The 288,358-nt window shown below is 40.6% G+C and overlaps 19 protein-coding genes across 35 annotated transcripts in view; 10 read left to right on the top strand and 9 right to left on the bottom strand.

The window, feature by feature from the left end:
• Nucleotides 1-4,001, bottom strand: part of LOC131136773 (TBC1 domain family member 15) — a 10,915-nt gene extending 6,914 nt beyond the window's left edge. The window contains exons 1-2 of the mRNA XM_058084005.2: nt 3,809-4,001; nt 255-440 (exon numbers count right to left, since the gene is read on the bottom strand). Of these exons, the coding sequence (XP_057939988.2) occupies nt 255-440; nt 3,809-4,001 (379 nt within the window). The remainder of the gene's footprint in view (nt 1-254; nt 441-3,808) is intronic.
• Nucleotides 4,002-5,525: 1,524 nt separating this feature from the next.
• LOC131137215 (uncharacterized) lies at nt 5,526-9,119 on the top strand. The gene is made up of 8 exons (XM_078797975.1): nt 5,526-5,746; nt 5,805-6,209; nt 6,292-6,315; nt 6,390-6,437; nt 6,522-6,639; nt 8,179-8,253; nt 8,342-8,423; nt 8,502-9,119. Exons 2-8 carry the CDS (start codon nt 6,119-6,121, stop codon nt 8,586-8,588), a joined length of 525 nt encoding a protein of 174 aa, XP_078654101.1. The 5' UTR covers nt 5,526-5,746; nt 5,805-6,118; the 3' UTR covers nt 8,589-9,119.
• A 3,942-nt stretch (nt 9,120-13,061) lies between these two features.
• Nucleotides 13,062-21,412, bottom strand: LOC131137260 (sialic acid-binding Ig-like lectin 14). 2 transcript variants are annotated; one of them, XM_058084974.2, is made up of 9 exons: nt 21,317-21,412; nt 20,872-21,240; nt 19,415-19,702; nt 17,896-18,144; nt 17,555-17,812; nt 17,384-17,477; nt 15,391-15,465; nt 15,243-15,315; nt 13,062-13,411 (listed from the first exon to the last, which is right to left on the bottom strand). In XM_058084974.2, exons 1-9 carry the CDS (start codon nt 21,366-21,368, stop codon nt 13,367-13,369), a joined length of 1,503 nt encoding a protein of 500 aa, XP_057940957.2. In that variant the 5' UTR covers nt 21,369-21,412; the 3' UTR covers nt 13,062-13,366. The 2 variants fall into 2 exon arrangements, with proteins under 2 accessions (XP_057940957.2, XP_078653997.1); XM_078797871.1 differs by having other exon boundaries at nt 15,243-15,306.
• A 1,348-nt stretch (nt 21,413-22,760) lies between these two features.
• LOC131137261 (myeloid cell surface antigen CD33-like) lies at nt 22,761-39,484 on the top strand. Its single transcript, XM_078797915.1, has 9 exons — nt 22,761-22,833; nt 29,167-29,223; nt 31,150-31,542; nt 31,681-31,977; nt 35,306-35,405; nt 35,497-35,529; nt 35,683-35,724; nt 38,104-38,139; nt 39,218-39,484. The coding sequence occupies exons 2-9, from the start codon at nt 29,181-29,183 to the stop codon at nt 39,285-39,287; spliced, it is 1,014 nt and encodes a 337-aa protein (XP_078654041.1). The 5' UTR covers nt 22,761-22,833; nt 29,167-29,180; the 3' UTR covers nt 39,288-39,484.
• Nucleotides 39,485-42,243: 2,759 nt separating this feature from the next.
• LOC131137263 (urokinase plasminogen activator surface receptor-like) lies at nt 42,244-44,926 on the bottom strand. The gene is made up of 4 exons (XM_058084985.2): nt 44,842-44,926; nt 44,403-44,549; nt 42,614-42,724; nt 42,244-42,535 (listed from the first exon to the last, which is right to left on the bottom strand). Exons 1-4 carry the CDS (start codon nt 44,885-44,887, stop codon nt 42,336-42,338), a joined length of 504 nt encoding a protein of 167 aa, XP_057940968.2. The 5' UTR covers nt 44,888-44,926; the 3' UTR covers nt 42,244-42,335.
• A 1,425-nt stretch (nt 44,927-46,351) lies between these two features.
• smg9 (SMG9 nonsense mediated mRNA decay factor) lies at nt 46,352-52,476 on the bottom strand. The gene is made up of 13 exons (XM_058084973.2): nt 52,006-52,476; nt 51,852-51,926; nt 51,413-51,647; nt 51,237-51,334; nt 51,050-51,162; nt 49,817-49,928; nt 49,651-49,746; nt 49,481-49,566; nt 47,836-47,942; nt 47,645-47,752; nt 47,434-47,559; nt 47,221-47,368; nt 46,352-46,517 (listed from the first exon to the last, which is right to left on the bottom strand). Exons 1-13 carry the CDS (start codon nt 52,150-52,152, stop codon nt 46,439-46,441), a joined length of 1,530 nt encoding a protein of 509 aa, XP_057940956.2. The 5' UTR covers nt 52,153-52,476; the 3' UTR covers nt 46,352-46,438.
• Nucleotides 52,477-52,741: 265 nt separating this feature from the next.
• On the top strand, nt 52,742-55,769 carry LOC131137348 (uncharacterized). Its single transcript, XM_058085198.2, has 2 exons — nt 52,742-52,850; nt 53,663-55,769. Exon 2 carries the CDS (start codon nt 53,986-53,988, stop codon nt 55,312-55,314), a length of 1,329 nt encoding a protein of 442 aa, XP_057941181.2. The 5' UTR covers nt 52,742-52,850; nt 53,663-53,985; the 3' UTR covers nt 55,315-55,769.
• A 1,698-nt stretch (nt 55,770-57,467) lies between these two features.
• On the bottom strand, nt 57,468-79,398 carry kcnn4 (potassium intermediate/small conductance calcium-activated channel, subfamily N, member 4). 4 transcript variants are annotated; one of them, XM_078798092.1, is made up of 10 exons: nt 79,338-79,398; nt 78,176-78,607; nt 73,196-73,291; nt 70,789-71,225; nt 69,494-69,629; nt 65,021-65,131; nt 60,828-60,949; nt 59,269-59,338; nt 57,804-57,970; nt 57,468-57,726 (listed from the first exon to the last, which is right to left on the bottom strand). In XM_078798092.1, exons 2-10 carry the CDS (start codon nt 78,446-78,448, stop codon nt 57,723-57,725), a joined length of 1,416 nt encoding a protein of 471 aa, XP_078654218.1. In that variant the 5' UTR covers nt 78,449-78,607; nt 79,338-79,398; the 3' UTR covers nt 57,468-57,722. The 4 variants fall into 4 exon arrangements, with proteins under 4 accessions (XP_078654218.1, XP_057941178.2, XP_078654219.1 ...); XM_058085195.2 differs by lacking the exon at nt 79,338-79,398 and adding an exon at nt 79,016-79,075; XM_078798093.1 differs by lacking the exon at nt 79,338-79,398 and adding an exon at nt 78,783-78,952.
• Nucleotides 79,399-80,374: 976 nt separating this feature from the next.
• On the bottom strand, nt 80,375-92,965 carry LOC131137568 (maternal B9.15 protein). Its single transcript, XM_058085685.2, has 5 exons — nt 92,814-92,965; nt 85,979-86,156; nt 84,153-84,290; nt 83,741-84,056; nt 80,375-81,444 (listed from the first exon to the last, which is right to left on the bottom strand). The coding sequence occupies exons 2-5, from the start codon at nt 86,149-86,151 to the stop codon at nt 81,223-81,225; spliced, it is 849 nt and encodes a 282-aa protein (XP_057941668.2). The 5' UTR covers nt 86,152-86,156; nt 92,814-92,965; the 3' UTR covers nt 80,375-81,222.
• A 56,369-nt stretch (nt 92,966-149,334) lies between these two features.
• spaca6 (sperm acrosome associated 6) lies at nt 149,335-182,672 on the top strand. Of its 6 annotated transcripts, XR_009131938.2 has the most exons (11): nt 149,467-149,719; nt 151,406-151,492; nt 152,639-152,710; nt 152,933-152,956; nt 153,047-153,124; nt 153,615-153,718; nt 154,983-155,139; nt 157,034-157,205; nt 157,329-157,416; nt 181,516-181,582; nt 181,841-182,672. XR_009131938.2 is itself a non-coding variant. In XM_078797917.1 (10 exons), exons 1-10 carry the CDS (start codon nt 149,359-149,361, stop codon nt 157,402-157,404), a joined length of 978 nt encoding a protein of 325 aa, XP_078654043.1. In that variant the 5' UTR covers nt 149,346-149,358; the 3' UTR covers nt 157,405-157,541. The 6 variants fall into 6 exon arrangements, 5 of the variants coding, with proteins under 5 accessions (XP_078654045.1, XP_078654043.1, XP_057941666.2 ...); XM_078797917.1 differs by lacking the exons at nt 181,516-181,582; nt 181,841-182,672 and adding an exon at nt 149,346-149,437 and having other exon boundaries at nt 149,591-149,719; nt 157,329-157,541; XM_058085683.2 differs by lacking the exon at nt 157,329-157,416.
• has1 (hyaluronan synthase 1) lies at nt 179,352-189,100 on the bottom strand. Of its 2 annotated transcripts, XM_058085688.2 has the most exons (5): nt 189,061-189,100; nt 185,370-186,069; nt 185,066-185,291; nt 184,858-184,990; nt 179,352-182,628 (listed from the first exon to the last, which is right to left on the bottom strand). In XM_058085688.2, exons 2-5 carry the CDS (start codon nt 186,054-186,056, stop codon nt 181,953-181,955), a joined length of 1,722 nt encoding a protein of 573 aa, XP_057941671.2. In that variant the 5' UTR covers nt 186,057-186,069; nt 189,061-189,100; the 3' UTR covers nt 179,352-181,952. The 2 variants fall into 2 exon arrangements, with proteins under 2 accessions (XP_057941671.2, XP_078654042.1); XM_078797916.1 differs by lacking the exon at nt 189,061-189,100 and having other exon boundaries at nt 185,370-186,286.
• Nucleotides 189,101-192,875: 3,775 nt separating this feature from the next.
• On the top strand, nt 192,876-208,405 carry clxn (calaxin). The gene is made up of 7 exons (XM_078798073.1): nt 192,876-193,030; nt 193,133-193,276; nt 195,628-195,732; nt 197,066-197,214; nt 197,290-197,394; nt 197,466-197,540; nt 208,329-208,405. Exons 1-6 carry the CDS (start codon nt 192,949-192,951, stop codon nt 197,514-197,516), a joined length of 636 nt encoding a protein of 211 aa, XP_078654199.1. The 5' UTR covers nt 192,876-192,948; the 3' UTR covers nt 197,517-197,540; nt 208,329-208,405.
• rbm48 (RNA binding motif protein 48) lies at nt 199,487-202,224 on the bottom strand. Its single transcript, XM_058085676.2, has 5 exons — nt 202,064-202,224; nt 201,762-201,952; nt 201,546-201,691; nt 199,858-200,375; nt 199,487-199,796 (listed from the first exon to the last, which is right to left on the bottom strand). Exons 1-5 carry the CDS (start codon nt 202,181-202,183, stop codon nt 199,734-199,736), a joined length of 1,038 nt encoding a protein of 345 aa, XP_057941659.2. The 5' UTR covers nt 202,184-202,224; the 3' UTR covers nt 199,487-199,733.
• Nucleotides 201,570-228,777, top strand: LOC131137562 (chemerin-like receptor 1). Of its 4 annotated transcripts, XM_058085673.2 has the most exons (3): nt 201,570-201,626; nt 208,329-208,405; nt 225,625-228,777. In XM_058085673.2, the coding sequence occupies exon 3, from the start codon at nt 225,636-225,638 to the stop codon at nt 226,773-226,775; it is 1,140 nt and encodes a 379-aa protein (XP_057941656.1). In that variant the 5' UTR covers nt 201,570-201,626; nt 208,329-208,405; nt 225,625-225,635; the 3' UTR covers nt 226,776-228,777. The 4 variants fall into 4 exon arrangements, with proteins under 4 accessions (XP_057941656.1, XP_078654196.1, XP_078654197.1 ...); XM_078798070.1 differs by lacking the exons at nt 201,570-201,626; nt 208,329-208,405 and adding an exon at nt 213,074-213,124 and having other exon boundaries at nt 225,625-228,776; XM_078798071.1 differs by lacking the exons at nt 201,570-201,626; nt 208,329-208,405 and adding an exon at nt 213,582-213,612.
• On the bottom strand, nt 205,286-210,836 carry LOC131137569 (trypsin-like). The gene is made up of 5 exons (XM_058085686.2): nt 210,723-210,836; nt 208,317-208,476; nt 207,982-208,244; nt 205,620-205,756; nt 205,286-205,537 (listed from the first exon to the last, which is right to left on the bottom strand). Exons 1-5 carry the CDS (start codon nt 210,769-210,771, stop codon nt 205,388-205,390), a joined length of 759 nt encoding a protein of 252 aa, XP_057941669.2. The 5' UTR covers nt 210,772-210,836; the 3' UTR covers nt 205,286-205,387.
• A 7,945-nt stretch (nt 228,778-236,722) lies between the features above and the next one.
• LOC131137565 (chemerin-like receptor 1) lies at nt 236,723-238,057 on the top strand. Its single transcript, XM_058085675.2, has one exon. It carries the CDS (start codon nt 236,788-236,790, stop codon nt 237,973-237,975), a length of 1,188 nt encoding a protein of 395 aa, XP_057941658.2. The 5' UTR covers nt 236,723-236,787; the 3' UTR covers nt 237,976-238,057.
• A 1,159-nt stretch (nt 238,058-239,216) lies between these two features.
• Nucleotides 239,217-249,635, top strand: LOC131136683 (uncharacterized). Its single transcript, XM_058083830.2, has 2 exons — nt 239,217-239,374; nt 245,831-249,635. Exon 2 carries the CDS (start codon nt 245,991-245,993, stop codon nt 247,896-247,898), a length of 1,908 nt encoding a protein of 635 aa, XP_057939813.2. The 5' UTR covers nt 239,217-239,374; nt 245,831-245,990; the 3' UTR covers nt 247,899-249,635.
• A 2,606-nt stretch (nt 249,636-252,241) lies between these two features.
• znf1035 (zinc finger protein 1035) lies at nt 252,242-282,412 on the top strand. 4 transcript variants are annotated; one of them, XM_078798063.1, is made up of 5 exons: nt 252,446-252,808; nt 260,676-260,731; nt 261,701-262,558; nt 263,327-263,384; nt 263,464-273,075. In XM_078798063.1, the coding sequence occupies exon 5, from the start codon at nt 263,499-263,501 to the stop codon at nt 271,443-271,445; it is 7,947 nt and encodes a 2,648-aa protein (XP_078654189.1). In that variant the 5' UTR covers nt 252,446-252,808; nt 260,676-260,731; nt 261,701-262,558; nt 263,327-263,384; nt 263,464-263,498; the 3' UTR covers nt 271,446-273,075. The 4 variants fall into 4 exon arrangements, with proteins under 4 accessions (XP_057939810.2, XP_078654189.1, XP_057939807.2 ...); XM_058083824.2 differs by lacking the exon at nt 261,701-262,558; XM_058083827.2 differs by lacking the exons at nt 261,701-262,558; nt 263,327-263,384; nt 263,464-273,075 and adding an exon at nt 279,214-282,412 and having other exon boundaries at nt 252,242-252,808.
• Nucleotides 282,413-283,403: 991 nt separating this feature from the next.
• Nucleotides 283,404-285,901, top strand: LOC131137076 (uncharacterized). Its single transcript, XM_058084603.2, has 2 exons — nt 283,404-283,602; nt 283,920-285,901. The coding sequence occupies exon 2, from the start codon at nt 283,970-283,972 to the stop codon at nt 285,425-285,427; it is 1,458 nt and encodes a 485-aa protein (XP_057940586.2). The 5' UTR covers nt 283,404-283,602; nt 283,920-283,969; the 3' UTR covers nt 285,428-285,901.
• Nucleotides 285,902-288,358: the final 2,457 nt, after the last annotated feature.

Genomic DNA, 288,358 nt, shown 5'->3' with positions numbered 1-288,358 from the left:
TGATGGCCACAACAGGACCCTGTGTTTTTATCAGGGATTTTTATTCTGGATTATTGTTTCTGTTGTGAGCTGCACAGTGCACAAGTGGTTAGCACACAGGCCTCACAACAGCTGATTCTCATTGTCACATTTAGTCTACAATGAAACGTATTATTATTATTATTATAATACAGTCTTACATATTTTTATTTGAACTAACACAAATCAAGCAATTATCTCTGGATAACAAGACGTCCTCATGTTTAGGTCTTTACCATCCGTGCCATTGAGGTGCATCTTTACAGTCGAAGGGAGGACACTCTGCCATTTTCTCTTCATGACTTGATAACGTACAACCAGCTGCTCCAGCAGCAGAGGTCGCTCCAGAGCAGAAGAGCTGCAGGGGTACATCCCGAACAAGAATCGCCACGCCAGGCCACGTTCAGTTGGAGACACCCCGCCTGGACATGGATTGGAACCAACTGTGAGCTTAGACACATTTTATACCAATTCATTCATTTTCTATGCCGCTTATCGTCTTTAGGGATAAACTGGAGCCTATCCCACTCTGGACTGGTCAGCAGGCAATCACAGGACACATACAGTATACTTATATCAGTATATCAGGCTGTGAGGCACTTGACCACCGTGCAGCCCCCCATTTAAATTTTTAAAAATATATTTATCATATATCATAAACCCTTTATGATACAGTCATTGAAAAAAAGTTTAAAAAAGTGAGTATATCAAAATATTTACATAATAGTAATTATATATTTTTCATTTAAAAAAATGCATTTATTATACATTTTTCTTGCTTAACATTAAAACATGTATATAATTTCAATTACATGATGTACAAAACAGGCACAAAAATCTTTTTTAGTTCATTAAAGGGGAACTGCACTAAAATTTTGCGCATAATTTTTCCATAATCCTAATGTGAAACACACATTTTTGTGCATTCTAGCATAAGAAAATTAGTTAATATGAGCTTGCTAATGATGAACGTTATGGTAAATAGCCAAAGAAAAATGCCAGTGTTCCATTTGCATAACTGACGTGTATATTAACTATTATAAAAACTATTTTTATCTAGCAGACTAACACATCGCCTTGCTAACCGTTTGTCTCAGCGTCACCTCGCTCTCGAATTTCGCAACAAAGACTCAACAAGATGCTCGTTTTTTGTCAGTATTTTGTACCTGAGAACCGGAACGTACTTTTGTGCTGGAAGATACAGCCATCGTAAGTGTTTTCGCTGTATTTATGCTGCTGATGCTGACGAAACCAGCATAAGAATGTGTATCATTCATTCATTTTCTATGCCGCTTATCGTCTTTAGGGATAAACTGGAGACTATCCCATTCTGGACTGGTCTTATACCAGTATACCAGGCTGTGAGGCACTCGACCACCCTGCAGCCCCACATTTAAATTTAAAAAAATACATTTATCATAAGGGCGGCACGGCGGAAAAGTGGTTAGCACACAGACCTCACAGCTAGGAGACCAGGGTTCAATTCCCATCCTCGGCCATCTCTGTGTGGAGTTTGCATGTTCTCCCCGTGCATGCGTGGGTTTTCTCCGGGTACTCCGGTTTCCTCCCACATTCCAAAAACATGCTAGGTTAATTAGCGACTCCAAATTGTCCATAGGTATGAATGTGAGTGTGAATGGTTGTTTGTCTATATGTGCCCTGTGATTGGCTGGCCACCTGTCCAGGGTGTACCCCGCCTCTCGCCCGAAGAAAGCTGGGATAGGCTCCAGCACCCCCCGCGACCCTCGTGAGGAAAAAGCGGTAGAAAATGAATGAATGAATGAACATTTATCATATATCATAAACCCTTTATGATACAGTCATTGAAAAAATGGGAACATTTTAAAAAGTGATACAGTTATACAGTATATCAAAACATTTACATAATAGTAATTATATATTTTTCATTTTAAAAATGCATTTATTATAAATTTCAATTACATGATGTACAAAACAGGCACAAAAACCTTTTTTAGTTCATTAAAGGGGAACTGCACTAAAATTGTGCACATAATTTTTCCATAATCCTAACGAAACTAGCATAAGTATGTGTATCATTCATTCATTTTCTATGCCACTTATCATCTTTAGGGATAAACTGGAGCCTATCCCACTTTGGACTGGTCTTATACCAGTATACCAGGCTGTGAGGCAGACATGCAAACCTGTCTCACTGTGTTATGAATGGAATCAATAAAGTGGCAAATCAAAGCTAATTTATTGACCTTTGCTCTGCTTCCAGGGGATTTGAAACAATATGTTACGCAATAGCTTCTTTAATCTTCAGGCTTGGAATGTGCATGAAGGTCAAAGAGGGCTTAAAGAAACATTCACGCTCCATTTAGGATTGAAATTTTAGGAATAGTCACATCACATTGGCGGCGATCACACACTAATCCTCACATACACTTCACTGAACATCTTTGTTCAAGATCATGTGACTTTTAGTCTAAGTTGTCAGCTCTCGGAATGGTAGTTTTTGTTTTATGGTCACGCTCACGTTGGAATTCTTTGCTTGAGGGCTGCTAACTGTGTACTTCAATGTCAGGCCAGGCGTTGTGGGCAGAGCATCACTTGACTTCCAGTTCAGGAACAACCACATAACCACAGCGCATGTGATTAGAAGTAACTCTTTGTTTTGTTTTCTACAGCTTAATCCTCACGAGGGTTGCAGGGGGTGCTGGAGCCTATCACAGCTGTCTTTGGTACACCCTGGACTGGTCGTCAGCCCAGAACATAAAATATTGGCTGTACGGTGGATGAGTGGTTTATGACGCAAGCCACACAGCTAGGGAACCTGAGTTCAATTCCACCCTCGGCCATCTCTGTGTGGAGTTTGCATGTTCTCCAGATACTCTTTGTCTATGTGTCCTGTGATTGGCTGGCGACCAGTCAAGGGTGTACCCCGCTTCTAGCCCGAAGACAGCTGGGATAGGCTCCAGCAACCCCCACGACCCTCGTGAGGATAAGCAGTAGAAAATGAATAGATGTCATACTGGGTAACACAGGTGTTAAGGTGACTATAGGGGTGTTATGTCATCTAGAGGGCTCTAATCTGAAAACAAGCAGGACAGTTAAGAATCATGATTAATATATGCGGAACATAAAATCTTGGCTGAAGGGTGATTGAGTGGTTAGGGCGCAAGCCACACAGCTAGGAGACCCGAGTTTGATTTCACCCTCGGCCCAGCACATATAGACAAACAACCATTCACACTCACATTCATACCTATGGACAATTTGGAGTTGCCAATTAACCTAGCATGTTTTTGGAATGGCTGCACGGCGGTCTAGTGGTTAACGCACAGACCTCACAGCTAGGAGACCCGAGTTCAACCCCACCCTCGGGCATCTCTGTGTGGAGTTTGCATGTTCTCCCTGTGCATGCGTGGGTTTTCTCCGGGAGATGGCCGAGTGTGGAATTGAACTCGGGTCTCCTAGCTGTGAGGTCTGCACGCTAACCACTTTTCCGCCGTGCAGCCCATCTTTTTTTATGTATCTAATATATTAACACAGTAGATTATCCTGTTCATGTTAAGTAACAGATATGAAACATTTTTGCTAATATGAGGTAAGGGAGCTGGGATAGGCTCCAGCACCCCTGTGACCCTCGTGAGGATAAGTGGTAGAAAATGAATGAATGAATGAGGTAAGGGTTTGGGTAGCAGAACCTTCACTAATAATTGATTGTGCTCAGTACTAGTGATTGTATTGATTGTATGATTGCAATAACTTAAAAAAATCATTATCATCATCATCATCATTATCATCATGACAGGATGATCCATACCGTTTTTAAAAATGTGCATCCTCAGGCGACACTCGTCCACCCTCCCCTCAGCGTCCATGACCCCGGGGAGAGTGAGCCGTGCCACGGCTAGATCGGGAGAGCTGACGCCGGCCAGCCTCCTCCGGGAGCCGACACGCAGCAGCTCGTGCCCGGCCGGGCTGCTCTCCTCCCCGGCTGAAGTTAGTCGCTCCATCCGGGATTGCAGCTGTCACACCCGCACCCTTCCGCTATTAGAGTAGAAGATGTCATCCATCAGGAAGCTCACAAACTTCTCTTCGGGTGGTTGGAAGCATCAGAGAGTGACTTCCGGATCCGAATCCTGTTTCTGCTTTGTGGTCTCACGGGGGCGTCACGAGACTGCACCTTGGGGGTCCCACTTGGTCCTCTTTCTGGTGGAGTCAGGACTCAAAGTGCACTTTGGATTTGTCAATATCTTCCCCCACCTAGTGGTTTACTGAACTAACACCAGACGTTTATCAATACAAGATGAACTCAAAGTTAACCCTTTATAGCAGGGGTCTCAAACTCAATTTACTTGGGGGGCACTGGAGCTCGGGTCTGGGTGAGACTGGGCCGCATCAGATTTTAAAAAATAAGACAAAAAAACGCATTTATTAAAAACAAAAAAATAAAAAAAACTTTGCTTTGGTTCCAATTTACGACAAGAAAAGCTCTGATAAAACATTCCACTGTTCTAAAGAATTAAAAAAAAAACAAAAAACTGAAATCATATTAGGAAAGCAGGAAGTGAACAAATGTAACAGTTACTGGTTGTAAAAGTACCAGATGGAGGGGTAGGATTTAATAAGCTTTGCTTCTTCCTACTCTTTTTGGGCATGTGGAACTGTGAACTGATTATGGGATGCATTCAATTGTAATCTGATGCATGAAATAAAACCATTACCATTACATTACCATTACCATTACCATTACCATTACCATTACCATTACCATTTCCATTACCATTACCAAATAGCTGGAATATCATTTGGTGGAACTGTGAACTGATTATGGGATGCATTCAATTGTAATCTGATGCATGTTCAAATGAAATAAAACCATTACCATTACCATTACCATTACCATTACCATTACCATTACCAAATAGCTGGAATATCATTTGGTGGAACTGTGAACTGATTATGTGATGCATTCAATTGTAATCTGCTGCATGTTCAAATGAAATAAAACCATTACCATTACCATTACCATTACATTACCATTACCATTTTTTTGGACATGTGGAACTGTGAACTGATTATGGGATGCATTCAATTGTAATCTGATGCATGTTCAAATGAAATAAAACCATTACCATTACATTACCATTACCATTACCATTACCATTACCATTACCATTACCATTACCATTACCATTACCAAATAGCTGGAATATCATTTGGTGGTTCTTGTTACTGATTAGATTGTATATTTTTTTGTACCTCATTATGCTTTTTTAGTGTTCAATGTTCAGTGATTGATGAACTGAGATCAATCACATGGATCCAAGTTGTCTCATTCAGGGTCCTTTTTTAAAAAAAAAAATTATGTTACCAAACCATGTTCAATAAAGCGCTACAGAAAAGTCTTTCCCACCCCCCCCAAACATGTAGTTGTTTTGATTGACACATTTTCATCTGTCTTCGAGTGCCCTGAACCTTAAAAAGAAAGTGAACGTTCCAACTTCCTTTATTTCTTAATTCACCGCTGCAAAGCAAGAGGAAACACCCAAGAATTTCAAGTGTAAGGATCCACCAACACTAACCTCTCCCGGCTCCTCTTTACTAAGTTAGCATTTCGTAGTAGTAAGATAGTATTTATGACAAAGTTCAACAAGGTGCATTGTTGTCACTTTCACCACTGGAATGTCTTCGATGGATCATCGACAACCTTGGTTTCAGCTCGTTCTGATTCTGATCCTGGTTTCTAATTCAAAAGGTTAGTAGTGTTTGTTTTGGATTCTGCACATCGCACTGATGTTACACCTTCAATGAAGTTGTGTGTTTTTTTTTGTGATGTCTAGGTGAAACATGGAGTGTGAACGTGACTCGAAGCTTCACAGCAGAAAGAGGCAAAAGTGTAACCATACCATGTACGTTCAGCGTCCCGCCACAGGAATACCATGAAAATATTCAGCTTTTCTGGAAAGTACCAGTGAGGAGTACATTTAATACTTATGACAGGGATGGCAACGCGTTTATTTTTCACCCCAATCGCACATTTGTGCTCAAGGAGTACCAAGGAAAGACCGAGCTCCTCGGACAAAGAAACGGGCAACCAAAGAACTGCACCCTTAGAATTTCACATTTCATGAACAACCAACTACGTATTTACTTGAGAATTATCGGCAAGACCAATAACTACACTTTTGGGAAAAATATTGTCACTATATCTGTGTCTGGTAAGTATTAAGAATTATAAATTTATCATCATGTCTCAGAAGCGCACTTCGACTGTCAATTTGACAACAATTTCTCCCATAGGCAAAGGCGTCCTTGATAAAACAGGTAAGATTAGTCAATGTTTTTCAGAGGATTCCGCAAAATCATCATTATGATCGTTGGAAATGTCATTTTTGTAGTCACTGCCCTGACAACGGCACTCATACCTGACATGGAAGGAACAGAACGTAAGTGTATGCATTTGGTTATTACCGGGAATAATAATAATAATAATAATAATAATAATGTTTATTATTATATTTTCTTGACAGAGCCGATGACCGGGCAGATATCCCAAACATTGTACATTGCCATCTTTGTACCATTGGCTGCACTTTTTATTCTTCTTGCATCTGCAGCCGGGTTTGTGGTTTGGAGAAAACAATCCAGGTGATTATTATTATTATTATTATTATTATTGGTTCCTTCATAACATCTTAACTACCCAGACAGTGAATGAAAACAATGGTTATGGTTGAATTGTATGACTTTTTGATGCGTTCAAGTGTAAGGCTGTATCTATCTATCTATATATCTATCTGTCGCTCCATCTAAACGCAGAGGAATCATATCCAAATCTGGACACAATCAACTCCAAAATGCTGGTTAACGTCCAAGTTGTTCCAATTTCATAACAAATATGTTGTCATCTCCAAATTGTCCATATTGCACTCACAAATTGTGAGTGTGAATGGTTGTTTGTCTATATGTGCCCTGTGATTGGCTGGCGACCAGTCAGAAGACAACTGGGATAGGCTCCAGCACCCCCCCCCCGCGACCATCATGAGGATACGCGGTAGAAAATGAATAAATGAATGAATATGTTGTCTTTTTACAGATTACAGATAACTCAAAAATGAGTTGTTTCACTTGATTATGTTTGAATTGAAAGTTTAGGTTGACTTTTGAAGCGCGGTTGTGGTTGAACTCCAAATTGTATGACTCTTTGAGATGTTAAGTCTAATTCCGGATCCACAGTGAAACCTCCAATCAGGCTGGTTGACTTCCAAGTTGTTTGAATTTCAAAACAAATCTTCCCAGAGAAAATAATGTAAAGTCAAATCATTGGTTCCAGGATCAAACTGTTGCCATCATAACATCTTCATGAACTGTAGCATGAATACAAAATACAAAAATAGGCATTCATTCATTCATTCATTCATTTTCTACCGCTTATCCTCACGAGGGTCGCAGCTGTCTTGGGGCAAGAGGCGGGGTACACCCTGGACTGGTGGCCAGCCAATCACAGGGCACATATAGACAAACAACCATTCACACTCACATTCATACCTATGGACAATTTGGAGTCGCTAATTAACCTAGCATGTTTTTGGAATGTGGGAGGAAACCGGAAAACTTCGATTTACTTTTTAAAGGGGATCTGTTATACTCATTTTCGGCCCTTTGTATTGAGTGGTCGACTCCTATAGAGCAGCTACACAAAATAACCAGCACAGAAAGCTTTCGAGATCTTTCAGAATCTGCACCTATTCTAGCTGTGTTTCCTTGGATTTCCTGATCCAGGAAACCCCAACCAGTTGTTTGCCCTGAATGAAACATTTTTGTTGCTAAAAAAGTGCACAGAGCAAATCAGAGCCGGGTCGGGAGGGCAGCTTTTCAGCGTATCTGGGCATGCCCACATAAAGACGTCCGGATCTCACACCCAAGTGTTTAGAGCCATCCCAAACTTCTTTCAGGGCTCACTTCCACATGCACAAACCTTATTATTTGTAACTTTGGCATTGTTTACAACAACATTTATGGTTCAGAAAGGTGGAAATAGGTCAGCATATCAGATCAGGGGTGTCAAATGTGCGGCACTGGGACCAATTGTGTATTTTTTACTCAAAGTTGCACAACATAAAACCTTAATTAAATGTAACAGACAGACAGAAAATGAAGTAAATCTTGTTGAAAATGTTTTTTCAGGTCACAATCTTTAGTGAGGGAGTGCTCTGGATATTATGCAAATTTCAGCAGAGCCTCATCAAACCAAGCCACAAGGTAAGTAAGTCTCATGGCAAAAAAAAAAAAGACAACCATGATGCATGTGTTGTTTTGTGACTCATAAGCATTCTCGTTCTTTTACCAGAAAAGAAAATTGCCAGAAAAAAGAAACCAAAAAGCTTTCAGACGTGAAGGTCATAGATGAACCTGTTTACATTAACATGCAGGTAGGATTGCTACGGCTTTCGCCCCCTCATTTGATTATTGTTCCTTAACTGCGGCTAAGTTGACCTCTGTCTTTGCAGCACCCTACAGGTCAGCTGAAACCAGAAGTGGATCAGGAACGGGGTCATAAAGAGAGTATATATGCAAATGTAGACCACTATGAATAGCAAAAAAAAGTCAAACTCTATTCATTCCATTTGTTGTTGTCAGCAATTGAGAATGTGCAGCTTCCTAAATACGTAGAGCTAATAGGTTTTTTTTGTGAAATTTGTGATTTTGTTAAAAATAATAATAAATAATAATGGATGTAAGATCGGAACTATAATGTCAGAATGTAATGGATGTGGGAATGATGGGAACTTTGCAGATCATTCCCAATCCTAATGTGAAACATGGACACATTTCCCTTTTCTGTGCATTATAACACAAGAAAACAAGTTAATATGAGCTAGCTAACAATGCATATCATTGACCGATTTCGACTATGAAACCCTCTAAAAAAACAAACAAAAAAAACCCTTAAACTGTATTATGGAAAGCAGGAAGTGAACAAATGTAACACTTACTGATTGTAAAAGTACCAGATGGAGGGGTAGGATTTAATAAGCTTTGCTTCTTCCTACTCCTTTTGGAACTGATTATGTGATGCATTCAATTGTAATCTGATGCATGTTCAAATGAAATAAAACCATTAACATTACCAAAAGAACGTTGCAACGTTTGATAGCCATGCTGTGATCAGACCTTTTTTGGCAGGAAGAACAAATCACACAAAGGAAATACAGCTGGAATAGGTGCAGATTCTGCTTGTTCTAAAAGTTTTCTGTGCAGGTTATTGTGTGTCGCTGCTCTATAGGGGACCATAAGTCAATACAAAGGGTCGAATAATGAACATAATATGTCACCTTTAACACGTACACTAATGATAACATGTACTAGTTGCAGTATCTTGCTGTATTTTGATGATTTAAAATACTACCGAAACTTGTTTCCGGGGCGCATACTTATGCTAGTTCCGTAAACAACAGAAGCATAGATACAGCGACAACACTTACAAAGTCCGCTCTAATTGGGATGGCCGTGTCTTCCAGCACAAGAGTTTGCTGACGGCAAACTAGCATCTTGTTGAGTCTTTGTAGCGAAATTGAGAGCTTGGTATCCACTTTTCCGTCTGTGAATGATGCTGAGACTAGCGGTTAGCGGCGGTTAGCGGCGGTTAGCGGCGGTTAGCGGCGGTTGGCGGCGGTTAGCGGCGGTTAGCGGCGGTTAGCGGCGGTTAGCGGCGGTTAGCGGCGGTTAGCGGCGGTTAGCGGCGGTTAGCGGCGGTTAGCGGCGGTTAGCGGCGGTTAGCGGCGGTTAGCGGCGGTTAGCGCCGGTTAGCGCCGGTTAGCGGCGGTTAGCGGCGGTTAGCGGCGTTAGCTACAATAATAATATTGCTCTACCTTGGTTAATATATAATATATACTGTATTTTCTTGACTATAAGTCACTCCGGAGTATAAGTCGCACAAGGCCAAAAATTTGGTTGAAAAAAAAAAACATACATAAGTCGCACTGGAGTATAAGTCGCATATTTTGCGGGTAATTATTTAAAAAAATACTTCACCAAAACAGACATTACGTCCTCTTGGAAGGCAAGTTCTAACAATAAAAGAATAGAGAACAGGCTGAATAGGTGTAAGATATGCTAACACAATGCTTATTCAGCTACACAAAAAATAAACATGAACAGAAAAGGTGTCCAATGTTTTTGGAATGTGGGAGGAAACCGGAGTACCCGGAGAAAACCCACGCATGCACGGGGAGAACATGCAAACTCTACACATAGATGGCCGCATAGATTGGAAATTACAGCCAATCTGCACTTTTGACTTTTTCTTAGTGACCTAAACCAAGAAAAATGTCACTACTTTTGTTTTTCGGAAGCATTTTACTTGGACTGTAACGCCCCGGTGTTACAGTCTGTAATACTTGTCACAAGTGTAGAGTTATATGAGTTTACAGGAAGAAGACAAAAAAAAAAAAGCATTTGGGGCGTCGCCTTCTTAGCCTTGCACAATATGTCAATAGGTTTGCTAACTCACTTCCTGTGTCATGAGCACACTTCTGCTCTTTTACTTTCTTCGGATGTGACATATTGATATAAGGAACATTTGGGGGTGTAAGATTTTAGTTGTAAAAATGGCCTCTTAGTCTGAAAGTTCATTTCACAAGACAGTACAGCAGTATTAACCCCCCCCACAGTGCACACAACAAGCCTCCTCCCCAACAATTCACCCAGCCCCTTTTACCAGTGAAAGCCCGACCATAATTCCCCAATGAGAGGGTGATGCAATTTATCTAAAAGGTGCCATATTTACACTTTCAACACACTTCCTTTAGATTACAAAAGCTTTTCAATATTACCACACTTAAGTTCCAATTTCTGTATACATTTTAACCATTATATTACATTTAACTACCTTTACCTAGAAACTACCCAGTTAATCCCCCCCCCTTCTCCAGGTGACACTTGGGAGAGTCCAATCAAGGTGATAATATGTCTCTGGCCTGCACTCACATGGGCCCGCCTCCATGCTTGGGCCCCGACCAATCACCTCAAAGAAAGGAGAAACTGATGAGAAATTAGGAACAAAACAAATGACTTCCATATGAAAAACTAACTAAAGTGGCAATTAAACAACTTAAATGGCAAACAAATATAATTAAAGTACTAACCAGAGTGTCTATGTGTAAATAACAGAAGCCAGCTATATACACAAATAGGATACACGTATACATGGACCAAAATATTCCAATTCTATTCGGGATATTTGCTCAAACGGAAAGAATCTAACCTTTGTATACACCTCATTCCGAAAGAAAAGTGCCAATCCGAATGAATATATAATGGGATTCCCAGGGGTGGAATATTCCTTTCCCCAATCCGATTGAGGTACGGAAAGTTGTCAGACTGCGTTCTTTCTTCTTCCGTTGTTTATTGGCGGTTGGCAAGCAGCTTTCGTGTGCATTAGCGCCATCTGTGGAACAGAATCTAAACCCTTCTATACGCCATTCACAAGTCCAGTTTTATTAAAAAAGAAAATACATATCTATATAAAACATGTGCCGAGCTTAATTATAAAATATTAGCAAGATTGAACTTTATCTTTTCCTGTTCCCGGGTGCGTTCTTTCAGCGAATGCTGAGATATGACGTAACACGCAGCTCCAGAAGTTCTTCGATTTAAAAAAATGGAGGCGAGCAATCGGCACTGGACTGCTGCGGAAAGTTTGTTTTTGATTTAAACTAAATTTCAAGACTGGACGAAGGAAAAACTGGCAATACGGAGTTATTCCAACAAGTGAAAGAAAAACTGGAGGAAGTCGGTATCACGTGATGTTGGTGTTTACGCTTTACTGGGCATGCCCCATTGACTATTCTGGTTGATTATAGCGGCGCATGTAGACACGCCATTGGAATATTCCTTTCCATGTATACCATTGCTTTCGGAAAGGTCATTCGGAAAGAGAAAAACTCATGTAAACGTGGCTAGTGAGGGAGTATTGGCAGCTCCCTCACAGGGGGAGATTAAAGTGGATTGAATTTCTTGTTTTTGGGTGTGAAAGTCCTACATGGACCATATTGTAGCTGATTATCATATATTAGATAAGGAAAGAGAGGGGATGCTGCATGTTAAAGAGTGACAGTGAGTTGGAGAATAAATGAGTGAAAATTCATTCATTTTCTACCGCTTTTCCTCACGAGGGTCGCGGGGGGTGCTGGAGCCTATCCCAGCTGTCTTCGGGCGAGAGGCGGGGTACACCCTGGACTGGTCGCCAGCCAATCACAGAAAAGTAGTATAATTTATTGAAAAAAAAAGTAAAACAGTTCAAGAGTTTCATTCAGGGCAAACAACTGGTTGGGGTTTCCTGGATCAGGAAATCCAAGGAAACACAGCTAGAATAGGTGCAGATTCTGAAAGATCTAGAAAGCTTTCTGTGCTGGTTATTTTGTGTAGCTGCTCTATAGGAGTCCACAACTCAATACAAAGGGCTGAAATGAGTATAACAGATCCCCTTTAAAAAGTTTTCCAGTTTCCTCCCACATTCCAAAAACATGCTAGGTTAATTGGCGACTCCAAATTGTCCATAGGTATGAATGTGAGTGTGAATGGTTGTTTGTCTATATGTGCCCGGTGATTGGCTGGCCACCAGTCCAGGGTGTACCCCGCCTCTCGCCTGAAGACAGCTGGGATAGGTTCCAGCACCCGCCGCGACCCTCGTGAGGAAAAGCGGTAGAAAATGAATGAATGAATGAATGAAAAGTAAAAGATTAGCACCGACCAGACAACATGAAAAGCGATGTAATGATTTTACATAGGCGGGATCTAACGTGCGTTACAGGTCAAGGGTAATGCCGTCCGTAACCTATGTCTTATTTATGGCTATGACTGGAAGTTGACATTCTGCAGAATTCCTCTGTTAAAAAAAAAAGTGAAGTGACTCAGAGTGCACTTTGAGTCACTTCTATCATAAAGCGCTTAACCCCGCCCACCCGTTATCCCCCACTGGGCTGCACTCAAGCACGTTAGTGTACTGGTTATGGTGACGTTAAATTGTGTCTTAATTCCCATCTTCTGAGAGTGTCGAAGCTCAAGAGTGCTCACATGAGTGTGTGCCGGTAAGGTTTTAATTAAGAACTGTCAAAATATTGATATATTAGATTCTTAATGATACAGCCTACAAACAAATAAGGAACATAAGTACAGCAGTTACAAATAATAAGAATAATAACATTACATCACATAGTGCTTTTCCGGGTATTCAAAGAGGCTCATATCTCATATAATCATACCGTCATTATTTTTCTGTGCTGAAGTAGCGTGCAAATATTTGTACAAATATTCGTCAACATGAGTAGGAACCCTACAATGATGCTCCAAAGTCATTCCTCAAGGGTCCATTTTACATGTTGGCGTAAACTGCATTGGAGTCTGTAGTCCACCCAACCTGTGAGGAAAAGAAAGGTTAATTACGACATTTCTCGTCACCAGGTCAAACCAAAAGTCAGACCAAGAAGTATGGCTTTGTTATACCGTATTTTCCGGACTATAAGTCACACTTTTTTTTTATAGGTTGGCTGTTCCTGCGACTTATACTCCAGAGCGAATTATAAATGAAAAAACTGTTTATGTTACATAAACACTGGACACCTTTTCTTGTTTTTTCATGTTTATTTTTTGTGTAGCTGAATAAGCATTGTTAGCATATCTTACACCTATTCAGCCTGTTCTCTATTCTTTTATTAATATTAGAACTTGCCTTCCAAGAGGACGTAATGTTTGTTTTGGTCAAGTAGTTTGGAAAATAAATTACCCGCAAAAAATGCGACTTATACTTCAGTGCGACTTATAGTCCAGAAAATACGGTATATATTATATATCAACCAAACTAGAGCGATATTATTATTGTAGCAGCTAACATGAGGCGCCGCTAACCGCTAGTCTATTCAATTCATATTCTATTCATTAAAAAAAATGCGACTTATACTCCAATGCGACTTATGTATGTTTTTTTTCTACCGAATTATGCATTTTTGGCCTTGTGCGACTTATATTCCAGAGCGACTTATAATCCAGGAAATACAGTATATATTATATATTAACCAAGCTAGAGCGATATTATTATTGTAGCAGCTAACACGAGGCGCCGCTAACCGCTAGTCTATTCAATTCATATTCTATTCATATCAAAAAATGTGGCTTATACTCCAATGCGACTTATGTATGTTTTTTTCTACCGAATTATGCATTTTTGGCCTTGTGCGACTTATATTCCAGAGCGATTTATAATCCAGGAAATACAGTATATATTATATATTAACCAAGCTAGAGCGATATTATTATTGTAGCAGCTAACACGAGGCGCCGCTAACCGCTAGTCTATTCAATTCATATTCTATTCATATCAAAAAATGTGGCTTATACTCCAATGCGACTTATGTATGTTTTTTTCTACCTAATTATGCATTTTTGGCCTTGTGCGACTTATACTCCGGAGTGACTTATAGTCCAGAAAATACGATATTAACCAAGCAAAAGCGATATTATTATTGTAGCAGCTAACACAAGGCGCTGCTAACCGCTAGTTTATTCAATTCATATTCTATTCATATCAAAAAATGCGACTTATACTCCAGTGCGACTTATGTATGGTTTTTTTCTACCGAATTATGCATTTTTGTCCTTGTGCGACTTATATTCCAGAGCGACTTATAGTCCAGAAAATACGGTATATATTATATATTAACCAAGCTAGAGCAATATTATTATTGTAGCAGCTAACACGAGGCGCCACTAACGCTAGTCTATTTCATATTGTATTCATATCAAAAAATGCGACTTATACTCCAATGTGACTTATGTATGTTTTTTTCTACCGAATTATGCATTTTTGGCGTTGACACTTGACACCTATGGACAATTTGGAGTTGCCAATTAACCTAGTATGTTTTTTTGGAATGTGGGAGGAAACCGGAGTACCCGGAGAAAACCCACGCATGCACGGGAGGAACATGCAAACTCCACACAGAGATGGCCGAGGGTGAAATTGAACCCTGGTCTTCTAGTTGTGAGGTCTGCGCGCTAACCACTCTACCGCCGTGCAGCCGAGAATTATGAATTATTATTCATATTATCATAGTTTGTTTCTCCGTCAATGTTTTTTTTATTGTGCCTTTCTTAAAATTCATGTTAAAATCTCATCTCTTTCTCCTGAGTCGGGTGTCTCGTGACACTCTTAGTTCACAGTGATTAAAATAAATCATAACAAAGTTTCTCACCTCCGTCATGTTTCCGTAGGTGTGATCATTGTACATGCTTCTGTGGTTAGCCTCCACAGATTTCCTGACAGCACTGATTCAGATGCACACAAATCATCAAATAATGTAATCAATTATCAGTTCAGATTTACAATTAAAATGTTTATACCTTGCTTCTGACACTGTTTGAAGAGGGGTCATTGTTTTCTGGGCCTCCATAGCAGGGACGTTGGTTGTTCGTCCACTAGTAGGCCAAAAAAACAGAGGAACACGGAAACACTATCGGAGTTTTATATGAGTTTACATATATTATATAAATTACACAGCTTGCTGAATTTTTGTGGGTTCACCAAAGTCAAACACAACCAGTTGAAGAACACTGCTAAACTTCAAAGGTGTTCTAATTCCCATAGGATGATGATTCTGGTATTGTTTACTCCAAGTACCAGTATAAACATATTTTGCTTTGCAGGTAACATGTTTATTATTTTTCTTTTTCCACTTTTCTGACCTATAAATGTAGTTAGAATGTTATATTCTTGTGTTAAACGAGGATATAACAATAATATGTAATATGTGATATAGAATAATATGTAAAGTTTCAGATAATGACGTTTGTGCATTTGGAAGTGAGCCCTAAAAATTCTCGGTTTGAAATAGTGTGTTTAAAAAACTGTGACGTCACAAATGGGCGGCATTTCCTTATATGGTTCATAGTTCGGAAGCACTTTGAGGTGTGACCAATCACAGCGTAGTGGGTATGCCCGATGGCGGCGGCTGTGGGTAGAATAAGTTAAAACAGACCTTTTTTTGGCAGGAAGAACAAATCACATAAAGGAAATACACGGTTTTCTGTGCAGGTTGTTCTATAGGGGACCACAACTCAATACAAAGGGTCGAATAATGAACATAATATGTCACCTTTAACACGTACACTAATGATAACATGTATTAGTTACAGTATCTTGCTATATTTTGATTATTTAAAACACTACCGAAACTTCTTTCCGAGGCGCATTGATACACATACGTATGCTATAGTTCCATAAACAACAGTGGCAAAGATACAGTGACAACACTTACGACGTCCGCTCTCCTTGTGTTCGATTCCTCAGGTAAAAAAAAAATGCTGACGGCAAACGAGCATCTTGTTGAGTCTTTGTAGCAAATTTGAGAGCTAGGTATCCACTCTTCCGTCTGTGAATGATGCTGAGACTAGCGACGCGTCGTGTAGTGTTAGTCCGCCAGATAACAATAGTTTTTTTTTTTTATGTTAGCTGCTACAATAGTTTTTTGTGAGGGCTTTGGCGTCAAAATAGGTCTTTCCCATGACGTCCGTTTGTTTTCTACATTAAATTAGCTCGTTTTGTCTTGCTAGAATGTACAGAAAATGGAAATAAATATGTAGTCATGTTTCACGTAAGGACTGTGAATAAAAAAAAAGAATCGCTAGTGTTCCTGCCTACCACTAGATGGAGCCCGTGTACCACTAGTGGTACTTTATTTTTTCCAGGCTTAGTATAGTTTACATGATTACCATTTTATCATTCTGTATAAAGTTACCTGTTGTAAAATAAAAAAAGATAAATTACAGTTTAAATACACCCGAGACAAATATTATACCGAGAGAATGCATTGTGTTACTTTCACCTAGTAGCATATTATGATTTTAGCATTGTGCAACAAAACAAGCGGCCGCAAGGCAGGCTGGGAAACCGGAAGCACTCCTAGTGATTGAAGTGATGGCGGCGGGTTTGAGACCACAGAACTACATTAAGTAGAAACTTAATATATGAGCCGTACGTTTTTGTCGCCGAGAGTCCGCCATCTTGTGTAGCACAACCTTGTTTGTTTGCGACTTTCGACGTTTTTATTGATGGTTTGTGAAATTCTGGACGCGATAAGTCATGAAATTGCCCTACTGTGCGGCTGTAAACTACCTATATATATATATATGCCTATACACTGCTGCCAAGTTGTGCTACACAAGATGGCGGCGGCGCTCTGTGTGTCCGGGTGTGAGCTTTCTATTTCTGTGTTTGAGACACCCTGTTCTACATACTCATTGAAGTGAAGACTTTTTCTGATGATGTTTTGAACTATAAGACACATTCCAGACACATTTGCATCTAATATAAACATATAAATTTACAGTAACTTACCGTTTTTGTACCACCAATATTATAACGATTATCACCATCACTGCAACCGCTCCAGCTGTGCTAATAATGTAAATATACAGAGACAGCATCTTGCCTGTAAAAACAAACACAAAACATTCTTGGGTCATAGTGTTCAAAATAATGATTTCAAACTTTCTTCCATCCTGTTACCAGGTAACGTGATGGTGATGGTAGCACTGCCTACGCTGTTGTTCACCACACAGGAGACAAAACCAAAGGAAGGAAAATGTGCCTGCAGAGTCCCGATGGTAACTGACTTTTGTATCTCTATGTTGGCTTTTGGTAGGACGGTACCGTTAGGAAGTACAAAGTGGATGCTGCTGGGGGGCTTGGACTCTGCAATGCACACACACTTCACCATATCCCGCTCCGAGGAGCAAGAAGACATATTCTTAATCTCAGGGGCGTCTATAAAAAAAAAAAACACACAAAAGTCAGAGCATTTACAGCCAGTCTAATTGAATCATCATCAAATGTGTTTATCTACATACATGATACATCAAGCTGTACAGGTCCTGATTTTGCTTTTCCCATTTTGTTGATGGCGGTACAGTACAGGATGCCCATGTGTCTGGAGACATTCGGCAGCAAGAAAAGCCTCCCCTTGTGCACTTCATTACCGTGGTCATCGTGCCACTCATAACTGGCAGGAGGGTTAGCGTCACAGCTGCATATCAGATGCACAACCTCTCCCTCCTTTATGCTTGTTTTGTATTCCACTTTGACATCCTTAGGGGCATCTGAATAGACACACAGAAAACTGCTCACACCGTGTCTTAATTTGCAAAGAGATAACGTAATACATTCTTAATTATTGTACAAGCCAAGAAATGGGGACATATTAATATACAGGAAGAGAGTTCACTCTGTGCATTGTTTGTTCCGTAGAACAACAGCATGAACAGAGTGAGCCCTTTTGTGGGTCATGCGGTCACTTTTTCTCAATGGGTGGAGGCGGGGCTGCAAGCATACACACAGAGAGTGTCATGTAGTATAAATTCATTAATTCATTCATTTTCTACCGCTTATCCTCACGAGGGTCGCAGGGGGTGCTGGAGCCTATCCCAGCTGTCTTCGGGAGAGAGGTGGGGTACACCCTGGACTGGTCGGCAGCCAATCACAGGGCACATATAGACAAACAACCATTCACACTCGCATTCATATCTATGGACAATTTGGAGTCGCTAATTAACCTAGCATGTTTTTGGAATGTGGGAGTAAACCCGGAGAAAACCCACGCATGCACGGAGAGAACATGCAAACTCCACACAGTGATGGCCGAGGGTGGAATTGAACCCTGGTTTCCTAGCAGTGAGGTCTGCGCGCTAACCACACGTCCACCGTGCAGCCACTATAAATTACATTCATTCATTTTCTACCCCTTTTTCCTCACGAGGGTCGCGGGGGGTGCTGAGCCTATCCCAGCTGTCTTGGGGCGAGAGGCGGGGTACACCCTGGACTGGTGGCCAGCCAATCACAGGGCACTTATAGACAAACAACCATTCACACTCACATTCATACCTATGGACAATTTGGAGTCGCTAATTAACCTAGCATGTTTTTGGAATGTGGGAGGAAACCCGGTGAAAACCCACCCACGCATGCACGGGGAGAACATGCAAACTCCACACATAGATGGTCGAGGGTGGAATTGAACCCTGGTTTCCTGGCAGCGAGGTCTGCGTGCTAACCACCTTACACCGTGCAGCCACTATAAATGAAGTTATTAATTTAATTTCAATCTACTGTGTCGTCATATTTTTTTTATTGTATTAAGTGATGTTAAAATCTCGTCTCCTTAAATCTCCTCCTCGTAGACCCAGTTTTTCCTGTCTGACTCGGATGTGTCATTGAGAGTGACTGGACATGCTGCCTCTGAGAACGTCTGAGCTTTATTTAGTCTGATTTTGCATGTGTGTGCATATAAATGTCTTGGACCATATCACTTAGCGAAGCTTTCTGGAGCCCCCCCCCCAACCCCACCCCCACCGAAAAACAAAATATACTTACATTTGATGTGTATGATCTTGGATACTTTCTGCTTCTGTCCTCCCTTGTATGTTACAGCACATTCCAAAGGCTTGTTGTTATTACTAGTACGGATAGGAAAAGTTAATGTGGATGTAGCTTCCCATTGGCCATTGTCCAGCGCTTGTGTTCCATAATGTTCTTGTCCATTGTGACTCCAGACGAAGACCGGAGGAGAGGCGGGACATGAATGAGTGACAGAACAGGATACAGTCACATATGGACCGGCTATTACTTCCTTCACAGTTAATTTGATAGGACTTAGTTGACCTGGGAACATACAGTACAAGAATGCATACAAAAACACTACATTTTTATTCTTGTTGTAGATAATGAAGAACATTACAAACTAATTAATGACAGTGGTGTGCAGTCAAGGCCAGCAAAGCTTTCTCTGCTGGCCTAACCACGACATTGAAAATTCTAATTTTCCTTTTTAATCCTCTTCCTTTTTTATCCCCTATTCAACAAGCCAATATACACCCACAACGGCTAACTGAGGAGGAACTTCTTTGGCCCCCATGGCAGGTTTTTTTTTGCAGTGGCATGGACAGTGAGTCAGCAACGCGTAGGCTGCTGGGTTTGGCCACTCACTTTCACGGAATTCTTTGTAAACAAAGAATAATAAGAGTGTAAAGGTTATTATAGGGGTGTTATTTCATGTCTAGAGGGCTCTAATAATGGTAAAAACTTTATTTGGAATGTCATAAACAAGCTTTCTCTGAATGTCGAATCCTACTTTGTGGAAATTCAGTTATCACGGTCGGGTCTGGAACCAATTAACCACGATAAATGAGGGATGACTGTATTTTAGTTTTGGTTAATGTCGCTTTATATTTCTATGACAGTAAATAGCGCTAGCTTGACTTTGCAAGAATTTAAAAAAGAATTATAATGGCTAATAATTAGCAGCAGCACAAGTTCATTAATTAGCTAGTCAACATTCTTTGATGCCTTTAATAGTACATACCCAACTTTCAAGATGTGTAAATACTAGGGCTGTCAATCGATTAAAATATTTGATTGTGATTAATCTCATTTTGTCCATAGTTAACTTACAATTAATCACATTTAATCGCAGATAGAAATATATTTTTTTATCTATAAGTGGGGGAAATCTATGTGTGGACAACAATAATTACATCAAATTTTATGTAAAAGGGTATCAATTTGGGAACTATGGGCCATTATTTAAAACAATACAGTCAGCAAGCATATTTTTGTATTAGTATTTTCTGTATTATTAGCATATTAGCTCTTAAACCTTTACCATTACATGTCTGCCATGCGTCTACAGTTAAAAATGGACCGAAAACTGAAGAAACTGGAATGAGTTCATTGACTTTCCGGAAACTCATCCAGCTTTGGCGTTCCCGCTGTATTGTTGTCACTCAGTAACGGTTTAAAGACAAATGAAAAAGGTCAAAACGCTTACTCACGTATCATTGCGATGGAGACAGTGTCGCCTATGTAGGAAAACTGTTCAAAGTCTTCCATTTCTACCCTGAAATGAAAAGGACCTTTGTCGCTTTGTCGAAGAGGGTCAATCTTAAATGAGCAGTTCTTGGCCCTGATGTCTCCCACCATCTCAATTCGACCCTGATACTGTCGTACGACCGTAGCACCGGCGGGGTGATACGCCAGGTGATTTCCTCCATCAAACCAAAGCCCGGTGATTTCCTTGACTGCCTTGTTTGGATTGGGATAACTAAAAGAGCAGGGAATCACCACACAGGATCCAGGGAGTCCTTGGACTGTCGATGGCAAATCAATGGTCCAGGAAGATGCTTCAGTGCATATGATTGAAACTGAAACACAAACAAAAATACTGTTTTTTTTTTCTAAATCATAAAATAACAAAGAAATGAAGAAAGTGAATCATACCTTTAGAGAAAAAGAAGCAAAGTAAAAGAAGGATATTTACAGTATGCATCATGTTCGCTTGTGATGTGACTTGCAAAGACAGTCAGAGACACTTCCTGGAACCGCTAGAACAACCCCCAAGTGTGAAAGGATGACTTCAGCACATCATGTCAAAACTTCTTCAGCCTTCTATGTCATTTGTCATTGTAAAATAATATATTTTGGCATATTTTCAAACAAAATAGTACAGTCGTGACTGGCAAACACAGTTAAATGTATCCTTTAGCTGCTGAAATGAATAGGAATTTTGATAAAACAATATTTTACACTTTTTTTTAAAGGTTCATTCTAATCAGATATAGTTGCTTAGATATGGCTGTGTTGTAAAAAAGGCATCATTTTGCACATTGGACATGAAATACAAATAGCTATTTGAATTACTATAATAAATATCTACATGCAGCCCACTTTCAACAAATACAATCTAACTTCAACTCAAAGTTTGGATCATTTTGATCATTTTAATGACCACAGTTTGTTATCTTTTTAACACTGCGTGCACACTCTTGGTGTCATTTCCTTCTTGACAAATGGAAGTTTTATTTTGGTCCCTGTGACTTCCTCAATTGTGCTGTGTGGATCTTATTATTCATTAAAAAAAAAAAAACATATCACCACAGGTCAACAATTCTGCCCAAGAAATACACAAATTGATCTTTTAATCAGCTTTTCACTATTTCTATAAAGTTATGACAAACAAAATGTGTGAAACATAAATCTGCATGTGTGTTTTGCATTTTCTTTGACTGGAAGTAGATAATATTTTGACCTATTATTCAGTACAGGGGAACCTAACAACATCTATGTCGAAAATTTACACAAAAATTTGGCTTCGGTGTGCGTACATTTGCCGGTTAGCGTACAATACGGCGTCGTGTTATTCACTGTGTGAGGTCAACTGATAAAACATGAGCTTCTCAGCATGCTGTCAAAATATTACATGCCGACATAAACACACTTCTTACACACCACGCACTTGTGAACTCCCGCAGTCCCTATAAGACACCACTAGATGACAGTATTGCTTTGCAAACAGCTTTCAGTTCTTTGCTGTGTTTTAGTTGTATTTAGTTATTTACAGTGGACCTCTGCATATTCGGTATTAGTAATATTTTTTATTGTCCTCCGAAAACACATCTCATTCGCCATAAGTTGGTAATAATGTTTGATAATACAGATAAAATGCTAAAATGTTTAATTGTTTATGTCTTGATGCTACTTTGACAGTGTTTTGTTTTTTTTCCAGTGTCGTGATTTTGCACTTTATCTCCAGAAGCTTGACTTTAGACTGTGAGGGCTCGTGTTACCATCGTTCATTAGTGGTGAGTACCGATACATTCTACACTTGTAAGACGATTAATAAGTATTTATGACTTAAACCTGCTCTGCCACAGATGTCAGGGCGCTAGCCAGGCTTCTGAAGAACTACAGACGGCTCTGGCGGTCCAGTCCAGTTTCTCATCTACATGCACTCCAAGGTACCGGTAGGTGTGACCCACCTCCTCACGGCCATTGAAAAGTCAGTCAATGAAGAGAGAAGGGGAGGGTTCAGGAGCTGAATGGAATCAAATAATTGTAGTAGTCACTTTTATTGCAAATGTCGATTCAAAATTTGTTAATTAAGTTTACATTTTAAAATGAGAATCCCTTATAAAGCCAGTGAACATTTGAGGCTCCATTTATAATAATAATGATAATGGATTAGTTCTTATAGCACTTTTCGAGGCACCCAAAGCACTTCACAATGAAGTGAACCCATTAGTCCTGTGATTCCCAAAGTGTGGGCCGCGCCCCTCTGATGGGCTGTGGTGGTACTGCAGGTGGGGCATGAGAGGTGGTTAAAAATATGATTCATTTTTGCAAATAATATTTTTTTAATTATTTTTTATTGTAAAATATTTATTGCGGGGCTGCACGGCGGTAGAGTGGTTAGCGCGCAGACCTCACAGCTAGGAGACCCGAGTTCAATCCCACCCTCGGCCATCTTTCAGTGGAGTTTGCATGTTCTCCCCGTGCATGCGTGGGTTTTCTCCGGGTACTCCGGTTTCCTCCCACATTCCAAAAACATGCTAGGTTAATTAGCGACTCCAAATTGTCCATAGGTATGAATGTGAGTGTGAATGGTTGTTTGTCTATATGTGCCCTGTGATTGGCTGGCCACCAGTCTATTTATCATATGGTGATACAAACACGAGTGATATTGTCACTCATATGTGGCCTTACGGAACAATACATAGATAAATAATGACAAACATCGTAATTTGCTCAAGGGAATGTATTTGTCCACATTTCCAGAGTCATACAGTTAGAATTGTACAGTCCAATAACATGACTTCAATGAATATGAAACTGATTTCCTTTTCTCAAATCATACAATGCACAAATATTTCATGAACAAGAAAACCAAAAAGCCCACTCTGCTCTTTCGCTTTCATTTAGCAAAAAAAAAAACACCCCCTCCCTCGTGTTCGTTTGTCACACCTACAGTACACTGTGGTGCTTCCTGTGCTGACAAAAACCTCTCCTGTTGCATCATGGATTGTCATGGTCTCCAACAAAAGCAGGGTTCAGTATTTCACCGCAGTTGGGATAAGAAAGGTCTTCCTCATCCTCCTCCTCCTGCAGAGCGAGGTGAACGTAAGGAATACCGACAGTCCAACTGAGTTTTTTCACAGAGAGACTTTGTTGCTTTGTTTTGGCGCTCCAGAGATCCTCCTCGTATTGCGTCAAGAAATCCTCCAATTTGACGGTGTCTTCTTTCAAGCCTCTCCGAGAGAGTCGCCTCGGACTGGTTGCTAAGTTACCCATCTGAGAATGAAGTATTGAACAAGTATTAATAACAAGAAAACGTTAAAGGCAGACGATATTACCAGAAAGCGTCCTCGCTCACCTCTCTTGACTTTCCAATGCCAGAGTCAGAGAGTGCTTCGCTTCCCGTCTTCCCATTTTTTAAATAAACCTAAAGGCATCATCATCATCAAAGGAGACATTCATTGGCAGATTAATCATGGCAGGAACAATACAAGTTAATCACTGCTGATGAATGGATGTTAATCAAGAAGCCAATCAATCAAAAACATCTTCACTGAGCTTCATTGATACTAATTATTAGAAGATGCAATTTGTCAGGGTTTCATAACAATTTGGTTCCTTCTGAGTGACTTTTGGCTGTGAAAGTAGTTCATGTTTTTGTTAATCTTCTTTAATCTCGTTTTGTACTTCTGTTTTTTTTTTTTTTTTTTCACGGCAGATTGTCTCAACCTGGAACACTTTTTGTAAACTTTCATTGAAGTCAACCCAAGCGAATGTTTTTTTTTCTTCTTCCCCGATGTCATCTATTGAGACATTAATACACATAATTACATGTTTAAAGTGTATTTTAGAGGAATTTATGTTGGTGTTATGGCAGAGAAAATGGCAGAGAAAACCTACAGTTTTTTAACATTATTAAAGCCTGCTAGACACCTTTACATTTGTATTACCCAATATACAGGTAAGGGCCAGAAAATTAGAATATTTTCATAAACTTGATTTATTTCAGTCATTGTGTTCAAAAGGTATAACTTTTACATTATATTTAATCATTGCACACAGACTGATGCATTTCAAATGTTTATTTCTTTAATTTTGATGATTATTCCGTGGGTCAGAAAATTAGAATATTACCTAAGGCCAATACAAAAAAAGGATTTTTAGAAATGTTGGCCAACTGAAAAGTATGAACGTGAAAAATATGAGAATGTACAGTACTCAATACTTGGTTGGAGCTCCTTTTGCCTCAATGACTGCATTAATGCGGCGTGGCATGGAGTCGATCAGTTTCTGGCACTGCTCAGGTGTTATGAGAGCCCAGGTTGCTTTGATAGTGGCCTTCGGCTCTTCTGCATTTTTGGGTCTGGCATTCTGCATCTTCCTCTTCCATCACTGACGAGGTCCCAGAGTCTGGAGGAAGAGAGGAGAGGCACAGGATCCACGTTGCTTGAAGTCTAGTGTGAAGTTTCCACCATCAGTGATGGTTTGGGGTGCCATGTCATCTGCTGGTGTCGGTCCACTCTGTTTCCTGAGATCCAAGGTCAACGCAGCCGTCTACCAGCAAGTTTTAGAGCACTTCATGCTTCCTGCTGCTGACCTGCTTTATGGAGATGGGGATTTTACGTTCCAACAGGACTTGGCGCCTGCACACAGCGCCAAATCTACCAGTGCCTGGTTTAAGGACCATGATATTTCTGTTCTCAATTGGCCAGCCAACTCGCCTGACCTTAGCCCCATCGAAAATCTGTGGGGTATTGTTAAGAGGAAGATGCAGAATGCCAGACCCAAAAATGCAGAAGAGCTGAAGGCCACTATCAAAGCAACCTGGGCTCTCATAACACCTGAGCAGTGCCAGAAACTGATCGACTCCATGCCACGCCGCATTAATGCAGTCATTGAGGCAAAAGGAGCTCCAACCAAGTATTGAGTACTGTACATTCTCATATTTTTCAGTTGGCCAACATTTCTAAAAATCCTTTTTTTGTATTGGCCTTAGGTAATATTCTAATTTTCTGACCCACGGAATTTCAGATTTTCATTTGTTGCCACCTATAATCATCAAAATTAAAGAAATAAACATTTGAAATGCATCAGTCTGTGTGCAATGATTAAATATAATGTAAAGGTTATACCTTTTGAACACAATGACTGAAATAAATCAAGTTTATGAAAATATTCTAATTTTCTGGCCCTTACCTGTAGTAGACATAAATGTATGGTCATATCACCTCGTACTTTGGTACGTGATAAAAAAAAATAAATGAAATAAAAAAAAAACCCTTAAACTATATTAGGAAAGCAGGAAGTGAACAAATGTAACAGTTACTGATTGTAAAAGTACCAGATGGAGGGGTAGGATTTAATAAGCTTTGCTTCTTCCTACTCCTTTTGGACATGTGGAACTGTGAACTGATTATGGGATGCATTCAATTGTAATCTGATGCATGTTCAAATGAAATAAAACCTTTACCATTACCATAAGCAAAGAAAATAAGACATATTAGATGCCTATTCTGGCGATCACTTCACGTGTTGGGCTCATCTGACAATTACTGACACCTAGTGGTAGAAAAAGAGAATGAAGTAATATTACAAAAATAAAATTGACAAGAAGAAAGTTGAAATAGCTGGAAAATGTAAAAACAAACAGCAGCAGAAATTGAGAAAACAGCTGAAAGTTTACAAGAATAAAGTCATAATGACATTATATAGAAAAATAATTAGAAAATAAAAACATGAGGAAAATAGCAAATGCCAAAGTTGATACTAGTAGGCCTTAATAGATAGAATAGAATAAGAGATTAATACAACTTCTGCAGGTGACAAAAATAATAATTAAAAAAAAAACAAACCCTATATTATGAAAGCAGGAAGTGAACAAATGTAACAGTTACTGATTGTAAAAGTACCAGATGGAGGGGTAGGATTTAATAAGCTTTGCTTCTTCCTACTCCTTTTGGACATGTGGAACTGTGAACTGATTATGGGATGCATTCAATTGTAATCTGATGCATGTTCAAATGAAATAAAAAGGCACCGTAAGTCAACCACAAACATGTCAAATCACCAATTCAACTAAGAATTGACAACATAGGAACAAAAGAGAATTCCAAGGTGACCAGGACGGTGCCATGAGGTGCTATATAGGAGGACAGGGGACAGGCATACAAAATACTAGGCTGGCGCTGGAGCAGGACCAAGTACTACAAACACAAACTAGCAAGATACCATGCAGACAAAGCGGTACGATCCCATATCCTTCCCCCTGTAGCCAGGTGGCTAAATACCACTCTAATACCACTCCAAGTGGCTCCAGGTGCGCCTTGTTGCACCGCCCTCTCAGGAAGTCACAAGATCTAAAAGGAAAGAAAAATGCAACACAATTAAGAAATCCTTACGAAATATTTTACAAAAAAATATCCAAGTGGCCCTTGCATCATTTAATTTCATTTTTCAGGACTTGGCCCTCATTGGATAAAGTTTGGACACCTCTGATTTAGCGTCATGACAATGTGGCCGTAAAAGTAGTCTAAAAAAAGCAAGAACACAAATGTTTGCTGATGCATAAGAATTGAAACCACCCATCATTTGCATCATGACTTCTCCCTTCAGTTCTTATATTTAAACCTATTTAAAGCACTGATGCAGATGGGAGCATGTGTTACCTTCACTGATTGCAATTTCATTGATGAAAGAAAAATTACAATTAATCAGCAAGAGGTAAGTCACTTGACAAAAGATTTATTACAAACTAAAATAATTGTAATAACTAATCTTTGTTTAACCTCACTGAATTCCATTATATTCCATTTTTTTCAGATGTTATTTTATTCATCTCATAATGTTACGTAAAACACAAAACAACAAAAAAAGTTATTTTTTGAAAAATTAGGTTGCGGAAAATACTACAATGTTATAAGAATGACGTCAGACTTACGAGGAACAATTACAAGAACAAAGTTGAAATAGTTTGAAAATCAAAACAACAAAAATATATTTAAAAAAAAAACAGGAGAATAATGTCGAATATTAGGAGAAAAAAGTGAAAAAAATTGAGAATAAAATATAAAAATAAAAAAAGTAAAATAAAGTAAAATTACTAAAAACTAATAAATGTCATTTCAGTAGCACAGAGTTGAAATATTAAAGAAAATGAACTTGTAATGTGACAAAGAAACTAAGCAAAACAATGGAAAATATGTAAGTAAAGCTAAAATATTATAGAAATAAAGTCATAATATTATGAGAAAAAAATGTACAGAGATCATATAAGAAGAAGTTTGAAATATTTGGAAAATGTCCAAAAATCCCGCAGCAAAAATAGGAAAAAAAGCTGAAATATTTAAGTAAATGAACTTTTAATGTGACAAAGAAACAAAGCAAAACAATGGAAAATTGGGTGGGGGGAAAATATGTAAGTAAAGTCAAAATATTATAGAAATAAAGTCATAATATTATGAGAAAAAAATGTACAGAGATCATATAAGAAGAAGTTTGAAATATTTGGAAAATGTCCAAAAATCCCGCAGCAAAAATAGGAAAAAAAGTTGAAATATTTAAGTAAATGAACTTTTAATGTGACAAAGAAACAAAGCAAAACAATGGAAAATTAGGTTGGGGGAAAATATGTAAGTAAAGTCAAAATATTATAGAAATAAAGTCATAATATTATGAGAAAAAAATGTACAGAGATCATATAAGAAGAAGTTTGAAATATTTGGAAAATGTCCAAAAATCCCGCAGCAAAAATAGGAAAAAAAAGTTGAAATATTAAAGAAAATGAAATTTTAATGTGACAAAGAAACAAAGCAAAATAATGGAAAATTAGTTTGGGGGAAAAATATGTAAGTAAAGTCTAAATATTATTGAAATAAAGTCATATTATGAGAAAAAAAATTACAGAGATCATATAAGAAGAAGTTTGAAATATTTGGAAAATGTCCAAAAATCCCGCAGGAAAAAAAGTTGAAATATTAAAGAAAATGAACTTTTAATGTGACAAAGAAACAAAGCAAAATAATGGAAAATTAGGTTGGGGGAAAAATATGTAAGTAAAGTCAAAATATTATGGAAATAAAGTTAAAGTATGATGAGAAGAAAATTTACAGAGATCATATAATAAGAAGGTTGAAATATTTGGAAAATGTCAACAAAAAATACTACACTTTTTCACCTATATCACAACGCTTCATGATGTGGCCCCCGCTGGAAAAGATTCAACCCCCCCCTGGCTTAGATTGCAGGGTGTTTTTACAGTGTGTGTTTAATTGTTCTTGCAGCTGGATACAGAAGGATGGGCAATGAAGGAAGGATGCTGATGTTTCTGCTGTTAGCAGGTAAGCTAGCCTTCCATTGCTTGTAGTATACTAATACTAACCTCTTGAGCCCGATACACCGGGAGCAACAAGGATCTGGCTATACTTCATGTTCATAATTAGAGCTGCCAATTGATTAAAATATTTAATCGCATTTTGTCCTTACATAACTCAGAATTAATCACAGATAGTAGTAAGTGTTTATCAATATGAAGTCTAAGTCTCTTTGTGGTAAACAATGTCATACACAACTACAATGATAACTACATCAAATTTATTTTGGGTCATTATTTTATTCGGAACATTTTACTATAAGGTAGTTAATGAGGAATGAACCTACTCAACCCTAACCACTATTCATTAGTTATTCAGTAACTACTCTGAATGTATGTGCCTTCGTTCCTCAGTAACTATTACTCATTACTTTTCCATTAATTCATCAGTAACTACTCTAAATGTACGTGCAAATTGCAAATTTCCCCACTAATGGACGAACAAAGGCATATTTTATCTTATCTTATGTGCCTTAATTCTCCGGTAACTACTCTACTAATTAGTTCTGCATTGGCTCCGCCGTAACTACTCTAAATGCACCTGAGTTCCTCAGTAACTAGTCTACTTATTGGTTCTTTATTAGTTTCTCAGTAACTACATATATGTGCCTTAGTTCCTCAGTAACTACTCTACTCAGTTTTTCATTAGTTCCTCAGTAACCACTCTGAACGCATGTGCCTTAGTTCCTCGGTAAGTAAGTACTCTGCACATTAGTTCCTCAGTAACTACTGTAAATATCTGTGCCTTAGTACCTCGGTAACTACTCTACATGTATGTGCCTTTGTTCCTCAGTAAGTATTCTGCTCATTCGTTTTCCATTATTTCCCCAGTAACTACTCTAAATGTATGTGCCTTAGTTCATCGGTCACTACTCAACTCGGTTTTTCATTAGTTCTTCTGTAACTACTCTAAACGTATGTGCCTTAGTGCCTCGGGAAGTAAGTACTCTACACCTTAGTTCCTCGGTAACTACTCTAAATATATGTACCTTAGTTCCTCAGTAACTACTCTACAAGTGTGTGCCTTAGTTAATCAGTCACTACTCTACTCAGTTTTTCATTAGTTCCTCTGTAACTACTCTAAACGTGCCTTAAAATGTGCCTTAGTTCCTAGGGAAGTACTATGTACTCTACACCTTAGTTCCTCATTGTAACTACTCTAAATGTATGTGCCTTTGTTCCTCAGCTATCCTGCTCATTAGTTTTCCATGAGTTCCTCAGTAACTACTCTGAATGGATGTGCCTACTACTCTACTCATTAGTTCCTCATTGGCTCCTGAGTTACTGCTTTATGGGCCTTAGTTCCTCAGTAACGACTCTACTCATTAGTTCATCAATAACTACTCTAAATGTATGGGCCTTATTTCCTCTGTAACTACTCTACTCATTAGTTCCTCAATAACTACTCTAATTGTACGGGCCTTATTTCCTCCGTAACTACTCTAAATGTATGGGCCTTATTTCCTTCGTAACTACTCTACTCATTATTTCCTCAATAACTACTCTAAATGTGTGCACCTTAGTTCCTCAGTAACTTTTCTACTAAAACCTACTAGACGTGAAGATATAAAAGTGCCAAAATAATCATTTATGAGTCAAGAGTACATATGAGTCTTGACTTTCTGTTTTCTGCTCATATCTTTGTTTCAGAAAAAAAAATAAAATAAAATAAAATGCTGCTTTTGATGTCAGCCTATTGTTTGGTGTTATAATGAAAGGACTTCAACCAGAAAAAAAATATGCTTTCCCTAGGATAGATAACCTTCTTGTGACGTCTTCCATGCAAATTTCTGAAATCTGGAATCTGGTTTCTGGGGTCGGGCTCAAGAGGTTAAATCCTATCAATGAGACTTTTTCAAAATGCATTCCTCCATCTTGAACTGTCCTCTTACAGCGACTGATACTGCTTTTAGCGGCAAATGGACGGCCACTGTTGTGAGGAACATTGACGCCCTGGTATCTTCCTGTGTGGTTCTACCATGTTCATTCAGCCATCCTAAAGAACAGCTCCCCACCTCTAGACTCAGGGGGATATGGCATCGCTTAAGTCAACAAGACCAACGCTTCTTCCACCTTGACAGGACCAAGATATTAGAAGGCTTTCAGGATCGTACTCAGTTGTTGGGACAATTGGGTCAGGGGAACTGCAGCTTGGAAATCACTCAAGTCAAAGACTCGGACAACGGTCCTTTCTGTTTCCGCCTTGAACTAGCACGGACAGAAGACGACAAGGACACCCCCGACAAATTCTCCTTTAAGGAGGATTGTGTGACCTTGAATATGCTATGTAAGTCACTAAAGATGTCACACATCTAGACCAGTTCTGTTGTAATGGTCGCGGGTTAGTCCATTACAGAATAGCATATAATAACACGAGCTAATATGATAATAATAATTAATCTCATCTGTTTGAATGACTTTACAGCCGAACCTCCAAAACCCACATTGACTCACAGAACCACGGCCATCCAAGGTCATCCCTACATCGTCAGCTGTTCAGTGAGCCATACGTGCCCCACCCATGTACCCACGGTAACGTGGAGCATGGGCACATCTCGTGACGTCATGACCATACACAAAGAAGTTCACGCCGGTTTTTGGGAGGTTCAGTCCATCCTGACTATCATTCCGAAATCCACGGACGACCATGCTGAGGTGACCTGCACTGCCCTGTTTTACGGACAGAAGACATCATCAAATATGTTCACTCTTTTTGTAAAACGTGAGTCAAAGTTAAATTATTCCGTTCTGTTGGCAAGATATTGTTCAATCTGTTAGCAGCAACAACTGCAATCAAGTGTTTGTGATAACTTGCAATGAGTCTCTTACAGCATTGTAAGAATCGCAGAATTGTTGTCATTCAGACACATTGGAGGCTCAGGTCATACCACAGCATCTCAACTGCAATCAAGTGTTTGTGATAACTTGCAATGAGTTTCTTACAGCATTGTAAGAATTGCAAAATTGTTGTCATTCAGACACATTGGAGGCTTTTCCAGCATGAAGCGTCTTTTTAAGGTCATACCACAGCGTCTCAACTGCAATCAAGTGTTTGTGATAACTTGCAATGAGTCTCTTACAGCATTGTAAGAACTGCAGAATTGTTGTCATTCAGACACATTGGAGGCTTTTCCAGCATGGTCATACCACAGCGTCTCAACTGCAATCAAGTATTTGTGATAACTTGCAATGAGTTTCTTACAGCATTGTAACATTGACACATTGGAGGCTTTTCCAGCATGAAGCGCCTTTTTAAGGTCATACCACAGCGTCTCAACTGCAATCAAGTGTTTGTGATAACTTGCAATGAGTTTCTTACAGCATTGTAACATTGACACATTGGAGGCTTTTCCAGCATGAAGCGCCTTTTTAAGGTCATACCACAGCGTCTCAACTGCAATCAAGTATTTGTGATAACTTGCAATGAGTTTCTTACAGCATTGTAACATTGACACATTGGAGGCTTTTCCAGCATGAAGCGCCTTTTTAAGGTCATACCACAGCGTCTCAACTGCAATCAAGTATTTGTGATAACTTGCAATGAGTTTCTTACAGCATTGTAACATTGACACATTGGAGGCTTTTCCAGCATGAAGCGTCTTTTTAAGGTCATACCACAGCATCTCAACTGCAATCAAGTGTTTGTGATAACTTGCAATGAGTTTCTTACAGCATTGTAAGAATTGCAAAATTGTTGTCATTCAGACACATTGGAGGCTTTTCCAGCATGAAGCGTCTTTTTAAGGTCATACCACAGCGTCTCAACTGCAATCAAGTGTTTGTGATAACTTGCAATGAGTCTCTTACAGCATTGTAAGAACTGCAGAATTGTTGTCATTCAGACACATTGGAGGCTTTTCCAGCATGGTCATACCACAGCGTCTCAACTGCAATCAAGTATTTGTGATAACTTGCAATGAGTTTCTTACAGCATTGTAACATTGACACATTGGAGGCTTTTCCAGCATGAAGCGCCTTTTTAAGGTCATACCACAGCGTCTCAACTGCAATCAAGTATTTGTGATAACTTGCAATGAGTTTCTTACAGCATTGTAACATTGACACATTGGAGGCTTTTCCAGCATGAAGCGTCTTTTTAAGGTCATACCACAGCATCTCAACTGCAATCAAGTGTTTGTGATAACTTGCAATGAGTTTCTTACAGCATTGTAACATTGACACATTGGAGGCTTTTCCAGCATGAAGCGTCTTTTTAAGGTCATACCACAGCATCTCAACTGCAATCAAGTGTTTGTGATAACTTGCAATGAGTCTCTTACAGCATTGTAAGAATTGCAGAATTGTTGTCATTCAGACACATTGGAGACTTTTCCAGCATGAAGCGCCTTTTTAAGGTCATACCACAGCGTCTCAACTGCAATCAAGTGTTTGTGATAACTTGCAATGAGTTTCTTACAGCATTGTAACATTGACACATTGGAGGCTTTTCCAGCATGAAGCGTCTTTTTAAGGTCATACCACAGCATCTCAACTGCAATCAAGTGTTTGTGATAACTTGCAATGAGTCTCTTACAGCATTGTAAGAATTGCAGAATTGTTGTCATTCAGACACATTGGAGACTTTTCCAGCATGAAGCGTCTTTTTAAGGTCATACCACAGCATCTCAACTGCAATCAAGCGTTTGTGATAACTTGCAATGAGTCTCTTACAGCATTGTAAGAATTGCAGAATTGTCATTCAGACACATTGGAGGCTAAGATCATACCACAGCATCTCCACTGCAATCAAGTGTTTGTGATAACTTGCAATGAGTCTCTTACAGCATTGTAAGAATTGCAGAATTGTCATTCAGACACATTGGAGGCTAAGGTCATACCACAGCATCTCAACTGCAATCAAGTGTTTGCGATAACTTGCAATGAGTCTCTTACAGCATTGTAAGAATTGCGGAATTGTTGTCATTCAGGCACATTGGAGGCTTTTCCAGCATGAAGCGTCTTTTTAAGGTCATACCACAGCATCTCAACTGCAATCAAGTGTTTGTGATAACTTGCAATGAGTCTCTTACAGCATTGTAAGAACCGCAGAATTGTTGTAATTCAGAGACATTGGAGGCTAAGGTCATACCACAGCATCTCAACTGCAATCAAGTGTTTGTGATAACTTGCAATGAGTCTCTTACAGCATTGTAAGAATTGCAGAATTGTTGTCATTCAAACAAATTGGAGGATTTTTCTTAAAGTCATACAACAGCATCTCAATAGGATTAGGGTCAGGACTTGGACTTTTTTTTTTCAGCCATTCAGAGATGGACTTGCTGGTGTGTTTAGGATCATTGTCCTGCTGAAGAACACTAGATGGTTTCTAGCCTGAGGTCACCAACAGACCTTTCTCCTTCAGGATTTTTTGCTGGACAGCAGAATTCATGGTTCCATTTATCTTACATGAAGTCTTCCAGGTCCTGAAGCAAGACCATCACACTACCACCACCATATTTTACTGTTGGTGTGATGTTCTTTTTCTGAAAAGAACTTTTGTCTTGTGAGACAGAGGCAGAGTATTTTCCCGAAGGTCTTGGGTATCATCAAGATGTTTTCTGGCAAAGTTGAGACCAGCCTTCTTTTTGTTCAGCAGTGGTTTTCATCTTAGAACTCCATCTTGGAATTCTGCCATGCAGGCCGTTTTAGCCCAATTTCTTTCTTATGGTGGAGTCATGAACACTGATCTTAACCGATGTAAGTGAAGCCTGCAGTTCTTTGGATGTTGTTGTGGGGTCTTTCGTGACCTCTTGGATGATTTGGTTGAACGCCTACTCCCGGGAAGGTTCAGCACTGTTCCATGTTTTGTCCATTTCTGAATAATAACTCTCACTGTGGTTGGCTGGAGGCCCAATTTTTTTTAAAATAGATTTTTAACCTTTTCAATACTGAAAAAAATATGCTTTTCTTTGACGGTTGACGCCTGTTTTTCCTGAATTATTTGCTTCAGGTTGAAATTTGAATATTTTTGTTCCAATTGTGTGTTGATTTTTTTTAATAAAGCATGCAGCTTCTTTCTGAAGAATAAAAGAATAAAAATGAATTTTCAGGCAAAGAAAGCCATCACCACATCATCGTTCCTACAGTAGTGGGGGTTGGGACCACTGTGATCTTTGGAGGCGTCTGCATGCTGATGCTGAAAAAATATAAGTGAGTCATTATGGAAATGATGCAGTCATTATTAGTACAGTAACTGCAGTCTTCAATAAAAAATAACTTTTCTCACTTTGTTCTGTTTAAGGAGGCGCATTGCAGAACTTCAATATCAGGACAGGTGAGTATTGATCAGGTTTCATTGGAAATGCTGACAAAAATGATGATTTTTTTTTTTTGCACGCGGAGCCGACTGTTCACGCGGTCTCGTAGGTGAGATACTTTGCCATGGGAAGGGTTTTTATCTTCTTATTTAAATTCTTCTAATTTTCAGGATTCGGTCTGAGAGTTCGGAGCCACCCCGTGCCAATCAAAGGTAAGACGTACACATCATCAAACAAATTCAAATATTAGTCAATGACAACACAACTGAACACAAAATTTGGTTTTTAAATGAAACTTTTTATTATTAAGGGAGAAAAAAACACTCCAAAACTTGCCTACATTTCACAACTGGTTGGGCCAGCATTAGCAGCAACAACTGCAATCAAGTATTTGTGATAACTTGCAATGAGTCTCTTACAGCATTGTAACATTGACACATTGGAGGCTTTTCTTCTTAAGGTTATACCACAGCATATCAACTGCAATCAAGTGCTTGCGATAACTTGCAATGAGTCTCTTACAGCATTGTAAGAATTGCAGAATTGTTGTCATTCAGACACATTGGAGGCTTTTCCAGCATGAAGCGTCTTTTTAAGGTCATACCACAGCATCTCAACTGCAATCAAGTGCTTGCGATAACTTGCAATGAGTCTCTTACAGCATTGTAAGACTTGCAGAATTGTTGTCATTCAGACACATTGGAGGCTTTTCCAGCATGAAGCGTCTTTTTAAGGTCATACCACAGCATCTCAACTGCAATCAAGTGCTTGCGATAACTTGCAATAAGTCTCTTACAGCATTGTAAGAATTGCAGAATTGTTGTCATTCAGACACATTGGAGGCTTTTCCAGCATGAAGCGTCTTTTTAAGGTCATACCACAGCATCTCAACTGCAATCAAGTGCTTGCGATAACTTGCAATGAGTCTCTTACAGCATTGTAAGACTTGCAGAATTGTTGTCATTCAGACACATTGGAGGCTTTTCCAGCATGAAGCGTCTTTTTAAGGTCATACCACAGCATCTCAACTGCAATCAAGTGCTTGCGATAACTTCCAATGAGTCTCTTACAGCATTGTAAGAATTGCAGAATTGTTGTCATTCAGACACATTGGAGGCTTTTCCAGCATGAAGCGTCTTTTTAAGGTCATACCACAGCGTCTCAACTGCAATCAAGTGTTTGCGATAACTTGCAATGAGTCTTTTACAGCATTGTAAGAATTACAGAATTGTTGTCATTCAGACACATTGGAGGCTTTTCCAGCATGAAGCGTCTTTTTAAGGTCATACCACAGCATCTCAACTGCAATCAAGTGCTTGCGATAACTTGCAATTAGTCTCTTACAGCATTGTAAGAATTGCAGAATTGTTGTCATTCAGACACATTGGAGGCTTTTCCAGCATGAAGCGTCTTTTTAAGGTCATACCACAGCATCTCAACTGCAATCAAGCGTTTGCGATAACTTGCAATGAGTCTCTTACAGCATTGTAAGAATTGCGGAATTGTTGTCATTCAGACACACTGGAGGCTTTTCCAGCATGAAGCATCTTTTTAAGGTCATACCACAGCATCTCAACTGCAATCAAGTGCTTGCGATAACTTGCAATGAGTCTCTTACAGCATTGTAAGAATTGCGGAATTGTTGTCATTCAGACACATTGGAGGCTTTTCCAGCATGAAGCGTCTTTTTAAGGTCATACCACAGCATCTCAACTGCAATCAAGCGTTTGTGATAACTTGCAATGAGTCTCTTACAGCATTGTAAGAATTGCGGAATTGTTGTCATTCAGACACACTGGAGGCTTTTCCAGCATGAAGCATCTTTTTAAGGTCATACCACAGCATCTCAACTGCAATCAAGTGCTTGCGATAACTTGCAATGAGTCTCTTACAGCATTGTAAGAATTACAGAATTGTTGTCATTCAGACACATTGGAGGCTTTTCCAGCATGAAGCGTCTTTTTAAGGTCATACCACAGCATCTCAACTGCAATCAAGTGCTTGCGATAACTTGCAATGAGTCTCTTACAGCATTGTAAGACTTGCGGAATTGTTGTCATTCAGACACATTGGAGGCTTTTCCAGCATGAAGCGTCTTTTTAAGGTCATACCACAGCATCTCAACTGCAATCAAGTGTTTGTGATAACTTGCAATGAGTCTCTTACGGCAACTTTGCAGAATTGTTGTAATTCAGCCATAATGGAGGCTTTTTAAAGTCAGGTCAGGACTTTCACTTTCACTAGGCCGCTTCAAAGACTTCATTTTTTTTTTGGATGATTGTCCAACTGCAGAATTCATGTTCCGTGTGACAATCATGCAAAAACGTGTACAGTATTTATAATTATGCCTCATTTGAATAGTTTCTGTTCTGTTTTTTTATGATAATGCTACGGAAATCTGTTTTCTTTTTTTCATTTATGTCAGTTTGGGAAATAACCTTATGGGTGCAGAACATCAAATCTGAGCTGCAGTTGAACGTTAATTCATTTCTAATACAATTTCATGCGTTCTTAATTATTCATATGTCAATAATGAATAATAATTATTAATAATAATAATAATAATAATTAATAGTTATTATCCATTACAGCAGGCCAAGAGAAGAACACGTTGCTTTGAATCACTTGTAAGTATGAAAACTGAAGAAAATGACTTGACTTTTTATAACTTTGGACTCGACTTTAGTATGAATAAAAATACTATAGCTAAACTATGATGGAATATTAGGGTGACATTGAAAAAAAAAGTATTTTTGAGAATAAATGAAATTAAAAAATGTTTTTTTTTTTACGGAAATTAATGACTTTTTACACAAAAACAAAACAAATTTAAAAGTCATACATTTATGACTTTATTCTCATAAATGTTTGACTTTTCTCGTAAAAGTTGTCAATTTACGAGAAAGGTAAAAAAAAATTACAAATTTGTTTTCTTGTAAATGTTGCACATTTATGAGATATTCTCATAAATTTTGGACTTTTCTCGTAAATGTACAACTTTTACAATACAACAAATTTGTAAAAAATTTTGACTTTTCTCGTAAATTGACAACTTTTTCGAGAAAAGTCAAAAATGTATGAATTTTTGAAAATTTAAGAATAAAGTCATAAATCTATGACTTTATTTATTACAAAACAAATTTGTAAATTTAGAATAAAGTCATAGATATTCCTACTTTATTTTTAAAAATGTATTCTCCATAATGATTGACTTTATTTGAAATTATTGTAAATTTTGTTTCTTTTCTGGTAAATGTATGACTTTATTCTCGTAAATGTACGACTTTTGTCTCATAAACGTATTTCTTTGATTTTATTCTCAAAGTTATTGTACATTTTTATCATAGATTTATGACTTTTTTCTTGTAAATTCTAATAGATTTACACCTTTATTCTCATCAATTGACAACTTCATGCTTGTACATTTATATTTTTAAGTCGTGAATTTACGACTTCAGTGAGAAGACATGAAAAGTTTACAAGAAACGAGTCGTAAATTGATGACTTTTTTCATCAAAATCTTATTCCCCCCCCCCCCCCCCCCCCCAATGCGGCTATAATACACCCTCATACTAAACAGTGCTGATGACTTGTAAGGACTTAAAAATTTCAAGCCTATGACTTGACTTAGACTTGACTTCTTTATTGGAGACTTCAATCAATTTAAGCAATCAGATAGTAAAGTCCCATCAATGTGCTCTGCAGGTCCAGTAGTTCCAAAGCTGGCGCTGGAGCCAGGTTCTGCAAACCTTTTTTACCGTCTCCTCGGAGGTAAAACCCATGAACACGACACCCATGACACAAAAGTGACACAGAAAAAAAAAATATTTTTTTAACTGTTCTTTCCAACTTCCTGTTGTGATGAAACAGCCAGCCAAAATCCTACCATCACAAAGAGGTACTAGTATTTGTAGCAATGTTGTATTGTATTCCTAATTAAAACACACCATTCATTTTGGTGACGCTAATAACTCATAAATTCATCACAGGATAAGTATGGAGTACTCGCATTGTGTCCTATCAAGCTAAAATGATAGAAGTCATGGAAATACTTCTGTTTTTGCAAAACAAAAACCCATGAGTTCAAATAAAAGTTGCTGATGAGAAAGTAAGAAAACAGGAACTGAGAATGAGTTATGATTTTGGTTATTATCAAGAAAACCATGCTGGATATCATCTTGTGAATGTAATTCTTAATGTAAGTCCAAACAAATGTACTTTTAGTGGTGCCAGGCATTCAAATGGATCAAGAATCAAGGATGGTCTAATCGTTATTTTGACTTTCTCATTATGTTGACGGTATCTCAGAATTTTGACTCTCATAGTTGACTTTTTAGCTAATAATTTCAACTCTCCTTATGACTCATAGTTGACTTTTTAGGTCATAATTTCAACTTTTTAGCTCATAATTTTGACTTAGCTCATGAGTTTTATTTCATAATTTTGACTTTTTCATTATGTTGACTGTATCTCATAACTTTGACTCATAATTTTGACTGTATCTCATAATTTTGACTATCTCATAGTTGACTTTTTATCTTATAATTTTTTTATCTCATAAATTTCTCAAAACGTTTTAGCTCATAATTTTGACTTTTTATCTCATACTTTTGACTGTATCTCATAGCTGACTTTATCTCATAATTTTTTATCTCAATTTTCTCAAAACATTTTAGCTCATAATTTTGACTGTATCTCATAGTTGACTTTTTATCTCATCATTTTTTATCTCATAATTTTCTCAAAACTTTTTAGCTCCTAATTTCAACTTTTTAGCTTATAATTTTGACTTTATCTCATGACTTTTATTTCATAATTTTGACTTTTTCATTATCTTGACTGTATCTCATAACTTTGACTCATAATTTTGACTGTATCTCATAGTTGACTTTTTATCTTATAATTTTTTTATCTCATAAATTTCTCAAAACGTTTTAGCTCATAATTTTGACTTTTTATCTCATAATTTTGACTGTATCTCATAGCTGACTTTATCTCATAATTTTTTATCTCAATTTTCTCAAAACATTTTAGCTCATAATTTTGACTGTATCTCATAGTTGACTTTTTATCTCATCATTTTTTATCTCATAATTTTCTCAAAACTTTTTAGCTCATAATTTCAACTTTTTAGCTTATAATTTTGACTTTATCTCATGAGTTTTATTTCATAATTTTGACTTTTTCATTATGTTGACTGTATCTCATAACTTTGACTCATAATTTTGACTGTATCTCATAGTTGACTTTTTATCTTATAATTTTTTTATCTCATAAATTTCTCAAAACGTTTTAGCTCATAATTTTGACTTTTTATCTCGTAATTTTGACTGTATCTCATAGCTGACTTTATCTCATAATTTTTTATCTCAATTTTCTCAAAACATTTTAGCTCATAATTTTGACTGTATCTCATAGTTGACTTTTTATCTCATCATTTTTTATCTCATAATTTTCTCAAAACTTTTTAGCTCATAATTTCAACTTTTTAGCTTATAATTTTGACTTTATCTCATGACTTTTATTTCATAATTTTGACTTTTTCATTATGTTGACTGTATCTCATAACTTTGACTCATAATTTTGACTGTATCTCATAGTTGACTTTTTATCTTATAATTTTTTTTATCTCATAAATTTCTCAAAACGTTTTAGCTCATAATTTTGACTTTTTATCTCGTAATTTTGACTGTATCTCATAGCTGACTTTATCTCATAATTTTTTATCTCAATTTTCTCAAAACATTTTAGCTCATAATTTTGACTGTATCTCATAGTTGACTTTTTATCTCATCATTTTTTATCTCATAATTTTCTCAAAACTTTTTAGCTCCTAATTTCAACTTTTTAGCTTATAATTTTGACTTTCTCATGACTTTTATTTCATAATTTTGACTTTTTCATTATGTTGACTGTATCTCATAACTTTGACTCATAATTTTGACTGTATCTCATAGTTGACTTTTTATCTTATAATTTTTTTATCTCATAAATTTCTCAAAACGTTTTAGCTCATAATTGTGACTTTTTATCTCGTAATTTTGACTGTATCTCATAGCTGACTTTATCTCATAATTTTTTATCTCAATTTTCTCAAAACATTTTAGCTCATAATTTTGACTGTATCTCATAGTTGACTTTTTATCTCATCATTTTTTATCTCATAATTTTCTCAAAACTTTTTAGCTCATAATTTCAACTTTTTAGCTTATAATTTTGACTTTTTTTTTTATTTCATAATTTGGACTTTTTATCTCATAATTTTGACATTATCTCATAATTTGGACTTTTTATCTCGTAGTTGACTTTATGTCATAATTATGACTTTTTATGTCATAATTATGAGAATTATGACTTTTTATGTCATAATTATGACTTTTTATCTGATTATTTTGACTTTTTATCTGATAATTCTGACTTTTTATCTGATAATTCTGACTTTTCACGTCATAATTATGACTTTTTATCTGATTATTTTAACTTTTCATCTACTAATTATGATTTTTTTTCAGTGGTGGAAACGGGCTTCCACAGCTGTTGACGTGTTCAGGTCAGAATGAAGTCAGAAAAGAGCGGGAGTGAGTGTGAGTGGACGCTCCACTGTGATTCCATCCGCCATCATAACATTGCGTACACGTTAATTACACCATAACGTTTAATGCAATTCATGAAATAACTTCATTGCCGCCTTAAATAAGAACAGAAGAGAATAAAGCTGAAATACGCTATAATACAAACAAAAGAGGGAAACTTAGCCAAAAAAGTGTAAGGTAAACAGTTGATGCTGTCCATTGAGTGTGATGCCTACTAAAAGTGGCTGCGGTTAAGCTAACATGGCCAAGGAGAGCAGCGGTGCTGCCAGTATGAGGAGCCCAGCGCATCCCTGTGTGTTACCACGGTTACAGTAGTCTCCCTCACAGCAGGTGACTTGGGCTCCTATGAGTGCTGCCACTTGTTGGGTATTAGAGCACATTTGCTTGGAGGCACAGCCCCTCATGGTTCTCCTTTGGCCCTTCACGTCCACTGAGAAAGAAGGTGACGTGTGTGGGGTTTTTTTTGGGTTTTTTTGAAGAGTGCAAGTGAGCTTTGTAGGTCACTTACCAGTCGCTGTGACGCAGTAGTGCTCATTGCCTTGACAGTCTAGAGAGGCGGTGCACTGCAGCCCTTTACAGCTGAAGCATTTGTTACCATTGGGCCTGGACTTGCTCGTATCTGGAGGACACAATCAAGATGGAGATGGGAATGATGTTCCATTAGCCGTACAGCGGTGCAAACCCAGGGATATGTCACACAGGGGACTTGCAGGGGAGCTGCACACCTGCTCATAAAGTACGAGCAGTCCACCACTGAGGCCCCCCATAAGCGACCCGTGTGGGGTTGTGTAGCTGTACAGCAAAGGACAGGAAGCCATTTTCAATGCTGTAGAAATGCAAACCAAAACAGGAAATAACCAAAATGTAGTTTTTTGACTGGTAAAAATATTAAAAAAAAAAAAAAACTTATTCTTCAAATGTATTATTTTGGTTTACAAATTATTTTTCAATTTCAAATCCATTTTTTGTTTGATTGCATGAAATTTTTTTTTTATTTTATATTACAATTCCTACAACAGATTATTAGCACCACATAAACCCAAACAATCTGATTTAAATTTATGACTTGAAGTATTTTTTTAACATATTTTATTAAGGCCACAATGAAAAAAAAAATCGTTATTTCCAGAAAAAAAAGTCATATAATTACAAGAATAAACATTTACAAGAATAAAGTGGCAAATTTACCCCCAAAATTTGAGAATAAAATGTACATGTGTGACTTTCCCAACTTTATTCAGAAATTTACAAAAATATAAAAAAATTATAAAATAATTTAACTAAATTTGAAAAATAATTTGCTATGTTGATCCAATTTTTAGATAATTTCTTAAAACATATTTCACTTGGAGGTAACTGTATTAGTATTAGGGCCACAAAAACATTTTGAGAATAAATTCTTAAAATTTATGACTTGAAGTATTTTATACATATTTTATTTAGGCCACAATGACAAAAAATGTAATATTTCCAGAAAAAAGTAATATAATTACAAGAATAAACATTTATGAGAATAAAGTGGCAAATTTACCCCCAAAATTTAAGAATAAAATGTACATTTGTGACTTTTCCAACTTTATTCTGAAATTTACAAAAATATAAAAAAATTATAAAATAATTTGACTAAATTTGAAAAATAATCTGCTGTGTTGATCCAATTTTTAGATAATTTCTTAAAACATATTCCACTTGGAGGTAACTGTATTAGTATTAGGGCCACATAAAAAGAAATAATCTGACATTTTGATCATAAATTCTTAAATTTATGACTTGAAGTATTTTATACATATTTTATTAAGGCCAAAAAAGGACAGAAAATGTGATAGTTATAGAATAAACATTTATGAGAATAAAGTGGCAAATTTACCTAAAAAATTAGAGAATAAAATGTAAATTTGTGACTTTTCCAGCTTTATTCAGAAATGTACAAAAAATATAAAATAATTTATCTAAATTTGAAAATAATCTGCTATGTTGATCCAATTTTTAGATAATTTATTAAAACATATTTCACTTGGAGGTAATTGTAATGTTTAGGATTTATAAACTGTGACGTTATGTTTAAAACATTCCCACGTGATACGTCTCAGGCTGTAAACACACTGTTTCATATGGCCCGCAAGGGGGCGCCATAGTTTCATTGTTCGAGTTAAAACTGTGGAAACAGGAAGTATCAGGAAAAAAAAAGATGGCTACAAATGTAAACAATTGTAACGGAAGTTTCCAAGTTCAAGAACAGGGTTTTCTGCGCCAGAATAACAGTAACAACCTTTCCGTAAGAAACAAAAATGTGTTACCGGGTGCGGGTAGACTGTTGCACAGGTCCGTATTGCAACACTTGTTGGTGAAGATAGTTCTGGTGGTGCCGAAATTGACCGAGACGTCTGCACAGTGATCGGAAAAAGTGCAGCTTTTGCCATTGACGTCTGCAATCACTGCGTCGCCTACCACAAAATGTAAAGGGTTAGTGTTAGTATACATAATAGTTACTTTACGTACAAGTTGATAACATACCACCGTATACGATTAGTCTGAGTGTACCACACTGATCCGCCAGTGGGGGGCACTCTTTTGTCGTGTCAATGCAGGAGCCTGAGCTTCCAGCGGCACACTCATAACACTCTAGGGTAGCAACTGGGGGGAAAAGTACAGTCTTAAATATTAATAGGGTACTACTTGCACAAAAAATACCATTATTTTTTTTAAATAAAATTACAAATTACAAAAATAACTTGCCTTTAGGGAGGTGAAAAATCCCAAAGATTAGCAGGAGGTGATGCATTGTCTCTCTCTCAATGGGAAGCTACAGATTTTTCCCAGTTTCACCTTTAAGTACTCATCCAGGGAGGAGTGTGTTTCATCCATAGACCACTCCTTCAATCTTGCAGACGTAAAAAGAAAAAAGTCTTTTGCACCCCCTACACCTTCATGCAATGTATGAAAAAGCCTCAAAATCAGACATTTATGCAATTTCAGCAAATTTAATAATTGCATGATTGTAGAGCACCATAAGGTATCCCACCGACAAATGTTGTTGTGTCATGCATGACATTCACTTTATATTTGTGGACCCCGTTACAAACACACAAAAGGTGTGTTTAAACAGTATGCTACTATGGTATTGAACATTATAGAATGGGAAGTGGCATAATCAGTGTTTGCCATCTATTCCTTTATAGTAGCCAACTTAGCCACATGGTCACTGTATTTATTAGCTATTAGTTATTAGATACTTTGAGATATTAAAAATAAAAAAGGGAACTAGAAATGTATATCAGTTTTGTAGACTATTCTGTTTTAACATTATGTAGAATACTCATAAGCCGTATGTTTTTATCACCGTGAGTCCGCCATCTTGTGTAGCACAACCTTGTTCGTTAGCGACTTTTGATGTTTTTTTACTGATGGTTTCTGAAATTCTGGACGCAATAAGGCATTGAATTGCCCTACTGTGCGGCTGTAAAGTACCTATATATGCCTATAAACCAAATTGTGCTACACAAGATGGCGGCGTGTGCACTGAAGCGCTCTGTGAGCTTGTTTCTATTTCTGTTGTTTTAACCGGTGGTGAGGCAAAGCTATAGATGTATGTGTTCGGTAGCTTGAACATGTCTCTCAAAACTGTACTGTGGTGTGTTCAAAAACCGCAGAACAAAGTGCGGAATCATAATGCAGGGATTTTTCCAACCAAAAATCAAATGATGAGTGGGCCATTTTAACATTTTTTTAAACCGACCCATGTTTATTTGTAAAGTCCCAGCTTTTTTTCTATTTGTACTATTTGTTTTTTTTAAGATTTATTTTGTAATGGGACATAAATGGCCCACGAGACAAACTTTGGACACCCCTGTCTTAACGCTTGATGAAAAACATTCCTAAAACATGCAAATGAGTGTCATGGATAATTATGAAAGTTAGGCAATGATGCCGATGCCATAGATTGAAGTCCTGTGGAAAATACTACACTGACTACAGTGTACAATAGCCAATGCTAAGTACATATACTGTATTGAAGTATTTCTCATGACATGACATGGGTCACACGGGTCCTACTAACGTGATCCCATCATGTTTAAACATGCCCACACAACCGCTTCACTCTCGTCTCCCATCGTTGACGTGCATGAAGTACAGCCCCCCCCCTGAGAACTTTACTGTAATTTCCAGGAGGACGGCTGCCAGGCATCACCAAACGTTTCACGTTCCCTGCCAAAATCCCTAAGGTGGCTTTTTCTTTCACCGATGGCTGCCACCTCTGCTTGGGTTTTTCCACAGCCGTATTTCCTTTCATTTGGAAGTGTTTCACTGCCGGACAAGCAGGAAAGCTACAATGCTAGCAGAGCAAGCGGCTGTATTCGGAGAGAGCGGAGGATTTTTTGACGCCATCCCAGATTCGAGCCGCATAGTGAAACCTGTAGAAACACAAAGTCAACAGCTAATAAATAAATAAAGGATTAATTTTTTGTCACTCCCTGTGTGGGTTCCTAAGTGACAGTTTGGGTTTGAGTTTCCGGTCTGGGTTTTGGTTTCCTTTTTTCACACTCTTATTTTGTCTTTGACTTCCTGTTTTGCCTCGTCTGCTTCCGTTGTCATAGTCACCCACACCTGTCCCTAATTTGAGTGTCTATTTAGTTCAGGTGTGTGCGTCTCCCTGCGTGGGATTATTGTTAGTTTGTCCTTCTGCTACCTGAGTTGCCTTTTTATCATTGCACTAAAATTAATATATCTGCAATATGTCTGCTCCTGCATATGCTCCTGTGCAATACTATGTGTATATTTTGGATATCTTGTATATATCTTGTTAAATTGTCTTTTTTTACTCTACTTTTATATACTTTTTTTAAACTTGACTACTGCACTGAAAGGAGAAGCTCTCCAATCTCGTTGCACATCTTGTATAATGACAATAAAGGCCATTCCGTTCCATTGTGGCAGTAAACAGACAATGTAGTTAAGTGTGATGTCATGCACAAGTTTCCTGTGCACTTTGAACACACTTGGCTGCTACATTTTGGATAAAACTATACCCCATATGCATAAAGAAGTGGAATCAATAACAGGATCAAAAGTGATCCGATACGGGTAGGACATGAAACAAAATGGATGTTTACACACCAGTTCTTCTCAGTAAGGATGGTGTGTGACAGCTGACAGCGCGGCATGGCTAGTATTTGGCTGCGCAGCTTGGACACCATAGTAGAGAAGGTAGGGTGGCCTTTGTACCCCGGGAGCAAGGAGAACAGCGGATACGTCATGGTGGACCCTGAAAGAAAACAGTTCATAACCTGCAGGAAATACCACGGCTTTGTCAGTTGAGTTGAATCTCACCTGCTTTGGTGAGACCATCATCGCCGTCGCCGTCCTGCATGGGAAGCAGGAACATGTTGACTTCTGTTGTCAGATAGTTCTGGCCCAGACCGGGAAACACATTGCAGTCCAGCATGGACAACGAACCTGGAGACATTTTGTCATAAGTAGTCCCTTGTATCTACAGTTATACCTTCCTAAACACAAAGCAATGAAAGACAAGTGTTTGAACCTTTGTATTTGAGATGAGAATGAGCCATTAATTTGTCCACCACCATGTGCATATCCTTCAGATTCCTTGGACAGAAGTCCTCCCGCCTGCTTTTATTCTGAAGGAACACTGGGTGCAGGAGAGCATAGAGGCTTTATTCACATTGATTAAAGCTCGTTTATGAACTGTGGAAGTGGGTTCAAAAGTCACACCTATGTGTGGGTAGTACTCTGCGCCGTCATCATTGCTGGAAGAACCTGTGCTGTCATGGCTTGCAGATGGAGTGGAAGGTTTAAGCATCTCAGCCGTCTGAAGAAACCTACCCTCCAAAAACAAACACAATAATAACAATAACACAGTTATTTCAATTAATGTAGTATTCTAGATTTTTTTGTTTTTTTTTTCCTTTATTTCGAACACGAAAAACATCCAAAACACAACATTCATTCATTTTCTACCACTATTTCCTCACGAGGGTCGCTTGGGTTGCTGGAGCCTATCCCAGCTGTCTTGGGGCCAGAGGCTGGTGGCCAGCCAATCACAGGGCACATATAGACAAACAACCATTCACACTCACATTCATACCTATGGACAATTTGGAGTCGCTAATTAACCTAGCATGTTTTTGGAATGTGGGAGGAAACCGGAGTACCCGGAGAAAACCCACGCATGCACGGGGAGAACATGCAAACTCCACACAGAGATGGCCGAGGGTGGAATTGAACTCTGGTCTCCTAGCTGTGAAGTCTGTGCGCTAACCACTTTCCACCATGCAGCCCATTCTGTTTTTCATTCATTCATTCATTTTCTACCGCTTTTCCTCACGAGGGTCGCAGGGGTGCTGGAGCCTATCCCAGCTGTCTTCAGGCGAGAGGCGGGGTACACCACTAACTGTTGTGTTTGGGTCATCATCAATTAGGTCAACAGAACATAACTTACAGTGCATCTAAACAAAAACACATCATATAAATCTACTACTACTACTACTACGTAGGTGACAAATGACAACTAAGTGCTAAACATAAAATGTAAGTTAAAACCTGTTGTTTCCAAATACCCGCAAAGCATGCTGGGTAGTTCAGCAGAGTATGTTTGCTTCTCCGACAGCCTCCTTGCGATATTTTGCAATCAAGCAACAATAGTCACGTATACATGGACTGAAATATTCCAATTGCATTCGGTTTATTTGCTCAAACGGAAAGAATTTAACCTGGTTGACTGGACGCCAGCCAATCACAGGGCACATAAAAACAAACAACCATTCACACTCACATTCATACCTATGGACAATTTGGAGTCGCTAATTAACCTAACATTTCAACCTAGCGTTTTTGGAATGTGGGAGGAAACCGGAGTACTTGGAGAATGCAAACCCCACACATAGATGGCCGAGGGTGGAATTGAACTCGGGTCTCCTCGCCGTGCAGCCGCAGAACACAACCATTACTGTCTAAATATCTGTCAAGCGGCAACATAATTGAGTATCAGGATAATTGAGTCTTGCCTACACCAAGTTGGTTGCATGGTTGTTTTCTACCATAAGTAGTCCAAGGTGACGGACGGGTGTCTTGCGACATACTATACGACAGTTAGAGCATAGCAGCCACGCTAAACAATTAATAGCACAGGTTAGATGGGTTCTTTGCAAGAAGTTGTTCTCAACAAGCCTGGATTTGCCCACGTGTGTCGTCCTTTTCGACCAACGGTGGGAGCATTTTTGAGCTTATGAAAGCGCAGGAGACAAATATCCTCTCACGCTACAAAAGAGAAATGCCCAACATTCCTGTGGGAGGTTTTGGGTTATTGTCTCCGCTTATTTGTCGCCGCTCACCGTCTCTCATATAAACAAGCACCCACCTGTAAAGGTTTATATCGGTGAACCAGTCTTGGACCACAATGACCACATGGCACACTGTAAACAGGAAAGCGGCTATCTGAAGAGACTGCGGCGAGGTTAAAAAAAGGAAGCGTTAAAACAGGACAGCTCATTTTAAATTTGGTGGCCGTGTTATGTATGACAAGCTGACCTGCATCTCCACATAAGTATAAGGGAGGTTGTATTCCGGGGGCAACTTGCGGTCGTTGTTGATAAGGTGGTCCAGAATGGAGGGGCTGAGCATTGGCTATGAAGACACACCCATAAGAGGATAAGAACCACAATAATTAAAAAGACATGCCAAATAGTATTCATACCTGCGTGTCCAAGAAGATGACCCTCTCCTGAGTGATGAAGAAGTTGATCCCTGTGCTCTGGTTTCCACCGCGTTCCTTCATCTCTTGGGTCTGGACTCTGAATACATAACTCCTGTGGATGTGTGTATTCCCAAACATGTATGTTTAATACGTCTCCTGTCAAAGTAATTAGCTAAAAATGTCATCCAATACTTCTCTACAAGAGAGGAGAAATATGATCTCAGGGAGGAACTACATTTGAAACACTTCTATGCTAGGACTACGTTAAAAAGCCATAGCATTTCAGTGCCCTGCGGCGTACAAAGGCTGAAGTGTGGACACATTTTGGATTTCTACACAAAGTAGGGTGTGCAGAAATTGACAAAACACATGCCGTTTGGAAAATGTGTCGTGTTTCCCGAATAAAGTATTCGGGAAACACGACAAATCTGCGAGACACCATGAGGACCTGCCGATAGCAAGCGATGCAAAGGTCCTTTTGTATACTACAAAAGTAGTACTGTGATTTTGCAGGTATTTTGTTTTTCAAATTGATATCACTATTTTGTTAAATAATGGTTATTTCAAGCATCCTAAAAAGGACTTTTTACTGATGTTACTTTATTCCACAAAAATACTATTCTGATGGTGGATAAGTCAGGGACTGTATACTCTGCATTTTTTCACAGCTAATAGAATGTCAACATTTGAGCTGGATCTTGAGACATAATTTAATTAATTTATTTTTCATGGATTTTTGTGTAAATTTAAAGCTGGATGTTAAAGCTTTATTTATCCAAATGCTACACTTTAAGTTTGTGATACAGCATAACATACTGTTCTAATGGAATAAAAGTGTGTTTAGTAAGTACATATTGCTGGTGTAATTCAGTTTTTTCCAGGAAATAATCAATATCAAAAACAAAAACAATATCGCCTTGTTAACAGTATTGTGATATATCGTATTGTGAGCCTAGTATCGTGATACGTATCGTATCGCCAGATTCTTGCCAATACACACCCCTAATTGCTAGTGTACTTAATACCAAACTGCCCTCAGGGACTAAAGATGGAAATTAGCCACAAGTTTGCTGGAGCCTATCCCAGCTGACTTCCGACAAGAGGCGTGGCACACCCTGGACTGGTGGCCAGCCAATCGCAAGGCACATATAAACAGAGCGACTATAATATTGTATATTATTATTAATATACACCGTCCCTGTGTTTCTTAAATAAAAACATCTACAAATATACCTTTGGTCTTCTTCAGGGGTGTTGGCTGATAGCAGTGACATGACTGTTGATTTCCCAGTTCCCTGCAGACCAATGACTCCCACCACAAGCATATCTGTTTGATCCCGCAGGTACTGCAAAAAAAGTAAAATATTGACTGTGTATGCCAGAAATTAAATATCCTGACAAAACAATCCGCTGCACTTACTTCCATGGCGCTGTCACACCAGTTCATTTGTTCATCCACCAGTCTGATGCTGTGCTTCATCTTCTCTGGTGGGAGGAGTTTAGACTGGCCAACCAAGGCTGCAATCAAAACAAGAAATTAATATTTAATTTTGTTCTATTATCGTAACAAAATGTGCAAAATCAACAATGACCCACGATCCACGGCGCTACTCGATGCAGAAGCACTCATTCCTCGGTTTTGAATCTGGTAAACAGGCTGCGTGGGTCGCTGGCCTTCCCGCTCCGCTTTAGAAGGCCCAGGCCCTGAAGGCTGAGGTGTCGCTTCTGGAGGAGTTGCCGGTTTGACTCCGTCATCCCGAGCTTTCATTAACATGATTGGCTTCTCAAGAACCGGAGCTCCGCTGCCGGGTGTACTCTGTGATGGCTTGGCCTTCAAAATGCAACAATAAATACAACAAATTTGTGACATGACAGGTATGAAATCAGGTCAGCTGCACAGTGTACTAGTGGTTGACACAGGGGTCTGCAACCTAGAGCTAAAGAGCCCTTTTGCTCCTTCTTCCACTAAAGAAAAATAGAAAAAGTCCAATAGAAAAGACCATATAGCGTCGTGAATGGATGAATATATTATTACCCTCTCCCCTGGGGGCTTCGCCAGAATGATGGGGGTCTTCTGAATGAGAAGACCTAGTGGGTCCTCACTCCCGTCCTCCAAAACAAAAGTAAATAATACAGTTAAAAAAGCAGCAAAGATGATGCATTAGTAATAGCTTGATTTGCAATCGTACCCTTCGTTCCTTCGGTTGGTATTCGCGGTCACGACTAGGACCGGATAGATTCTGGCCTGGAGGTCCAAGTTCCCGGTCACCACGGCGTCGTCTTCTCCGGCGCCCTGGTCCATACATTCCAGGTTGACTGTGGCCAGATTCTGACATATTTGCGAATTGTTTAGCAATATATATACAATATATATATATAATATATATACACTGCGGTCCACTTCGGTTGTCAGCAAGCTAGCTAAAGCCACCTCGGTTCCGCCGAACAAGAATAGCAAAATAAAGACAACTTTCACTGTCTCCAAAATATTTTCAAAACGATAAACATTGTCTTGCCAAACATAAATATGCTCATAACGTTGCCTGCCTTTATGAATATAATGAAAAAACACTACGGTTGTTCCGTCAACTCAAACAATTGTAATGTTAGCTAGCTATTTATATGGCGTTTGTCGTGACATACGGCGTCGACCGTTTTCTAGCAATGGCGTTGTAATCGAAATTCCCACCCGTTTAATATTCCACGTTTATACATATCAAACGCAACTTGCGTCCACTAAATGTAGTCGTCATGAAACAGAAACGCTCAACAGTTCCGCCTCAATTTGGTCAAATTTAAACACGAGAGTTTTTTTTTATTATTTAACATTCACTTCATATTGAAGTAAAGACATATGATTTTGTTATTTTAAATGCATAGATTTTGTTAAATAATTAAAATTAAACGCCTGATTAATTTCTGAAAATAATACCCGTACGGTGCATTTTGGGAAATGTATGCGCTATTCTTCCGGTTTGAAAGACTACGATGAGGACGCCATCATCAACATCACGGTGTCCACAAATGTTTCAATGTAAGGGCTTTTCTTTAATAATGGGACCTTTCTTTAACGAGCGAGGTGCACCAGATTCCCGCTCTGTTCAGGCACAAAACGTATATAGAAGCTGTTTAATTCCTAGTCGTAAATTACCAGCTACAAGTTAATAGTTTGTTGGCTAATTGTCAGATGCATTATGTTCAATAATGAAACAACCTGCACTAAACAGACACTTAGCTGTCTGCTGCAGCGTTTCGTCTTGTTTCACTACTAATAATTAATCACTCAGTATTTGTCGAAAGGGGACCGTAACGATGAAGTTTTGATTGTTGCTAGTTGTCCATGTTGATAGCTCAAATGCAAAGGTGTACTCCCGAAAAAAAGGGCTTCCTGCAAAGATGCAGAATGAGCAAGATGTCAATCTGCTACGCGGTTTTAATTATTGTTTAAGTTAATTTGATATAGTTTGTGTACGGTGATTTATACAACAGAGCTGAATATTCTGGCACACAAACGCTTTTATGGCGATCCGTAGCGTGTAAGCACAACACATGTGGACGACCGCCCTCTAGTGGCAGATTTGAGTTTAGCGCTTCACAGTACACCTAAAATGACCCAATTACCTTTATAATTTTTGTGTTGAATAACTTTATTTTTAATAAGTGTATGCCTACTATTCTGATGTATAAGTGGAAAATGTAAAGATTTGCAATTTGGATTTCATTACAGAAATATATATTCCCATAGAAAATCATATTAATTGTCCTTTAACTGTACTTTGATCCCAAATATAATATGACTTTTCCCTTATGATTGGATTAATAACGATATTATTTGTGTTTTTTTAGATCATCCCAGAGTTGGAAATGTCTGAGGACTGGATCAGCGATGCCCGAGGAGGATCCCGATGATTGCAAAGCCAAATATTGGGAGTGCGGCAAACAGTTCCACAGCTTGAACAACTTAATGTCCGACTACGCGAGCCACAACATCACAGCTTTCCAACATCTGACTTTCCAACATCTGACGTCGCTGTCCTCCCACTTGGACAACGTGCACTTGCCGCCTGCGTGTTAAAAAGTGCTCTAATGTGTTTAGAAGTGTATGGGAGTTGAACAAGCATGCAGAGTCGTATTGTTTAAGCTCAAGCTCAAACTCAGACAAGTCAGACATGCAGCCGGCGGAGAGGCCGGAGACATCCGGACACAGCGTGGAATACACTCTGGACGCCTGGGATTTGGGAAAGCCCATCGAGTCGGATGAAGTCAGCTCAGATGAGTCGACGAGCACCGCATCTGAGAATGAGGACAATAACAACGGCGCCGCTTTGGCTGAAACCACTGACAGTTACCTCAACGACGCGGAATCAGACTCGAGTTCAACAGATTCCTGCGACGACGCCACCGACAGTGCATCTCCCAGTATAACCAAACCCACCCTGCAGAGTAACGAGCTCTCTATGTGTAAAGACTGTGGCCGTGGGCCCTTCAGGTCCATGAAGTTGCATCTGCTTCACTGTAGCGGCGTGAGAGTCAAATATACGTGTTCGCGCTGTAATGCGCTTTTTCCCAACGAGTCATCTCTCACGGAACACTACATCCCTCTATGCTCCTGTGACAGCTGTGGGCGGGTGTTCACTCACAGGGATTCCCGGCATCAACACCCGTGTCCCGGGGGATGCAGCTCGCGTTGGATCTACTTTTGTTCCGAGTCCATGCCCAAAGCCTGCGCTATATGCAAATCTTTCTTCGTTAATGAAAAGAGTTTACTAAATCACGTCACCAGAGCGCACACGTCGGTGGTCAGCACCAAGTTGTGCATCATTACCAACCCGTCGGGGCTGACTGAGAAAAAAGCGGTGCCGAATGTCCCCAGAGTGGTCGCTAGTAGCGCCGAGTCTTCTGTGGTCTTAAACAGCAACCCTCGTGTGATCAAGCATGTCATTAACGGTAAGATCTCCGTCGGGGGGCAGACAAACGCTTCCACCGCTTCTCATGTGACATCAGGACAAGAAAGTGGAACCCAATCGGACCCTGGTATTCTAGCCGTGTTCGAGAACCACAGCCAGGAGTTGGCGTTAACGCAGCGTATGAACAAAGGCTGGCGCTCCAAGGCGCCTCACCCGTGCAGGCAATGCGGCACCATACTGAGGCAGCCCTCCCTCGCCATCAGCCACCGCTACCTCCACCGTGGCCTCCGATCGCATCGGTGTCAATGCGGCCGGGCGTTCAAGCACCGCTTGTACCTCCTACGGCATTGCGTGCAGCACGCTGAAGCTAAGAGCTACATCTGCGTCAACTGCGGAAACACTTTCACCGGAGCCAAACACTTAGCCAAACACTTAAAGGGCAAAACATGGAAGAACAAACATCGAACAAAGTGCAGAATGCCGTTTGAATGCGGCTGTGGACGACTCTTTTATAGGCCCTCCGCTTACATTTGGCATCAACTTGTAAACAACGTGAAAAGTAGATATTTGAAAACAAAAAGGGGGAAATGACAAACCAAAAGTTATTTCGTTGCCACTGTTGTGTTCAAGTACTACTAAGTTAACGCACATAGCTTTTACATCCAATAATGTTCAGCACAGGTTTTTATTCAAGTGCAAAAGATACAACAGTAAACAGGCTTCCAAAGTTCCAAGTTTTTTTCACAACATATAAGAATACAAGAAATGTCACCTTTTTTTTTGTGTGTCAGTATTACGTTTTTAAAGCACAACAAGGTTCCAGTTTGTCCTTTTGGAGAAAGAGTTTGTACAGTTTTCTTACAAAGTGCTTATTTTCCAATGAGGTATCACTGATGTCTGGCAATTTTTTGTATTTTTTTTTTTTTTTTTTTTTTGGCTTGTGAGATAACCTGTTCAAACAAGCGCATCTCAAGAAATTGGAATATTGTGCAAAAGTTACTTGAGTTCAGGAGTTTGATCCAAATTAAAGTTGTTTCTACATTTGCTGAGCAGTTTGACAATTTTTCACATTTAATATACCTAATTTTTTAAAAATATTTTGATTATAATTGATTATATTATATATATATATAATATATATTATAATTATATTTTATTATAATTATTACAATTATGATTATATTATAATCAACATGATTAAGAAGTGCATTTTTGAAATATGTCACACAAATTTTACTTGAATTACTGAAATAAATTACTATTCAAAATATATTCTATTTGTTAGCTGCACCTGTGTATCATGAATGATGATATATACTGATTTTATTACAATGTGGGTTATTTTAATTACTTGGATTTCCACTAGATGGCGCTGTTGGGTCACTGAGATGCGGCCAGCTTGCAACCAGTTGTCCAAACTTCCTGAATTTGAGATTCCTATTTTTTTTAATATATTGATTATAATTATGATTATATTATAATCAACATGATTAAGAAGTGCATTTTTTAATTATGTCACATAATTTTTAATTGAACTACTGAAATAAATTACTATTCAAAATATATTCTATTTATTAGCTGCACCTGTATATCATGAATGATGATATATCCTGATTTTATTACAATGCGAGTTATTTTAATTACTTACATTTCCACTAGATGGAGCTGTTGTGTCACTGAGATGCGGCCAGCTTGCAACCAGTTGTCCAAATTTCCTGAATTTGAGATTCCTAATTTTTTTTAATATATTGATTATAATTATATTATAATTAACATGATTAAGAAGTGCACAAATTTTAATTGAATTACTGAAATAAATTACTATTCAAAAGATATTCTATTTATTAGCTGCACCTGTATATCATGAATGATGATATATCCTGATTTTATTACAATGTGAGTTATTTTAATTCCTTGGATTTCCACTAGATGGCGCTGTTGGGTCACTGAGATGCGGCCAGCTTGCAACCAGTTGTCCAAATTTCCTGAATTTGAGATTCCTAATTTTTTTTTATATATTGATTATAATTATATTATAATTAACATGATTAAAAAGTAATTTTTTGAAATATGACACACAAATTTTAATTGAATTACTGAAATAAATTACTATTCAAAAGATATTCTATTTATTAGCTGCACCTGTATATCATGAATGATAATATATCCTGATTTTATTACAATGTGAGTTATTTTAATTCTTTGGATTTCCATTAGATGGCGCTGTTGGGTTACTGAGATGCGGCCAGCTTTAAGATAAGATATTCTATTTGTTAGCTGCACCTGTATATCATGTTTTTTTTTATTACAATGTTATTTTAATTCGTTGGATTTCCACTAGATGGCGCTGTTGGGTCACTGAGATGCGGCCAGCTTTTAGATATATACATATTCTAGTAGTTAGCTGCACCTGTGTATCATGATTTTTTTTATTACAATAAGTTATTTTAATTCCTTGGATTTCCACTAGATGGAGCTGTTGGGTCACTGAGATGCGGCCAGCTTGCAAAACCAGTTGTCCAAACTTCCTGAATCCCATAATTTTGGCTTTACGTTAGAGATGTTTTCTGTCCTCTTTTTGTGGGTTTGCTAGAAGGATTGATTCATACTTTTGAAAATAAGCTACTATAAAGCTTTCATGAAACTAGCAAGGTTACTTATATGGAGGAAATATTGCAAGAAGCTTCAAATAAAACATCTTATTCCCCAGGAATAAGGCACTAGTGGAGGAAAAGTGTTTAAATAATGGCTAAAAGTACAAGCCCTGAAGCTTGACAGTGTATATGAAAAAGCTGTCCATGAGTTGTTGTACTTTGGTCCTTCCACAAGCTCATTTTGTCTGATTGCACAATCATGATTGGTGCTGGACGCCCACCATGAGCTCCTAGGAACCCGGTTCTCCAAATGGTGGCAGCATCTTGACGTAGTAGCTCACCGCTTGTAGATATCGATGTACGAAAGCGCCACAGGTACTTTGTGAAGCGTGGAGAATGGAGGTGTCACCTGCAGAGAAAACATGACGTTGATGCTCCTGCGCTGATCTGCACAGCCTCAACCACGGGGGGGTGAGCTTTGTTTACCTGATCTCCGGGTTGCGGTGACGTAAGACCTGAGACAGCAGCTCCGAGGTCTGTTGGAAGCAGCGACTCAGCTCCTCAAGCTTCTGCTCCATGGAGAGGATACGCTGCTCCAGCTCCCGATAGGAGTTATTCCAATTGGCGCTGAGGTCACACATGATCATCTGCATCTGGTCCAGTATGGTACACACGTCTGAAATAACTGCTCTTGTACTGTCTAGTACTACTCTCAAGTACACTCATCTCTTGCCATTTTATGGTTTGAATTTCTCGGCTTTACTCTCTAATTTTCTGGGTATTATAAGCGTAAATGTGACTATAGGGGTGTTATTTCATGTATAGAGTGCTCTAATAATGTTAAAAACTTTTTACTGTGCATGTAAAAGATCGTAAACAAGGTTCGAACTATGAAAAGATTCATTTATTTTCTACCGCTTTTCCTCACAAGGGTTACAGGGGGTGCTGGAGCCTATCCCAGCTTTCTTCGGGCGAGAGGCGGGGTACACCCTGGACTGGTGGCCAGCCAATCACAGGGCACATATAGACAGTGGATTATTTGGAAGCAAGTCATAATTGGTGAAAGACTGTCGTTTACAAAATTTAAAACCCCATGCTATGAAACAACTTCTTCAACTTTAATAATGATTTGGAGTGCATGAGAAAGTTAAAAAGAAAATGGAGATTTATTTGAAATTATTTGATTCGTTTTCTATACCGCTTATCCTCACGCTGGGGATGCTGGAGCTGATCCCAGCGGGGTACACCCTGGACTGGTGGCCAGCCAATCACAGGGCACATATAGACAAACAACCATTCACACTCACATTCATACCTATGGACAATTTGGAGTCGCTAATTAACCTAGCATGTTTTTGGAATGTGGGAGGAAACCGGAGTACCCGGACAAAAACATGCAAACTCCACACAGAGATGGCCGAATGTGGAATTGAACGCTGGTCTCCTAGTTGTGAGGTCTGTGTGCTAACCACTTCTCCACCGTCCAGCCCTATGAAAATATTTCATTTATAAATAAAGAATCCTACTACAGCTGAACGGTGAGCGAGTGGTTAGCATGCAGGCCTCACAGCTAGGAGTCCATAGTTCAATTTCACCGTCGGCTATCTCTGTGTGGAGTTTGCATGTTCTCCCCGTGCATGCGTGGGTTTTCTCCGGGTACTCCGGTTTCCTCCCACATTCCAAAAACATGCTAGGTTAATTAGCGACTCCAAATTGTCCATAGGTATGAATGTGAGTGTGAATGGTTGTTTGTCTATATGTGCCCTGTGATTGGCTGGCCTCCAGTGCAGGGTGTAACCCCAGGTTAAGAATGAATTAATTGCTAAATGCAGCTTCTAGATTTATTTAATACTGAACAAAGCTGCAATGAGTGAGTAGTAACATCGGTCCTGGAAGGATTTGATCAGGCGTTAGTTAGTCTTAGTGATGAAATGAAGAAACAACAGTTTACCTTTGGCAGGTCCACCATCTCGCTGACGTAATCCCGCAGTTTTCTCTGTTTGAGGCGCAGGTGACGAAATCTGTTGGGAACAAATGAATGTGGAATTGATCACGGTGTCGTGAATGATGCTCAACTTTGCAGAATTGTTGTCATTCAGATACATTGGTGGCTTTTCCAGCATGAAGCGCCTTTTTAAGGTCAGGCCACAGCATAGGATTCAGGTCAGGACTTGGACTAGGTGCCCTTGGGGTCATTTTGTTTTTCTCCTGGGAAGGTTCACTAGTGTTCCATGTTTTCATTATTTGTGGATAGTGGCTCTCACTGTGGTTTACTGGAGTCCCAAAGCTTTAGAAATGGCTTCATAACCATTTCCATACTGATAATTGGGTTGTACAGGGAGTAGAAGTAGTGTTCCATGTTTTGTTATTTGTGGACAGTGGCTCTCACTGTGGTTTGCTGGAGTCCCAAAGCTTTAGAAATGGCTTTATAACCTTTTCCATATCTGATAATTGGGTAGTACAGGGAGTAGAGGTAGTGTTCCATGTTTTCGTTATTTGTGGATAGTGGCTCTCACTGTGGTTTGCTGGAGTCCTAAAGCTTTAGAAATGGCCTTAGAACCTTTTCCATACTGATAATTGGGTTGTACAGGGAGTAGAAGTAGTGTTCTATGTTTTTGTTATTTGTGGATAGTGGCTCTCACTGTGGTTTGCTGGAGTCCTAAAGCTTTAGAAATGGCCTTAGAACCTTTTCCATACTGATAATTGGGTAGTACAGGGAGTAGAAGTAGTGTTCTATGTTTTTGTTATTTGTGGATAGTGGCTCTCACTGTGGTTTACTGGAGTCCCAAAGCTTTAGAAATGGCTTCATAACCATTTCCATACTGATAATTGGGTAGTACAGGGAGTAGAAGTAGTGTTCCATGTTTTGTTATTTGTGGATAGTGGCTCTCACTGTGGTTTGCTGGAGTCCCAAAGCTTTAGAAATGGCTTTATAACCTTTTCCATATCTGATAATTGGGTAGTACAGGGAGTAGAGGTAGTGTTCCATGTTTTCGTTATTTGTGCATAGTGGCTCTCACTGTGGTTTGCTGGAGTCCCAAAGCGTTAGAAATTGCTTTATAACCTTTTCCATATCTGATAATTGGGTAGTACAGGGAGTAGAGGTAGTGTTCCATGTTTTCATTATTTGTGGATAGTGGCTCTCACTGTGGTTTGCTGGAGTCCTAAAGCTTTAGAAATGGCCTTATAACCTTTTCCATACTGATAATTGGGTTGTACAGGGAGTAGAAGTAGTGTTCTATGTTTTTGTTATTTGTGGATAGTGGCTCTCACTGTGGTTTGCTGGAGTCCCAAAGCTTTAGAAATGGCTTTATAACCTTTCCATACTGATAATTGGGTAGTAGAGGTATTTCATCGGTGCTGATCACCCCATCTTTGGCCAAGCCGTTCCTCCTGGAACAAGATCTGTTCTGAGTCTTTTTAATGCCTTCAGAGTAGGTGATGTATAGCATATACATCTAAGCTACGCTATGTTAATGAGCCATGAAGTACAATGAGGCTGTTACATACACTCTGATGGCCTCCAGGAGACATCGCTGGTGTCGACGGTGTTCTCCACGGCTTCCCTTTGTCAAGTTGGCTCGGTGTAGCAGCCAGCACTCACGCAGCACATTAGCAGCAGCATGGCGGATCTGCACAATAAGTGGGGCAATAAGAGGATGTTGATATTTATTACTGATTAGTATAGGAAATGTATCATATGGACTGTTTGGTAACATTAATGTGTGTTTGTCAATGAATATTTCAATAGTATTTTGCACTGGTCGGTTGCATTTGTATTTCTATGGACGTAATCACGCTTTTTGTTTGTGCCGCCATTGACACACTGCAAAAACATGAACGATTGACTGATTGACAGGTTGGTGTTTAACTCATTCAAATACGTTGGAAAGAACTGGCGGGCCGTATTTAAACACTTGGCGGGCCGAATGTGGCCCCCGGGTCATAGTTTGCCCACCCCTGATATAGACAAACAACCATTCACACTCAGATTCATACCTATGGACAATTTGGAGTCGCCAATTAACCTAGCGTGTTTTTGGAATGTGGGAGGAGAAAAACCACGCATGCACGGGGACAACATGCAAACTCCACACAGAGATGCCAGAGGGTGGAATTGAACTCGGGTCTCCGAGCTGTGAGGCCGTGCAGCGGATCGGGTATTCAGGTTCATAAAAACATTCATTCATTTTCTACCGCTAGTCCTCACGAGGGTTGCGGGGTTGCTGGAGCCTATCCCAGCTGTCTTCGAGCGAGAGGCGGGGTACACCCTGGACTGGTGGCCAGCCAATCACAGGGCACATATAGACAAACAACCATTCACACTCACATTCATACCTATGGACAATTTGGAGTCGCCAATTAACCTAGCATGTTTTTGGAATGTGGGAGGAAACCGGAGTACCCGGAGAAAACCCACGCATGCACAGGGAGAACACAGAGATGGCCGAGGGTGGAATTGAACCCGGGTCTCCTAGCTGTGAGGCCTGTGTGTTAACCACTCATCCGCCATACAGCCTGCAATTTTTCATTCATTCATTCTCTACCGCTTATCCTCACTAGGGTCGCGGGGGTGCTGGAGCCTCCAGAAAATGTACATTACCCAATTTCTCTCTGTATTATATATAAAATAGTGCCATCCATCTCCAGCTGAAGCAATGTTGCCAGCGCTTGCATCACATTTTGCCCGTTTCTCTTTGATTCTATTCATGTGTGTTTGTCTTCCTGCCCAAATCACTGTAGCAGCCCTGTGATGTCACGCCGGCCCCACTGCGAGGGTTATTAATAGAACGTTCACATCCAGGTGTCTTCCCTTGTTCCCATCAGGGTAAATCTGCGCTCTTAAACCGCACCTCCGAAGGATGCACACACACACACACACACACACACTCAGACCAAAACACGCAGTGAGCAATGTGTAAAGATGCACCTTGTGACAGGATGCAGCCACTGGAGGAGAGGAAATGGTTGTATCCTCCAAAGCAGCGCATGTACCGTCATCAGGCACTGCGTGTAAATCAAGTCCATTCAAGTCCGGTCAAGGTAATTTCATTTCTATAGCTCTTTTCTAGAGCTGCAATAATTGATCAATGGACCGATGATTAATCGATAACCCAATTAAATGATAACTATTTTTCTGTTCAATGTATCCTTCATTTAAAAATGTAAACTACCATCCATGAAGACTATTATTATGATGCTTTAGGCATCACACACATTACTGACATCACTGCGGACCAAACCACTAATTGTTGTGTTTTGGTCATCATTAATTAGGTCAACAGAATGACATACTTGCTCACGGTGCAACAAAACAAAAACACATCATATAACTACTACTACGTAGGTGACAAATGACAACTAAGTGCTAAACATAAAATGTAAGTTAAAACCTGTTGTTTCCAAATACCCGCAAAGCATGCTGGGTAGTTCAGCAGAGTATGTTTGCTTCTCCGACAGCCTCCTCAAGATATTTTGCAATCAAGCACCAAGAGCCACGTATACATGGACTGAAATATTCCAATTGCATTCAGTTTATTTGCTCAAATGGAAAGAATTGAACCTGGTTGGCTGGTGGCCAGCCAATCACAGGGCACATATAGACAAACAACCATTCACACTCACATTCATACCTATGGACAATTTGGAGTCGCCAATTAACCTGGCATGTTTTTGGAATGTGGGAGGAAACCGGAGTACCCGGAAAAAACCCACGCATGTGCGGCGAGAACATGCAAACTCCACAAAGAAATAGCTGAGGGTGGAATTGAACTCAGGTCTCCGAGCTCTGAGGTCTGCGCGCTAACCACTCGACCGCCGTGCAGCCTCGTTTGTATCTCAAATGGCTTATTTAGTCCTATTATGCCTACTACACTGGATAATACCGGTGTAAAGGTGACTATAGGGGTGTTAGTTCATGTCGAGAGGGCTCTAATAAGGTTAAAAACAGTATTCAGGTCGTAAACAGGTTTTCTAAGCTCTAACTACAAAAATATTCATTCATTCATTCATTTTCTACCGCTTATCCTCATGAGGGTCGCGGGGGTGCTGGAGACTATCCCAGCTGTCTTCGGGCGAGAGGCAATTAACCGGCAATTAACCTAGCATGTTTTTGGAATGTGGGAGGAAACCGAAGTAAAACCCACACATGCACAGGAGAATTCCACACAGAGATGGCTTAGGGTGGAATTGAACTCGGGTATCTTAGCTGTGAGGCCTGTGTGCTAACCACTCGATCACCGTGCAGGCCCGTTTATATTTCAAATGATTTATTTAGTCCTATTATGCCTACTACACTGGATAATACCGGTGTAAAGGTGACTATAGGGGTGTTAGTTCATGTCTAGAGGGCTCTAATAAGGTTAAAAACAGTATTCAGGTCGTAAACAGGTTTTCTATGCTCGAACTACCTATAATAAAATTATTTTATTAATAAAGACATTCCCTTATCACGTCCAGGTCAATTATAAATCAAATCATAAATTATAAATTATAAATCAGAACTAAGATTCTAGAAGCACAATTTCTTTAAAGCGATCATATTGGCTTGAGGACACTGTTTCTTTGGAAGAGTTTATTTATCAAACACCTTCCTCCTTCCTATGGGCAAGCAGACACTGAATGTTTGCCAACATTCATTTCCTAGAAATTCACCCAAACTACATTCCCGCCTGGCTTTACCCTCTTCAGTGTACGCGGACGTGCAACACACTAATGTGTATAACAGAAGCCCCCGCAGTGAAATTTGTCATCATCTTTGTCTTCACAACAGTAGCTCTACAATTACATAAACACACACATGCCCGCACACACGTACACAGAAAAGCATTCATGCACTAGCAGTTTCCTGCCCATCGCTACCGTCCTGAACTGACACAAGCTGCTTTCCGGACAAACGATGATTTCCCCTGTTTGACGCCTTGAAAAGGCTGTAAAGAGGTTGGCGGGGGGGCTAAAAATAAATACAAAACAAAACACGGCACATGACACGTGGAAATTAGTCAAGCTTCCATCCTCTTCTTCCACTATATGGTTGAAAGAAATATTGGGAACAATGGAAAAGGACTGGTTTTGAAGTGTTTACAACATAGATATTAGTAATGGTAATGGTTTTATTTCATTTGAACATGCATCAGATTACAATTGAATGCATCCCATAATCAGCTCACAGTTCCACATGTCCAAAAGGAGTAGAAGGAAGCAAAGCTTATTAAATCCTACCCCTCCATCTGGTACTTTTACAATCAGTAACTGTTACATTTGTTCACTTCCTGCTTTCCTAATATAGTTTCTTTTTTTTGTTTTTATTGTATTAAATAAATTAACAATAAATAATAATAAAATATTTAATATTTAATATTTAATATTTAATATTTAATATTTAATATTTAATATTTAATATTTAATATTTAATATTTAATATTTAATATTTAATATTTAATATTTAATATTTAATAATATTTTATTATTATTTATTATAATGTAGTTCTTCCCTCAGATCATATTTCTCCTCTCTTGTAGAGAAGTATTGGATGACATTTTTAGGTAATTCGTTGATTTTATTTGAATGGATGGCCAAAAAAAAGGAACAAAAATAAACATCAATAAATCCTAGGTTATCACAAAATTTTATGGGATTTGTTTTTTGGTACTAACTGCATTTTTTTTTTTTTGACGAACACATGTGTTAAAACAACACCTACCCCTTTGGAAATCTGGATGTCCAGCATAAAAAAGTGCACATGCTTCTCTCCTTTATTCAATGCCAGCTTCTTGGTTACCACGGCGACCAGCATGGCAGTGCAGGCTACACCCTGAAACACAAATTTTGTCCATTAGTAACATACCCCGCCTGTATCCTCAACAAATACATACAGCGGAGTGACCCGGCGACACAGAACTGATGCTCCTATTCATACCTCTTATGGTTTTGTCCAATAAATCATAACCTTGTATTTACACAGAGGGTTCCGCAGTTAAACACAAGGCTGTTTGCCACTACTATAATAGTGCAGGTTTCCTCTGAGAATAGTTTGCTGCTATTGCTGGGCATCAGACGACAGAATGATGGAGAAGATTAAGATGGACCACAAAACAAAAATACACACACACACACACACACAGACAGAAACACAAACATACACACACCGTAGGACGCACTGCTGGAACCCATGACCACGACAAACAATAACAAAATTTTTTTTTTACCTTTTTTCTCTTCAGACTGCATCAGAAAAAGAAAGGAAAAAGTAAGATCCAGCATGAAGGAAATGTTTTGGATTCCAAGTCAAGCATTTTCGGCATCTTCATTCATTTTCTACCGCTTTTCCTCACGAGGGTCACGGGGGGTGCTGGAGCCTATCCCAGCTGTCTTCGGGGCGAGAGGCGGGGTACACCCTGGACTGGTCGCCAGTCAATCACAGGGCACATATAGACAAACAACCATTCACACTTCTCGGCATCTTATTATATATATTTCTTCGAGATAATAAAATACTTTCTTCGAGGGAACAGAACAGGGAAATGCCCTTTTCCGTTCCCAGTGAAAATCCATAAAGACGTGCTTGGATGCGATATCCAATATCCGATATCTTGTATTTCCAAGTCAAAACTAAGAATCGACCGATATATCGAGCCGATATTTGCGTTCTTTACTTGAATCGGTATCGGCCGATACACTTGTGGGTTCGCAGATGTATTTTTCCGCGGCATGATTTACAAACAGGCATCCGCCGGGAAGCTTTGTGTTGCCGCAGGACCCTGCTACACGCAGTCGCGGAACCCCGCCCCAAATGGTGTATATAACAAGGATATGTTTTCTACAAGGGCGGCACGGCAGTCGAGTGGTTAGCGCGCAGACCTCACAGCAAGGAGACCAGGGTTCAATTCCACCCTCGGTCATGTCTGTGTGGAGTTTGCATGTTCTCCCCGTGCATGCGTGGGTTTTCTCCGGGTACTCCGGTTTCCTCCCACATTCCAAAAACATGCTAGGTTAATTAGCGACTCCAAATTGTATGAATGCGAGTGTGAATGGTTGTTTGTCTATATGTGCCCTGTGATTGGCTGGCCACCAGTCCAGGGTGTACCCTGCCTCTCGCCCAAAGACAGCTGGGATAGGCTCCAGCACACCCCGCGACCCTCATGAGGAAAAAGCAGTAGAAAATGAATGAATGTTTTCTACATTTAATTAGCCGCTCACAGTTAAACTTACTAGTTGAAATAGGAAACAAGAACGCCTACTGCATGCAATATACGTGCTTGAGAATATTGTGGCTCTCAAGGGTCAACTAAGAGGAACTAACTTGCTTTTGACACCATACACGGTCCATCACATTTCACTGGGTGACCACAAGGCATAACAGTTGAAGTCATGGTGTGACAACAAGAAACAAGAAACTTGAGACCTGTAATATTTGTTATCATTAGCCACGTTTACATGAGGAGTTTTTCTCATTCCGAATGGAATCTTTCCGAATGACCTTTCCGAAAGCAATGGTATACATGGAAAGGAATATTCCAATGGCGTGTCTACATGCGCCGCTATAATCAACCAGAATAGTCAATGGGGCATGCCCAGTAAAGCGTAAACACCAACATCACGTGATACCGACTTCCTCCAGTTTTTCTTTCACTTGTTGGAATAACTCCGTATTGCCAGTTTTTCCTTCGTCCAGTCTTGAAATTTAGTTTGAATCAAAAACAAACTTTCCGCAGCAGTCCAGTGCCGATTACTCGCCTCCATTTTTAAAACTGAAGAACGTCTGGAGCTGCGTGTTACGTCATATCTCAGCATTCGCTGAAAGAACGCACCCGGGAACAGGAAAAGATAAAGTTCAATCTTGCTAATATTTTATAATTAAGCTCGGCACATGTTTTATATAGATATGTATTTTCTTTTTTAATAAAACTGGACTTGTGAATGGCGTATAGAAGGGTTTAGATTCTGTTCCACAGATGGCGCTAATGCACACGAAAGCTGCTTGCCAACCGCCAATAAACAACAGAAGAAGAAAGAACGCAGTCTGAAAACTTTCCGTTTGAGCGGGTACAAGATACCTCAATCGGATTGGGGAAAGGAATATTCCACCCCTGTGATTCCGATTATATATTCATTCGGATTGGCACTTTTTTTTCGGAATGAGGTGTATACAAAGGTTACATTCTTTCAGTTTGAGCAAATAACCCGAATGGAATTGGATTATTTAGGTCCATGTATACGTGGCTAGTGTCATTTTTTCATGTAAATTGATGGAGTAAAAGCAGTATCGGCCACAAATATCGGCCCAAGCAAAATCGGTAATGGAAAAAAATCGGTATCAGCCCGAAAAAAAAACACATCGGTCGATCCCTCCCTTCCTGAAGGTGTAAGAGATCAGGTGTCAAAATACTTTTCTTTGTATATATTAGTACACTACAAGCTTTTATTTTGTCTTTCAGTCACCAACAGTTGTCAAGCCCAAGGGAATGAGTCATGATGTAACATTCCTTAAGCGCTGACTCAGCACTTTCCTCCATCTCGCAGGTGTAATCAGTGCTCCAGTCACACTGGCTCCCACCAACGCTCCACTGGGAAAAAGACATTTATCTTTAGTGGTGGGCACAGGTTGGCGCACCCCTCTTGTTGTGGTGCTGCCAATGGCAATAAAAGCACCTAAAAATGGATGGGATGGAAAGCTTTGCCTTATAAGGGGAGAAGCTTATAATAAGCAAGGGGAGATGGAGGCATAGAAAAGATTGTTTTCCACTGTGCTACTGAGGTGTCTCAGCCAGAACCATTCCCACAACACATCATAACACAGTGGAGGTCACTCCTTACTCAATGTTGACCTTATACTCTATTTGTTTTATGTTATGCCACCGCCCTGAGACGCTCTTTTAATCCCTGTGCACACTGAAATACTCCTAGAATTTATTTTGCAAAAAAAAGTGTGTCGGATTAATAAATACAATAAAAAATAGAAATAAAAATGGCCTTGTTTCTTCAATTTCTTGTTCATTTTAATGGCTGGTACCACTACAAATATGTTCCCGGAAGAATACTATGAACACTGGGGAACTGCACTTTTTGGGGAATTTTGCCCATCATCCACAATTCTTATGTGAAACATGAACACATATTTCTTTCCCTTTTCTGTGCATTATAACTAGGGATGTCCGATAATTATATTATATAAATTAATTATATAAAATGAATTAAATTAAAACATACCGGAAAATGGGGTTATAAGGGACAATTTTTGAATGATTTGTCCGTCCCTTATAACCCCGTTTTACGGTACCAATAATTATCAAACAGATATTAGCATAAAAATTGATATCAGTCTCGGATTTTTTCCCGACTGATGTTAAATATTTGCATATCGATTTTCGACAAAAAAGTCAATAACTTAAAAATCCCTAATTATAACACAGTTAATTTAGTTAATTTCAGCTAGCTTAAAATGCTGCCATTGAGATACAACTATTTCAATTATGAAGCCCTCTAAAAAAACCTCTAACAACGTTGCATTGTTTGATATACAGTACACACTGTGCATTAACACATACAGTCATGATAACATGTAATTGTTGCAGTATCTTGCCGAAATGTATTTTCCCGGCGCATTTATACACATACTTATGTTAGTTCTCTCAACAGCAACAGCGACAACACTTACGATCTCTTTTAATCCCTGTCCACACAGAAATGTTCCTTGAATTAATTTTGAAAAAAATGTGTGCCAGATGAATAAATACAATAAAATAAATTAAAAACGGCCTTGTTTCTTCAATTTCTTGTTAATTTTAAGGCCTGGTACCACTACAAATATGTTCCCTCAAGAATACAATGAAGATGGCAACATGGATTGCCTAACAGCACTGTTATTTCCTGTAACTCGTAATGAGACTCCTGCACCTGCTCCAAGCTTTCTGGGCAACAAGCAATACATTAGAACGTTAGAACATCACTCAGTCTCCTCCATGTTATTAACACATTAGGTATGCTGCTCTTTTCTCCGTGTGCCAGCACAGCAAAACAGATCTTGATGACGTCAACATTTTACACACGACGGAACATCCTGTATGTGCTTCTTATCAAGCTGGTTGGCCACAAAAGAAACATCGTTCAGCACAAGTGAAACTCAGATAAGGCATCTCTGAACTTAATCCTTCATCTTTGTATGAAAGAAAGTTACCATGACTCCAGTGAAGAGACACACCGACTTGCCACAACGAGTATGGGGCGCCACGTCGCCGTAGCCCACCGTGAGGAAGGTGATGGCGATGAGCCACAAGGCTGTTTCCATGTGATCGGTGGACCCTTGCGTCTGCCTGCACGGGATGACGGAAAAAGCAACAGTTGACAAATTACAGTGGATTTTTCCATCTTCTGTATTTACTGCATGGTTCATGGTTGCAATGCAAACTTGGTGGAACTTCAACAGAAAGTGTTCTCATCACAACCGATTACAAACAGTTTACTCGTCTTGTCAAAGTAAATTAAATCTTATTTCATTTATTTTGAACAAATTGAAATGATCAACCCTCCAGTAAGGCCTCAAACACGTCAAAGAAAAATTGGCTCAAGAATGAGAGCTGATCAAAAAAGTGTGACAAGTCAAATAGACCATCAAGGTTTAAAGAGGAATGTTAAACAAAGCATCACAGGAGGGTTTGTGCATGTGTGGAGCTGGACACTAGAAGAAAATGGTACATACTACGTATAACAACACCAAAGTCTGTCAATGTCAACCAAAATTCATTCATTCATGCATTCATGGGTGCTGGAGCCTATCCCAGCTGTCTTCGGGTGAGAGGCGGAGAGAAGTAGTCCGTTCCTGACTTTAGGTAACTTTAAAAGTAGCTTAATTCCCAACAACGGCTGAAATACTAGAAAAAAAGCTGAAAAACCTGAACTCTCAAGAGGTGCATGAGTGCCGTTCAAACTTTGTGAAACTTAGAGTGTAGAGAGTTATGGACCCAACAGTATCTCACGTTATTCATTCATTCATTCATTTTCTACCGCTTATCCTCACGAGGGTCGCGGAGTTGCTGGAGCCTATCCCAGCTGTCTTCGGACGAGGGCACATATAGACAAACAACCATTCACACTCACATTCATACCGAAAGAAGTTTCAGTAGTGTTTTAAATCATCAAAATACAGCAAGATACTGCAACTAGTACATCTTATCATCAGTGTACTTCAAACGATGCTTCATATTCGAAATAGGTGTATCCCAATGACAGCATTGTAAGCTTGCTGAAATTAACTTGTCTCGTGTTTTAATGCACAGAAAAGGGAAAGAAATATGTGTTCATGTTTCATGTAAGGATTGTGGATGATGGCCAAAATTCCCCGAAAACCGGCAGTTCCCCTTTAAGACATAAATGAGGCTGTGTTTGCCCGGGAAGCAGAGCGAGTGGCGAAAAGAAAGTAACGTTGACCTTCATGTTACCGTGGGTTACGGCTGCAAAACGTGTGTTCCATACCTCTCACATAGTGTCAGCATCCAGGATGCTGTGAGCCAGAAGAAGAGGATGAAGACGAGCAGGGTGCGTGCAGGGTACTTGTTCATCAGTACCTTGAGTACGAAGCGAAAGGTAAAGTTGATATTGTTGAGCGATCCGATGCTCCTATAGGAGGCGCTCAGCAGCACTTTGCTGTGCAGTAACACGGCTCTGTGCACCAGGTACAAGCGCAGGAACATCAGCACTGACAGAAGCAGCTCCAAATCCACCAAAGTCTTACTCTTATGGTCAGAATCACACAGTGGAGATGAGGAAGAGGAGTTGCAGTGAAGGCACACTTCCCAGTAGGTGCCGACGGGATGGATAGCACAGACCAATAGCTCAAGCGTGATGACAAAGATCCTGTGGCTGGTCATGGCAATGCGCCAGTCCACCTGGTTGTGGTCTGTGATGAAAAGCTGAAAGACATGGAGAAATTATTGGAAGAGCTGTTAGGGACAGAAAAAAATGAAAATTTTTGACAAAGATAATATATTGCAATATATCACCACCATCCACAGGGACTGTATGGCTAAAAAAATGGCGGCAAGGTGCAGAAACCAATGCACAGACTGAATCCTCTTGTTTGTTTGGACGCGAGAGACAATGAAAACAGATATGCATGCACATATATGAGGGCAGGAAATTGATCAAGTTCATTTTCATCTATATTATCGTCCCAAATCTCGTGCCCATGAGACATTTTTTTTAATCGAGCAATCTTATAATAATAATAATAATATTTATTCATTTTCTACCGCTTTTCCCCACGAGGGTCGCAAGGGGTGCTGGAGCCTATCCCAGCTGTCTTTGGGCGAGAGGCGAGGTACACCCTGGACTGGTGGGCAGCCAATCACAGGGCACATATAGACAAACAACCATTCACACTCACATTCATACCTATGGACAATTTGGAGTCGCTAATTAACCTAGCATGTTTTTGGAATGTGGGAGGAAACCGGAGTACCCGGAGAAAACCCACACATGCACGGGGAGAACATGCAAACTCCACACAGAGATGGCCGAAGGTGGAATTGAACCCTGGTCTCCTAGCTGTGAGGTCTGCACGCTAACCACACAACCGCCATCCCATAATAATAATAATACATTTTATTTGTATAGCGCTTTCAGAGTACTCAAATACGCTTTACAGTAGAGAAAAAAGAAATAAAAATAGAGTTGAGTAAAAAACAGAGTAAAAGATTAATTGAGTGGTTAGCGTGCAGACCTCACAGCTAGGAGACCAGGGTTCAATTCTACCCTCGGCCATCTCTGTGTGGAGTTTGCATGTTCTCCCCGTGCATGCGCGGGTTTTCTCCGGGTACTCCGGTTTCCTCACACATTCCAAAAACATGCTAGGTTAATTGGCCACTCCAAATTGTCCATAGGTATGAATGTGAGTGTGAATGGTTGTTTGTCTATATGTGCCATGTGATTGGCTGGCGACCAGTCCATGGTGTACCCTGCCTCTCGTCCCGAAGACAGCTGGGATAGGCTCCAGCATCCCCCCGGCGACCCTCGTGAGGAAAAGCGGTAGAAGATGAATGAATGAATGAATAACAAGCTATAAGTGAACTCATGATAATCGCTAAACATCACGCAGCACCTTAACACTCAAAATGTACATTGGCTAGTAATCATAAAATAACAAACAGCAGCCATTATACCTACTACCCATAATGCATTACTCCCAACGGAGTTTGCTTTTTTGTATAGTGCGAGGAGCTGTGTGAGAAATTCAAGTCAATCCAACTCCAAGGAGTCAACACCATTACATAAAATAAGAAATTGAAGATTTCCCATAATAATATTGTCCGGTAATCATGAATATTGTGAATATACATTGTGGCATGGTAAGCTACACATGTTTAACACTCTTACTGTTTGTCCCGCTTGTCCTTATCTCTTTTTTGCATGTGCAAGGACCCCCCCTCCCCCCCTTATATTGCACCTATCCCTTCTAAGCACATTTTCAAAACACTGTCATGCAGTATAGTTCAGGGCGTACGACCTTCTGCGGTTTTTCTTTTGTAAAGCGCATAATTGGACATGCATGCTGTGAACATTAGAGTGATGAGAGAGTGTTTATTCTGTTTAATTTCAAGCAATTAACTTTGTGTATTGAGTTCGCACACAATGTGGACTGGAAAAATGTTGAAGCTCCAAACAATGTGCCTAAGTCTTTTCACCACGGGGTTGCTTAAATATATATAAATATGGTTTAAAAAAAAAAAAAAAAAAAGATAATTGGTGTTGAGACTACCCTCTGTGGACCGAGACATTTAACAATCCTTGTGAAAGCAAGTTGCTATGGCGATGTACAGAAATCAAACCAGCGTTGAGAAGGAATCCAAAGTATCAGACACAGAGTGAAATCCAGCAAACTCACCCTGATGTCCTTATAATGGAACGCTATGATTAAGATGAGGAGACACCCAGTAGACAGACTGATGGAACAGTTGATGAATAAGGCAATGGTTGAACCCTGGGAAGAAGAAAAGAAACAGCCTTGTGAAAAGACAGCAAAGATCTGATTTCTCTCAAGTCATGTCAAACCAATATAATATTATCCATCCATTTATTTTCTATGCTGCTTATCCTCACTTGGGTAACAGGGGTATGCTGGAGCCTATGCCAGCTGACTTTGCGTGAGTGCACATATAGACAAACAACCATTCACACTCACATTCATACCTATGGACAATTTGGAGTCGCCAATTAATTTCAAAAACCCACGCATGCAAACTCCACACAAGCGGAGAATCGAACAAATTAAAATTAAAATTAAAATTAAAATTAAAATTAAAATTAAAATTAAAATTAAAATTAAAATTAAAATTAAAATTAAAATTAAAATTAAAATTAAAATTAAAATTAAAATTAAAATTAAAATTAAAATTAAAATTAAAATTAAAATTAAAATTAAAATTAACATTTTTAAAACCTTAAACTATATTAGGAAAGCAGGAAGTGAACAAATGTAACAGTTACTGATTGTAAAAGTACCAGATGGAGGGGTAGGATTTAATAAGCTTTGCTTCTTCCTACTCCTTTTGGACATGTGGAACTGTGAACTGATTATGTGATGCATTCAGTTGTAACCTGCTGCATGTTATAAATAAAACCATTACCATTACTGATGTATTTACCATGAGTGTATAACTTCCATCCAGAGCTTAAATATACACACATACATATAAGACTCCATACCACCTTCTTCTCTCATTACCGTCAGTGGAAGTTCTGATGTGAAGTGTACTTAAATGCAATTTACAGTTAAATATAGGTCATTACAATCATTCAACATTGAGGAAACTTGAGCATTTGGGTGTTACGGTGACGGCCATTGGCATCCCATGCCTTTTTCCTCCTGTTTCTGCCATAGCACATGCACACGGTGTCTGTATTCCGTCAGGGTTCTTAATTAGAAAGACTCCACAAGAGGCTGAACATTTCACCACATTCCATCCAACTTAGAGATCAACAGCATGTTTCCTGCCAGCTTTCTAAAAGTGTTGTTGTAATGTTTTCCTGTTGGAAATAGTCATTTCGAGCCCGGTGAGCTTCATTTTGGGTTAACCTTCACACAGATTGTTTCTCACAGTCTCGAGATGAGACATCAAAATCAGAAGGTCGGCCCATCCCGGGCAATGGGAGAGGAAAACGTAATGAAAATCCAATGCAAAGGTTCTTGTCTGGTTGGTTAGTAATGTAATAAATAAATGCACGCCAAACAAAGTTACATGCATCTGGTGTATTGAATGCTGACATACAGCAAATTACACCCTACTGCGGTCCAATGCAGTACAGTTTTTTATTTAGGGAATTATACGTAGAACCGTTTATGTAATTACCTTTGTTTCATATATGTGATTTATATGAATCTCAACAAAAACACACCTAAGATGAAACATTATACCTCCAAGTCCCTCCAACAAGCTAAACACAACATACACTGACTTCCAGACCGCCCATGCAAACAGTCACATTATACACTAAATGATGCGGAAAGTTCACCTTAAGTATTCTGAGGATAATCTCGCTTCAGGGGAAAAAGGCAAAATGTGGAAAAAATGGTCCAAAAATAGCCCTATTTTCGTGCATAACCATTAGAGTTGAGCTTAAAATATAACTTTAGTATGCTGCCATTAACTTTAATAGGCCTTCTGCTCACTCTTCCCTGCAGCATTAATGCATTTGAAGTGGTTTTAAAAAAACAAAAGCAATCAATGCATTACTTAGTATAATGATTATGAATGGCTAAAAGGCTTATAACTGGGGAGGGACACACTCAAGACCATAACAATGCATGTAATGTAAAGCGCAATGCAGACAATTGTTATATATTGCATGCAGTATTACAATCCAATCACTCATAAGTTGGCATGAGCTTCACATCAAGGTGATCTAATGTTCCTGCATGCACGGGAAGATCGTTCCATGAGGGAGCCTGCCTTTGTTATCTTCCGAGATCTGCATGTTAATGGCATGACGTTGTGCGTCTGGAAGTGGACTCGCTAATCAAAGACCCTGCGCAGGTGACGCAGGGCTCATGCTGTCTGCTAGTTAGAGAGGAAGCTGTTATGACAAGAAACAGAGTGGGAGGTTTTCTGCATCCATTACAGTACTATTGGGAACTAAATATAAAAAGAAATGATTCACCAGCCATTGTTACTACTTGTAGTAGTAATAATGGAAAAAAAACTAAAAAAAGATAGGACAGCTCTCGTATAGTTCATGCTGAAAAGACTAGGTGTGACAAACACCATTCAGACTAGATAGGACATCTCTAGTCTAGTTCATGCTGAATAGACTAGGTGCGAGTGACACACACCAGTGAGACTAGATAGGACAGCTCTAGTCTGAATCCAGTCCTATCTAGGCTTAATCAGTTCATGCTCAAAGGCTAGGTGGAACACACGCCAGTCAGACTAGATAGGACATCTCTAGTCTAGTTGATGCTCAAAGACTAAGTGGGACACACATCAGTCAGACTAGATAGGACAGCTCTAGTCTGAATCTAGTTCTATCTGGGCTTCATCAGTTCATGCTCAAAGACTAGGTGTGACAAACACCATTCAGACTAGATAGGACAGCTCTAGTCTAGTTCATGCTGAAAAGACTAGGTGTGACACACACCAGTGAGACTAGATAGGACAGCTCTAGTCTGAATCCAGTCCTATCTAGGCTTAATCAGTTCATGCTCAAAGGCTAGGTGGAACACACGCCAGTCAGACTAGATAGGACATCTCTAGTCTAGTTGATGTTCAAAGACTAAGTGGGACACACATTAGTCAGACTAGATAGGACAGCTCTAGTCTGAATCCAGTCCTATCTAGGCTTAATCAGTTCATGCTCAAAAGCTAGGTGGAACACACGCCAGTCAGACTAGATAGGACATCTCTAGTCTAGTTGATGCTCAAAGACTAAGTGGGACACACATCAGTCAGACTAGATAGGACAGCTCTAGTCTGAATCTAGTTCTATCTGGGCTTCATCAGTTCATGCTCAAAGACTAGGTGTGACAAACACCATTCAGACTAGATAGGACAGCTCTAGTCTAGTTCATGCTGAAAAGACTAGGTGTGACAAACACCATTCAGACTAGATAGGACATCTCTAGTCTAGTTCATGCTGAATAGACTAGGTGCGAGTGACACACACCAGTGAGACTAGATAGGACAGCTCTAGTCTGAATCCAGTCCTATCTAGGCTTAATCAGTTCATGCTCAAAGGCTAGGTGGAACACACGCCAGTCAGACTAGATAGGACATCTCTAGTCTAGTTGATGCTCAAAGACTAAGTGGGACACACATCAGTCAGACTAGATAGGACAGCTCTAGTCTGAATCTAGTCCTATCTGGGCTTCATCAGTTCATGCTCAAAGACTAGGTGTGACAAACACCATTCAGACTAGATAGGACAGCTCTCGTCTAGTTCATGCTGAAAAGACTAGGTGTGACAAACACCATTCAGACTAGATAGGACATCTCTAGTCTAGTTCATGCTGAATAGACTAGGTGCGAGTGACACACACCAGTGAGACTAGATAGGACAGCTCTAGTCTGAATCCAGTCCTATCTAGGCTTAATCAGTTCATGCTCAAAGGCTAGGTGGAACACACGCCAGTCAGACTAGATAGGACATCTCTAGTCTAGTTGATGCTCAAAGACTAAGTGGGACACACATCAGTCAGACTAGATAAGACAGCTCTAGTCTGAATCTAGTTCTATCTGGGCTTCATCAGTTCATGCTCAAAGACTAGGTGTGACAAACACCATTCAGACTAGATAGGACAGCTCTAGTCTAGTTCATGCTGAAAAGACTAGGTGTGACAAACACCATTCAGACTAGATAGGACAGCTCTAGTCTAGTTCATGCTGAAAAGACTAGGTGTGACACACACCAGTGAGACTAGATAGGACAGCTCTAGTCTGAATCCAGTCCTATCTAGGCTTAATCAGTTCATGCTCAAAGGCTAGGTGGAACACACGCCAGTCAGACTAGATAGGACATCTCTAGTCTAGTTGATGCTCAAAGACTAAGTGGGACACACATCAGTCAGACTAGATAGGACAGCTCTAGTCTGAATCTAGTCCTATCTGGGCTTCATCAGTTCATGCTCAAAGACTAGGTGTGACAAACACCATTCAGACTAGATAGGACAGCCCTAGTCTAGTTCATGCTGAAAAGACTAGGTGTGACACACACCAGTGAGACTAGATAGGACAGCTCTAGTCTGAATCCAGTCCTATCTAGGCTTAATCAGTTCATGCTGAAATGCTAGGTGGAACACACGCCAGTCAGACTAGGTAGGACATCTCTAGTCTAGTTGATGTTCAAAGACTAAGTGGGACACACATTAGTCAGATTAGATAGGACAGCTCTAGTCTGAATCTAGTCCTATCTGGGCTTCATCAGTTCATGCTCAAAGACTAGGTGGGACACACATCAGTCAGACTAGATAGGACAGCTCTAGTCTGAATCTAGTCCTATCTCAGCTTCATTAGTTGATGCTCAAAGACGGGAGGCGTGGGTGCACATCAGTCAGACCAGATAGGACAGCTCTAGTCTAGTTGATGCTCAAAGACTAAGTCTTAACTAGTCTTTAATAAAAAAAGATGACATGACTTTGTTTTGTTTTGATGATTTTGTCATTAAACTATTCTGTAAACTACCATGTATTTTTCAGTAGGTTTTTATATACTTTTCTCAGGTATTTTATATGTAAACATTGTTAACTTACAGTACTCTTAACAATGTTAATAGGCATGATCATTTTTACATGGTCTGCTATGTTTATTTATGCATGTTTTCATAAGTAAACTATTGGTTGAACTTGAACATAATAAATAGTAGATGCACATACCGGTGTATAGAGGAAGGGACACATCTCAGTGTGGATGATCATGAGCAGTATTCCGAACAGAGCTGCACCCAAAGCCAGCGCGCACAGCCGCTTTTTGTCCTCCAACAAGAACTTTCTGCCCCGCAGTCTATACAGGTCGTCTCCTTCCATGTGAGCCGTCCTCTTCACTGGAAGAGACACAGGCACGGACACCTCAGCAGTGTCCCCGCCGTTTCTGTTGATCACACAGTCCACCTTGGAGTTGACTTGCATGGCGCGCTTGGTCATCTCCATCTCCGGAGCGCAAATGAGGAGGCCGCTCCTACTTGTCGTCGGACCCCGATGATGGTGATCTTCGTACGGCGTGGTGGCCTCCAGTCATAATGTCATGATGCGTTCAAGGTCCTCATCTCGTTTCAGACTCCTGGAAGACGTGTGTGTCCAACAGTAAGCCTGTAGAAAGACAAGAGGCGCGGCATCGATGTTGTTTACACACACACACATAGCCGTGACTGTTATCTTATCGTATTTGCATGTGTTCTCATTTATGGGCGTGCTGCGCTATGCAGGATTTACGCAGCATACGTCAGAAAGTCACTCCAAAAACGCCACTTGTTCTTTTCCCAACCTTTTAAACAAATTAAGTTCAAACCAACACAGTTATTGTTGTTGATGTTCAAGCCTGTACCCCAAGTTGCTCACGAGTAAGCTAACCTAGGCCATAACCGTAATGAATAAACGCCAAAGCTACTTTGAAGATATTTAAACAAAGTACATCACTGTATATGTGACATATATTTCGTCTTGAAGAGCAAAATAAAACACTGAATAAAACACACTAATGATAGCTTTTGGACACACCTGCCGGTTAACTCGCTGTTTTGTGTCGTTTCAGCGTTAAAGTTTCAACAGCAGCTACACGGCGACCTCTAGTGGAGGGAAGATTTAATTGATAGCAAATGGTACGCTCCAATTTTTTCAACCCAATGGTAAGTCATAATTATGAAATAAGACAGTCAAAATTATGACACAAAATGTTATAATTGTGAGATAAAAAAGGTCGAAATTATGAGATACAAACTGCGCATGTGTCACAGGTGCCGCCTTCTTTACTTGGGAAAAATGACGACACACTTGTAAGCAATAAGGTGGATATCCAACGAAAGGCACATAGTATACCCACCCAAAGTTGTGTCGCCATTTTTGCCCAGTGAAGAAGGCGGGCACCTGTAGCACATGCGCAGTTTGTGTCTCCACTGTCATTAAACATTATACATACATTAAAAAGGTAATAAATTTGCATCTATACTGTAAATTTTGTTTGTTCGCCTTAACTTTGGTTACGTTACTACTTTCTTAACTCAGGATTGCAGATATTCTGTCATGACGTCAGGGTAAACATGAGACCACGTGACACAACCAGGAAGTGTGGCCTTCGCAGACCCCGGATTCAAACACAGCATGTTACGAACAAAGGGTCACATATTGATACCCTTTTCTTTGGAATCTCTTTTCATTTTACCTTTTTTGACTCAAAGTTAATTTTATTTGGCACTGGCAGCACTTTTTCACTAGGACTCTCGACTGACAGGAGCATTGTTGCCAACTTTTCAGTAAGAAAACTAGCTATTGGTGTAGATGGCGTCATCGTCAAATTTGCATATCATTAGCATTTGTAAACATTTTCAGGTGAGTAAAATCACCGCAATTAACTTTGGGATTAAATTTTGCCATAATTTAATAAAAATGAAATATTTTCCTGAATAAAGGGTGGCAGAAGTGTGGGTTGTACTCGCTTTTTTTAAGATACTGTACCTTTTTGAAAGGTCTTAAAACAATAACATTACTTTTTATTTAAAACAAAAGCATAAATATTTCGATTTATGAGGACACTATAACCCAATAAAACCTTTGATTCATTTTTATAACCCAATAAAACCTTTGATTCATTTTCTATGTCACTTATCCTCATTCAGGTAGGCTGGAGCCTATCCCAGCTGCCTTCAGTAAAAGGCGGGGTACACCCTGGACTGGTCACGAGCCAATCACAGGGCACATATAGACAAACAACCATTCACACTCACATTCATACCTATGGACAATTTGGAGTTACCAATTAACCTAGCATGTTTTTGGAATGTGGGAGGAAACCGGAGTACCGGAAAACCGTATTGTTATTGTTACTGCATTATTAGGGGAGTAAAAAAAGACAAAAGGAAACTTCTTTGTAGTTTTAAATTTAATCCTTGAAGACAGAATTTCCAAATAGAAAAAAGATTCAAGTGAAACAAACACATTGCTGCATAGGCAGTAAATAAAATATATTAAAACAATCACAGCATATGGAAATCAGTGGGCACCTCTTTATAAAAAAAGTTATTTCGTAGCTCAAATAATAATTTACAGTAAAAATATCTTAATTTTGATACACATATTAGCAATATACAGCAGCTACTGTTACTAAAATAACTATACAATCTAATATTTCTGTGACACTTCAATAGTGGCCAAATACAATTTTATAAGTAGCAATATTAAAAAGTGAAAATCAGTCTGTTGTACATATTCAATTTTGTTATTATTTACAGGCTACTTAGTTAAAAAAATCTTACTATACAGATAGTGTAAATACAAGAGATTAAAACCCCAATCACATTTTACAAGGATTACTAACTGATGTGTGCACAGTGGATTACTAGAAAAAAAAAATCTACCACCTGAAAAAGACTATTTGGCATAAAGTGTATTGCAGAGATTTCCTGAGCTTGTACAGGCACCGAGTGATTGTTGCCTCTTAATGTGTGAACATTAGCAGTGCAGATTTAAACAGGTCCCATAAACATTTGTTCAGAACTTAGTATCAGTAGTACCTGTGCTGAGAATATTTCATCGATACCATACGGAAGAAATGCAAATAAATCAAAACAAAAAAAAAAGGCTAAACAAATACACAATGTGCAAGTAATAACTTCTGGAACAATATGCAACAGTAATGGAAACGTTTGACTTCTGTTTCTAGCTGAGCTGCATCCGGGGGAGCGGGGGTAAGGGGGGCCCGGTCCGGCTGTCTAAGCCCTCACAGATGCCCACGACTGTGTAGGGGCGTGAGAAAGGACGAACTGCGGAGGTGGCTGCGGTAAGATGTAGTAGCCAAGGACTTGCTGGGGTGGAGGTGGGGGTGGTGGAACTGTGGGTGCGCAAACTGCAGTGAGGAACACCGGCGCGTTGTGTTTGTACGGGTGGGGCCAAACTGGTGCCGGATGGAAGAAATACTGCGGGTTCGCTGGAGCCTGAGGAGCGAAAAAAAATCCAAGATATTAATTCAGTTGCATCAATGTCCATAAATGTAGATACAAATAAAAACTGTTGATTCTTGTCTCCAATAATAAAGACGTCTATGAATCCCCACATTGAGACACAAAATAAAAATGATATATGCATCTTGAGCATTTTCATACACTAAAGCAGCATCTTGAGAAAATGTTAGAAAAAATACTTAATACTTAACATATTTAATACTTAATACTGAAACATAATAGGGGGACATCAATTAAGTTTAAAGGCAAAATGAATTGATCTCTAGTCCTTACAATGAATAGAAAGACAGTCACAATATGCTCGAGTAATTTTACTTTGAGTATGGTAAAAGTAAATATAAGAGGTAAAATATAAGTAAAATTTTGTGTATTCCTGACAACAATTGAAGTGGTTACAAAGCGGAACCTCGGCTTCCATCATTAGTCTATTCCAAAGTCTGAGAAAAACACAAGCCAAAAATAAAAACATTTAAAATTAAAACTGCAAGCAGTGATGAGCGGGCTCGAGCACCCCGACGCGCTCGGGGGTACGCGCACGAGTGGACGCGCACGAGTGGACGCGCACGAGTGGACGCGCACGAGTGGACGCGCACGAGTGGACGCGCACGAGTGGACGGGCGCGCACACACGCCGTACAAAAAAACAGGGTGATCGGATAAGTTGTATGGAGTTACAATTTTGGCACTTACAATTTTCTGCCAGAAGGGGGCGACACCGGTAACAAGGCGGGTATGCGGCCACGTCTTGTCTGACGCCCCAAACCGGCATAAAAAATTTGAGACGATCGGAACGTGTAGTAGGTACTTGTGGCAGATAGACATTTCCACCAGTGGGTGGCGCTATAGAGTCTATGCGCCCACATGGTAACGGACCGGAGGGTACCCCAAACCAACAGAAAAAATTTCGGGATGACCCGACCATGTGGAAGGAAGTTACGGCAGATATATATTTCCACCAGTTGGTGGCGCTACAGAGTCTATGGACACACAGATTGAAAGAGTGGAGGGTGACCCAAAAAAGCTGTGTACTTCTCTTGTGTATTTCTTAGCTCCCCTTTTAAGTGTTAAGTTACTGTGTGATGATTTTAGATATTTTTAGATAATATTTTCTTTCCTCTAAGATGACACAGTGAGACTGTTATATTTAGTAATGGTCTCCTGCGATTTCCAAATGACAAGCTCGTCGTGAGTTCCTTTATAGCTCTGCTACCCAAGAAAGAGTTACCATTTCCTCACAGACCCTCGAGCGGCGCAGGATTTAAACAATTAGTAGTAGTTCTGTAGTATAGGAGATGTCATGACATTAGAACATGGTCATAGTAATTAGTTTTACATGCAGAAAAGTACTTTATGGGGCGACGTTAAAAAAAGCCGTGTACTTCTCTTGTGTATATCTTAGCTCCCCTTTTAAGTGTTAAGTTACTGTGTGATGAATTTAGATATTTTTAGATGATATTTTCTTTCCTCTAAGATGACACAGTGAGACTGTTATATTTAGTAATGGTCTCCTGCGATTTCCAAATGACAAGCTCGTCGTGAGTTCCTTTATAGCTCTGCTGCCCAAGAAAAAGTTACCATTTCCACAGACCTGCAAGTGGCGCAGGATTTAAACAATTAGTAGTAGTTCTGTAGTATAGAAGATATCATGACATTAGAACATGGTCATAGTAATTACTTTTACATGCAGAAAAGTACTTTATGGAGCGACGTTAAAAAAAAGCCGTGTACTTCTCTTGTGTATATCTTAGCTCATATTTAAGTGTTAAGTTACTGTGTGATGATTTTAGATATTTTTTTTAAAGATATTTTAGATATTTTTAGATGATATTTTCTTTCCTCTAAGATGACACAGTGAGACTGTTATATTTAGTAATGGTCTCCTGCGATTTCCAAATGACAAGCTCGTCGTGAGTTCCTTTATAGCGCTGCTGCCCAAGAAAGAGTTACCATTTCCTCACAGACCCGCGAGCGGCGCAGGATTTAAACAATTAGTAGTTCTGTAGTATAGGAGATATCATGACATTAGAACATGGTCATAGTAATTAGTTTTACATGCAGAAAACAATATGTAATGGAAAAATGAACATTTGACATCATTTTTACATTTATTGTTGAACATGGCGGTGAACGGAGGGGAGGCGACTTTATAACCTTTTCCTTTATAACAGATTCCTACAAAAATGGTACCCATTTTTTCCCCAATAATTGCAATGACCGGTAAAAACAGATCCTAGCTGTTTTGTTTGCCAGATAAAGAAAACACGACTTACCACAATTTTGCCATATTTGACTTTATGTTGCTGGCGAATCCGAATCCTGGGCACCATCGTTATTGTGACGTCGCTCCCCGCTTCCTGCTTCTCGACTGTCTTCTCTTTTTTTGGCTCTCCTTCTGTCTCGCCATCCTTTGCCTCCTCCTCTGTGTCGCTCGATGCGGCAGAACCGCAGTCAGATGAAGTCGCAGAGTGATAATCTGAAGTGTCGAGGTTCGCCTGGACCTCGTTTCCTTCCTTCGCACCACCCTCCTCTTGCTCTTCGTTATCGTTGAAACTTGCTATTGTGAATGGCCGGCTATTCTCTCCGGATCTGTGGTCGGGAAGGGGGAGGATTATTTTACATGAAGAACATTCTTACCGGCTTTGATTCATCATGTGTCATGTTGCATCTCAGACGGTGACTCACCTCGCGCACACCTCCAGTGGGTCGATCCACACGGTGACCTCCGGGGGAAGACTGAGATCACTGGGTGTGAGCTCACTCTCCTCACATGCCTTGAGGAGCGCCTCGTCATAGGGTATTCTGTTATTTATCCGGATACATCTGCAAAACAAAGAAACGTAAATTTTTTTTTAAACGTTCTCCTTATCGAGGTATCCGAATCTCGGATTGTCTACCACAGGGGTCTCAAACACGCGGCCCGACACTAGTTTGAGGCCCCCGCCTTGATATGAAAGTTTAATGTTAGTGCATCCCGCGTAAGTTTGATACGGATGCTGTATGGTATCATGTACCCAGGAAAAATGATTACGTTTGATTAATGTTCATGTTAAAGGTTAAATAACTGTTAATAGTTATCCTCCCTATCCGTGTGGAAGCGGTAAGTTTTTGGCTATTTAAGTTTAAAGGAAATAACTTGAAGGCTACCGTTTAGGTCGCTAGCTCTCTAGTTTTCGAGTTAGCATGTGTCTCGAGACCCTGCAGTTGCGCAATATGTTGTAAATAAAAAAAAAAAAGAGTATAAAGGTGACAATAGTCGTGTTTTGTCATGTCTACAGGGCTCTAATAATGCTTTGTTCATTTTAATCTGAAAATATAATTTGTCTACCCACCAACTATATGTGGTTTCTTAAGTTTTTATTATTTGCCATTTTATTATTAATATTATATTTATTTATTACTGATTGATTGATTTTCTTTATCTTGATTTGTTTGTTTATTTATTTTTCATCTTATTTTGTGCAGAAAAATAAAAATTAAGATATTTGAGAACAGTTGAATGTTTTATCAGAGCTTCTATTGTAGAAAATCGGAACCAAAGCACTGAAAAAGTTTGTATATTTTTCTGTTTTTAATAAATGCGTTTGTTTTTTTTTTTTGGAAAACCTGATGCGGCCCAGCCTTGCCCAGACCCTAGCTCCAGTGGCCCCCAGGTAAATTGAGTTTGAGACCCCTGGTCTACCATAACCAGTAATGCTTGCTCCTCATTTAATCGCTAATTTAACAGTGTACCAGGAGAAGCAAGGACTAAATAGTATGGTCGAATGTTCCTATAATGTCGAAACTGATACTTTACATGCCACAAAAGTTGCAGAAAATTTGAGTTTTAATTTAGAATTTTACAATAGCTTAGTGTCGTGTTTTGTATTAGCGTAATGCAAATGTGCAATATTTCCATCACTGCCCCTGTTACTACCTCAATCATATTTATTTATTTAACAACCCAATACAATACACTCATATGTGACTTTACTCATCTGTATACACCAGTCATTATTTGCACTATGACCCATTTATCATTGCACTAAAACTAATATATCTGCAATATGTCTGCTCCTGCATATGCTCCTGTGCAATACTATGTGTATATTTTATGTGTATATTTATGTGTATATATCTTGTTAAATTGTCTTTTTTACTCTACTTTTGTAGACTTTTTTTTAAACTTGACTACTGCACTGAAAGGAGAAGCTCTCCGATCTCGTTGTACATCTTGTATAATAACAATAAAGGCCATTCCATTCCGTTTTGTCATTTTATTATTTTGTGATGGCGAAGAGGAAAATTGCAAGATTTAATGTAACGTAGAAATGAAAAAAATGTGCGTTTGTCCTGTCTGCTGAGTAGAAAATAAAACAATGTTCACCTCCAATAGCGGTCTTTTTGTATATATATTTGAATAAACTCTCCTCCCAGATACATGTAATATTACTCTGCATCACCTGTTATTTATTTTTTTATTGAAAAGCATTCATATTGTATTCAAATAATTCCCGGAAGTGTTCACTAACCTGAACGCCTGTCCTTTGCTTGGGGAGTCTGGGTACCAGTGCTCCTCAAACTTTTCCAATAAAAGTTTCTGCAGCTTCTCTGCAAACACTTGCGCTTTTGCTTCATCAAGTTTGCCACGTGCTACAGCCAGACGTTTCAGGAAGTCGACTCCGGCCTTCACCTCTCTCTTCATGGCGCCTGGCGGATACAAAGGAGAAATCACTTTCACTTGTCAACTTTAACTGCTTTTATGACGATGTGTCGACTGACTGACTGGGTGCATGTACAAAATTATTATATTCTGTGGTGCCAGCAGCTTTAGGGCAGCGTGGAGGAGTAACAGCTATTATCCGCGATACAAAGTGTCCCTGCAGTTGCCCATGATGAATTTCATATTACTTTTGGGCTTAACATACAGTCTAATGCCTTCATGAAGATGCCCAATTTTGATTGACAGACCATTATTAGTTTACCAGTACTGCAGTGTATCACACCCAGGACTGTTTGGTTTGTAATATTGTGTTTTATATCATTTTTGAGGTACAAATTATACTAGTCGGCACGGTGGTCGAGTGGCTATCGTGCAGACCCCACAGCTAGGAGACCAGGGTTCAATTCCATCTCTGTGTGGAGTTTGCATGTTCTCCCCGTGCATGCGTGGGTTTTCTCCGGGTACTCCGGTTTCCTCCCACATTCCAAAAACATGCTAGGTTAATTGGCGACTCCAAATTCTCCATATGTATGAATGTGAGTGTGAATGGTTGTTTGTCTATATGTGCCCTGTGATTGGCTGGCCACCAGTCCAGGGTGTACCCCGCCTCTCGCCCGAAGACAGCTGGGATAGGCTCCAGCACCCCCCGCAACCCTTGTGAGGATAAGCGGTAGAAAATGAATGAATGAATGAAATTATACGAGTATGGCTACACCACTGCAAATGATAACTACAATAAAAAATATATATTTGACCATATCGATCATTCGCTCATTAGATTGCAAGTGCAATGTGAAAGAACACACGCAAATGAGCCTTGGCAAAAGGAAGCTTGAATAAGAGCAAACAACACACACAAGTATTATGACCTGCATACTGAGCAAGCTGTTTATCTTCTGATAGCGTCCGTTTGAGGAGGGCGCCAGTGTCAGCCTGACCGGGGATAGAGGAGTACGTTGACGAGAAAGGCCAAGGCGAACTCCAACTGGGCTGCGAACTGTCTGAGAACCACTAATCCTTTGCTGACGTGCCTGACAGAATGTCACACCTTGAGGTCTCTTGGTTATTGGGCCTTTGCAACATGCCGCTAATGCTTCAGTGTTCATGAGGAGACAGTGGAACCTTCAAAGCTGAACAAAATAGGACTCAAAAGTCAAACAAAACTTGGGGAGTTCGAACCACTATCGCAAGTTCTCACAAATCTTGTGAGACTTCAGCACACTGTGGAAAAGTATGATAACCATAGAAACAGATATGAAACCTATTAGAAATGCTCTAGCTACTCAGTATAATCTATCTGACACAGTTTTCATTGCCGAGGTTTTCGTAAAAGTTTATCATTCAATACTGCACATGACAAACTAGTTTGCCCTGTACTGCATTACTCTGGATTTGATTGCTCAAACAAGGCGCCATAGAAGTTGTCACTGAACTCATTCATTCTTTCTACCACGAGGGTCGCGGGGGTGCTGGAACCTATCCCAGCTGTCTTCGGGCGAGAGGCGGGGTACACCCTGGACTGGTGGCCAGCCAATCACAGGGCACATATAGACAAACAACCATTCACACTCACATTCATACCTATGGACAATTTGGAGTGGCCAATTAACCTAGCATGTTTTTGGAATGTGGGAGGAAACCGGAGTACCTGGAGAAAACCCACGCATGCACCGGGAGAATATGATATGTTATGTATCTGTGTATATATAAATTACACACCTATATATGTAGGTAACATAACAAAAACATAACATAAAACATAACATAACAAAATACATAATATAACAACATAACATAAAACATAACATAAAACATAAAACATAACATAAAACATAACATAAAACACAACATAGAACATAACATAAAACACAACATAAAACATAACAAAAAACACAACATAACATAAAACACAACATAACATAAAACACAACATAAAACACAACATAACATAATACATTATATAACAACATAACATAAAACATAACATAACAAAAAACATAAAAAACATGACATAAAACATGACATACAACATAACATAAAACATAACATAAATATAAACAGGCGGCACGGCGGTCTAAAACATGCTAGGTTAATTGGCGCCTCCAAATTGTCCATAGGTATGAATGTGAGTGTGAATGGTTGTTTGTCTATATGTGCCCTGTGATTGGCTGGCCACCAGTCCAGGGTGTACCCCGCCTCTCGCCCAAAGACATAAACATAAACGGGGAGAAAATGCAAACTCCACACAGAGATGGCGGAGGGTGGGATTGAACCCTGGTCTCCTAGCTGTGAGGTCTGCGCATTGTCACAGAACAGAACTAAACTAAACTCAACTAAACTCAACTAAACTAAAATCTAAACAACCCGCCATGGGGCCCAAGAAAGTTGCGCGTGCCACCATTTTAATAAAGAAGGCGAGAGCCACCACTGAATTCAAGAAAGATGGTATAAATGTGTTAACCAAACAGATTATCAACAAGTTGCTGATACCCTACCCCGTTTCCCTGCCAGAATTATTCTGTATAAAAGTACATTTCTGTTAATATTTTTGTCTGGAACAAATTCATTTTCCTATGAGAAACATTGCTCTGATTTTCTAGCATTTTGGTTTTCATTAGACCTTGTGGAACAAATTCATAACAAAAACCAATGTAACATTGTAAATGTTCAAAGAATATGTAACAGCTACAGAATGCAAATAAACACCTCCCTGTTTTCTCCATTACGTGTCTGACAGGCATCTCCAAAGGTTAAGCATTCTTACTTTAATTAACTCATTACTTCTATTCATTCACTAAAAAAACCAACAATTGGTACTTGACCTTCACATGAACCGCGCTTCATGTCTCATTTTTGCTAGGATGATGGGAAAGAAAAAAAAAACGTTCCCCCTGCGGCTCATTATTAGGTAAATGGGATCAAGTCACAAGTGTCTTTTTCCAGGTTGTTGTTGCTCTTCCAGTTATATAAGCTTGTTTTGCGCCACTCAGCAAACTTAAATAAGCCCATTCCAGCGCTGGCTTGTTCATCTTGTCACACATACCTGGCCTGTCACTTCGTCCTAACGCTGATATTTAACTTGTTTCATTCCCTGGCTTCTCAAGTTTCAGATAAATGTAACCTTGTACTTGAATATGTCCTAGAGTTGCAGTAATGGAACAGAAAACAGATAAAATGTTGTGGCTGACAAAGGATTTTTAGAGTGTGTGGTTAGAACTGTGTCTTTAACGTCCCTTGGATTCACTTTAGGTGAGTAAACAACACACTGCAAAGAGCATGCATAGCCAGGGAGTATACAGGTTAGCACAAAGAGGCAGTTGACTTAGAATAAAAGGCTCAATTACTAGAAAATTCCCGCGGAAATTTTGATGGGCTTGCCACCTGTGCTGTGAACATCGAGCCCGGTGCGCCAACGGCTACCGTGCTAGCACCGAGCAAAACAGCCTCAAGTACCGAAAACGTTGATGCAGTCCCATAGTGTCCCCACATCATGCCATGTGTCTATTTGCCTTTAGAAATGAGTAAATTAGCTAAAATGCTAACATGCTAACAGTCATCATGCTAGCACCTAGCAAGAGGGCCTCAAGTTTAGAAAGTGCCAAGGTTGTCCTATAACATTCCTACATCATGACATGTGTGTATTTGCCTTTAGACATGAGTAAATTAGCTTAAATGCTAACATGCTAGCAATTAGCATTTAGCCACAGGGAGAGTTGAGAAATTTATCTAAAAAATGAGCCGTTAATCACGTTTCTACGAGGCCGTATGGCTGAGCTACAAGGCTGTGAAAAGTCTGTAAATTCTCGTTTTCCCTGGAATGTGGCTGTTCTAAAAATAGAACAGGTGTATCTAATCTAGTGGCCCATTTTTTAACGTTTTGGTGAATAGCATCGCCATGGTTACACAAAACGTTCCATAAAAATAAATACCGCTGTAGTCCTGAGCGTCAGGATTCCGGCGGTGTAACATGTGTGGGGGTCATTCTTGCGGTTTTGGTCGCATTATGCGCACAAAAATGGGAAAATTAAGATATAATAATAGCTAAACATCACAAGGAATAACAATATGGGCTTGCTCAGTAATGCAAGCCCCATAGACTGCTGCTTAGCAGCTGTCTATGGGGCTTGCATTACTGAGCAAGCCCATAATTATTACATCGTCCCTTTTGACCATGTTGATCTATTTATATAATGTACAGTAGTACAATTCCACACCAAAACGTTTGAGGCAGTATTTTCCTCCGACTGAGGAACTGGTACTGATTATTTTCTTTGTAGTCAACTTTTTAACGTTTTTATTAACTAGTGAGTAAGGTGTGGAGGCACTTCACAAAAGGTGTTTAATGCAACATCTGTAGTGTGCAATTAGGGTGACACATACATTAAAGTTCCTCCATGTAATAATAGCCTTCTGCTTCTTTGTGTTGAACCGTATTTTGGGTTATTATAAGAATTTATGTTAATGTACAATATATATCTTGTGTATCAATGCTCTTATTTCATATATTGGCGGATATATCGGTTATTACCAATAACAGTACTGGCCCCAAAAATCCCATTGCAGCCAGGCTCTAGTACAGGGGTCTCAAACACGTGGACCACTAATTTGAGGCCCCCGCCTTGATATGAAAGTTTAATGTTAGTGCGGCCCGCGCAAGTTTTTGATATGGATGCTGTATGGTATCATGTACCCAGAAAAAATTATTACGTTTGATTAATGTTCATGTTAAAGGTTAAATAACTTAATATTTATCCTCCCTATTAGTGTGGAAGTGGTAAGTTTTTGGCTATTTAAGTTTAAAGGAAATAAGTTGAAAGGCTACCGTTTAGGTCGCTAGCTCTCTAGTTTGTGAGTTAGCATGTGTCTCAAGACAATGCAGTTGCGCAATATGTTGTAAATAAAAAGAGTATAAAGGTGACTATAGTCGTGTTTTGTCATGTCTACAGGGCTCTAATAATGTTTTGTTAATTTTAATCTGAAAAAAATAATTTGTCTACCCACCAGCTATATGTGGTTTCTTAAGTTTTTATTATTTGTCGTTTTATTATTATTATTATATTTATTTATTACTGATTGATTGATTTTCTTTATTCTTGATTTGTTAATTTATTTTTCATCTTATTTTGTGTAGAATAATAAAAAATAAAATCTTTGAGAACAGTGGAATGTTTTATCAGAGCTTTTCTTGTAGAAAATCAAAACCAAAGCCAAGTTTATTCATTTTTCTGTTTTTAATAAATGTGTTTTTTTTGTTTTTTTTTGGAAAACCTGATGCAGACCAGTCTCACCCAGACCCTAGCTCCGAGTAGCTTTACCTTAAATGCTTGAATAGTATTAATTACTTGTGAAAATGTATATCACAGGCAAGCTGGAGACTACTACAGATAATATCAACATATATGAAAAACTGCCATTTCTTTGATGTAACCAAAGGAATGCAGTGGTTGACCCAAAAAAAAAAATGTTTTCCCAAAAATTCACAAGTTGTTTACTCGCCAGTAACCTATTATCAAAGACATATTACTTTGTATATAACGCAACTTCCTCTAAACACACATCATGTAAAGCTTTGGTGTTCAAAGTGAGTTTAATTCAACAGCAAAAGTCTTAATATATGAAGAAAAACTAAATGTTAATATAAATAGCAATAGTACTACCACAGTCTGACATGCAGTCTGTGTTTTATTTAAATATACATATACATATTTTTAGCCTGTTGAAACATTATGAAAATGGACCCAAATCCTTTGCGTTTTCTTGTTTTTTTCTAGAAATGGTTGACCCAATATATATGCTAATAAGTTAACAAGCTCCGTCTCAGCTCTGTTAAAGGCGACAAAGGTATTATTATTATGACACAAGCGCAATATCACATGTTTGTGTATCTGATATGTGCTCAGCGTGAACCCACTTCTTCCAAATCACGTCGGTTGTTACAGTCCAGTTGCATCATTACAAAGTGTGGCGCCAACTGTTTTTAACAGACAGAATGCAGGGGCCATTTTGATATTTTTTGGAATTTTTAAATTTAAGTTAGCAGCTTTATGGTAGAGGTGATAAAGCCTGTTATTATTATTACAATAACAGGCTTAGTGTTATTAGTAGCAACATTTGAACAACGGGTTATTTTTATTTGATTGTAGTTTTTATAACCACGTGTTGAGGACCAAAAAAAAACACCTACATGCCACACGTGCCCCCTGGAGCCGCACTTTGGACACCACTGCAGTCTCGAGACGCGTCAAACAAAAGGAGATACAACAACAACAAAGCAACAGCGACACAACACGTGTCTCTTAACGGTGAGACCTTTCTCAACAAAGGCGATAAAAATACATTTTATACTTCTTCTATTTAGTTTCGGCAAAGCAGAAAGTGAAATATTACATTTTGTTTTAATGACAACGACGCGGAAACCCCCCCAGAGGTGAAAACTTAACTTAACAGTCGTTAGCACTTCATCATAAGGCTGCACTGTTTTAGCAACAAAGAATCAAAGAAAATAAACTGCCAACGTACGTTGAACCGTTATGTTTTTTTAAGTCGCCTTCCATTTTAAGCAATAATAACACTTTAAATGCCAGCATGAAAGAAAGCAAATTAACTACCTAAAGCAACATGTTAACAGAAGCACCATAACTGACCGGTTAATAGAATGGTCTCCTCGGTGTGGATATCCGGTCTTCGTCGTGTGTTCTCGTCGCCGTAGTCTAACTCGCTGTGCTGATGAGTTGGAGTTATTGTACTCAGCACATGTTGCTTCCTTCTACTCGCCTTGTGTGCAACCCAAACGCAACATTACCGTCAGTGTGACTCACTTCCTGGCCACGACAGTCGTGAACAGGCGCTGACGAAGCCCTTGCTTAGCCACGCCCACGTCGCGCCATATAAGGTCCGGCAGGTAACTGCAAGAGGAGGCGATCTGTTGGTTGCTGGTATGGGGGCGATACTGAAAATGTTTGTGTCAATCCGATACTCCAAATGACCGGTACTCGGGTACTTTATAGTTGAAAAATTACAAGATAATTTTTGTGATTTTGCGTAAATTGTGTGTCAGTGTTGAGCAAAACAGAATGTACAGTACATATATTTTATTGACAAAACATGTTTTAAATATTTTTGAATAATAATAAAAATAATAATTACCTTATTTTTGAATTGTTTACACAAAAAACTACAGTATTGCAAAAGAAGTAAACTAAAGTAAAAAAAAGATTGGCTCAGTAAGTAACAGTAAGAACAACACAACAAAAAATAAACAGACATTTGTGAAAAGAACCGAATAATTTCGGCCGCATCACTCTCGCTAGCATCAATCAACGACATTGGGTTCCTGGTATCCGTATCATATTATTTGTAACGACATGCCCACTTTCTGCTAACTGGGTGCAACTGTCCTCTCGACTGTCTGCTAATATTTTGTAAGTATTTTATTTGTCTGTTAAGAATGCTATTTATGTAATCAAGAAACAGGCAAGAAAGTGGCTTAAGTTCAAGTATAAAGTTAGCATACTTGATATTCTTTATATATGCTAGCATATATGCCTTGCAATGATGCCTCGTGCGGTATACAGATACAGATATAAAAACGACATTAGGTTTACTTCATCTCAGCGGGTTTGTCTTTGTTACTTAATTGTGTTGATTGTATGAAAGTTTTTGGCCACACCTGAAACTAAAGTATCCCTGTGTTCGCTTCAAATCTTAGTAGATGACGCAATTAAAACGGCAACTGGCTTAATTAAATTGACACAATTTAGTATGATGTAATAGCACTGCAATGTCATTATATAATGGAAATTTCCACACAATGGAATGTGACTGTGAATGGTTGTTTGTCTATATGTGCCTTGCGATTGGCTGGCAAACAGTCCAGTGTGTACCCCACCGCTCGCCTGAAGACAGTTGGGATAGGCTCCAGCATACCAACGTGACCCTAAGGAGGATAAGGGGCATATGATAGGGTATCCGCAGTGTCCAGTAATTAGAATTTAAGGCATTAAAATGTTTAAAATTCCCTTAAAACCTCATAAAATGTCTTATATACAATTTTCATTCATTCATTCATTTTCTACCGCTTTTCCTCACGAGTGTCGTGAGGGGGTGCTGGAGCCTATCCCAGCTGTCTTTGGGCGAGAGGCGGGGTAGACATAGACATAGACTTTCTTTATTGTCATTGCACAATAACACAGCAGTGAAATTGCCAACGAAATGTCGTTCCCTGGCTCCTGTGTAATAATAAATAATAAATAATAAATAATAAATAATAAATAATAAATAATAAATAATAAATAATAAATAATAAATAATAAATAACAAATAATAAATAATAAATAATAAATAATAAATAACAAATAACAAATAACAAATAACAAATAACAAATAATAAATAATAAATAATAAATAATAAATAATAAATAATAAATAACAAATAACAAATAACAAATAACAAATAATGTGGAGAAAACACCCTGGACTGGTGGCCAGCCAATCACAGGGCACATATAGACAAACTTCAGCTGCGTGAAAACATGACATGCAAACTCCACACAGAGATAGCCGAGAAATTAACATAAATTTTATTGAAAACTAATGCATAAACATTTAGATTTATAAGGATAATATCACAACAAAACCTAACATAAAAAATTATCAAGCACAACCAGCTTTCTTAAATCATATTCAGCAATTTTTTTTTTAGCTCTGCACCTATCTTAAAATTTTTTACTATTTTGGCACTTTTCCTGCCCACCGATCTCGACTATAACTGCAGATGCGTTCACTGACACCACAAGCTTGTTAATGCGTAGAAAAAGAGCTTCTGCTTGTTGCTGGACCCACAACTACAGGGGAAGGAAGCCAGGAACTGGAGATAATTGTGATGTTGAATCATATAAAGAAGGAGCTAAATGTGGTGAAAACTAAATAAAACGTGAAATCCCTAATGAAAAGGCATCACCGTTGAAAGATATGGACGTAGTGGAAGTAAAATGGACGCTTTATAGATGCAAAATGATGACAAGGATCGCACTATGACGCAAAGGACGTGCAGAGTGGGTGATTCGGCGTAGTCGACGCATATGAACAAAGTGGCCAGAGCAGCTGACAACGTAGGAGGACAAGTTGTTGCTGCAACAGAACAAATGTGGTCAACGACATTGATGCCAATGTTTTGGCAGGAATAACAATAACAACGCAACACCTGTCATCATCATAAAGTTCAACAACAGGAACAACAAGGCAGAGGAGGAAACTGAAAGAAACAATGAACATTCGACACAAGAAGGCACAAGATTTAAGGAACCAGGGGAGAATTTGAGGCACTTGGAGCGCCGACTGCAAAATCTACAAGTTTAATGGCGGACAGGAGTAAAACAAAAGTACTTGTTGACATCAAAGAACTGGACAAATATTGGCGATTACATCATTAAAGACACAACTCACAAAGACTTAAAGTCAACATCCTCAATGTTCAGTCATTCATTCATCTGTCTTCGGGCGAGAGGCGGGGTACACCCTGGATTGTTCTCCAGCCAATCACAGGGCACATAAAATACATAAAGTGTATTTATTATGTGTGATCTAAATAAACTGAAACACAATGAAAAAAACAAGTTATTTCTGTCATTGTAACTATTAATGCAGAAGTACAATTTGTTGCATTTAAGTACGCTCGGAAATCACACACAATTCACTCAGTAGATGTCTTTGAACGCAACCCTCTTTGCTCATAGTAAAACAGTTCAAGTCCGATTCAAATATTAATTCATTTATTTTCTACCTCTTATCCTCACGAGGGTCACGGGGTGCTGGTGCCTATCCCAGCTGTCTTGGGGCCAGAGGCTGGTGGCCAGCCAATCACAGGGCACATATAGACAAACAACCATTCACACTCACATTTATATCTATGGACAATTTGGAGTCGCCAATTTACCTAGCATGTTTTTGGAATGTGGGAGGAAACCGGAGTACCCGGAGAAAACCCACGCATACACGGGGAGAACATGCAAACTCCACACAGAGATGGCCGAGGGTGGAATTGAACTTGGGTCTCCTAGCTGTGAGGCCTGCGTGCCACCTGCGTGCTAACCACTCGACTGCCGTGCAGCCGTGCACTAACATCTGTTACTAAATACAAATATAACCCTTCCCTATAATTTAGCTTATGAAAAAAATGAGCATATTTCAGACATAATGTAATGTGGTGATTAATCATGATTAATTTGAAAACCAGTATTAATCTGGTTGCAAATTTTAATAATTTGACAGCCCTAGTTGGAACTCAAATAAAACCCAAACAAAAGCCAAAAAAAAAAATCAAACTAGAACAATGGAGCAAAAGGCACAATTTAGACCCGCCAACGTGTACAGATTTTTCACTGCTTGTTTACTTTACGACACATTTTGTTGCATTTTGATGTTTACAGTCTGACGTGCACCTCAAAAACTTCCTGTGTGAATACGACTTGTCAAGAGGACAGACAAAACTTTGTGGTATTAGTATCAACATTGCAGTTTTTCTTGCTACATTATCAGACCTGTCAACCTTGAAGAAATTTTATATGCCCCCCCCAACTACTGCATCCTCTGATTTGTTTTTCTTTGGCATTCCTTCAACACTGACAGGTCTGATGTAGTAACAAGAAAAAGCTGAAATGTTGATAATAATAACCGGAAAGGAGCGCTCATAAAATGTCTTCAAAGTTGTCAGGTTTTGTTAAGGCCCCAAGACTGATGAGGGCCCTCGAAAATAGAGAGTCATAAGTCAATTTTTGGGGGAGGCCCCAAGTGATGTTTTTATCATGGGCGTCGATGACACCATGGGCTGAGAATAAATTACTGGGGGCATGCTCTTGATTGGGAATGTATGGGTTTTTTCCAGGTACTCCGGTTTCCTCCCACATTCCAAAATATGAATGTTAAGCTAAATTGTCCATAGGTGTCAGTGGTTGTTTCTCTATGGATAGATTAATAGATAGCAAGATGAATGAAGTATCTATATGAATAAACTATCTCATTGCGACGCATTTTGCTTCACCGTTTTGACAAGAACTTTAAATTCCTGCATTTGGAATACAGGAAGTGAACAAATGCATTGCAATCAATGTAAAACAGATGGGGGGAGGATTAAATAAGCTCGCTTCTTCTTACTCGGACATGTGGAACTGTGAATTGTAATATGCGTATTTGTTAATACATTCGTTTATATATGTACAATTATCACATGCATAATATGTATAATTTCATTTTTATTAACAAAAAAAATGTAGGGGCTGCACGGCAGTCTAGTGGTTAGCACGCAGACCTCACAGCTAGGAGACCTGAGTTCAATCCCACCCTCGGCCATCTCTGTGTGGAGTTTGCATGTTCTCTCCGGGTACTCCGGTTTCCTCCCACATTCCAAAAACATTCTAGGTTAATTAGCGACTCCAAATTGTCCATAGGTATGAATGTGAGTGTGATACCGCTAGCAAAATGACATATTATTTACCAACGTGGATACCAATTCTTTTTACTCTTTTTCAAGATCGGGCTGCACGGTGGTCGAGTGGTTACGCGCAGGCCTCACAGCTACAAGACCCGAGTTCAATTCCACCCTCGGCCATCTCTGTGTGGCGTTTGCATGTTCTCCCCGTGCTTGGTTAATTGGCGACTCCAAATTGTCCATAGGTATGAATGTGAGTGTGATACCGCTAGCAAAATGACATATTATTTACCAACGTGGATACCAATTCTTTTTACTCTTTTTCAAGATCGGGCTGCACGGTGTTCGAGTGGTTACGCACAGGCCTCACAGCTACAAGACCCGAGTTCAATTCCACCCTCGGCCATCTCTGTGTGGCGTTTGCATGTTCTCCCCGTGCTTGGTTAATTGGCGACTCCAAATTGTCCATAGGTATGAATGTGAGTGTGAATGGTTGTTTGTTTATATGTGCCCTGTGATTGGCTGGCCACCAGTCCAGGGTGTCAGGAAGACAGCTGGGATAGACTCCAGCACGCCTGTGACCCTTGTGAGGATAAGTGGTAGAAAATGAATGAATGAAAAAAAAATGTGGTTTTGCATACCGCAGTAGAATTTGCACATGTTTTGGACATTGGAGTTACTTGTGGCCACACGGTGGCAATGTAGGCCACACAGTCAGGACATTGGGAAGACCTGGGTTTGAATCTCCACTTGGGCATGTGGAGTTTGCATGTTCTCCCCGTGCACAAAATGTCTTCATGGTAGGCAGATTTGTTAAGGGCCCATGACTGACGGGGGCCCTCGAAAATAAGTCAGTTTTTTGGGTTGGCCCCAAGTGATGTTTTTATCATGGGCCTAAATGACCTATGGCCTGGGAATAAATTACTGGGAGCATGCTCTTGATTGGGAATGTGTGGGTTTTTCTCCTGGTACTCCCGTTTCCTCCCACATTCTAAAATATGTTAGACTAAGTGGAGACTCCAAATTGTCCATAGGTATGAATGTGAGTGTGAATGGTTGTTTGTCTATATGTGCTGCTTAATTAACATTTTTGGTGGTGAACTGTGAGTTTGTCTTAATCTAAAATATGTGCATTGGCTCAATAAAGGTTGGGTTTAAACCACCGTCACACTGAGAAGCTCGCTGCGTCCACTAGAGGGCACACTTGTGTCTTGTCACAAATTGAATCTGGCTAAAAGTGTGTAACATGTATCCTAAGTGTATTGTATTTAATAATGACCAATATTTCAGTGTAAATTTTTTCTTATATGCATTTTAAACTTATATCTAAAATATAATGTATATACTATATGTACTTTTGTTAATTTTGGGTGTCTGTATATAACATATATAGGTCTATAGTCCATTTAAAAATGTTATACAAACTACAGTTTATATTGTTTATTGTTTTATGTTTTATTTAATGTCTGGGAACTAAGGGAGGTCAGAATTAAATGTTTCATTCATGCCTAATTACTACTAACCATGATTATTTCAAGCTGAAAATAAGAAAAGAAAGATACAGTAAAGTCTTGTTATATCGATATCGGTTAAAACGAATTACTACTTATTACGATACTATTTTCATTTCCCGGCAAATTTCTAGTCTTTTATGATATAATTAGCTCTGTTAGTACGATACACGGTTATTATGATAATCCGGTTACTAGGATGCCCTTTTCATCTCCCGCCAGCCAATTTGGTCTGCTTATATCGATACAAAAGCAGCTTAAATCAATCTTTGCTTAAGGAGTTTAATACCAAAAAAGAACACGGCGAACGGCTGCTTCCAGTCAACTTTATTTTTCACACTTCCACCACCAGAGTGCAGCACACACAGCGGAAAACACCCGTCCCTCGCGCCTACCCCTCCGGGTGGCAACACCTTCCCTATCGATAGTTCCGGGGTGAATTATGTCCCGGTAACCGGTAATCACTACAGCGTAAGTTTATTTTTATTTACTGTAGTACAAAATGTATTGTACAAAAGCATGCTAGATACGCAATCCATGAACTCAAGGAGAAAATTACATGCCATATCAAAGATCCGCCCACTTGTAATGCAGTTTGGCGCAGGATCGGATATATGGATAGTCCGGTTATATCGGTATTTTTTCCGACTCCCGAGAATATCGATATAACGAGACTTTACTGTATTTGCATATGATGTTGTGTCTGTAGCTAATGTTAGTTTAGTTTCCGTTTGTTTACATTAGCATCCTGCCTCCATCACTTGAACTGAGCCACAGGATGCAGCTCTCTAGCTGTAAGGGTGATTGCATCACAGCGTCTTTAAACAAGCAATTTAAGAGTCAAGGGTCATTTGATTTATTTTGTGTATTTCTTTTCTTGTTTTCCAAACCTGCACGTCACCTCGCTCGACTGAATCCCCTTCGGTGCGGCAATTATGCAGCTCACACACATGCTGCCAGCGAGGGACAATCAAAACCGTTGCAACTGTGCGTTCAACATATTTCCCCCAAACCTTGATAGGCTTTAGACCTTCAAGCAAACAGCCTCGATTTGTGTCTGGGGCCATCGATGTAGGCCACACGCACACGCCACATGCAGCCCGCTTTGCCTCTAAAAACATATTGATTTCTCTCGTTCACAGGCAGCTTTAATGCCATCGATCGGTCAGGCCATTTCAAGATCAGCACCAGTGTAAGCATTCCTTACCCTAACCCACATGCTGCCTCTTTTTTCCTTAGGTAATGACCGTCCTTGAGCCCGGGACTCGTGTGTCTGTCTGGACAAGTGTGTCATTGTGCCCTCCAGTCCCTCCACTATGGTCCCGACTAATGTGGTCAAATGGGTACAGCATTGTGCCTTCCTAAAGAAGGTATGGATAAATGAAGCTAACACCTTCTTTGACCTTTATCATCCTCCCTCCTCCTCCCCTCCTTCTTCCTTCTCTGGATCGATACGTATTTGTATTTGCAATGCATTAGACCATTGCCCTTACTTCTTATTGAGAAAGTACACATTTTCCAAGTATTCAGTAGGACTGAGACTTATTTTTATTATCTAGTAAAACCTCAGATTTAAACCAATTTTACTCGTAACATATGTAAAGTGAATGAATTAAGCTCTGGATCTAACTGCAATCTTTATTAACTCATTCAATCCCAGCCATATTTGATGATTATGACAGATTTTTCAAGGTACACAGATTATTGCGGTCTTGGGTTAAGTGTATAAACATGGTACATATCAAACGAGGGACTAGACTTTCATCTTTCTTCAGAAAAAAAGCTTGTTTGTACTTTTCCACCCTGTAGTAATCAGTAGTAAAACACAGGTAAGTTTCAGCAAAATATCAGTTCCCAACAAAAAAGGGAGAAAAAATGATTTTTGTGAAAAGATACATTTCAAACTTAACTTTCATTCATTCATTCATTTTCTTCCGCTTTTTCCTCACGATGGTCGCGGGGGGTGCTGGAGCCTATCCCAGCTGTCTTCGGGCGAGAGGCGGGGTACACCAGTCACAGGGCACATATAGACAAACAACCATTCACACTCACATTCATACCTATGGACAATTTGGAGTCGCTAATTAACCTAGCATGTTTTTGGAATGTGGGAGGAAAACGGAGTACCCGGACAAAACCCACGCATGCACGGGGAGAACATGCAAACTTCACACAGAGATGGCCGAGGGTGGAATTGAACCCGGGTCTCCTAGCTGTGAGGTTTGTGCGCTAACCACTAGTCCAAAATATCAGTTCCCAACAAAAAAGGGAGAAAAAAGGATTTTTGTGAAAAGAAACATTTCAAACTTAACTTTCACTTTGACACAAATAAACAACAACAAAAATGGTTATTTTACATGAAAATAAAAAAATGTTCTACAAATATAACACCATGAACTACACATTTGCAACTGAAATGCGCGTGCGTACATGCATGTACATGCGTGAAAATGTCACGGCGAGATGACGTTTCACTTCCTGTGCAGTGTGTATTTCAATGGGAGCGATGAAGGCCCTCACAAGTTCTTACAAAATGCACATCTGCCACTTTGTGGTCATTTTTTTCAGCTTAAAACTGCACCAAACATGCTCTCTTCTATTGTGGAGTTGCATCATCACCTCTTAAAAAACATAAAAGACATAAATACGTTTTTGGGAGTGAGCGGTCAGGGTTGAAAAGAACATATAAATAAGTTTTTGGTAGTGATTAAGTTACTTGTACCAGGGCTCCATACTGTAACTAAATGGTCGCATTTTGCGACTAAAATTTGCGACATTGCAAGTAAATTTTTTAGCTACTCGCGCATGTAACGAGGATCACAGACTATCCTCTATTACCTTAAAAATAGTCAGTGGAGGCACAGACTAAGCCTATCAATGTTAGCGTGTGTAATCACACACTTTTTGAACTCATTGCCGTTTTTTTACACATTTTGCCTGGTGGCAGCTAGCTAGCTTGCTGGGGTTTTCCACCTAGCCTAAGGTCTTCGGACTCAAAATTTGACTTTTTTTTTTTTTTACCACAGTGACATTTTATATTTCCAACATATGCAGTTAGTTTGGATCTTCTTTTTGTCCCAGTTTCATGGAGTACATGCTAACTAACACTAGTTGTGTGTGTATCACAGGGGTCTCTAAAAGGTAGCTACTGAGCTAACAATAGCTTGCCAGCTGATGTGGAGTATGAGTTGAAATGAAAGCTTCTTGCACCCCCCCAACAATTCCTCGCACCCCCAGGGGCGCCCGCCCCACTGTTTGAGTTATTTAGCTATTTGCGTTACTGAGTAACATACTATGTCTTTCAGTCTATTTAGACCACACATACATGCATAATAAAGACGTTTTTGTGATTTTCCGAGCATCAGTGAACGCACCGTCCTGTCGTCTAGTGCTCATGAGAATGTGTTGTTGACTAGAATTTTGTTTGTGAGTTGGAGATACATTTAAGGTGTTGGGAGTTCCACTGCTGTTGATGTGTTCATGTCGGAATAAAGTTATTAAAGAGTGGCGGTGTTAATGATGCTAAAAATTTGAACATAATTAATGAAATAAATGAGTTACTGCCGTTAACGCACTATATTTGACACCCCTAATTATTCATAATGGTTCAGTTCACCTCCCTTTTCCTTTTGATGCTGAATTTATACTGTTTATAGTACACTGACCTTTTTTTTATCATAGCTTTTGAAAGTACTTTTGAACAACATATATAATGATAATGATTAAGATGTTAAGTCTGATTACATGCTGGTGGTTTCTTGGCCCGGAGTAAATATCGAAGGAGTAATAAATACACATGTTATGACATGGTTTCCATTTTAAGATGTACATGATGCCACCAGAAGAGGCCTTGCAGAATCCCCGAGACATAAACAGGGTGGTTGGAGATGACAGTTTCCATGTATTGTTCAAGTATTTACAGTATCAGTAATACAGTGAAAATAAGAGGAAATGTGAATATTTACTTTTGCAAGTCGACGCTGTTGTGCGCACCTACATTTTCTGCTAGCACTCCTTCTTAAAGAAAAGTTAGTGTGGAGTCCTGTGTATGGTGGTTTACATGACAAAGTAGACACTTAAGCCAATTGTCCAAACAATTGTCCAAAGTCTCTTCTGAGGGACTTTAAGCCTTTGCACAAAAGTACAAACTGCTGCATTTAAAACTGTAGATAAATGCCTGTTGTCTTGAACATCCATCGTACCATGTTGTTAATGAAGTAGATAGGGTTTCAGTTTTAGCTGCTTTACTTTGAAAAAAAAAAAAATCCTGTGAAGTGATATTGGTAAAACAACTAAATAAATTGTCCTCTATAGTAAACATTGCCAATTGTCTCGAAATAAATCCACTGGGAGCCACAAATCAGGGCCTTTTTCCATAGAATTAGTTAATAATGTTTGAGATTCCCAGAATGTAAATCTAACGTAAAGCTGTTTTCTCAGCAGATAATGTCACCTTAAATCAACTCCAATATCGTTTTAAATCAGCAAACAGGCTCTTTCTCACTCGGTGGAATGTGGCTTGTGGCTTTTTTAATTGCCTATATTTCATTCCCACTGCTTGCTTCGGTGCCATCAAAATGCAGAATACATTAGAGTTCCCCTCAACTTCAAAGTGGAGGAGGGAAATAGACATAACAACCATGAAAAGAACACAGTGTCAAAACATTCTGCATGCAAAGAGTAAATCTCATCTTGAGGGATGACAACCAGCTCACACACCGGAGGCTCCAACCAAAGAGCACTTACTTCTTTGGCAAATGTCACACATAATGGAACTTCTTCAGTCACAACACAATCCATTTGGGAATGTTTCATTTCCAAATTGTTCACATTTCAAACCTATTTCTCTAACGTACATCTGTTTCAGGATCACACTGATGCCATCATAAAATGTGTAAATTGATTTCTTAAATGGACCAGGGTTCAATTCCACCCTCTGTGTGGAGTTTGCATGTTCTTCCCGCGCATGCGTGGGTTTTCTCCGGGTACTCCGGTTTCCTCCCACATTCCAAAAACATGCTAGGTTAATTGGCGACTCCAAATTGTCCGTAGGTATGAATGTGAGTGTGAATGGTTGTTTGTCTATATGTGCCCTGTGATTGGCTGGCCACCAGTCCAGGGTGTACCCTGCATCTCGCCCGAAGACAGCTGGGATAGGCTCCAGCACCCCCGCGACCCTCGTGAGTAAAAGCGGTAGAAAATGAATGAATGAATGAATTCTTAAATGTAACATCGGGCTGCACGGCAGTCGAGTGGTTAGGGCGCAGACCTCACAGCTAGGAGACCAGGGTTCAATTCCACCCTGAGCCATCTCTGTGTGGAGTTTGCATGTTCTCCCCGTGCATGTGTGGGTTTTCTCCGGGTACTCCGGTTTCCTCCCACATTCCAAAAACATGCTAGGTTAATTAGCGGCTCCAAATTGTCCATAGGTATGAATGTGAGTGTGAATGGTTGCCCCCGCTCTGCTTTTACTTGTTGTACTTTAATGTATCTTTTACTCTGTTTACTTGCTTTTATTCAATGCCATTCTTCTATAAAGTGTCTTTGAGTATTTTGAAAAGCGCTATAACAATAAAATGTATTATTATTATTATTACTGTCTATATGTGCCCTGTGATTGGCTGGCCACCAGTCCAGGGTGTACCCCGCCTCTCGCCTGAATACAGCTGGGATAGGCTCCATCACCCGTGCGACCCTCGTGAGGAAAAGCGGTAGAAAATGAATGAATGAATGTAACATCCATCCAATCCTTTTTCTATGCCACTTATACTCACTAGGGTCACGGGTATGCTGGAGTCTATCCCAGCTGTCTTTGGGAGAGAGGCGGGGTACACTCTAGACTGGTGGCCAACCAATCACAGGACACATATAGACAAACAACCATTCACACTCACATTCATACCTATGGACAATTTGGAGTCGCTAATTAACCTAGCATGAGAAAACCCACGCACACAATGTGTGGCCAACATGCTAACCACTCATCCACCGTGAGGCCTTTCTTAAATGTTATTAAGTGTAAAAATAAATTGACACATTAATGTAGTGATGAATTATGTAGATCGGGGAAATAAAAGTTGGGTTCCAGATTTCATTTCAAACTGTCAACTAGTACTTTAGTCGTGTTTTTAGTGCCTTCATTTTGAGATCTGGCTTTTATTTCCCTTTGCCTTTCATACCCAGGCCAGCATAGCAGGGTATTACTCCAACTATGCGACCCAGCATGCCACAGTCAGAAAATGACATGTGTGACATTGCTTTCAACACAACACAGCAGGATGAGTGAGTCTCAAATGTTCACTTCACACTCCAGTCCCAGCATTGTTGATTACCCTTAAACACAGGTGGCATTGTACCTCTGGCTCTCACAGTGGCTCTTCAGTTTAGACAGAACAGGAACATAGGCAACGTGCACAGGGGCTTACACGTGCACACTTGCCACCGTGTAAGCATTTTTTTGTACACAGCATGCATTTTGACCCTTTGAATTTTATTGCATTTTGCATAGCGTGGTGTGCACCTCCAAAAAAAAATGCCGCCCATTGAGGCTGTTTTTGGTCGACTTGTCATACATTATTTGGCGGACAGCCCACCTGACTGTTTTTATGTGTTGATTATGCAGCTGCAATAACACTCCCATATCTTTCTTTAATTGCCATACTTCACTTGCGACGGGAAGCTAACAAGCTAAATAATGTCCGAGACTTGTGCTTACACACAGAGTTGATGTCTCGTCACAGGCTCAGCGCTGACCCTACTGCCCCCGGGGTCAGTGGCGGCATGTGGCTTTTTTTCATGGCGTCTGTCACATTGTAGAAATTATTCATTCATTCATTCATTTTCTACCGCTTATCCTCACAAGGGTGCTGGAGCCTATCCCAGCTGTCTTCGGGCGAGAGGCAGGGTACATCCTGGATTGGTCGCCAGCCAATCACAGGGCACATATAGACAAACAACCATTCACACTCACATTCATAACTAAGGACAATTTGGAGTCGCCAATTAACCTAGCATGTTTTTGGAATGTGGGAGGAAACCGGAGTACCCGGAGAAAACCCACGCATGCACGGAGAGAACAAGCAAAATCTGAAATGATATCAACCGATTTAGCATTTTTATGCTGATATCAGGTCAATTATTATCGGCATCGACATCCCAAGTCACTTTTTTGCAAATTTTGCTCTTAAATCAGAGGAGAAAGTCAACATCAAGAACAGACATTTTTGTTCATTCATTCATTTTCAACCGCTTATCCTCACAAGGGTTGTGGGGGGGTGCTGGAGCCTATCCCAGCTGCCTTTGGGCGAGAGGCGGGGTACACCCTGGACCGGTCGGCAGCCAATCACAGGGCACATATAGACAAACAACCATTCACACTCACATTCATACCTATGGACAATTTGGAGTCGCTAATTAACCTAGCATGTTTTTGGAATGTGGGAGGAAACCGGAGTACCCGGAGAAAACCCACGCATGCACGGGGAGAACATGCAAACTCTACACAGAGATGGCCGAGGGTGGGATTGAACTCGGGTCTCCTAGCTGTGAGGCCTGTGCGTTGTCACAGAACTAAACTAAAATCTAAACAACTCGCTATGGGACCCTAGAAAGTTGCGCGTGCCACCATTTTAATAAAGAAGGCGAGAAATACCACTGAATTCAAGAAATTCAAGCATTTTGTATATGAATTATTTTTATTATTTTATTTTCTCAAATAAAAAAACACTGAACACATTTCCTGATCAAATACAGGGCAGAAACCTAAGTGCTGCCACTCTACCGTTTGAGAATCATGGCAGGTTTTGGTTTGTCATAATGTTGCAGAAACAGTGATGAGAAACCGTGACTTTCTAATGTAAATGTGACATCATTATTCTTGCTAATCAGACAATAACATATAGAGAAATGTCATACAAGAATGTGCTTGTCACTGCCGTCCTTCCATAATGCATTAAAGATATGTTGTGCTTTGCTGAATGAATGAATGAATGAAGATGGAGGATTACTGTAGGGGGCTAGTGGTTAGCACGCAGACCTCACAGCTAGGAGACCAGGGTTCAATTCCACCCTCGGCCATCTCTGTGTGGAGTGTGCATGCGTGGGTTTTCTCCGGGTATTCCGGTTTCCTCCCACATTCCAAAAACATGCTAGGTTAATTAGCGACTCCAAATTGTCCATAGGTATGAATGTGAGTGTGAATGGTTGTTTGTCTATATGTGCCCTGTGATTGGCTGGGTGTACCCCGCCTCACGCCCGAAGACAGCTGGGATAGGCTCCAGCACCCCCGTGACCCTCGCGAGGAAAAAGCGGTAGAAAATGATTACTGTAGGACAGAGTGGACTCGTTGCATGTACTTCATGTACCGATACAACTTGAGACCAAAAATGTTTTTCAGTTAATAAAGCAAATAAATGGGACTTGGAAAAAACTTTTTTTTTAACAAAAAGGAAGTATGCTTCTCTTCTTAATGAGCAACCTGTATTAACACCGCACTGCATGTCACCCCCCCCCAAGGCCTTACATTCAAAGGTACGGAGGGGTAAAATTTCCTCCAGGTTAGCAGGTCTCCAATTTTACACATAAGGCAGAAATTCTTCAGATTCTTTCACAACTGAGCTAAATTTTCACACTATAAGCTCATCCTTGCAGGTTTTATATGAAATAATAAAACCAGACCCCATTCACTGTGCAATATCTGATCAACCTCCATGTGCAATACTAAGGGCTCTAAATGCAATATACTAAGTTCTATGTGAAGTATTTCCATAATGCCTCATATTAACTCACTAGCAAGATCTCAGTGTATATCTCATCTTGTTGCATATTATCTACATACTGTATTTGTATATAACTCTGGGAAAAACTGTTGATTTTGTTAATACTTGGGTTGTTTATATTGTTTATTTTTCTACATTGTGTATTTTTGTACTGCTTAACTGATTCTGTGCAAGTCAAATTTCCCCACTGAGGGACGAATAAAGGCATATCTTATCTTATCTTAAATACTCACAAGACATTGCCATATTTTATATGCAAAATAAGATTGATCCTCATGAGAAAATAATGCGCTATTCTCGTTGAGTTGTTTAATATTCCCGCTTACTGTACATTGTGAGAGTTTATGCAAAATATGTCTCTCAGCTGAGACACGTGTGCAAAGCAGAACAATTGGACACATGCAAGCCTGTGCAAGAGGAGAGGTGCTGGGTGGTTCAGTTTACAGTCTGCCCTTGTTGGCCTCCCACTGAATCTTTCCAGATCTCCTGACTGGCTTCCTTCTCTCTTTCTGCTTGATCCACAATGAAATCACTCAAGGTAAACGGGTGGGCCGACTTGCTTTCCTTTTAAAAAAGAAAGAAAGATGAATGCATAAAAGCAAAAAAAAAAAATGTGCCACAAAGCACAAAAAGAATATGTTATTGTGAAACTTGTCAGGCTGTATGTCAGCAGTTGCTATGGCGACTTTGCGCCGATGGGTTCCAGCAGTCTTGACATTAACCTTGCACTTTTCTTGCTTTATGATGCTACAAACACACTTTATTCCTCGCAAAATCAATATTTCAGCAGCGATCCTCAAAACACATTAAGGCGTGTCATTAATATTCATGCGGCTCTTAAAATAGCAAAAGAACACATGTTCTGATGAGGACAGATTTGGTTCTGCTTTATGTTGGAATTCATTTGGAAAAAAAAATGCCTGTACATGGTGACACTGAAGGCACCATTTACAAACCTTTCCCCTTCCCCCATCTGCATTTCTTCCCTCTGCCCCTTTTTGCTCCTCAGTGCTTTCTCTCTATCTGCCTCTCCCACACACACACACACACACACACACACACACACTCCAGCAAGCTGAGTGTCTTTCCTGTATGCTGGGGGGCCAGCGGAGGGGAAGTACACCGAGAAAGAAAAGCACTCGGGAGTTCAAGTGCACAAGCTTAAAGACACAGCTGTCTCTGACAAAGGAGAATACAAACCGAGAGAAACCACAGCAAAAAGGAGTAATAATGACTTGTTGATTATGTACTTAGATAGTATAAGGATCAACTCAACACAAAAAAGGAGGGGGGGGGGGAAATTCAAAAAATGTGAACAGGAAAATAGAGAAATTCTGTCTCCTCCCCTTTCCCTCTCTCCACATATTCCCTCCCACCTTCCTTTCTCTAAATCGCCGTCCCCTCCCTCTTGCTTCTCCGTCATTCCTGCCCTTCATGCACACACACACACACACACACACACACACAAACATACATATATAGATACACACATGGCGATTGATGCCTTCTCCCTCCTTCCCATTTCTCAGCTCCAGATCTCTGCACCTCCCCAAGACCTCCTTTGCGTCCTCCTTACACAACAGAGGAACCGGTTCTGCACAGCTGCAGCGGCACATGCTGTCCCGGCACCACCTCGTTTTGCCCGCCTGTGACTTCATCCGCATTGCCTGCTCCCCCTCACGGCAGATAAAATGTGACGAAGACGTGAAGGGAGGCAGAAATGCGAGCCTGCGAGTTCAGAGGGACGCCACAAAAACTCCAGAGTGGGTCAAGTGAGAGGAATCAAGTTGTTGAAAGAAACGCGGGACAAGGTAAGAAAAAAAAAAAAAAAAAGTTGAATTGATTTTGTTCTGCAAGTTATTTGGCAAGAAAAGTAAATGCGCACCTATTATTCTGTGACGTCTCTTGCTTTTGGATGTGTAATTTTCCGTGCTTCCCAATCCATATCCGATGTTTTCCCTGCCTCTTCACTTCTACCAAATTCATATCATAGATTTTTTTCTTCTTATTCGCAGATTATGATCTTGGTGTAGTGAGAAAGTGAGCGCACTATAGCAAAGGTGTAGCTAAATAGCAAAGAAGGCGGGGGGTGAGGTAGTTAGCCTACATATATTATACTTATAGAATATATTTATGACTGTGAATTCTGACACCGAGTGGGTATTTGTTAGCCTACATTCGTGGGTTTCAGGTTTTATGTAACTTTTTTCAAAGAAAGAATAATTTCGCCACGATGCCCCTCCTCACCCCCCCCCCACACACACACAAATGAGACATCCCACACTCAACTTTGCCTTACCATTCATTTGGGCTTTCAAAAAACACTCAGTGCTCTCTGAGTACCTGTATGATTGCATCCATACTCCTCTCACATCATCCCCCCCCTGTGTGTTCCCAGCCTCCAATGTGCCCGCCGGGGGCCTGTGATACATCCTCATTCAATTGACGCTCTTAACAAGCCTTGCCCATCTCCATGGAGACCTCATTGCAGCTCTCAGGCCTTGAACCTCAGTGTGACTGCATGCAAATTGACAACTATGCCGTGCTTGTCTCGCTGCCAGGGAGTGCCGTTCAGCAGAGGGTAGAAAATATTCTGATGGTCTTATCGATTCATAATCAAAATTTCCAATTGCCCTAGATATTAGTACTCGGAGATAGTAAATAACCATGCATGATGAAATGCGGCAAAACGGAAGAGCAACAGCATATTTGTGGTTTAATTAAATGAGGAATGAAGCACATTGTCATAGAGGTATCATATAATTTCATCCATTTTAACCTGGTAATACTCGCATACATCGAAACAGTATGACTACTTTCATTATAATACGTAGGTCAGCCTCCGCTAGCTGTTCTTTTTTCTGTTTTGAGTCATTTTTCATTGAACCCCAATTCTTCACTCACAGGGACAGACAGATTTACCCGTTGGATGGATTGCATGGATAAATGGATTAAATAATTCATGAATTACCAAATCAATATCAAGAGCACTAATTAGGTGGCCGTAGTTCAAAAATGCTGTTAGTATCCATGCTTGGTAACTAATTGCACCTCATTAATATGCACACATTTGATCTAAACGTTACCTGTCCTTAGTCTTGTCCTTAATTGAGGCTCATATGTATTCATGGCGAAAGATTTCCCAACACGGTAGCAAATTATGTGTAATGACATGTAATTAAAACGTTTGAATTAAGTTAAATAAAGTTCTAACAGACTGAGGCACTGCTGTACATTTAGCCGGTCATGCAAGCCTTTATTAGTCCCTACAAGGGGAAATTTCAGATTTCCTTTTCATCCGTTCATACATATACAACATTCTATACAGTGAGATAAGAGGTAGACAGGACAGGAAGGGGGGCAAAAAGAGGAGAGGGAAAAAATGCTTATTACAAACTAAACTCCTCAGTGCGGGACTATTGAAAAATCTCAGCATACATTTGCACAAGTAAGCACATTTTTACACAACATGAACACAACAGTAGCGCCACGAAGAGCATGTTATATGTTATGTTATCTTATGATATGTTATATTATATAATACATAACATACACATGTGTGTGTAAATATTATATACAGTAAAGTCTCGTTATATCGATATTGTCGGGAGTCGGAAAAAATATCGATATAACCGGACTGTCGATATATCCGATCCTGCGCCGAACTGCATTAAAAGTGGGCAATAATGCACTCGACATTGTTCTATAGTATAGAACAATTAAATCAATCTTTGCTTAAGGATTTCAATACCAAAAAAGAACACGGCGAACGGCTGCTTCCAGTCAACTTTATTTTTCACACTTCCACCACCAGAGCACAGCACACACACACCGATTCCCGCACTTCCTGGTTCACAGGTCATGCTCAACCCGCCCCACATAGCTGGCCAAACACATGCCTGCAACAGAAGAACCAACTGCGTTTGTGGTTTCTCTCGTGTGTATAGATTCTATACACACGCCAGCATGTACATATGAAAAACAGTGATTATTGCAAGCGATAAAAAGATATTTGAATACAACACAATTAAATACATGTATTTGTACGCTTGTGTCTTCGTTGGAATAGGTGTGTATGCTATGTCAGTTGGTTCTTCTGTTGCAGGCATGTGTTTGGCCAGCTATGTGGGGCGGGTTGAGCATGACCTGTGAACCAGGAAGTGCGGGAATCGGTGTGTGTGTGCTGCACTCTGGTGGTGGAAGTGTGAAAAATAAAGTTGACTGGAAGCAGCCGTTCGCCGTGTTCTTTTTTGGTATTGAAATCCTTAAGCAAAGATTGATTTAAGCTGCTTTTGTATCGATATAAGCAGACCAAATTGGCTGGCGGGAGATGAAAAGGGCATCGTAGTAACCAGATTATCATAATAACCGGGTATCGTACTAACAGAACTAATTATATCATAAAAGACTAGAAATTTGCCGGGAAATGAAAATAGTATCGTAATAAGCAGTAATTCGTTATAACCGATATCGATATAACGAGACTTTACTGTATATGTGTACATACGTATAAATTACACATTATTCTTCTATTCTTATGACCCAAAACTAGCAGACTTTACTTATGATAAGCACATAAACTCCACCTGTTTAACATATCGCAACATGCTGATAGAACATAAACACGCAAAAAGAGGGCCATACCATCATCGAATGTAAAAACATGATGCAAAATAATTTGTTCTTTTAAACACATGAACAGTAACAGGTCTGTCATGCTATATTTCCCTCCACATTAATGTGTCAACATTACAATTGCTGGCAGCATCCAGTAGAGAGAAATCGGTGCACCATGTGACCATCCAATATGGATGGATGTACTGACGTTCTCCTATTCTGAGTGAGCACTGTTCTCCCTGGACTACATGTTCCGGTTGCATCAATGTTTGTCTCTCTTCTGTAGGACATGGGGCTGCACTGGAAGAGTTGCATTTGAATACCCACAGGGCTTTCCTACTAATAGTTTGAGTGGTAATTAACATAAAATAAAATCTCAGCTTAACTAACAGCTTGATGTACTACCACCAAATCCTGCTAAATATAGTACAGATTTTATTCAAAGGATTTGTCATTGGTACCAAATCCATACAGAAAATTATATTATATTATATATATACAGTTGAAGCTATTTGTGATGGTTTTGACTGATTTTTCAAGGCATTCAGAAGGCATCAGAAAAAAAAATGTTTGTTTCTACCTTTTCTCGTTCTTTAGTAATCAGCAGTAGAACATAGGTAAGTTTCAGCAAAATATCAGTTACAATATACATAATATAATATACATTTCAAGCATAACTTTCACTTTGACTCAAATTGAGCCATATATACAAACAAACCACACAACAAAATTACAAATTTTCTGGAACACCACAAACTATTTCCCACAATTTTCACATTTACAACAGCGTCTGCATGCCTTGACATTTCTCTTCAGTACGTAACCTTCTTTGTGTAACACGGCTCCGAGCCTGTTCACTTCCTGGTTGCTGCAAGATGCTTTTTTTACAAGGCAAAGATGAATGCCAAGGTCTAATAAAATGCACTTCCGCCACATTGTGGACGTTTTTTTTTTTTGTGGTATAAAACTACGCCAACATGCCCTCTTCTATTGTGGAGTTGCATCATCACCTCTTTGTGCACAAAATAACATAAAAGACGTCTTTGGTAGTGAAGGAATTAATATTATTATACTGTATACAGTTTAGGCGGCACGGCGGTCTAGTGGTTAGTGCGCAGACCTCACAGCTAGGAGACCAGGGTTCAATTCCACCCTCGGAGTGGAGTTTGCATGTTCTCCCCGTGCATGCGTGGGTTTTCTCCGGGTACTCCCGTTTCCTCCCACATTCCAAAAACATGCTAGGTTAATTGGCAACTCCATATTGTCCATAGGTATGAATGTGAGTGTGAATGGTTGTTTGTCTATATGTGCCCTGGGATTGGCTGGCGACCAATCCAGGGTGTACCCCGCGACCCTCGTGAGGAAAAAGCGGTAGAAAATGAATGAATGTATAGTTCAACAGCTCGATTTTAGGAAAATATTTATATACACAAATACACACCACCAATGGCGAGCATACTGTATGCTACCAATTAGGGATAGATCGATATGTTTTTTTTACGGCTGATGCCAATACCGATTTTTTTCCATCACCCTTCGCCGATGGCTGATTTTGCTTGGGCCGATATTTGTGGCTGATGTTGCTTTTCAATTTATATGAAAATTTATATGAAAAAAATGACAATGATAACAAATATTCCAGGTCTCAAGTTTAAACAAATATTTATTGAAATGTAAACACTGAACACAGTAGGATTCAGCTTTTTTAAACACACATTTAAACAGATTTTTAAAAGGAATAAATATTCAACCATGTGCAAAACGTGTGTTGCAGGGTCCTCCGGCAACACATAGCTGCCCGGCGGATGCCTGTCTGTAAATCATGCGGCGGAAAAATATATCGGCGAAACCACGCACGTATCGACCAATACCGATTCAAGTAAAGAACACAAATATCGGCCCGATATATTGTCCGGCCAATGTATCGGTCGATCCTTACTACCAATTGTGGGTTAAAGTACAGATTGTACAAAAAATGTCTATATCATTCAAAATTATCGAATTAAAAATAAAAATTGTAAATTGTCATTCGAACTGAATAAAATAACTGGGTCTCATGGCTGACACTTGCCACTGTCTGGTACACGTCTGTGATGCATGCACATGCACAAAAGGAATCTCAGAGACGCAACCGACAATTTGGAGTCATTGTGTGGTTATTATAGGCTGTAAATGCACTACCGGCTAGCGTTAGTATTTGGGCTGCAACTAATAATTATTTTCCTAATTCATTCATCTGAAGCTGGTTTTTGATTGATCGAATAATCGGTTAACCCGTAGACAAAATCCCTTTGAACCAAACACTTTGATAGCTGTCTTGTTTTGCTGAAAACACAAATATAATAAATAAGTCCGCTTTCATGGCTGACTAAGGAAATGCAAAAAAAATCACATTTTATAGGCTGAAATCAGAATGTATTTATAATTTTAAATAAAAAAAACAATTAATCAAATGCCTAAATACTTGATTAATGGAAAATTGAGTAATTGTTGCTTTCAGCAGTAGCTAAACTTTACCAAATTGCTGTTATTAGTTGACAACCAACATAACTTGTGTGTGTGCATGTGTTATGTCGCCATAGCTTGTATACTTAAAACAGGAAGTGGCAATATACTAGAATGTTGGCGACAGTCTTTCAGCCATTCCGAAGTCATCATCTGTTCTCATAAACCTGTGTTTATGTGATAATAATTCCAAAATATTGTACATCTTAAAGTTTCTAAATTAGACAAACTAATTTAATATTTTTATACCTTTCATGGGAAATAATATAATCTTATCAATGACATGTTGGCAGGTATGAAACATCCTCCTCCTGGTGAAATTAAATCAGTCTGGGAGCAGGACTTAAATCTTTTTATGTCAGTTGATAAATGGCCTTAATCCTCAAACGGGTTAACTCAGCATCCGTTTGTGCCTGTCATTGTGAATCAGGCGGCTGTGACAAATAGGTGAATTGTCCACAATCTACATGGTGTTAGAATATCTTGGCAGGGAAACTAGCATTTTTACCATTCTTAAGTTTAAACCTAATCTCCACTTCCCCCCCCTTTTAAGCCCAACATCTCGGTATCACTGTGGTGTCACTAGAAAGGGGTGTTATGCACCTGACTGCGGCAACATTGTCCTTCGATTCCCTTTGGCTCAGACGTGCCGCACAACTATGATGAAGGGATGGATACTGTCCCCACCCACCAACACTCAGGGACATTATGTCCTGTCTGCTTTCGAAAAGCAACTCTCCATTTACGGGTAATTATTTCTAAAAAAAAAATCGACAACTTCCATCAGTCTTGATCACCCGCTTATGAATGAGGGACTCTTGCAGACATGACATTCATTAAAGTCGGTGTTTTCAGTGCCAGATGTTTGCGTCATGTGCCTTGCGCAGTTTCAGTAACCCTTATGTTGCTGGAAAATAACTGAATTTGAATAGAATTTTTTTAATATATAGAATTTATAATGGATTTTTTTTTATATGTTCTCATCCTTCCCATCCATGCTGCATTTAAATGTCCTGAGTTTATTCATTCATTCATTTTCTATTGCTTATCCTCATGAGGGTCGCAGGGGGTGCTGGAGCCTATCCCAGCTGTCTTCAGGCGAGATGCGGGGTACACCCCCGGACTGGTCGCCAGCCAATCACAGGGCACATATAGACAAACAACCATTCACACTCACATTCATACCTATGGACAATTTGGAGTCGCTAATTAACCTAGCATGTTTTGGGAATGCATGGGGAGACCATGCAAGCCCCACACAGAGATGGCCGAGGGTGGAATCGAACACGGGTCTCCTAGCTGTGTGGCCTGCAGCTTAACCACTCGCCCACCAAGGAATATTCATTCATTCTTTCATTTTCTGCCGCTTTTCCTCACGAGGGTCGCGAGGGTGCTGGAGCCTATCCCAGCTGTTTTCGGGCCAGTGGCGGGGTACACCCCCGGACTGGTGGCCAGCCAATCACAGGGCACATATAGGCAAACAACCATTCACACTCACATTCATACCTATGGACAATTTGGAGTCGCTAATTAACCTAGCATGTTTTTGGAATGCATGGGGAGAACATGCAAACCCCACACAGAGATGGCCGAGGGTGGAATCGAACACGGGTCTCCTAGCTGTGTGGCCTGCAGCTTAACCACTCGTCCACCAAAGAATATTCATTCATTCTTTCATTTTCTGCCGCTTTTCCTCACGAGGGTCGCGAGGGTGCTGGAGCCTATCCCAGCTGTTTTCGGGCGAGTGGCGGGGTACACCCCCGGACTGGTCGCCAGCCAATCACAGGGCACATATAGACAAACAACCATTCACACTCACATTCATACCTATGGACAATTTGGAGTCGCTAATTAACCTAGCATGTTTTTGGAATGTGGGAGGAAACATAAAACATGACATAACATAAAACAACATAACATATAACATAACATAAAACATGACATAACATAAGACATAAGACATAAGACATAAGACATAAGACATAAAACATAAAACATAAAACATAAAACATAAAACATAAAACAAAACATAACATAAACATGCAAACTCCACACAGAGATGGCCGAGGGTGGAATTGAATCCTGGTCTCCTAGCTGTGAGATCTGCACGCTAACCACTTGTCCGCCGTGCCGGCCATCCTGAGTTTATGTATATCAAAATATTCACAAGATCTACACTTGCACATTATTCCACCAAGTTTTACTTCAAGTAATGAATATTGAGAAAGTGATATGAGTGGGAGCTTCATGCATAGCTAGAGGCAGAGGTCATGATGTGAGTATTCATATCTGCAGATGGTTGCAAAGTTTTGGAAGTCAGCGGTGACTGTGATTGATTGTTTTTGTCTTTTTGCACCACCCTCACATCAGTGCTTTTTGTGTTAGGTCTCCTCCTTTATTGGCGTGATGCCTTGTCTTGTTCTTGATGTATGGCTTTTTTTTTTCTCCGTCTCCAGTCATCCTTAGCATCACCCATTCCCTCTCTTGCTCTGTCTGACAGATATTTTAGTGTCACCGCTGTTAAAGCGTTGTACCATCCTCTGGATATAAATAGTGGAGGTTTTTTAAACGGGGATGATTGTGTTGGGGGCTCGGACTTTCATGTTGTTGGATATGATGGTCATTGTAAAACAGGGGTCTCAAACTCAATTTACTTGGGGGCCACTGGAGCTAGGGTCTGGGGTGAGACTGGGCCGCATCAGGTTTTCCAAAAAAAAAAAAAAACGCATTTATTAAAAACAGAAAAATGAATAAACTTTGCTTTGGTTCTGATTTTCTACAATAATAATTTTCTAATAATAAACAAATCAAGAATAAAGAAAATCAATCAATCAGTAATAAATAAGAAAAAATAATAATAAAAGGGCAAATAATAAAAACTTAAGAAACCACATATAGTTGGTGGGTAGACAAATTATTTTTTTCAGATTAAAATGAACAAAGCATTATTAGAGCCCTGTAGACAGGACAAAACACGACTATAGTCACATTTATACTCTTTTTATTTACAACATATTGCGCAACTGCAGGGTCTTGAGAGACATGCTAACTCGCAAACTAGAGAGCTGGCGAACTAAACAGTAGCCTTCAAGTTATTTCTTTTAAACTTAAATAGCCAAAAACTTACCACTTCCACACAGATAGGGAGGATAACTATTAACAGTTATTTAAACTTTAACATGAACATTAATCATTCATTCATTCACACCGCTTTTTCCTCACGAGGGTCGCGGGGGTGCTGGAGCCTATCCCAGCTATCTTTGGGCGAGAGGCGGGGTACACCCTGGACTGGTGGCCAGCCAATCACAGGGCACATGACAAAACACGACTATAGTCACATTTATACTCTTTTTATTTACAACATATTGCGCAACTGCAGGGTCTTGAGACACATGCTAACTCGCAAACTAGAGAGCTAGCGACCTAAACGGTAGCCATCAAGTTATTTCCTTTAAACTTAAATAGCCACTTACCACTTCCACACGGATAGGGAGGATAACTATTAACAGTTATTTAACCTTTAACATGAAGATTAATCAAACGTAATAATTTTTTCTGGGTACATGATACCATACAGCATCCATATCAAACTTGCGCGGGCCGCACTAACATTAAACTTTCATATCAAGGCGGGGGCCTCAAACTAGTGTCTTTTGGGCCACGTTTGGCCCACGGGCCGCATGTTTGAGACCCCTGGTGTTAAAAGATCCGGGTTGAGGGTACTCTTCCATAGGCTCAGTGGAGCCAAATGAACTTTTAACCTCACTTTTGTCTTGATTGAGGGACCATCTTTGTAAATAACGCCGCCACTTGCAACTTTCTTTGTTGGATCTATTTTGCAGAGGGGTATAAACACATTAGTCAGGCCATTAGTTGTCATATTTCAATACGCCGGTTGCAATTTGGAGCCCCCCCCCCAACAGCGCTATATATTATATATATTTGAGCTAGATACTGAAACCCCCAGTGGCTTCAAATGCGACATCATCAGCGAGTGAATGAGCCATTTTCTTTTTCTTCCATGACACCATACGGCATCATTGTGTGAATGAGGTGACATTGTAAAAAAAAAAAAACTCATTGGGTTCCTTGAAAGTAGAAAGGCACTCTATAAATGGAGTCCATTTACCATTTGTCCTTGCTGTGCGCTGTCGTCATACAGGCTAATTGAGCCAATTGCTTGAGGTAATGAGTATTCTTTTGTGGCACATTTGCTTACTATAATGCTTACCCTGTACTGGGGTTGCAGTGGGCTGGAGGCTATACCAGCTGACACCGGGTTTCTAGAGACGGATTATACCACGGACAGATTACCAGTTAGTGACAAAAGCTGGCATTAGGACACAGACAAGCATTCACATGTAAATTCAACTACGGGCAATTCAATGTCTCCAAATAACTTGAAACTTGCATGTTTTTGAAGCTGGACGCTGTATCACCTATAGTGACCCCAGGCAGAATTGAACCATTGAAACTTATCCATAGCACATAATAATGTAATCATTGAATTAAGCCAAATAATTGTGTTTGGCTGTTATGCTATTTTTGCTTTGGTCAGTAATCCGGTATTGAAAATTCCAACTGACTGTACTTCAGATTGATGTATTTAAATTATACATCGATAGTAAGATTAATGTTATTAGATCAAGTAGTTCCTAACATCAGCTGCAGCAATGTGTACACTGAATTATTCATTATGTGAAACACAGTCTCTCCCATGGCAGAGGAAGTGTCGGCTGCTGGTGTGCCACCACTGTGGTGCCAGACATGGAGGAGGAGGAGGAGGTGGCTAGTGCAAAGAAAGATGGAGGCAGAAAGAAGTCAACTGTGAATGAGTTTATCGCAGTCGTTATCTGCTCTGTGAATCATGGCCTCCACCGAGAAGGTTGTAGAGTATCTTCATCAGTGCTCATTTGATGGTTTATGTACAGGGAAGATTTTGTTTACCATTTATCCATAGATAGGACTAGGTACGCTGGAGCGGTAGTGCACATACATTCAAGGAGAACTGCACTTTTGGGGGAATATCATCGACAATCCTATTTGAGACATGAACACACGTCTTTCCCTTTTTTGTACGTTCTAAATATTGAAAAACTGCTAGCATGTAGCAGCAAATATCCGGCATCCCTAATAATAACAGACTAATAATAATAATCCACAACAAAACTCAACTCTGAACCTCCGACGTCACTTCCTGTCCGCCACCCATTCTGCTCCCCTGCTATCACCAGAACACACATTAGCACGAATTGTATTTATTTCTGTTATTCTCTGATTATATCTACTATATTGGATAATACCAGCATAAAGGCGACTAAATTGGTGTTATTTCAACTATAGAGGGCTTTAATAATGTTAAAAAGAACTATTTAGAAGATTGTAAACAGTTTTTTAATAACATAAATCCAAAATATTCCATTTATAATTCACAGGTCTGGAACCAAGTTTTCCACATACATTCAAGGAGAACTGCACTTTTGAGCGAATATCATCAACAATCCTATTTGAGACATGAACACACGTCTTTCCCTTTTTTGTACATTGTAAATATTGAAAAACTGCTAGCATGTAGCAGCTAATAATGCACATACCGGGGATCCACCTCTTCCGCCTATAAAGTCCTCCAACAACGTTTCATTGTTTTAGACACACATTGTGTATATCGGTTTTCGGCAAAAAAGTAAATATCCGGCATCCATAATAATAATAATCCACAACAAAACTCAACTCTGAACCTCCGACGTCACTTCCTGTCCGCCACCCATTCTGCTCCCCTGCTATCACCAGAACACACATTAGCACGAATTGTATTTATTTCTGTTATTCTCTGATTATATCTACTATATTGGATAATACCAACATAAAGGCGACTAAATTGGTGTTATTTTAAGTATAGAGGGCTTTAATAATGTTAAAAAGAACTATTTAGAAGATTGTTAACAAGTTTTCAACATACATTCAAGGAGAACTGCACTTTTGGGCGAATATCATCAACAATCCTATTTGAGACATGAACACACGTCTTTCCCTTTTTTGTACATTGTAAATATTGAAAAACTGCTAGCATGTAGCAGCTAATAATGCACATACCGGGGATCCACCTCTTCCGCCTATAAAGTCCTCCAACAACGTTTCATTGTTTTAGACAAACATTGTGTATATCGGTTTTCGGCAAAAAAGCAAATATCCGGCATCCATAATAATAATAATCCACAACAAAACTCAACTCTGAACCTCCGACGTCACTTCCTGTCCGCCACCCATTCTGCTCCCCTGCTATCACCAGAACACACATTAGCACGAATTGTATTTATTTCTGTTATTCTCTGATTATATCTACTATATTGGATAATACCAACATAAAGGCGACTAAATTGGTGTTATTTTAAGTATAGAGGGCTTTAATAATGTTAAAAAGAACTATTTAGAAGATTGTAAACAAGTTTTCTACATACATTCAAGGAGAACTGCACTTTTGGGCGAATATCATCGACAATCCTATTTGAGACATGAACACACGTCTTTCCCTTTTTTGTACATTGTAAATATTGAAAAACTGCTAGCACGCGGCAGCTAATAATGCACATACCGGGGATCCACCTCTTCCGCCTATAAAGTCCTCCAACAACGTTTCATTGTTTTAGACACACATTGTGTATATCGGTTTTCGGCAAAAAAGCAAATATCCGGCATCCATAATAATAATAATCCACAACAAAACTCAACTCTGAACCTCCGACGTCACTTCCTGTCCGCCACCCATTCTGCTCCCCTGCTATCACCAGAATACACATGAGCACGAATTGTATTTATGCCTGTTATTCTCTGATTATATCTACTATATTGGATAATACCAATGTAAAGTTGTGTTATTTCATGTATAGAGGGCTTAATAATGTTAAAAAGAACTATTTAGAAGATTGTAAACAGTTTTTTAATAACATAAATCCAAAATATTCCATTTATAATTCACAGGTCTGGAACCAATTATCCATGATAAACAAGGGATTGCTGCGTTGAAACATAAACATAATGCACTTTATGCCTTGCCGTAAGAATACTTGCATGTTAAGTAATATAGATTTTTCCTATTTGAAATATATTCTTTGTACTTGTAATTAGTACTTTAAGTACAACACACATGTATGAGCATACACACAACAGTCAGCATGATTTGTTGCACATTTGTTGCAGCAGTTTTTCACATTTCAGTCAGAATTCGGTAGATCCCCATCTGGTCACAGTTCGGCATTCACTTCATTTGCGTATTTGAGATTTTATTTTCCTCATAAAAACGTATTTTCGCCAAAATACCGGTAGTTCATGTTGATTTTAAAGCATGTTTAAGCCTTGGCGGAGGTCTGCTGTGTGTTCTTTCATATAACTATGGTGACCTCCACGTCACCTTTGTACCACAGCTCAGTCTCACCATCAATCAACTGGAGGAAGTTAAGTCTCATTATGTAAACATAAGACGTATGCTATTTACAGAGCATCCCAAACAAATCTTTGCAAGTGTCATGAGCTTGTAGGAAATAGAAGCTGCCCTCTTTTCGAAAGTTCTTTGGTCCTTTTCGGGTTGGAAGGGGGTCAACATCTGTAAGATGAAAAGGAGAGGCCGCGGTCGGCTGCCTCCGTGCAGGGGATGGAAAGGTCAGGAAGTGGCCCCAGCACAAACACCAGGCTCATTGTTCAAGTTCAAGGTAACATTGAGTGGAGGTTTCATTCATTTAACGGTACCCCCCCCCGACCCCCAATCAACCACTCAACAACTTGAGACGAAAAACATGCTGATTTCACGACTTTACCGTTGTAAGTTGTGTATCTTTTAATATCACATAAAACATCATGTTGTGCTTGCATTTTGGCCCAGGTGTGTGCACGTCGCCGCCAGAAGGGTCGATGTCAGAGCTAACGTTAACCTCGCTGCCCCCACCCCCTCATGCGCTCTGTTATGTCTGCTTGCTCGTCAGCTCCTCATTAGCTCCTCACAGGGGGATTTCCTGTTTGCCCCCCCTCTCTTCCTTGTTCCTGTTCAACGGTGAAAACAATATTAAAAGAAAAAAACTTAGTATCGCTGATGAAGCTATTTGTGTGGGTAATTGTGCTGAATTTACAAACACCGTGCCGAGATTGTAAAGAGTTTTTCGAGCAAAGCGGAACGAACGACCATCGGGAAGTCCGAGACTAATTGATTGCTGTGCACGCTCAATGAGGACTGTAGCGTGCACACACACACATATTTTAGAGTCGGACTCACCTCCTTTAACAGAAAATCATTCACAATACAGGAATGATTAATCAGTCCCACTGCAGCCCCCCGCTCTTTTTCGACACACCACCGCTCCACTCTCTCCACCCTCAACCCCAGTCACCCTCTCTCAGCTAAGTATTGATCTGAATCCATTTGCTTTCCCATTTATCCGTAAAGGCCGCCCTCCTCCACCCAATCGCAGACACACTGCCACTGCATTGAGTGGTCACAAAGAAGCTCTTATCAAGAAGTGTATCACAAAAAAAAAAACCCACACTCGCACAAGAAGCAAACGCAATGATACTTCTATAGGCGCCCGCATCAATCTGCGGGATTTGACTTCATTATTCCGGAGCACAGATTTGAAGGGACCTTTTCATGGTGCAGGTGCATTATGTGTGTGTCTTTCTGGACTGCACACACACACACACACACACCAGTCTAAACACAAGGCAGCATTCTTAAAAGGCTTAACTGACAGCTCATTTGAACCCCCCCTCTACCATTCTGGTTGGTGGCACACAGGTTGCCATGACACCAGACTGTTTTGTCTGCCCTTTGACCTCTTTAAGGGGTGCTGTGGTCAATCAGGCATTACATGTGAGGGGGGCAAATAGAAGGGAGGGAGAGGGAGGGATGGGGGGCATTTCCTCTGTAAAATTGAGGTCCAAAAGGTTCCTCTATATATCCGCTTTGTAGCCAGCAAAAGGTGGGGTTGCCTCCGAGAGGCTGGCGGTGGAACAAAGACACATGTGCACAAGACATGGCAGCGCCCGCCCGCCCGCCCGCCTCGGCTAAATGAACTAGGCTGGAGCTCCCAGCGGGCAGGGAGTTATTATGCTCATTGTGTAGTCGGGACAGCTAAAGCTTTTTTGGCTGCTTCTTTTGAAGTTGTATTTGTCGGACCGGAGCAGAAGGCTTAGCACTTAGAGCTGTTGCACCGCTTTGGCCATTTAAATGGCTTGGGCATATTGCGAATTAAACACACCACACACTATTTACACCACAGAAAATGTGTGTGTGTGTGTGTTGCCAGCAGCCACGTCCTCCCAGCTGTCGTCAAGCCGTGACTGTATGAAATGAAAGCCTATATGATTTCCCAACAGTAAACAGCCAGCTTGTTGGAGAATGTGTTGCATTTATATGAATACTAAATCAAAAAGGAACAAAAAGGCTCCAGACAGTGGCCCCTAACTTCAAATTTTAGGAAGCAAATATTCTTTGGCGGAAGAGTGGTTAGCGTGCATGCCACACAACTAGGAGACGCGAGTTTGATTCCACCCTCGGCCATCTCTGTGTGGGTTTTTTCCCCGGGTACTCCGGTTTCCTCCCACATTCCAAAAACATGCTAGGTTAATTGGCGACTCCAAATTGTCCATAGGTATGAATGTGAGTGTGAATGGTTGTTTGTCTATATGTGCCCTGTGATTGGCTGGCCACCAGTCCAGGTTGTACCCCGCCTCTCGCCCGAAGACAGCTGGGATAGGCTCCAGCACCCCCGCGACCCTTGTGAGGAAAAGCGGTAGAAAATGAATGAATGAATGAATGAATGAAATATTCTTTGGCGGGTGAGTGGTTAGCGCACAGGCCACACAACTAGGAGACGCGAGTTTGATTCCACCCTCGGCCATCTCTGTGTGGGTTTTTTCCCCGGGTACTCCGGTTTCCTCCCATATTCCAAAAACATGCTAGGTTAATTGGCGACTCCAAATTGTCCATAGGTATGAATGTGAGTGTGAATGGTTGTTATTAATCACCACATTGCATGATGTCTGAAATATGGCCATTTTTACTGTATTTTATTGAAAGAAATCAAAATTATAGGGAAGGGTTATATTTGTATTTATGAACAGCTGCACGGCGGTCGAGTGGTTAGCACGCAGGTGGCACGCAGGCCTCACAGCTAGAAGACCTGAGTTCGATTCCACCCTCGGCTATCTCTGTGTGGAGTTTGCATGTTCTCCCCGTGCATGCATTGGTTTTCCCCGGGTACTCCGGTTTCCTCCCACATTCCAAAAACATGCTAGGTTAATTGGCGACTCCAAATTGTCCATAGGTATGAATGTGAGTGTGAATGGTTGTTTGTCTATATGTGCCCTGTGATTGGCTGGCGACCAGTCCAGGGTGTACCCCGCCTCTCGCCCGAAAACAGCTAGGATAGGCTCTAGCACCCCCGCGACCCTCATGTGCATAAGCGGTAGAAAATGAATGAATGAATTTCATTTATACTGCATGACACTGTGCTGCTCTCTGTGTGTATGCTCGCAGCCCCGCCTCCACCCATTAAGAAAAAGTGACCGTATGACCCTCAAAAGGGTAGAAAAAGGTAGAAAATGAATGAATGAATGAAAGTCATCGAAAATAATCGGCCAAGCGCAGCTTACGCTACAAATGTAGATTAGCACCACCAGTGTGTGACTGAAGAGTGAATGAATAGCTTTGGGCACTTTGAAAAGTGCTATTAAAACTCTAATCTATTATTATTATTATTAGTAGTAGTAGTAGTAGTAGTAGTATCATTATTATCATCATTATTATTATCGTTATTATCATTATTAATGAATGAATGAATGAATGAATATTATCATTATTATTATTAAGGGACAAAGGCATCCCTTGTCAGCTTGATACCGAACACATACAACTGGTCACACATGCACAAGTACATCAAATTTGGTAAATAAATCAAAATATAGTCGCAGTCTGGAGCCCTGTGTCATGTTGAATTTATAATTTATAACCTTTTTCATTATTCTCTGTATTTTCTCTATCATGGAATTTTAGTTAGTGAGTATATTTTTTGGTTTACATCAACAAAAATGTACATTTTCGGGTTTGTGCCAAATTGTACACTAACAACAGTTGTTTTTGATCATAAGATATTCCTGCTAGCATTGTCCCCCAACTCTGACCCCCCTCCCTCTATGATGTCATCAGCAGTTGACTCTGTAGTTCTTTGCTAACATGTTAAAAATTGATAAGTTTTGGTTTGAGTCTGAACTTTTGGAACAGATTAATGATGCTAACCAATGTTCCATTGTATTTTATTGTTATCACTTATGACAGTTTGAACTTTTATATGATTTGACATCCTGCTCAACAATGTGTCCATGGGCTACAGAGAGACGGAAGCCTGAACTTGTGGTGAACTTAGTGATGAATGTGGATCTGTAGATGAGCTGCTCTCTACATGATAATAAGCTTTATAGATTAATATGCTGCAATCCTCCAAAGATGATAATAATGCTGCGCTTTAAGACGCTGTTATCTGAGCGGCTTTTAGCCCAGTCATGGTCTTGTCCAGTGACTTGAAGACGTGAACCTTTGACCTCTTGGTTTAAACAGGCCTTTTATTCACATGGCTTCCTAATGACCTCTCTTTGTGTGTGTGTGTGTGTGTGTGTGTGTGTGTGTGTGTGTGTGTCCATTTTAGTGGCTCTCCTCCTCCAGCCTGAAGGACACCTGCTGCACTTGAACCACAAAGAGACCGGTAACGCCATTTTGATATTATACGTGTGATCTATCAGCATTTCCTGTTCCTATCCGTCTCTTCTAAGTGCACATGAGAGACAATGGCTTAGAGCAACTTCAAAGACGTAGCAGGCGGTGGCTTTTGAATGGAAGGATTTAATCATGTATGTGAACGTTTATGTACACATATCATCATTCACACGCACACAAAGCCCCATGCCTATATACAAAGACACCACACATGTATGTGGTCCAGCTTTGTGTTCATCACCACCGCTGTCTGTTCCTTGTTAGCGAACATGACACCATAAAGCCCACATGAACAAATTCCACAAAACAATGTAAGTTGGCCATAAATCAAAGAACGATCTGTTGCATTTTTTTCACGGGTCTCAAACATGCGGGCTGCGGGCCAAATGTGGCCCGCTGGACACTATTTTGAGGCCCCCGCCTTGATATGAAAGTTTAATGTTAGTGCGGCCCCCCGCAAGTTTGATATAGATGCCGTATGGTATCATGTACCCAGAAAAAATTATTAAGTTTGATTAATGTTCATGTTAAAGGTTAAATAACTGTTAAGAGTCATCCTCCCTATCCGTGTGGAAGTGGTAAGTTTTTGCTCTATAGGAGTCAATACAAAGCGACGAAAATTAGCATAATAGGTCCCCTTTAAGTTATGTTGTTGCACTTTCTGCCGCACGGTGGAAGAGTGGTTAGCATGTGTGTGCGTGTGTTTCCTCCGGGTACTCCAGTTTCGTCCCACATGGGAGTGGTTAATGCGCAGGCCACACAGCTCGGAGACCCGAGTTCGATTCCACCCTCGGCCATCTCTGTGCGGAGTTTGCATGTTCTCCCCGTGCATGCGTGGGTTTTCTCCGGGTACTCCGGTTTCCTCCCACATTCCAAAAACATGCTGGGTTAATTGGTGACTCTAAATTGTTCAATGAATGTGAGTGTGAATGGTTGTTTGTCTATATGTGCCCTGCCATTGGCTGCCAGCCAGTCCAGGGTGTACCCCGCCTCTCGCCCGGAGTCAGCTGGGATAGGCTCCAGCATAGTCAACCTAGTGAGAATAAGCAGTATATACAGTGTATATGTAAATAAAGGGGGTGACATTCATAATGGCACCTTTCTTTAAGACATGGGCTGCATTCCATTAGCAGTGTGAGTTGCCCTCATTGACTTCCCTTAGGCACTGAGTATGATGTCATTTCCGACATCATGTGCAGGCCACTTGAAGAGCTGAGGGAAAGCGGCTGTGGGAGGAGTGGAAGTTTTCAGTGGAAAGTACCTTCAGCCCAAGCAATCGCGGTTCCACAACAAGATGAATGTGTCGCGTGACACTGCTTCTTGCTAATTATTATTACACATAATAAGCCTTATTTGTATGTTGGCATGTTGTTTTAAATTCAGTTTAGTTTTAGTTACTCAACAAGTTCACTTCAGCTTTTCAGAGACATGGAACAACACTTTTGCGATGGTGGTGGATATTCATTCCCCTTAGGGGAAGTCAACGAGGGCAACTCAAACTGCCAGACATGCATAGACATCCATCCATCCATGCATCCATTTTCTATACCGCTTATCCTCACGAGGGTCGCGGGCATGCTGGAGCCTATCCCAGCTGTCTTGGGGCGAGAGGCGAGGTACACCCTGGACTGGTAGCCAGCCAATCACAGGGCACATATAGACAAACAACCATTCACACTCACATTCATACCTATGGACAATTTGGAGTCGCTAATTAACCTAGCATGTTTTTGGAATGTGGGAGGAAACCGGAGTACCCGGAGAAAACCCACGCATGCACATGCAAACTCCACAGCTAATTAGCATTAAAGCTACAGACACAGGAAACAGTATGTTCCCAGTCGGGGGTTACTAAAAGGACTAAACGGTCTAAATTTCAGCATCAAGGCTAGATATTCACTTCATATCCACACTCGTGAAACCTCTGACGTTTATTTTTAATTGTTCAAAAAATATTACAGTACGCGACTTTTAATATTGCAAGGTCGTACAGACGGTGGTGGAATAGCAAGACTCGCTCGAGAACTACTCACAGCCGCACACCGGTGTGTGTCCTTAAAGAATAACATTGCTTCTTCAATAGCGGTGTGCCAGGGAAAAATAAAGCCCACAGCATGAAAGTGGAATTGAACATCATAAGAGAAGAGTCGACTGCGGCAACAATGATTATTAAGGATAAAGATTGGCGACTCCAAATTGTCCATAGGTATAAATGTGAGTGTGAATGGTTGTTTGTCTATATGTGCCCTGTGATTGGCTGGCCACCAGTCCAGGGTGTACCTCGCCTCTCGCCCGAAGACAGCTGGGATAGGCTCCATGAATGAATTAATATATATTATGGTTTATTCATTCATTTTCTACCGCTTTTCCTCTCGAGGGTCGCGGGGGGTGCTGGAGCCTATCCTAGCTAACTTTGGGCGAGATGCGGGGTTCACCCTGGATTGGCCGCTAGCCAATCACAAGGCAAGATATCAACCTATCAATAATAAATTCATCCATTCATTCATTCTTTACCGCTTTTCCTCACGAGGGTCGCGGGGGGTGCTGGAGCCTATCCTAGCTAACTTTGGGCGAGAGGCGGGGTACACCCTGGACTGGCCGCTAGCCAATCGCAGGGCAAGATATCAACCTATCAATAATAAATTTTATATAATAATATATATTCGGGGCGGCACAGCGGTCTAGTTGTTAGCGCGCAGACCTCACAGCTACGAGACCAGGGTTCGATTCCACCCTCTGCCATCTCTGTGTGGAGTTTGCATGTTCTCCCCGTGCATGCGTGGGTTTTCTCCGGGTACTCCGGTTTCCTCCCACATTCCAAAAACATGCTAGGTTAATTGGCGACTCCAAATTGTCCATAGGTATGAATGTGAGTGTGAATGGTTGTTTGTCTATATGTGCCCTGTGATTGGCTGGCGACCAGTCCAGGGTGTACCCCGCCTCTCGCCCAAAGTTAGCTAGGATAGGCTCCAGCACCCCCCGCGACCCTCGAGAGGAAAAGCGGTAGAAAATGAATGAATGAATATATTCGCACACAATTCGACTCAACTAACGGTGGGCGGAGCTACGTTTACAGAGGCCACACCCCCAAGCAGGTGCAGGGTCACGAGGATGGCAGCCAAGCGTAGCACAGCAGCCCACAGGGCTAATCAAACTAATAAGTGAAAGCACATGTGGCGGCTCAGTTTCCAAAAAAGGCACTTTTCGAAGTTATTAGATATACATATCATGTTTTTCCTCTGGGTCAGCTCCTCGGTGCATCACACTGTGTGTCATTATAAAGTGTTTAGCTTGGCTTCAACAGAGACACCACGGTTTGTTTGTTTAAGAGCTGCAGAGGAAGAGTTCAGTAAATAAGAGCTCTGTAAGAATGTTTGTGTTCACTATGTGGTTAGAGCAGTGCTGCTATTATTCGCAAGGTGGAATGATCAGCTTATTTTTCCATGAAAGGCACTTTATGAAACCTCAAAGCTTGGTAAGGAACTGGCATATATCGCTTCCTGAATTAGGCTTGTGTTCGAAACCGCATACTTACCTTACTACTCATACTAACATTTAGTGTGCGAGAAGTTCCCGGATGCATACTGCATTCGCCAGAAATGTTGAGTATGTATCATTAGCTTACTTCTCACACTCAAATTACCCAGGATGCAACATGACGTCATCGCGGAAAAAAAAACAAAACGTATGGACAACATCGAAAGCTTTAAGTCCCGTCTTAAAACCCACTTTTATTCTCTGGCTTTTTAACTCAGAGTGAGTCGTATGGTCCTGTGTCTTTTAGTTCTTCGTTTTTATTGTAATTGGTTTTATTTTTTTATACTTTTATTGTTTTGTTTCTTGTTTTTAATATTTTAATATCTATTTTTACAATTTTATTTCTTAAATGATCTTTTAGTTTTGGATTATTACTTTTTATTTTTACTAGTCTGTGCAGCACTTTGGAAACTCTGTTTATAAATGTGCTTTATAAATAAAGTGGATTGGATTGGGTTGGACCAAACGGCGGTGTCAAGCAGGATATATTGCGAGTTGGTTCTCTTCTTGTTTTCAAAGTAAAAGCAGTGATTTAACACTATGGTTGTTTGTATGAGAAAAGTAAGGGGGTGTTTTATTTTGTGAAAATACCTGGAAGTGCTTTACTCACTTTGGCTAGCTTAAATTTAGCCGAATTTGTCCAAATGAAATTGTAAACGGTTGGTATTTGGACAAATAAATGGCACACTCAGGATCTAAACGGCCACTTTCTTGTCTGATTTAAAAAAAATCTCAAAAAAGTTATTTATTTAAAGAGATTAGAGCAAAAGTGAGGCAGCAAGGCGGTCGAGTGGTTAGCGCGCAGACCTCACAGCTAGGAGACCAGGGTTCAATTCTACCCTCGGCCATGTCTGTGTGGAGTTTGCATGTTCTCCCCGTGCATGCGGGTACTCCAGTTTCCTCCCAAATTCCAATAACATGCTAGGTTAATTGGCGACTCCAAATTGTCCATTGGTATGAATGTGAGTGTGAATGGTTGTTTGTCTATATGTGCCCTGTGATTGGCTGGCGACCAGTCCAGGGTGTACCCCGCCTCTCGCCCAAAGACAGCTGGGATAGGCTCCAGCACCCCCACGACCCTCATGAGGAAAAGCGGTAGAAATGAATGAATGAATGAATGAATGAATGAGAGCAAAAGTGAAACCAGCTTCAGTCTGTCCATTTCGGCTCGACTAGGAGTGCAATGCATTGTGGGTTATGTAGTACGCTTTGCATACTGTCTGGTGGATTGGGTATGCAGTATGGAGTGTGGATAGTATGGGCATGGAAGTATGTAGTAGTTAGTAGTAGTTTCGAACACAGCCTTAGTTTTTTGTGCTTGAATACAAATTTTGGACTGCATGGCGGGCCGAGTGGTTAGCGCGCAGGAGACCCGAGTTCAATTCCACCCTCGGCCATCTCTGTGTGGAGTTTGCATGTCCTCCCCGTGCATGCGTGTGTTTTCTCCGGGTACTCCGTTTTCCTCCCACATTCCAAAAACATGCTAGGTTAATTGTCCATAGGTATGAATGTGAGTGTGAATGGTTGTTTGTCTGTATGTGCCCTGTGATTGGCTGGGTGTACCCAGCCTCTCTCGCGCGAAGACAGCTGGGATAGGCTCCAGCACCCCCGCGACCCTCGTGAGGATAAGTGGTAGAAAATGAATGAATGAATGAATACACATTTGATATCAAACATGATATCAGGCTGCATGACATTTTTGTTTTCCTTGAGGGTTATTTTAAGGTCAAATATACAAAGTGGTCGAACTTGTTTTCTTATAGGTCACATGCATTCTCACCACTTAATGCGGTTAATTTCCCTATAGGTGCATTTTCCTCTCAGGTCGGAGGAACGTTTGAAGGGGAGGGGCTAAGAAATGCCAGTCACACCTGCAACTCAGCATGCACACATTCACATCTGTGCCTTGGCAACACTTTGGCTAGTTGCCAGGCTGTTTGGGTTGCCAGGCAAAAGGTTCCCATGGCAACACTCCTTTTGCCATATTGGTGTAATAGCCTTAAGAAAAGGAGCGTGCAGCGTGTTGTCACACTTCCTGAACTGTTAGAATGGAGAGCGATGACAGATGTTTAACAGTGAAAAATACTTCCTTTGTTATGCGTATTCATTTTATCTTATAGAATGCTCCTTTTGAACTATTCCATCACATTCCCTTCATTACCACTACAAACCCACAGCATCAAAGCAGCGCTCGCCGTTTGTCATTTCTATCCATTCTGTACGGAGCGACGGACCAACTTGTGTCACCAGCGATTTAGAATAGACCGTTTCTCTTTTTCCAAAACAGGCGAGGAAGGACAGCTGACACAGGCACAATTACGCTGCATTTCTGCGTGATTTGACTGTGAACGTACGGCGGTGAAATAAGGAAAGAGGAGAGTTGAGGCTATAAAAAGGCTGGCGTGGCTGGGGAACTGCTGATGGAGGGTGGCTAAAAGGGTAAGAGGCGGGCAATGGGGACTCATGAGGACTCGAGTGGTGAGTGGTGGGGAAGGACAGGAGGTCAGAGTGTGGTGATAGTGATGGTAGTGGTTTGGCTGATTTAAAACATGAATTTCAAACAAGGTTACATTGAAGTACGTTGCATGTTTACAGTTACACAATTCAACATGTACGCAAAGGAGTCGTATTTAATACTAACCCTTCCCCCTGTCACAGCAGTTTATTTTTTTTTATCATAAAATAAAAAGGGGCAGCACGGTGGCCGAGTGGTTAGCACGCAGGCCTCACAGCTAGGAGACCAGGGTTCAATTCCAACCTCGGCCATCTCTGTGTGGAGTTTGCATGTTCTCCCGGTGCATGCGTGGGTTTTCTCCGGGTTTCCTCCCCAAAAACATGCTAGGTTAATTAGCGACTCCAAATTGTCCATAGGTATGAATGTGAGTGTGAATGGTTGTTTGTCTATATGTGCCCTGTGATTGGCTGGCCACCAGTCCAGGGTGTACCCCGCCTCTGGCGAAGACAGCTGGGATAGGCGCCAGCACCCCCGCGACCCTCATGAGGAAAAAGCGGTAGAAGATGAATGAATGAATGATTGAAAAAGGGGCAGCATGGTGGTCAAGTGGTTAGCACGCAGGCTTCACAGCTAGGAGACCAGGGTTCAATTCCAAACTCGGCCATCTCTGTGTGGAGTTTGCATGTTCTCCCCGTGCATGCGTGGGTTTTCTCCGGGTACTCCGGTTTCCTCCCACATTCCAAAAACATGCTAGGTTAATTGCCGACTCCAAATTGTCCATAGGTATGAATGTGAGTGTGAATGGTTGTTTGTCTATATGTGCCCTGTGATTGGCTGGCCACCAGTCCAGAGTGTACCCCGCCTCTCGCTCGAAGACAGCTGGGATAGGCTCCAGCACCCCCGTGACCCTCATGAGGAAAAAGCGGTAGAAAATGAATGAATGAATAAAATAAAAAGGCACAGCACGTTGGTCGAGTGGTTAGCACGCAGGCTTCACAGCTAGGAGACCAGGGTTCAATTCCAAACTCGGCCATCTCTGTGTGGAGTTTGCATGTTCTCCCCGTGCATGCGTGGGTTTTCTCCGGGTACTCCGGTTTCCTCCCACATTCCAAAAACATGCTAGGTTAATTGGCGACTCCAAATTGTCCATAGGTATGAATGTGAGTGTGAATGGTTGTTTGTCTATATGTGCCCTGTGATTGGCTGGCCACCAGTCCAGGGTGTACCCCGCCTCTGGCCCGAAGACAGCTGGGATAGGCGCCAGCACCCCCGCGACCCTCATGAGGAAAAAGCGGTAGAAGATGAATGAATGATTGAAAAAGGGGCAGCACGGTGGTCAAGTGGTTAGCGTGCAGGCCTCACAGCAAGGAGACCAGGGTTCAATTCCACCGTCGGCCATCTCTGTGTGGAGTTTGCATGTTCTCCCCGTGCATGCGTGGGTTTTCTCCGGGTACTCCGGTTTACTCCCACATTCCAAAAACATGCTAGGTTTATTAGCGTATGAATGTGAGTGTGAATGGTTGTTTGTCTGTATGTGGTTCAAGTGGTTCAAGTGTAACAAAACTGTTGATGTCTTTTCATGCAAAATAGCGCAGCACTCCCACACACCGCTCTATTTGGCTGCAAACTTTGCATTGAAAATATATTTGTGTCATGGTGTTCACCGAACCAAACACAAATGACACTGCAGCACTCATCAGTCTTGTTCAAGTTAATTGCTCCAGACTGACAGGTCTTCAGGGCTCTTAATTGGTGTCTGTCAAAACCGCTGTCATCTCTTCACGTCTTGCTGTCAGCTCTGGTATGTCGGTCACTCCGGCTCCGCTGTCGCAGAACTTCTCTGAAAACGTATTGATTTTGGGGATCTTTGTGAACGTCAGAGTAGTTGCTATAGTGACACAGTGATCTAGCCTATCTGTTTACCCATCCATTCATCCGTCTATCAAAATGGCCCAAAATGGATTTGCTCTAATAGGGGATACTGGAGTCTTATTGCTTACTTTTATATTCTTCCTACAATAACATATTTAGTTGAAACTGGTCCTTGGCTTGGAATAACATATGTTTATATAAAAGGCTCTTTTATCGCAAAAGGTTTGCTTGGTTTCCAAATTACAGTTAAATTCTCAAATAACATTATGATGAGCGACTATCTACTTGTCAAAACAGTCTAAGTCATTTTATTGTGGCATTGAAATAATAGCGAGGAATACAGTGAGAGTGGAAATTGGCACAGTCACCAGTAGAGGGCAACAAATCCTTACAAATACATTAGAATCCCATGAATGAACATGGAGACAATGCCTTTGTAGTATTCTCACCTGCAGAGGAGTTGTAAATGTGTGATTTAGTCATCGTTGTTGAAGTTCTTGCCTTTTTTGTGAGCATGATGCAAATGGATTGAATTCAGAGGTGCAGCGGATCCCTGGAATTCTTTTCTTCAAAAATAGCCCATTTCTTCCACATAAAACAAATCCCCTGTCAGTAATAATTCATAAATACATGATAATAATGTGTAATGTGGAGCGTACATGTATTGCTGTTGAAAGGGAACTGCATTTTTGGGGAAATTTTGCCCATCATTCACTCCAATTTTCGATTTCTTTCCCTTTACTGTGCATTACATCGTCAGAAAACTAGTTAATATGAGCGAGCTAACAATGCACATTGTCATTGGGATACACTATTTCAACTACAAAGCCCTCCAAAAACCTCTAACAGCGTTTTATTGTTTGATATACATGCATGTACATTACAGAAACGCCTTTCCTCGCGGATTGATTTCACATCAAGCATTTGCTTTAGCCTACTTTAGCGATGGCTGTGTCTTCCAGCACAAGAAGCCGTGCTCCATTCCTCAGGTAAAAAAAACGCTGACAGCAAACGAGCATCTTGTTAAGTCTTCGTAGCAAAAAGAGCTAGATAATCACGCTTCTGTCTGTGAGTGACGCTGACACGAACGGCTAGCTAGCAAATATAGTTTTTCGTGTTCGCTGCTAATAGAGCTTGGCGATATATAAACATTTATTCATTCATTCATTTTCTACCGCTTTTTTGTCACGAGAGTCGCAGGGGTGCTGGAGCCTATCCCAGCTGTCTTCGGGCGTGAGGCGGGGTACACCCTGGACTGGTCGCCAGCCAATCACAGGGCACATATAGACAAACAACCATTCACACTCACATTCATACCTATGGACAATTTGGAGTCGCCAATTAACCTAGCATGTTTTTGGAATGTGGGAGGAAACCGGAGTACCCGGAAAAAAAACCCACGCATGCACAGGGAGAACATGCAAACTCCACACAAAGATGGCCGAGGGTGGAATTGAACCCTGGTCTCCTAGCTGTGAGGCCTGCGCGCTAACCACTAGACCGCCGTGTCGCCCACGATATATATATTCATTCATTCATTCATTTTCTACCGCTTTTCATCACTAGTGTCGCGGGGGTGCTGGAGCCTATCCCAGCTGTCTTCGGGCGAGAGGCGGGGTACACCCTGGGCTGGTCGCCGGCCAATCACAGGGAACAACGATATACTGTATATTGATAGTCACAATTATTTTGCACCAAATGTAGAAGGAAGTTAGCTACTAATATCGCTGTAGCTTGGTTAATAGTATACAAGTGCCTTATATAAATGGAACATTTTTGCCATTTTTGTTTTTTTTTTGGTGGGGGCTTTACCGCACAGAAAAGGGTAGGAAATTTATGTTCATGTTTCACATAAGGATTTTGAATGATGGGCAAAATTCCCCCAAAAAGTGCAGCTTCCCTTTAAATAGCCCCAAATTTTGGTATGTTTATTGTCTTTATGCTTCACTGATAATGTTTGTTTTCCTTAAGCCTTGAGATCTTGCCTTTTTGTTTAGTCCTTGAACGTATCATAGTTGTGTGCCGTGAGACGCAAACATATGTCTGGCTACAGAAGCGCTTGTTTTGACAGTCAACACAATTTAATATACGATCGTAAGTCATATCCAAGCAGTGCGGATTATGTAGCCGCGTCTTGGAGCAACGCCTGTTATATCCTGCTAGCATCCAGCGCTAGCCTGATGACAAGGCTGAAGGCTACACCATGACACCACTCTTTTTATTGAGCATGTTTACATTTTCATTCATTAGCGGTGAGTACTTATGCAATTTAGATTTTAAATGTGTTTAATAAGTGTGTGAGGCATATTTAGGGTCCCGAGCGAACGCGAAAGCCAGAATAAACCCAAGCAAGCATGGGGAGAACATGCCGAGATTCAAACCCAGAACCACTTGTCTGCAAGGCAGACATGCGAACCACATACACTTTGCTGTGTGATGCAGGATTAAGAAATAATTATTATTCTACAAAAGATGCAAGAAAGCAATTCAAATGTGGAACTTGCATGCTGGTGGGCTGAAACGAAGCATTAAGAAGATAGTGTACAGCAGTGGTCTCAAACACGCGGCCCGTGGACCAAATGTGGCCCGCAGGACACTAGTTTGAGGCCCCCGCCTTGATATGAAAGTTAAATGTTAGTGCGGCCCGCGCAAGTTTGATATGGATGCTGTATGGTATCATGTACCCAGAAAAAATTATTACGTTTAATTAATGTTCATGTTAAAGGTTAAATAACTGTTAATAGTTATCCTCCCTATCCGTGTGGAAGTGGTAAGTTTTTGGCTTTTTAAGTTTAAAGGAAATAACTTGGAGGCTACCGTTTAGGTCGCTAGCTCTCTAGTTTACGAGTTAGCATGTGTCTCAAGACCCTGCAGTTGCGCAATATGTTGTAAATAAAAAGAGTATAAATGTGACTATAGTCGTGTTTTGTCATGTCTACAGGGCTCTAATAATGCTTTGTTCATTTTAATCTGAAAAAATAATTTGTCTACCCACCAACTATATGTGGTTTATTAAGTTTTTATTATTTGCCATTTTATTATTATTATTATATTTATTTATTACTGATTGATTGATTTTCTTGATTCTTGAGTTGTTTATTTATTTTTCATCTTATTTTGTGCAGAAAAATAAAAATGAAGATATTTGAGAACAGTGGAATGTTTTATCAGAGCTTTTATTGTAGAAAATCGGAACCAAAGCATTGAAAAAGTTTGTACATTTTTCTGTTTTTAATAAATGACCTGATGCGGTCCAGCCTTGCCCAGACCCTAGCTTCAGTGGCCCCCAGGTAAATTGAGTTTGAGACCCCTGGTGTAGAGTATCCAGACAGACACACACACACACATGCAGATCTTGTCTGGGTGGGGGGGGGGGGGGGGTAGCAGCTCGACAGTCTTGTGCTCTGCAGCGTGAGGTAGTTGGTTGTATGGTTTCGCTTAATAAACAGCACGGAGATAACTGTACAACCTTCTAGCTTTCCCTGCGGAGTCACTTCTTGCCACGTCTAAATGCACCCCCGGCCAAGAGGTAAGTATGTTGTTACACTGTGAGCGTATATATAGCCTTGTGGATAATGATGTGATTCATCTGTACATAATGTGGCGTCTGTTTATTCCCTTCGGGCCCAGTGGGAGCCTCCGCACAGCAGTCCAAACCATATATATATACATATATATATATGTGTGTAAAGAAATATATATAAGACATTATTTCAAATAAAGTGGGGGGAAAGGACAAAGTAAGAAACTAAACATTTACCACTTCCACACACAATGGGAGAACTTTTCTTTTTTTTTACTCTACCATGTCGGACATGCCATGGCTAACTGGTTTGCCTCGATGTATTTATTATATAGGAAATTATGTATATATATATGTAAAGAAATATATATAAGAAATTATTTCAAATAAAGTGGGTGAAAAGGACAAAGTAAGAAACTAAACATTTACCACTTCCACACACAATGGGAGAACTTTTCTTTCTTTTTTACTATATCATGTCGGACATGCCATGGCTAACTGGTTTGCCTCCATGTATTTATTACATAGGAAATGATGTATATATATATATATATATGTAAAGAAATATATATAAGAAATGATTTCAAATAAAGTGGGTGAAAAGGACAAAGTAAGAAACTAAACATTTACCACTTCCACACACAATGGGAGAACTTTTCTTTTTTTTTACTCTACCATGTTGGACATGCCATGGCTAACTGGTTTGCCTCGATGTATTTATTATATAGGAAATTATGTATATATATATGTAAAGAAATATATATAAGAAATTATTTCAAATAAAGTGGGGGGAAAGGACAAAGTAAGAAACTAAACATTTACCACTTCCACACACAATGGGAGAACTTTTCTTTTTTTTTACTCTACCATGTTGGACATGCCATGGCTAACTGGTTTGCCTCCATGTATTTATTATATAGGAAATTATGTATATATATGTAAAGAAATATATATAAGAAATTATTTCAAATAAAGTGGGGGGAAAAGGACAAAGTAAGAAACTAAACATTTACCACTTCCACACACAATGGGAGAACTTTTCTTTTTTTTTTACTCTATCATGTCGGACATGCCATGGCTAACTGGTTTGCCTCCATGTATTTATTACATAGGAAATTATGTGTATATATATATGTAAAGAAATATATATGAGAAATTATTTCAAATAAAGTGGGTGAAAAGGACAAAGTAAGAAACTAAACATTTACCACTTCCACACACAATGGGAGAACTTTTTTTTTTACGCTATCATGTCGGACATGCCATGGCTAACTGGTTTGCCTCCATGTATTTATTATATAGGAAATTATGTATATATATATGTAAAGAAATATATATGAGAAATTATTTCAAATAAAGTGGGGGGAAAGGACAAAGTAAGAAACTAAACATTTACCACTTCCACACACAATGGGAGAACTTTTCTTTTTTTTACTCTATCATGTCGGACATGCCATGGCTAACTGGTTTGCCTCCATGTATTTATTATATCGGAAATTATGTATATATATATATATATATGTAAAGAAATATATATAAGTAATTATTTCAAATAAAGTGGGTGAAAAGGACAAAGTAAGAAACTAAACATTTACCACTTCCACACACAATGGGAGAACTTTTCTTTTTTTTTACTCTACCATGTTGGACATGCCATGGCTAACTGGTTTGCCTCCATGTATTTATTATATAGGAAATTATGTATATATATGTAAAGAAATATATATAAGAAATTATTTCAAATAAAGTGGGGGGAAAAGGACAAAGTAAGAAACTAAACATTTACCACTTCCACACACAATGGGAGAACTTTTCTTTTTTTTACTCTACCATGTCGGACATGCCATGGCTAACTGGTTTGCCTCCATGTATTTATTATATCGGAAATTATGTGTATATGTATATATGTAAAGAAATATATATAAGTAATTATTTCAAATAAAGTGGGTGAAAATGACAAAGTAAGAAACTAAACATTTACCACTTCCACACACAATGGGAGAACTTTTCTTTTTTTTTACTCTACCATGTCGGACATGCCATGTTATTCCCTTCGGGCCCAGTGGTAGCCTCCGCACAGCACTGGTCCAAACCATTAGCATATTTTTAAATTATCTGTGGACCAAGCAGCGAGTCATGTGGAACACCTTGTCTGGTTGTTGGTCCGATAGGAGCAACTGAGACACTGAGCTGCCCTTTTTTTATCCCACAACATGACATCAGCCATATATATTATATACGGCCTAACTAGTGATATTGCTAGTCCTTGTGCATGGCGGTATATCATTACAGTGGAGTCGTTTTCACTATTAGCACTGCAGGTAGAGTGGCCTTGTCAGTTGACTTTGTTATTACGGTCGCCGGACGTGCCACATGAGGCTTTTGCCCCGGTCCCGGAAACCTCGCTGACTCTCATTGGTGCTAATTTATTCCGTTTTCAAACCCAATAACCTTTTCTCTTGCTCCTCCTCCTCCTCTTCCTGCTTCCTTGGTTTGTCAGCTTGCAGTACGTGCCGACTGCAGTGCATTATAGCCGTCTCCCCTCCCCACCTCGTAGAAAAAAGGGGGGCATCTATATAAGAATAGTGCTGATTCGGCAACCGCCAGTCGTCTTTATCATCCCTGCAGCAGCACGCCGCTCTCCTGCCAGAAGAGACAGATGAACACCTGACGGTGGTGGCGAGGCGTGTGGGGACGAGCATAATGAGCACGGCGGAGGGTGTCGATTTGCACAAACATCGACAATATTTAGTCATTTTGCATCCGTTTCACGTTTTACATTCTTTATATGTGCTTTTTTCGAAGTTTGCAACAAAGCGTTCCACTTTCACATACACAAACATACACGTGATCTTTTTACATAAGCTGTGCCGTCTCCAATTTATGGAGGGGGGGGGGGGGATGAAATGGCAAAACGAGTGCATCCCGACCCTGAGACAGACAAGGCAAGGCAGACACCATCCCAGACTGATGATGTCATCCCTATGGAGCACTCCCAATGCTTTGTCTCAGTGGCACTGCAAGAGCGCAGCCGCAAAAAACACACACATCGATACACACACACACACACCTGCCTGTCGCATTCTCGATGTGACACCGGGGGGGTTATGCTCCCAACCACGGAGAACCGGACAAAATGGCTCCCATGATAGCCGCAATCTTGCGAAGCCATGATGTGGCGACAATGTCATGAGGACACACACACATGGCGAATATTGCACAAATATTGCGCACTTGTGTATACGGCGCCTTCAGTGGAGGATCTAATGATGGTCCTTCACAAGAATGTATTTCTGGGGACCTCACCTGCTGCACTTCGGTCCTTTCCTGTTTTGTTTCCATTGTGGACTGAGGTGTCATAAGACATGTATCCACCGAAACTGAGAATGAGACAAAAGATGAACGCAGATGAACTCACACAATATATATATATATATATATATATATATATATATATAAAAATGTCTGGCGTGAATATTCATCGGCATTATGAATGTGTAGATTCATGTTGTTTTTCTAACCTACATTTCAGGGTGGGATAAAAGGTTGGCGCCGTGGAACATGCATATGTATGAGATCTGCATCTGAAAAAGCCTTTTGAACGGAGGTGAAGATGAGTTTGTCTTAATTGATTCAATGTCTGCTCTCCCTTTTTAACATCCTCCCTAAAGCTCCGTTTGCTGTGTGTGTGTGTGGGGGGGGGGGGTATTTTGTTCATCACTGACCTTAATGCCAACAAAACAAAAGAAAGATTTAATCTGTTCAGCGCGGCACGGTGGACGAGTGGTGAGCGCGTGGACCTCACAGCTAGGAGGACCGGGGTTCGATTCCACCCTCGGCCATCTCTGTGTGGAGTTTGCATGTTCTTCCCGTGCATGCGTGGGTTTTCTCCGGGTCCTCCCACATTCCAAAAACATGCTAGGTTAATTTGCGCCTCCAAATTGTCCATAGGTATGAATGTGAGTGTGAATGGTTGTTTGTCTATATGTGCCCTGTGATTGGCTGGCTGGCGACAAGTCCAGGGTGTACCCCGCCTCTTGCCCGAAGACAGCTGGGATAGGCTCCAGCACCCCCCGCGACCCTCGTGAGGAAAAAGCGGTAGAAAATTAATGAATGAATAATCCGTGGTCGAGTGGTTAGCGTGCAGACCTCACAGCTCGGAGACCAGGGTTCAATTCCACCCTCGGGCATCTCTGTGTAGAGTTTGCATGTTCTCCCCGTGCATGCATGGGTTTTCTCCGGGTACTCCGGTTTCCTCCCACATTCCAAAAACATGCTAGGTTAATTGGTGACTCCAAATTGTCCATAGGTATGAATGTGAGTGTGAATGGTTGTTTGTCTATATGTGCCCTGTGATTGGCTGGCCACCAGTCCAGGATGTACCCCGCCTCTCGCCCGAAGACAGCTGGGATAGGCTCCAGCACCCCCCGCGACCCCCCGCGAAGTTTGTTTCCTCACCCAAGTGAACAATCTTCCAGTCGGAGCGTCTAAATTAGATTTACTGTCATTTTTCTCTTAACTCCCTCAAGGCCACGTGAATCCTTTTTACCTTTGAGTCCAACAGCTCTCTGCGATATTAAAGTGTCAGACTCCCAACAGCTGAAACCGAAGCGTAATAAATGCTTTGCTAAAATATTAAACTGACCTTTTTTTTTTGAATGCATACAAAAGTGAGCTTTTCACAAATTAATTAATGGGTCGACCACAGTCGGTTCTTTGCAAAATAGTGGGAACTGAAATCAGTTCCAATTATAACGCCGTTTATGACATTGCTCACAGTTCGGAATGAAACGCTACAGTGATATCGTTTCATATGGTTATTGTAGTATCTGAAAATGTCATTATCGCAACTGTTTGCAATTTTTTTGCAAACATTTTTTTTGTGCACAATCTGCACAAAAGAAAAGTGCTACAGTTGTCCCTCATATACCATGGTTATTTGACACATGAATTTTCTTGAAGTAGGATTAAATGTTAATAATTTGATTTTTTTGTAGGTAGAAAATAGAAAATCTATTTTTATGACTTCCTAAATATGTTTTTTTTACCATTATCAGAGCCCCGCAGATATCAAATAACATCTCTATAGTCACATTTACACTCCTATTATTCTTTATACAGATACGGATGACTGCATGGACGCAAGCATAGCATGCTAGTGAGCTAACTGGTTTGCCTCCGTGTATTTATTATATAGGAAATTATGTATATATATATATGTAAAGAAATATATATAAGAAATTATTTCAAATAAAGTGGGAGAAAAGGACAAAGTAAGAAACTAAACATTTACCACTTCCACACACAATGGGAGAACTTTTCTTCACACTTTTTGCATGTTGTAATTCCAGTAATGAATTGTGATCACGTGCTGCACGGTGGCCACACAGTCAGAAGATTGGGAAGATCTGGGTTCGAATCTCCACTTGGGCATCTCTGTGTGGAGTTTGCATGTTCTCCCCATGCGTGGGTACTCCGGTTTCCTCCCACAATCCAAAAACATGCTAGGTTAATTGGCCATTGGATTGCAGTATGCAGTATGGAGTGTGGATAGTATGGGCATGGAAGTACTATGTAGTAGTTAGTAGTAGTTTCGAACACAACAGGAATACATGCGGTCCATGGCGGTCAAGTGGTTAGCACACAGGCCACACAGCTAAGAGACTCGAGTTCGATTCCACCTTCTGCCATCTCTGTGTGGAGTTTTTTCTCCGGGTACTCCGGTTCCCTCCCACATTCCAAAAACATGCTAGGTTAATTGGCGACTCCAAATTGTCCATAGGTATGAATGTGAGTGTGAATGGTTGTTTGTCTATATGTGCCCTGTGATTGGCTGGCCACCAGTCCAGGGTGTACCCCGCCTCTCGCCCCAAGACAGCTGGGATAGGCTCCAGCATCCCGCGCGACCCTCGTGAGGAAAAAGCGGTAGAAAACGAATGAATGAACACACGTCATTACATGTTTAACATGTTTGATGCCGCACTGTTTACCACATACGTCGGCTTTAGCTAGCGACGAGCCTCTCTAATCAATGCCACGATGGCGTCATGATTGGCGTACGCGTAGAAGGAGGCATCGAATGTCGGCTCTCAGGTTCACCACACTCCTGGGCTTCATATTTTCTCTCTCTTTTCTCTCCTCATCCTATTAGAGGATTCTGACCCTCCCCCTCCATCCCCACTTTCTAGCTAGCCTCTTTGCCACCAACCCCCCCCCCCCTCCCATCGTTCACACACACGTGCACGCGCCCTCTCTTTTCCTCGGTCGCACACAAACACACACATCTGTGCACTCGTTGCACTCGTATTCCCGCCCTTCTATCTCTCTGTCTCGCACACACACACATGCAAGTAGCTGACAGACTGGTGTGTGTGTGTGTATATGTGTGTGTGTATATGTGTGTGTGTATATGTGTGTGCATTGGGGGGGTGCTGAGCTTGTGCAGACGTGAGGCTAGAAGAACATGAGAGGGAAAACGAGGGACATGCAGGGACGACGTCTAGAAAGAGTGAAGCAGAAAAAGAAGGCGAGAACACTTATGATTGCAACCAACGTGTGTGGCGACCCTGAATGCAACATGGAGGGTAAAGGAATATCCGTGCGAGTGCGTTGCCTCCACGTTGTTGGATACTTTGTTGGTTTGTAAGCAAGCGTGCTCTCTCTTTGTCGTTTTTTTTTTTTTTTTTCTCTCTTCCCAGTGCAGCAGCAGCGTTGGCGACAGCCCTGCAGAGACAAAAGGTTGCGGCGGTTGCACGGATGTTTGTCAGGTAGGCAGACACACAACAACAATACGATATAACGCAATCAATATTCGTCTCTGTGAGCTACCTGACGTTGCGCTGACCGTCTGCGGAGCATCGAATCCAGTCCTCGGAAAGGACAAGCCAAAATGTAAGGTAAATCATTTTATAATTCCCACACAATTCTGAAAGTAGCTTGTTTGTTTGTTGACGGCGCCGCTATGTACGCGCTGCACACGCCTGCTGCGAACGCCTCATTTGTAAACGTGATTGGAAAACGCTCATTATAGACGCTTTCCACTCTTGACAGGTGAATGACTCAAATGAGCAGCTGTCAAAAGCATTTCAAAGGGCAAAGACTGTTGATGTGGTACAAGACGCAGTAGTAAGGGGGGGGGGATGTGTGCCATTCGTTCTCATTGACTTGTTTCGTGAACGTGAATGAAATATTTCACCCACCGTCCGTACACACACGCAGGTAACTTTGTGATGTAGTTGTCACTTCAAAGAAGGAAAACGAAATCACACATGGGGGGGGGGGGGGCACAAAAAAGTCCACCTGGTACATGCTGCACCTTCATTTTCCCACCCATGCCAATTAACTGTGTTCATGTGCTTTTTTAACACACTAGGAAACCTGTTTTCCCCACTTAAGTCAGTCTACCAGTGGGGGGGGGGCTTCGGTTTTAATTGGACCGATTAAATTGCTCAGATCCAGGCATTTTTTTATTTTTTTTTATTCGATATGACATGAAAGAGAAATCCTTCATATTAAGTGTCATTTTCTTCCCAGGCAGCTGTGGAGTGATTTACCAGCTATGTATTTTTTTTTCCCCGTGAGGTGAGTATGATTTATTTGTGAGTCGTGGGTACTATAACCATTCCACGACGCCCGTAATATGTCAGTAAATGACTGTTTGAGGCGTTTAACCGCGCTTTTAATTGAATTGTTGCTCTTGATTTGATTGCGTTTCCTTTGCGACATGTCACTAATGCTGTGTTTATTTGTGCTCTCTTCTGTGAAACGTATTAGTTCTCCCCCCCTGCCAAGTCAAATGCATATGACATGAAGACGGCTCACTTGAAGTCATTTTCGAGTCCTGGAGCTGCAGCAAACCACGAGACGGGTTGGTGCCGCAGAATCCAAAATGTGAGATGAGGTCATGTCTTTGTCTCGGCACACAGCGACGACCCCGTTCGTATTCTCCTCTTTGGAGGGCCGATATATATATATATATATGTCGTTATGATTTTTTTTTCGTTCCAATCGAATCATGGGTGCTGTGTATTCATTTCCAAGTATGCCCCTCTGTCCCTGAGACCCTTAACCTGTGAGGTCAAAGCAGGTCACAGGTGAGGTCCTCGGGAACAGGGCTGCATTCAGTTTCAACAGCTGCTTCGACGGCGTGCTTTTATTCGCCGTACGTGTCGGTAATACGAATACAAATAATAATAATAATACATTTTATTTGTGTAGCGCTTTTCAAAAATACTCAAATACACTTTACAGAAGAGTGAAGTTGAATAAAGCAAGTAAACAGAATAGAAGATAATAATAATAATAATGGATATGTCGGATTAGACTTCATCAGTGCGGTCATAGAGGGATGAAAATGAAACACCTCCGACTGAAATACCGCTGTTAAAAAATATTTGGAAAAATATGACATAGGTTCTCTCCTCATTGCTTCACGTTATGTCTGCAAATGTCGCTCGTTTTTGATCATCTGTTCCGTGATGGACGAGGCGAAAAACGACAACGGCGCCTCTTTGCAGCATACAGCTTCTTACAGGGGGCTGACCCTATTGGCTGGCTTTGTGACTTACGCCCTCAAACGCAGGGGGGTTCTCAAGGAAGACAGCCAAGGGTCGAGACCCCGTTATACTTGTCAACATAAGCAAAAAACAAAAAAAAAGATACAAGATAATCTGATGTGTCAGTAAAATGTGTGAAATTTATGACGAGTGTTTATTCTTTTATATTTTAAACGCCACCAAAGAAGCTGTGTTTTTTATTACATGCTTTTTTTTATGTCTTACGGGCTAATTAAAAAAAAATGTTGTGGTGTTTTACAAATGTGTGAATAATCACATTTTGGGTTCTTGTCAATGTTGTACATAAGGAGATTCAATCAAAGTGCCCTTGGCAGCAGCAGGCATAGTAGGGCAGACTGAACACTCCCACCACCTCCCTCGCTGTCTCACACACACACACACACACACACACACACACATTTGGGATTTTCCCTGTGCGCTTGCAAACTTTGGCAGTCCTGCAGCAGACTTTTGTCTAATATTGATTGGCTTGTCTGCGCCGAGACCGATGAAGGCATTAGTAGCCCGCTCACCCTGCCACTGGAAATATATTAAGTTGGTGTATTAGGCACCCTGTCTGGTTGCCATGGAGACGCGCCAGGAGTGAGGCAGGGGGAGGATGATGGGAGACAAGTGGTGGAGTGGGGGGGGATACAGGATGTGATGAGGCAGCCGGCTTGATTTGTAGTCCTGCCTGCTCGCCCCCCCCCCCTTTTTTCCCCCTCCTCCCTTTTGTCACTTGTGGCCTCACTCACCTCTTCCACTTTCTTCCCTGCAGCCACTTTTTTTTTATTTATTCCTCCATTGTCTCTTAAGCATTTTTCTCACACACCCCCCCCCCCCCATTTTACCTCATTCGTTCACCTTCACCTGCAATCATGTTCTTACTGTTGCTTATTGACTTCTTTCTTTACCAACAGTTAAGACTTCAGGACATTATTTCTCTCGGGGTGTTCATATTGACACGCTTCCCCCGCCTCCTCCCAATGTGTACATCAGCATTTAAACACTCTTTCTGTACAACACACCCCCCCCCCACCCTCCCCATCCATGGCTCACGCCATCTCTGCTCTGCAGCAAAACTGGCGCATTGAGGGAGTGGGGAAATAAGGACCAGAGCAAGACAAAAGGCGTGAGGGAGGTACGTGGATGCAACCTTCTTAATTATAGTACGTGTTCACCACACATGTGCATCACAGGTCACTTCATTAGGTACACAGACACACTGGAATGAGGGTCATTGCAAAAAATAAAGCACAAAAATTCAAGTAGTCAACAAAATGGACGGACAATTGGGTTTTGATTAAAAAAAAAAAAAAGTCTGATTTTGGAGGAAAATGAATTGTTAATGGAACGGCGGTCGAGTGGTTAGCACGCAGACCTCACAGCTAGGAGACCAGGGTTCAATTCCACCCTTCACTCTCGGCCATCTCTGTGTGGAGTTTGCATGTTCTCCCCGTGCATGTGTGGGTTTTCTCCGGGTACTGCGGTTTCCTCCCACATTCCAAAAACATGCTAGGTTAATTAGCGACTCCAAATTGTCCATAGGTATGAATGTGAGTGTGAATGGTCGTTTGTCTATATGTGCCCTGTGATTGGCTGGCCACCAGTCACAAGTATATGTTTGAATCAGGGGCAAGTGGGGCAGTGACCCACTCGACGGCTACAGGTATAGCGGTTTGAATAATCTTGTATCACAAGCACTTTTGTGTTGCTTTTGGAGCAATTTCCTGTTCCTGCTGGTGGGATGGAGTCTGCTTCCTAAGGTTGGTACAGGAACAGAATACTATGTCTAGTATTGCACCCATAAGGCCAAACCAAATTCTGGCAAATGGCAATAAAGTCTGGTGAGAGCTGTGAATAATAATAATAATAATAATAATAATAATAAAATACTCCGGTTTCCTCCCACATTCCAAAAACATGCTAGGTTAATTGGCGACTCCAAATTGTCCATAGGTATGAATGTGAGTGTGAATGGTTGTTTGTCTATATGTGCCCTGTGATTGGCTGGCCACCAGTCCAGGGTGTACCCCCGCCCGAAGACAGGTGGGATAGGCTCCAGCACCGTGAGGAAAAGCGGCAGAAAATGAATAAATGAATTAATTATACTAACTGCATAATAGGAGGTGTAATATTTTTGTTTCATGGTTCAGCAAGTGAAAGAGACAAGTACTACAAATACCTGTAAGTATGATGTTGCATTATGAACAATATGTTTTTAACTGAGGTTATGGGGACCTGCAATGCATCATACCAAGGGCTGCATCTAATATTGTGTGTGTTTTGAAGTTAGCTCTCAATATGACTCAGTGCAACCACAAAATAAAGTTAAATTCATGTCCTTCTGACAGCATAAACCAGGGGTGACCAAATATTTTCCACCAAGTGCCACTTACTGAAAAATCAAAAGATGCAGGGGAACCACATTTATATTTTCTATTTTGTGTCCATTTTCAGTCTTTTTGCTTTATTTTTCCATTTGTTTGTTGAATTTAATTTCTACAATGTGTCACAATCCGAGTAGGGGGCCATACTTTGTAAGTAAATCAATATTTCTGCAAGTTTTAAAATACAAAATTCATTCATTTATTAATTTTTTTACCGCTTATCCTCACGAGAAAGCTTTTGAATTCCAAACCGACAAAACGTAAATGAACGCATCACTTAGTGTCGTCACGATGACGTCACAAGAGCCTCGCGCAAACGTCCGCCGGCAACGTATACGACGAGGTAAGAGTGTTTAAATGTTTAAATATATGTATATATGTTAGTTCAATTTGATACACTTGGCACAAATGGCTTTTTTGTTTGCTTTGTCTTCGGTGTGTTTTACTCTTGTTTTCCAACCGTCTCTCGGCTGCTATGACTGTTTTATCACTGTAGAAGAAAGTACTAGCATGTGTCTGGGCTACATGATGACCGAACACAACCGAATTAATCTCGACAATTGCTTCGCAACACTGAAACGTCTTTTCACCGACAACCCCCAAGTGATAGAGGCCGGCAGAGTAGGTAAGCTTTTCATTAAACACAAACCCACAATCTTAAAGGCTTACATATTATGGTCATTTTTCGACCCTTTGTAATGAGTTGTTGTCTCCTATAGAGCAGCTACACTTATTCCTGATGTATTTCCTGTCTGTTTTAATTTCGACGTCCCGCCTCTGGTCAAGCCCACTCTGCTGTGATTGGTCACACGCCCAAAGTGCTTCCTGACTCTGAACCATATAAGGAAGTCCGCCCCTCTGTGACATCACAAAGGGGCTTTTTTACCACGCCTTTTCAAAATGAGCGTTTTGAGCCATCCTAAACTTTTTTCAGGGCTTACCTGCAAATGCGCAAACCTCATTATCTGAATCTTTTGCATCGTTTAACACGAGATTACAACATTCTAACTGCATTTATAGGTCAGAAAAGTAGAAAAAGCTAACAGTCACCATACTGACTCATTTGTTTTTTTTACTATATTATAAAATATTATAAATACATTCAATGAAAATACAAACACATTTGTTTTTGTTCCCATGTTTAAGGAGCTGAATTAAAAATCAAAAATTAAAGGTCTATACATTGTTCACAAATCTGTGCCAATCTGTGTTACTTGGGTTTGTGTCAGTATGGTGTGGCCAATCGGTGTGTGATCCATGAATAGGCTGGGTGTCATGGGTGGAATACAGTGTTCCCTTGCTCGCTCACCGTTCAGTTTTTGCTGACTCGCTCTTTTGTGGATTTTATTGTGTGCAATTTTAGGAATGAATGCAGTGACAGGAGGCCAAGCCTGGCTCTTTAAGAGGAACTGCAAGTTTGAGCGTTGTAGTCTTTTTTTTTTTTTTGTCTTGGTGTGGTCATGGCATTACATGGCTAGCAAACTAAGCTAACCCTGTGAGCTATTTGCTCACCGCCATTTCCACTAACAATAGAAGGAACAGAAGAAGCCAACCGTGAGACTCTTCGGGCGAGAGGCAGGGTACACCCTGGACTGGTGGCCAGCCAATCACAGGGCACATATAGACAAACAACCATTCACACTCACATTCATACCTATGGACAATTTGGAGTCGCCAATTAACCTAGCATGTTTTTGGAATTTGGGAGGAAACCGGAGTACCCGGAGAAAACCCACGCATGGTGGAATCGAACTTGGGTCTTTTAGCTGTGTGGCCTGTGTACTATGGTTGACTTATTGCGGGCTATTTTGGGAACCTTTCCCACTGTAAATGGACTTGTGTGTAACAAAATGTGTAACTCATTTGAAGATATGCGTCACCATTTAATGAGAACCCGGTGGACATGGGAACAAGAATAATTTGAGCAGCACTACTACTGAAGTGGCTACTTGGAAATGGCAATGGGGATGTGCGGTGTTTACATTAGCGTGTGTACGCACCTGTGTAGATTGGCTAGGATCATGGCGGCGTGACCTTGGGTGGACAAACTATTTGTTGACCTGTGCCATCACAGGTTGGATGCAACCAATGCATGCAAGAATAGCAACAAAGTAGTGGAATCTCTTAGTGTTCAGTGTGTTATCAATGTTACGTTTGGATGGATTTTTACACTTTTATACTTTTTCTGAAAAATACATATACCCACCCACCCCACCCCCGGAGGCCCCAGAAGTGCTTACTGAGAGCTTTGAGGTGTTGTCATGACAGATTTCACCTTTTTAAAATGTTGCTTCTGTGTTTGTGATAACAGGCAAAGGCTCTGACAGTCAACTGAAGAAGATCATGCAAGCACAGATCCAGCCCCTATTGAAGGAGTTTAAAAACAAAAAAACTTACGGTAATGTTGGGGTGTCACGAAATCTCGTGCCACAAAGTTCTCGGATCATTAAAACGTGACGAGATTTCTAATTTCTCAAATTTATTATCATGAGCAAAAAAATAAGTTAATGAATAATAAATCACACTGTAAATTAATATGAATTGTTAATTAGCGACTCCAAATTGTCCATAGGTATGAATGTGAGTGTGAATGGTTGTTTGTCTATATGTGCCCATTCATCCATTCAATCCATTCATTTTCTACTGCTTATCCTCACAAGAGTCGCAGGGGGTGCTGGAGCCTATACCAGCTGTCTTGAGGTGAGAGGCGGGGTACACCCTGGACTGGTCGCCAGCCAATCACAGGGCACGTATAGACAAACAACCATTCACACTCACATTCATACCTATGGACAATTTGGAGTCGCCAATTAACCTAGCATGTTTTTGGAATGTGGGAGGAAACCGAGTACTCGGAGAAAACTCACGCGTGCACGGGGAGAACATGCAAACTTCACATAGAGATGGCCGAGGGTGGAATCGAACTCGGGTCTCCTAGCTGTGTGGCCTGCGCATTAACCACTCCCATTCATCCATTCATTCATTCATTCATTTTGTACCGCTTGCATTTTTGCATTTATTTCTCATTTATTTTTCCATAATACTTTTGGAGCATTTCTGGAAATGCTGACTTTTCAACTGCGTTAAAGAGCAGCGGCCCTCTCCCTCCCATATACCACAACGGTATATCTCACAAGAAGCATCCAAATGCTGAAACCAATACATAGAGTTTGACCCTCGGGAGAAAAACATAACACATATCCACATGACAAAATAAAGAGTTTGGTCAAATTATTCAGCTCATTTTTATTTGTGAGTTATGAAGGCAAAATCTCATCACGTTTTGATCTCGCAAGATCTTGTGGTACCCCTGTGCTCAAATAACATTGTTCCTAAATGACAATTGAGTGACTCTTTGTAACATTTTTACATCACTCCTCGATGATATGTAAACATTACCCCATAATATTCAATCATTACTCCTTAATGATATTGGATCATTGCTTGTAAATGCTATTTTAGGCATCTGAATTATGTCAGCTCACAATTTCACAGTATTAGAAACGTTGAGGCAGATGTGTGTGTCTTCCTCTGGGCCCACCAGACACAGTGTATGAGGAGAAGTTGCAGACAGCAGCAGACAATTTCATCGCCGCAGCCTCCAAACTGCCTCGAGGTGAGACGCGGTCTCCGCCCCTTCCCTTCATCTTCCCCTCCGTGGCGAAGCCCACATTGAGTCATTATAGCTCCCTCTGATCTCTGTGCTCTCACTGTAATAGGCTAGTTATGTTATCACAGCTTTTCATGCACTGTGGAGGAGACGAGAAGGCGTCAGGTTGAGCAACTTGTGAATACTTACTGTGCTAATCCCAGTGAACTGTGTGTCCTTTTGTTTCAGTCACTGGATGCATCCCCCCGTGTGGTTAGTGCATTTTATCCTCTTAAAAACCTTCACTTTGCAGAATGTCTCACGATAATTGTTTGTGTTGTAATGCCGCGTTGTTTCTGCCAGGTTTTCAAATGCAAGGCAAAGTTTACGACTGTATTAGTTGCATGTATGATTCCTGTTCATTCCAACTTGACTGTCCAGGTGAGATTCTCCCAAGATGTTATATCACCATTTTTAACTCACTGGGGGGCGGGAAGCAGCAGCAATCCAAGCTTGACACATTCTTACATAAGTCTGATTTCACTCTCACAAGCACCCTTGATCCTGGAAATGCTCCGCTTTTGATCCTTCAAATGCTCTTAGCACAAAGTCAGGATTTGGAGAAAGAGACTGAAGGCAAGGTTTTATTTCCGCACATTATATCTTTTGCACATAGCCTCCAAGGTTCCACTTTTAAGCCCTCGGCTTCTTTATGCAAGGTGACAAGTTGACTCCCACACACTGGCATCGTCTCAAGCCCATACAGCACAGTTACTGTTCACTTTGACTCCACTCCTCAGAGACTCGCCTCAAGTTATATCATTAAGAAGGGCTCAGTCTGTAAAGGTTTGCTCGCTGTGGATTGTATCTTCAGCATTTGTGTTTATTGGGTTCCCATATAATGATGATGATGTTGTTGTTGTTGTTTCAGTTAAGAGAATAACGGCAGCAGAGAACACCCCGACCCAAATGTGGTGCAACGTGCAATTTCCGTTGCCCAGCAGTACTGAGATAATATGGAGATTTGCAGAGCAGGTAGGTGACCTCTGCTGGGTAGGGCACTTTTTCAAATGTGTGCTCGTTGACTTTGATATAAACAATATGCAGCACTTTTCTCATACTGACTCCACTCTTGTTCACATCACATCCTAACTTTTTACGTGAGACGGTGTTCATTAAATTGCAGTGGAAACACAAAAAGGTCAGACGTCGTCCTTTTGGGACACCCCATTTCCAATTTGTTCGGATTTTGAAAAACCCATGCTCACTTCATCATATTTTGTCATACAAGTAAAAACATTACTAACTGTAAAAACAATAATTGTCATTGTTGGAGATTACATTTTCCACAACATAATTATTCATTCATTCATTCATTTTCTACCGCTTATCCTCATGAGAGTTGCGGGGGTGCTGGAGCCTATCCCAGCTGTCTTTGGGCGAGAGGCGAGGTACACCCTGGACTGGTGGCCAGCCAATCACAGGGCACATATAGACAAACAACCATTCACACTCACATTCATACCTATGGACAATTTGGAGTCGCTAATTAACCTAGCATGTTTTTGGAATGTGGGAGGAAACCGGAGTACCCGGAGAAAACCCACACATGCATGGGGAGAATATGCAAACTCCACACAGAGATGGCCAAGGGTGGAATTGAACTCGGGTCTCTTAGCTGTGAGGTCTGTGCGCTAACCACTTTCCACCGTGCAGTCCACTCTTTGTTTTTCATTCATTCATTCATTTTCTACTGCTTTTCCTCACGAGGGTCGTGGGGGGTGCTGGAGCCTATCCCAGCAGTCTTCGGGCGAGAGGCAGGGTACACCCTGGACTGGTGGCCAGCCAATCACAGGGCACATATAGACAAACAACCATTCACACTCACATTCATACCTATGGACAATTTGGAGTCGCCAATTAACCTAGCATGTTTTTGGAATGTGGGAGGAAACCGGAGTATTTTATTATTATGATTATTATTATTATTATTCACAGCTCTCACCAGACTTTATCGCCATATGCCAGAATTTGGTTTGGCCTTATGGGTGCAATACTAGACATAGTATTCTGTTCCTGTACCAACCTTAGGAAGCAGACTCCATCCCGCCAGCAGGAACAGGAAATTGCTCCAAAAGCAACACAAAAGTGCTTGTGATACAAGATTATTCAAACAGCTATACCTGTAGCCGTCGAGTGGGTCACTGCCCCACTTGCCCCTGATTCAAACATATACTTGCAAGGCTTTTTACTCGCAATTGCAGAGCAGACACTACAGTAAAGTGTTGTTCTTTGGCAGGTGGAAACTCAGGACATAGACAAGTTTGAGCAAATTACAGTCGGGGAGGACAAGCTTTATTCCATCCCATCGACCAGGATGCATCATCAGGGCACCTACCAGTGTGAGATCTACTCCAAGAAATCCTCTATTGTCAGGCTGTACTACTATATCACAGGTACTTAGTTCTGAACGTGCGGTTCTAATTCCACAATGATGTGATATTGTTAAAAATCAGCAGAATGTACTCCCAGCAGATGGCTGACTCTAGGAACTGGTAGAATTTGTCTGAATTGGTTGTGGTGACTCGGACATATCGAGTACAATTGTTTGAACCAATGATCTTGGAATTTGCATCTCTACAGAAATGTCTCCAAAAGAAACTTGAGTAAATCTGCCAATGTTCTGTGTATCGGTCCGTCCGATGCTCGCTGTCAAACAAATCCTTTCTTATGCTGCCAAAGTCAACCGTGATGACTAACTGGAAGTTAATAGAGCTTGGCCTTGTCAAGTTAAGACGTTCCAGCACTTTCAGAACCACTTACCGCCGCTGACCACTACTGGATGCGCTGTGAAGTGTAATCATTGAATGAAACAAGTTCACGTACTGTCTATCTGGATATGTCTACCATATGCAAATAAGATAAGATAAGATATGCCTTTTATTCGTCCCTCAGTGGGGAAATTTGCATTGCACAGCAGCAAGAGTACAGAGTCAGTTAAGCAGTACAAAATACACAATATAAAATATAAACAATATAAACAACCAAGTATTAACAAATCAACAATTTTACCTAGAGTTATATACAAATACAGTTTGCAGATAATATGAAATGAGATGATTGCTAGTGAGTTAATATGAGGCATTATAGAAATACTTCACTTAGATAGACTTCCTTTATTGTCATTGCACAATAACACAGCAGTGAAATTGCCAAAGAAATGTTGTTGCCTGGCTCCTGTATAATAATAAATAATAATATGGAAAATAAATAGATGACATCAAATATGTACAACAATGTACAGCGTAAACAGTAAATTGGACAAATAATTTGGAATAAATAATAATAATTTAGGGCTGCACGGTGGATGAATGGTTAGCGTGCAGACTTCATCTGTGTGGAGTTTGCATGTGCATGCGTGGGTTTTCTCCGGGTACTCCGGTTTCCTCCCACATTCCAAAAACATGCTAGGTTAATTAGCGACTCCAAATTGTCCATAGGTATGAATGTGAGTGTGAATGGTTGTTTGTCTATATGTGCCCTGGGATTGGCTGGCCACCTGTCCAGCGTGTACCCCGCCTCTCGCCCGAAGACAGCTGGGATAGGCTCCAGCACCCCCCACGACCCTCGTGAGGAAAAGCGGTAGAAAATGAATGAATGAATGAATAATAATTTAGGGCTACACGGCAGGTCGAGTGGTTAGCGTGCAGACCTCACAGCTAGGAGACCAGGGTTCAATTCCGCCCTCGGCCATCTCTGTGTGGAGTTTGCATGTTCTCCCCGTGCATGCGTGGGTTTTCTCCGGGTACTCCGGTTTCCTCCCACATTCCAAAAACATGCTAGGTTAATTGGCGACTCCAAATTGTCTATTGTTTGTCTATATGTGCCTTGTGATTGGCTGGCCACCTGTCCAGGGTGTACCCCGCCTCTCGCCCGATGACAGCTGGGATAGGCTCCAGGACCCCTGCGACCCTCGTGAGGAAAAGCGGTAGAAAATGAATGGAGTCAGGAGTAACTATCCTGAATATAAAAAACAAAGTATTGCACGGATGTACATAGCGGTGTAGAAGTCTATTGGGAGCAGTGCTGGTTGTAAAGTTTGACAGCTGTAGGAAGAAAGTACCTACGATATCGCTATCGCTCCATAAATACTGATGGAGTGTTACAGAAACGTGGCCATATTGGATTTGATGCTGAACAAATGCAGGCCAAAGTAACCCAGTAGCAAGCTAAGAAATGTATGCAATTGCTAATATTTGTATTTGTATCATTTACCCAGTAGTCCTTTTCACATGCGACTTGTCCTTCATCCCTGTATGTTTCTTACTGTGACTGTTTTCCTTCTTCAAGTGACCCCCCACGTTGTGGAAGGCCATTCTGAGCTGCAGGAGATATTTGAGCTGTCTCTGCTCCCAGGAGGGAGGTTACACATGGAGTCTGTTGCTCCTCAGCCCCTTCCGTCACTCGTGCTCATTGCCATCTGCTTTACATCTTTGCTGCTCCTCCTAATCCTCTCCTTGGGGTAAGACCAGGCTATTATTTACATCTTAAAGGAACTAAACGGCAAGTCAACATGCACCTTTTTGTTCTTTGTCACACTTTTTAGTAGCTTCCATGTCCTAATCTTCTTCTTTGACGCTTTCAGCACACTGTTTTTGTTATCAAAAGCGGAGAGAACAAATGGCAATGAGCGTACCAGCGGAATTGAAGATTTAGGATGATGAGAGAGACAGGTATGAAGAGGCTGTAGTTCATCCTTTTCACCACCAGAGGGAAACAGACAATCAATCTCGCAGCAGTGTTTGTGCATATCAAGGTTGATAACAGTAATATCTCAATGGGAAATTCAGCATGCACTCACAGATTATATTGATTAGAAATATTATACATTATTATTAAATATTGTGTATATATATATATATATGTGTGTGTGTGTGTGTGTATGTATATATATATGTATATATATAATATTGTATCTTTAATAATATTAAATATTTTCAGTCTATGATAATTTTCATTTATGGATATTGTTTTTGAGCACATCGCTTCTAAAAGTTTTAGTAAAAATTATATGTGCATAATTCAACGCGGTAGAAATAATACAACTGTATTGTCTATTTTCCCTGCAGTATCTCTTTTTGGCCACAAGAAGGCAGCAACAACCACTATAACAACACACTTGAGCCTGCATTGAATCATGTCGTTATCTCATTAAGGCCGTGGTCCTCAGCATGTATGGATGCTGAGAAGTGAATCACATCTGAGGAGAGTAGACGTATTTGCCCAACACATTTTATCTTCTATAGAATGTGTGACATTGTAGATGTTTAGACTTTATATTTGCTGACATATTTATCACAAAAGGCAAAGCTTTTGTGATAAATATGCCTCTCCCCCCGACAATGATTGTGTCAGAGGGCCTTTGTGGTCAGGTCAAGTAGTAATTATGTTACATAATATTTACATCCATTCAAGGCTGTTGTGTTGTGGTCATCATGGAAAACTGTAAATGTAAGGACAATGATGCATAACGACACTTGAATTTGATTAATATGATTAGTTACTTGTTGACTTTGTGTGTGGTGTTATTGTCCCCTGTTCATATTCATCATTGCTGTTTGGACAGTGGTCATTTAAGGTGTGATTGATTGAACTGTGAGCTTTAAGATGACATTTAGAGGTTAACTGGTTTAGATAAAGTATAATATAGATTTGAATAGGTATGGTGGATGAGTAGTGATCAGTAGTGATTGTTGACGATGACATAAGGATTGTGGATGATGGGCAAAATTCCCCCATAAAGTGCAGCTCCCCTTTAACTAAACCTGCTGAAATTGCCTATTTTATTTTATGATGGTAAATGGAGAAGATGTAGTTGGAATATAGATGTGCATAAAACTTTGTTTCATTCATTTTCTACCGCTTATCCTCGTGAGGGTCGCGGGGGTGCTGGAGCCTATCCCAGATGTCTTTGGGCGAGAGGCGGGGTACACATGGTGTAACACCACGTTTCTAAATTTTTGACGTAAGTAAAGTATGGCAAATAAGTGCAGGTTCAAGATGTGATATGTTTTACTAAAATAATGTAAAAGAAATTTAATATTAGTAAATATTATTTCCATAATAGAAGAAAATGTCATATTATGAAGTTAATTAGATTAAATTAAATATACTACAGTAAATTGGATTAGGACTAGGGACTAAAGATGAAAGATTCTGGTATATTGACCGAAATTATGAACTCATGCCCGACCAAAGATGTAGTTATACGTATTTTTTTCTACCGCACCGCTTGCTGATCTTTTACTTTTTTGGGGGGGGACAAGACAGTTGATGATGCAACTTCACAATAGAAGAGAGCATGTTTGGTTCAGTTTTTAGATGGAAAAAAAAATGGCCACACGGTGGCAGATGTACATTTTACAGTAATTTATTCATACACCCTTGACTGGTGGCCAGCCAATCACAGGGCACATATAGACAAACAACCATTCACACTCACATTCATACCTACGGACAATTTGGAGTCGCCAATTAACCTAGCATGTTTTTGGAATGTGGGAGTATCCCGTAAACCGTAGTATCCGGGGATGAAACTTGGGATTGAACTCGCGTCTCTTAGCTGTGAGGTCTGTGCGCTAACCACTCGTCCGCCGTGCAGCCTCATAAAACTTTCAAGATTTAAAAATTAAATTGTATACCTTTTACATGAACTTGAAAAACTAGCTCTGTAAAAAGTATTAGATTATCTCCATGGAAAACTAACTGCTAAGTCTGTTAATCATATTTTCAATTTGAGTTGAAAGTCTGGAGTTGTTTTTATGGTATGATTAGGGTCACTATCCAATTATTCTTTCAGTTTCTTTCTGAGTGTGGCTCTTTACACCTCGCAATTAATCTTGTTAGCTTTGTCGGCTACCGTTTCAGCAATAAACATTAGTGAGCGCCGACATTATCAGCCACACATGACCATACCATACCACTTCAGACACCATGTTTTTTTTTTTTTGCCTGCACTCTCCATAATTTTCCTGTCATTCTGACTCCTCGATGGTTCCATCTGTCCCAAATAATGTTTTGTTTTCACCAAAAAACAGTTCCTGTACTTGAACGTTATCAGTGGTTTTGCACCTGCTGTTCCGTTTCGTCTTGGCCACCATGCTGCTGCTTCACATAGAGCATTTATTCATTTTTTATCACTTTTCCTCACAAGGGTCGCCGGGGTGCTGGAGCCTATCCCAGCTGTCTTCGGGCGAGAGGCGGGGTACACCCTGGACTGGTCGCCAGCCAGCCAATCACAGGGCACATATAGACAAACAACCATTCACACTCACATTCATACCTATGGACAATTTGGAGTTGCCAATTAACCTAGCATGTTTTTGGAATGTGGGCCGAGGATGGAATTGAACTTGGGGTCTCCTAGCTGTGAGGCCTGCGCGCTAACCACTTGTCCGCTGTGCAGCCCTTTACTTCTCAAACAGTTGGGTGGGCTTTCATTTTGTGTGGTGTGCTGCTGTGGGCGGCTGTTTTCAATTCGCCACATGGACATTCATATGTTCATTGTTTTGTTCTTTGTTTTCGTCGCCGATGCTGCCACTTAAACCATCTCCTTGCCTGTTAATATTTCCCAGAACCAGTTGTCGCTTTTTGTAGACTGATCCTGCAAAACTGAGTTCCTGCACCGTCTGCAGGGTCCGGCATTGGACAGCTCCACTGAAATCATAACAGACACGCTTGTTTGCTTGACTTCTCTCCATTTCGTTGCATTTTTGTTGGTTTCAGTTTGGAGTTCAGTTTTATCCAGTAAAGATAAATAAATCTAAATAATGAATAAATTTGATAATCCACACAATGAAGTAAAATTGTCAGGGTGCGACGGTAATGCTGTCTTACCACGTCGGCACGTCGTTCCAGTGAAGAACAACAGTGCGATCACATGGAACTAGCAAAATTATAGTACTGCATCACTACTGTATGAATTTCATCTGAAGTAGAATTATTGTAAGTCATTTCACAATATTTTTAGAAAACACCCACTCAGCTAAACGCGTTTTTCTCGTTGAATCAGTTGTGATTGTGAAATGGAGGATCCGATTACACATGATTTTGGCTGGGGGGGGTATTTTTTTGAAACAACAGCAGCGGGTATGTATTAGAATGTATACAATACATACAATACAATATTTGGGATATCAAAAGCATTGAAAACCATTTACTGATAGATGAGTATGCATGGGGGCTGCACGGCGGTCGAGTGGTTTGCACGCAAACCTCACAGCTAGGAGACCTGAGATCAAACCCACTCTCGGCCATCTCTGTGTGGAGTTTGCATGTTCTCCCCGTGCATGCGAGGCCAGAGAGACGATGAAAACAGAAAACTGACATGGCAATTACATTGAGTTAATTTTCATCCTGGGATTAATTTATGTATTTACATTTATTTTCTAGTCATTTTTTTATTAAATAATAACATGTTTTGGGGGCTGCATTGAAGACAAGTGATTAGCACGCAGGCCTCACAGTTAGGAGACCAGAGTTCAATTCCCGGGTCTGGGGGTTTTCTCTGGGGTACTCCGGTTTCCTCCCACATTCCAAAAACATGCTAGGTTAATTAGCGACTCCATATTGTCCATAGGTATGAATGTGAGTGTGAATGGTTGTTTGTCTATATGTGCCCTGTGATTGGCTGGCCACCAGTCCAGGGTGTACCCCGCCTCTCACCTGAAGACAGCTGGGATAGGCTCCAGCACCCCCGCGACCCTCATGAGGAAAAAGCGGTAGAAAATGAATGAATGAATGTTTTTCGGGCTGCACGGAAGACAAGTGGTTAGCACGCAGGCCTCACCGTTAGGAGACCCCAGTTCAATTCCAGAGTTTGTGGGTTTTCTCCGGGTACTCCGGTTTCCTCCCACATTCCAAAAACATGCTAGGTTAATTGGCGACTCCAAATTGTCCATAGGTATGAATGTGAGTGTGAATGGTTGTTTGTCTATATGTGCCCTGTGATTGGCTGGCCATCAGTCCAGGGTGTACCCCGCCTCTCACCTGAAGACAGCTGGGATAGGCTCCAGCACCCCCCGCGACCCTCATGAGGAAAAAGCGGTAGAAAATGAATGAATGAATGTTTTGGGGGCTGCACGGAAGACAAGTGGTTAGCACGCAGGCCTCACCGTTAGGAGACCCCAGTTCAATTCCTGAGTTTGTGGGTTTTCTCCGGGTACTCCGGTTTCCTCCCACATTCCAAAAACATGCTAGGTTAATTGGCGACTCCAAATTGTCCATAGGTATGAATGTGAGTGTGAATGGTTGTTTGTCTATATGTGCCCTGTGATTGGCTGGCCACCAGTCCAGGGTGTGCCCCGCCTCTCCCCCAAAGACAGCTGGGATAGGCTCCAGCACCCCCGGCGACCCTCGTGAGGATAAGCGGTAGAAAATGAATGAATGGTTTACTTTTTGGCTGCACAGCGCACGAGTGGTTAGCGCGCAGACCTCACAGCTAGGAGACGCGAGTTCAAACCCACTCTCGGCCATCTCTGTGTGGAGTTTGCATGTTCTCCCTGTGCATGCCTGGGTTTCCTCCCACATTCCAAAAACATGCTAGGTTAATTGGCGACTCCAAATTGTCCCTAGGTATGAATGTGAGTGTGACATATTATAACATAGTTTTTTTTCTTGTAAATTAATTACTTTATTCTTGGAATTGCAGTGTTTTTCCCAATGTGGCCTTAATATACATTGTAGAAATCCATAAGAAAGTTGGAGTTGTGGAGGGGAAGTCACCTGAAGTGATTCTTAGTTGGTCTTTACAAGCATTGTCTTGTGACCAGTTGTTCATTAACATCTTTTCTTTGGCGCTGAGGTGGGGGGAGGGGTGTTGTTCAGTGGAAATAAAAGAGAAAAAAAAAAAAACAGCTGCCATATTTTGGATGAGAGTATATTGACAACCTAACATTACTTGTTAGGAACATCCTGTTATGTTCAGAAGAAACTGCCTGTAACGGTGCAAGGTGGTGTCAGCACAGTCAGTTAGACCTCTTGTTGTTATTATTAGCAATGCTAATGTAGGAGAAAGGAGGGAACTTAGTGGAACACAGCAGTTAACGTGAGTTATCTGGCTTTGTCGTCGACTGATAATACTGATGCGCTTCTAGATAACGTGTATCTGAAGGTGGGGGGGGGGAAAGGCTCCTATCTTTTAATGTACGAGTAACAACTCCATCATGTGATAAAGGAACAGGGTTTGTTGTGTCAATGCATGGATACACACTGATATACAATCACATCTCTTTGTTTTCACTTTTACCGGATATATATTCCGCACCCTATTGAAAAAAAAATCGATGATGCATACCAGTTCCAAAATCTGTAAAAATGTTGTGCTACTTGGGTAAGTACTTTGTTTGATTGACTGTCAGGGGACGTAATACCTGGCAACCAATAAACAAATCAGAGAATAATATGTACAGCACATTACGACGTAATACGTACATATGTACGCTAAACGTCCGCACGACTCCGCCGTCATTTCACGACAATTAACAGAAAAGCTCCAAGAGCTCCTGTATTCAAGACTCCGCCTCAGACCTTCAACCGTATGTTCTAGCATGCGCCTTATCTATGTGTTAAGTACTAAATACTAAATGAGCCTGCGCCTTGTGGTGCTGAAAATGCAGTACTTCCAAATCTCATTACTCAATGTGGAAAAATAAGTAATGATGTACTACAGAGGCAGTTATGTACACATATGATAAAGCAGCTCTACAGATACTGTATCTGTACACCTTAAAGCTGATGTCACGGCATGAAAATGACTCCTGCTCTATATATTACCATTATGTAAGTTGTGCATGTGTGTGCGCGTGTGTGTGTTGTCATAAAAACATAACACAAGTATTGCACACAAACGCGCAGTCAGACTTAGTTGTGTTTTCATTGACTCAATACAAACTGTTTAACTTTACTGAACATTAACACATTAACAGAAACGATTTGTATTTATCTACAAGCAGACGGGGTGCTATTGTTATTTGGGGGGGGTGGGTTAATACGTTCCTCTATTAGCGTTAGAATCCAGATTCTGGAATCCTCCTCAGTCCATGTGCGACTCTTCTACAAAGTTTTGTAGAAATCGTGTTTTGTTTTGTTTTTTTGTGTACAATGGAGGATTAAAAATATTAAATTATTTATATTATATAAAATTATATATTTAAGTCATAAATTTACAAGAATATTTCTGAGAATTTTGTTGTAAATTTACAATAAAAAATATGAATTTACAAAGAAAGGTCAGAAATTTTGGATAAAAAGTCTCAATCACTTTTTCACTGATATTGTCCGATACCGATGTATGGCCATACAAGAATGAAGTCGTAAATTTACAAGAGAAAAAAATCATATCACGTATCATCATTTCATACGGATAGAATAGAGCATAGCTAGATCTTCAGAAACTTTCCTCTTGTTTCAGATAAGATTTTATTTATAATGTGGCAGCAAAATAGCTGTTGAGAACAGTTAGCATGCTGAGCCCTTTTCCTTCTTTACCCCGCCCCCATCCACATGCCCATGGCCAAAGTGCCCCCTTTCATACTTGTTTTCATACTTTTAGTAAAATTATGACTTTATTCTTGAAACTTTATAACTTCATTCTCACTTCTCTCAGAATATCAGGGATAAAAATAAGGGAATTTGTAGCGTTACCCCAATGTAAGAAAAGTGGGGGTGCAACTGTTATTTTTCCGATGTGCTTCCAGCCATGTATTACGCCAATGTCGTCCAAGTGTTGCGACACGGACCGGAAGCTGTGCTGCTCCAGCAGAGCACAGCTAAAATATCTAAAAAGCTATTAAAACACGAAGACAAAATGTCGTCTTCTTCTTCTTCTTCTTTCTCTTTGGGCTTTTCCTTTCACGGGTTGCTACAGCAAATCAATCTCCTCCATCCAACCCTGTTTTCTTCATCTGTCTCTCTCTCACCAACTACCCTCATGTCCTCCTTCACTACATCCATAAACCTCCTCTTGAGGTTCATGTCCCAACCATCTCAATCCGGCCTCTCTGACTTTATCTCCAAGGCCTCTAACTTTGGATGTCCCTCTGATGTACTCGTTCCTGATCCTATCCATCCTGGTCACTCCCAGTGGGAACCTCAGCATCCTCATCTCTGCTACCTCCAGTTTTGTTTCCTGTCTTTTCCTCCTCAGTGGCACTGTCTCTAGACCTAACACTATTAATATATAATAATAATATAATAATATACTATATGTAAAAATAGAAATGTGATTGGCTGGCGACAAGTCCAGGGCCTCTCTGACCTTATCTCCAAGCCCTCTAACATTTAATGTCCCTCTTATGTACGCGTTCCTGATCCTATCCATCCTGGTCACTCCCAATGGGAACCTCAGCATCCTCATTTCTGCTACCTCCGGTTTTGTTTCCTGTCTTTTCCTCCTCAGTGGCACTGTCTCTACACCCAACACTATTAATATATAATAATATATATGTAATATATGAAATGTGATTGGCTGGCGACAAGTCCAGGGCCTCTCTGACCTTATCTCCAAGCCCTCTAACATTTAATGTCCCTCTTATGTACTCGTTCCTGATCCTATCCATCCTGGTCACTCCCAATGGGAACCTCAGCATCCTCATTTCTGCTACCTCCGGTTTTGTTTCCTGTCTTTTCCTCCTCAGTGGCACTGTCTCTAGACCCAACACTATTAATATATAATAATAATATAATAATATATATGTAATATATGAAATGTGATTGGCTGGCGACAAGTCCAGGGCCTCTCTGACCTTATCTCCAAGCCCTCTAACATTTAATGTCCCTCTTATGTACTCGTTCCTGATCCTATCCATCCTGGTCACTCCCAATGGGAACCTCAGCATCCTCATTTCTGCTACCTCCAGTTCTGCTTCTTGTCTTATTCTTCTCAGTGGCACGGTCTCTAGACCAAACAACATGGCTGGTCTCACTATTAATATTTGAAATGTGTAATATATGAAATGTGATTGGCTGGCGACAAGTCCAGGGTGTACCCTGCCTCTTGCCCAAAGTCTGCCGCGATTGGACCCATGACCCCAGGGAGGACAAAAATAGAATAGAAACAAAAATAAAATATATATACAAATATATATATAAAAAGAATAGAAAAAAATTATATATATATTATATACACAATCCTAAAACAGCCACTGTGTGGACCAGATTGAGATTAATAATAAAGATATTTTTTTCTTTGTATTTTTTGTGTAGTTATGTTATTATAACACAACTTTTGAAGTACTTATTTGTACATGTACAACGCTGATGCTAAATGTTTTTATTTCAAACGCTTAAAATAGTAATAATCCTTTGTATGTGTGCAGAAGCAATCAACATGAATATAGTGTATTGCATATTTTGGCTTGAGTTATTTATTAACGTGCAGGTGAAATCGCTAATTCAAATGCATTTATATAACGATATGATAAGGATACTTTTTTTAATCGCCGTACCTTCACAGCTGACACTATGAGGGCAAGCTAAATGGGAATGTGAAAACATGTGCCCTACATATTACATAATATATGATTATGTGTGTGTTCTCGGTGTTGAAGAATGTTTTAAAAAGTGGAGTTTCGAGTGTTTTTGGAGAGTAAATACATGATTGTATTCATGTCTATGTGCACAACTCTTGACCTAAATTGTGTCATCCACATAAACATGCTAGAATGAGCTCCTTTCACCCTTTTCAACTCCGCATGTGAGCGATTATTGCCCCATGCCTCAAACTTCACTTAACGTCATTAACTCCCACACCCATCCAACGCTTACCAGTACGCCCCACACAAACACACACACTTGACTGAGCCAAGGTTGGGACATTACAAGCTGTGGGGTGCTTCCCACACCCTGTTGCCCTCTGTCTCTCTTTCCAGTGTGTGTGTGTTTTGTTTTTTTTTGTTGTTTTTTTTTTTATTCCAAACATTCTCTAGTAGTTTTCTCACCTTTTGTCCTTCATGCGTTTGATTGCACCAGGAAGAAGTAGTCCTCAAAGCTATGAAACGTGTGAATATGTTATTGTTTCTTTCATGCCAGGAATGGTGAAATATGAGGAAGATATTGAAATAATTGCTGGTTTAGAAGCAGGTGATGTGAAGGTTATCGGGATTGTGTTATAAAAGCAGTTTCTACGGAACCTTGAGGAGGAAAAGATTAGCTCCTAGACAGTGATATTACATTATGTTGTTTCCAAAAAGTAAGCTCTGAATGTTTACTTTATTAGGTTCATTTTATCTTTTTAATGAATATGTATACTTTCTTATATTCAGATACATATATATATGTTACGTGCATTTTTTTTGTATATTAGATGGAATTTTACCTCGGAATGCTTTATTACCAGCAGTACAAGTGTAATTTTTCTGTATAAATTCATCTATCCATTTTTCTATCCTCACTCGGGTCACGGGTATGCTGGAGCCTATCCCAGATGTCTTTGGGCGAGAGGCGGGGTACACATGGTGTAACACTACGTTTCTAAATTTTTGACTAAAGTATGTCAAAGAAGTGCAGGTTCAAGATGTGATATGTGTTACTAAAATAATGTAAAATAAATTTAATATTAGTAAATATTATTTCCATAATAGAAGAAAATGTCATATTATGAAGTTAATTAGATTAAGTTAAATATACTTCAGTAAATTGGATTAGGGCAAGGGACTAAAGATGAAAGATTCTGGTATATTGACCGGAATTATGAACTCATGCCCGACCAAAGATGTAGTTATACGTATTTTTTCCTATTTTTTTTACTTTTTTTTTGGACAAGACAGTTGATGATGCAACTCCACAATAGAAGAGAGCATGTTTGGTTCAGTTTTAAGATGAAAAAAAATGGCCACACGGAGGTAGATGTACATTTTACAATAATTTATTCATATATTTTTCATACACCCTGGACTGGTGGCCAGCCAATCACAGGGCACATTTAGACAAACAACCATTCACACTCACATTCATACCTATGGACAATTTGGAGTCTCCAATTAACCTAGCATGTTTTTGGAATGTGGGAGGAAACCGGAGTACCCGGAGAAAACCCACGCATGCACGGGGAGAACATGCAAACCCCACACAGAGATGCCTGAGGGTGGAATCGAACTTGGGTCTCCTAGCTGTGTGGCCTGCGTGCTAACCACTCATTGAAGTTAAATTAAATGCATGCACGCACATTTCAATTGCAAGGGTGAAAATTGGAAAAGGTTCATGGTGTTATATTTGTAACTTCTTTTGTTGTGGCATTGTTGTTTATACATTTTGCCTAAATATATAAGGCTAAATTTGTGTCAAAGTGAAAGTTTTGCTTAAAATATATCTTCAAAAAAACTGAAACTCACTTAGGTTCTACTGCTGATTACTAAAGAACGAAAAAAAGTAGGAACAAACGTTTTTTTCTGATGAAAGATGAAAATATAATCTTTAAAAAATGTCCAGGAACCGAGAGGGAGTGCTTTTGAAAAACGTGTTAATATCCACTGTCCCTGTAGGTAAATTAATTAATGCCATTTTTTAAAAGTAATAACAGAAAATAGTAGTAGAAAATGTTACAAAAATTATTTTTTTTGTCATATACTATAAAATATTTACCATTTTATGAGGAAAAATTTAATTTAAGAATATTTTTTAAAAACAGGAAAATATCCAACACAGTCATAAGGGAAAATACACAAAATGTGATGTGTGTTAATTATTTATTGACAAAAAGGAGACGGTACCTAGCCATTGTTGTAGCTGCTATTGTCCTTATGGCGGTGAAAGTGCAATCTGAGCGTAAGGAGGGGTGTGCGAGCCTTAAAAAGGAGTAGTGGAAATTCTAAATATAGTCAGACGTGACTCAACTCTGAATGCCACATCTCATAGGCTGATTGCTCTAGTTTTTTCCAGTGGCTTTCTCTGTCGCCTTGGTAACTGTTGATGCACATTGAACAGGATGTGTAAACTCTGCATACGCCATTATCAACATCTGAATGGTTCCATGTACTTTGTTCTTTTGCAATCAGCAATTGGAAAAAGGGTGTGATATTCAAGTGAAGTGTCAAAAAGTCCTCAGAGCAGATCTTAATGTTGACAGGGCTGTAAATCATAACATTTTTTTGTGTAGAGGGTGTGAAAAAGTATGTACTTTTTTTTTTTTTTGCTTTCTTTCAAAACTGGCACTCATTATTATTTTTACACGTGTTATTTTTTTTCGGACTCACACTGCTGCTGTCGTCATCAGCTTATTTTCACAGGACCTTTTAGTTGTCTTGCGTGGCAGCTAAATTGTCACTTTGCGGTGTTTTTTCCAGAGGTACCGTCATGCACAATGTGACTGAAGTAAGCTGTTTCATGCTGGTGTTTTAAAACTACACCCACTGGTAATACAGCCTTTCATGACGCACACCACACCAGCCACGTGTTCTCTCGAGAACACGCTATGCAAAATGTTCTAATGCTCCACTATGGTGGAGCACAACAACATAGTGGAAATAGAAAGAATCTGAATCAGGATCAAAATGCCTCTATGGGGAAAAAAAATCCCAGCCATTATTCAAAAGACAACCCCTTCATTACCGGCCATTTTAGAGGATTTTGACTGATCTTTTAAAGGCACACAGAATATTTTGTTCTATGGATATGTAAACACAGAACCTACCAGAAGAAAGATTAGATTTCTGTCTTTCATCAGAAAAAACTTTGTTCCTACCTTTTCCGTTCTTTAGCATCAGCAGTAGAACATGGGTAAGTTTCAGGAAAATCTTAGTTCCCGACTACAAAAGGGAGAAAAACACAGAACTAACCAGATGAAAGATTAGGTTTCTGTCTTTGATCAGAAAAAACGGTTTGTTCCTACCTTTTCCGTTCTTTAGCATCAGCAGTAGAACATAGGTAAGTTTCAGGAAAATCTTAGTTCCCGACTACAAAAGGGAGAAAAACACAGAACTAACCAGAAGAAAGATTAGATTTCTGTCTTTGATCAGAAAAAACGGTTTGTTCCTACCTTTTCCGTTCTTTAGCATCAGCAGTAGAACATAGGTAAGTTTCAGGAAAATCTTAGTTCCCGACTTCAAAAGGGAGGAAAACGCAGAACTTACCTTAGCAGCTGTCTATGGGGCTTGCTCAATAATGCAGAAGAGAGATTAGATTTCTGTCTTTCATCAGAAAAAACGGTTTGTTCCTACCTTTTTCATTCTTTAGCATCAGCAGTAGAACATAGTTACGTTTCAGGAAAATCTTAGTTCCCAACTACAAAAGGGAAAAAAAAAGAACCTACCAGAAAAAAAGATTACATTTCTGTCTTTCATCAGAAAAAACGGTTTGTTCCTACCTTGCCCATTCTTTAGCATCAGCAGTAGAACATAGGTAAGTTTCAGGAAAATCTTAGTTCCTGACTACAAAAGGGAGAAAAACACATAACCTACCAGAAGAAAGATTCGATTTCTGTCTTTCATCAGAAAAAACGGTTTGTTCCTACCTTTTCTGTTCTTTAGCATCAGCAGTAGAGCATAGGTAAGTTTCAGGAAAATCTTAGTTCCCGACTACAAAAGGGAGAAAAAGCATTTTGTGAAAATAATATATTCCAAGCATAACTTTCACTTTGACATACATATTTTTTTTTGCTTTAGTGACAGCTCAAATATCTAAACAACACAAAAAGGAGTGGTTTTACATCAAACTATATGACCATGAACTATTTACGATTTTCACATTTGGAACTGAACTATGTGATTCCACCTTTTTTTTATTGCTCTGAAGTGAAATCTATCTTATTGCCTCTCGGGCAAAAAAAAGTAAAAGATGTATAAATAAATATGTTGTTTGGATTTATAAAAATGTATAACTACATCTTTGGGATTGACTGAGTTTACCTGACAGGCGATTTTAGCGTTGGCTTTCAACATTAACTAACTAATGAAGTTAACCACTGTTAACTCATTCAATCTTAGCCATCTTTTCAATGGGAAAGATGTTAATAAAATGATATAAAATGCACTTCTGATTAAAACTGCACTAAATAAGCTCTTTTTTTTATTGTGGAGTTGCATCATCACCTCTTTGTGAAATGTATTACATCTTTGGTAGCGAATTAGTTAATAGTCAAGCAAACCGTTTTAATGATGAAGTGCAAAATTAAGCTAACCGTTGTTGTTCCTTACATGCATTCTGCTGTATTTTCTTATTTTGTTACAATCCACTTCTCGGAATTAACTTTGTTTTTTAACTGAACTCACGCAAAATATAGTCAATTTTGTGGCTTCACTGTATCGCAGGTTTTTCCAAGTCTTCTTCTGACTTGGTCACCTGCGATCCTGTATCTGTCCTCCACCATCCTGGTAGCTAGTCCACTTCTTAATGGCGGAGGCCTGCTCTTCGGGTTGGGCATTGAGTTTCAAGCATTGATGGAAACCAGGACTAACATTTGACATTGGTCGGACTTCCTCTATGCAATCGGTATCGGGGAAGTCTAACATTAAATGAGATCTGTCTCATGCCAATGTAAGCAAAAGTTTCAGGAAGCTTGCTGATGTGGAAGTTTAGTGTAAATCAAGAACGGGACCAACAAAATATATGGAGAAGTTTTGACATTTCACCCCCCCAAAAAATAACGAATTTGAACCCTGCATACTCTTATAATGAAAACAGGGTATGTGAATCAGAACCGGAGTCATTTCAATTCATTTTTCAATCTGCTCTGTCGTCGTCTTCTTCTGTTGACTTTGACTCTGCTTCATATGGCCAAAGCAGCTCAGCTTGCCCTGGGATTCGTGCACCATAATCTTATTTAGCACCCGGATCATTATCCTTCTCGCTGTCCACGGTATCCTCAGAATTCGTCTTTAGGTCCACATCTCGAAAGGATCCACCGTCTTTCCATCACTTTTCAACACTAGCCACGTCTACATGAGGAGTTTTTCTCTTTCCGAATGACCTTTCCGAAAGCAATGGTATACATGGAAAGGAATATTCCAATCTCTTGTTTACATTCATTCATTCATTTTCTACCGCTTTTTCCTCGCGAGGATTGCAGGGGGCGCTGGAGCCTATCCCAGCTGTCTTGGGGTGAGAGGCCAGCCAATCACAGGGCACATATTGACAAACAACCATTCACACTCACATTCATACCTATGGACAATTTGGAGTCGCTAATTAACCTAGCATGTTTTTGGAATGTGGGAGGAAACCGGAGTACCCGGAGAAAACCCACAAACCTGCAAACCCGATCTCCTGACTGTGTGGCCCACATGCGAACCGCTTGTACACGGTGCGGCCTGTGTTTTTGTTATTAACGTATATTATTATGATTTTTTTCTTGTTTTTTGCTTTTTTTTTATACTCTCCTAACTTTCTCCTTGTACATGTCTTCCTGTAATATTAGGACTTTATTGTCATATTTTGCAGCGGGCCCCCTCCCACCCGCCTCCAGGCGCCCGACCTCACCTTCCAGCACACCTCATTGGGACTTTGCCATAGTTAGGGCTGCACGGCGGTCGAGTGGTTAGCACACAGGTAGGAGACTGGGGTTCGATTCCACCTTCGGCATGTTTTCCCCGTGCGTGCGTGGGTTTTCTCCGGGTACTCCGGTTTCCTCCCACATTCCAAAAACATGCTAGGTTAATTGGTGACTCCAAATTGTCCATAGGTATGAATGTGAGTGTGAATGGTTGTTTGTCTATATGTGCCCTGTGATTGGCTGGCCACCAGTCCAGGGATAGCAGGGATAGGCTCCAGCACGCCTGTGACCCTTGTGAGGATAAGCGGTAGAAAATGAATGAATGTCATATTTTGGTTTCATTATTGTGATATTTTTACTTTTTCCTCAACCTAATTGTCCAAAAATTGCAACTTTATTCTTTGTTTTGATTGTTTCTCATATTATGAATTTATTTTTCTTTAATATTTGAACTTTGCTATTTTTTCTTTTTAATATTTCTGGACTGCTACTGGCAGTAAAAATCTTTGATATGTATGAAGTGGATAATCTTTACAGTAAATCCACATCGCCGTTATCACATGCCGTGTCACACAACGGTATCATTACCAAAAAGGTAACGGTAGAACTAGAACTTTGTTCTATTAGTTAGAGTCTGACTCTAAGGTCTGGGATGCACATACCCTTACCAAAACTGTTCCTCCCTGACGTCAGAGGGAGGGAGTCCCAGACAGGGTGGGGGGAGAACAAGCTAATTGAAAACAGTCTGAAAGGGAAGTGATGCCAGAGTGCTCATAGAAGACGGTATATCACCGATCACTATGGCGATGAGTCACGCCAACACCGGCCTTTAAGGAAATGCAGAAACTTTTACTCATACGACTAAATGTTTTCATTTGCCAAACTACAATTGCTTTGACAACCACCAGAGGTTTTGACTCACTGGAAGAGAACGTCTGTTGCGTAGTATTTGGAAGTCCTGTATGACGCTGGTAGTCTTGTGGTGGTCTAGTCAACTTGGGCTCTGACCTCAGAAGGAATGGTGATATCCTGCACGTACATGTGGGAATTGTAGCAGCTGTTAATGGTAATGGTTTTATTTCGTTTGAACATGCGTCAGATTACAATTTACAAGGATAAAGAGTCTTGAACCAGTCATGATGTGCTATACACGAGAAGATGGGTACCATAGTAAGTGTCAATATAGTGATATGTATAGTACATCATTACTGGTTCCATTCCATAGTTTGATTCCACATACTGAAATGCAAGTATTTGTGATTTTAGAAATAAAGAGTTAGTATGTTCTCTATAGGCGGCATTATGAATTATCCTTACTGACTTTTTTTGCAGTACATTTAGCGAGTGAAGATTGCTTTTAGAGTTATTAGCCCATATTTCCACACAATAAGTAAGATATGGTAAAACCAGGGAGCAATAATGGTAATGGTTTTATTTCATTTGAACATGCATCAGATTACAATTGAATGCATCCCATAATCAGTTCACAGTTCCACATGTCCAAAAGGAGTCGGAAGAAGCAAAGCTTATTAAATCCTACCCCTCCATTTGGTACTTTTACAATCAGTAACTGTTACATTTGTTCACTTCCTGCTTTCCTAATATAGTTTAAGTTTTTTTTTTTTAATAAAAAAATATTTTTTATAAAAAATATATATTTTTCATTTAAAAAAAATAAATAAAATATTTGTATTTTTTCATTTATTTATTTTTTATTTTTGTCACGTATCAAAGTACAAGGTGATATGAGCATCCAATGACATAATGGGTACCATAGTAAGTGTCAATATAGTGATATGTATAGCACATCATGACTGGTTCAAGACTCTTCATCCTTGTATTTAGCAAACATCAACTGCTTGTATTGTTTCTTGAATTGGCTCATCGTTGTGCATTGTTTGAGGGTCTTACTCAATCCATTCCATAGTTTGATTCCACATACTGAAATGCTATGGCTTTTTAACGTAGTCCTAGCATAGAAGTGTTTCAAATGTACTTCTTCCCTGAGATCATATTTCTCCTCTCTTGTAGAGAAGTATTGGAGCAGTATTTAAGAGCAGAACTAATGGCGATCTCAACAAATAGATCTTTTCGACTTTATCCAAAGTTCAACATATACATAGAATAGGAAGAAAATTAGGCAATATAGGCTATTTATAGTCATTCTTTGTAAAAAAAAAAAAAAAAAAAAATATGTATGCTCAGCAGCAACCCCAGTCATATGTCTCGTCCCGTGAACCGAATGTCTTGTAACACCCCTAGTGTCTCATGTGACCCATAAAAATACTTACCGGACAGCAGCCAACGCTTTCAACACAAAAAGGCGGGAGAAGTCAGTGGAGTGTTAACAGTCACACCCCTGTCCCGCCTTTCTGGCATTCCCTTGTACACAGTCGCCGTCCCACCTCTATTGCAGCTCACATAAAGGAATACACAACCGTATAGATTTAGCGTGCTCTGAAAATAAGTCCAAATATCTGGCAACACAAGCGAGTAGAATTTACACTGAACATGGAATTCACCACAGCTGCTCAGCTCCATGATGACATCACTGGTGGAGTTGGCAGATGTGGATGTGCCCCATAGGTGCCCGATTTTTTTCCCATGGTAGTTTAATTGGAGACTCTAAATTGTCCACAGCTGTGAATGGCTTTTTTTTTATTATGTGCCTTGTAATTCTATGGTGACGTGTTCAGGGTGTACCCGCCTTTTACCCAAAGTCAGCAGGGATAGGCTCCAGCTCAACCATGACCTTGAACAGGTTGAGTATTTTAACAGGAGTCCAGTGGAACACATGCGACGGCCACGTTCCATTACACTTGTCACTGATCTTTTCCCACACATCCACACCTCATGCCAGAATGTATAGATCCATCATCCTTGTGTAACAAAGGACACTCAAGTGTGGAACAAAACTTCCATTTCTTTAGTGAAAAGGCTCTCTAGTGTTTGAGCAAGTGGGAACAGTTTATTTGTGTCCGCTCTATCAGAGTACATTGGGCTTTTATTCTTATTGGGGTAGTTGTGCTCAAGTTCCCCCTTTGCTTTTTGCGGTAGGTTTATCTTCGCAGGAAAAAAAATAATATGTGACTGGGGAATAAGTGTTTGATGCCAAAACAAAACGTGACTTACTGGAGTACTTGGTGGTGAAGCATTTGTTGGCAAGCACAGAGATGAGACGTGTCTTGTAGTTGGTCACCAGGGTTGGACATGTCTCAGGAGGGATTTGGGATTTTTGGGAAAACAGCCCCAAAGCAGAATGTTTCCTCGTCCCATGTTTGCCAGCAGGGATGGTGCTGTTGGGCTCATATTCAGCATTTCTCTGCCTCCAAACACGTCAAGTCAAGTTGATGCCAAAGAACTCCATTTTGGTGTTGCCAAATGTTCATTGGTAAACTTCAGACTGACACTTCTGCCTTGTTGAGCAGTATAGCTTGAATAGCTTTATTATAATGGTAATGTTTTTATTTCATATGAACATGCATCAGATTACAATTGAATGCATCCCATAATCAGTTCACAGTTCCACATGTCCAAAAGGAGTAGGAAGAAGCAAAGCTTATTAAATCCTACCCCATCCATCTGGTACTTTTACAATCAGTAACTGTTACATTTGTTCACTTCCTGCTTTCCTAATATAGTTTAAGTTTATTTTTTTACGTTTTTTTTATTATTATTATTTATTTTATTTTATTTTTGTTACGTACCGAAGTACGAGGTGATATGACCATACAATGACCTGCTGTTTTAGTTTTCCATAGCCAACATAACAAGATTAACATCTGTATTGGTGACACGAGCACTTTAGCTATAATATATGGTGTTGTTGTGCTTTACCATCTTATTGAGAAGGGTCAGCTGACCAATGTGACGTGGTACTTATCAGCTGTAGTTATTAGGCGTGGTGAGACAATAATTATTAATGACTTTTCCAACCGGGTGGACCTGTCAGATGTGCGTGCCACCTTAAGTCTGTGTAATGTAAAAAAAAAAAAAGAACATATATGGATCTCAGTCCATAGCCATGTTCACATGAGGAGTTTTTCTCTTTCCGAATGGAATCTTTCCGAAAGCAATGGTATACATGGAAAGGAATATTCCAATCGAGTGTCTACATGCGGCGCTATAGTCAACCAGAATAGTCAATGGGGCATGCCCAGTAAAGCGTAAACACCAACATCACGTGATACCGACTTCCTCCAGTTTTTCTTTCACTTATTGGAATAACTCCGTATTCACAGTTTTTCCTTCGTCCAGTCTTGAAATTTAGTTGGGAACACAAACTTTCCCCAGCAGTCCAGTGCCGATTGCTCACATCCATTTTTAAAACCAAAGAACGTCTGGAGCTGCGTGTTACGTCATATCTCAGCATTCGCTGAAAGAACGCACCCGGGAACATGAAAAGATAAAGTTCAATCTTGCTAATATTTTATAATTAAGCTCGGCACATGTTTTATATAGATATGTATTTTCTTTTTTAATAAAACTGGACTTGTGAATGGCGTATAGAAGGGTTTAGATTCTGTTCCACAGATGGCGCTAATGCACACGAAAGCTGCTTGCCAACCGCCAATAAACAACAGAAGAAGAAAGAACGCAGTCTGACAACTTTCTGTTTGAGCGGGTACAAGATACCTCAATCGGATTGGGGAAAGGAATATTCCACCCCTGTGAATCCCATTATATATTCATTCGGATTGGCACTTTTCTTTCGGAATGAGGTGTATACAAAGGTTAGATTCTTTCCGTTTGAGCAAATAACCCGAATGGAATTGGAATATTTGGGTCCATGTATACGTGGCTACTGACAGTGAAGTAATGCTAATGCTAATGCTGTTCTTTGTTGATTGTGGTCCGAATGTCCTGAACCAGCTCATTCCTTGAAATTCCCAGAATCATCCTTACCTCTGTTTGAAAGACTTCTTGAAAGAATTCTTCAATTTCCGAAGTATTGCGGAATAGTGGTGTCTTGCAATGGTCTTGAAATCCATTCCAGTCTTGTGCAGGTCTACAATCATGTCTCTTTGACAGCTCTTTGGTCTTGCCCACGATGGTGAACATGTGGTATGTGGGGTTGAAATATTTGCTAGTTGACCAGACACTTATTCCTTCAATTACTTACACATTTATAACCTTCATTTAATTTTTTTATATGTTTTTTTTCTGTTACACTAAACCTACGGTGTCATCCTCGCTCCACCCAGAATGCCAATAAAGATATTTGCACATAAAGATTGGATGGTTATAATGGAGCTGTGACTTTGATAAAGACTTCAAATCACAGTAATTAGACATGTATGACCTCCTGCGTCATGCCTTGTTCACTGACCCAATATTAAGTCTGGAAAATACTTGTATACTTGTATGTATGAAATACTGTGAAGTTCATATCACACACAGGCTGAATTCAATCATTGCTATCTCATTTGTGTCTGACTTGTGTGTTGATTTTCCGAGCGGATTATCTGTAATATTATCTGATTCCTGCGCGAACACCCAAGTGGATTCCATTTTCAAAGATAAAATACTGCAGTCGACCCATACAGTATATGGCTATCTTGCATTCTATAAAAATTCAGCTGTGGCTAACTTTATCACAGTCGACTCATGCAGTTCTGTGGAAAATCTCAGTGACCCGTTCTATTCCTCCGAGCAACTCTTATTTGTTTACGCTGATAAAGTCTGTAATCTCCAGTTGAAGTCATATGTTGAAGTCATTGCTGTGTTTCTTTCTGTGATTGGCTGACTCATTTACTTTAGAAAGGGACTTCCTTATTTGCTATTTTTAGTTGATTCCTGATTGGCACATCATTGGTTGGAAATAGTGCAAAGTTAATTGGGAGATGCCGTTTGACACATTTTAGGGTTATGCTTTGAACTTTGGCCCCGTTTGGAAAATAATCAGGTTATGTGTTCGAGGAAGGACGCAAATAACCAGAGTTTTGCGTTTCCAAGCGTCACACTGCCTGCGACGTTACACATGCAACCTGTGTTTACATCAGAAACAATATGGATGCCCTCAGAACTGTGTTGGTGGTAGCGATTAGTCAAGGTTTTTTTTGCTGGCTTGTTTTTTGTTTTTGTTTTGTTTTTAAGTGTATCTCACCCAGTTTATCACAGTGCTGTCACTCACAACAGCGCTTTATTTAGCAGCGGGTGATTCGGCAAGCGTAGAGTGGTTTGTTTGGGCACTTGATTGTTAGGGACGATACAGGACAGGGCAAATGGTGGTATTATTATTGGTATTGTGGTATTATTATTATTATTATTATTATTATTATTATTGCAAACAAGTAATACTGGGCTGCACGGTGGTGGAGTGGTTAGCACGCTAGCGTTTCTCTGTCCTTGTTAGACCCAGTTTGTACTGCTCTCTGAAGGGAGTAGTTAACAGCATAGTACGAGGTTTTTAGTTTTCGTTTAGATTTTTAGATGGGTTTTCTAATAATCTATTAGCCTTATAAAATGATGAATTTGGATTAGCAGCCATATCAGGAGATTGATGCAGAGGACTGACAGTTGTTGATAGTAGGCCTCCGTGCAAAAATGTAGATTGTTCTTCATCATCGGATTAATTTTAATTGTTTGTGAAATGGATAAAAATGTTTGAAATGGAAAAAAATGTTTGTGAAATGCATGAAAATTTGTTTTTCTTTGGAAAACAAAGAAATTTGAGAAAACAAAGAAATTATATATATATATATATATACAGGGTCAGGCAAAGTGATCTGACACACTTGTAGGTTAAATAAAAGGCAAATAAAGTAAAGTAAATTTCCGAAAAGTACATATAATGCCATTCTGTTTCATTATGTTTTAAAAATTAAATCAGTTCTGGATGATGGTGTTTGGAGCTGATACGGGATCATGTCTACCAAGATTGAAGTGCAAACGGAACGCTCGTTGTGTTGCAGTTATAGATCGATTTGTTTTGATAAACGTTTCCACAATGAATCACCAATTCATGAAAACAATGGCATTATAAAGAAACAAAGCAAAATTGAATTATATGAAAAAAATTGCATTATATGTACCTTTCAAAAATATAATCACTTTTGTTACTTTACTTTATTTTCCTTTTATTTAACCTACAAATGTGTCAGATCATTTTACCTGACGGCGACATTAATAAGTAATAATAAGACAGTAGAAGTTGAAAGTTAGAAAAATATTTATTTGTTCACATTGTTCACATGACTATATATATACTCCATGTTTCACTGGCCGCACACAGTACTTATACACGTATACTGAACATTGTTTGTGTAAATGAATCCAAACACGAGCATGAGCATCACCGTAGACCGTATTCATGTGTGTATATCAGATCTATTAAGAGAAGCCTGAAAGCGTCTAAAAATCTTTTATTTCATGCAGTACTAGTTGCACACCTGATACATGAACTTCCATGAACAAAGGAGCAACAAATACCAAAAAAAAAAACAGTGTTTCTCCCTGAGAGTGTGGGAGTCGTCTCTTATCAGGAACTCAATGTTATGGCTCGGAGAAATGTCAATGAAGGTCTCTGGGAACAACGTGGACTGAATTTCACATATCCCTCATACCACAATTTATTTATTTTATTTTTTTTACAAGTGTGATTCCAAAGCAAGGGTCATTTGAAACATTCATTTTGTGCATACTTTATTCGGGAATTCCCATTCCTTCACTTTTCGTTTTTCAAGTGTGCAACCGTGCAGAAAAGTGCCGTCGAAAACTCCAGTGCAACAACAAAAGAGTGTAAAGTCACAAAACTGACACCGAGGCAGTTTTTAAAAAAAATAATAATAATAATAATAATAATAATTTGGTTCTTATATTTGTATACCTGATATGTGCACAAGTCATTTTCTACTCGTCTCAAGTCATTAAGCTCAGGTCACAGATCTCTGAGATGAAAGTCCCATAGTCAAGGCTCAGGTATTTGATTAAAGTCCAAGTGTTAGTCTTAAGTCTTGTCCACCTGCACTTGCTCAATAGCAGCGGTTTTTGAACTTTTATCATACTTTGCCCTTCATTCCCGGCGCTGTTCCATTTTAATAGTTTAATATTAATACATCCGGAACAGTTACCTTATATTATAATAATGTTGATGGCCCCCCTTCTTTCAGAAAATACTCTTGGGAATATTTTTGTCAAGTTTTCTCACCGGAGTCACTAAAAATGAAGTAATTTTGCTATTTGCATTAGTTAAGCTAAGTAAGGATTCATTCATTCCTTTTCTACTGCTTTTCTACTGCTGGAGCCTATCCCAGCTGTCGATTAAATTAAATATACTTATATTGACCGAAATTATGAACTCATGCCCGACCAAAGATGTAGTTATAAGTATTTTTTTCTACCGGACTGCTTGCTGATCTTTTACTTTTTTTGGGGGGGACTAGACAGTTGATGATGCAACTCCACAATAGAAGAGAGCATGTTTGGTTCAATAGATGAAAAAAAAAAATGGCCACACGGTGGCAGATGTACATTCATTCATTCATTTTCTACCACTTTTTCCTCACGAGGGTCGCAGGGGGATGCTGGAGCTTATCCCAGCTGTCGATTAAATTAAATATACTTAAATTGGATTAGGACTAGGGACTAAAGATGAAAGATTCTGGTATATTGACCGAAATTATGAACTCATGCCCGACCAAAGATGTAGTTATACGTATTTTTTTCTACCGCACCGCTTGCTGATCTTTTCTTTTTTTTTTTGGACAAGACAGTTGATGATGCAACTCCACAATAAAGAAAGCATGTTTGGTTCAGTTTTAAGATGAAAAAAAAATGGCCACACGGTGGCAGATGTACGTACATTTTACAATAATTTATTCATACACCCTTTGTACACCCTGGACTTGTGGCCAGCCAATCATAGGGCACATTTAGACAAACAACCATTCACACTCACATTCATACCTATGGACAATTTGGAGTCGCTAATTAACCTAGCATGTTTTTGGAATGTGGGAGGAAACCGGAGTACCCGTAGAGAGAACATGCAAACTCCACACAGAAATAGCCGAGGGTGGAATTGAACCCTTGTGTCTTAGCTGTGAGGTCTGCGCGCTAACCACTCGACCACCGTCTAAGCAAGGATGATTTTCGTTATTTTTCTGCTACACCTCCTCTTGAAGGCGTATTTCTAACTGTGCCAAACTGTACGTTGAACGCAACTCTAAAAATACAGCAGGCCAAAGAAGCTAATTAAACGAAGCTTATCTAAGTTTGACACGTTTGAGCCAGCATCCTTTATCTCGCCCCCGAAGATGCATTCAACAGCTTCCTGTTTGACCTCGACTGAACTCTGTGTAGCCCGACATGATAATAACGAACCGTGCTCCTGGTGGTTTTTTTTAAGGTCGGTGGTTGCAACCGACAGGTCAGTGGATGGGGAGTAAGAGACTTAATGACGCCGACGCTCGGCGGTGAGTCCAAGTCAGGTGTCCAAATCTCCGATGTGTGTTGTGACTGAAGTGCCCATCTCTGCTATGTACACATATACAAATACATAAATACATTCAATACAAGATCCAATACCCTACCGTGTTCAATAAGAGAAACCTAAGAAGTGCATAGGCCTTAAAGCCCTCAGTACAGTTTCACTTAATGTGCAACATCTCCATGTCAAACTTGCTGATATCGTGAATGTCTTCATGTTTTTTTTGTTGTTTTTTTTTTTTTAGCAGCTGCATGCAACACCCTTTCATTGCCCTGAGATTGGAGAGGAAATAAATAAATAAATGTCAAAAATATTAAAAACAATATAATAAATTAACTTGCATGGACACCGTGGACCTACACTCGTAACTCGTAACTTTTCGAACGCGGCCGACACAACCTACGGAACCACGCCCAGTATAAAACCATCATCAGCAACCAGTAACACAAATAAGCCACACAGCCGAAGATAAGAAATTGAGTTTCAAGTCTCTTAGCTGGAGTGAACCATTCCGCTTTGCTCTCTCTGGAGATGGTGTAAGCCATTCCCGCTAATAGAAGCGCTGTCCACACTGACAAGGGCAAAAGAGGCATGTAGTTTCCTACGATCTTCTTCCGCCCCGACGTCCCCCAGCTGCTTTTGTTCATGGTTAAGATGGCAAAGTACTTAGCGGGCAGCAAGCTGGTCATGTACAAAGCGGAGTACAGAGACATGAACACCATCACCGCGTTCCTGCGCAGGATGCAAGCGTAGGCGGCTTTCACCAGCCCGATCAGCTGGATGCAGCACAGGACCCAAAGGATGTCCCACAGCGAGCCTGTCCAAAATACCTGGATGATGGTGGCTGTGACGAAGAAAGGGAACACGCCGGAAACGATTGATTCGTACGTCATCCATAAATGGTGCTTGTGCCACCACATGGCGTTGAAGAGCCATTCGCGGAAGTAGGACTTGGTCCAACGGGTCTGCTGGTTGAGCCAACGCAAGAACTGAGCCGGCGTCTCCGTGTAGCATTTGGAGCGAGCCGTGTATCTACGAGAAGAAATGTTCATTAAACCCACATCGTGATTCGTTCATTGACATTTTTCGATATTTCATACAGAGCGCAGTTTAAAAATCAGCTTGTTTTTTTTTACAATATATGTAATATCTTTGGCCCCTGAATGCCATTTTGTTTTAGCTCCACAAAATCTACCTAGCAACAAGCGGCCACCATTAGAGTACTTCTGTTGACCACCATTGCTGTTTACCTACAAGAATACATTTCAGTTTTCAACGTTTTACAATGAACCCCCAATTATTTTATGACGTTTCCATGGGACGAGAATACAATTGAAAACGTCAGACAAAGATCAAGTATCAAGTAGTTACTGAGGAACCAAGGTACATTCATTTAGAGTAGTTACTAAGGAATGAATGAGGAACTAATCACTAATACTTAAATTTAGAGTACTTATTGATGAACTAAGGAGTAGTTACTGCAGAGCAGGGCACATACTGTACATACTGTACATTTAGAGTAGTTACTGAGGAACCAATCACTAAAGCACATACATTTAGAGTAGTTACTGATGAACTAACGAGGAAGTAATGAGTAGAGTAGTTACTGAGGAACTAAGGCACATACATTTTGAGTAGTTACTGAGGAACTAACCACTAAGGCACATGGATTTAGAGGGGTTATTGAGGAGCTGATGTAGTAGAGTAGACTAGTTACTGAGGAACAAAAACTAATCCAAAACCAAGGAACTAATGAATAACTGAGTAGTTACTGAGGATGTAACGCACATACATTAAGAGTAGTTATTGAGGAACTGGTAAACTAATGATGAACTAATAAAGACCTAATGAGGTAGTTACAGAGGATTTAAGGCACATACATTAAGAGTAGTTACTGAAGAACTGGTGAACTAATGAAGTAATTAGTAGTTACTGAGGAACTAATAATGAACTAATGAGTAGTTACTAAGGAAATAAGGCACATAAATTTAATGTAGTTACTGAGGACGTATGGAGTAGTTACTAAGGAACTAATGAACTCATCACTAAAGCACATAAATTTGGAGTGGTTACCGATGAAGTAATGAGTAGTTACTGAGGAACTAAGGCACATAAATTTGAAGTCGTTACTGAGGAAATTACGAGAAACTGACTAGTTACCGAGGACGTAAAGAGTAGTTACTACGATACTAGTGAACTCATCACTAAAGAGCATAAATTTAGGGTGGTTACCGATGAACTAATGAGTAGTTACTGAGGAACTAAGGCACATAAATTTGAAGTCGTTACTGAGGAAATTATGAGAAACTGACTAGTTACCGAGGATGTAAAGAGTAGTTACTAAGGAACTAATGAACTTATCACTAAAGCACATAAATTTGGAGTGGTTACCGATGAACTAATGAGTAGTTACTGAGGAAGTGAGGCACATAAATTTGAAGTCGTTACTGAGGAAATTACGAGAAACTGACCAGTTACTGTGGACGTAAAGAGTAGTTACTAAGGAACTAATGAACTTATCACTAAAGCACATACATTTAGAGTGGTTACCTATGAACTAATGAGTAGTTACTGAGGAACTAAGGCACATAAATTTGAAGTCGTTACTGAGGAAATTACGAGAAACTGACTAGTTACCGAGGACGTAAAGAGTAGTTACTACGATACTAATGAACTCATCACTAAAGCACAGAAATTTAGAGTGGTTACCAATGAACTAATAAGTAATTACTGAGAAACTAAGGCACATAAATTTGAAGTCGTTACTGAGGAAATTACGAGAAACTGACTAGTTACCGAGGACGTAAAGAGTAGTTACTACGATACTAGTGAACTCATCACTAATGCACAGAAATTTAGAGTGGTTACCAATGAACTAATGAGTAATTACTGAGAAACTAAGGCACATAAATTTGAAGTCGTTACTGAGGAAATTACGAGAAACTGACTAGTTACCGAGGACGTAAAGAGTAGTTACTACGATACTAGTGAACTCATCACTAATGCACAGAAATTTAGAGTGGTTACCAATGAACTAATGAGTAATTACTGAGAACCTAAGGCACATAAATTTGAAGTCGTTACTGAGGAAATTACGAGAAACTGACTAGTTACCGAGGGCGTAAAGAGTAGTTACTGAGGAACCAGTGAGTAGTGGTTAGGTAGGTTGGTTCTGTACTTCAGTGTAAAGTTGTCCCCTCATAGGCCATTAGGTTGTTGGTGTCCCACCATCTTTTTCTTTGTAAAGAAGAAAGGTCTTACTTTGTGGCGTATCCCATGCTCAGCATACGATTGGTCAGATGTCTGTCGTCTCCAAAAGTGCAGTGAGTCCCCAGAAACTTCTGATTGTACCAAGATTCCAGAAACGCCTGAAGGAGATCGTTCCTGTAGAGCCCTAGTCATGTAGGAGATGTTGTCAAGTATCCGCGTTTAATTGTTGAAATCAATCATACGGCAGAAAGAAACCTACCCAAAGGTCCACTAATGCAGGAGACACAATCGAAGAAGGACTGACAAGCTCTTTCTATGTTGAAGGCCATCCAGTAGCGAAGGCTGCTCATGAAGCTGATGTAGGAGTCCTTCATGTTGAGGATCATCACATCCCCGCCGACTGCACCATACTTGGGGTTGCTCTCCAGCACCTTACACAGCTCCACCGTGGCCATGGGGTCCAGCTTGGTGTCCGAGTCGCATACCTGGCCCAATGAAAAGAGCGTCATGTTTTCGTTTTCTCAAAGAACCTTAGAAGAGCATGCACTGGAGAAGAAGCATACCTGAATGTAGTCGACTGAATCTCCGAGGGCTTTGAACGCGGTGTACATGACCTCCCGTTTTCCCCCCCACTTCTGCATGATGCACACACAGTTCTTGGTCTTGATCAGGTGCTCTACTTCGCTACGCTGGGGGTCCTCCCCTCCTATAACGTAGTCCGCCTCCACTCCTGAGCCCACAGAATCTGTGTCCTGGACTTCGGTGGGATCCCATGTGTGGTAGTTGTTGTACCACACGTAAAAACCAGGGTCCTGGTCTGCAAACACCTCTCTGAACATCTCCATCATGTAGCGGTCGTCTTCGGAATTCCCGTCCACCACCATGACGATACGAAGCAGCTCAGATGGATACTGAAGGGCCCGGACGGAGTTGAGGCACTCTCTGAGGTAGACTGGGTCCTCCTGGTAGGCCGAGATGGTGAAACCAATGGTCTTGGTGAAGGTGCACGGAGATTTTCGAGCTTTCATTCGTCGGTGCTCGATGAAAGCGAAGAAGCTCTGGACGAGCACGTGGAGCGACAACAGGAGCCCGTAAATGCCGAAGGAGATGATTCCGTACAAGGAAGTCACCAGCTGCTGACCTTCAACGTAGGCCCACACCATCACACCCAGAACGGCCAACGCAAACACAAACGTGAAGATGGCCCGGAGTATCGACAGGAGCTTTTTGAGGAGAGGTTTCAGCTCCATTGTGTGTCTTCACCTGTGGAACACATCGCCGAGAACATGACAGGTTTTATGTCACCTTTAAAGGCAACATGGAAAAACATCCCATAAAGCCAGTTAGTGCTTTTATGGAGGCTTGTTAAAAAGTCCTGCAATTATGAAACTGCTGTGGCTGTCACACCTAAGCCATATGCTCATTACAAGCCATAGCACTTCCATACAATATATTATCATATACATCATTTCATATCTATTTTATATACCTACGTATAGTCCTCATTAGGGTCACACGTGGGCTGGAGCCTATCCCTGCTGACTTCAGGTAAGAGGTGGGATACACCCACACATCCCAGGCATACTATAATACTGGGATAATATTCATTCATTTTCTACCGCTTTTTCCGGCCAGCCAATCACAGGGCACATATAGACAAACAACCATTCACACTAACATTCATACCTATGGACAATTTGGAGTCGCTAATTAACCTAGCATGTTTTTGGAATGTGGGAGGAAACCGGAGTACCCGGAGAAAACCCACACATGCACAGGGAGAACATGCAAACTCCAGAGATGGCTGAGGGTGGAATTGAACCCTGGTCTCCTAGCTGTGAGCGGGTAAAATGGCTCTTTTCATAGTAAAGGTTGCCGACCCATAATATATAGTACACACAGTATTTATTCATTAATTCATTTCTACCGCTTTTCGTCACGAGGGTTGCCGGAGCCTATTCCAGCTGTCTTCGGGCGAGAGGCGGGGTTCGATTTGGAGTCGCTAATTAACCTAGCATGTTTTTGGAATGTGGGGGGAGAAAACCCACGCATGCACGGGGAGAACATGCAAACTCCACACAGAGATGGCCGAGGGTGGAATTGAACCCTGGTCTCCTAGCTGTGAGGTCTGCACGCTAACCACTCGCCCACCGTGCTTAGGATGATAATATATACCGCAAATATACATGGTGAAATATGGTTTTACTAAATACTGTGTGTACTATATATTAGGGGTCGGCAACCTTAACTATGAAAAAATAAGTTTTACCCCCTTGCCCACTAAAGAAAAATAGTAGGGTTACCATGGTAACATCCAATATACAGGGTGAAATATGGTTTTACTAAATACTGTGTGTACTATATATTAGGGGTCGGCAACCTTTACTATGAAAAAATAAGTTTTACCCCCTTGCCCACTAAAGAAAAATAGTAGGGTTACCATGGTAACATCCAATATACATGGTGAAATATGGTTTTACTGAATACTGTGTGTACTATATATTAGGGGTCGGCAACCTTTACTATGAAAAAAATCAATTTTACCCCCTTGCCCACTAAAGAAAAATAGTAGGGTTACCATGGTAACATCCAATATACATGGTGAAATATGGTTTTACTAAATACTGTGTGTACTATATATTAGGGGTCGGCAACCTTTACTATGAAAAAAATCCATTTTACCCCCTTGCCCACTAAAGAAAAATAGTAGGGTTACCATGGTAACATCCTGGTTAAACTTCACTACTGAATTGAGAAGTTGCATGGTGTTCGAGTGTTAGCACGTAGAGCTCACAGCAAGGAGACCAGGGTTCAATTCCACCACATCTCTGTGTGGAGTTGGCATGTTCTCCCCGTGCATGCGTGGGTTTTTTCCTCCCACATTCCAAAAACATGCTAGGTTAATTAGCGACTCCAAATTGTCCATAGGTATGAATGTGAGTGTGAATGGTTATTTGTCTAATATGTGCCCTGTGATTGGCTGGCCACCAGTCCAAGGTGTACCCCGCCTCTCGCCCGAAGACAGCTGGGATAGGCTCCAGCACCCCCCTCAGCCCTCGTCAGGATAAGCGGTAGAAAGTGAATGAATGAATAAATATTGTGTGTACTATATATTAGGGGTCGGCAACCTTTACTATGAAAACATTTTACCTCCTTGCCCAGTAAAGAAAAATAGCCTGTAGCCAAACATACATTTAAAACAACGTCTTATAAACTCGAAAAAGATAATAGACGAAAGGGATGCCAACTAGTAGGGTTACCATGGTAACATCCTGGTTAAACTTCATTACCTGATATCTGAGGAATTGTGTAGCACAGTGATTGACAGCCTGTTTCTTTTACAGCTGTGATGAGTCTCCCACAGTTTTGGAGGAATTTTGGTGTATTGAAGTAGTTCAGATTAGAATGAGCTACTGTAAATTATACTGTAAAGGTACTTGATTTGTTTACTCTTTTTTAAAATTATATCTAATTTTTTTTTAGAAATGTCAACTAGAAGGGATGATCGATGACACGTCGATGCAGAATTAAAATATAAATTTTCTTTTGAAATGTTTCTGTTTTGGGGAGGTTATTGATGGTTAGTTTATCGCTTTCGTGTCTGTTACATATCAAACAACCGCAGGCAGCCAAACACTGGCTTCCCCTGCCTTCCTCGTTCTCATCCAATCACGAGTCAGAACTCAGCCAGGATGCATTCACTGTCTCACACAATGGTGGTTTTTTAAAAATTAATCACAAAAACGTGCATTTTCCCCAATCGGGTGTTAAATAAATATACGAGCATTGTAAAGAGAGCCGCGCCGCGGGTTACTGACCCCTGATATATAGAATATAATGCTATACAATAACAAATAAAATATTTCCTAAATATATATGTTACTAGCTAAAATAAGACAATGTAAACATATGTATGTATACAGTTTATAAAACCCCCATTTGTAAATTAATTGATACATGTAGAAGCGTTCAATAGAATTAAAAAAACTACTTAAACGACTTAAAGTAGCTGTAAATAACAATATGTACAAGTCAGGCCTTTTCTGATTCAGTCTAACGAATATTCACAGGCATCACTACTATCTAAGATTAATAAACTGTAATAATATTTTTTATATACAATTGTTTATCATTTCAAGGTGACATTGTAAAATAAAATTATAAATGTAAATTAAAAAAAATATATATACATAAAATGTAATAAATTTTTTAATGTATGTAAAATCCTAATAAAATGAATCCATAGAGCTTTACCTGATGCTGTGCTTGCGACGCATCGAGTGTAAAATGTGAGGGTCCTGTGTGGCGACCAGCTGAGCGGTGCCTGTCTTTATAAGCTCCAGGTTGATGTGAAGCCATGTGGATTTTTTTTTTTTTCTGTGCAGGGATGATGAATGAGTGGCGCCCCCACTGACTCAGCCGTGCGTCAGTCAGAGAGTGTGCAAGGCGGTGGTCCCCTTTTGGGTTGAGCGGTACTTACAAACTCTTTTGTTGTGTTTTTTTTTTCCTCTCTTTTCTTTAAACACCATCATCATGTCTGGAAATGATTCCAATATAGTTATATTTTACTTGATCGAATGTTCAGTCACGAACTTGCCACATGCAAGCTCAGCCTATCTGGCAACCTTTACATTCACAACTATAAATTTCATCTCATTGCCTTTAAATAGATGTGATTGTACAAAACAGACCTGACATAGTGTCAAACAGTGAGTGTTTAGCTAGCCAAATCAATGTCTCCCTCTAGTGGTCGTTTCTTCACATTGCACAAAGCAACCGGTAAACAATAGAATGTTATTCTGCAAGTCATCTTATTTTTCTCCCAAAGCTTGTTGCCGTCAGCTGTCATGTTGTTTTGGATCATGGCTGAGAAGACGTGGAAGATGCTTTATCAACTCCTCTCCAGTAGATTTCCTCAAGTTTGATTTCACACTTCAATTATATAGAGGTTGTCAGGTTGATAACCTTTGAACCAAAGAAGAATATAATCAAATCTCGACTCATACTAAACATAGTTATATCTAAGAAGCAGCGATGGTTGCTACATGCTAGTGATCTCAGTTGTTTACACTGTACAACCACCTAATACTATATAATGGATGTCATACAGTGGTGTGAAAAAGCCAGTTTTTATATTTTATAGTTTTTATATATATTATATAAAAATATAAAAAATATATATTATATTTTTAGAATATATAAAATATATTTTATATAGTTTTTTTTTTTTAATCCAAACCTACACGGCTCTGCATGAAAAAGTGATCATTGAGATCTATCAGTTTCAAAAAGGTTAAAAAGTCATTTCTAAACTTTGGGACTCCAGCAAACCACAGTGAGAGCCAAAATGTGGAACAATGGCCGGGCAACCAAAATACCCCAAGAGTGCAGCAACGACTCATCCAAGAGGTCACAAAAGACCCCACAACATCCAAAGAACTGAAGGGCTCACCAAAAAAAACCCATCTCAACGGCCAAGTGGTTAGCACATAGGTCTCACAGTTAGGAAACCCGAGTTCAATCCCACCCTTCACACATCTCTGTGTGTAGTTTGCATGTTCTCCCTGTGCACGCATGTGTTTCCTCCGGGTACACGTGTACGGTCCTGTACAGTCATGTGATGCTTATTTAACTGCGTCACTGCCTGACCTGACTTTTAAACATGATCACATCCCCTAAAACTTTTTTTTTTCTTTTAACAAGCAAATCTGTGGACCGCTCATGAGGGTCCACACCCTTCCTAAACCGCATGGAGCTGCTTCAGCCATCATGCACCATGTCAGGCACAAATAGAAGCCACCAGGCGACTGATGTCATGGGAGGCAGTTGGCCTATTGGAGGAAGGTCATGGAGATGCTGGTATTATTGGCAGCTTCCTGTGTGCTGCTTTGCAGGGCAGGTCTTTCTATTCATTACAAGAAGTCAAGTGTGGGAAATAATTGGGATTTAGCGGTCGCTGTCGCCTGAGGGTTGAGCTTGTGACTTGGAATTCTCTAGCATAAACGCTAGTGGGGAGTGTTTTCCTGAGAGCGCACAACCATGTGTCACCCGTGGCCCCTCGAGCATTCATTAGCATATATGTTTATCCTGAAAGGGGGCATATTATGCTCATTTTTGACACTTTGTATTGAGTTGTGGACTCCTATAGAGCAGCTACACACAATAACCCACACAGAAAATTTCTAGATCTTCCAAAATTTGTGCTTCCCGCGGCGGCACGGTAGTCTAGTGGTTAGCGCGCAGACCTCACAGCTAGGAGACTAGGGTTCAATTCCACCCTCTGCCATCTCTGTGTGGAGTTTGCATGTTCTCCCCGTGCATGCATGTACTCCGGTTTCCTCCCACATTCCAAAAACATGCTAGGTTAATTAGCGACTCCAAATTGTCCATAGGTATGAATGTGAGTGTGAATGGTTGTTTGTCTATATGTGCCCTGTGATTGGCTGGCCACCAGTCCAGGGTGTACCCTGCCTCTCGCCCGAAGACAGCTGGGATAGGCTCCGGAATATAAACGGCTTGAGCCAAAAAATCCGTATGTGGCACATGACACATGTTAACTCGCAAACTAGAGAGCTAGCAACCTAAACGGTAGCCTTCAAGTTATTTCCTTTAAACTTAAATAGCCAAAAACTTACCACTTCCACACGGATAGGGAGGATAACTATTGACAGTTATTTAACCTTTAACATGAACATTAATCAAACGTAATATTTTTTTCTGGGTACATGATACGATACAGCATCCATATCAAATTTGCGCGGGCCACACTAACATTTGGCCCGCGGGCCGCATGTTTGAGACCCCTGTTCTACAGTATTATTCATTATTATTGTGACACATTTATGACCTGTGGCAGAAAAGCAAAATGTGAGTTTTTATTAAGAATTGTTTGTAGCATATTGGGTAATATGACTGTAAAGGTGACTATAGGGGTGCTATTTCATGTCTAGAGGGCTCTAATCATGTTACAAAACAGAAATTCACTCATCACGGACCAAAATGTGAGTTTTTAGTAAGAATTGTTTGTAGCATATTGGGTAATATGACTGTAAAGGTGACTAAAGGGGTGCTATTTCATGTCTAGAGGGCTCTAATCATGTTACAAAACAGAAATTCACTCATCACGGACCAAAATGTGAGTTTTTAGTAAGAATTGTTTGTAGAATGCTTAGATTTGTGCCATTAAAGTTGCATTATTATTATCTCTTGTCACATCCATACTGTGCATACTGTTTATAATTTATATAATCTGCAATAGCCATACTATAGTCATTTATATCCATGTATATGTCCACACTGTATCATAGTCATAGCCTATTATAGTTTGTACATATATCTGTCCATTTACAGCTCTATTCTATTTCTTCATTTATTTACTAATAAGGTATTTATAAATTTGCACTTCTGGTTGGATGCTAACTGCATTTTGTTGCCCTGTACCAAGCACATGAGAAATAACAATAAAATTTAATTTAATTTAATTTAATTTAATTTAATTTAATTTAATTTAATTTAATTTAATTTAATTTAATTTAATTTAATTTAATTAATTTAATTTAATTTAATTTAATTTAATTTAATTTAATTTAATTATTAATGCATTATTCAAGAACAATGTCAAAAATGCTAACATATATTTGCAAGATATAGAAACAGGTAATTTTTTAAGGGTGATTAAGCAATCTGGAATTTATTTTTATTTTTTTAGTTTTTTTTATATGTATTTATTTATTTATTTTTATATATATTTTATTACACTCTTCAATTACAAAACAGTATAAAACAGTATAAGCAGAATTACAGGAACATAAAAGTGCAATTCTACAGAACAATCTCAACATAAATAAAAAAAATAACAAAGAAAGGAATATTGGGATATTGAAAATAAGAACAACAAAATAAAAATAACATGTCACTTAAGCTTGTTCTTCATATGAATTGTTTTTTAGAACGTTCTCCAATGTATGAAAGGTTTTCAGTGCTTTTCTGTTTTTAAATACCAGCTTCAGTGATTCATTACAATGTGGAATTTAAAAGTTGTGCGTTTCTTCTTCCTTTCCAGTCGCTATATTGTGAGCTGCGCGGTTGCCATGGCGACAACACGTCAACATCTACTCGCTCTCTTTCCTTCCACCGCGCACAATGTTGCCTCTAAAAAGGTCAAAAATAACCAAAAGGATGGTCCAAAACCTGGCAGAAACGATGTCCAAACAAGTGTCCCACTGTGAGTATTGTTTATTTGTCTTAAGAATTCTTCACAGTTTACAATTTAAGTTAACTTTTGCGACTGGAAGTTTGTCACTTGTCACTTTTTTTATGGCTGCAGTCAATAAAACAGAGGTGGAGTGTCTTATCAGACACTTTCATGTTTTGTTGGAGGACATGAAGACTGAAGGCTTGGACAGATGGACATTCAGAAGCATTCTGCACAACACCTTTGGACTCACGGACGACACCATCATGGATGCAGGTTATCATCATGTCAATCAATGTTTTATAAACACTTTTACAGTATGTATGGCATGTTAGCACCACTACAGCACTCAACAAAAACAATATTCATACAGTTATTAATTGCATAATACACTAGTTAAGTATCAATTCCATGCTTGGTAAATACAAATTAATGCAAAAAAAAAACACTTTTGAAATAATTTTGAATTAGATTTGTAATGGCAAGAGATTAATACATGAATGCAATGAAAAAAATTGATTTAGATAAACTTTCTAAGTTGCTAACTTTTTTGCTAATTTTTTAATAATAATGTTGGCTATTACATGAACTTAATTTAGCATGTCATATACACTCAAATTTTATTTATTTATTTTATTTAGCAAATTTTATATATATATATATAAAGTTACTGCTATTTAAAAAGCTGCGTGCATTGTTATTATAATTAAGTAGACAACAAATTAAACTACTTTGAATAAAATGATTAAGTCAGTTGACTTAACATATTTTTTGGAGTTACAAACTTAAAAACTTTATTATTCTTATTATTCTTTTTTTATTTAAAAACAATTATTCAGTAAGCATTACTTAAAATAAGCTTTGAGCGAAGAGGAAAAGCTAATTCGTGCAATGCAATATTGTTTGTTGGTTCAAAGCAATTTCAAATTAAGTTGTCATAACTAAAAAAGACTAATGGAAATTGTTGCGTTGATTTTTTTTTTTTTTTTTTAGGCTAAACATTTATTTTTTGAGTATAGCTATTTAACTTCCTGCGACTGATCCAGAAACAAGTGCAAAATAACATCCCACATTTTGATGTCAACATCGTTGAAACGTTTGAAAGAGTCATTAATTAAATAACAAGAAAACAATAACAGCATTAATAATATGTTAATCGACACAACAACAACATAAAAACTTAATATGATTAGAAAGTGTGTCCAAACTTGTACATACACTTACACTCAAAATCCTACTTTTCCAAGGTGTGTTACGCGTACCATTAGGGGTACGTGAATAAAAATAAACAATTAGCGCCTAACGCTCACAATTACGAATATGCATGAACGCCTCACGGAGCAAAGAGACTGGCGCGAGAAGGCGACCGAGCGTCAAGTTGTTCCTTGCTAGGTGTGCGTCATAGCAGCAAATAAGTAAGTTTGAATAATTATTTTCCGCAATAAGAGTGTTTCATCTGAAATATTTCATTTATATTGGTGTTCCAATTAATCCTCGCACGGGTTTGAGAGTTGAAAACCTGTCACTGTGAGTGGAAAGTCACTCGAAAATGTCGCTATTCCGATTGTTGTGTGTATTTTTGTATATAGGCCACCATTAAGAAGTCGTGGTGGTTCGTTTTAGAGTTGGGACACCATGGAAAGATTCCAGTCAGATAAGACACGTTATGCTCATATTCAACACAGCATCAAAAACTAGCTAACTTGCTGTCATTGCTGTGCTAGCTTTTTCGAACAATGGAGCATTCACGTGCATCACGGAACTCCTGGGTTACAAGTTGCCGCTGCTTTCAGGGACACTTGGAACACATTCACGTGATATTTACAAAACAAACCACTCAGTAAGACAATGGTACAAAGTGTTGTACTTCTAAAAGACATCAATGTTAAACAAATATGACAAATAAGTGAACAAATACTGTGGAATAGTGGAATAAAATATATGTAGGATGATTACTTATCTATTTATCAGTGCTCATGTCTAACTTTATCCAAATATCACCATGCAAAATAGACATTTTTAATCCGGAATGACTATAAAATTAATGAACCACTGAAATATGTTCAATATTTCAAATGAATCAACAGTATTTAGGTTTTTTAAACGTGCAGGAGTTCTAAATGATTCAACCCTCAATGTAAATTACATTTATTTTCAAAATAATATGTGTCATTTTTACTTGTTCAGGTTTATAATTTTTGCAAATCAATGGGTTGTATTATTTGCAGTGTAATGTGTATGTTTTACTATACTATTATCATGTATAAATCTTATCATCAGATTGTATTTTGTGAGTAATTTGGTGTGACTTCACTAGTTAAAATAGTTTATTATCTTATATAAGATGGTGCACGTCAGCACAAATATAAGTAATGTGTATGTACATAAAGATAGTGATCACGTAGAAAGTACAATGTGCAGTAGAATGGCGGGGCATAATTATGCAATATGGGCAACACACATGGTTATAAAGTTGGAGTTCTTTCCTGGCTGAGCATTTTTTCCTGTTGACACGAAAAGACCAGTGTACCACACTAACCCAACAATTGTTTCTCTTTCATTTTCTAAATATATATAAATATATATAAACATATTACGCATCTATCATTTTCTCTCTTGCCCTTCAGTGTTCCGGACATTTGACAGGGACAATGACGGTTTTATCGGAATGAAAGAGTGGATTGAGGGACTATCAGTTTTTCTTCGTGGTACCTTGGATGAAAGAATAAAATGTAAGTGTGAAAAAGTTTTTTTTTTTTTTACATGTTTGGCACACCAGGAGACCCGGGTTCAATTCCTCCCGCCGCCCGGCTGCCACATGCCTCCAGGCTCCCGAACCTCACCTTCCAGCACACCCCATTGGGACTTTTCCATAGTTAGGGCTGCACGGTGGTCGAGTGGTTAGCATGTAGGCACACATCTAGGAGACCCAAGTTTGAATCCACCCTCAGGCATCTCTCTGTGGAGTTTGCATGTTCTCCCCGTGCATGCATGGGCTTTCTCCGGGGACTCCGGTTTCCTCCCACATTCCAAAAACATGCTAGGTTAATTAGCGACTCCAAATTGTCCATAGGTACGAATGTGAGTGTGAATGGTTGTTTGTCTATATGTGCCCTGTGATTGGCTGGCGACCAGTCCAGGGTGTACCCCGCCTCTTGCCTGAAGACAGCTGGGATAGGCTCCAGCACCCCCCCGCGACCCTCATGAGGATAAGCGGTAGAAAATGAATGCATGAATATAAATATTAGGGCTGTCAATCGATTAAAATATTAATCACATTTTGCCCATTGTTAACTCACAATTAATCTCATGTAATTGCAGATGGGGAAATATTTTTGTGGTATTTGATATGCAATTACAACAATAATTACATCAAATTTTATGTAAAAAGATATAAAGATATCATTTTGGGCGGCACGGTGGCCTCGTGGTTAGCGCACAGATCTCACAGCTAGGAGACCAGGGTTCAATTCCACCTTCGGCCATCTCTGTGTGGAGTTTGCATGTTCTCCCCGTGCATGCGTGGGTTTTCTCGAGGTACTGCGGTTTCCTCCCACATTCCAAAAACATGCTAGGTTAATTGGTGACTCCAAATTGTCCATAGGTATGAATGTGAGTGTGAATGGTTGTTTGTCTATATGTGCCCTGTGATTGGCTGGCGACCAGTCCAGGGTGTACCCCGCCTCTCGCCTGAAGACATCTGGGATAGGCTCCAGCACCCCCTGCGACCCTTGTGAGGAAAAAGCGGTAGAAAATGAATGAATGATATCATTTTGGGAACTATGGGCCATTTTAAATACTGGCAATGGCCCCAGACCATCACACTGCCACCACCATATTTTATTGTTGGTATGATGTTCTTTTTCTGAAATGCACCTACCAAAAAGTTCATCTTTTGTCTCGCCAGACCACAGTATTTTGAAAGTAAATAGTGTAAATATGTACTGTAACTTATAATTAATCTGTATTTCTATTGTATTGTCCTTTGAGAAGATCTGCTGTGATAAATTACATGTAATAAATTCTCCCACTGACAACCTTTTTCCACCTGCTCACCCGATGCAGACTGTTTTCAAGTGTATGACCTGAACGGTGACCACTACATCACCAGGGAGGAGATGTTACAGATGCTGAGGTACAGTCTCAGACTACCCGGAGAGGAGGACCCTTACGATGGAATCAAAGATCTGGTGGAGATCACACTCAAGAGGATGGTGAGATATGTTCTCACAAGGAGGACGAGCATCACATCTTCATATTGAGGAACTCTACATCGTGTCCACTCACAGGACCACGACCACGATGACAGGCTGTCCTTTGACGACTTTGACAGTTCGGTAAAAGAGGCGAATCATGTAATGGAGGCTTTTGGCACGTGTCTTCCCAACACCTCAGTGAGTTGAGAAGTTGAATTTAACAGCTATGATCTTCATCTCCATTAACATCTGGTTTTGCCTCTTTACAGAGGATTGAGGCATTTGAGCAGCGTGTCTTTCAAGTTCAAGCAAAAGAGTGATCATATTTTATACAGCTTTTTAAGGTAATGGTTTAATTTAATTTGAACATGCATCAGATTACAATTGAATGCATCACATAATCAGTTCACAGTTCCACATGTCCAAAAAGAGTAGGAAGAAGCAAAGCTTATTAAATCCTACCCCTCCATCTGGTACTTTTACAACCAGTAACTGTTACATTTGTTTACTTCCTGCCTTTCTGATATAATTTTTAATGTTTTTGTTTTTTACATGTACCGAAGTATGAGGTGATATGACTGTATAATGACATAATAGGTACCATAGTAACCGTCAATATAGTGATATATATATAACACATCATGACTGGTTTATTCAACGCAACATGGCCATGGTATATTTATTCCCTGCATGTTAAAGAAGTTTCATTCAAGTGATCATGACACCAGTCACAGCAAAGCAAGAACAAAATAACAACATTGACTGATATGGTGCCATGTTTTTTTTTTTTTGACTGAAACGGACATATTTACTGCAAGATAGGCAAGATAAATGAGTGACTTCAAGCTATGTTTTGCAAAAATTCATGTCTGGAACACTTACTGGTGACACTGGCAACCAGTTATCATTCATTCATTTTCTACCGCTTTTTCCTCACAAGGGTCGCGGGGGTGCTGGAACCTATCCCAGCTGTCTGCGGGCGAGAGGCGGGGTACACCCTGGACTGGTCGCCAGCCAATCACAGGGCACATATAGACAAACAACCATTCACACTCACATTCATACCTATAGACAATTTTGGAGTCGCTAATTAACCTAGCATGTTTTTGGAATGTGGGAGGAAACCGGAGTACCCGGAGAAAACCCACGCATGCACGGGGAAAACATGGAAACTCCACACAGAGATGGCAGTGGGTGGAATTGAACCCTGGTCTCCTTGCTGTGAGGTCTGCGCGCTAGCAACCAGTTATATATAATAATAATAATAACCATCCATCCATTTTCTACACCACTTATTCTCATTAGGCTTACGGGGGTGTGCTGGAGCCTATCCCAGCTGACTTCAGGCAAGGGGCAACAACAATTGGATATGTTTTCCTGGCAGTGATAGCCACTTAGAGCTATTAGCTTTCACACTGAAGAGATGAAGACGATGTTTAGAAAGCAACACGGCATAAAAACCCATATTATTCTAAGATTCATCGTGACGCTGCAATAAAACACAACCCATCAGCTGCCTATCTGGCACGTCAGAACAAGACTGAAAGAATTAGCACCACGGCTGGTTGCTAGCAGAAGAAATGTAGATTTCCATGGTCGAATGTCTTGTTTTTTGAATTTTTAAAGCATCAAATATGCTTTTCAATGTTATTTTTCATTAGCGTGCAGACCTCACAGCTAGGAGACCAGGGTTCAATTCCACCCTTGGCTATCTCTGTGTGGAGTTTGCATGTTCTCCCCGTGCATGCGTGGGTTTTCTCCGAGTACTCCGGTTTCCTCCCACATTCCAAAAACATGCTAGGTTAATTAGCGACTCCAAATTGTCCATAGGTATGAATGTGAGTGTGAATGGTTGTTTGTCTATATGTGCCCTGTGATTGGCTGGCCACCAGTCCAGGGTGTACCCCGCCTCTCGCCCGAAGACAGCTGGGATAGGCTCCAGCAACGCCCACGACCCTCGTGAGGGTAAGGGGTAGAAAATGAATGAATGTTGCCAGCTCAAGTGGTTAACACACAGGCCACACAGCTAGGAGACCAGAGTTTGATTCCCCCCTCGGCCATCTCTGTATGGAGTTTGCATGTTCTCCCCGTGCATGCGTGGGTTTTCTCCGGGTACTCCGGTTTCCTCCCACATTCCAAAAACATGCTAGGTTAATTGGCAACTCCAAATTGTCCATAGGTATGAATGTGAGTGTGAATGGTTGTTTGTCTATATGTGCCCTGGGATTGGCTGGCCAGGAGTCCAAGGGTGTACATCGCCTCTTGCCCGAAGACAGCCGGGATAGGCTCCAGCACCCCCTGTGACCCTCGTGAGGGAAAAGCGGTAGAAAATGAATGAATGAATGTTATTTTTCATGGCAGAAATATCAACAGGAACACTACAAAATGTCCAAAAAGGAGTAGGTAAAAGCAGAGCTTATTTAATCCAACTTTCCCACGTCTGTTAGTGGTAGTAAAAACATCCTGTGGTTACGTGTCACCATCTATTGGGAGATGTGTCATCACATAAAAAAAAGAATGTGAATGTGAAGTACTGATCAAATCCTCCGACGTGGTTTTATCTTTTTTTCCACCGGTTTGACATCAGGAACAGACGACACCTTAAAAAAAAAAAAGATTTGTATAAATAAATATAAACACCAAGAAAATGTGACGTGTTACCTGTTTCATTGCGTTTCGGATCAAGCCGACGGTCGTATTGAGCGAGTCATCCTCCATGTCCACTTTAGGAGTGTCTTCTAATTTGGGTCCAATGAGTACCTCATTCTTTCCTGACATGACATCAGACAGCGGGTGTGGCACATCATCTTCCATCCTGCGTTTTCTGCTCTCAAAGTTTGTTGACCTCGGCACAAATTTGACTGCACGCGGATGACTCGGAGTCAGCATGTCCTCTGCTAAATGAGATTTATGCACGCTTGACGCCGTTTTTTCTCCACTCCCAACAATGGCGTTGTGCAGCGTCCCCATTTTGTCCTCTGTTGGTACATGATCATGGTGTTTTGAGTAGAGACGTTCCTGCGGAGGTAGCGGCAGCAATGGAAAGCCAAATTGATGGTTGATGTTGGAACTCTCTCTTTCATTGTCACGGTCACTCGTGTTATTATGTGGAAGGATGATCTCTGGAGTGGGTTCTGGTGACTCCTTGTTTGATGCCTCTTCCGGCTCCCTCTCACGGGCTGCAATCCAAACAAAAATAATGACTGCAATTAAATATTTTGTTAGGGAACAAATAAAGAAGATGAAAAATGCATGAGGGGGAAAAAAGCTTCAATATTACAAAGAATAAAAGTATAAACTATTGATGTTCCAATCAGTTAGTATCGGCCGATTTTGTTTACATGTCAACATGGGTTACGTACTCAAGTTTTCAAGTGTATACTCATTATGTATTTGCCTATAGACGGTATTTGTGTGTGGTTGTTTAATGAACATAAACATGTCCAGCCTCAGGATGATGAGTAGCTCACAAAAGGGTCAAAGAATATTTGCTTCAACTTTTAGTAGTTTATTATTATTACTGTTGAATTCAGACTTTATGCATTTAAATGACAGCAAAAAGTTCTCCTCCCATTGTGTGTGGAAGTGGTATACTTCTTACTGTTCTGTTTCAAACACTTTCTTAAGTTTAGAATAAATAAACTAGGGGCTAACTTGTCAGCTCGGCAGCTTGCTATATGCCAGTGTTTTTCAACCTTTTTTGAGCCACGGCACGTTTTTTACGTTGGAAAAATTTTGCGGCACACCAATAAGCAACATTATTTGCTTCTTTCAGTTTTTTCCTGATTACGTACTCGCCACAACAGATCCTTTTGATCCGCATACTAATTTAACCAACAATGTTACAACATGTCACCACTACCTCTCACGTGCATCACTAAGTCTATTAGAGGAACGAGGCAATCAGCTAGGTGTTGCCACATGGACGAATATTACATTGCTCTGCCAGTCTTTACACCAATGACACGTGACAATGACATAATATTTGCCGAAAATTATTAATACATGTTAATTAAAAAAAAAAAAGTGATATTGAATAATTCCTCACGGCACACCTGACGATTTCTCACGGCACACTTGTGTGCCGCGGCACAGTTGTTGAACATCACTGCTATATGCTATGAGCAGTGGCTGTCTCTTTTGACCCTTCATTGATGCCATAGGCCACATGTGTCGACAGAGGGCCGAAGCACTGAAGGTTTTCTTTCCAACCAGTTTCTCCAGCAGGTGATTTAATTGACAGGCTCCTTCCCTCAAACCAGAGGAGGGTTAATAATTAAAATCACCTGCTTTAGTGACCGAGTTTGACACCCCTGCCGTAGAATGAGCATTAGTGTTGCATACCGCACCTCTACTACAAGCACCCCGAAGTATGTATCTCCGCCGGTCCTGCAGCTTCATCCTGGTGTCCTCCACCGTCTCATATTCAGGTACATAGCAAACATGCAGCACACCTCCATAAAAACTCTTCTCATCCATGTGTCGTTTAGCTGCTCTGAAAGTTACAAAATAAGTGTTACTCGCAGGGAACAATATCGTCACACTTTGAATGTAACATAATGAACCTGGCACTGGTGATCTTCTGGAACTTGACCAGGTAGACCTCTGTGAACTCCTCAGCAGGGTACTCATCCAGCGGTCTGTATTCTTGTACGGTTCCATACAGAGCACATAGCTGGATCAACTCCGTCATAACTCCAATGGCAGGGACCCCTTGTACCATGACGTAACACGACTCTAAATTGATGGTGTACACCTGCCAAAAGGACAGTGAAGTCCCAATTTGAATGTTTGTTTACATCCCACAAAGCTGTCCAAAACATGTTATTTCCAGCGTTATAATCGTCGATAGAATCCTTCAGCTCACCTTAACAGCCCTTGCTTTCCTCCCCTCTCGATATTTTGCCCGAGAAATGCATACTTTTCTCTGTTCGTGGTGTTTGTAAACCTCCGGAGCGACCCAACAACGACTACTCGACGCCGCCATGTTTTATAAAAATAAGTTTCCGATTGCTGCACTTCAAAATAAGAGTCCACGTATACGCAGTAACGGTGAAGTATGAGTACAGTTTGCGTTTGGCTGTTATATTTTGAAAGGTATCGGAGCGGGAAGTTGTCTTCTTCCAAGTAAGTCGAAAAATGAAGAAAGTTGAGATGTTTTAAAACCTTAAATCTGTAACGAGCTTCGCAAACGCTTCTTTTGACGTGAAAAATGCACAGTACATGGCCTTTGTTGACAAGCTCACTTACTTATTTTAGTCATCAATTTATACATTCATGTTCTTAACAATTCACAATGGTTGTGGGAAAGCTGGGGCTTATCCAAGCTGACTCGTCACCAGTTAATCACAGGGAACATGTAGACCAGCCATTACCAAATGGCAGACCTCAGTACTGTTACAGACCCAGTGATGTCCCTTTATGAATTTGTGACCAATTAAAGTGAATGGGAAAATAACATATAGTTATGCCCGCGGACCGAGTTTGCGTGCGTAATTACTTCAGTTATTACGGTTACCGTGACAGCAAATTGTTTACTTGCTGAGAAGGGTAAAGAGAGAACCGTGGCTTGCTCAAAAGTAAAGTACAGTATGCACTATTGCAGCTTTTCCATTAAAGATGAAAAATGTTATTATAAATATTATTTTTAACTTTAAAATAAGCCTATTGTGTTCATTTTATTGGTCGGTGAAACCTTTTGTTGTTGACGTGAAATTTGGCGGCCATTTTCTTTTCAATGCAATGTTGTATTGAAACAATAAGCTAGTCTGTTTGATCCAATTTAAGGGACCTTCAATGTGAAATAAATACACATACGGACCTTACTCAATTTTAATTGAGGACCCCTAATATAGACAAACATTCATAGCAGTGGGCAATTTAGAGTCTCCAGTTAGCCTAACATGAATGTTTTCGGGGTGTCGGATGAAGTTGGAGTACCTGGGGAAAAAAAAAACACACGCAGAAATGCTATGGCTGACATGCTAACCACCACGCCTGTGTGTGGTATCCAGTCCTCTGCTTTAAAATCATTCCCTCAGAAAGTAGGAATCTTTGTGATTCCAGTCTTGTGTGGAATGACGTTCACACAGCACGTACACATGCTCCTTCAAAGGCTCGGGTTTGAAATCTATGTAAATAACCAACTACAACGTATTGTTTTATTCCCCTAGCATTAAGGTTCACACACAACCACTAGAACATGAGCCTCTAATTGCACATCGTGGAGAGCAAAGTCAGTTAAATACTAGATTTGGAACTGCAGTCCATATTCAGTGATTATGGCGAGAGGCCAGAGCATGCAACATGCTTTGCAATTTCAGCCCGCAGAGAACCGTGTAGAAGTTTGTTTTTGTTTTTTTTTTTTTGCTTTAGTGATTTATTGTTGTCTGTCATCTTTGAACATTTGTGTTCTACTAGGGATTTTTTGAACATAACCAATTTTCAGCCATAAAAAAAAAACAGTTTGCGGCGTTGTTAAATAGCTTGAAAAGCTTGCATGGCGTTTGGATATGCCACTGAAGTCACAGTCACGCTCTCCGAAATTAGAAACGATGGCACTGGTATTTAAATGAAACTTTTTGGAAATGACAAAAACACATGTCGGAAAAATTTGTGGGATTTGTATTTTTTTTTCTAAATTGCTAAATAGTTGCATCCCAGGCTGCACAGTGGGTGAGTGGTTAGCGCGCAGGCCTCACAGTTCAATTCCACCCTCGGCCATCTCTGTGTGGAGTTTGCATGTTATCTCCGGGTACTCCGGTTTCCTCCCACATTCCAAAAACATGCTAGGTTAATTAGCGACTCCAAATTGTCCATAGGTATGAATGTGAGTGTGAATGGTTGTTTGTCTATATGTGCCCTGTGATTGGCTGGCCACCAGTCCAGGGTGTACCCCGCCTCTCGCCTGAAGACAGCTGGGATAGGCTCCAGCATACCCCCATGACCCTCGTGAGGATAAGCAGTAGAAAATGAATTAATGAATGAATATAAATATTAGGGCTGTCAATTGATTAAAATATTAATCACATTTTGCCCATAGTTAACTTAAGTAATCTCATGTAATCGCAGATGGAAATAAGTTTTTATCAAAATAAGTAGGGAAAATATCTTTGTGGTAAACAATTTGAAGTGCCACTACAACGATAATTACATCAAAATTTATGTAAAAAGATATCAATTTGGGAACTTTGGGCCATTATTTAAAAAAATACAATCAGCAAGCATATTTTTGTATCAGTATTTTTCTTTTTTATTAGCATATTAGCTCTTAAACTCGCTCACAGACGTTCAGCAAATACAAAATGTGACCGAGTGAGACCTCTCACACTAGCCTGTTTTTGTTTATTTGTGTCAGCTCAAAATAAGATTTGTATTTATAATACTGGTTTTAAATTCTAAATGTTTGTGAGTAAAAAGCCTATTTAGGAACATCCAGAAAGGATTATTATTAAAGAATTGCCTCAATGCACGTTTCCTTCATGAAATGTACAAATACCTAAAACATAGGGTAATAGTCATAAAACATTTCATCCAAATTGCAAACCTAATGTCATTTCATTTCTTTTTTAAAACATATTTAAATACATAGAAATTAATCATGATGTTACGGTAAATATTATTTTATTACAATACTCAGTATATACCACAGTTTTTGAATGTTTAATGCGATTTGCGATTTGTCCTACTTTTTCGACGGTCATTGAACACACCGACGCAAAGAGGGATGTATGGATGTATTTGGATGGATTTTACCGCTTTTTCTTTCACCCCATACTCTTGCCCGCAGACAGCTGGGATAGGCTCCAGCACCCCCGCGACCCTTGTGAGGAAAAAGCGGTAGAAAATGAATGAATGAATGTTTATTATTCCCAGTCTGGAAACCATTTTCCAAAAGTACCGTTTCAGGTCACCCAGAATGCTGTTTCCGTGTGGATGGAAGGCTAAAATGCAAAAAAAAAATACTTTGCCGTTTATAGCCCGTCAGTCAATTTTCATGTGAAATTTAGTTGAGCCCGTGGCTTTAATAAATAGAAGAAGATTCACACGGTTTATGCGAGTGTGGGAAAAAAGTGACAAGAAAAGCAGATGTTCTCACATGATTTATTTGTGGTGTCTTTTTGCACCCACATGCGGTGTTGCCACACTGGTGGAACACATGACGAGGGGCGCTGTTCTCACATCATATACTCTAACCGCTCAACATTGTTTTCTTGATCCATGTGACGTAATTGCACACTTTTGTGTACACGCCGGGTTTGTTTCTAAGAGCGCAGCCTTTCCCCCAGGATACGACTCCTTGGAGCACGCCGTCACATGTCATGGGACCTCCGGAGTCACCCTTGCAGATGAAAGAGATGAATTATTATAATGGGTGTGTCGTCAAAAGGCAGAAATACTATTGGGTAACATGTTTAAAGTACCTGACAGGAGTCTTTGCCTCCCTGCAGATACCCAGCACATATCATGTTGTCGGTGATTTGGAAGGGATATGCATTGAAGCAGACATCATCACTCAGGAGGGGGGCATCCAGGCACTGCAGCTTATGAGGATACCTGGCTAAATATGGGAAACATGGAATGAAATTATGTTAGCATTTAACCCTTAAAGTTGATCACAATTTTTTTTACCAATATAAATCAATAAGAATAAGTTCATTATTTTTTGTTATGATTATTTTTAATGTTGACTTGTGGTCCTTTTTAACAATACAGTTGGTATATGAAGTAGTTCTGTGGTTACATTATCCCACTTTTTTGCCATTAAGAGTAACCAGTAACAGTAAATCAAAACGGTGGTCGAGTGGTTAGCGCGCAGACTAGGAGACCAGGGTTCAATATCGATAAACAACATGGTTTATTTTTTTCGTTTTTTTCCTGATTACAGAGTCCCCACAGTGGATTTTTTTTTAATCCGCCCGTTATGTTCCAGATGCTCTTCCGGACGAATACCGATGATGTTTACAAAGTCCAGAACCACTACACTATGGCGGGCTCATCGATAAACAACATATATCCCAATATTTCTTCCATTTCTTCCGTGGGTTTTCTCCGGGTGTTCCGGTTTCCTCCCACATTCCAAAAACATGCTAGGTTAATTGGCAACTCCAAATTGTCCATAGGTATGAATGAGTGTGTGACTCTCAACAACTGGTATAGGCTCCAGCATATCTAGTGAGGACAAGTGCTAGGGAAAATATATATAAACTATATACTATACTGGGGGCTGCACGGCGATCTAGTGGTTAGCGCGCAGGCCTCACAGCTGGGAGAACAGAGTTCAATTCCACCCTCGGCCATCTCTGTGTGGAGTTTGCATGTTCTCCCCGTGCATGCGTGGGTTTTCTCCGGGTACTCCGGTTTCCTCCCACATTCCAAAAACATGCTAGGTTAATTAGCGATTCCAAATTGTCCATAGGTATGAATGTGAGTGTGAATGGTTGTTTGTCTATATGTGCCCTGTGATTGGCTGGCCACCAGTCCAGGGTGTACGAAGGGTGTATGAATAAATTATTGTAAAATGTACATCTGCCACCGGGTGGACATTTTTTTTTTCATCTTAAAACTAAACCAAACATGCTCTCTTCTATTGTGGAGTTGCATCATCAACTGTCTTGTCCAGAAAAAAAGTAAAAGATCAGCAAGCAGTCCGGTAGAAAAAAATATGTATAACTACATCTTTGGCCGGGCATGAGTTCATAATTTCGGTTAATATACCAGAATCTTTCATCTTTAGTCCCTAGTCCTAATCCAATTTCAGTATATTTAATTTAATCGAATTAACTTCATAATATGACATTTGTTTCTATTATGGAAATAATATTTACTAATATTACATTTTTTTACATTATTTTGCCATCTCCGTGTACTGCGGCTTCCTCCCACATTCCAAAAACATGCTAGGTTAATTGGCCACTCCAAATTGTCCATAGGTATGAATGTGAGTGTGAATGGTTGTTTGTCTATATGTGCCCTGTGATTGGCTGGCCACCAGTCCAGGGTGTCCCCCGCCTCTCGCCCAAAGGCAGCTGGGATAGGCTCCAGCGCCCTCGCAACCCTCGTGAGGAAAAAGCGGTAGAAAATGAATGAATGATTGTGTTTTAGGCGAAACTTATTGATAAATGATGACTCGATTAATCAATAAAACAACTGATTAAAGAAATATTAAAATAGCCTGCTTATGCAAACATTACACAAAAAACAAAGAGAAAGTAGATATGACCCAAAATGGCCGTGGAAAATGGTCACCGGGCTGATCATGTGCCTTGCAATTCCTTACTGAAACGCTAGGGGCAGTGTTATCCTGAATATGAGCACAATGGTGACTGAAGCAACATTCAAATGTTCTTGGAGTATTGTAAATGTTGACCTGAAACTATACTCATGTATTATTTTTGTGTAACCGCTCATATTTGTTGATTACATTGATTTATTTTGTTTTGACAGGCTTTTGGGTGCTTTCGAGGGAGGATAGTCATTTTCTAAAAAAATGCAATTTTAGCTTTTTGTGATTTTTGTGCACCCATTATGAACTATTACACCATACTAAGGGGGCAAACTGTTTTTTCGTTACATTTATTTGATAACCTAACACATCGGATTGATATTGGCGTGTTTAATGCCTTAATTTTGTAAATAATATGATTGTTGCCACTCACACCCTTCAATTTTTCTGCAAAAAAATGAGGCCATCAGTGAAAAAAAGTCTGTAAATGTTCAGAAAATGTTCCAACTTCAGGAAAATGAAACTTTACCGCGCTTCATTCACATCACGCCATAACTTACAGCCTTCATCACTGGGTCGAGTACTCCCCCAACCGGAGACACGGCACACGGTCCCGTCAGCGGCACATCTAGACGGGAGCGTAACAGGGCGCACGTAGCTGTTCAAAGTGGCCGGGCGACTCAGTTTGATCAGCATGATATCGCCGTCCTGTGTGCGAGGGTTGTAGTCAGGATGGCGAATGAACTCTGCAGACATGATGTGCTGCTCCGTGCCCTCCAGCTCCCAGATGTCGTGCTCCCCCAGCCGCACTTCTACATCAGATCTAGGAATCATTTCTTATTTATTTTATTGTCATTTTGTAGGGTATCATGATTTGCTAAAATATCGCTCTTACTTTGTTTTGCAGTGTGCAGCAGAGAGCACCCACTCTGGCGACAAGAGGACCCCTCCGCAGAAGTTGTACCCAGTGAAGAGAGACGCTTGGTAGGGCACTGAGTTTTTGGTACATTCATACCCTCCAACTATCCTGTCATCGTCCTTGAGGGCAGCTGCAGCTGAAATTGAAGGAGTATACAGTATATATGCAGTATACTATATATATATATATATATATATACTTATTTCCATCTGCAATAAATGCGATTAATTGTGAGTTAACTATGGGCCAAAAAAAGTGATTAATTACGATCAAATATTTAAATCAATTGACAGCCCTAATGTGTATATATATGCGTGTATATGTATTTATATATGTGTGTGTGTATATGTATGTATATATGTATATATTTTTATATATGTATGTGTGCGTATATATATATGTGTATGTGTGTGTATGTATATATTTATATGTATATATATGTATGTGTGTGTATATATATGTATGTATATATATATATATACAAATTTATATAAATTAATTAAATTGATTAATTGTGAGTTAACTATGGGCAAAAAATGCAATTAATCACAATCAAATATTCAAATCAATTGACAGCCCTAATATATATATATATATATATATATATATATATGTGTATATATACAGTGAAGAAAATAAGTATTTGAACACCCTGCTATTTTGCTATTTCTCCCACTTAGAAATCATGGAGGGGTCTGAAATTTTCATCGTAGGTGCATGTCCACTGTGAGAGAGATAAACTAAAAAGAAAAATCCAGAAATCACAATGCATGATTTTTTAACAATTTATTTGTGTGATACAGCTGCTAATAAGTATTTGAACACCTGAGAAAATGAATGTTAATATTTGGTACAGTAGCCTTTGTTTGCTATTACAGAGGTCAAACGTTTCCTGTAGTTTTTCACCAGGTTTGCACACACTGCAGGAGGGATCTTGGCCCACTCCTCCACACAGATCTTCTCTAGATCAGTCAGGTTTCTGGGCTGTCGCTGAGAAACACGGAGTTTGAGCTCCCTCCAAAGATTTTCGATTGGGTTCAGGTCTGGAGACTGGCTGGGCCATGCTAGAACCTTGATATGCTTCTTACGGAGCCACTCCTTGGTTTTCCTGGCTGTGTGCTTCGGGTCGTTGTCGTGTTGGAAGACCCAGCCACGACCCATCTTCAATGCTCTGACAGAGGGAAGGAGGTTGTTCCCCAAAATCTCACAATACACGGCCCCAGTCATCCTCTCTTTAATGCAGTGCACTCGTCCTGTCCCATGTGCAGAAAAACACCCCCAAAGCATGATGCTACCACCCCCATGCTTCACAGTAGGGATGGTGTTCTTCGGATTGTACTCTTCATTCTTCTTCCTCCAAACACGCTTATTGGAATTATGACCAAAAAGTTCTATTTTGGTCTCATCTGACCATAAAACTTTCTCCCATGACTCCTCTGTATCATCCAAATGGTCATATGCAAACTTAAGACGGGCCTTGACATGTGCTGGTTTAAGCAGGGGAACCTTTCGTGCCATGCATGATTTCACATCATGACGTCTTAGTGTATTACCTACAGTAACCTTGGAAACGGTGGTCTCAGCTCTTTTCAGGTCATTGACCAAGTCCTGTCGTGTAGTTCTGGGCTGATTCCTCACCTTTCTTAGAATCATTGAGACCCCACGAGGTGATATCTTGCATGGGGCTCCACTCCGATTGAGATTGACCGTCATGTTTAGCTTCTTCCATTTTCTAATGATAGCTCCAACAGTGGACCTTTTTTCACCAAGCTGCTTGGTAATTGCTCCGTAGCCCTTTCCAGCCTTGTGGAGGTGTACAATTTTGTCTCTGGTGTCTTTGGACAGCTCTTTGGTCTTCGCCATGTTACAAGTTAAAGTCTTACTGATTGTATGGGGTGGACAGGTGTCTTTATGCAGCTAACGACCTCAAACAGGTGCATCTGATTCAGGATGATACATGGAGTGCAGGTGGACTTCTAATGGGCAGACTAACAGGTCTTTCAGGGTCAGAATTCTAGATGATACACAGGTGTTCAAATACTTATTTGCAGCTGTATCACACAAATAAATTGTTAAAAAATCATGCATTGTGATTTCTGGATTTTTCTTTTTAGTTTATCTCTCTCACAGTGGACATGCACCTACGATGAAAATTTCAGACCCCTCCATGATTTCTAAGTGGGAGAAATAGCAAAATAGCAGGGTGTTCAAATACTTATTTTCTTCACTGTATGTGTGTGTGTGTATGTATGTATATATATAATATAAATATATATATAAATCTAATAAATAAATAAATAAATATATACTAAATATACAGTATAACATGCCGCATCTCATTGAAGTACTTTTACTATAGTATGGATATATTTTATACAATACCTGCACCTCCAAAGAGAGCAAGAAGAACCAAAAACTTCAATCCTTCCATCTGTCAGGGCGGCAGTGTTCATGTGTCCTTTAGCGACTCCTTTCCCCAGTTCTTATCTCCTTTTTTCTCAAGGTCTTTTCTCTCGTCACACCTCTTTACCTCAAACACTAAACATCTGCTACATTCCCCCGTAAGGCCTCCAGTGTGTACTATACAATACAATGCAAAAGTATTTTGTTTTCTGGTGTAAAACCTCAATAAGATTTGCCAAGTCCAACAACTATCCCAGCTGACTTCGGGGAGAGGCGGGGTACACCAATAAAACACACCTACTGCCCGAAGAATGACGATTTGTTTTAGTTTTATTTAATTTTGTTCAACAATGGTTAACTTCAGACATAAAATGTTTCTTACCATTCTCATAAGACAACAAGAATTAATTCATTCACTTTCTAGCGCTTATCCTCATGAGGGTGGCGGGGGTGCTGGAGCCTATCCCAGCCGTCTTCGCGCGAGAGATGGGATACACCGATAAAACACCCCTACTGCCCAAAGAATGACTAGTAGTTTTAGTTTATTTTAGTTTTATTTAATTTTGTTCAACAATGGTTAGCTTCTCAGACATAAAATGTTTCTTAACATTCTCATAGCACAACAAGCATTCATTCACTCATTCATTTTCTAGTGCTTATCCTCATGAGGGTGGCGGGGGTACACTCTGGACTGGTGGCCAGCCAATCACAGGGCACATATAGACAAACAACCATTCACACTCACATTCATACCTACGGACAATTTGAAGTCGCCAATTAACCTAGCATGTTTTTGGAATGTGGGAGGAAACCGGAGTACCCGGAGAAAACCCACGCATGCACGGGGAGAACATGCTAACTCCACACAGAGATGGCTGAGGGTGGAATCGAACTCGGGTCTCCTAGCTGTGTGGCTTGCGTGCTAACCACTCGTCGGCGGTGCAGCCTTGAGAAAAGCAATCAAATAAAAATGTAAAAACTGCAGTCACATGCCAGTAAACAACCATGAAATACCAGCGAAATGAAGTTGTGATTATCATACAACCCCTACAGCTAGTTCCTGTGATGTCATGCCCAGGCCACTTTCTGGCAACCACACTCATCACAACACAGCCATGAACGCACAGCAAAAAAAGAGGAATATTATAAAAGTATTCATGTAAGAACTGAAGTGATGTTATTGTTATTATCAATAAAACCATGGAACGTAGGCTAGATATCAGCTCTTAAAATCATTAGGTTCGCGGGGTATGCTGGAGCCTATCCCAGATGATTTCGGAGGAGAGGCGGGGTACACCCTGGACTGGTTAGCCACCCAATCTTGTCCGATATGTAAGCTGTAAGGTGCTGTAAGCTTAATGTGAGTGTGAATGGTTGTTTGTCTATATGTGCCCTGTGATTGGCTGGCCACCAGTCCAGGGTGTACCCCGCCTCTTGCCCGAAGACAGCTGGGATAGGCTCCAGCACCCCCGCAACCCTTGTGAGGATACGCAGTAGAAAATTAATGAATGAATGAATGAACTATGGCATTCTAAAACTACTGTATCCATGCGTACCTCCGAGGAAGTGTGTGTTCTTGATGTGATGTCACTTCCTCCTTGTTCTCCAGTGTCCGACTAGATTGTTTTCCAATTGGCGAAAAACGTAAAATCAACATCTAACACAGGAAATATGCCATTCAATGTTGTTTTTTGCACGGCATGTTAGTGCGGCCCGCGCAAGTTTGATATGGATGCTGTATGGTATCATGTACCCAGAAAAAATTATTACGTTTGATTAATGTTCATGTTAAAGGTTAAATAACTGTTAATAGTTATCCTCCCTATCCGTGTGGAAGTGGTAAGTTTTTGGCTATTTCAGTTTAAAGGAAATAACTTGAAGGCTACCGTTTAGGTCGCTATCTCTCTAGTTTGCGAGTTAGCATGTGTTTCAAGACCCTGCAGTTGCGCAATATGTTGTAAATAAAAAGAGTATAAATGTGACTATAGTCGTGTTTTGTCATGTCTACAGGGCTCTAATAATGCTTTGTTCATTTTAATCTGAAAAAATAATTTGTCTACCCACCAACTATATGTGGTGGGTAGTTTTTATTATTTGCCGTTTTATTATTATTATTATATTTATTTATTACTGATTGATTGATTATCTTTATTCTTGATTTGTTTATTTATTTTTCATCTTATTTTGTGCAGAAAAATAAAAATTAAGATATTTGAGAACAGTGGAATTTTTTTATCAGAGCTTTTCTTGTAGAAAATCGGAACCAAAGCACTGAAAAAGTTTGTATATTTTTCTGTTTTTAATAAATGCGTTTTTTTTTTTTATTTAGAAAACCTGATGCGGCCCAGCCTTGCCCAGACCCTAGCTCCAGTGGCCCCCAGGTAAATTGAGTTTGAGACCCCTGCTTTAAGACTTTCTCGCACTTTCATTTTCTCTGTTTTGAAAAATGTATTTACTGTAACGACAGTTGTTATTGCTATCCCGAAATCTGGGTCACACGTGTAGAACTGTTTTGTGTGTGTATGCGTACACAATGATTCATTTCAGTTGATATTTATCAAATGACTGACTAAGTCATGTGCGAACATAGGTGCAAATCTGCAGCAGACGGGAACCCGTTTAAATGTGAGAGTGCATTTAACCAAACCCCATGATTATACACTTAAGGCTAAAATACAACACATTCCCTTCCAGCACAGGCAGGTTCTGCCCTTGTGTTGCATAAACATCCATCTCCATCTTTATTTTTCCCGCAGTTACACTTCAAAGACATGTAAAACTGTGCACACCCTAAAAAGTTTGAGTAATTCTTGAAACCCTTTTAACTTTTCTAGGGCACACCATCTACATCGACAATGCACAACACCAGGTGCAGTGCAGAAAACCTGTTTACGATCTTCTAATGTGGTTTGTAACATTATTAGAGCTCTCCAGATGTAACATAACACCCCTATAGTCAACTTTACACTTGTTTTACCCAATATAGTAGACATAACAGTAGAAAATAAGCCATTTAAGACAAGATAGACTCATGCATTGTGAGTGTTGGAGTAAATATGGAGCTGAGCGGGAGGTGGACAGGAAGTGACGTCAGGGTTCAGAGCTGGGATTTAGCTTCTAAGCAATACTCGGCAGGAGCCTGTGTTAGGTATCATGGCGCCTGTTGTGAGATGATTCCAAGCTGCAAAAAAAAAGCATGTTCCAGCAATCAAGTCTGGTGCTTGTGTGTCGTGTGTCTCAGCAAATATGACAGCAGCACTTCGTATCGTTCAACATTCAATTTAACTGAATATGCTTCTATGCTTCATAGATCTATATTTTGGTAAATAGATTAATCAATTTCTCCTTAAGGGAGACACAGCTAGGAGACCTCAGTTCGATTCCACCCTCGGCCATCTCTGTGTGGAGTTTGCATGTTCTCCCCGTGCATGCGTGGGTTTTCTCCGGGTACTCCGGTTTCCTCCCACATTCCAAAAACATGCTAGGTTAATTGGCCACTCCAAATTGTCCATAGGTATGAATGTGAGTGTGAATGGTTGTTTGTCTATATGTGCCCTGTGATTGGCTGGCGACCAGTCCAGGGTGTACCCCGCCTCTTTCGCGAAGACAGCTGGGATAGGCTCCAGCACGCCCGCGACCCTCGTGAGGATAAGCAGTAGAAAATTAATGAATGAAATCTTTTCTCAAACATTTCTTGTTTTTTGTGTTATGAGAATGTTCAGTAACTTTTTATGTCTGAGAAGTTAACCATTGTTGAACAAAATTAAATAAAACTAAAATAAACATAAATAAAATAATCAATGAATGAACACCTTTGAATGTGTCTACTGAATACCTTATAGTTTATGCTTGAAAATGCTGAATTCAGGCAAAAAAACCAACATAAAATTTGCTTAAATATGAATTAAAAAAATTAATAATAAATTATAATTCAACCACGGAACAGTGATGATTTATTAATCACAATGTCATGAAGAATAATTATGACTTTTGTTATTATAACGTCCCTTTGTTAATTGGCTGAAAGAAGTCATGTGATGGGCGGTGCGGCGGTCGAGTGGTTAGCGCGCAGACCTCACAGCTAGGAGACCAGGGTTCAATTCCACCCTCGGTGTGGAGTTTGCATGTTCTCCCTGTGCATGCGTGGGTTTTCTCCGGGTACTCCGGTTTCCTCCCACATTCCTAAAACAAGTTAATTGGCGACTCCAAATTGTCCATAAATATGAATGTGAGTGTGAATGGTTGTTTGTCTATATGTGCCCTGTGATTGGCTGGCCACCAGTCCAGGGTGTACCCTGCCTCCCGCCCAAAGACAGCTGGGATAGGCTCCAGCACCCCCCTTGTGAGGAAAAGCGGTAGAAAATTAATGAATGAATGAATGAATTAATTAATTAATGAAGTCATGTGATTTTTCTGCCTGGTAGTCTGGTGTGTGGCGTCCAGTTCATCCATTTTCTATCCCGCTTATCCTCACTAGGGTCGCGGGTGTGCTGGAGCCTATCCCAGCTGTCCGCGGGTGTGAGGCGGGGTTCACCCTGGACTGGTCGGCATCCAGTGCAACTCGATTTCTGTGTTCTGTATTTCTATGTCACATGTGATGCCCAGATGCCTGTTTATTTCCACATCTGCTGAGCAGAATCTCTTACAACAGGATGATGGAGTTCTGCACTGTATTTAAACCGGATAACAATAACAATGATAACAGCGCAGAGTTCCAGTGGTTTGATTTCAGAATGTCTGACCCTGGAAAAACCATACTTATTTGACCATTCGCTGCTCCGTGTTTAAGCAGTTCCGGTTCCCCTCATGTCATTCAACTGTGCCTCCCAAATAAACTAGTCCAGAGAAAGGAAGCACTGTATGACTTATGCATTACCAGGCCGCTTTTCTGTCAGGCAGAGCCAAGGTTGATTATTCATATCCCTCTGGTCTACTGGAAGGCACCGGGCCTTGCGGTGGAAAGTATAAGGACTAAAGTAAGGAAGTGGTTTAGGTTGTTGAGGCTCAGCTTTTTTTTCCCCCTTGTGTGCGGCGTATTTTGTGGAAAAAAAAAAAAAACGAGCACATCAGTGAGGCATAATGGGGGCAAGCACAGTTGGCACTGGTATTGACTTAAAAAACAAAATTCCCAACCTTTCCACACCCGGGTGGGGGATGAGGATCTGATTCCCAGTCAGCACCACAACAAGATCAACAAATCTTGGAGGGTTTTAACATGCTGCAGAGTCCCACTATTTGTGTCTTCATGACACCGCTGGAGCTGGAATCCACAAGTTCCATCACAATCCTGTCACTCAACCCCCAAAAGTTGTGGATTTCAAAATGCTGCATAGCTATGATAAATACCGGGTGAATTACTGCAATGTGTCATTAGTGCTCCGCCGTGCCACACACAAAGACATCCAGACCGGATCATAAGCACATTGTAGTTTTGCATCTTGGGTTATATCCCCCCAGGCCCAAATTCTACAAATTCTATATAACGGTAATGTTATTGGTAATGGTTTTATTTCATTTGAATGTGCATCAGATTACAATTGAATGCATCCCATAATCAGTTCACAGTTCCACATGTCCAAAAGGAGTAGGAAGAAGCAAAGCTTATTAAATCCTACCCCTCCATCTGGTACTTTTACAATCAGTAACTGTTACATTTGTTCACTTCCTGCTTTCATAATATAGTTTAAGTTGTTTTTTTTATTTTATTTTATTTTGATACGTACCGAAGTACAAAGTGATATGACCATCCAATGACATAATGGGTACCATAGTGAGCTACTATATCAGCAAGTTTAAGTATTTGTTATTTTAGAAATAAGGAGTTAGTATGTTCTCTGTAGGCGGCATTATGAATTATCCTTACTGACCTTTTTTTTGCAGCACTCACTAAATGTACTGCAAAAAAGGTCAGTAAGGACCACTAAATGTACTGCAAAAAAGGTCAATAAGGATAATTCATAATGCCGCCTACAGAGATGCAGTACATTTAGTGAGTACTGCAAAAAAGGTCAGTAAGGATAATTCAGAATGCCACCTACAGAGAACATACTAACTCCTTATTTCTAAAATCACAAATCACATTTAGAATAGTTCCCGAGCTTGTAACTGCACTTTATAACATCCAAGTTGTACAAAATAGTCATTGAAGTACTTCAATAATATAAAATACAATAATTAACCAAGTGATAAATCCACCAATACGAAACAGCAATACAAAAACATAGGAAGACAACAACAAAAAAAGTGTTGTATTGTTCAGGTGTTTATGAATGCACCTCACTCACTCACTATGAGTGTGATTGATGGATGGCGAGGAATTGGTTATTTTTAGCCTTATGCATTATTTTAGGTGTTTGAAGATGAACTATATCAGCAAGTTTAAGTCTTAGTGATTTTAGAAATAAGGAGTTAGTATGTTCTCTGTAGGCGGCATTATGAATTATCCTTACTGACCTTTTTTGCAGTACATTTAGCGAGTGAAGATTGCTTTTATAGTTATTAGCTCATATTTCCACACAATAAGTAAGATATGGTAGAACCAGAGAGCAATAAAGAGTGTGGAGTGATTTCTGATTGAGAACAAATTTTGCTTTGTTCAATATTGAAATATATCTAGTATATTTCCAATATTTCTATATCAGCAAGTTTAAGTATTTGTGATTTTAGAAATAAGGAGTTAGTATGTTCTCTGTAGGCGGCATTATAAATTATCCTTACTGACCATTTTTGCTGTACATTTAGTGAGTACTGCAAAAAGGGTCAGTACTCACTCAATGTACTGCAAAAAAGGTCAGTAAGGATAATTCATAATTCATAGTGAGTACTGCAAAAAGGGTCAGTACTCACTCAATGTACTGCAAAAAAGGTCAGTAAGGATAATTCATAGTGAGTACTGCAAAAAGGGTCAGTACTCACTCAATGTACTGCAAAAAAGGTCAGTAAGGATAATTCATAATGCCACCTACAGAGATGCAGTACATTTAGTGAGTACTGCAAAAAAGGTCAGTAAGGATAATTCATAATGCCGCCTACAGAGAACATACTAACTCTAAAGAGTGCGGAGTGATTTCTGATCAATATTCAATATTGAAATGTTTTGTATATTTGTAATATGAGATTCCCAGCTCATATGAATAATAAAGTTGCATAAGCGCATATCCCCCCCCTTTGCTCTAGCACGGCCTTTAAACCTCCACTGGTTCCTCTACACACCCAAATTGGTATTTTGTGTGGTGTACACATAATTACACGTTTGGTTGGTAAATCAAGAACTCTGGCAAAGCCTTACACTCTGAAGGTTTCCCTCAAACTATAGCCCTGGAATGACTATTAATATCCCCTACAGACAGCAGCAGAATGCTGCGTCTTTTTTTGCTTCTGTGAAAAAGCTTGCACACCAAAAAGTTGGAGGGGATAAATCTTTGCGCAGAAATGAAAGCTGGTATTTGTCGAGAGCGTTCAATCTAATTTAAACAAAGCAGCCACACTGTCTAGACTCAAGCGCAAGCAGGCAGAGGAGGGTTTCGGAGTTTGCTGAAGAGGAGTTTTTGGTCAGAGAGCAGGCGTTTGGGGAAGTACTGGCCCTGTTGAGTATTGATGCGTTTGAGATTAAAAAAAAAACGGCAACGATGAGTCCTCCCACACGCTCAAAAAAAAAAGGGCGTTGTTCCGATTCAAGCGGGGGCCTAAATGGACACAATCCCTGACTTTTGAATGTTTCTTACTCCCCCCCCCCCCCCTTTTTCATTCTTCCTCCCCCTCACATCTGGACTATTGGCAGGGATCAGTTCCTGTGTGGTTGTGTTTGTGTATTAGCAGGGGACTCGGTTTTTAGGGTTGGGCAGGTCTTGGTAGCTTACAATGCAATTCTGATCATCTCACCGTTTTGATCATTTGAGTGGGCGAAATCAGGACAATGGTGATGTGGACACTCTGGAGTAAATTCATACAAATCTAAATAAAACTGCGTTTAACATGACTAGGTCAGCATATTGAACGAGTTCAGTGAATATAAGCCAAAGATGTGGATTTTTGTGGCTTTTTTTACAACATTTATTTGAAATGATTAGACTGTTACTGTGCATGACATCACATATGTTGTCAGCATATTGCACTGGGACACAACGTGCCCCCTTTAGGCCCCCTTTTTGGCTCTTTGTGGCCCCTTTGTGGCGTTTTATTGTGGTGAACTTCTTTTTACACTTGTGTGACCGTTCTGAATGTCTCAGATGCTGCATACTCTGCTTTAGTCTAGAATGAAAGTAAGTTAACTAATTTTACGTTCACCAGTTTTTTAATGGTGGCAAGTTTTCTGAGCATTATTATTTCGATATGGGCCCAAACTTGTATGCTGATATATTTAGGTTGAATATCGATAGACAACATGGTTTGTTTCTTTTGTTTTTTTCCTGATTACAGAGTCGCCACAGTGGATTTTTTTTTTTATCCGCCCGTTATGTTCCAGATGCTCTTCCGGACGAATACCGATGATGTTTACAATGTCCAGAACGCTAACCACTACACTATGGCGGGCTCATCGATAAACAACATATATCCCTAAATTTCTTCCATTTCTTCCGTGGGTTTTCTCCGGGTATTCCGGTTTCCTCCCACATTCCAAAAACATGCTAGGTTAATTAGCGACTCCAAATTGTCCATAGGTATGAATGTGAGTGTGAATGGTTGTTTGTCTATATGTGCCCTGTGATTGGCTGGCCACCAGTCCAGGGTGTACCCCGCCTCTCGCCTGAAGACAGCTGGGATAGGCTCCAGAACCCCCCTGTGACCCTCGTGAGGATAAGTGGTAGAAAATGAATGAATGTTGCCAGCTCGAGTGGTTAGCACACAGGCCACACAGCTAGGAGACCCGAGTTCAATTCCCCACTCGGACACCTCTGTGAGGAGTTTGCACGTTCTCCCCGTGCAGGTGTGGGTTTTCTCCGGGTACTCCGGTTTCCTCAACCTAACATGCTAGGTTAATTGGCGACTCCAAATTGTCCATAGGTATGAATGTGAGTGTGAATGGTTGTTTGTCTATATGTGCCCTGTGATTGGCTGGCGACCGGTCCAGGGTGTACCCCGCCTCTCGCCTGAAGACAGCTGGGATAGGCTCCAGCACCCCCCGTGACCTTTGTGAGGATAAGCGGTAGAAAATGAATGAATGAATGAATAATTTTCCAAAATTCCGATGTAATAATATTATAACTGGTTCATTTTCAGTAAAAATTTGATGCTGATTTTTGGCTTTTTTTTTTAAGTTTCCTTATCAAATTATATGAAATATGAAATAACAGCTGTAATTCGTAAATGGCCCCTGGCCTGCACTTTGGACACCCCTGGCCTTAGGGTTTCCACGCTGTATAGCATTTGATCGACCCTCTATTGCACGTTTAAGTCATTTGGTACATTCCACGCCATGTGCACAAATACAACTCACCTCTGATGAATGAATATATTGAAATAAAGGAAGGGAAGGAAATCGAGCATTTCACATGTTTTGCAACATTCCTCAAAAAAAAACAACCATCAAGCCACTATCATGTCAAGCAGATGTATGAATATGTGGCCAGTTGGTCTGCAAAAACCAAGACGACTAACCACGCGGGAGGAAATGTGGTCACGGGGTTCAACTGAGATGCTGACTGAAAGGTATAGGTCTATACTTTAGGGACACCGGCAAGACTGATTTTCATTCGCTCCAGACATACACACTCCCACTTCGCGCCATGCATTCCTCTCGCTGGTGTTATTGTATATTTTTTTACATCTTTTCCTGTGGTGATGAAGAGGTTATTTTTTTAATTCTGCCACATGGCGTTTGAAATCTGGTTTGCCTTTTGCGGAACCACATTGAAACACTAAATTAAGAAGACTGCGCGACCATTTTGGCGTGTTGTCAGAAACACGCCATGTGTCTTTAAAAAAAAAAAAAATAAATAAATAAAAATTAGCTCAAAGCCAATATCTTTATTTTTAACTCTTTTTAACAACTTTTTTTTTTTCCCCCCCGCTGGCGTTGCATTTGACTTTGAGTTCACCATGCAGCTGTATGACATACCGATGCATCTGCATGGTTTGTGGAGTGCTTGTTTGAGCCTCCGCAAGATTCCAACATGCGTCTTTTTGGGCATGTGCTACGACTCCCGAATGTTTCAGGAATGTAGGGTTATGTGGAATGAAAGAAAAGCATATTTCCCAGCCAAAAATATGCCAACCTGTCCTGCTCAAAACCGCTCTTTGCTTTGAACTTGACGTGCACAGTTCATGTTGGAGATCTTTTCAAGAACATTATAGGTTTTATTTCATCAATAATGTGTGTATGCGGCATTTTGCAGAAAGGACACGCACCAGCAAATACAAATAGATGGTGTAGACATTGAAAGGGTGAAGGAAAATACATTTCTCTGGATCACAATAGATGAAAATATGAGCTGGAAACCTCATATTACAAATATACAACATAAGGTGGCTAGAAATATTTCAATATTGAACAAAGCAAAAACTCTTTATTGCTCCCTGGTTCTACCATATCTTACTTATTGTGTGGAAATATGGACTAATAACTATAAAAGCAATCTTCACTCACTAAATGTACTGCAAAAAAGGTCAGTAAGGATAATTCATAATGCCGCCTACAGAGAACATACTAACTCCTTATTTCTAAAATCACAAATACTTCAACTTGCTGATATAGTTCATCTTCAAACAGCTAAAATAATGCATAAGGCTAAAAATAACCAATTAGATAAAAATGTCATCCAATACTTCTCTACAAGAGAGGAGAAATATGATCTCAGGGAAGAAGTACATTTGAAACACTTCTATGCTAGAACTACGTTAAAAAGCCATAGCATTTCAGTATGTGGAATCAAACTATGGAATGGATTGAGTAAGACCCTCAAACAATGCACAACGATGAGTCAATTCAAGAAACAATACAAGCAGTTGATGTTTGCTAAATACAAGGATGAAGAGTCTTGAACCAGTCATGATGTGCTATACATATCACTATATTGACACTTACTATGGTACCCATTATGTCATTGGATGGTCAAATCACCTTGTACTTCGGTACGTGACAAAAAATCTAAAAATCTAAAAATCTAAAATTTTAAAATTTTAAAATTTTAAAATTTTAAAATTTTAAAATTTTAAAATTTTTAAAATTTAAAATTTAAAAAATTAAACATTTAAACATTAGAAAATTAAAACAAATAAAATTCAAAAATTTAAACATTCAAAAATAAACTAAATAAATTTATATATATTATGAAAGCAGGAAGTGAACAAATGTAACAGTTACTGATTGTAAAAGTACCAGATGGAGGGGTAGGATTTAATAAGCTTTGCTTCTTCCTACTCCTTTTGGACATGTGGAACTGTGAACTGATTATGTGATGCATTCAATTGTAGTCTGATGCATGTTCAAATGAAATAAAACCATTACCATAACCATAACTTAAAAACGATAAAACACTTATTTTTAACATTAGACAGGAAAATGTCACAGTTGTAATGAGGAACTTTTATCATGAAAAGTCATTTTTTAACATTCTTAGCTGTACTACGAGTGTAAAAAAAGATGTAAACAATGTTGAAGTGCAAACCATAAGTGACAAAAACAGTATTTTTCACCTTTTAACGGACAAACAACAAAGGTGAATTGGAATTGTTGCATGTCGTTCTTTAGCGTTAAAAAGTTACTATTGTTACTATTGACAGTTACTATGTAATTTGATATGTGACAAAAAATAAATTACCATTATTATTAATAACCTGCTGAGTGAATGAGAAAAATCTTTAATTTGTATATTAAATCTTTGGGTCGCCGCTTGATACTGAGGGGTGATGTTGGGTCTCGCAGCCAAACTAGTTGAGAACCATCCTTTTAGAGAACCATCCAGCATCTGTCAATGTCTGTCCGATGCGCTTTCAAAAAAAAGTCAAAACTATACACAATTCAATTACTATGGCTGCTACGGTATATTAAAACCAGCGACATGTTTTTAAGTCATAATTTGTCCCTCCAGATCTGTTTTGCTTTCCACCAGCAGTGGTCAAAGTGGAGTGGACAGCTGCAAAGGGAGAGTCAGGAACAGACCTTAATTATTGACAGATGTTGGGACTGTGACTTTGGGAGGGTACGTTCCAAATATGTCACCTACATGCCCAGATGTCATTTCAAAGTCAACACACTTAGCAATTAGACATAACCACAAACAAAACAGGACCGGGGCTCACAATGAGAACAACACATTTTGATTGATGGGAGGTGAAACGAATCACAGCCTCTATTTCTTAGCACAGGTTGTCATCTCCGCAAAACCACAATCTATGATTCATTTTTGTTTGACTACTCCTGTGTTTTTTTGACTTGTGGACTTCCCCAAAGGACAAAGGAGTCCCATGCATCCTTAAAAAAGTCAAACGTGTCGCAGCAAGACTTCATTCCTTAGCTTGTGTATGTGTTATTGTTCAGTAAAATGTGTGACCTACTTGTATGTTAGATTATGTTTTATCGCTATAATGCAAGAAGAGAGAGGCAACAAGTCTTGATTGTCACGAAAGAGGAGAGCGGGTGGGAGTGGGAGCTAAGAGGTGCTTGTGGTCCCGCCTTAACGCGGCCGATGACGTCACACCCCGAATGAGACGGGTGTTCGCAGCTTACTCGGATCAGTCAAGTCGATTCGGTCACAACTGCGCATCACCGCCAGACAAAAGGTACAGTACTGTGTCTTTTCCTTGCTTAAAGTCATTTTTCTGCTCTCGGATCGTGCACTTAGTGTAATTGCGACGCGCTAATTAAGCAGAGTTTTGCACGGAGTAGATTCGTGCTTTCATTCAGTGTTAAATATTGGAAAAAATTAAAAAAAAAACATTGTTTTCCGACGGGATACATGATATACAGCTGTACTGTGTGAATCCGTTTATCGGAGTCTATTTTTTTTAACAGTCAACTTTATTTACATCGCTTTACAAGACAGAGGCTAAGATCAAACAACATGCAAGTCAAGTAAAGTGACATCAAAAACAACACATGAAGTAATTATAAGCCAAATAAAATTGTAATTGACGTTTACTAAACTCAACTGGTTAGGCTATGCGTTAGAATTATTGAAAGAATTTACAAAAATAACTTTTAAGGACATTGAATTAACTTTTTCATGACTAGTCCCTCAAAGACAAATTCCCACAACGATACAGGTAAGCTTACATTTATTTGCTATGGATCATAATATTTTGTAACAATTAATTTTGAGCATGCAAATATGATTTGATACCTCCATAACTAAAAGTAGCAGCATCTCTAAGTGTGTTCAATTGAAGAACTGATAATGGAGCTATACGGCGAAGCGAGTTTTGTGGGTTAGCGAGCTGTACTGAGTTGCAAGCCGGACTTGCGTGTTTAACGAAGGCAGGTAGAGGAAAGGAAGGCAAGTAGTTGTAACATCATGGTAACTAAACTCACAACCTGATTATGTCCAGGCTTCAAATCAGCCATGAAAGTGCCACTGTTACACTGTTTAACTATTTCAAAGATGGCGTCAACCTTTACTGAGAACCTATGAGGTTCCCGACAGGACATGAAGGAAAAAAAATTTAAAAAAGAGCATTCCCAGATGATATTATCTTTCTATAAATGAGGGAATACGCTGGATATAGTCACACTAATAATAATTAAAAATAATAATTAACATTAGCAGATAGGAGCGTCACAGCAGTCCTTGCATGAGTACTCACGTCAACACTGCATTTCATTTTCTACCACTTATCCTCACAAGAGTCGCAGGAAGCTGCTGGAGCCTATCCCAGCTGTCTTCGGGCAAGAGACGGGGTACACCCTGGACTGGTCGCCAGCCAGCCAATCACAGAGCACATATAGACAAACAACCATTCACACTCACATTCATACCTATTGACAATTTGGAATCGCCAATTAACCTAGCATGTTTTTGGAATGTGGGAGGAAACCGGAGTACCCGGAGAAAACCCACGCATCCACGGGGAGAACATGCAAACTCCACACAGACATAGCCGAGGGTATAAAGTAGTATATTCTCTCTCTCTCAGACAATAAACATGGTTGATGCCATCTTTATCCAGCAACCTTTATACTGTCTTTTTCGCTGTTAACTCCCCATGTCTGGTCGCTCAGCGTAGCGAAGGGGTGCTCAAAGCTAACAGCTGCTTTGAGTGTAAACAATGGAGCAAAACGCAAGCTACAAAACATGCAAACTCCACACAAAGATAGCCGAGGGTATAAAGTAATATATTCTCTTTTTAAAATAAATATAGAAAAAGTAAAAATATAATGTTGACTCTTGTGTGCAATCATGCTACAGTCACGGTAGTCTCTCTGCAGCTCAGTTAGCGACGTTAGCGCTTCCATCTCACGTTCCCCATGACAATATATAATAAATATACAATAAACATGGTTTATCCAGCAACCTTTATACTGTCTTTTTCGCTGTTAACTCCCTTTGTCTGGTCGCTCAGCGTAGCGAAAGGGTGCTCAAAGCTAACAGCTGCTTTGAGTGTAAACAATGGAGCAAAACGCAAGCTATAAAACATGCAAACTCCACACAGGGATGGCCGAGGGCGGAATCGAACTTGGGTCTATTAGCTGTGTGGCTAACTGCTCGTCCGGCGTGCAACCCAAGAAGACTTACTTAAAAAAAAAATTTAATACGTTTTTGCTCGGATTTAATTATTTTTTAATAGATTTTTGTTAAAATGTCAAACCATTGCTTGACCAAAATATCGTTTTTGGGAACAGCAAGCTCCGTTTTACTTGTTATTGTTATGCTATGGGTAAGAAAATGTGGAAGATTGTCCATCACCGTTTTTTTTTTACAAGCTAAACGTGTTCTTCCTGTTGCAGGTCTCAGGACAATGATGGAGCTAATGAGCGTGACACCTTACTATGACATCAACAGTTCAGAAGCCACCATCTTGAACGGTACGATGTACGAGGATGACGAGTACGACTACAAGGATGACCACGCCGAGCTGAGGCAGTCTCTCAACATCATGTCTCTCATCGTTTACTGCCTGGCGTTCGTCCTTGGCGTGCTGGGCAACGGCGTGGTTATCTGGGTAACCGGATTCAAGATGAAGAAAACGGTCAACACGGTCTGGTTCCTCAACCTCGCCGTTGCCGACTTCCTTTTCACGGCATTCCTTCCTCTGAGCGTGACGTACACGGCTATGGATTTCCACTGGCCGTTCGGGAAGTTCATGTGCAAGCTGAACAGCACCATTAGCTTCCTGAACATGTTTGCTAGCGTCTATATCCTGATGGTGATCAGCATCGATAGATGCGTGTCGGTGGTGTGGCCCGTTTGGGCTCAGAACTACAGAAGCGTCCAGAAGGCGTCCGGCGTGAGTCTTGGCGTTTGGGTGGTGGCTCTGATTCTGAGCACGCCATACTTCATCTTCAGGGACACGGGACCGTCGTATAACAATGAAGAAATCATCAACTGCTTCAACAACTTTGCATTCTCCGACGACTACGTCACGCCTCATGTGACCCAACTGCGGTTCTTCCGCCATCAGGCCATGACTATAACACGCTTCTTCCTGGGTTTTGTTGTCCCTTTCACCGTCATCGTGTCATGCTACGCTGTGATAATCCATCGCCTCCGCAGGAATCGAACCCTTGCCAGCCAATCCAGTCGTCCCTTTAAAATCATCGCCGCCGTCATCGCTACTTTTTTCCTATGCTGGGCTCCTTATCACATCTTGGCTCTGATTGAGCTGGTGAATCACATGTCTTTTTACGAGAGTGAGATACTCGACCACGTCATCACGATCGGAGTCCCCATCGCCACCAGCCTGGCATTTCTCAACAGCTGCCTCAATCCACTACTCTATGTCTTCATGGGCCAAGATTTCAAGGATAAAGTGCGTAAATCCATCCTGAAAGTACTTGAAACCGCTTTCCAGGAAGAGGTTTCCCGTTCGTACACTTACACAAACTCAATGATCACCAGTCGAAGCAAAGAGAAGTCCGTCTCTGAAGCCGAGGTATAAAACCGTCGACGTTAGAGGACTCTATTTGTATATAGCCTTTGGAATTGTATATGACAAATATTCATTGTATCCTGTTCCATTTCCATTGACTATGTTTACATACGGTAATGGAATCTAGGTCATTTTCAGTTGTTAACCACTCATTTGGATCTGAATATTAACTCATGTAGACATGTGAATTGGAAAAACAGAATATTAACTTGTTATTCCGCACGGTCACTGCTCAGATTGCAAAGGATTTGGATTTGTTTGGGTTCGGCATGGTGTTAACCAGACGGAAAACAAATACTTAAATATTATGGAGTGATCTATGGGAACCGTCATATTTTTTTTTTTCGACTAGTATCTGAAAAACGTCGAGAAAAATGCTTTTGTGCACATCAAATTCATGGACCACTCGGACAGCAGCAGGATTATTATAGCAACAACACATTGTCATTTATACCGTCTTTTTCGCTGTTAACTCCCCATGTCTGGTCGCTCAGCGTAGCGAAGGGGTGCTCAAAGCTAACAGCTGCTCCGAGTGTAAACAATGGAGCAAAACGCAAGCTACAAAACATGCAAACTCCACACAAAGATGGCCGAGGGTATAAAGTAGTATATTCTCTTTTTTAAATAAATATAGAAAAAGTAAAAATATAATGTTGAATCTTCTGTGCAATCATGCTACAGTCACGGTAGTCTCTCTGTAGCCGGGTTAGCGGCGTTAGCGCTTCCATGTCACGTTCCCTATTACAATATATAATAAATATACAATAAACATGGTTTATCCAGCAACCTTTATACTGTCTTTTTCGCTGTTAACTCCCCATGTCTGGTCGCTCACCGTAGCGAAGGGGTGCTCAAAGCTAACAGCTGCTCCGAGTGTAAACAATGGAGCAAAACGCAAGCTACAAAACATGCAAACTCCACACAAAGATGGCCGAGGGTATAAAGTAGTATATTCTCTTTTTTTAAATAAATATAGAAAAAGTAAAAATATAATATTGAATCTTCTGTGCAATCATGCTACAGTCACGGTAGTCTCTCTGTAGCCGGGTTAGCGGCGTTAGCGCTTCCATGTCACGTTCCCTATTACAATATATAATAAATATACAATAAACATGGTTTATCCAGCAACCTTTATACTGTCTTTTTCGCTGTTAACTCCCCATGTCTGGTCGCTCACCGTAGCGAAGGGGTGCTCAAAGCTAACAGCTGCTCCGAGTGTAAACAATGGAGCAAAACGCAAGCAAACATGCAAACTCCACACAGAGATGTCCAAGAGTGGAATCGAACATGGGTCTCCTAGCTGTGTGGCTAACCGCTCGTCCGGCGTGCAACCCAAGAAGACTTACTTAAAAAAAAACAAAATTGAATAAGTTTTTGCTCGGATTTAATTATTTTTTAATTGATTTTTGTTAAAAATCAATTAAAAACAACACATCATCAGTAGATTAAAACTAACCCGTATCACAACGGTCTAACCCAAATCATGTTCCCGTTCCTGAGGAAGAATCGACATCCAAAGATCAAAAAGCAACGTGGCTATGAACTGAACACTTGGCCGTCACAATCATCAATTCAGCAACTCAGAAATCATATATTATTGTTGTTATTTTACTCAGATTTCAAACAAAGATTCAATATTTTTCCATAAACACGTCTTCTGCTATTCAGGTCAATACTTTATTTACAGTTTGATTAAGCTTACTGTTCAAAATATCGTAACCAAGCTGTGATGCATTTTGAAATGTGTGTTTTTTTTATTGCCGTTAGCAGTATGAATGCTAATTACGCTTGAGACTAACATTGGGAAAAAAACTTTTTACATACGGTAATGGAATCTATTCAAAAAATAAACGTTTAGCCTCAACAAAAAAAAATCAACGCAACAGTTTCCATTAGTCTTTCTTAGTTATGACAACTTAATTTGAAATTGTTTTGAACCAAGAAACAATATTGCATTGCACGAATTAGCTTTTCCTCTTCACGAAAAGCTTATTTGAAGTAATGCTGATTGAATAATTGTTGTCATGGGACAAGTTTTTAAGTTCATAACTCAAAATAATATGTTAGGTCAACTGACTTAATCATTTGATTCAAAGTAGTTTAATTTGTTGTCAACTTAATTATAATATATATATATATATATATTATAATTAAGTTTTTAATTTAATAAAAAAACAAATAAATTAAAAAAAAAATATATATATATATATATTTTTTTTTTTATTATTATTTTTTTTTTCAGAAAAAATGTGGCTGTGGCACTTGGGCTAAACTAGTCCGAGACTAACATTGGGAAATGATCATTCTGTACTTACTTGTGTACAGTATTTCCAACATACACTAAGAACTAAACTTAACTTACTATAAAATAATAACCATTATTTCACAAGCTCTGGTTAAAGCTAATTACACATATTAACAGTCATGTAACATACTTCAACAGATAATATTCAATATTAATTACCCCACAAATTGATATAGACTCCAATGTTTGTTCCATACATGGCTTTGGGAATATTATTCCAATGCTAAATAGAAACAGACTACTGTTCCTTTTTTTTGGGAAGGTTGCACGGTGCATTTCATTCGGTCTATTTTTCTCCGAAAATTGTTTTGTTGTTTGTTGAGGCCTGCTCGTGTGTACACACTGCCTTGTTTTTTTTTCTACTAAAGCCTATTTGTAATGTAAAAAAGTGTAAATGTTGAATACAGTATGTATGTAAATGTACAATAAAAGTGTTTGTTAAAAGACTCAAAAACTGAAGCTGGTGTGTTACTTGCTTTGCTCACTTGTGACCTCCAGTGGATTATAACAAGTACGGTTTTATTCATGGTTCGATTCTCCGCTTGAGCATCTCTGTGTGGAGTTTGCATGGGTTTTCTCCGGGTACTCCGGTTTCCTCCCACATTCCAAAAACATGCTAGGTTAATTGGCGACTCCAAATTGTCCATAGGTATGAATGTGAGTGTGAATGGTTGTTTGTCTTTATATGTGACCAGTCCAGGGTGTACCCCGCCTCTCGCCTGAAGACAGCTGGGATAGGCTCCAGCATACCCCCCGACCCTGGTGAGGATAAGCGGCATAGAAAATTGATGAAAATTTTCTACCACTTATCCTTGTGAGGGTCTGGTGCTGGAGTCTATCCCAGCTGTCTCCGGGCATGAGGAGGTGTACACCCTGGACCGGTGGCCAGCCAATCACAGGGCACATATAGACAAACAACCATTCACACTCACATTCATACCTATGGACAATTTGGAGTCGCTAATTAACCTAGCATGTTTTTGGAATGTGGGAGGAAACCGGAGTACCCGGAGAAAACCCACGCATGCACAGGGAGAACATGCAAACTCCACACAGAGATGGCCGAGGGGGGAATTGAAGATGGGTCTCCTAGCTGTGTGGCGCTAACCACTCGTCTGGCGTGCAACCCAAGAAGACTTACTTTAAAAAAAAAATTCATAAGTTTTTACTCCAATTTAATTATTTTTATTTATTTATTTTTGTTAAAATGAATTAAAAAATAGAATGAAAAATAATAAAGTTATTACCTAACCGCTCTTCCGCTATGCAGCCCCGAGTATAGTTTATAGTGTTTAATGTATAGTATATATATATTTTATATTTTATACCAGTTGTTGAGAGTTGTTTCATCATCCATTGTGGTGCATTTGCTGCTGTTATGTTCTTCAGGTAACCAGCAGGGGGAACTGTTTTGCATTTCTTTCAACTGTCAGTTTACATGTCAATTATTGGTCAATATTATGCCCATAAAAGAATCCCACTCTCCTTACCTCTATTTGACTGCAAGATGGTGGTTTTTCTGTTGCATTTAGTTCAGTGGTTACATCATTGACATCAGGTGATGTTTTCATATTACTTTATTATACTTTATGATTTACTGTTACTGGCTTTATTGGTTTCCTCCTGGAACTGTGATTTTCCAAGTCTTTCTGTTCTTATTGGTTGTCAGTATAAATGCTTGTCTGTTCTTGGCTTCTTGTTAAATGTCATAAAATGCTGGCTAATTAACTTTCCAAGACTTTAGACCAGGGGTCTCAAACACGTGGCCCGCGGGCCAAATGTGGCCCGCAGGACACTAGTTTGAGGCCCCCGCCTTGATATGAAAGTTTGATATGGATGCTGTATGGTATCATGTACCCAGAAAAAATTATTATGTTTGATTAATGTTCATGTTAAAGGTTAAATAACTGTTAATAGTTATCCTCCCTATCCGTGCGGAAGTGGTAAGTTTTTGGCTATTTAAGTTTAAAGGAAATAACTTGAAGGCTACCGTTTAGGTCGCTAGCTCTCTAGTTTGCGAGTTAGCATGTGTCTCAAGACCCTGGAGTTGCGCAATATGTTGTAAATAAAAAGAGTATAAATGTGACTATAGTCGTGTTTTGTCATGTCTACAGGGCTCTAATAATGCTTTGTTCATTTTAATCTGAAAAAAATAATTTGTCTACCCACCAATTATATGTGGTTTTTATTATTTGCCGTTTTATTATTATAATTTTACTTATTTATTCCTGATTGATTGATTTTCTTTTCTTGATTTATTTATTTTTCATCTTATTTTGTGTAGAAAAATAAAAATTAAGATATTTGAGAACAGTGGAATGTTTTATCAGAGCTTTTCTTGTAGAAAATTGGCACCAAAGCAAAGTTTAAAAAAATTTTTTGTTTTTAATAAATGAGTTTTTTTGGGTTTTTTTGGAAAACCTGATGCGGCCCAGTCTCACCAGACCCGAGCTCCAGTGGCCCCCAGGTAAATTGATTTTGAGACCCCTGCTTTAGACATATCCTCGATGTAATTTCTTTTCAGATATCCCACCATCCATTGCATTGTGAAGTTAAAATGGCTGCACCATGTTGTTCCATTCCCAGAGATCATATTTCCAATCCGAACTTGCCAAGTCCGAGGCTCCCGAAATTGTATGTCTGTCATGTGAATATTGTTATTGAGACGCAGCCATATAGTCTCACTCGGGGTCGCGCTTTTGGGCTTAATTTCTGTCTATTCCAGTGTGGGTTTGGCTCTGTGTTTTTTTATTGGCTTTCTAAATGTGTGTTTCATCCATGTCTGGTTTTGTTCATCTTGACTGATTTCAGTTTTCTTGTAATTCCCCTTTTGGCTGTCAATTAGTATCGGCTAATACATTACAGTATTATGTTACCCTGACATGTTCAGTGTCAATAATTGCAATAATCGCCATAATAACTTTGTAATCTGCTTAAATGATTGACTGAAGATAATGGATCTAAAGTATGTATTGCTGTCACTGTGACTTATTGCTGTGGTTTGATTTTTGTTTCTACGTCAATACAGCTGAGCTCGAGCCTTTTTGATCCAATATGTTACACTATTTACATCAAATGGCAGCAACTTGTCCCAAGGTCAAGAGACAAGACAAAACAAAACAACTGATAGCAGGACACTCCGGAGAAGCCGTCCAAGCGTCAAGGACGGAACATGGCAGAAAATTGAACCTTCAGGCTACAATGCATATCAAATCTTTTAATATTAGCTCACTGCCATGTAAAGAAAAGTAGTGTTACAATTACAATTGAATGCATCACATAATCAGTTCACAGTTCCACATGTCCAAAAGGAGTAGGAAGAAGCAAAGCTTATTAAATCCTACCCCTCCATCTGGTACTTTTACAATCAGTAACTGTTACATTTGTTCACTTCCTGCTTTCCATAATACAGTTTTTTTATATATATGTTAAAAAAAATAACCAATTAGCTAAAAATGTCATCCAATACTTCTCTACAAGAGAGGAGAAATATGATCTCAGGGAAGAAGTACATTTGAAACACTTCTATGCTAGGACTACGTTAAAAAGCCATAGCATTTCAGTATGTGGAATCAAACTATGGAATGGATTGAGTAAGACCCTCAAACAATGCACAACGATGAGCCAATTCAAGAAACAATACAAGCAGTTGATGTTTGCTAAATACAAGGATGAAGAGTCTTGAACCAGTCATGATGTGCTATACATATCACTATATTGACACTTACTATGGTACCCATTATGTCATTGGATGCTCATATCACCTTGTACTTTGGTACGTGACAAATAAATAAATAAATAAATAAATAAATAAATAAATAAATAAATAAATAAAAACATTAAAAATATATATTTTTTTTATTTTCTAATGAAAAAAATATTTATTTTTTTATTTAAAAAATAATAATAAAAAAACACATCTTATAAAAAATATTTATTTTTTATTTTAAAAAATGAAAACAAAATTTAACTATATTAGGAAAGCAGGAAGTGAACAAGTGTAACAGTTACTGATTGTAAAAGTACCAGATGGAGGGGTAGGATTTAATAAGCTTTGCTTCTTCCTACTCCTTTTGGACATGTGGAACTGTGAACTGATTATGTGATGCATTCAATTGTAATATGATGCACGTTCAAATGAAATAAAACCATTACCATAATACCATAATATAGTATATTATATATAATAAAATAAACTGTAGTGCCCCAAAGCCCCTAAAATGAGTAGAATAGGTCCCCTTTAACATCACATTGTAAGGCAGCTAGAGCCTAGTATGGCATTAATAGTGTTAACCATGTGTGCATTGCCAATACTGTAAATTTAATATCTTAAAATAGATACAATTTCATACTTTTTTTATTGTCTTTTCTTGCTAGATTGAATCTACAGAGACGAGAGGAGCCCTTGGAACATGACGGACACAAAGAAAGCCGAGAGGTCGGCGGGAGTTTGTATGGAATGCATGGCGAGTGATGGCAAAACCGGAGACTTGTGAGTAATTGAAAGCATATGTGGAAGATCAAGAGACAGGGATAGGCAGGAAGGCAGGAAGTGTCTATTTCAAAATAAAACATCAAAACACAACAAGTATTAAAGAGTGAGGTAGCGGGGGGACATGGAAGAGATTTCATTGAATAGTTTTTTTTCCGAATTACAATATATGAATACAACAAAGTGGAGGATTTTAATGTGAAATGTGTTGAGCCACTCAAAGTGAGCAGTTTCATCACACGTCCATTGCTTTATTAGCGCAATGGATTGGGGCTGCTTCTTCTTTTCACCCAGCCTAACCCAACTGGAGAGCTTTGACAAAGGTACTGTGGAGTTGTCATTTCTTGCTTTTATTGTTGTTTTTTGACTCAAGGGGGAAAATTGATTCAGTCTATGGCATAATTAGAATAAACCTACACCCTAAAAAAATGCATGGTATACATCCCAATTTGCATATGGGAACTAAAGAAAATCAAATGGCAACAGTTATGAGATTATATTCTTGTTTTACATACACATTTTTTGCACAAAACGGCTGCACGGTGGTCGAGTGGTTAGCACGCAGACCTCACAGCTAGGAGACCAGGGTTCAATTCCACCCTCGGCCATCTCTGTGTTTGCATGTTCTCCCCGTGCATGCATGGGTTTTCTCCTACATTCCAAAAATTGGCAACTCCAAATTGTCCAATGTGAGTGTGAATGGTTGTTTGTCTATATGTGCCTTGTGATTGGCTGGCGACCAGTACAGGGTGTACCCCGCCTCTCGCCTGAAAACAGCTGGGATAGGCTCCAGCACCCCCGCGACCCTTGTGAGAATAAGCAGTAGAAAATGAATTAATTTTATGAGAAACGAGGCTGCACGGCGGGCTAGTGGTTCGGGCGCAGACCTCACAACTAGGAGACCCGGGTTCAATCCCACCCTCGGCCATCTCTGTGTGGAGATTGCATGTTTCCTCCCACATTCCACAAACATGCTCGGTTAATTGGCGGCTCCAAATTGTCCATAGGTATGAATGTGAGTGTGAATGGTTGTTTGTCTATATGTGCCCTGTGATTGGCTGGCCACCAGTCCAGGGTGTCCCAGGACTGGGATAGGCTCCAGCACCCCCGCGACCCTCGTGAGGAAAAAGCGGTACAAAAGCTGTTCTAGTGACTTGCCTGGAGGTTTTACACCTTGGACCAGGGGTGGGCAAACTACGGCCCGGGGGCCACATGCGGCCCACCAAGCGTTTGAATCCGGCCCGCCAGTTGCTTTCTAAGTATTTCAACTTTTAACATACAAATGGCAACATGACTTGCAAGTTGGGTGTCTTATTTAGTAAAAAAAAAAATGTAAAAATAACATAGTTTGATGTGGTCTGGTGTTTAAAGTGACATGAGAACATACAGATGATAGGATAACACTTTTACAGATAAAATTAGACAAATAATTCAAGAAAAATTATAAGCATAAACTAGTGTGTGTGTGTGTGTGTTAAATTCTGGCCCCCCTAGACAATTTTGTTAACTGAATGCAGCCCACGAGTCAAAAAATGTGCCCACCCCTGCCTTAGACAATACATGAGTGACCTCAATAATTGTTGACTATAAATGCGTTTAAAGACAGATGTCTCCGAAAATGGCATCAGCCTGCATATTCTCCGCTTTCGTCCTCCCATAGTCCAAAACTGTGGATGGTTCTTTGTCTATGTGAGTCAACTGGGATAGGCTCCAGCTCACCCACAAACTTAATGAAGAAAATACATGGAAGTCTCCAAGAATATTTTTCAGACTAAAACAGTGAGAGGACTTTAAATAAGACCCTGAGGCATGCCCTTATTGATGGGCAGTAATACAGTTTTGCCAATATTCATGTCAACGCTAATAAAATGAAGTCACAAAAAAGAGGTTGACTTTGTTGGTTGGCAAACGGACATAATGAAATGATGAAGTAACCATTTTATTGTCGACAGAGGAAATTGCAGAAATGTTCCATAATTGCCTATTTTCTGTGAACAACATTGGTCAGTGCTTCTCAAATCACGGGCTGATACAGACATATGTCAATCATTTGACTTTTGAATACACTTGCATTATGTAATGCTCTCCATTTTGTTGCATTTTGCTGGATTTGGTTTTGAGTTGGGCTGCACGGCGATTGAGTGGTTAGCGCGTAGACCTCGCAGCTAGGAGACCCGAGTTCAATCCCACCCTCGGCCATCTCTGTGTGGAATTTGCATGTTCTCCCCGTGCATGCGTGGGTTTTCTCCGGGTACTCCGGTTTCCTCCCACATTCCAAAAACATGCTAGGTTAATTGGCGACTCCAAATTGTCCATAGGTATGAATGTGAGTGTGAATGGTTGTTTGTCTATATGTGCCCTGTGATTGGCTGGCCACCAGTCCAGGGTGCACCCCGCCTCTCGCCCGAAGACAGCTGGGATAGGCTCCAGAATTCCACCGTGACCCTTGTGAGGATAAGCGGTAGAAAATAAATGAATGAACGAACTTAAAAAAGGTCACAGGTCTGGACTCGAGTCATGGGATTTGGACTCAAGTCACACGTTCGATGTCTTTGGACCTGACTTAATATTATTACTTAGACTTTGATACCAACAACTCAGGACTTGACTCGGACTTTAAGCCTGGTGACTTGAAAATGCTTGACATTTTCAGTGAATGAGTAAAAGTAAGGGCTGCACGGCGGTCGAGTGGTTAGCGCGTAGACCTCACAGCTAGGAGACCTGAGTTCAATCCCAACCTCCAAAAACATGCTAGGTTAATTAGCGACTCCAAATTGTCCATAGGTATGAATGTGAGTGTGAATGGTTGTTTGTCTATATGCGCCCAGTCCAGGGTGTACCCCGCCTTTCGCCCGAAGAAAGCTGGGATAGGCTCCAGCACCAACAACTCAGGACTTAACTCGGACTTTAGCCTGGTGACTTGAAAATGCTTGACATTTTCAGTGAATGAGTAAAAGTACGGGTGATTGGCTGGCCACCAGTCCAGGGTGTACCCCGCCTCTTGCCCGAAGACAGCTGGGATAGGCTCCAGCATTCCCCCACGACCCTCATGAGGATAAGCGGCAGAAAATGAATGAATGGTTTTGAGTTCAGTCTATACAGTACAGGAAAATACATAAATAGATATTAGTTTCTCAATAGTTTTCCAAATCGGACGGGGCAGGAAAACTTTTCCGTCCCTTTGGGAAGCATGACAGAAAATAATCGAACCATCGGCGTAAGCTATGATGGAGGGCTATTGCAATGATAGAAAAATCACACATTTTATTTTCTTTTCAACACAGGCAATTTTCAAGGCAATGGAGATTACGTCCACACCTTTCTCTCGCATCAATACAACTGGTGTGACTGGAGAAGATTTCTCCGAGTCAGACAACCTTTTGGGAAATCGAACAACCGATCCGTTTGCCGAATTGAGGCGGTCTCTCAACACCATGTCTATCATTGTTTATTCACTGGCTTTTGTCTTTGGCGTGCTGGGCAACGGTTTGGTTATCTGGGTAACCGGATTCCAGATGAAGAAAACAGTCAACACAGTCTGGTTCCTCAACCTCGCCGTGGCCGACTTCCTCTTCACCGCATTCCTTCCTCTAAGCGTGGCGTACACGGCTCTAAATTTCCACTGGCCGTTCGGCAAGTTCATGTGCAAGATGAGTAGCGCAGTTAGCGCCATCAACATGTTTGCCAGCGTCTATATCCTGATGGTGATCAGCATCGACAGATGCGTAGCCGTGGTGTGGCCCGTTTGGGCTCAGAACCACCGAAGTGTCCAGAAGGCGTCCCGTTTGAGTCTGGTTATATGGATGGTGGCTCTGATTTTGAGCATTCCATACTTCATTTTCAGGGACACGGGACCATCGTTTTTTAGCGACGACGTCATCAACTGCTTCAACAACTTTGTTTTTTCCGACGACTTCTTCGCGCCTCATGTTAATGAGCTACGACTGTTTCGTTTTCAGGCCATGACCGTGACTCGTTTCCTTCTGGGTTTTGCTATCCCCTTCATGGTCATCGTGTCCTGTTATGCGGCTATAATCCACCGTCTCAGGAAGAACCGCAACCTTACCAGTCACTCGAGTCGGCCTTTTAAGATCATCGCTGCTGTTATCATTGTCTTTTTTATCTGCTGGGCTCCTTTTCACACCCTTGTTTTAATGGAGATGGTCAGCTACAGGTTTTTAAGTGTCGTTTTCCAAAATGTCGTAACTATCGGAGTCCCCATAGCGACCAGTCTGGCCTTTATCAACAGTTGCCTTAATCCATTCCTCTACGTGTTCATGGGCCAGGATTTCAAAAATACAGTTTGTACATCCATTCTGAAAGTCCTGGAGAATGCTTTCCAGGAAGAGAGCTCTCATGCAGACTCAAAGACAGTTGAAACCAGTCAAGGTAATGACAGTACTCAAGTATGAGTGATGTATTGGAAACTCATTTCGAGCAAATACAAGAAGATGTCTGTTGAATATATTTTTACTGTCTGATAAACTCCTTTTTACTCCATTTTATGACAATTTTCACTTGTATTTTTGTTTTGCATGTACTATTTGGACTGCGTCAATAAACAGTCAATAAAAACGTGTTTTTCAATGAATATCTCATTTTGTCCTCATCCAAAAATCCAAATTATTTTTGATTTTTTATTACTATAGCAGCAATTCGCTGCAAAGGTTACTGTATATCAACCAGTGGTGGCCAGCAAGGCCTTCTCTGCTGGCCCAAACCCCATCAGAAGCATGGACCTACATTTACAACAGTCTATTATTTTCATTCCATATTAGTGTATGTCCATTAGCAACCTACCAAGCTAACTATAGTTAGCCTCTTTAAATTTAAGCATTTCAAAACAGAGTGGAGAAGAAGGCCAAGGTAGGACGCCAAAAGCTTACCACTTCCACATGGAATGGGAGGAGAACTTTTTATTTTGCTCTATCACGTCGGACATGCCATTTCTGACTCCATGCAGTGTGAAGGTTATGTAATATGACGTCATGGCCCATCAATGTAACATTACTGACACTTAATGACAAGAATACTGCAATAACTTGTCTGCAACAATTTTTTTACAAATAATAAGCCATAGTCAACCTCGAAACAGCGATCATTTATTTATTATTAGTACATAAAGGTACCCTTTTATGAAAAACGTATTGTTTAATGCTGTTGTGACAGTGTTACAGTATAAGTCTGTAGATCGTCTATATGAGAACAATAAGTGAGAAAAAACGTGTGTATGTTTTTCACCCATATTACACAAACAGTACTTCCTGTTTTTTCTTCTCATTCTACTGTAACACTTTATTATGCTTAATAACAAATTAAAAGATTTACACAAATTAAATACAGTAAAATTGTATTTAGAAAATACATATAAAGCAGCTGTACTTTATTTTCACAGTTGAAAAGAGAGAGCAAAGAAAGAGACTCTTTTCTTGGACACTTAATTTGCACGCGTCGCCATGTTGAAAACGCCAACCGGAAGAGATGTTCTTTAAGAAAAGATTTCCCTACAGACTTTGAAAAACAGCAACTCTTAATATTGTTCATTCTAGTCTGCCTGTGGAAATTAAAGCATCATCGACTTGCTTTAATTCACGATGTATAGTCGCATCAGTGCTACTATTTGGTAACAAATACCTCGTTTGCGCTCGTATTTTTGGTCATTCTGCTGTAGGATTCTCTTCCGGTTGTTGAAGATCTTTGGGTGGCTTCGGCCTGCAGTAGCAGGAAGCTGTCTGCTAGCAGAGAAGAGCACAATTATTGGGATTCTGCATAAAGCCTACTTTATTGTCAACAAATACCACCACTGTTTAGGTAAGTGATATATCATTTTCACTACGTGGATATACTGTTTGGAAGTTTCGTTCTTTATTTCAAATATCCCTGCTGTGTGGCTGGAAACTCGCGGTGGCTATAACACAAGCTACCACCGGAGAACAAATGAGGCGAAATACTCGAAGAAAGATGGCGAATCGCTCTTGATTACTCATTGACTGTTTTAATATTTGATATGTTATATATGTTTAATCGGAGGGTAAGTTGTAAGACAATGTAGAAGATGTTTTAACAGTAGGCCGTTTTCAAAGGGTGTGCTCTAGTCTCCATCTGGCGGCATTATGGTTCATTTCTTCTGAAGATTATTACCTTTGCGCTGCTTCCATAACATTTGTCCTGACAACGTGTACATTTAAAGATACGCGGTGGGAAAACATGTGTCCTTTATTTGTTTTATTTGGTTAAATGTTGTCTGGTATTGTGGGTGGGTTGCATAAGCGCATTGTTGTGGGTCTCATGTTGACTTATACTAGAGATATGTGACACCCCTCCACTAGGCAAGGCTTTGCTTTTTATTGTTCGATAAGATAAGATATGCCATTATTAGTCCCACATTGGTACATTTCAGGTTTACAGTAGCACACAAGCAGATAAAGTGCAATAACAGGGTAATATAGAGTTATATACATGGTGACCAAGTCACAGGTTTCTTGCACTGTCATTGCAAGGTTATTATACAGAATTTTTGGAGCAATTTTTATTATGAAGGAAAGACCTATGATAGCTCTCCTCCACACACTTCAGATTAGGGTTTGGCGATATGGTCCTAAGCATATATAATTATATTTATTTTTATGTATCACAACATGACAATATAAAATTATACAAACCTCCGATATATTGGATTCAGATATATCGGAAATTCGCTCACAACGGACAGATAAAAAAAGAACCAATTTTTCTGTAATGCATTTCCAATAAGAATTCATTGCATATATCGGATTTTTTATAACGGATTTCGCCTATTTCAGACAAAATCTCCAGTCCCGTTCCAATTTCCTTCGCATATATCGGATGGCCGCATCGTGTCTTTCTCCTGGCTCCAGATTTAGGACAAATATAAAAGTGAGTGACGTCAATAATACTAGCACAGCAGTGAATGAGATCTTAACCTCACTGTTGGAAATAACGTAGGCCTGACGGGCGTAACAGGGCCTAGCTTAATTAACAATTTATTATGCTCAGAGTCCAATAAAGTTAAATTCTCATTACCTCTTTTCATTGCCCAGTCCAGGTACATTGGAAACATAGTCAAGGAAGTGCCTTTTTATAACGGATAAAATCCGATTTACGCATATACCGGATATAAATCCGATATATGCGTAAAACGGACATTTTCCGGTATACGCATACGGATTTCGCTTATATCGGACAAAACCAGCGGGAACAATTGAATCCGATATATCCGAGGTTTACTGTACAACATTTAAATTCAACAGAGTGTAAAAAGCTACAAACCTTAACTCGAATAACGAAATACACTCTCGCGTTGGTAAAACACTGGCTAAGTTTTCTAACAGGATGTCAGACTCTGCACACATTGCAAATAAATCTTCAACAAATTGCAATGCTTGTGATTGCATGCATATGGAAGATATTTTTATGACACAATAGCCATGTTTACATGGACCCAAATATTCCAGTTCCATTTGGGTTATTTGCTCAAACGGAAAGAATCTAACCTTTGTATACACCTCATTCCGAAAGAAAAGTGCCAATCCGAATGAATATATAATGGGATTCCCAGGTGTGGAATATTCCTTTCCCCAATCCGATGGAGGTATCTTGTACCCGCTCAAATGGAACGTTGTCAGACTGCGTTCTTCTTCGTGGTGTTTTTCTTCTTCTGTTGTTTATTGGCGTTTGGCAAGCAGCTTTTGTGTGCATTGGCGCCATCTGTGGAACAGAATCTCAACCCTTCCATATGCTGAATGTGACATAAAGCTCTTAGTACACGTCTCGATGTCTAAGTGCTGGCTTGCAAATGATTAAGTACAGGGAGCAACAGTTAGCCTACATTTAGCACAATTTCCAATTGAATAGATTATAGAACTGATTATAGACTCATGGGTCTAATGCTTGTTCTCTCCAAAACATGTTCGCATTATTTCATTGTATAGAGAGAGCTATGCCTTTATTAGTCACATCGGGGGAAAATTCAGATTTCCTTTTCATCTGTCCATACATATTCAACATACTATTAGGGCTGTCAAAAATAATAAGTTAACAGTGGTAACTAATTTACATCATTAATTTGAATCTCCACTAGTAAGCATCATCGGTATTCCTCAGGAAGGGCATTTAAAAGCCAAAAATCAGTATGCGGATAAAAAATCTGGAATGTAGCCACATTCCAACTGACTACACTACTTCCGTGTTATGTATTTTCTGCGATACACCAGGGTGTATACATCACGGTTCCGAATAGGTCGTCCGAATAGACGTCATCAGTGTCCTCCGCAGAAAGGAGAATTGCCAGGTACATGACCTTCCATTTCCCCCCAACTGTCCATCATTGGATGTACCCATCAGGGAGAACATGCAAACTCCACACAGAGATGGCCGAGGGTGGGGTTGAACCCGGTTCTCCTAGCTGTGTGGCCTGTATGCTAACCACTCGAGCTGGCAACATTCATTCATTCATTCATTTTAGTAAAAAGTAAAAATATCACAATAATGAAACCAAAATATGACATTCATTCATTTTCTACCGCTAATCCTCACAAGGGTCACAGGCGTGCTGGAGCCTATCCCTGCTATCCCCTGCTATGCCTGGACTGGTGGCCAGCCAATCACAGGGCACATATAGACAAACAACCATTCACACTCACATTCATACCTATGGACAATTTGGAGTCGCCAATTAACCTAGCATGTTTTTGGAATGTGGAATAAAACCGGAGCACCAAGAGAAAACCCACACATACACGGCCACGAAACCGATGTAAACCGCCGAGAGGTAGACTCCGGCTTGAATATGTTTTATAACTAATATTCATCTGTCAGCGGCATTTCACACGGGACTGTCTTTGTGAAGATGAACGTGAAATATTCGTCAAACTGTTACTGAAGCCAGGAGCAGCGCGCTCTTGCCGGGAAAGGTACATTAGTTCATGTAGATGAGAACCACAGTGCTCACCGATGTCTGGAACACAGGTAGTCCTGAAATAAAACATGTAACACTACCGATGTTGTGCCAAGATTGTCTGCCGTGAGTAAACGCCACGCCCTCAAATTTGGCTTCTGAGCTACATGGCACAATCCAAGGAAACACAGCTGGAATAGGTGCAGATTCTGGGAGATCTAGAAAGTTTCTGATCAGGTTATTGTGTGTAGCTGCTCTACAGGAGTCCACAACTCAATACAAAGGGTCAAAAAATGAGCATAACAGGTCTCCTTTACGATAACAGATAAATTTGCAAGTTATTAAATTTACAAGATCAGATTGATTTTGAATTTTATTAACCAAAATCAAAGTGATTTAGGAAACTGGGTCCTAAACCAGGTCCTAATAACTCAAACACCACTGCATGTGATTTCTGTTTTTTGGATGAGTAATTGTCGTTGTATCTGACGTTTTCCGTGTTAGGAATGAGACATTTACCTGATTACCTTTTTTACAAAATAGTAAGCTTCAGATGAGCTCAAGCTCACCTTTTTAACCTACTGTGTCAGTTACTAAGGAGCTCCTTTTTGTCCCGATGTATCTTGTTCTCGCACACTCTTGGTGTTGCACTCTCACACTTTATAACAGGTGTGACCCAATGTGATCAAATGTTCCTTGCTTTTTGTTTTTAGTAACACTCAGAATTCAAAGTCAATCAAATGAAAAATGCATCTTGTTCAGGACGGTGGGCTGTGAGTTCTACTAGCCAAGATATTTAAAGTGTTGTCAGTAAGACTTGTGATGAATTCAGTTGGTTGGATATGATTTGAAGAGATCTGACCTTGTCTGTACAAGGCCTCAGAGATGAATATGAATATGTATATCAGTGGAACAACCAAGTCTGGCAGTCATAGGAACTTCCTGAAGAAAGAGGACTGTAGAAAGCCACAGTAGATAAATGCTTTCGTCAGTGGGAAGTCAGTAGAAAATGTTTGACCTTGGTAAGATAGGTAGCTTCTCAGTGTCCTGGGAAATGCTTTAGAAGGAAAACAATAATTCCTGGAGAAAGCGATAATTTCAGAATTCTTGGTAGTACCACTGGTCCGAGCAATAAGCAAGGCGTATAGTTTTTTTTCTATACATGAACAGAAATAACTTGGTTTAAGTCAGTCAGTTTACTATCCAAAACACAACTGCATATCAGTTGGTGACTGGTGAGACCTGGGGCTGTTTCACTGCTTCAAGACCTGGAAAACTTGCTGTGAATAATGGAACCATGAATTCTGCTGTGTACCAAAAAATCCTGAAGGAGGAGATACGGCCATCTGTCTGTGACCTCAAGCTGAAACAAATTTGGGTTCTGCGGCAGGACAGTGATCCAAAAAGGATTTTCATGGGGCTTGAGCCTGTGACATTGGCTCTGTATTAGCAAACTACAACTGGCTTGTTGGTGAGCAATGGTGAGGAAAGAGAGACTGATCAATGCAGCCCGAAATTATCTATGGAGTTATGTTTGTACCTTAATTTTGAGGTAGCAAAGGTTGATTTTGAGCCATATTAACACTTTCTGGTATTGTGTAGGCCAGGTTTTGGGGTCTGGCCACTGGGCTGGATTACAGGTTACGTGCCTGGAGAGCGATGAGGTATGTCCAGCTGTAAAAATGCGTGCCTGTTGGGAAAGGGGAAGGCACTGGTTTGGGAAATAAATTTAATAATATCCTCGCAATTGACCGGCAAAGTACCAAAGATCCATCATTGGCTCATAATCGACGGATTGGTGAGCGCCGGTCTAAGAGTGCCTCATGTGCCTTTTGGCAAAATTCCAGACTAGCTAACATTTCCCAAGGAGTGGCTTCTGTCTGGCCTAATTGGCGAAGTGCTGCAAATATGGTTGTCGTTCTGGAAAATTCTCCTCTCTCCACAGAGGAACGCTGGAGCTCTGGCAGCATGACCATCAGGTTCTTGGCAACCACTGAATAAGGCCCTTCTCTCTCTATTGCTCAGTTTAGACTGCCGGCCTTGAGCTGGCCTAAACGAAACGAGTCTAAACGAAATCTAGGAAGATTGGGTGATGGACAGCTCATTGGGACCTTCAAAGCAGCAGAGATTTTTCTGTACCCTTTCCCAGATTGTGTGTTCTTTAATTGGGGATTCTGTGATCCCATCCATCCATCTATTTTCTGTACCGCTAATCCTCACGAGGGTCGCCGGCATACTGGTGCCTATCCCAGCGAGAGACGGGGTACACTATGGAACTGGTCGCCAGCCAATCACGGGACACATATAGACACACCACACTCACATTCATACCTATGGACAATTTGGAGTCGGCAATTAACCTACCATGTTTTGGAATGTGGGAGGAAACCAGAACCCGCGCAATCGAACCCAAACAATGCACAGCTGGTTGGACATTTCACAAGATTAGGGTAGGCCTTGCCTATGGTGCCCTGCACACTTCACGAGGGTGTTGACTGTAGTCTTCACTTCCACCCCTTGACTTCTTCATTGTGCCCCTGGATGCCATGGGGGTTTGTCCATGGAGGTCTCTGGCTGATGGGCTGCCCGAGGGGTACCTGTTGGAGGGGTATGGCTTGGCATGGTGGGGTCGGCTGCGAGTGACACTGGTGGATTGCCTCCATTACGGACTTTGGGCTTTGGATGGGGTGCAAGCGTGTCATCCACAGGCAGTTACATAATGCCTGGATGCCCTCTTATGTTGGTGGTATGGTCTCGTGGTTGCTCTGTTGGTTCTCATTCCCGTGCCGGGTAGCCTGGGGTAGTGGCACTGGACTCTTGCCAAGTCCTTTGTTGTTGCGGTGAATTGATTTGATTTGGTTATATGGCTTGTTCACACAGTAGTCCAGTGGCCAGACCCACTGCGACTGCTTTTCATGATCTTATAAGGTTGCGTCAGTTTCTTCAGGTTTTCATCAGTTTAATCGGGTTTATAACCTATGTTTATATCCACAAGTTTGCTATCCTTTCACAGACTCCCTTGTCACCGCCTCAAAGTCTTTCCGAATAGATTCAAGATAGATACATTGAAAAGGGGCTGTAGATTCTTGTCGATTCCCGCATCAAAATTATTGCACCGGCACACTGGCTTAATCATGACAACTGAGTAGAAACATTGCAGGTTTGTTGTTCTTGGACCAAGAAATTTTTGCAATAAAATGACCCACCTGTTCCTGTACATGTGAGTTTTAAAAAAGCATATTTTTTTACCTGTTTATAGCCCCTCAAACATGTATTGTACATTCTTACATGACATGACCATAAAAGTTATTCAAAATGTGACTGATTTGTATTTTGTTTTTGTCTTCCAGATACTGTAAAAACATGAAAAACGAAAATGGAAGTGAACGTGCAATTTGGAAGGATACATTTTTGGACAAAGTTTGTTGAAGGACCGTAGACTGTGCTTCCATGGAAATCCGTTTTTGTCACAGTCTGGAACATTTCGCTCAGTCTCATTTTTGAAAAGTGATGCCTTCAGCCCATGGGCCGTATCATTTCATCATGGAAAGGCAGAAATCACTGAGTAGTTTCTCTTCGGCACCATTTGGTGGAGAAGCATGTACCTTTATCTGCACTGAGTGCGGTGATGGGTTCCCTCATTACACTCAAGTAATCGCCCACATGACCATCCATGGACCTTTGGAATCGTTTTCCTTTGATGGCTCATCCAACGGATTTGAAGTCCCTCGAGAATATGTCCTACAAGAAAATGGAACATTGGCAGTAGTAAATGGCTTTTCAGTGACACATTCATCTCCGAAACCAGCATCCCCGGAAGCTCTGCCACACTACCCGTATGCCGCAAAGCCACCGTCTCCAAAACCCTCAATTCAAACACCAAGGACACAGTCCTGCAATTCACACCCAAATACACCAAGGTCATCGGACTTGATTGTTGAAAAGCCTCAGCCGAGTCATTACCGCTGTGAAATTTGCAGTAAGTCATTCCACAGCCTGCAGAGTTTACGTCGCCACCAGCAGTACAACAACACCGAGGAGGGTTACAAGTGTACATTGTGCTGCAAGACCTTTGCGGGTAGACTGGAGCTGAAGGCGCACTTCAAAGGCCACGCGCGGCAACCGTTTCACTGCTGCAGACATTGCGGAAAGCGATTCATAAAAGCACACGCTCTGGTCGCTCACGAAAAAGAAAGCCACCTCATTACTAACGCTGGGAATTCTGACAATAACGAAGACAACAAATTGAAAAAAACATATCTATGTCGGATGTGCAAGTTGCATTTCTTTTGGATGTCAGATTTCCAGACCCATGTACTGTACCAATGCAAGGGTAAAGAGTTTAACGCTGCGTTAACTGACGTTGGACTGACTATAAAACATCGTGGTAGACCTATTGAAAACTGCTACAGTAACGGTACAGTTTTTGACATTGAGAACGGCAATGAAGACGATGAAAACATGAGCCAGATCGACACATCATACAGATACGGTTTAAGTAGCGATCCTTTCCCGAAACTAAGAGCACTTAAGGAACATCATTTCACACATCAAAATCAGGAAGAAATCGATCCGCTGGATGAAGAATCAGGAAAACCTAAACAAAGAATAAAACCCAGATCTCGATACAGAAGACGAAGTCCAAATGGGAAACTATATCCTTGCAAACACTGTCAGCGAGTCTTCAATCATTCTAGTAGTTTGTCAAGACACATGAGATACCATAAAGGTACTATGCACGCATGTACAATTTGTGGTCGACGTTTCCCTCAGCGCTGTGATCTAACCAGTCACATAGCACGGTTCCACAAGGACATGGAAAGAACGGCACAGGATGGGACGCAATCAGCGAAACTCGGCCGAGCCAATTACAAATGTCAAGATTGCGGGAAGACATTTGGTCTGATGTGTGTTTACCAGCGACATTTGACGTATCACAAAAGAGGTCAACATAAGTGTCACTTGTGTTCGGCCCGTTTCATGGATGCTTCAACGCTTCAGGTTCACCTTCAGAATCACCCAAGTGGTGGAACAAGACATGATCTGGACCAGTCGTCTCATGTCACTGGTACAAACGGGAATCCTTCGCTGGTCATGAAGAGTCATGCAGATATCATAGCAGAGGATGATATGGTTGATCATACCCCAAATGACAATAGTCCCACAGATAGTACAGAAGATGACGACATGGCGGATAGTACCCCAAATGACAATAGTCATGCAGACAACATCGAGGACGATGACAAGGTTGACCGTACCCCAAATGACAAGAGTCATGCAGACAGTATAGAGGAAGCTACGCCAAATAAAGACAATTCCGAGGTTCATTACGAATGCACTGACTGCACAGAGACGTTCTCATGCTTTGAAACGTTTCTTCAACACCAGACTTCTCATGTCTCCAAAAACATTGGCTAAATGTCATGTTTTTGTCTGACAAAAATTCAGCTCTCAGGAGTTGAGCAACTTATTTAGGTAGATACAGTAGGTGGATGATAGTTACTTTTATTAATATCCAAGACAAATTCACAAAATTCAATATTGGTATTGAGTTTGATGGTGAAACGCTTCTGTACAATTTTCTTTTTTTTTTTTTCAACATGGGAGACAAAGCCTTCTGCTTTGGTTTGAACAAAAGCTCACCAATTGACAAAATGTTCCATCGTTTTTTCCATTGGCAATCCATAATTATCATAATATACTTGCGAATGTGATTTTGATATTTCATTTGTTTATCATTTTTTTTTATATATTCCCATTAAATTGATATATTGCTGAATGTCCGTCACCTTTTATTCCTCCCTCTGTGGTCATGACTTTACTGTATAAGACTTCAAGTAACAGTGTTTGTCCCTTTTGTTAATCAGTACCTTGCTTATTTGGGAAAAGTTTTCAGAGTGTGCCACAGTGATCCTTCCCTCGCAGAATATAATGCAATCATATTCATATTCTGTTGAGTTTGAGTTTTCTGCACTCCTTAGACACGTTGTAGGAACTGAAGATCTAATTTGGCTTTCATATAGCTGTTGTTAGCTTAGCAGATCTGGAAAATATTTTTTTCTGGTATTTTTTTTTTGTTCCCCCTGAAATCTTCTGGCTCCTCTGAGGACGTATGCCTCAGATTTAGAAAAAACGTGCTCTTGGTTTTGTTTTCTTCTGTGTCCTTGTGCATACAAAATCTACTGTTGCATGCTGAGACAGCACAATTATAACAGTTGAGGGCACCCTTTTCCATTGTGTTCCTTGTGGCATTGGCATTTTTTTTTTGTAGATTTTCTCGATATGGACATGACCTCAAAGGTTGCCTGGCACTCCTACATGCTCAACCTCTGCCAAGGCCATATTATTTTTTTTGTGTATATATGGACACAAAAGATAAAAAAAATCATAGTGACCCATAAAAATTTAGTGCAGATCCAGATAAAAATGCTGACCCGGTATTTATTTTTAATTGATCATTGCAGGATTCAGACTTCATGGCAGTTTTTTTGCGTAGTTTGGAAGCCACCAAATTAGTAATACCTACTAGTAATAAATGTTTTACATCAGAACAACGTGACTGTTTTAGATCTTAGGTATTAGGTATTAGACCCTTTAACCTATGTTTTTTTTGCCAAACTATGGATCTGTATCCAAAATGGTTCATTGGACAGTTTATTGTATCGCCGATTGTTGACTTTGGTTCATTTTGGGTCAGTAACCAATGACCTACAATGACTGTAATAATACTCTGGGGTTATTACAATACTGTAATACCAAAGCTTTGAATTTCAGATTCCTCGTCAAGTTGATTGACGAAGGCTTGCACATCATACTTTGTCTTGATTCACGTTTGCCCATAATGGCATCGATCAGTGGCATGTGCGAGCTTCCTTGCCATTGCAGCAGATTCTGGTGTTCTCTCCTCAGGTGTACTGTTTTGATTTAGTTAGCAAGTGTGGTTCGGAGTTAACTCACAGAAGAACTGTAATATGTGGTGTTCCGAGATGTTTACCAGCCTTGACAGTTTCTGTTTGGGAAATATTGACTTGAATATGTCTGAATGACTACCTCTGTAACTGCAGAATAAGTACATAAGTACCTTTGTTTGGCCTTTCTCCAAGGTGAGCTAAAAATAATAATAATAAAGTGGACACACTTTTTGGCTCAGTGTAAGTAGTTTTGATATGCCATTTATGTTCTGTAAAGAAAGTCTCCCATCAAAAGACGTAGTACAGCTGGGGTCACTGCTGCCCAAAAAAATGATTTTCCAGAGTATATCTATAGAGAGAGTTTCCTGCTCACCGCAGACTACTTACTTAACTGAAGCTCAGTAAGTATGTTCTTTATTTTTCTCAAGCTGCTGTGATATTTCTGACGTTTACTGGGTCGTTCTACTGTTGGCCCACATTACACTGGCAAAATTACTGTGTTCACTCTGTCTGGGGTCATGGGGTCATTGGTCCAGAGGCCGGGGCCACCTTGGGCTGATGGCCATTCGCAGGGTTTTTTAATATTTTCCCAATATTTTGCATGTTGCAAATGATTCCGGTCCATCTCCTCCCAGTGATACAAGAATCACTGGTGGCCCAGGCAATGGGAGATCAGCTCCGGTTGAATGTCCAATGACTTTACAGATGTTTTGAATTGCTTGGTGGTGTAGTAGTTTCCAGGGACACCATCAGAACTTATGAGTAGTGGTGTCCCAATACAAGTTTTACGATATAATACGGATATTGCACCCTTGAATATCAGCCAATATTGAGTCGATATTAGCGTGAACCACTATTTTGTGGTGTGGAATGCTAAAAAAAGGTTTGCTCAAGTGATGTTAAACAGAAGACTAGTCAACAACAGTAGGTATGAGAAACATGGACCCATTTGCTTAAGGATCTGGGGTATCTTTTCATCGACAATGCAACGGATTCTAGGGATAATATAGCAAGGTTTGAGGTCCTCAAATGTGTGATGAGGTTGGTCGTATTAAACATCCCTGGTTCTGTGCCACCACGGGAAAATTGTGCATGGCAAGTTTTGCAGTGAAGCTACAATGTCCTTTTCAGACTTTAACGGAAAATACCGCCACATGGGCATCATAACCTCTACTCCTTGCTACTTTGTTAGCACATTCTGTTGTGATCATGTGGATTCTGGATGGACGTGCTGGATGGATGTTCTGGGGCGGCATCTGGAATTGACTGCTTGTATTGGAGTGCCAAGATCTGAGATTTTAGATGCAGGCCGAAATGAGTCGATATTCGTATTACAGGGCGGGGAAACCATGGGTCCCAGACCCACAAACCAAGCCCCAAGTCCAAGGAGAAATGGACCGCTAAGGGGCAACACCCCAGCGTCATTACAGTGAAGCAGACAAAAAAGCGCGACACCCGCCAGGGAGCAAATCCCCGGGGTGGAAGTGCCACAGCCCCAAGCCGCTGAGAGGCCAAGCACCAGAGCCGAGAAGTCAAGACCAGCGGTAGACCAACCGGGGGCTCAGTCGTCCGCCCCCAGAACCAACAGTGCACCACCCACGCACAGGAGAACCATCCCCGACAAGCCCGAAGACTGACACCAGTGGTAGCAAACGCCCGGCAGAGCAACCCGCCCCCGGCAGGCATACCCTACCTGATTTGAGTCAGCAAGGGTTCCTTGGTTTATGTTTCATAGCTGGCCTGGTGAACACCTTGGTGTCCTCCCAGTAGAACCGGAAGAGGTGGCTGGAGACCTTGAAGTCTGGACTCTATTGAGACTGCTACTGCCCCCATGACCCAGAAGAAGATACTGATTTGCTTTGTGTGATCAGTACATTGCAGATACTAATGGTTCTTAGAATTTAAGGGTGAAGTACTGCTGATACAACCACAAAAAACAGCATTTCAGCAGCCAAAAGTAGTACTTTTATTTTGAAACAGAAACCAGGAAGCCAAGGAAATAAAGGTTTGACGAGCTAAGGACAATCGGTGAAGGAGTCACCAAGTGACACCTTGATTTTAAAACAGTATCACTAAGGGATTCACTACAAATGATCAAATACCAAGCAAGTGTTACCTTGCTGTATATTTTTTGCAGAGAAGCAGGCATGTGGAAACAGCTGTGGACGGCCCCTGAGATCTGACAGTTGACAGTCCCTCGGGATCCAGACTCCAACCTCTACTGTAGTGGCAGTTGATCTTGTCTGCAATGAGCATCCAATCACAGCCTTTCAGTGCCAAAGTCCTTGTGGACCAAAACAAAAGATAATCTTTTTTTTTATTTCCACCACCACAGCGCCATCTACTGGGTGACTGAGTGGGAGGGGCTATACACTACCATACTATCCACTGATAAAAAATGGCCCCCTGGTGCAGAAACTGGGTTATGTCGCCGCTTCCCTCTCCTTTCAGCTCCCCCCACGCACACGCCTCATGAGCTAATGCGGCAAGGAAGCCTCACATGTTGGAGCTTTTGTCTGCCAATCCCACTAACACATATTGGTCTCCATTATGAACCAAGTACTTGCTAGTTTCTGAAATTCCATAGCCACACTAAATAAAAGTCACAATTTAGTAATAATGTAAAAATTTAATTTCTTAAATAAAGAAACTACAATTTCTGATAAAAGCAAGTCTATATGTATATTCATATATACTCCCAGAAGAGAATTTTCTCACCACGACGGTCAGTTCCCTAAGTCTTCCAGCACTGCAGCCATTTTGTAGCTGTAGTCTTGCTGACAAAATGGTAGTCAGCACCGATTTAACCCTTTGGGGGACCAACCAGGGCACAGAGTCCTGAGCTGGAACAGCCCCACCAGCAGCGATTCTGCACATGAAATACCAACATTGAAGTATGGAACCAGACTATGAGAGCACATTAACCTCAATGATGACTTTACTCTGCAGCGCAGAGCCCGCCAAACACACATACAGCAGCAGAACACCAGGGAGGTAGGACCGACTGCAACTGCAGGGGAGCCACTTCATGGCTGCTCCGACCGGAAGCAGTCGAGCATGATCCGCTTCAGGCTCAGGCAGTGACAGCCATAGAGCGAAAGGGGGCGGGATCTAAGATGGTCTACGCACCTTGTCATTGGTTCGAACGCAAACGAAGTGTGGGACATTGTCTGAAAATCCGCAAAAGGAGAAGATGGAGGCTGGTGGTGGCGTTGAAGCGCGTAGATTCGCGCCAAGGCCAGGCTAGTCCTCTTCTAGGGAACAACATCCAAAGGACTCTACCACCACGGTCTCCACCACGGTTTGTTGATAACACCGAAGCCGACATCAACAAGGAAGAACGGCGAAGAAGAAGACCGGAGTGATTTACCCAGCAAGGCAACAAAGCGCTCGAGAGGACGACGGAGCGCCTGAACGGTAAGGTTTGAGCTATGCGTGAACTGTTAGCTGGTTGTTGTCAAATGTGGCTAGGCTAACATGCTAGCTAGCTTATGCTAGTTAGCCCACCAACGATACGGTACTGGAAAGGTATTCAAAATAAGTCAGGAAGTCCCTGTCAACTGTGTATTTTTTATTTGGAGGCGGCGAACGAGTGTTTAACTTGCCTGTTGTGCTAATATGTCACTGTAAGCTTTAACTACTAACAACACACACAAGTCGTGTTTTTAGTCATGTGCACATGTGTCAATGTTTGTGTGTGTATATACTGTATATATACACGTTTATATGAACACAAATAAACACTTGTATTTCTGCCATTATAACAATACAGTACATTTACAATAGTGGCCATATACTGTATATTGTGTTTTTTAAGAAATCATGTATTTGCTGTGTTTTTAATATAGCTTTTGGTTAAAAATATGCCCCAAAGGGAGTCACGTTATTCACCACATTATTATTATGTATTATTATACGTGAACCAGGCAACGACATTTCATTGGCAATTTCACTGCTGTGTTATTGTGCAATGACAATAAAAATAAGTCTATCTATTTTGATTACGGAAATATTACAATAGACATGTAATCACTGTCAACATACTTGGTTTTGTGCCATTTTAACTATAAACTAGCTAGTCCTGTCATTAAAATATTTCATTCTTGGCTAAATACACTAATTTTATAAACTTACTTTATATAAAGTTTGTTCATGGGCATGTTTTTTTTTTAACGGCAGAATACAACTGAAAATTTTGTCCATTCTGCGATGTTGGTGAAAACTTAAACTTGGATTTTAAATTTGTTAAAAGAGATTTAGAAATAAGTTAACCACTGTGTTATAATAGGATGTGTAACTGGTGGTGAATGTAAAATGTGTAGTGCGGGGATGTTAACGCTGTAAATATTGTCAAACTATTTACGACTTAGTCGTATTGTGATGAGTGTTCTGAAATGAGAAGCTTTGATGAACAATTTGCAAAATAGACCAAAAGGACTATATATATGCATTATGAGCAAATGGTGTGTCTGGTGTGGGGCATGCCCTTTTGAGAATTTGGTTATGTCAGAAACTGGTATCAATCTTAAAGATTGAACTGAACATGTATTTCAGTGTGCATTGTATTATTTTGCTGCTATTATTCCTTTAGCAATAATGTGTGTCCATGATACTGGTTTATGGGGAAAAAGGTACGGCAAGGTAAGGTACTCAGACTAGGCCAGTAGTACCTGACATGTTTGGGTAATAATAATAATAATCATAATAATACATTTTATTTAGAAACTCTTTTCTAAAAACTCAAAGGCATTTTACAATGGAGCAATCAATGCCATAAAACGGAAGAATACAAGCCTTATACAGTCAGTTGTTCGGATGTGGTGTTCAAAGGAGAGTGTGCTGTCAAGGAAAAGGCCAACATTTCGGACATGAGCTGAGCCAGAAAGGAGCACTCAATGAGAAGGGAAAAGTTGTCGGTTGTATTTGTGACAGATTTTGGAGCAATTATGTGGGATTTCTCCGGGTACTTCGGTTTCCTCCCACATTCCAAAAACATGCTAGGTTAATTGGTGATTCCAAATTGTCCATAGGTATGAATGTGAGTGTGAATGGTTGTTTGTCTATATGTGCCCTGTGATCGGCTGGCGACCAGTCCAGGGTGTACCCAGCTGGGATAGGCTCCAGCATGTCTGCGACTGTTGTGAGGATAAGCGGTATAGAAAATGGATGGATATTCATTCATTCATTCATTAATTTTCTACCGCTTATCCTCACGAGGGTCGCCGGGGGTGCTGGAGCCTATCCCAGCTCTCTTGGGGCCAGAGGCGGCGTACACCCTGGACTGGTCGCCAGCCAATCACAGGGCACATATAGACAAACAACCATTCACACTCACATTCATACCTATGGACAATTTGGAGTGGCCAATTAACCTAGCATGTTTTTGGAATGTGGGAGGAAATCGGAGTACCCGGAGAAAGCCCACACATGCACGGGGAGAACATGCAAACTCCACACAGAGATGATCAAGGGTGGGATTAAACCCAGGTCTCCTAGCTGTGAGGTCTGCGAGCTAACCACTCGACCGCCGTGCAGCCCCTGGATGGATATTATAATATCAAATTTGTCACAGTTTAATTTCAGAAAGTTAATCGATGATTTTATTTCAGAGAGACAGGAGGGGAGTGTGGCGTGTGTGGGGGAGGGGGTAGTGATGGATTTGGTGGCTATGTTGAGGTCGGCGTAGCACTGAAACTGAAGACCCCAACGGTGGATGATTTACCATGGTGGCTAAGCAACGATCTCTGGGGGACTCTTTTGCAAAGGGGGGCAGTGGAGGAGGAGCAGTGGTTGATTTGTATGAATTGATGACGGTCAGTCAGGTATGATTGAATCCAGGTGAGTGCAGTACCTCACCATCCTAATACTGTCAGTCATTACTGTTTGTGATTTTGAGTAGTGAGTGCTCTGATCTGTGCTCATTTTTGCTACACTTCCCCTCCTGGCACAATTGGGAAGGATTACTGCCCATTTGTTCTGCAGTTCTTAAAGGGGAACTGCACTTTTTGGGGAATTTTGCCCATCATTCAATCCCTATGTGAAACATGAACACATTTCTTTCCCTTTTCTGTGAATTATAACAGCTAGCTTACAATGCCGTCTTTGGGATACGCCTATTTTGACTTTGAAGCCCTGTAAAAAATGTTGCATCGTTTGATATACATGCTGTGGGCATGCATTAAAGGCGGACCTATTATGCAAACTTTTCGGCCTTTTATATTGAGTTGTGGACTCCTCTAGAGCAGCTCCACACAATAACCACTCACAGCCTGCCGCCAGGCACACCCTCGCCACTGTGGTTGGTCGCACTGCAAAACACTTCCGATTTGTGCCACTCACTGTTACGAGATTTCGCCCACTGCAGAGTGCATATAAAGACATGGTTTGTGCCACTAACTTCATAGGAGTTGATAGTAAACAGCTTTCTTTTTAAAATGTCCGCTTTTAACAACCATATCTGTTGGATCCTGAATACGATCCGGCGGTAGAGACTATACTGTCCGAAGTTTCTCAAGAAAAGAGGTTACTTCAAGACATCTCTCAATGGTAAGTAGCTTGAGCATTTTAGAATTGGGTTTCCTACAGCATTGCTAACATGTAATGTGTTTTCTGCGACTACCAGTGTGTAAAAATCTCTGGTAGAGCCACTAATTGTTGTGGGAAACTGCTATTAGCAACCCCGCTTCCTCTATGCTATAAAGCTACACAGACCAGTGCTTTTGCTCCATGACTTGCACAAAATAAACATAGTTTGGACACTGAAAATGTTACTCAACTGTTACCCTTCTGACTCTTCCACACGACCAAGTAACGTTGGAAAGGCGTAGGGCTTCAGTAGGTTTGTCGGCTAGTCCAGCTGCACACTGGTCCATGTTCGCAAAACAGTCCAGTGTGAAATGCTGTTGACCGATTAAAGTGCATTTCTTTTGCTGGTAGGTAATCAGGAACTCCAACCACTTGTGCCTTGATGGTGTCGTCTTTTGGAATTGTACATCGTGATGTGATGTGATGCTTCTTGGTACAACTCTCTCTGTTTTGGCTAGATTTCTTCTGACATACACTCCACGTAACTGGGGTACAGGTGTGGATGTCAGGAGAAACAGGGTAGGAAGGGGCCAGAGACACCTCGCCTGCCAAGTTTGAACCAACATGTCAGACACATGCTTCTAAAGTCCCAAGGGCAGTGAGAGTGGCTGGGGCAAGGAGGTAGGTTGAGGGACGCCGAGCCCTGGGCAGATGCAGGCATAGGACAAGGGAGCATGGAAGTGACAGGCGTGCCAAAGGACGATGGCAGGAAAGTAAGCTAAGCGCCGTAGAGCCCTGGCAAGTGTGAACAACTCAATTTCGTCGATTACGGCCTGTGCAGACTTTCCCCTTCTTTTGTTACTTTTCGATGTTGTCATCTTACAACAGACGAGGCTTAATAATGTTGTTAGTATATTTGTATTTATTGAACAATTGGATGCTAATACCGTTGGTGCATTTTAGATTCAGCCATATGAGGAAATAACAAATGTATAGTGTTCTGTTGTATGGCAATTGGTTTCATTATAGATTTAGCTTTTTGTTGGTCACTACAAACTCAAGCAGTCATCTTTCTTGGCGTTGGTTGTTTCTTGAACTGTTTTTCTATCATCATGTGCTGTCTTAGTAAATGTGTTCCGCAATCCTCCTATGGACGAGTTCGACATGTAAGAACAGTACATATATGCACCAGTGCACTCTGACTTCACCTGATTTCTTGATACAAATATGCTTGGTGCCCCCCATCCTTTTGACTCCATGGCAACTGCGAACGGACATGTCGTGAAACATCGCAATTTCTCCCATGTGTAAACTTTGTCCCATTCACAATTGTACACTGTCCTTGACGTTACTTTTTTGTGAGCATTAAGAGAGGGGCAACTTATTTTGGACTCATCCCAATCATCGTCCTCTTCTGAAATACTGGATGTTTTCAGCAAGGCGATCAAAAGGTAGATTAGAGAAAAGCTATGTTATGTCGGTTATTTGTAAAGAACACCTTACCTTTACACTCATCAACTCCCAACATGAAGGTTGTGGGTTTGATCTTCAATCCCCTCTGTATCCTTGAGCAGGATGCAGAACCAGTTAGAGGCTCCTAATGCTGCATCATCAGAAGGTGAATGAGGTGACGGTGTCAAAGCACTCTGAGTACCTATGAAATATGGTGGTTGTCGTTCGACACAGAGAGATCGCATTACAGCCATTCTATGTATGACTTGGTGATGTTTTGCCGAGCCTTAGCCCACATTTTCATCACATACTTTGATGACCCAGGTTTGGTAATGAAAGGTAAGCCATCGGTTATCATCATCAAACATTCTTTCATGGTTATGAAAGTGTACAATCACAAGAAGTTTGTGTTGTTAGCTCAGTGGGGCAATGACCAAGTTAATGATAATCAAATCTTGATGGGTAGCTGGTAGCATTCTCTGTAGGCTCAGGGGTTATCCACACGGAAATGTTTTCAGGACAAAACAGCCACATATTTTATTGTTGTAGCCTCCCATCCACATGGAAATGACATTCTGGGTGGGCTGAAACTCTGTTTTTTTAAAAACGGCTTTTAGAGTGGGACAATTCCCAGATGTCCGACACCACGGTTTTACGAGACTTTTGATGTGACTGATACCAGTTGACATTATCCTGATATTTTGTTGTCTTTTACGCCATAATGACTTGCAAAAGTAATTCCACTTCCCGTAAGTCGAGATGAACCTTGGAAATCCGGGTGATGTGTACCTATCTGGATGCAAATATTGACTAGTCTGGCACAGTGTGGACCCACATCTTTCTTTCAACCTGCCAAAAAAAAAATCTCCTGACCGTTCCCGTGTGGGCAGAGCCTCAGGTTGATTTTGCTTCAGACTTACACCAGCCCTCTTTGAAAGCTAACCATTGGACAACAATCGAGCAATTGATTTTAATTAAAGAAGGTGTGATACAAAACAGCTTGGGATTGTAACAGGCTGATGGTTTTTGATGGGTGAGAGAGTGGTCTCTGCGGGGGAGATGGTGGAGAAGAGGATTGAGCCATCTGAGGCCAGCTATCAACAACTGCAGACACTCTCTGCATGAGACTCTTGCAGCTCAGATAAGTAGCTGCAGTAACAGGCTCCTCTGTGCACGGAAGAACAGAGAGGTTTAGGAAATCGCTAATTCCTGCTGTATATTAGCTTTTGTTGATCAAATGCGTGTGATGAAAGTCATTGAATGTCAAATGTGTCAATTAACTGAATATACTCTACATAAAGTAAATTACTCCCTAAATATTCACATCCTTCAGGTCAGTATGTACTATATGCACCTTTGGCTGCAATCACAGCACTGAATCTGTGTGGATGTTTATGAATCGGCTGGCAGATCTGGTGAACTTAAAACTCTCAGGTTAAGTCAATGGTGATGTGCAGTGTTTGGTGTTCCCCAAACATAGCATATAGTCTGATGGTCAAACGTTACATTTTTGTCTCATCAGACCAAAAAAAAATCTTCTTTCTTTGGGCAAATTCCAAGTGAGATTAGCCTTACCCTCACAACTAGCTATGGCTGGCAAAGTTTCATGCAACAGTGTGTCCCATCTGGACAACTGAAGCTATGAGCATTTTCAGAGTGGTCATTGGTGTTTTGGGGGCCTCCGTCACCAGTCTTCTTCTTGCCCAATCACTCACTTTGTGAGGATAGCTAGCTCTCTGCAGATTTGGAAAAATGCTATATCCTTCCACCAAACTCTGGGATGCGTAGTGAGTTGGTAACCTTCCCCCGTCCTAATCTTTTCAGTTATATTTTCCGAGTTTTTTGGGATGTTCTTTTGTTTTCATGTACCAGGAATACCAATTGACCAGGTGTTTTTATTAGGGATGTCCCAATCCGATTTTGATATCGGCAAAAAACGGATTATATTGGCATGCATTTGAAATCTCTCTGAAATTTTGACACAAGTAGTTGATTCCAGGTTCTGCCCCAGCACTTCCATTCAGCAGCGGACGGATAGATAGCACACACTCTTGTCATCACGTGTGCTAACTCTTAATAGCAATGAGTAGGAGTGATGTCAGCTGTGTCTTTTTTGTTAACGTCCGAAAAAGAGGTTTTAGTCGAGTCCAAAATGTGTCATACACAAGTTTCCAGTGGTGGCAGAGAATGGGGCTGGCCATGCATTACATGAGAAACTCCCACGGAATGACAATAAGTCATTAGCTACTGTGTAACAGAAAGGAGGCAACCGCAATCAATCATTTGACATAATGTGCAATGAGTTTCTTAAAGCATTGTGGAGGAATTTGGGCCCACTAATCTTAGCAGGATTGTTGCATTTGAGCCGCATTGGAGGGTCTTCCAGCATAAACCGCCTTTTAATGTCATGCCACTGCATCTGATTAGGATTCAGGTCAGGAGTTTGACTAGGCCACACTAAGTCTTCATTTGGTTTTTCTTCAGTCATTCAGAGGTAGATTTGCTGGTGTGTTTTGGATCATTGACCTGCTGCAGAATGCAAGTTTGTTTCGATGTGAGGCCACAAACAGATGGCCGGACATTCTCCTTCGGGATTTTTTGATAGACAGCCGAGTCACAGCGAGTCAGGTCCCAAAGCTGCAAAACAGCCCCAGACCATCTACCAATCTACCACCACCATATTGTCCTGTTGGTGTGATGCTCATTTTCTGGAATGCGGATTTACTTTTATGCCGGATGTACTGGGACACACACCAAGAAAATTCAGTATTTTCTGAAAGGTCTTGGGAACCATTTAGATGTTTTCTGGCTTTTTGTTCAGCAGTGGTTTTTGTCTTGTCTACCACGCAGGCCATTTGTGCCCAGTGTGTTTCTTATGGTGGAGTCATGAACACTGACCTTAACTGAGGCAAGTGAGGCCTGCTATTCTTTGGATGTTGTTTTAGGGTCTTTTGTGATCTCTTGGATGAGTCGTCACTGCGCTCTTGGGGTATTTTGGTTTGGCCGGCCACTCCTGGGACGGTTCACCACTGTTGGCTGTCACTGTGGTTCATTGGAGTCCCAAAGCGACAACTTTCTTTCGACATGGTATTTTTTTGTTTGTTTTTTTTAGTTCGGACCAGTTGGAGATTCTGCTACGATTGAGTGGTCCACCGGGAACATACTTCACCACACAAGAGGCACTACATTCCTTCTACACGATCACAAAAAATGCAGCCTATGTTGAGCAACTTAACCTGTTTGTTGCAGTGTTTTTTTTTAAATTACTAGCTACTATTTAGTAATCAGCATTTTCCTCCATTTACAGGAAACCAGGATTGATTGATGATCCAGAATTCGACACCCACAAGCATTTGGACACAGGTAGGTTTTTCACCTCAAATTGTTCATGTGTGTATGTGGTAGGCACTGTATGAATTTTTTAGGGATTTATTTTAATTACCTACAGTTCGCAAAAATGTTACACAGACAATCAACTGTATCCTCATCCCAATATCAGTGCCACTGCTGATAACGTTAGACAGGACCAGCTCACCAATCGTTATGCACGAGTAGCCCAGCTCCTTGGGTCTGCTGCTCGAAGGTGTGATGACCGTCTCCACACAATCTCATGAGATATCAGGAGACAGAGTATTACAGTGATGGAGGTCACTGAAGGGCATTAACCAAGAAGCAGGCCCAGCACAGCCCAGCACTGTACAGCTCTTTCGTGAAAGATCAGAATTGGAATGTTGGCCATCTGCGCCGCATTTACTCACTGACATAAGTGTAGTCAAAGTCATGCACGACTGGTTTAGTTATTTATTCCGATGAAACACCTCTACTTTTTTGTTGGAGTAGAATTACTGATTTCCCTTTGATGGAAGATGCTCCGGCTTTTGATTTAGACACATTTTCAGAATCACTCCCAACAGAACACGCAGTCCAACCCCTCTCAAGCATTTGCTCATGTTGTGAGTGGATGTTAGCGACTATATTTAGTAGGAACGTCTCTCAGAAGTTCACACTCTCCAACAAGATTTGGAAAATGAACTCAAAACTCATTCGAGCCCACCTTGCATGTTGGCAAAAAGGCACGATTAAAACTATTTGAAACTAAGATCCTTGGGATTATCCATTGGGCTGGTTCATTTGCCCCTGCAGAGTCTTGCCGGCACTGGGGAGCTAGTTTGAGGGGAAACATGAATGGAGAATAGTATCTGCTTTCTACGGAAACTGGGCTGCAAGGTGGTATTTGAACATGATAATATCATGGAATATAAAAAAAAAGAAAGCCAGCAGTTAGAGTTCTGAACAATAACATCAATTTTCTGTACTGCTTATTCTCACGAGGGTCGTGGGCATGCTGGGGCTTCGGGCAAGAAGACAGCTGGTCGCCAGTCAATCACAGGGCACATCTAGACAAACAACCATGCACACCACACTCACATGTATACCTGGGCAATTTGGAGTCACCAATTAAACTAACTTTTTGGAATGTGGGAGGAAGCCGGAGTAACCAGAGAAAACCCATGCATGGGGAGAACATACAACCTCCACACATAGAGGCCCGAGCGGGGAATTGAACCCGAATCTCCTTGCCGTGTAGCCTCCGCACTAACCACTCGGTCACCAGGCAGCTTGAACAATACCATATGACATGGTATTACCAATCAACCTATCTGGACATGCTTTTACTAGACAGCCAGATCTTACATAAGTGGTATTTGACCAAACATCCTACGGAAGTTAGCTCAGGAGAGGTATTACCCAACCTCTGGTCAAGTTAATCTCTTCTCACAAAGTTGGAGTTGTGGCCAAGTATGTCTCCAGACCTAAACCTTTTTGGGCATCCGTGGGGCATCCTCAAACGGAAATGCATTAATTCCGGAAAACCTACACAACTACCGCATTATCACCCGGTAGTACCTTGATGTCATTGTGTAGTGCCTTGGTAACAACGCAGTGCTCTAGTATCCTGAAGGTTTACAACCCGATCATGCATCTAAGAAGAGCTCTTCTTGAGGCTGTCGTTCTGTGTTTGTACATTTCCAATCTGTGTGTCCATGCCTCTTAGATCTTACCTTATTTGTGCGACAGTTTCTCGCAGTTGCTCTTTCATTTCCTCAGAACTTCTCTGACACTATTACTGTTCGAGGACACGGAATTACATCCTTCGAGGCACCATTTGTACCCGGATTTCCAGGACCGGTATCATTTTGCTTTTTGTTTGGCATTCTTGCTAGGCAACCACTTTGAACTTCAGCAGTTAGCTTGGTTCGCTCTTAGCCTTCAGCGCCTACAACTTGTTTATTTCAAGACATCTGTACCTCTTGCCTGTGCATGTGAGAGTTCCAAGTTCAGAGTTTCAGCAAGCTGTTCTAATCTTGTATTCCCAAAGTGTAGTGAGGAAAGTGCCCAAATAGTTCAAACTTTAGTGACGACAGCAGGGCTCTTGCAATGTATGACTTTTTTTTTAATTCTGGAAAAAAACTGGTGGCATCAAAAAGAGAAGAAAATGCTCTTGCAAACTTGAGACTGCATTGTAACAGACATGTTAAGATAGCGTTGGCATTTGTAATTATTGTTCTTATACGCCGCTAATGCAAAGTCAAGTCTCTGGATTATACTATCTCGTACTGTGATAGATACTGTGACACAGTAAGCTAGAGTTAGCATGCATGTTCATTCCAATTTTCTGATGCTATTCTTGTGGCGATTATTAAGTGATGATGAATCTGAATTTCGAGCCATGTGGTTGACTGGTGACAAAGTGAAGGTGTACGCAGCCACTCGGGGTGCTAGGATAGGCTCCACTTTACCCGTGACCTTGAGTGGGATACGTGGTAAAGCGTGTAGCTACAGAAAATTACACTGATTGTATCTGATTCCTCTGCTCTGTAGTAGGATTTTTTTGGTGGGAATTATTTCTTCTTTGACTGACTTGTTCCTTCAAATGCTGTTCTGCTTGATTTTCAGATTCCCTTTTAGATGTCACCAATATCCTGAAGAACCCCTTTCTTTCTTCACTTAAAAGGTGGGACTTAATAATTTTGTTCGTTTTTTGATTCTTGTATACCATTTTGTAATGCCATGTTTTTTTATTATTATTTTAGGGGAATACACACAGTTCCTAAATCCTTGAAGAATAATGGCTCATGAGTGGGACTCATATTTTCAAAACTTTGCCCCGCTGTCATCAGATCCAAAGACTTTGAGGACATCTGAACCAGAGGAAAGTCTTCCACATCATATAGAGAAGTTCATGGGACAGCATGAGTTCACCAACTCTACAGCTTCACACACTACTTCTGTATCACAGTCTTTGTTTGATACAAACTATTACTCAAATTCCAATATGGAAAATTCAAATTCCGACTGTGTTTACGAAACTTTTTTGAACGAAACCCCATGGCAAAAAGAGGAACACGCATCAAAGGATCCCGCGTTCAAAGGTAGGGATCCTGACGTTCAAGGGACAACTACAAATGGCTTATCTTCACCTGGACGTTTCTCTTCATCCTGTTCAACTGAATTACAAGGACTAAAGCAAAACTGTGAACTCATAGCTACATCTCTTCTTGAGGACTATTCAGATGTCAGTAGTTGCTCAGACACAGATGTCAGTAAAACTGGGCTGTCACGTAAATTTATTACAACTACCCCCAATCAACAGCGTAAAACTAATTCTACTGCAAAACAAAGTCCATCAGAATGGCTTTTCCCTCACAGTGGAGATGGGAAATCTGCAAATGAGAGGAATGCAATGAGCTCAGATTCATCAAAACTGACGGTGGGGGAAAACATTGGTAAATACATCCCAGAGATAGACGCACAAGATGTTTGTTGGAATGGAGGACATGAACAGCCCTGCTCGGGTTTTTCAACCCAAATAAACGTGACACGTAAAGACAAACGGGGAGCTCAAATTCAAGAACAAAACAATCCAGATCAACATCAAATCGAAGGACACTACTCGGACATTTCAGTAAGCGACAGTGAAAACTTGACTGGCATAGAGGATCACCCAGATGATGGAAAAGAGCAGATGACTCCACCTGCATACACAAAAACCTCATCTGCAAACATGGAGGAGCATGTCGACGGACTAGAGAGAGGAACCAAAGAAATACGCCCACTGGAAACCCAAAAGGCTGTTGCTCAGCACAAAAGAAATACCATACATGTTAAACGGACCAGGAGTGACATCCTTCAACTGGAGGACAAAGAATCTGATTCATTGGTTGAAGATCCAAGTGCCGTTGATCAGCAAAAAGAAAATGTGACACTAAATGACCAGGCAGTGATTGGAAAAAAGAAAAAAAATGTTGCTTCCTGTTTAAAGTCCAAGCATCAGGCTTCTAAAACGGTAGTTCAAGACAACAATTGGAGCACCACCATCTCAATGGGTGACGGTCATTTGAACCCTGTCAGTGACAACCAGAGTTTTTGTAGTAATTCAGATCTGTCTCTCAACTCCAATACCTCCAGTGCAGACATCTGCCCACAACAACCATTCTCAAGTACAGACACAAAGCTTTCTGTCAGAGAGGAAACCACGTGTGTCCAAGAGGAGATGGAAACGGTGTCCTCCAAAGCTATTACCAGTGACTGTTCTAAATTGGATATGTGCGTTGAGGACAAGGATTTAGAATCCTACTCACAGAAAGATGGCTATACCTGCCTTGATGAGAATTCAGGAAGCTCAAACGAAAACTCTTCTGGATGCCGACAGAGTGATGAAAATCCAGTGCCCTCAGACCAAGAAAGGCTGGCAGGATGTGCATCATTCGAAGGCATGGACGTATCCGAAGGAGGTGAGCTATATGGAGAACCTCTGTCAAGAGAAGATTCAAGTAACATTGACTCTGCAAAGCTTGCGGAAGAAACCTGCATTGACAATGCTAACAGCAACAGCATGATTGAGTCAGAAGAGCAAGGTACTGTAAAATCATCTTTACAAATGAGAAAACGACTGCAGCCTGTTGTCATTATGAAGAAAATTGAGCCCGCCAATGCAAAGACTAATTTGTATCACTGTGCAGTTTGCCAGCATGAAACCCACAGCGTCGATCATTTAATTGAACATCACCATTGCCAACATTCAGTGCAGAACATCCCATTTTTCAGGACAGCCAATCGATACCTGATGAGTAATAAATCAGACAAACATTTCACAGAGGTAACCAAACAACTTAAACATGCTTCATCTTCTCGCCTGCGAAAAAAGAAAGGCCGTTATTTGTGCAGCGTTTGCAACTTCTCATTTTTACTAAGAGGTCCGTATATGAATCACATGCGGCGTCACACTGGCGGAACACCTTACAAATGCAATGCATGTGGTACATATTTTTCACATAATACTTGCTTGGTAAGACACAAGAATGTACCTGGCAGATGCAAGGGTCCAAAAATGATGACTCCAGATTTAAAGCCCAATGACCATAATGTTATCAATTCCGAGAAACCCGAAGCTACATCACCACCACCACCACCACCACCACCACCACCACCACCACCACCACCGACAGTTGTGATACAGAGTAAACCCCATGACAATCTACTTGAATGTCGTGTGAAGTTGGTTGACATATCCAAAGGTCATGCCTGTGTCCATTGTAGCAAAATATTCTCAACTGCAAAGAAAGTCAAAAGGCATACTTACAGGGTACACAAAAGAAAGCTATTATTAGCTGCAAGACAAGCTAATAGTACCACAAAACCCACTAAAGAATCCAATGTGAATTCCACAGACACACAAAATCACAAATCCAGTGACAAGCCCATAAAAAAATCCCATTCCAACACCGAAGCAAAAAACTATCATTATAAATGTCCTCTTTGTCCAAGACTTTTCATCTATTCCTACAACAGAACACGACATTTACGGGAATGTGTCAGACTGGCTGTTTGTAACAGCAAGGGAAAAGTTGGTGATCGATACAGATGCCCGCTGTGTTATGCCACCTTTTCTGTGCCAGGCAACAGATACAGACATATAAAAGCCACTTGCCTCAGACACTATCTTATTCGTTTATCCAATAAGGAAATGAAAAAGTCAAAGGAAAATAAGGAAAAAATACCAATGGAAAACAAACACGATGAGCAGGAACTGACAGACTCAAAATTGACAACAAAAGCTGACCACACGTACAAATGCAACCTTTGTCCAGCAGTTTTTCAACACCCAACCGGGCTCTTCAAACATATGAAGAGGCATGAGTCTAAAATCACTGGCAAAATGATCAAGTACAAGACGTCAGTTTTATCCAAGTCCAAACTAACTCCTTCCAGCATGCCAACCACTGCGGAGAGCAAAAGGGACAATAGCGTCAAACCAGAAGAAGAAATTGCTGCTCTTTCCTTGAGCTGTAGATTTTGTGACAAAAACTTTGACACATCACAATCACTGAAGATGCACTTGCTCTCCCACAGAGGTGAAAGACCATACCGCTGTCTGCAGTGTGCAAGAGGATTCAAGAAACGTGTCTACCTACTGGGTCACAAAATTGTCCATCGGATGATGCAGTGCACACTTTGCAAAAAGATCCTTCCGAATGCCGGGCATTTTGTCCACCATGCCAAATTGTATCATAAAGGAGAAAAGTTCCCATGTGCAGACTGTGAAAAACAGTTTCACAATCCCGCAGAACTCCTTAGACATAAAAAATTACACAAAACCGCAAAAGACGAGGCCCATCTTTTGAAAGAGAAACCACTGCAGGCCTTGGAGTTTCAACAAGAACCAGTCAAACCACAGGTTCTCCAGTGTTCCCTGTGCAAAAAAGAATTTGATAATGTCCATGCACTCGGGAAACACTGTCGTACGCACATATCTTCATCTAAATGTCCTTTTTGCAATAAAGACTTTATTGCCCGCCGACATTTGTTAAACCACATGGACGAACACACAGGAGAAAAACCTTATTCCTGTACAGGCTGTGGAAAACGTTTCATTCGAGAAGTGAACCTGAAAAATCACAATGAAAACTGTGCGGTAACTCTGAAAGCCACGCCAAACCCGAAAAATAACAACGAAAAGTCTCCACAATCTCCCAAACCCTTACCGTATTATACCAGGGGAAAACATCAGTGCTCCATTTGCTCTCGATCATTTTGTAAGAAAATCCGCCTCTTTGCTCATTACGAGGCCCACAAGGCAAATACTCTGTGTTGCTGCACAAATTGTGGGATGTACTTCGGAGCGAATAAATACGCCGAACATTGGGCAAACTGTGAAGAGATTCCAGAAGCCAACGTTGGCTTATCTTCTACTGGCAATGCATGTCAAAGCGCCCCTAAAAAAAGCCTGAACACTAATAAAACTACATCCCAGTCCAGTGCATCAAGGATGTTTCCATTTAGGTGTCCTTACTGTACACGGAGGTTTCGGTTCAGATCCGTACTCTTCAAACATAGCGTGGCACATACTGGCGTTCAGCCGTATCCATGTACGCATTGCGGAAAAAGATTTCCATCAATGTCAACGCAGTTGCACCATGAAGAGAGCTGTAATAGTGCTTTGAAGGAAGAAGAGTCCAAATCCGAAAGTGTGGCTTCGACAGATTTGCCAAAATTTCCCACTCACCAAGAGGAAGCGCAGCAATCCCCGGTAAAAGCTGGAGAAGAATTGAAATGTAAATTCTGCACAAAGACATTTGTTAAACCACAAAGCCTACGACGTCACATTTTGACCCACAATGAGGTGAATCCCTATCGGTGTAAAGCCTGTGACAGCTGCTTTTCAAGGTACGATTATCTCAAAGTACACCAGGGTCATTGTAAAGAGAAACGATTAAGGCTAGCGGTCTGCATTCCCAAAATCAGCCTGGATGATGTCGGCCAGGGCTGGAAAGACCGGTGTCCCAGTGACCCTGAAGCAAAACTGGACACATTTGACTGTGAAGTCTGTTCAAAGAACTTCCCGACTCAATCCAAACTTTCCCGCCATGTCACAATGTTCCACACTGTCAAATTATTTCGGTGTCCACGTTGCGATGCCGGGTTTTCTCATGAAAAAACTCTAAAAAGCCACAGGAAGTTGAAAAGGTGCAAGAAAATCTCAAAGGAAATCAATACCCCACCAGAAGAGACTCCAGCAGCAGAAAATGTCAAAAATCCACTTCAAGAGGATAAAGTTCAGCAACTCCAACAGAAGCAAAAATACCCTTGCACCTACTGCCCTCGTGCTTTTGCAACCAGGGCAAAGTTGACCATCCACACCCGACTGCACACAGGAGAGAAGCCGTTTGCTTGTGACTGTGGCCAGCGATTCATCAGACGGGATTATTTGCAGCGTCACCTTCCAAAATGCACCATAAAACAGGAAAACACCAAAGAACATGCTGATCTTAAAAAAGACTGCACAGCCATGACCGGCTTATCACTGTCAACAGTTGGACAGAACCAGGAAACTATGACCCAAAGCCTGAACGGCTTTTCTTGTGCATACTGCAGTTCACGGTTTTCTTTGTTTTCACAGCTTCAAGAGCATTTTTTGAGTTCACACCAGCTGGAAACAATGGCTCAAACGGTTTCACCCGCTCCACTTCAACATCACCTGTCAAAGTTACCGAACATTGACGACGAGGTCTTGGACAATAAGCCCAGTGAAAGTATGAATTTGACATGCAAACTGGATACGGCAATTGTTGGCGATTTATCTGAATCGCTGGTTTGCCCAGTGTGCAATATGTCCTTTGAAAATAAGGCCGGTCTCAAGGGTCATTCCCGTGTCCATTCAAAGGAGAGCCTGTTTAAATGTAAAACGTGCAAAAAAGGCTTTTGGAATAAAAATCTACTCCGCAACCACAATAGGAAATGCCGACAAGGACATGGTGATGCAACAGTTACGGAAACCCCTCTGAAAGCGGACCTTGATCTTGAAGTGCCCGACTCCATTCTAGTGTTCAAAGACGATTCAAAAACAACCGGGACCGGAGTTTTGCAGACAAATTTCTCCTGCAAAAGTGAGCACCCAAAGGAAGATAAAGTTCCAGCGCAAAGCACTGAAAACACTGAGAAGAAGGTGGTCCAGTACCAATGTTCAGAGTGTGATTTGAGCTTCACTGACGGATTGATGCTCATCAGTCACCTTGAGGACCATGGAAGAGAGGAACAAGCAAAAAAACTCCATACCTGTGCAAAGTGTGGGCAGTTTTGTTCAAGCCAATCCGTTCTTGAAAAACACATGAGGCTCCATGGTCAATATAAGGAATTTTCTTGTTCTGACTGTCCCAAGTTATTTTCCACTTCATCCGAATTGGAAATCCACAAAACGCTTCATGACCCATTAAGACCGTTTCCCTGCAAACTGTGTGGTCAACGGTTTTGGTCACGGCAGTCTCTTTGCAACCATTACAAAGAAGAACATCCAAAAAATACATTTTTTTGTCAATTCTGCCAGAAGGTATATTCTAGCAAAAAGGCTCTACAAAGACACTGCAGGAAGTGGCACCTTAAAGAGCAAAGTGTCCTTCAGAACACGGAAAACAGCGGTCAAGCCAGTCCAACATGTGGAAGTGATGAAGACGGAAGTAATAGCGGGGACAGTGACTCTGACTCGCCGTACTTCCCGTGCCACGTATGTGGTAAGACATTCCCAACATCGGAAAATCTGGAGGATCATCAAAAATGTCATCTCGGTGAAAAACCGCATGAGTGTGCAGAATGTGGCAAATGTTTTTTCCAGGCGGCTCAGTTGGAGCAGCATAAACGAATGCATAAGTCGGAATTGCAGTGTCAAGTTTGCGGAAGAGGTTTCATGTCCAATTTCGCACTCCGGAATCATAAACACAGTCATGGAAAGAGCCGTCCTCACCGGTGCCCCAAGTGTCAGCTCAGCTTCACTGGACCGTCACAGCTAGCAGAACATATGTCCACTCACCGGGAAGAGAACTTTCCATGTGACATATGCAATCAAGTGTTCCTCTCCAAAAGCAGTCGAGCCGAGCACAGGAAAGCGCACTCACTGTCGAATAAGGCGCCATCGCCTTCGCGAACACCACCACAACAACGTAAAAGGCCTTTTCCCTTTGAAAGTACACTGGAACAAGTCAAAAAACTGAAATACCGTTGCGGGTTATGTAACGAGCGCTTCAAAGGCCCGGAGGATCTCTCGGAGCACGGATGCAAGCCAAGCAAGGAGCGACCGTATTCGTGTTTAGATTGCGATAAACATTTTCTACATCCATCTCACCTGAAACAGCACCGAGTCGTCATCCATCAAGTGGCGTCAGAGACTGATTGCGAATATTTATGTAATCATTGCAATACCACTTGCGCCTCCCTTGAGGACTTCCTTAGTCATCTGAAAAACCATGAAAATGAACATACAGTAACGGACAACCTGCCCGTTACGCTGAAGTGCAAAATGTGCAAAATGAACTTCTCCTCCAAAAGTAATCTTGATGAGCATGAGCGACATCATTGTGTGTCTGTTACAAATTTTGAATGCATGGAGTGCGGTCGGAGATTTTTGGAACGTGATGCTTTGCTGCAGCACCACTGTTCCCAAGAACTGCAAGAACCTCAGGAGAACGCGCATGACTCAACCTCAGAAACCACCCATCGGGTAACCGTACTGGAGGACGATGTTGATGTCACCGGCGAAGAATTATACCACTGCCGCGATTGCTCAATGCAGTTCTCTTCAAAAAGCATTCTCTTGGAACATCAGAACACTAAACACAACAAAGAGTGGCAAATTAAGAGAGCGTTCAAATGCACGTATTGTGAAAAGACCTTCGCCTGGAGGCATTCCCTGAGAAATCACGTACGGAAGATCCACATGAAGCCTCCGCCCCAAAACACGGCATCGCCAGCAACAAACGAGCTGAAATGTACCCAGTGTAATCATGAGTCGAAGACACCCCAAGAACTGTCGTTGCACATGAGAATGCACGCTGAAACCGAAGTCGGGAAGTACCGCTGCGATATGTGCTACAAGTCGTTTGCGTCAACTGGTCAGCTTGAACTGCATCAGGAAAGTCATGTCGGGCAGATTGTGTATGAATGCACAGAATGCGACAAAGCATTTGCTTTTCCTCACTTGCTGGAGGAACATCAACTGACGCACAAAACAATAGCAAGTACATGACCAGACACAAAACTGAACCACATGTACAAAGACCTCTACATGAGTTAGATCCATTTCGGGTCGATCCCTGTTGATTTTGTAAATATGAATATTGGCCTTTGTACCAAAATACACAGGCGACAAATGTTCTTGATATTTGTCCATAGGCACCACTTTTTATACAACATTTATGAAATGTAACATTGTATAGAATGACTATATCTTGGATCTGTCTTTATTTTCCAGACTTTAGAAGTCGTCTGTTCTGTTTTTTTGGATGGTATTTCTGGTTATTTTTGTTCAAATCTTGTGAGTTGATGAATTTGAAACAATGTTAGAACTGAATACTGTTCATTTTTTGAATACATTTCATTGAATACACTGGAACAGCTAATCGTGGTTTTTGGTTTTACCGTTTTGGAAGGGGGAAAAAATAAATGTGGGTTTGTCATTAAAAGTAGTGTTTTCTTTGACTAAATATTAAAATTCACTTTGTCGTTAAGTTGGAGTATGTGATGCCCAGTCAAGTCACACACGTATTGTGTTATGCATGTTAAATTTTCGCACAACTTCAACTTCATGGCAAAAAATCCGAATGATCCCTTTCAGGTACATTGAAGTCTAATTGGAAGTCCGACTGACCTAACATGGGATTGACAACGAATTTGAGTTTAGTACTTTATCCTCAAGCATAACATGACTTAATACTTGATGTAGACATATTTTGGCAACAGTCAAATATTAGTCGTAGTTGCGGACATGTTTTTTTTTCCAGGAGGGATATTGATCAACTCCTTCGCAGATACTTTCCAAATCCTGCCGCTTGGCAACTTCAACTTTCTGTCCCTCAGTTCTCAGTTGGATTATGATCTGGACACTGCCTACAAATCTCCAGGATCTTAATGCTGATGGGTGACTGTCATCCTTCAAGACCCACCCGTGAACCATCTTCAGTGTTCTGGCTGAGACCTTAATTCTCATCCAAAACCGTACGGTACATGGCCCAATTCAATCGCCCCTCAAGTCTTCCTGTACCTTAAGCCGAGGAACAGCCCCCGGAATATGTTTGTTGGACAATAGGGACGCTGTTGTTGGGGTATATTCAACATCTATCCATTTTCCTCCGCTTATCCGGGTCGCGGGGACAGCAGTCTTAGTAGGGAAGCCCAGACTTCCCGGTCCCCGGCCACCTCCTCCAGCTCCACTGGGAGGACACCAAGGCGTTCCCAGGCCAGCTGTGAGACATAGTCCTTCCAACATGCCCTAGGTCTTCCCCGGGGCCTTTTCCCGGCTGTGCATGCCTGGAACACCTCACTAGGGAGGCGTCCGGGAGGCATCCGGACTAGATATGTTGATATTCAACATACCTGCCTCCAACCACAGCCAGTTGAACTGATGCCAGAGCTCATTGATCTGACCACATCACATTTATCCAAAGTCTGAGATGCAGGATCTCAGTCCCATTACAGCCAAGTATGTTCCTAATGGCTTTCTTGGTGAATGTGGTCCCAACTCCATTGAGATCAATAACCAGCTCCTCTCTTGTAATTCTGGGCTGGGTGCCCTCCTTTCTTGGAGTCATTCTTACTCCCTGAGTTGAAATCTTGCAAGGGGGTCCAGAACAAAGAAATTTTTGAATGATCGTGTCATCAGTGGTCTCTTTCTTGTCAAGCTTATTGCTAAAGGTACAGGAGGAATTTCATTCATTCATTCATTTTCTATCGCTTATTCTCACAAGGGTCGCGGGAACCTATCCCAGCTGTCTTTGGCGGGGTACACCCTGGACTGGTGGCCAGCCAATCACAGGGCACATATAGACAAACAACCATTCACACTCACATTCATACCTATGGACAATTTGGAGTCGCTAATTAACCTAGCATGTTTTTGGAATGTGGGAGGAAACCGGAGTACCCGGAGAAAACCCACACATGCACGGGGAGAACATGCAAACTCCACACAGAGATGGCCAAGGGTGGAATTGAACCCTAGTCTCCTAGCAGTGAGGTCTGCGCGTTGGTTCGTGTCTTCCACGATATACAGAAGGACTAAAGTCTGAGGTAGAGGAGACAAAAGGAGCGCATTCTGTCTGCAGAACACGTTCTTAGCAAGCCAAATGCCACCTCAGAACCCTGGCTTGCTGATCTCACGGATCTCCTGGGTGAAGATAATGAATGCGGCGTTCCTGGGCTGGCATAGTAAGTCGGTCTCCAATTGTTGGAGGCCTGTTGGATGTTTTGCCTAATTCCATATCTTTCGAATTGAACACTTCCCCCCCCTACAGGGTTTTGTTGTTAGAAAACAAAAATGTTGTCAAAGACTGTAGTTAGCTATGTGTCGGTCGAAAGAATGTATGTTTCAGGATCATTCACTACGTGCAGGGAACAGTCGCTTGTGGAGCATATGTTATCAGATGGATGCAACACACTGGATTGTTGCAGGAAAGACTCTTGACGTGGTTTTTGTTTGTATGCATCATAACTCTGAATTGTCTTTCGTCATGCTAGCTGTGTAAGCGAGGTTTGCGGGCGAAGTGCACCTCAACCTGGTGTGTGGGATGCCCTGGCCATTTCTGATTAACATACAAACTTCCTGTGCATGCTCCACCCATTTTTGAGAGTGTGACACCCACTTCCGGTTTATGCCCCGCCCATTCCGAGTACCATCAAAGGAACATCAAAGCTATTTCTGAACAGGCCATGCAGGCTGTTTTTACAGAGTGACTTTCTTATGGTGGAGTCATCAACACTGACTTTAACTGGGGCAAGTGTTGTTGTGGGGCGGCACGGCGGTTGAGTGGTTAGCGCGCAGACCTCACAGCTAGGAGGCCAGGGTTCAATTCCACCCTCGGCCGTGTCTGTGGAGTTTGCATGTTCAAGCGTGGGTTTCCTCCCACATTCCAAAAACATGCTAGGTTAATTGGCGACTCCAAATTGTCCATAGGTATGAATGTGAGTGTGAATGGTTGTTTGTCCATATGTGCCCTGTGATTGGCTGGCCACCAGTCCAGGGTGTACCCCTGCCTCTCGCCCGAAGACAGCACCCCCCGCGACCCTCGTGAGGAAAAAGCGGTGGAAAATGAATCAATGAAGTGTTGTGGGGTCTTTTGGGACCTCTGAAATGCGTCACTTGCGTCATTCTTGGGATAAATGTAATTGGCCGACCACTCCTGGGAAGGTTCACTACTGGTCCATGTTTTCACCATTTGTACGTAATGGCTCTCAATGTGGTTTGCTGGAGTCCCAAACCTTTAGAAATGCCTTTATAACCTTTTTCCAGACTGATAGAATTTCTTTCTTTGGGGAGGATCATGTTGTTTTTTTCACAATTTTTAAAAATAAAAAGTTTCATTTATGAACTGCATTTTGTCTTCAGTTGTCTTGTTAATGACCATAACACAGTTCTGTAGTGACCGACACAGGATCATGGGCAAGGGGCCTAAAGGGATTTTCTCGGGGTCTCCGAGAGAAACTCTGCTCCACATTGAGAGGAGCCAGGTGAGGTTGCTTGGGCATCTGGACAAGATGCTCCCGGATGTCTCCCTGGGAAATATTCAGGGCACGTTTGACCGGGAAGACCCAGGACACGGAGAAACTGTCTCTCAACTTGCCTGGGAAGTATCCACCGGAAGAAGCTGGATGAAATAGCCAGGGAATGGAAAGTTTGGGATTCCCTGCACTGTTTTAACTCTCTTAGGCAAGGAGGTATCTAGAGCTTCATAGGTTTCTTCTGGAATCTTCTGACATCATGTTAGAGACCTTGACCTTCTTCATCTTGCAATTGAGGACGCCCAACAGGTCAATAGGATGGGAGACAGTCAGATTACCGCAACCTTCGGCTTCTTTAGCAAGGCAGTCGTCAATTGTGTTTGGGCTCTTTATGTCGGAACACTGCCCTATGTCAGGAGATCAGACTCTGGAATACATGTTTCCATCAAAGAACTCTATTGTCCCAATGCCGGCAGCACTCATGCACCCTAAACTAGGACACTCCGACAACCATGCTTGACTTTTCTTTGTACTCCTCATCTGGTTGCCACCACAGATCCTTGATTGACACTATCTCAACCAAATAACTTTACCTTGGTCTCTTCAACAGACAACAGGATATGGTTCTGGTAGTCCAACCCTGTTCTGGTCTACTTTCTTGTATGGTCTGAGCAGTAACAGGATGATCTCTGACCCCACTGCAACTGAACGTTTTGGTTGGACCAGGGTGTAACAGAGGTGTGTAGTCACTTTTGTGAGGGGCTATACTGTACCAACCAAAACAGCAATGGAGGATTCCAGATTTGATCTGTCGGGCTAACATCAGTTGCGTCAAAGTAGTCAACTAAAACATGAAATGATATTTAAACAGTAGAGACGGGGAAGAAGCCCCAACCGTATTTTATTCCCTGAGGGGGCTACACATAGAAACCCCCCTGGTTTAGTGTAATCCACCTGTCTGAACCACGGTCCGTAGATTGAGAGTCAAGAGCGCTAGCTAGAGCTAGAAGACCGATTTGCCAACTCGATGTCCAACGTGACTCTTAATGTACCAGGGAATGAGTTTTACCAACATACTCTCGCACATTTCCACCAGTTGGCCCCATTTTCCAAGGGAGGGGATCATGTTCCGCTCAATGAACCAGCTCTCCCTAGAGCTGGCAGCACTCATGTAGCCCCCAGATCCTGACATGACTAACACTATCCTTTTATTGTAGGCATGACGCAATGATTTTAGTAGTCACTTGTGTTGCCAGATATTGAGACGATGTCTAAATCTATCATTTCAACCAATTCAGGGTGTAACCTAGTACCTCGTATCTGAAGTAAGCAGCTCAGACTTGAGTACAAGGGGTTATGAACATGGAGGATAGTACACACTGTAGCGGAACAAATCAAAGCCGGGGAAAGCCTTGGCACCACGGAGAGAGACTGTCATTTTGAAGTCCGTCAAATGGTCATGAAGTACAAACCAAGAACAAGAACATTAGGCTACAGAACCCCCCTGGGGCCTGGGTCAGGGGCGTCCCGCTCTGCCTTTGTGTACACAGAGTACACACTAATGTGTCATTTCATTTCCATAGTACTGTACTTTGAGAAAATGAACTCAAATGGTTGTTGAAATGGGGGTGGGGGTAAAAGACAGTTGGCTAGAGAAATGTACCCCCAGCTCCTCAATCTTCGCTACACTGATCTGAAGGTGGTGGATTTCTGGTCATGTCCAACCACAGAGTCATCAGAGGAACCTCTGCAGGTGACAGTGAGTGAAAGGGTTCAAAGAAGTCTTGATCCTGCACCAGATATGTTCACTTCCTGGTTGCCAAAGTGTGTATGTGATTAAACAAAATGGCCGACTTGGTTTGAATCATGTTTTCAGTACAAACCCAATGCTTTCCATGGTTCAGAGCAGTAAGAGACACCCAGAGGCGGGCTGTGGCGGTCACGTGACCAAGAACTCCCCCAAGCTGCCCGGGAACAGGAACGGCAGCGGCAAAGGGCAAGAGAACTCGCAGCCAGCACCGCAGGAGCGCGCCTACCGCGCATGCGCCACGTCAGATCCTTGCCTTTATACCCGGCAGCTAGAAGCCACTCTTCCTGCACCTCCTCCTCTCCCTCCGTTGGGGGAGCTGGCACAGCTTCACATTTGTTGGAGGTCTTAGGGGACCCCGGTACAGGCACACCTACGCGGACAGATGTCTCCGGAACGAGAATTGCGTCAATACGGTTCTGTCTCCACGTCAAGGGCTTGTAACGTCCATGCTGGTGTGAAGGGTGAGTGTTTTAAAGAGCGTCCGGGTTGTGGTACAAGAAGAAGCTCCGGAGATGGCGGTAGCTCGCTTTGCTAGTATCCGTTGTTGTGTGGCCTCTCCCGGGAGCGTAGCCAGCCACCTCCCCTCGGTTAGCTTTCACTAGTGTACTTTGTACTGGAAAAGCAGGAAGCTAACACAGACGTGTTTTTTTTTTTACAATGTGAAGCTCCTTATATACGCTGTGTTGTGTATTGAATTGAGTGTTAGTACACTAGCTTTGCTATGTTTGTTAGCAGATGGGCTGGCATTGACCAGCGTTAGCGCTAGCTTAGCATGCTTACTAAATTCGTTTTTTTTTTCAAGCCTTGTACTCACATAGGATGCCTAGTAGTAATAGTAGGCAATAGTAGTAATAATAATAATAGTAATATGCATGTGCTTTGCACATGTCAACACAGTCCGATCCAGCAAACCAAATGCATGTATACATGCAGAGCTATGTATGTAGTGCTATTATCTCACAAAGGTATATTTTGGTTCTAAGCCGATCTTCAAAGCTTTTAACAAACGAGATGTGAAGAACAAAGGTAGCCCAGCAGAGGCACCATGCCAGGTGCCCATGCAATATGAAGACTTACACGGTGTCATTTCTACTTCCTGTTGTCATTATTGTCATTGGAGTGGTTGCTATATTCTGTGATTGTTTTGATTTGCGGAAGCTGTCCACACATTACTACTGCTATTGTAACAAGGTGGTGGTGGCCATCAATGTAATTGATGGTGGAGAAATAGGACACAAAACTTGAGAGAATCAAGCACTAGTTCAAAGCGATCATACATATTTAAACATTTAGCATGGGTTTTTGGTTAAATATATTAATTGCACGCTGGAGTGTCACATTTTATTACAGGACACTGGTCAACTGGATTTTTTCCCACATAAGGAAGCAGGGGTGCTGCATGGTGGAGGAGTGGTTAGCATGCAGGTGACCCGATACCTAGGAGACCTGAGTTCGATTCCACCCCCGGCCATCTCTATGTGGAGTTTGCATGTTCTCCCCGTGCATGTGTGGCTTTCCTCCCACATTCCAAAAACATGCTAGGTTAATTGGCGACTCCAAATTGTCCATAGGTATGAATGTGAGTGTGAATGGTTGTTTGTCTATATGTGGCCTGTGATTGGCTGGCCACCAGTCCAGGGTGTACCCCGCCTCTCACCCGAAGACAGCTGGGATAGGCTCCAGCACCCCCGCAACCCTTGTGAGGATAAGCGGTAGAAAATGAATGAATGATTATTCTGTGATATGTGTACTGTTTATGTGTATGTAAGGGATCTGTAATACCTTATTATTTAATTATTCCTTTATTGATCCGTGTGAAGTTGGTGATTCATGCAAAAGTGCGATGATGGCAAACAGGGAAATAATCTGTAATCTGTTCACTGTATTTTTCTAAAAAAAAAAAAAACACACCGCTCAGTACTTCAAGTGACTTCATCTCACCGGCCAAATTAGAAGCTAACAGACGGAAATACACCGTCAATGCAACAAGTTTAAGATTACAACGTGCAAACTGCAACATATTGAGAGGGGTGTAATATTTGACCATAGAGGTTTGTGTTTAATGCAGCTACTGTTGTGTTTTGTTTGCTGTATCTTTAATTGTTGCTAATCCCTGAACTGAACTCGGAACTCTTAATCTACATTAAAGTATTATTTTCTTTCCCTTTTAAAAAAACAAAACACCATATACTCAACAACTTAAGTAAAAGCTGTTGTTTTCTGTGTTTTTACTGGCTGTGTAATTGTTATATTGTGTTCCATATACAACTTTTCCAAAACATTTATAATACACCATTTTATTTCAACTTCATCTTTGTTTGCCTGCTTCATTCACACCAGTTAGACTCTGTTTATTATAGTGAATATTATATATAGTATATTTAGCGTATTTAGTGAACTGTCCAAGCAAAATGTGTTTTTTTTTCCCGATTACTCGATTAATACCTAGACATGTCTGTACAACCGGGTAACCAATGTGTGTTCTCCACAGGAAACAACACTACATGAACACGCCGCCTTGACTGCCATGATGCTTGGACTCCAAGGAAATACGTCACCGTCTAAAACCTATCGTTGCGTGGCGTGTTCGGCCACCTTCAATGGTCTGGCTGCCTTGCTAGTGCACCAGGCGACCCATGCCAACACGCTCCCGAAGATCAGCACTCCCCCTTTGACAGAGCCTGACATTAGCCCTCCCGCCACTGTGCTGGCCAGCCAAAACTCTACCAGTGACCCATTGCAAAGTCCACCAGTATCTTGCTTTATCTGTGACTGTGGAGAGGAATTTCAAGACTTTTGTCTTATGCTTGAGCATAAGCAACTGCATGCCGCTCAGGCACAGCAACCCCCCACAGCAGTCCCCTCAAGTGCGGCCGGGTCTAATAATGGTCCTACAAACCAGAATGAAACACTAAGCCCAAAGACAGAGTTGGTCCAGAGTTTTCCTTCGACTTCAGGGTCCCAAAAAGAGCAAAAAGAGCATAAGGAAAATGAAATACTGCAAGAAAGCGATACCTTTCCAGCAACTCCTTCACAGACATGTACCGTCACTCCAGAAGATGGACAACATGAACATGCATCGGTAACAAGTGAGAAAAATTCAGATATCGAAAACGAGTCCCAGGACTTGGACAAGTCTTTATTCTGTGGTAAAGAGGAAAAATTGGCCAAAAATGACAAAATAATGAAAATGGTGGCATCGGCATACATGGGATGCAACTCAATGTCGCCGTCTCCGAACGAGAACAATAACAATAACATCATTACCCTCAAACAAGAAGCCGTCCCAGTTGATATAACACCAGTCCAAGAACCTGAGCCCGAACCTGAACCCGAACCAATCAATGATCTCTCTGTAGCAAAGCTGAGACGACTGCTTGCGAAGCCTGGCATCAAGACCAGAGCTCCAACCATTAGCAGCATCATCGACTCCAGCAGGAAGAAGATAGTCTCTTTGACAAAAGTGCTCTCGCCTGTTGTGGTTCTGGAAACCCGTCAGATGCTCCGAGATTCTAGCAACACTGGCCTTTTTGGGAAGTATCAATGCGGTCGCTGTCGTCGGACATTTCCAAACTCGGACCGACTAACCGAGCATCACTTCTTGCACAAAAAGGAGAGGATTAAATGCTGTCGTCGCTGCAAACAACTCATCATCGGGAAGCTGCCTTTCACTGACAATCATGTATGCACTCCATCTGGGAAAATGCCTGTACAGTTGTCAAGCACGTTGCCATTAGCTACCAAAATAATGCCATTCCACAGCTTAAACAATACCAAAAAATCCTTCTTTTGTCCGGTATGCAAGCACAACTACGCCCGCAGGTACAACCTAAAGAAGCACAAGTGTCAAGGCCCAAAAGCGCCCCCTATCCAGATATCCCGCTGCACCGCTGACAGAATGCTAGCCTTAAGATCAAGCTGTAAACCTTCGGATGATCACGTCAAAGTTGCCAGGAATGTCGCTGTTGGCACTGAAATTCCCGGTCGTATCAAAGTAGAGGTGACTTCTACGACTTCGGAACAGTTTGACATTTCTGAGATGGCCTGGTGTGGCTTTTCTAAAAGCTACCCACCATTTATGCCCAAGTCTGCCATGAAGGAAGACAACAGTTTGGATGCAGAGGCGGCTCATCATGACGGCAGCAACGAAGGCAAGTGGACGATGCCTTTGGACGATGAAACCGAGCTTCAAAATGCTTGTAATGATGATAATACGCCCGAGGAGGCTTTTGACTCGGGCGCAGTTGCTAACCTGAGTTATTTTGTCAGAGATGGTATAAAACGTTACCCTTGTCACAGGTGTCAGAAGACCTACAGTCGACCGTCTACCCTAAGCAGGCATTTACGCCTCTGCGGGTTTAGACCTCGGGGTCCTGGGACTGTGTCACAAAGCGGTAGCCATGGTGCGGCTTCGCAAAACAGTGTCACCAGACCGATGTTTGCTTGCTTTGTGTGTGGAAAGAACTTCAACCGCAAAGACAACATGATGGTTCATAGGCGGAAGTGTCAGTTGCAACAGGCGAACCGAGAGCTGCTGCAGCGCAGTTTGTCAGGCGGTGCTAAAGACGGCGCAGACAACGACGCAAATAACTGGGGGATCATGTCCCTGCCGCCGGTGCTGCCGAGAAGAGTGACCTGCGAATGTGGGGTCGGATTTACATCGCCCAGACTGCTGCTGGAGCATCTCCAAAAGCACGCGCAGGAATCCTACACCTGTCCAACCTGCGGGGAGACCGTTAGTTCCTGGGGGGACTATGAAGTTCACCTGCAGATCCACATGCATCCTCATCACCAGCTCCTGAAGGGAATACCCACACAGCGATCACAACCCTTTGTGTTACGGATCCAACAGCAACAGCAGCAGAAGCCTTCAGCCACCCCACCCCCACCCGTGAATCAGCCCCCGCAGAAGCAACAATCCCCTTCACGTGCCAACTTGTCAAAAAAACGGACCGTTTGCACACGATGCGGGAATTCGTTTGCCACCCGATGTTCCCTTCGAAGGCACATAGCGTGGAACCGATGCAAAGGCGGGCGCGCTCAAAACGCCCCCAAAACGTACCGCTGTTCCCGCTGCAGCTCTGAATTCCCAAACATGGTCAGCCTTCTCTTCCACCAGAGGAGCGGCGCTTGCAAACCCGCCATCAAGCCCGTGCGTTGCCCAGTATGCCTTCGGTGGTTTGGAACCGTCGACACTCTGCAGAGGCACCTCCTGACTCACAAGCAGTCTGAGTCGCACCGCTGTGATATTTGTCACGGCACATACCCCAATCTCAAATCACTGAAAAACCATCGTAGGAGGGTTCATCACATCATGGCTGCAAATGTGACGCTCAAGTCACAAGAGTTAATGACTTAATTTTTTTTTTTTTACATGCTTGTAACATGGATGTGATCCATTTCTGAAAACACCACTTTTTTGCTTCATACCTGTTTTAAGATATAAATGGAGTAACATTGTACAAACAGTAATTTTTATTTTTTTTTTATTATTTTTTTTTTTTAGAGAGCGAAAGTCTTTAGTTTTTATAGTAGGTTCCTGCTGTAAAATTAAGTATCCCATAAGTGTACACCCATCCTGTCAACTTCTGTATTTCAGGTTCAATGTTGTAAATAATTGGACTTTAAAATTTTATCCAATAGTTGGAATGTAGCTTGTTCTGGTGTTATTAAATATACCAATTCCTGAATGTTTTGCATGTTTATTTATGTACTACTCGAAAGCACATGGAGCCAGGGTTTTCAAAGTGTGGCACGGTGAGCCTGCAGCATATCTTGTTTGTTTACAGCAGGGTCTTCTTTGTCGGGAAAAAAAGCATGCTTTAAAACAAGACTCAAATTAGTTTATTTTTGAAAATGTTTCAGACCCTGCGGTGGATGAAGGAAACATTTTGAGGGAAGTATTATGAATTCAAATGGTCGAGCAGGTTTGCATCTTTACCCTGAAAAGTGAAGAGGAAATTTGACATACAGGGGTTATTTTTATTTAGATTTTTCTGTTGAGAAATGTATCTGTAGCTCAGAGGTGAACCCACCCAGTTTTCCTGAATAACTACCATATTTTGGCCTTCTTTCCCATTTCTCTCCCATTTAAATTGTTTCCCATAAATTCCTTATGTTTTAATGTTACTTTAAAAGTAAATTCTAATAGAACCTGGTGCTTATTAGCTAACAGCTAATTCACTACTTTTTGTATTCTTTTATGAATACATATATAGTCTGTATAGTTATTAATTGCACAACAATGTTGAAATTTTTTTCAGGGCGAAACAGACATTTGCAAGAATGTTGAACGGAACTGAATTCCTTCCGTTCAGTCGAGGAGGACACATTTGTCGGTGGCACAATTTGGAGCGCCTTCGCGCGGCTCTATGACGTCAGCAGCCCACAATCGCGCACTTTTGTCATGTTTTCATGACAAATAGTCAAAATTCACTAGCAGCAGAATTCCTCGGTAAGAAAACCAGAATTATTTTTTAAAATTCACGTAAACGTTAACTTTTTAGTCAATGTAAACACGTAATACTATAGCTATATCAGAACACTATTATAATGTTCCTTGTGAACACGTTCATAGTGGATGTTGATGTTTTGTATCGAAAGAAACGTCATTCATAACATCAAATGTACTTACAGCAATACATCAGTAGGGGTCAGTATAAACCAGGAAACACCGGATAAGCTGCCACCAAAGCGCGCCATTCATAGAAGAAGACGCTTTGCTCTTTTTTTCCCCTATGGTGTGGTCAAATGCTACTTACGCCAAAACGGCGGCGTTGCAGCCTATCCCATAAAGAGCATCGGTCAATCTGTGGCCCGTTTTCGGCAAGGCTGTAAAAGTTAGGTCTTAATACGACGGTACTTTCTATATTATAATAAGGTAAGCTAACGTTGTCATCTGCTAGCCGGCCACGGCTCTAGTTAGCATGTTAGCATGCTCACGCTCCATCCAAATAATACGTTCGCGTCTTTCAAATTTGACAATTAAACGTATTTGCTCAAAATCGACTAGCTTGTATACACATACATTGTAACCACTGTTAGTTATGATCGTTGGTTTTGATTTGTGCCAAAGGTTAATGTTGGAATTCTTTCAATAGAATACTGCGCTCAGCTTTCTTTAACAGCATTTTAAATATTGATCCTAGCCAAGTGGTAGAGCTCAAATGAATCACATTTTCAAATGTTTTCCTGCAGGTGTTGCAGAGGGGTCCACTTTGAAGGTGGATGCATTCACCCGCAGTCTGATGATGGAGGAACAAAAATTCACCTCGGGTGTGAGTTTAACAGGGGGGATCTGCTTTAGCTGCGAGCAGATCTTCTCCAGCCAGACATTTTTGGAGGAGCATGACTGCCCCTCCGCAAGTCACATCTGCTCCTGCGGGACAGAGTTCAGCAAATATGCGGACATGCTAAACCACAACAGCACTCATGAACCGGGACAGCAGGTGCTGGATCACGAAACGATAAGGAAGCGCAGGTTTGCAAAGCACATCGAAGAGGAGGAGCAGCTGAAACGATTTAAGTCGGGTCAAGTTGTCTGGAAGGTACAAAAAGCGGACGGTGGTCCTGCTTCTTCTTTATCGATGAAGCCAGCACCACAAGCACCAATGGCGTCGGCTTCCTTGCTTCCAAGTACAATGCGGTCTTCGCAGACCTCGCAAGTGCCTGCCTTGTTCCCGTCGTCATCCTTGCTCTCGAAGCCTCGCCAAACTGGAATAGGCATTCCGAAAATGTTTTCCCAGGTAGGCGCACCAACGGTGGATCTTTGGACACTGTACCAGCCTGTGGTGTTGGTGCAAACAGTCCACCGGTATAACAAATGGAAGCCGTACACTTGCGTTAAATGTGGCGAAGGTTTCGTAACCAAGCGCACGCTCATTTCTCATGCTTACAGCCACGTCACCGATAAAGTGTTCGGCTGTATCGGATGCGGGTTGCTGCTTTCCAGCAGAAAGTTAGTGCCTCGCTTCCATGTTTGTAATTCCCCCAGCGCGACGGCCAAATTGAAAATCGTCACGGCGAGGCCGCTAAACTACAAGCCGCCGATCACATCCATAGATCTGACTCAGGAGTCACCGAGGCCTCACGCCACATACGTCAACAAGAATAAAAGCCGACAAATGCTTCAAGTCACTTCGGCCCTGCAGTTGAAAAATCTAAACATCCGATCGTACGCCAGACCCAACGAGGGACCTCCGGCGTCGATGTACCGGCAGTTGAAAAAGCAGAACTCCATCATCAACACGTCCCACAACACAGTTGCGTCCGTTAAAAGCAATTTTAAGTATTCTTCCTCGCCGGCAATGAGCTTCCTCAGCCAACCCGTGCAAAACCCGTCAGACGGCGACGAGGTCACATGTCGAGTCTGTCACGTCCCGTTTGAAAGCACCCAGCAGCTCCAGCGGCACAAGTGCGCCAAAGCCGAGGAGTTCATGGCCAAACACGGGCGCTTCGGCAAGCTGGTAAAACCCAAGAGAATCATGACGATGGTTTCCCAGCCCGGTGTCGCTCAAATCAACGGCGAGCGAAATCACACTTTTCAAGCCGGCGGCCAGAAAGAACAAGCCCGCTCCGACAAAGGCGCAAGCAATGTGGATACAGAAGATGATTTGGAAGATGATTGTTACATTGTGGAAAGCCAACCGGAGAAACCTGCTGAAATGATCTACCAGGTGACCTCATCTGTCCCAATTAAAACTTGACCAGTATACATGTCTTTCATGGAGCGATTACAGTCCCAGGCGTCAACATCATCCGATTACATGCATTCCAAAGGAATATCCTGTTTTCTGACACTTTTTAAACTTAAAAAAAAAAATCCATGTATGCGTGTAGAGTGGGTAGAATTGATTAATTTTGCTGGACCCACATTAAAAACATGAAATGTATGTATATCCATCAGTGTATTTATACGTTGGCTTCAAGTGATAAGAATGAAATGTGTGGTTTAGCCATGTTTCATTTCAGCAACAAGGCACTGTATTATACTTTTCTTGTTTTTTGTTTTTTTTTCTTTCCTAAATTAGGTTTTAGTGTGATCAGAATGTGTTAGGCTGTAAGATTTTACCTCCATGAAATGTTACAAATTTCCCCACTGAGGGACGAATAAAGGCGTATCTCTTACTTCCCGCTGTTGTATTTTAAAACAGTATGTATTATTAAACTATATTTTCAAATTCTCAGTCATGTTTCTGATTTATATATGTGTATATACACACTTTTTAAAAATAATTTATGTTCTAAATTTGCTCATATTTCCAAATAACTACCCTAATACAGGATTTGGGAAGTGTTTTCATAAACAGCAGAGCACTTCAATACTGATTCTGTTTTAAATTATGACTTAATTACAATGTTTACATTATTTAACAATAACTGGCTCCACAAGCAATTGAGTTGCTGGTGTTTTTCATTTGTCCACCGAGGGGCGTCCTTTACAACCGCCCCCTTTAAAAATAATGTAAATAACATGCCTACTTTGCTGTCGTTGAAATTAATAAAAAAATATCGTTGTGTATAAAGGAGTAAATACAACTGATGCACGCCTCCGAATTAAAATAACTTCTAGAACCTTCTTAAATGACATGGACATCACTTTTTTAGTTCTCAAACGTCAAGTTTCGACGCATTCAAAAATTCCAACCGCGCCTGAAGTACACACGTTATACGCAAGTCGTGATTGACAGTCCACTGTGGCGCTTTGTACCAACATACCGACTTACACACGGCTCGTTAAATGCCCTTAAACGATGACAAAGTATGGTAGTGTCTGTCTATAAAAACATATTAACTGTCAGAGAAATTAACGTTGTTGCATTTTTTTTTATAAAACAGCCACGCAGCGACATAGCTCATGGTTTTGCTTTGAGCTAGCCAGTGCTAGCTAGCTTCAGCAGTGGTCAGTGCATGGCCACGAAGGAACCAGTATTGACTTTTTCTCCCACTCAGGCAAGCGCTTTCTTTTTCTATTTTGCTTACAGTTGTCAAACAATATGGGAAAAACACAGTTAGCTTTGTAAACGTTTCATTTTTGTGCAGGCACTCGATTGGTGTTAGTTTATGCTAGCTGGCCTGCATTAAGAACGCCTTTATTTATGCTCATTTGAGGTTTAAGGGACATTTCAAAACTCTGCTATTGCTATTGCTCTGTAGTTATATTCTCTTAATATTCAAAAGATAAACCTTTGTTCTACTTTGCATCATGCGCGAAGCTGCAAGGTGGACTGAATTAAGTCAACAAATACTGTACTTTCCTAACCTGCTGTATATGACATCTTTGAATACTACATTTTAGTAGTTTTTGCAAACAGTACTCCCTTTCATTAGTACGGAGCTCCCTAAGGGACATGATGGAAAATTGTTTTTTTTTTTCGAGATCTCGAGATCTCGCACAAGTGTATTGTACTTTCACTACTTCCGTGTTCAGAGCGGATGTTTGCGTTGAAACTTCAAATTAAGAGCAGCACATTCCTTGAATTTCTAATAGAACTGTTTACTTATGGCACAAGTAGTACACACAAGTGAATGAAACGGATGTATGGCTAATCAGTGTATTTCCCTTCAAGTACCAGTACTCGCAGAAGTGAGTTTCCAGGCAGTACAGTTCCAGTATCACTTTATACTACGGCTGTCAAATGATTAAAATATTTAATCAGATTAATCATAGTTTCATAGAATTAAGAGTTACGAAGTGACCACCCGCTATGACCGGAAGTGTGTCCTGTTTAACGCATCAAATGGGTTATACTTTTATGACGTGTATACTTTTTTTTTTTTTTAATCACGTACAACCTTGTAATCATTGTCTAATCCACAGATTCATGACATGGGGAGTAAAATTTCCTTCAGCAGAAGAAGCGATGACCAATACACAGTCTCGGAAATAACACCTGTGACATCACGTCCTCGTAGTTCCTTTCACGTACCCACAGACTGCAAACAGGTAGCTAGTTTGTAGGGCATATAGTATGTCCGTCTGTCCATCCATCCATCCATCCATCCACCCACCCACCCACCACTAATCCACTAATTAGTTACTTTTTAGGCTGCACGGTAGTCTAGTGGTGAGCACGCAGGCCTCACAGCTAGGATACCAGAGTTCAATTCCATTCTCGGTCATCTCTGTGTGGAATTTTCATGTTATCCCCGTGCATGTGTGGGTTTTCTCCGGGTACTCCAGTTTCCTCCCACATTCCAAAAACATGCTAGGTTAATTAGCGACTCCAAATTGTCCATAGGTATGAATGTGAGTGTGAATGGTTGTTTGTCTATATGTGACCTGTGATTGCATTCCCACATAATAATGGCCCATATTTCCAAAATTCGATGTAGTTATTTACAAATTATTTTAGGTTTTAGTGTTTTTTGACTGTTTGCCTGATTGTTTCCCACAGCCCGGTGGTTGGGAACCCCTGCCTTACAGCTAGCTTGGGAATACGATGTACACATACTATATAAAAAATACTATAAGAATGTAATCATTGAATCGTATTGTTTGTACATTGTATTGAATCATATTGAATTGTTTGGTTTTTAGACCTGATAAGACCCGAGTTTAATCCCACTGTCTGTGTGGAGTTTGCATGTTCTCCCCGTGCATGTGTGGGTTTTCTCCGGGTACTCCGGTTTCCTCC

The sequence above is a fragment of the Doryrhamphus excisus genome, linkage group LG17 (genome assembly GCF_037039965.1).
Source record: "Doryrhamphus excisus strain RoL-2023G ecotype Guam linkage group LG17, RoL_Dexc_Guam_v1.1, whole genome shotgun sequence".
NCBI classification, from domain to species: Eukaryota; Metazoa; Chordata; class Actinopteri; order Syngnathiformes; family Syngnathidae; genus Doryrhamphus; species Doryrhamphus excisus.
Note: the sequence above shows the minus strand (reverse complement) of the source record. Positions and strands in the feature narration are given on the sequence as shown.

Bases quoted from the DNA above. Each gene is read 5' to 3' on its own strand.
- LOC131137215 (XM_078797975.1), top strand. From the start codon at position 6,119: ATGAACAACCAACTACGTATTTACTTGAGAATTATCGGCAAGACCAAT. The intron at 6,438-6,521 runs GTAAGTGTATGC...TTTTCTTGACAG, and splicing joins TGACATGGAAGGAACAGAAC to AGCCGATGACCGGGCAGATA. The intron at 8,424-8,501 runs GTAGGATTGCTA...CTGTCTTTGCAG, and splicing joins CTGTTTACATTAACATGCAG to CACCCTACAGGTCAGCTGAA.
- LOC131137260 (XM_058084974.2), bottom strand. From the start codon at position 21,368: ATGATGCATACTGTAAATATCCTTCTTTTACTTTGCTTCTTTTTCTCT. The intron at 18,145-19,414 runs GTAAGTATATTT...GTGTCTATTCAG, and splicing joins CAAGATCATACACATCAAAT to ATGCCCCTAAGGATGTCAAA. The intron at 17,813-17,895 runs GTATGTAGATAA...TTTTTTTTATAG, and splicing joins TGTACAGCTTGATGTATCAT to ACGCCCCTGAGATTAAGAAT.
- LOC131137261 (XM_078797915.1), top strand. From the start codon at position 29,181: ATGGGCAATGAAGGAAGGATGCTGATGTTTCTGCTGTTAGCAG. The intron at 31,978-35,305 runs GTGAGTCAAAGT...ATGAATTTTCAG, and splicing joins GTTCACTCTTTTTGTAAAAC to GCAAAGAAAGCCATCACCAC. The intron at 38,140-39,217 runs GTAAGTATGAAA...TGTGCTCTGCAG, and splicing joins CACGTTGCTTTGAATCACTT to GTCCAGTAGTTCCAAAGCTG.
- LOC131137263 (XM_058084985.2), bottom strand. From the start codon at position 44,887: ATGCATCACCTCCTGCTAATCTTTGGGATTTTTCACCTCCCTAAAG. The intron at 42,725-44,402 runs GTAACACATTTT...TGTGTCCTCCAG, and splicing joins CAACAGTCTACCCGCACCCG to ATACGAGCAAGTCCAGGCCC. The intron at 42,536-42,613 runs GTAAGTGACCTA...CTTCTTTCTCAG, and splicing joins CTACTGCGTCACAGCGACTG to TGGACGTGAAGGGCCAAAGG.
- smg9 (XM_058084973.2), bottom strand. From the start codon at position 52,152: ATGTCAGAATCTGGCCACAGTCAACCTGGAATGTATGGACCAGGGCGC. The intron at 51,927-52,005 runs GTACGATTGCAA...TTTGTTTTGGAG, and splicing joins ACCAACCGAAGGAACGAAGG to GACGGGAGTGAGGACCCACT. The intron at 49,929-51,049 runs GTATATTTGTAG...ACACATCCACAG, and splicing joins ACCCCTGAAGAAGACCAAAG to GAGTTATGTATTCAGAGTCC.
- LOC131137348 (XM_058085198.2), top strand. From the start codon at position 53,986: ATGCAGCCGGCGGAGAGGCCGGAGACATCCGGACACAGCGTGGAATAC.
- kcnn4 (XM_078798092.1), bottom strand. From the start codon at position 78,448: ATGGAGATGACCAAGCGCGCCATGCAAGTCAACTCCAAGGTGGACTGT. The intron at 69,630-70,788 runs GTATGGAACACA...CATCCCGTGCAG, and splicing joins ATGCTGACACTATGTGAGAG to GCAGACGCAAGGGTCCACCG. The intron at 65,132-69,493 runs GTAACTTTCTTT...TTTGTGTTTCAG, and splicing joins GTCTCTTCACTGGAGTCATG to GGTGTAGCCTGCACTGCCAT.
- LOC131137568 (XM_058085685.2), bottom strand. From the start codon at position 86,151: ATGAAGAGAGAGGTGAAGGCCGGAGTCGACTTCCTGAAACGTCTGGCT. The intron at 84,291-85,978 runs GTTAGTGAACAC...TTTGTTTTGCAG, and splicing joins AGCAAAGGACAGGCGTTCAG to ATGTATCCGGATAAATAACA. The intron at 84,057-84,152 runs GTGAGTCACCGT...TCCCGACCACAG, and splicing joins CCACTGGAGGTGTGCGCGAG to ATCCGGAGAGAATAGCCGGC.
- spaca6 (XM_058085677.2), top strand. From the start codon at position 149,503: ATGGCTTTTTTGTTTGCTTTGTCTTCGGTGTGTTTTACTCTTGTTTTC. The intron at 149,720-151,405 runs GTAAGCTTTTCA...TTGTGATAACAG, and splicing joins GATAGAGGCCGGCAGAGTAG to GCAAAGGCTCTGACAGTCAA. The intron at 157,206-157,328 runs GTAAGACCAGGC...TGACGCTTTCAG, and splicing joins CTCCTAATCCTCTCCTTGGG to CACACTGTTTTTGTTATCAA.
- has1 (XM_058085688.2), bottom strand. From the start codon at position 186,056: ATGGAGCTGAAACCTCTCCTCAAAAAGCTCCTGTCGATACTCCGGGCC. The intron at 185,292-185,369 runs GTATGCTTCTTC...TCATTGGGCCAG, and splicing joins ATTCAGTCGACTACATTCAG to GTATGCGACTCGGACACCAA. The intron at 182,629-184,857 runs GTAAGACCTTTC...TTCTTCTCGTAG, and splicing joins AGCATGGGATACGCCACAAA to ATACACGGCTCGCTCCAAAT.
- clxn (XM_078798073.1), top strand. From the start codon at position 192,949: ATGTTGCCTCTAAAAAGGTCAAAAATAACCAAAAGGATGGTCCAAAAC. The intron at 195,733-197,065 runs GTAAGTGTGAAA...CACCCGATGCAG, and splicing joins CTTGGATGAAAGAATAAAAT to ACTGTTTTCAAGTGTATGAC. The intron at 197,395-197,465 runs GTGAGTTGAGAA...GCCTCTTTACAG, and splicing joins CGTGTCTTCCCAACACCTCA to AGGATTGAGGCATTTGAGCA.
- rbm48 (XM_058085676.2), bottom strand. From the start codon at position 202,183: ATGGCGGCGTCGAGTAGTCGTTGTTGGGTCGCTCCGGAGGTTTACAAA. The intron at 201,953-202,063 runs GTGAGCTGAAGG...TCCTTTTGGCAG, and splicing joins GGAAAGCAAGGGCTGTTAAG to GTGTACACCATCAATTTAGA. The intron at 201,692-201,761 runs GTTCATTATGTT...TGTAACTTTCAG, and splicing joins CAGAAGATCACCAGTGCCAG to AGCAGCTAAACGACACATGG.
- LOC131137569 (XM_058085686.2), bottom strand. From the start codon at position 210,771: ATGGAAGGATTGAAGTTTTTGGTTCTTCTTGCTCTCTTTGGAGGTGCA. The intron at 208,477-210,722 runs GTATTGTATAAA...CTTCAATTTCAG, and splicing joins TGCTCTCTTTGGAGGTGCAG to CTGCAGCTGCCCTCAAGGAC. The intron at 205,757-207,981 runs GTAAGTTATGGC...TCCCATATTTAG, and splicing joins TCGACCCAGTGATGAAGGCT to CCAGGTATCCTCATAAGCTG.
- LOC131137562 (XM_058085673.2), top strand. From the start codon at position 225,636: ATGATGGAGCTAATGAGCGTGACACCTTACTATGACATCAACAGTTCA.
- LOC131137565 (XM_058085675.2), top strand. From the start codon at position 236,788: ATGATGGAGGGCTATTGCAATGATAGAAAAATCACACATTTTATTTTC.
- LOC131136683 (XM_058083830.2), top strand. From the start codon at position 245,991: ATGCCTTCAGCCCATGGGCCGTATCATTTCATCATGGAAAGGCAGAAA.
- znf1035 (XM_058083824.2), top strand. From the start codon at position 263,499: ATGGCTCATGAGTGGGACTCATATTTTCAAAACTTTGCCCCGCTGTCA.
- LOC131137076 (XM_058084603.2), top strand. From the start codon at position 283,970: ATGATGGAGGAACAAAAATTCACCTCGGGTGTGAGTTTAACAGGGGGG.